The 279,134-nt window shown below is 50.1% G+C and overlaps 13 protein-coding genes and 1 pseudogene across 19 annotated transcripts; 8 read left to right on the top strand and 6 right to left on the bottom strand.

Moving 5' to 3' along the window:
- Positions 1-27,944: 27,944 nt before the first annotated feature.
- Positions 27,945-37,821, top strand: Cyp2s1 (cytochrome P450 family 2 subfamily S member 1). Its single transcript, XM_026381032.2, has 10 exons — positions 27,945-28,121; positions 29,142-29,307; positions 31,057-31,206; positions 31,793-31,953; positions 32,039-32,218; positions 32,946-33,087; positions 34,150-34,337; positions 36,498-36,639; positions 36,785-36,989; positions 37,116-37,821. Exons 1-10 carry the CDS (start codon positions 27,945-27,947, stop codon positions 37,117-37,119), a joined length of 1,515 nt encoding a protein of 504 aa, XP_026236817.2. The 3' UTR covers positions 37,120-37,821.
- A 5,425-nt stretch (positions 37,822-43,246) lies between these two features.
- On the top strand, positions 43,247-72,107 carry Axl (AXL receptor tyrosine kinase). Of its 2 annotated transcripts, XM_026381025.2 has the most exons (20): positions 43,247-43,766; positions 45,068-45,293; positions 45,597-45,697; positions 46,540-46,716; positions 51,132-51,212; positions 51,351-51,466; positions 54,494-54,704; positions 55,009-55,148; positions 55,725-55,875; positions 56,067-56,093; positions 58,410-58,542; positions 58,838-58,929; positions 61,215-61,310; positions 61,445-61,522; positions 62,438-62,530; positions 62,920-63,041; positions 63,658-63,767; positions 68,207-68,366; positions 68,910-69,046; positions 70,958-72,107. In XM_026381025.2, exons 1-20 carry the CDS (start codon positions 43,706-43,708, stop codon positions 71,307-71,309), a joined length of 2,664 nt encoding a protein of 887 aa, XP_026236810.2. In that variant the 5' UTR covers positions 43,247-43,705; the 3' UTR covers positions 71,310-72,107. The 2 variants fall into 2 exon arrangements, with proteins under 2 accessions (XP_026236810.2, XP_026236811.2); XM_026381026.2 differs by lacking the exon at positions 56,067-56,093.
- A 3,355-nt stretch (positions 72,108-75,462) lies between these two features.
- Hnrnpul1 (heterogeneous nuclear ribonucleoprotein U like 1) lies at positions 75,463-109,091 on the top strand. Of its 2 annotated transcripts, none has more exons than XM_026381019.2 (15): positions 75,463-75,954; positions 79,796-79,921; positions 82,062-82,215; positions 83,992-84,065; positions 85,756-85,895; positions 88,356-88,455; positions 90,256-90,368; positions 94,065-94,331; positions 96,262-96,384; positions 96,482-96,610; positions 103,835-104,003; positions 104,553-104,837; positions 106,113-106,402; positions 107,750-107,941; positions 108,490-109,091. In XM_026381019.2, exons 1-15 carry the CDS (start codon positions 75,660-75,662, stop codon positions 108,604-108,606), a joined length of 2,574 nt encoding a protein of 857 aa, XP_026236804.2. In that variant the 5' UTR covers positions 75,463-75,659; the 3' UTR covers positions 108,607-109,091. The 2 variants fall into 2 exon arrangements, with proteins under 2 accessions (XP_026236804.2, XP_026236803.2); XM_026381018.2 differs by having other exon boundaries at positions 75,464-75,954; positions 82,059-82,215.
- A 2,428-nt stretch (positions 109,092-111,519) lies between these two features.
- Positions 111,520-123,651, top strand: Ccdc97 (coiled-coil domain containing 97). Of its 2 annotated transcripts, none has more exons than XM_026381039.2 (6): positions 111,520-111,642; positions 112,081-112,308; positions 115,814-116,269; positions 118,754-119,032; positions 119,434-119,563; positions 121,578-121,694. In XM_026381039.2, the coding sequence occupies exons 2-6, from the start codon at positions 112,263-112,265 to the stop codon at positions 121,591-121,593; spliced, it is 927 nt and encodes a 308-aa protein (XP_026236824.1). In that variant the 5' UTR covers positions 111,520-111,642; positions 112,081-112,262; the 3' UTR covers positions 121,594-121,694. The 2 variants fall into 2 exon arrangements, with proteins under 2 accessions (XP_026236824.1, XP_026236823.1); XM_026381038.2 differs by having other exon boundaries at positions 111,522-111,642; positions 121,573-123,651.
- Positions 123,652-128,961: 5,310 nt separating this feature from the next.
- Tgfb1 (transforming growth factor beta 1) lies at positions 128,962-145,737 on the bottom strand. The gene is made up of 7 exons (XM_026381033.2): positions 144,769-145,737; positions 141,391-141,551; positions 139,567-139,684; positions 137,354-137,431; positions 137,072-137,219; positions 129,655-129,808; positions 128,962-129,130 (listed from the first exon to the last, which is right to left on the bottom strand). Exons 1-7 carry the CDS (start codon positions 145,121-145,123, stop codon positions 128,972-128,974), a joined length of 1,173 nt encoding a protein of 390 aa, XP_026236818.1. The 5' UTR covers positions 145,124-145,737; the 3' UTR covers positions 128,962-128,971.
- A 793-nt stretch (positions 145,738-146,530) lies between these two features.
- B9d2 (B9 domain containing 2) lies at positions 146,531-152,852 on the bottom strand. The gene is made up of 4 exons (XM_026381034.2): positions 152,640-152,852; positions 152,120-152,211; positions 149,323-149,448; positions 146,531-147,093 (listed from the first exon to the last, which is right to left on the bottom strand). The coding sequence occupies exons 2-4, from the start codon at positions 152,205-152,207 to the stop codon at positions 146,780-146,782; spliced, it is 528 nt and encodes a 175-aa protein (XP_026236819.1). The 5' UTR covers positions 152,208-152,211; positions 152,640-152,852; the 3' UTR covers positions 146,531-146,779.
- Positions 152,853-169,142: 16,290 nt separating this feature from the next.
- Tmem91 (transmembrane protein 91) lies at positions 169,143-172,689 on the top strand. Its single transcript, XM_026381040.1, has 3 exons — positions 169,143-169,381; positions 171,989-172,138; positions 172,531-172,689. Exons 1-3 carry the CDS (start codon positions 169,172-169,174, stop codon positions 172,687-172,689), a joined length of 519 nt encoding a protein of 172 aa, XP_026236825.1. The 5' UTR covers positions 169,143-169,171.
- A 2,017-nt stretch (positions 172,690-174,706) lies between these two features.
- Exosc5 (exosome component 5) lies at positions 174,707-183,869 on the bottom strand. Its single transcript, XM_026381031.2, has 6 exons — positions 183,588-183,869; positions 178,780-178,893; positions 178,159-178,280; positions 176,866-177,006; positions 175,660-175,749; positions 174,707-175,009 (listed from the first exon to the last, which is right to left on the bottom strand). The coding sequence occupies exons 1-6, from the start codon at positions 183,733-183,735 to the stop codon at positions 174,917-174,919; spliced, it is 708 nt and encodes a 235-aa protein (XP_026236816.2). The 5' UTR covers positions 183,736-183,869; the 3' UTR covers positions 174,707-174,916.
- LOC113176570 (lysM and putative peptidoglycan-binding domain-containing protein 1-like) lies at positions 180,378-181,310 on the bottom strand (annotated as a pseudogene).
- Positions 183,870-184,237: 368 nt separating the features above from the next.
- On the top strand, positions 184,238-201,971 carry Bckdha (branched chain keto acid dehydrogenase E1 subunit alpha). The gene is made up of 9 exons (XM_026381028.2): positions 184,238-184,357; positions 191,517-191,699; positions 191,801-191,887; positions 194,832-194,940; positions 198,688-198,849; positions 200,013-200,219; positions 200,425-200,566; positions 200,777-200,948; positions 201,416-201,971. Exons 1-9 carry the CDS (start codon positions 184,250-184,252, stop codon positions 201,584-201,586), a joined length of 1,341 nt encoding a protein of 446 aa, XP_026236813.2. The 5' UTR covers positions 184,238-184,249; the 3' UTR covers positions 201,587-201,971.
- A 390-nt stretch (positions 201,972-202,361) lies between these two features.
- On the bottom strand, positions 202,362-204,250 carry B3gnt8 (UDP-GlcNAc:betaGal beta-1,3-N-acetylglucosaminyltransferase 8). Of its 2 annotated transcripts, none has more exons than XM_026381030.2 (2): positions 204,181-204,250; positions 202,362-203,778 (listed from the first exon to the last, which is right to left on the bottom strand). In XM_026381030.2, exon 2 carries the CDS (start codon positions 203,720-203,722, stop codon positions 202,535-202,537), a length of 1,188 nt encoding a protein of 395 aa, XP_026236815.1. In that variant the 5' UTR covers positions 203,723-203,778; positions 204,181-204,250; the 3' UTR covers positions 202,362-202,534. The 2 variants fall into 2 exon arrangements, with proteins under 2 accessions (XP_026236815.1, XP_026236814.1); XM_026381029.2 differs by having other exon boundaries at positions 202,362-203,754; positions 204,181-204,244.
- A 2,575-nt stretch (positions 204,251-206,825) lies between these two features.
- Positions 206,826-214,471, bottom strand: Dmac2 (distal membrane arm assembly component 2). 2 transcript variants are annotated; one of them, XM_026381035.2, is made up of 6 exons: positions 214,421-214,471; positions 212,214-212,410; positions 210,185-210,265; positions 208,622-208,758; positions 208,356-208,518; positions 206,826-207,945 (listed from the first exon to the last, which is right to left on the bottom strand). In XM_026381035.2, exons 1-6 carry the CDS (start codon positions 214,436-214,438, stop codon positions 207,819-207,821), a joined length of 723 nt encoding a protein of 240 aa, XP_026236820.2. In that variant the 5' UTR covers positions 214,439-214,471; the 3' UTR covers positions 206,826-207,818. The 2 variants fall into 2 exon arrangements, with proteins under 2 accessions (XP_026236820.2, XP_026236821.2); XM_026381036.2 differs by lacking the exon at positions 210,185-210,265.
- Positions 214,472-215,202: 731 nt separating this feature from the next.
- On the top strand, positions 215,203-218,661 carry Erich4 (glutamate rich 4). Of its 2 annotated transcripts, XM_026381017.2 has the most exons (3): positions 215,203-215,211; positions 217,707-217,883; positions 218,434-218,661. In XM_026381017.2, exons 1-3 carry the CDS (start codon positions 215,203-215,205, stop codon positions 218,659-218,661), a joined length of 414 nt encoding a protein of 137 aa, XP_026236802.2. The 2 variants fall into 2 exon arrangements, with proteins under 2 accessions (XP_026236802.2, XP_077649013.1); XM_077792887.1 differs by lacking the exon at positions 215,203-215,211 and having other exon boundaries at positions 217,710-217,883.
- Positions 218,662-229,558: 10,897 nt separating this feature from the next.
- On the top strand, positions 229,559-261,579 carry LOC113178302 (cell adhesion molecule CEACAM21-like). The gene is made up of 6 exons (XM_077792802.1): positions 229,559-229,705; positions 230,561-230,920; positions 231,397-231,685; positions 251,310-251,647; positions 252,157-252,277; positions 261,456-261,579. The coding sequence occupies exons 1-6, from the start codon at positions 229,642-229,644 to the stop codon at positions 261,577-261,579; spliced, it is 1,296 nt and encodes a 431-aa protein (XP_077648928.1). The 5' UTR covers positions 229,559-229,641.
- Positions 261,580-279,134: the final 17,555 nt, after the last annotated feature.

Raw genomic sequence — 279,134 nt, 5'->3', positions numbered from 1 at the left:
AAGTGGGAGGACAAAGAGCCCTGGCCAGACTTCAGCCAGGCAGTCAGGCAAGAGGGGGAGCCCCCTGGAGGCACTGAGGTCACAAGTCAGGAAAATACCCGGGGACTGGACATGAAACTGGCACAGCAGCGGCTTGTCCAAAGCTTGAACTTTCATCCCAAAGGCAGAGGGTAGGGGCATGATCAGAACTGCATTTTGACAAGAGGCCTGTGGCTGCTGTGAGGAGAGGGACAAAGGGAGCTCTTGAGAAGCCAAGGCAGGAAGCAGGCAAGGAGCCTGCCCCACGGTGGCTGCAGAAGTCAGCCAGGCTGAACAAGAACAAAGCTGAGTGGGAGACTTCAGCCAGGCAGTCAGGCAAGAGGGGGAGCCCCCTGGAGGCACTGAGGTCACAAGTCAGGAAAATTCCCCGGGGACTGGACATGAAGCTGGCGCAGCAGCAGCGGCTTGTCCAAAGCTTGAACTTTCATCCCAAAGGCAGAGGGTAGGGGCATGATCAGAACTGCATTTTGACAAGAGGTGTGGCTGCTGTGAGGAGAGGGACAAAGGGAGCTCTTGAGAAGCCAAGGCAGGAAGCAGGCAAGGAGCCTGCCCCACGGTGGCTGCAGAAGTCAGCCAGGCTGGCGGAACAAAGTGCCACAGACTGGGTGGCCCCAACAACAGAAAGTACGGGAGGATAGACACCAGGATCAAAATGTCAGAGGCGATGCTTCCTTCCAAGTGCTGTTGGGGGAGTCCTCCGCCTTGCGGTGATTTGCTGCCAACCTTTGGTGCTCCGTGGCCTGGAGACATAGACCTGCTCTCTGATTTCATCCTCGCATGGCCGTCTCCCTATGCATTTCACTCTGTCCAAAAGTCCCTTTGGTAAGAAGACAACTGAGGGCTGGGGATGTGGCTCAAGTGGTAGCAAGCTCGCCTGGCATGCGTGCGGCTCGGGTTCGATCCTCAGCACCACATACAAAGATGTTGTGTCCGACGAAAACTGAAAAATAAATATTAAAAAAAAAAATTCTCTCACTCTCTCTTTAAAAGAAGAAGAAGAAGAAGAGGAGGAGGAGGACCTACCGGCACCTTAACTTGACCGTTTGTAAAGACTCAATCTCCAAATAATCTCCCATTTTCACAGGCAGAAGAGGTTAGGATTCCAATATCATTTTGCATGGGGACAAATTCAAAGAATAACAGTGGCAGAGATGCAGAGATCTGTTCAAGAGATGCTCAGGGGGTAAACTGGCGGGATCTGGGACGGGATTGGCAGAAGAAACTTGAAGGTCCCCTGTTAAAGGCTTGTTCCTCAGGGGGAAGATATTGGGAGGTGATGGAAATTTTAGGAGTCCTTAGGTCACTGGGGTGTGCTCCGTCCTTGATCTTTGTTCTCCCGCTCCTGGCCATGAGATAAACAGCTTGTCCTGTCGTGTGCAAGCACACCCACTAGAGGCTGAAAAGCAATGGACCGCAAACTCTAAAACCAAAGGCCACATCCCTGATACAAAAGCAAGGAAACCACGGGCCAAAATAAGCCTAAGAGTTTTGATACAGTGACAGAAAGATGACAATGCACTTCTACTAAATGCTTTCCCTACAGTATCCTACTGAGTCCTGAGAGTTGTCTATGGTGAACTGTGTGTTATCCAGAGAACAAGCTCACTTCAAAATACTTGTTAAAAATATTCATTTTATAAAGGAGGACACTAAGGGGTAGGCTGGCGAAGTCACTTGTCCAAGGTCATGCAGATGGTAGATGCTGGAACTGAGAATTCTGACTCCAGTCTGATTGACAAGAGCCTCAAATCTCAATCGCTTCTCAAGAAAACCGGCTTCTAGAAGTTCCTGCGGCTTCTAGGAAGACTCCCCCCTACTCCGAACCAAAGTTCCCATTTTTGCAAACAACTTCCCTTTGTCGTCTTGGCTGAGTTTCCCCATCTACTTGGGCAGGTGAGAGAGTCCCTGTAGGAAAGACAGGGAAGACGGAGGCAGATCCATGTCCAGGAGGAGGGGGTCCAGGGAGAGGGGCGCGCACAGGATCTAGGTGGCACCATACATCCGCGTCTCTGAATCATCCCGACCACTCGAAGTCGATACGATTACTATCTCCATTTTTAAAATGAATAAAATGAGGCTAAGATAAAGGCTGCATCCCAACCTGAGAGAGAAAAAGGTCTCCGCTGGGCCGTGCGAGCCGGGATTCAAGCTCAGAGCGAACAATCTGAGTCTGAGCTCCCGGTGGTGAGCGCCCCCTGGTGGCGACTGGCCCGAGTTACAACAAGATAGCGTAACTGAGGATCAGGCGTGGTTCCCCGCGCTTTGCTTCGATTTCATTTAAATTTATTTCTTTAATCCCTTCTAATCCCTCTGAGGAGATTTATCACTTCCACCTCCTCCCCACTTTTATTTTGCTTTTCTTTCTTTAAAAAAAATCGTTTCATTGTGGGAGATGTCAATCATTCAGTTCTAATGACAATCCACTCAAGGCCAATCTTATCTATACTCCCAATAGTCCCCCCCACGCCCCTCCAAAAAATTTTTTTCTATAATTATTTAAATCAAAGACCAGACACTGTATCCATTCACCTGTAAATATTTTCACTATGTATCTGTAAAATTAGCCCCATTTTGTATGAAGACATGAATGAGTGTGAATATACTTTGTATACAACCAGAGATTTGAAAAATTGTGCTCTATATGTGGAGTAAGAATTGTAATGCATTCCACTGTCATATATAAATTTAAAAAATAAAATAAATTTTAAAAATTATCCCCATTTTGCCATTGGGGAAACGGAGGTATAAGGAGGTCTCAGCACTTGATCAGTCATTTTGCTAATGGGGTGCAGATCAAACTGGATCGAAACTCCAGTAGTCTGCCTGCTTACTAAAAAACTAAGTATGCCAAATGCAGTGGCGCACACCTGTAATCCCAGGGGCTCCAGAGGCTGAAGCAGGAGGATCCAGGCAGGAGTTCAAAGCCAGCCTCAGCAACTAAACAAAGCAACTAAACAAAGCAACTAAATAAAGAAAAAAATCAGGTGACCATGAACTGGTACCACGATTGGAAATGCTTAACCACTGAGCCACATCCTGGGACCTATTTAATTTTTTATTTTGAAACAGGATCTCACTAAGTTTCTTAGGGCCTCACTAAGTTGCTGAGGCTGGCCTCAAATTTCCAATCCTCCTGCCTGAGTCTCCCAAGCCCTACAGACATGTGCCACCATACTTGGCTAACCTTTCCCCTTTAAAAACTGATTTATCTCAAGTTGTTGTCAGAGCACCGGAAAGCTGGCTCACACAGGAGGGGTGGCCTTCGGGAGATGATTACATCCTGAGGGCTCCACCCTCATGAATGGGATGAGATGCCCTTATAGAAGTTGATAAAGGGACTTTACTCCTCTTGACCACCATTTTCCATCCTTCCCCTCTAAAGGACACTTCATTCAGGGCACCATCTTGGAAACAGAAGCTAAACCCTTACTAGGAACTCAACCGGCCAGTGCCTTGACCTTGAATTTCCAGCCTCCAGATCCGTGAGGATATTTCTGTTCTTTATAATGTACCCAGTCTGTGGTATTTGGTTATAGCAACACAAAACAGACATAGCGGGATGGATCCATAGACAGATGGATAGATAAGATAGAACAATGGTCTAGGAGTGGGTTAAGTAAACAATATAATGTTTGGGGTGATGGCAAACACCTGTAATCCCAGCAACCTGGGAGGCTGAGGCAGAAGAATCACAAATTCAAAACCAGCCTCAGCAACTTAGCAAGGCCCAGTCTCAAAATTAAAAAATAAAAAGAATTAGGGATGTAGCTCAGTGGCTAAACACTCCCAGGGTCAATCCCTGGTACCAAAAAATAAAAACAAGCAAACGTACCTTAAATGACAGAAGTCAGAATAATGTCTATATTTGGTGGTTATCACATGGAAAAGGGACATGACAGAGCCATTTAAGATCAGTTTAAGCCCATGTGTCTATTATGCACATGTCCCAGTGAGCTGTGTGCTTACAAGTGATGCCTAAACAAAATGAGGGCAAAGAAGCAGAAGGAATAAATTGCCATCTATTCATAAGGGCATTACTATAAAGCAAGGAAAATGAATGAACTATGGCTTTAGACAACAAAGACGAATCTCAGAAACCTAGTTTTGAACAAAGGAGCCAGTTACAAGACAATACATACCGTGCAAAGTATACCAAAACAGGCACTTCATGATCCTACTGAGGAAATCAAATGCCAAACCAACCATGAAGTGCTAAAATCCTATGAAAGTGAGGGGGGGGGAATGCTTTTCTCTGTGGGGAAGGAAATGGTCGTCATTGGTGGAAGAGCTGAGGAGCCCAGTGGTGGCTGGTACTAGTAAAAAAAAAAAAAAAAAAAAAAAAACTCAAGTGGCTGGTGCAGCCTTTGAAATGAGTTCCCTGATTTCAGTGGAAAAGATGGATTCCAGGCCAAAAGATGGAAAGTGAAAGATTTGAACAGACTTTGCACCAAAGAAAATACACAGATGACCAAAAAGTGTGGGGAAAGATGCTCAACAACCCAAAAAATCAAGAAACTGAAAAAAAAAATTGAAACCACGATGAGATTTAGGGGAGAGCATGGGAAGTGGCCTAATCCCTGGTTCCAGGCTCCACCGCTCGCCCCTGTGGCCCCACACACCAGGCTAACACCAGGCCATTCCACCTCCGCAGTGCCTCGGTGGCTGACAGGGCCCAGCAAGTGAGGGTCCTTGGTTAAAAGAGACCCAGAAGAGACAAAAGCCTTTCCCGTGGTCTTTGGAAGACAATGGTTGTTCAATGGCCTTAAAAAAAATTAAAATTAAAAAACTACTTCTGGTTTTCTTCTATGAAATCTCTAGTTTCCCCTTAAATGACTTTTTTTTTAAAGTCCAGGGGTGCACACCTATCATCTCAGCAACTTGGGAAGCTGAGGCAGGAGGATCTCAGGTTCAAGGCCGGCCTCAGAAACTTAGCAAGACCCTAGTGGGAAAGCGCTCCTGAGTTCAATACCCAGTACCAAAAAATAAAATGCTACCTACTTCTCAGTGGTATTGTGAAGATTTAACAAAGGGGGCTGGGGATGTGGCTCAAGCGGTAGCGCGCTCGCCTGGCATGCGTGCGGCCCGGGTTCGATCCTCAGCACCACATACAAAGATGTTGTGTCCGCCGAGAACTAAGAAAAAATAAATAAATATTAAAATTCTCTCTCTGTCCCACTCTCTCTCTCACTCTCTCTTTAAAAAAAAAAAAAAAAGATTTAACAAAGGGTTTACCCTGAAGCTAGAGGTAGGAAGCCTTCAATTAACGTTAGCTACTGCTGCTATTGTTAATGTTAACAATATATCCATATTAATATTTGCATACAGATTTTTTGAGGGCGCCTCACATGCTAGGCATATACCCAGGTATCCTATCACTAAGCTACAGCCCCAGCCCACACAGATTGTTTTTCTTGTTGTTTTGTTGTTTTGTTTTTGTACCAGGTATTGAGCCACACCCCCAGTCCTTTTTACTTTTTTAAATTTTTAAACAAGGTCTCACTGAGTTGCCTAGGGCCTCACTAAATTGCCAAGGCTAGCTTTGAACTTGAGATCCTCCTGCCTCAGCCTCCTGAGTCGCTGAGATTACAGGCATGCATTACCACGCTGGGCTCACACAGATAATTTCGACCCACCAAAAGCCTCACCCACCTCCATACACTAAACCAGAGCCACGTATTGTCAAACACTGCGCTTAAGGAAAAGAACTTCGCTGGGTGTGGTGGCACAGGCCTGTAATCCCAGCAGCTCCGGAGGCTGAGGCAGGAGGAGGTTCAAAGCCAGCCTCAGCAACAGCAAGGAGCTTAGCAACTCAGTAAGACTCTGTCTCTAATATAAATAAAATACAAAATAGGACTGGGGATGTGGCTCAGCGGAGGGAGGGAGAGAGGAAGGAAGGAAGGACAACGGATTTTGTCATTGCCAGAACATCTCAGTTCAGTCCTGGTCCAGTTGTGAATTTAAGCAACTGTGTCACTTGTCTGAGTCTCAGTTTTCTTATCTGTTAAGAGGGAATCCCAAGCGTACTTCCCTTTGGAGGGTTGAGAGTTAAATGGGATCCTGGTACCTTCCCCTCTCCCTCTACACCTGCCACTCAAGCTATTTCTTGTCCTCTCCCACCCCACCCCTCCTCCACACCTCAGCCCCGCCCTGGAGCATTCTTTGCTCACAGCGCCACCTGGTGGTCTGGAGGGTCTGATCCTTGGAGAGGAGTTCAATGAGACCTGGGAGGGGGTGCTGACCTGGGGAGGGTTACAGAGCCCTGGAGTGCCCTGAGACATTCCCTGTTGTTACTAGAAAGGAGCTGAGGAGCACTTAGCTGGGAAAAGGGTGACCCTGTGCATGTTGTGTCTGAGTCTGGGGTTTCATGGAAGTATAACCGGGATTTAGAGAAGCTGTTTTTGCTAAAAGCACAGACTCTTAGGTCTGCAGATGCCCTAGGGATAACTCAAAGCCAGATAAAGCTTAACATCTTTGCCTTCCTTTTGCACCTGTCTCCTTTATTACCTTAAACTTTGGGTGAGGTCCCGCTTAGCTCTTATACTCAGGCACTAAGGAGCACTAAAACCTAGTAATACCAGGTTTATTAGCCCTAAATTTACCTAATGTATCTCACCCCCTTGGAGACTGAGATAAGATCCGCAGGGACATTGACTGCAGCATCAGCTCCCTGGAGTGGTGCCTAGAAGTCTCCAGGCATCGCAGCCTTCCTGGATCTCCGGATAAACAGCCTGAGCAGCAATGGGAGTAAGGACTTCTCCAGAACCACCTCCCAGAACCAGAGCTGAAATAATGACCAACCAGACCACTGACCAAGACAGCTTAGTTACACATGCCTCCCCCCCACCACCCCACCACCTCCCCACCCAAATGATTCCTTTATTTAAACCAAAAGCTTCTACTGGGCACAGATTACATCTGTAATCCCAGCAGTTTGGGAGGCTGAGGCTGGAGTTCAAAGAAAACCTCAGCAATTTAGCAAGGCCCTAAACAACTCAGCAAGATCCTGCCTCTAAATAAAATTTTTAAAAAAGGACTTGGGATGAGGCTCAGTGGTGAAGTGCCCCTGAGTTGAGTCCCCAGTTTTTTGTTTTATTTTGTTTTTTAATATTTATTTTTTAGTTGACACAACACCTTTATTGCACTTGTTTATTTTTGTATGTGGGCTGAGGATGGACCCAGGGTCTCGCACGTGCGAGGTGAGCGCTCTACCGCTGAGCCACAACCCCAGCCCCCCAGGTTTTTAAAAAATAAATAAATAAATAAAGTTTCTGTCACTGCCCCCGAAAATTATGCTGGATCTCACTCTCCCTCCCAATAAGGCCATATGGATTAAATTTTCCTTTTCAGATCTTCACCATGACCTTTTCAGTTTGGTTTTGGGGGTGAGTGGTCAGAAACTGGCTCATTAGGACCCCTCCAGAGGCTTCTGGCCTAGGACACTGATAACAAGCCGGGGTGTGTGTGTGTGTGTGTGTGTGTGTGTGTGTGTGTGTTGTGTGTGTGTGTGTGTGTCAGGCTGTAGGCAAAGGGCAGATGAAGGTCTGAGATGGCTGGAGTCTATCACCTAAAGTCTTTCTAAATATGAAAAATTCCATGTGAGCCTGGCATAGTGACACATGCCTGGAATCCCAGCAACTCAGGATCACAAGTTCAAGACCAGCCTGTGCAATTTAGCAAGACCCTGTTTGAAAGTCAAAGCTGTTGTCGACCTTGGGGAAAACATGCCTGTAGGGGAAAGGAAATGTGCTTACAGGTTACTACTGGTCCAACTTGGACTCTGTCACACAGCATGATAATGTAAACAGGCAATATTGATTTAACTAGAAAAGCTGATAAGTTAAATGGAGTCACTGTGAGAAGGGAAGAGAGTGACTGCTGAAGGGAATTCTCACCAAAGTCAACCCAGGACCCGGCTCCTTGAGAAATTCCCTGGGAGACTGTGGTCCCTGAATCTCCCGTGTCCAGCATGGCAGGCTGAGTGAAGGAATCTGGAATCTGCAGCTATGTTTCCCTACGTGGTGAAAGAGATTTTGCAGAAGTGATTAAATTAAGGGTCTTGAGATATGGAAGTGATTCTGGATTATCCTGGTGACCCTATGTGATCATGAGGGTCCTTATAACAGGGAGGCAGAACAGTCAAAGTAAAAGGAGGAGATAGGACGTTAGAAGCAGAGCCTGGCAGGATGCAGCCAGGAGCCAAGGAAAGTGGGCAGCCTCTAAATGCTGGACTCTCCCCAGAGGCTCCAGAGGAGCCAGGCTTGCCGGTGCCTTGATTTAGTCCCTTTTGATGCATGAGGGACTTCTGGCCTCCAGAACTGTAAGAGAATAGACCTGGGATGGTTGATGCCTCTAACTTTGTGGTTATGTGTTACAGCATCCACAGTATCAAATCTCTCCAGATCCCCAGGCAAGGGAGGCCTGGTGCCTGAATGGTCCCAGTCTTTCTCTCCTCCCCTCTGTACTGCTGCAGTGGCTTTGATGTGACAACAAAGAGCTGGTGGCCCCCTGGCTGAAACCCTCCAGACTCCCCCGCCATATCCCATATAGTCTTTCTCTTAGTCTTTATATGAGCTCTTCCCTCCCCATCGGGTGGCTGGACTTAGGATCCTGTGTAGGCCCAAAGTTAAGATTCATCCAAGGGAACAACCTAAATAAATGACAATTTTAATAAGAACATGAGGAAAAATGATTCATTCCAACACCATGTATGAGAGCATGCACCTGTAATCCCAGCAACTGTGAAGGCTGAGGCAGGAGGATCACAAGTTCAAGGCTAGCCTCAGCAAGTTAACAAGACCCCATTTCAAAATAAAAATAAAAAGGGTTGGGGCTGGGTGTGGTGGTGCATGCCTGTAATCCCAGCGGCTCAGGAGGCTCAGGCAAGAGGATCATGAGTTCAAAACCAGCCTCAGCAAAAACCGAGACACTAAGCAACTCAGTGAGACCCTGTCTTTAAATAAAATACAAAATAGGGCTGGGGATATGGCTCAGTGGTTGAGTGCCCCTGAGTTCAGTCCCTGGTTACCAACCCCCCCACAAAAAAAAAAAAAAAGGTCTGGGGATGTGGCTCAGTGCTTAAGTGCCCCTAGGTTTAATTCCTAGTAACAAAACAGTAAGTTCAAGGCCAGCCTTGGCAACTTAGTGAGTCTCTATCTCCAAAGGGGGAAAAATGTTGGGGAGCAGGGGTAGAGCTTAGTGATAGAGTGCCCGTGGGTTCAATCCCCAGTACCAACCCTGCAAAAAAAAAAAAAAAATGTACACACACACATACATACATATAAATTTTTTTCTATTCCAATTGTGGTCAGAGGTCAGTCTGTAACCGGGGCAGGATGTGGCTGGCTGGCTTTTACACTCCCTGAAGGTTTAACAATCCTGAGACTGCCCACCCCACTCACTCAAGCCCTGGCAGGGAATTTAAGCTGTTGGGACACCTGGTTTGGGCTTCCCCAAGGCCATCTCAGCCATGTCCCTGAGAGAAATTTCTCAAGAGATAAGGAATTCATTCAACTTGATAAATACCTTTCTTGCCCTGGGTATTTATCTTCAAACGAACTTATGCCAAACTCCTGGGTATGAGTGTCAACCGGGAGAGACGTCCACCCATGCCGGTAGCTTCTCCCATGCCCCTTGAGTGGGGAGCTGCATGGAGTTCTGCATACATGGCATACATTAAGGGCACCTGGGTGGCAGGCTACGCCCCTTGTGCTAGGCATATGAGTGGTAAACCACTTACCCCATAGGCCCAGCCCTGGGCATGAGGCCATGGGTTGCAGTCCCTGTGCTTGCTCCAGGGCCCACTCCTCGATGGGTCACTGCAGGGACAGTTGGCCAGAAATTGCAGTGGTGGCCGCCTGTAATCTGCTTAGCTCCTGCCTGAGTATATATACTTAGTAACTGTGCAGTAAAATCAGACCTGCTTCCTGCTTGGTCTCCAGAGGTCTTAATTAGCGACTCTGCAGCCAAGCTCTCCTCTACCCTGTTCCGTGGACTTCCTTGCTGGACGAGAGAGAGCCCACACACCCCTGTACCTGTTCTACACAAGCCACTTCCCAATTCTTGGTCCAGGTCCTTACTTTGCAAAACGAGAGCATTGGATTCTCATGAGGCCTTCTAAGGAGGCTCCAAGATTAAAATTCCAAACAAACGAAAAAGAACAAAAGAAAAAAATTGAAATTCCACAATTTTGCGAGTCCGGAGCCTTCAGGCAGCATGACGAAGGCTTCACATTCTGATTAACCTGAGCTCCAGCCCTAAAATTAAAAGGTTCTGACTCTGGGCATGGTTGACACACCTGTAATCCCAGCTGCCTGGGAGGCTGAGGCAGGAGGTGTACAAGTTTCCAGCCTCAGCAACTGAACAAGGCCCTAAGCAACAAATACTGGTATTAAGAATGGAAGAACTCACCAGGTGCAGTGACACACACCTGGAATCCTAGCGGCCCTGGAGGCTGAGGCAGGAGGATCACAAGCTCAAAGCCAGTCTCAGCAATTTAGCAAGGCCCTAAGCAACTCATCGAGACCCTGTCTCTAAATAAAATACAAAAGAGGGCTGGGGATGTAGCTCTGTGGTTGAGCACCCCTGGGTTCAATCCTCAGTACCAAAAATTTAAAAAGGAACGGAAGAACTCTAAAACTTGGGTAATGAACCCTGTAATAATGTGGACTATGTATTTGGTCTGCTTCTTGTTTTCTTGACTACAGCTTTTGAAACCCTTGGAATTTCCGGTGATAAGAGTGTATTTTGATAAATGGTGGTGGGAGGCTCCCGAGGAGTCCCCAGGATGAAGGCTGTCACTGGAAAGGCCAAGGCAGGAACAGAGGGCTGGGACCCTCAGCCTCAACTCCAAGGTCCAGGGAGGGGAGAGAGGGGAAGGTGGAATTGATCATCAAGGATCCGCGACTTAACCAATCATGAAGTAATGAGTCCTCCATCAGTACCTGAAAGGACAGGGTTCAGAGGGCTGGACACATGAAGGTTCCAGGAGGGTGGTGGCCGCCCCCAGAGGACTTGGAAGCTCCAGGCCTCTTCTCCCTCACCCATGCACCTCTTCACTGCCTGGTCATCGCCGATAATAGACTTTATAATACACCAGGAAATCTAAGCGTTTCCCTGAGTTCTGTGAGTCATTCCAGAAAATTAGCTGAACCCTAGGAGGGAGCTGTGGGAACCTGGATTAACAGGCAGTGAGTCAGAGGCGCAGGTTAAACACCCAGAGCTTAGGACTGGCATCTTCAGTGGGCGGGGGGCAGTCTTCTAGGACTGAGCCCTCAACCTGTGGCCTGTGACACCATCTCCTGGTAGATGGCATCAGGATACAATTGCATTAGAGGACACCCAGCTGGTGTTGGCTGCAGAATTGCTTGGATTATAGGAAAACCACCCATAGGAGAAGGACAAAAGGAAAAACACATTTTGGTTTTGGGGTTTGTTTTGTTGGTTCTGAGTATCAAACCCAGGGGTGCTTTACAACTGAGCCACATCCCCATCCCTTTTTTTTTTTTTATTTTGAGACAGAGTGTTGCTAAGTTGCTGAGGCTGGCCTCAAACTTGTGATCCTCCTGCCTCAGCCTCCAGAGTCATAGGGACACATTTTGGTTTCCGGTATGTCATATAATCTTCTTACAAATCTTTGCTTGACAAATTTTTGCTTCCAAACTTTGTATTTGGAAAACAAAAACAAAACAGAGGAAGATCTAGGCTACCTGTCAGTTGAGAAATCACTAAGCAATTTTTTGGAGATAGGTCACAATTGATTTTTGGCATGCAGGTTAGAAGTTCAAAGAGTTCAAGGAATCGCTGAACTGCTAGTCTGGATTCCTATCCATCTAGTTAGGTGAACACTTTTCTCCATGCTTGCAGCAGAAGCAAGAGGAGGGAGGGAAATGTTTAAACAAAAAATAAACCGAAGAAAGAATATCAGCAAAATGTAAGTGGAAAAATTTCCTTTAAAAAAAAAGGAAACAAGAGCCAGGGGTGGTGGCACAGGGCTGTAATCTCAGCAACTCAGGAGGCTGAGCAGGAGGATCCCAAGTTTGAGGCCAGCCTGGGCAATTTAGCAAGGCACTGTTCCAAAATTAAAAAAAAAAAAAAAAAAAAGGATTAGGAGTGTAGCTTAGTGGTAAAGCATCCCTGAGTTCAATCCTCAGTACAAAAAGAAAAAACAAAACTAACACAAGAAATAAACATGGGCCTGGGGCTGGGGCTCAGTGGCAGAGCACCTGCCTTGCACATGTGAGGCGCTGGGTTCGATCCTCAGCACCATATGACAATAAATAAATAAAGATATTGTGTCCATCTCCAACTTAAAAAAAAATCTTAAAAAAGAAAAAGCAATAAACATGAATAATCCTAAAATTATGAAAGGAATAATCTCTTATTAAATATCTTCCCCCTGTTCGTTTTGTTTGTCCTGGAGATTGAACCCAGGGTCACTCTATCACTGAATCGAATCCCCAGCCCTTATTCTTTTTCTTTCTTTCTTTTCCCCTTCTTTTTAGAATTTGAGGCAGGGTCTTGCTAACTTGCTGAGGGCATTGAAGATGGTTGGCCTCAAACTTGCAAACCTCCCGCCTCAGCCTCCTCTGGAGTAACTAAAGAGTTATAGGAACGTCTCACTGTGCCCAGCTTCGCTAGTGGATTTTATTGACTATTTAAAGGAAGAAAGCATGCCAATCTTACTCAAACTCTTTCAGGGTGAAGGAGATCAAAGTATTCCATCCCAATTGTATCTCTTTTGCATATTTCAAGTTGGCTATTCAGAGAAATTGTAGACCAATCTGTTTCCCCCACGGGACTGAGTTCCCTGAGATCCGGACGGTCTCTGTTCCCCACTGTGTCTGTCCCCAGCACCCCCCAGCCCAGCTGGGCTCAGGGCTGGCTCACTCCTGCCTGTCAAGAGCTGATACACCTACCCTGGGGAGGGCCTTCTGCATTCTCACCCCCTGGATCCTCTCCAACCACTCCTTATGGAGGAAGCCAAGGCGTGTTGAAATTTAAAAAAGAATTAAGTGGAGATGGAATTTACTTTAGCTTTGGAGACATGGGTGTGTAAAGGGAGTCGTGATTTCCACAAAGTAGCATCCAGGAGCGGGTGACCTTTTCCCTGCTCTCTGAGGGTGGGGCTCACCTTCTGGATCAAAAAAAAAAAAAAAATTATATAGGATCAGCCCAAGTTGGTTCAGGCTGGTTCTGGAAACTGAAGAACTTCACAACAGCGGTAGTTGCTGGTGACTGACAGGGCCCTGGGTGGGGGCTGAAATGGCCTGAAAACCTCAGAACAGGGGTTGAAGGAAGAAAGGGAATTCTCTCTCTCTCTCTCTTTTTTAATTAATTTATTTTAATGTAGTCTTTTGTTGTGGTGGTGTTTGTTACCTGAGATTAAACCCAATGTCCCTTAACCACTGAGGCTCATCCCCAACCCTTTCTTTTTTATATATTTTATTTTGAGACAGGTTCTCACTAAATCCTTGGGGCCTGGCTAATTTACTGAGGCTGATCTCAACTGACAATCCTCCTGCCTCAGCCTCCGCGTAGCTGGGATTACAGGTGAGCCGCCACCAATTTGTTTGGTACCAGGGATTGAAGCTAGGAGCACTCTTATCAGCACTTGTTTGTTTGTTTGTCTTATTTTAGGACAAGATCTCTCTAAATATCCCAGGCTGACCTTCAACTTGAGATCCTCCTGCCTCAGCCTCTTGAGCTGTTGGGATTACCCGTGTATGAACCCAGGAAGCAGGAAAGGAGGGAGAGGGCTATCAATCTCTCTCCAATTCCCGATCCTTCTCCACCGGCCAGGGTTTTCAGTCCCTCTCTGGACCATCCCCTCTTTGCCCTGGGTCCCACCCTCCACCAGCAAGTACAAAGCCCACGGCAGCGGCTGTGAGGTCCGGGGCGCCCCCCGATGGACACCGTGTGTGGAGGGCGCCACTGGGTTTAGGGCGCGTAAGGATTACAGAGCTGCACGGTGGAGAGTCCCCCCGGATTTGGAAAGGTGGTCCTCGGCGTGGAGCGCACTCATGACTTCTCCTGGCCGGGAGGTACCGCTCTAGACTGGGCGAAGAGAAGTGCAGCAAAACAGTCCCAAACAGAGAGCACTGGGAAAAGGAAGGAGGGGCAGAGAAGTGAAGGACCATCCAGAACAATAGCCACTTAGGAGCCCTGTGACCAGGGGCAGATCACCTTCGGTCCTTCAACCCCAAATTCCTCAATCCAAGATGAGGAGTAATACCTACTTCAAAGAACTACTGAGGCTGATGGCGTGCACCTGTAATCCCAGCTACTTGGCAGGCTGAGGCAGGAAAAATCACAAGGTCGAGGCCAGCCTGGGCGATTTAGTGAGACCCTGTCTCGAAATAGAAAGTAAAAGGACTTGCCAGGTGCTGTGGCGCAAGCCTGTAATGCCAGCTGCTCGGGAGGCTGAGGCAGGAGGATCCCAAATTCTAAACCAGCCTCAGCAATTTAGCGAGTTCTAAGCAATTTAGAGACCCCTGTGTCAAAATAAAAAAATAAAACAGTGGCTCTGGAGGCTGAGAGTCAGCCTCAGCAAAGGCAAGGCATTAAGCAACTCAGTGAGAACCCGGCCAGGCGCTAATCAACTCAATGAGTCCCTGTCTCTAAATAAAATACAAAATAGGGTTGGAGATGTGGCTCAGTGGCCGAGTGCCCCTGAGTTCAATTCTTGGTACCCAAAAATTAATGAAATAAAATAAACCAGTTAGGGGATGTGGCTCAGTGGTTAAGCGCCCTGGGTTCAATCTCCAGTGCCCCCCCCCCAGAAAAAAAAAAGAAAAAGAAAAAGGACTTAGGGATATAGTTTAGTGGCAAAGCACCTCTAGGGCCCATCCCTGGTACCAGAAAAGGTTGGGGGGGAATTAACAGGTGGGGAATCGATCCAATTGTTCAGGCCCATTTGCTGATGAGAAAAATTGAGAAGTTGAAGAGTTGGTCAAAGTCTCACAAAGAGGCAGTGGCAATAGCAAAGAATTGAAATGCGGTAAGTGCAGCTACCCAAAGTTTCCAAAACAGAGGTTCCACCCTCCTCTCCTGTTCTTTGTCAATGTACAAAACCGTTAAGCTCACGCCCCTGCTACCTCTCATTTTCTAAAACTGCCTCACCAGGCTCCACCGCCCACCTCCACCAACCTCCACCAACCGGCTGATCCACATACTTTCATCCACCAAGATAGCTCTTGCCCTCGGAGAATTCCCAGATCACTAGTGAGACTGGTAAGCTCCCAGGGTGAGGAAGATTGATGGGAACTGCTCCTCCTCCGGGCCCAGCTCTGATCTAGGTGGAGAAACCAGTTAGACAAATAAGCTCAGATATAAGGTTTCAAGTGCATCTGCCCTGGCTGTGGATGCAGTTTGATGATACAGGCCCTGGGTCCCATCCCCAGCGCAGAGCCTGTTTTTAAAAAAGAACATCTGTCTGCAAATGCAGAGGAGAAGGGAGAGGAATGCCCTGAGGCCAGGAGCTTTGGGAGGAGATTCAGAAAGGGCCCCGGTGGGAGACTGGGAGCATGACTCAGCTGGACCAGTGGGGAGGGGTGAAGGAGGGCAGATCAAAGCCAGAAGCTGAAGCCAGAAATCAGACCACCCTGTCTCAGACATTCAAAATGCAATTCTCAACCCAGAGAAAGATTCAGTGCCTGAGACAGGAATTTGGGAATAAAGGGAGAAAAACCGAGTCTCAAAGGAAGCGCCCACAAACAGTTGTAATTCCTGAGTGACCCATTCTGTGCTCTTGGCCCACACCCTTGACCCGTGCCCTTGTCTGCAAAGAAAACGTAATGCGGGGCTGGAGATGTGGCTCAGCGGTAGCGCGCTTGCCTGGCATGCATGCGGCCCGGGTTCGATCCTCAGCACTACATACCAACAAAGATGTTGTGTCTGCCGAGAACTAAAAAATAAATATTAAAAATTCTCTCTCTCTCTCTCTCCTCTCTCACTCTCTCTTTAAAAAAAAAAAAAAGAAAACGTAATGCAATGCACAGCAATGCACAAGCACAGGCGCTACCTTGTGTAACTCCAGACTGGCTCCATTTCTAGCCCATCTAGCAACCAAACGTCCCTGTATAAATATTAACACCCCAAGCCACCAGGTTGCTGTCCCTCCCTCTGGTGATAACCCTCATTGTCCCTTGAATGTGCACTCCTTGCTCTACTTACAAAGGCATGTCACTCTCTGCCTCTCTTAAGATTGCCCCACTCTCCCTTGAACATGTATCTACCTTCCTAAGTAAACCTCTGGGTCTTTGGCATGTGCTGAAATTCTTTTCTATCATGTATGCCAATAACGCCGCTGGTCCTCAGTGAAATTCCCTCTTCTCTTGGGGAACTTCTAGGACCCTCTTTGGAGACATCTCTTCTCCTCTGACATGTTGGAGGCTTTTTGTTGTTGTTTTGAAGTGTTTTGTTTTATTTTGGTTTTTGTACTAGGGATTGAACCCCAGGTGCTTAACCACTGAACCACATGCCCAATCCTTTTTACTTTTTATTTTGAGACAGGCTCTCACTACGTTGCTCACAGCCTTGCTAAATTGATGAGGCTGCCTTTGAATCTGTGATCTTCCTGCCTCAGGGCTCCTGAGCCATGGGATTACAGGCCTGCAGCACCACACATGGCATGACTTGCTGATTTAAAAAGGGAAAGACTAGAATCAACCTAGAAATCAGATATGTCCATGGGGAAAATAGATGGAGACTTTTTGATAAGGCCATTCTGTGAAATCTCTTCCAGGAATTAAGATAAATGAACTAGTTTTTTGGTTTGTTGTTTTTTTTTGCAAAAACTGACGAAAATGAACAGTTGCAAAAGAATGTATTCTGTGTGCTGTTCTATGTTTTTAAGCATGCAAAATAATATTTACCCAATATTCTGCGTGGTAAAAAATTAAAAGCTACCTTGAATATTGGCTGTAAAATGATGGCTATCTCATGCAAGAGAAAGGCTATATGATATTGGGGAAGTACATCAGGGATCCCAACGCAGTCATGAGCATCTTCTTTCTTTAAACAAATAATGGTAAAAATGTTTAAATATTATTTTTTATACCCAGTCACAATAATTTATGAAAACATGTCAAATAACAAAATTACAACTTTAATTGTTTTTGCTCCACATTACTTGGGATTGAACTCACAGACATTCTACCACTAAACTACATCCCCAACCTTTTTTTTTCTTGTGTGTGGAAACAGGGTTTGTCTGTCAGGCTGGACTCGAATTTGTCATCCTCCTGCTTCAGCATTCTAAGCTCCCAAGTTGCTAGAATTACAGGTATTTGCCACCATGGCAGGCCTTAATTAAAAGATCTTAATTGGCTTTATTTATGATTCTAGAATCAGGTAACGAAACAGAATAAGTGTTCCAAAGAATCCAGCAGAGGAAGTTAGATTTTTATAAAAAGTGCTAAAGAAAGCAAAAAATGAAGAACAGCATGTTGGTCCTTTCAAAGTTACTTTCCTTGTAAGGCGGAGACAGAAGAATAAGAAAATAACTGATTGCTTAACATCGAGTTGTCTGTTTGGTTCCAGGATTAGGGCAGAGGAACTTCCTTAAATCAACTGAACTCGCCTGCTTGGGAAATTTGACTGTTCTTTCTCTCCCTCTCAATTTCTTGAAAGGTCAGATCACAACTTACATTTGGTTTGGTAACATGGAGCTTTAGCTCACATGAGTGACTCCATTTTTTTTTTTTTTTTTTTTTTTTTAATATACAGGGGCTCATTAAGTTGCTCATTAAGACTCCCAGGCTGGCCTTATACTTGCAATCCTCCTGTCTCAGCCCCCAGAGCTGCTATGATTACAGGCATGAGCCACCAGGCCGGGCTCCACTTTCATCTTCAGTCTGGTCTGTTGGGGCCCAATACAGAAGATCTGTACAAAACCATGGCCTCCTTGTCTCTGTGTTTGAAATGATCATTTTTAAAAATCATGGCATTTGCAGGTAAATGGATGGGGTTGGAAAATAGAATGCTAAGTGAAGTTAGCCAATCCCCAAAAAACAAATGCTGAATGTTTTCTCTGATATAAGGACTCATAATGGAGTAGGGACAGGGAGCATAGATGAATTCTAGATAGGGAAGGGGGGAGGGAAAGGGAGGAGGCAGGAGATTAGCAAGGATGATGGAATGTGATGGACATCATCATCCAAAGTACATGTATGAAGACACGGAATTGGGGTGTCAACCTACTTTACATACAGAGATATGAAAAATGGTGGTATATATGTATAATAAGAATTGTAATGCAAAAAAAAAAGAATATGTATAAAGACATGAATTGGTGACATTAATATGTAAGACATTAATATGTGAGAAGGAACCAGATGACAGTTGGATACATATGGAGACGGTAGGGACAGAGCAAGAGCTGTTGCTAATGCCTATAATTTTATTTTTTTCATGCCTGTCTTCCTGATGTGAATTTGCAGGAGCAGAGTCTTATTTTTTATTTTTTAATTTCTAACCCATGCTCACCCACCTACAAGGAATGGTACCCAGAAGGTGTCAGGGAAACAGTGGTGTGAGGAAATGGAGTAGGGACAAGGACAGGGATGTAGTGAAGGGGTGAAGAAAGGGGTGGGAGAGGGGTGTGTTGGGGTTCAGAAAACAATGCTCCATCCCATGACACTCACATGCTGATTAGGCAGTATCAGGGAACACCAAATGCAAACAGAGGTTTTCTCTGAGGTCCCCTTATCTGCCTAAAGAAGAACCGAAGTAAGACTGACTCAGAGGAGCTGGGCGTGGTGGGGCACACCTACAATCCCAGCAGCTCTGAGAGGCTGAGGCAGGAGGATTACAAGTTTAAGGCAAGCCTCAGCAATTTAGTGAGGCCCTAAGAAACTTAGCAAGACCCTGTCTCAAAATTTAAAAATATAAAAAGGGCTGGGGATGTGGCTCAGTGGTTAAGTGCCTCTGGGTTCAATCCCCAGTACCTGCCCCCTCCCTGGAAATAGACTAACTCACATACTCACATGAGAGAAAGTTGGACTTCATTTTTTGTTGTTGTTTTCTTTTTTTTTTTTTTGGGGGGGGGGGTACTGTTTTGATTTTTGCAGTACTGGGGATTGACCCCAGGGTGCTTGATGCTCAGCAAGACCCCCCCAGCCCTTTTTCATATTTCTTGAGATGGGGTCTTGCTAAATCGCCCAGACTGACATCAAATTTATGAGTCTACTTCCTCCAATTCCAAGTCCCTAGGGTCACAGACATTGGACACCTGCCCTGGCTGAGAAATTGGACTTTGTCACAGGCTGTGGGCTATTCTGAGATTACTGCTGGACTTTATCTGCATAGCAGGACAACCTTTGTTCCCCATGCAGTGCCTCCCCTCACCCTCCCATAATTGTGGCTCCCTCCTCCGCTCCCCAGAAATCCCAAGGGCCTACTCATCTCTGTAGCCTCAGGATGGTATTAAAAACTTCATTATCTGGTTCCTCTTGGAGTCTCTTATTTTCTGTAACTCCTGGGCATGTGCACATAATTAAAATGGCTTTTCTCCTGTTGATCTGTCTACTGTAGATTTATTCCAGAAATTAAAATAATTGAAGCTTCAGAGAGTAGAAGCTTTTTTTTTTTCTTCTTCTTATTTTGTTTTTGTGGCACTGGGGATTGAACCCAAGGGCCCTTAACCACTGAGCTACATCCCCAGCCATGTTTACTTTTTCAAATTGTGTTTATTTTATTTTGAGACAGGATCTTGCTAAATTGCTTAGGGCCTCACTCAATTGCTGAGGCTGCCCACAAACTTGAGTGTGGTGGGGGACACCTGTAAAATCTCAGCAGCTCAGGAGGCTGAGGCAGGAGGATTGAGAGTTCAAATCCAGCCTCAGCAATTTAGCGGGGCCCTAAGCAACTCAGCAAGTCCCTGCCTCTAAATAAAATATAAAATAGGGCTGGGGATGTGGCTCAGTGGTTAAGTGCCCCCTGGGTTCAATCCCAGGAACCAAAAAATAAAAAACTTGCCTTTCAGCTGCCTCAGCCTTGCCAGTTGCTGGGATGACAGCCTGAGCCCCAGGGCCAGACTAAGAGGGAGACTTGAAGTCCCCTATAGGTGGGATGAGAGGGCTGCCAAGAGGAGGAAAGGGGCACAAGTCGGGGATCAGGGTGGAAGAGGAAAGGGAGAGGGCCCACAATGGGGAAGGGATAGGGAGCCTGCAGCAGGCCACCAGGGCACAGAGCCTGGCTGCTTTGAGGTCGGTGACAGAATCCACATCATTCCCAGCAGGGAAGCCTTCCAACCTGAGGAAGCCAAGCCTGGGGAAGCAGGAAGAAAACGAGACTCTCCTAGGACTTCCCCCTTGCCCGGTTCTGGATTCTGGGTGGTGTGGCTCTAAAGAGGAGGAGGAGACTCGGAACTAACAGAACAGAGAGCAGAGGGGCCTGGCATAGCCCGACAGCAAGCCCAGGTCCGGAACCACAGGCTTGGAGGATTTCAGGCTAAACGAACCGGAGTCCCAGCTATTTCCAGAAGCTGGCCATCAGGCAGCCTGCGGAACCCCAGGGCTGGCAGCCTCCGAAAGTGGTTCTGTAAATCTCTGGGAGGCAGCTCCACTCTGAGGTTGCTCAGAGCACGGCCCCACCTTGACCCATGGGTTTCTGCTGCGAAGAAGCTGTGGGTGTGGAAGAGGTCAGACAGTAGGCAGCTGAGCTGTGTCTGGACATCTGCTGGCCCAGGGTGAGGATTCTGCGTGGGAGGGAGACTAGGGAGACCCTGTGCAGCCTGAGATGAAACAATTACTGCAAAATCCATTTGGGAAACTCCAAATCCTTGCATTTAAAGTTTGGGCATTTGGGAACGTTGATTGCTTCTAGATGAATCTTAGAGGCTTGCAAATCGTATATTCAATAAAATGTTTAATGAGCACTTACTATGTGTCAGGCATAATTTTAGGAATGGGGGATACAGCAGTGAACAAAATAGAAGTCTCTGCCCTCATGGAGAGAACATTCTGGTGGGGAAAGGAATAATAAAAATGTAAATCAGCACATAGAATACTTTCAGGTGGTAAGAAGTGGAGATGGTGCACATCTGGAATCTCAGCTACTCCGGAGTCTGAGGCAGGAGGATTGCTGGAACCCAGGATTTCCTGCCCAATCTAGGCAACATAGTGAGACCTGATCCAAAAAAAAATTATTTTTAAATGTATTTTAAGAGGCTAGCACTATTATAAGTGCTTAAAAATATTAACCTTTTCTTTCTTCTTTTTTTGTAGGTACTAGGGATTGAAGCTATAACCCTAATTCTTTTTATTTCTTATTTTGAGACAGAATCTGACTAAGTTGTCCAGGCTGGCCTCAAACTTGTCATCCCCCTGCCTCAGCCTCCTAAAACATGGGGATTACAGGCATACGACACCACACCCAGCTAATCCATTTAATGTTCATATAGTACCTTATTTAATAAATTAAAGCCAGAAGTGGAATAGGAGACTCAGCAACTTAGCTTGCTTGTGATCTGGGAGGGTCTCTTCTTCATGGAGTTGGTCTTTGAGCAGGAAACAGCATGAGCCATCCTCAATCTCAAGGCCTAGTGCTTCTGGTAGAAGGCAGGTACCAAGGCCCTGAGACGGGTTTGGCATAAGAGAAACTGAAAGCAGGTCAGTGTGATTCAAATGCAGCAGCCAGTGGACAGATTCTAAAAGGCCTTATAGGCCCAATATGAGGGACCTGAATTTATTACCAAGGCAGTGGTAAATCTGGGTGGGAATCTCTAGATTTAGGAACTTTAATTTTTTTTTTAAATTTCTTATCTATAGAATCTTACAATATTGGTCATCTTTAAACATTCAACTCAGTCATGGCTTGGGATATAGTTCAGTAGCACTTGACTAGGATGCACAAGGCCTTAGGTTTAATCCCCAGCACCACAAAATTAAAGCAAAACATCCACCTCATAATTTTTTTTCACACTAGGGATTTAACCCAGGGACGATTAACCACTGAGCCACATCGCCTACCCCTTTTTATAACTTATTTTGAGAGAGGGTCTTGCTAAGTTGCTTGGGGCCTCGTTAAATTGCTAAGGCTGAATTTGAACTTGCAGTTCTCCTGCCTCAGCCTCCTGAATCACTGGGATTACAGATATGTACCACCACACCTGGCTCAACTCACAATTTTTGCAATTTTGTCATTTTTGTGTGAGGCCAGAGCCCTTCCTTTCAAGAACACACCCAGAACTTTCTCTGGAGACTGGGAACCTTTGACTAGTCTCCTCTAGTCTCGATCCGATCCTAGCTTTGACAATCCAGGGGCATGCCCTGAAACTGGGGACAAAGGGAACAGCAAAGCTGGCTCAACTCTGTTAACATAGGTAGTTGCCAGTTCTTAGTTCTGGGGGGTTCTAGAAGGTTCTGCATCCAACCCCAAACCTGTCTGCAGTGAACAAACTGCAGACTCTGCTTTACCCCTGGGAAATCTAACATCATGAAGCCCAAAGAGAATTCCTGATCCCTTCCCCCAATACCTGCTCCAATAGCTTCCTGTACCCCCCAGTTCTCCCCTCTGCTAATAGTCCTATCATCTTCTCACAACAAAAATCAAGCAATTGGTGGGGTGGGGCTCACTAGAAAACATATCCTTCTGGTTCTTGTTCACAGTCTTTGAAATAGCTTCTTTCTCCCTAAATGTGAGTCTCTCCTTATCTAAGGCCAGATCCATTGACAGTTAACCTTGATCACTCCCTGTGACTTCAAATCCAATCTGTCAGCCAATCCTGCCAGCTCTACCTCCAAATGCATCCCGAATGTATCCATTCTCTTCTCTCCTGCGGTTGCCATTCTCCCCAATCAAGCTTACTGTGCAAAATGGCTAGACTTCCCAGCATCCTCCCCACTGGGCTTCCCCCTCCCTGTGGCCCCTCCTCCACAATTCACTCACTGGGTGGCAGCCAGATGGGTCCTTTCAAAGGCAAACAAAATTAATCTATGGTGGAAGGAAGGGGTAGAGGCAGGTGATGGAATGAGAGCATGAGGGAACTTTCTGCATTCTGGGAGGATTTGGGGGTTACAGAAATGCATGCCTTTGCTGAAGCTCGTTAGCAATACACTTAATATGTAGTATTTTGTTGGGTGTTGTTGGGTGTGATGGTACACCTTGAATCCCAAGCTGCTCTGAAGCAAGAGGGTCAGAGGTTCAAGGCCAGCCTAGGCGATTTAGCAAAACTCTGTCTAAAAAAAAGAGCTGGGGGAGCCCTGCACAAGCCTGTAATTGAAGCCAGAATCAGACAGGCGGTCAGTGTAGATAGGTAAATATGTCAGGTCGGGTCAAGGAGGCCAATTTTGAGTGAATCTGGGAAGTTGGAGAATGTTCCCTGAGGGATCTCATCAAGAACCTGCCCCAGTTCCAACCAGTTGCCAAGGTGACCTGTCCCAGGAATTTCCCCTCCCCACAGGGAGCTATAAGGTTGTCTACTCCACCCTGCCCTTTCCCCTTCAGCCCACGTACTTCCCACCTTTTGGCCACCCCATTCCTGGGCCTAGTCTCGGTGCACAGGAAGGAGAACAAAGGAAGCCTAGGACATATAAAAAGGGCAGAACACCTCGCTTCTTGGGATACCATGAAACCAGCCATGGCCCCCTTCTCCCTCGCGGGAGAAGTCTATGTTACCCCTTTTTAAATGAACCCTGCTTCATAGGCTTGCCTCGGCCGGCTTCTCTCATGTTCAAACTTCAACATGTGGGGAAGCAGGTCACCGATAACCGGCGGGCTCATATTCCCAGTGACTTGAGAGGCTGAGACAGAAGGACTAATCACAAGTTCAAGGCCAGCCTCGGCCACTAAGTGAAGCCCTCAGCAACTTATCCAGACTCTATCTCAAAAGAATAAAAATAAAATAAATGAAAAGAAAGAGCTGTGAATGTAGCACAGAGGCAGAACGCTCCTGTGAAGCCAGATTTACAGATAGGTAGTTAGTGTAGTTAGGTAAATTGGGTCTAATATCGAGTAAGATAAATAAAATGGAGGCCATTATCAAGAATGGAGTCCAGGAAACCAGAACAGCACTTGGGGAATTTGAAATGTTAATGTCCCCAAGGCCTGGAACCCATCCTATGGAACTGTTAAAGAAGCAGCTCCCTGCAAGCAGGGAGGTGCTAATCATACCCCCCCAGGCCCTTCCTGCCCAGATAACCCCTCCCAGGGCCCTTCAGTCCCCCACCTCCCACCTTTGGCCTTCCCACCTGCATTCCATCACTGCAGGACAGAGGGAAACAAAGGGCAGGAGTGTGGGAGGACTAAGAGAAGACCTTCGCAATAAAAAAGGGCAGACCTTGCCCTTCCACAGACTCTGCCTTTCAAGTCCCTTTCTTCCCCTGGGGAGAAGTCTTTTCTGCTGTCCTTTAATAAAGCCTCCACTGTTCACGCTACAGTTGCCTGGAGTGCTTCTCTGTGTTATACTGCAGCATTCAGGAAGCGGTTCCATTGCCAGTACCACAACAGAAAAAGGGGTGGGGGGTGCTGGAGGTGTACTTCAGCGGTGGAGAACTTGCTTAGCAAGTGTGGAGCATTTGGGAGTGAAGTGTACTAGAGTGTACAACTGACTGAGATAGGAATCTGGTAATAAAGGGAGAGATACTGAATCTCAAAGAAGTGCCCAAGAACCAATGACATGCAGAAAACACTCATGAACAATTGCAACTCCTGGGCCAGAGCCCTTGTAACATGAGGGTAATGCGCAAGCGCAGGAAAAACTGGCAAGAAACTCCCTCCGGACTTGGCCTCCAGTCCAGCCCCTAACACCAGCCCTCTATAAGTTTTAACATCCCATACCAAGGGGTGGTTGCACATTCTCCCTCAAATTTGTGTCTACTTTCCTAAATAAACCTGTCTATGCCTTTGGCTGGCACATACTGAAATTCTTTTCCACCACGTATGCCAAGAACTCCGTTGGTCCTGAGTCAAGTTTCTCCTTCTCTCTGGAAACTTCCCAGACACTTCTTCAGAGATATTTTCTCCTATGACATGACTTTGGAATTCATTAAAAAAAAAAAAAAAGTTGGATTAATGGGGCAAGATGATAGATGCATAACAAAGTTCAATAAAATATTATTGGTAGAATTTAGGGGGTGAGTATTTGGGGGGTTCAGAACACACCACTCCAAAATACAACCATTGGAGGCCAAAACGCACCACTCCAAGACATATTTCCTTGATGTATTTTGGAAAACTGCAGACAGGAGAAGCTGTCTTTTGTAAAACAAATGTACATCTCTAAAGGAAATCGGCATTAGTAAAATACCTGGATCCGGAAGACTGCTTTGAGATCACTTCTGTTACCTGAGAGACTTTATCTGCAGCCTTTATTCACCAGCAGGTACAAATCTCACCTTTCTCTGGCTTGTCCCCAACCCAGAGTCCAATTCCCTATTCTTTTCTTTAGCTCAGGATGCTTAGTAAACTTCAATCAACTAGCCCTTCTATTTCCTAGAATTCCTGTGCATATGCATGCAATTAAAAATTTCCCCAATTAACCTGTCTATTCTGTTTATTTCAAAAACTCAATTTTCAAAACTTCAGAGTACAGTAAGAAAGTTTTCTCTCTCCTACCATATACAAGTGTTCACTATATGTTCAAAAGTTTTCAAACTAAAATGTTAAATGAAAATGCAAAATAACTGCTCTGCTGGGTGCCTTTTAAAAATTTTTTTCTTTAAAGGAGGAAAACTTATTTTGGGGGTTTGTGGTTTCAGAGGTCTCAGTCCATAGGTGCTGACTCCATTCCTCAGGGCCTGAGATAAAGCAGAACATTAGGGGAGATAGCCAAGGAAAACAGCTCAGGACATCACACCAGCAAACAGGGAAACAAACTGCTTCCCTTTTGCACTAGAAATAAAATGCAAAGTCTTTCCAAAATGCAGTCTTGCCCTGCAAACCAGTTCCCTGGAGACCTCCAGGATCCTATCTCCTACAGTCAATCTTTTATTTATGTGTTTGTTTATTCATTCATTAATTCATTTGTTTACATTTTTTGGTCCTGGGAATTTAACCTTCAGTCTCCCACATGATAAGTAAATGCTCCACTTCTGAGCAATGTCCTCAACCCTCTATATTTATTTATTTAATTCATTTATTGTTGGCACTTGTTGAGAAATTGAACTCAGGGGCACTTTACCACTGAGATATATCCCCAGTTCTTTTTATTTGTTTATTGAATTTTTACTTATCTACTTGGTACAGGGGGTTGAATCCAGAGGTGCTTTGCTGGTCCACATTTCCAGCTCTTTTTAATTTTTGTATTTTGAGACAGGGTCCCACTAAGTTTCTTAGGTCCTCACTAAGTTGCTGAGGCTGGCCTCAAACTTGCAATCCTCCTGCCTCCACTCCCCAGTAGCTGGAATTACAGGTACGTGCCACTGCCCCCAGCTCTATATTTAATCTTTGAAGCAATAAATATTTATTGAGCACCTACTGTGTGCAGGGCACTGCACTCTATGCTAGGGTTACAGCAGTGAATAGGACCTGCCCCCCATGCATGACATGTTCTCTTCTTCAACAAGCCCATTCCCCCAGCAGGCCTCTGTGCTTCCTGATTATCTAATTTTAACTTAATTTGCTTGTGGATATGAGCTCAGAGAGGGCAGGGCCTTTCTCTGGATTGCTCATAATGCATCCTCAGGTCTAGAACAAAGCGGTTTTTTTTTTTTTCTTTTTCTCTGTACTGAGGATTGAATCCAAGGGTGCTACACCCCTAGCCCTTTTTAAACTTTGAGACAAGGTCAGGCTAAGTTACCGAAGCTGGCCTTGAACTTGCCACCTCCTGCCTCAGCAGTCCCTGTAGAACAAATCCTTGTTTGTAGTTGGACCTCTGTAACAATGATTATTTATCTATCTGTTTGTTTGTTTGTTGGTACTAGGGATCAAACTCAGGGGCGCTTAACCACTGATCCACATTCCCAGCCCTTTTTATTTTATTTTTTATTTTGAGACAGGGTCTCACTAAGTTGCTTAGGGCCTCGCTAAATTCCCCAGGATCACAGGCAACACACCATGCCACCTGGCCCTCCATAACAATTATTTGTAGAAATATTAGCTAACATTTAATTAGTACTTGTTATATATGCACCTTACTCTGTTTTAAATTTTGAGTAGATATGTACTTATTTAATTCTGAAAACTAGCTCTATTGTACAAGAGTGAATGCACAGAAAAGCTCAGCTGTGAGTTTAAGTAGTCTGACTACTGGCTGACAAGCTCCTAACCATAACTATTATGCAAGATGCCTTTAAGTGAATGAATCAATGAATCAGACTGATCTGGGTCCAAATACTAGCTGTCATTTAGCCTCATGATCTTGAGCTAACAGATTCTTCCCCCTTTTTCTGGGGGTGCTGGGGAGTAAAACCAGGACCTGGCCCATGCTAGGCAAGTAATCGACCTCTTGACCGCAGATTCTTCATCGTTGAAGGTCAAGTCCCTCTTCCAAGTTCATGAAGATGCTGGAGGCTCTCAGATAACAGCACAGGCACACACGCACGCTCGCACACTCAATAACAATGCGGAGGGAGGTAGGAGCCCTGGAGGGCTGCGCCAGGTCGCCGCCCGGCGCGAGGTGTGGCCGCCTACAGGCAGCCAAAGTCTCTGGGCCCGCAGGTTCTGCTCGTTTGCTGACGCCCTACCTGGGGCCCAGGGCGCTTTCTCCGCCCCGCCAACCCCGAAGCCCGGGAAAAACTAGGCGACCTGGGAGATCGGCTCCTGCGTACATTCCCAACCTCGGGCGGCGGCGGCGGTGGCCCCGGAGAGATCCGACCGCGGGGAGAGCAGCCAACCAGCAGGTGAGGGGATAGGCTGCTGCCCCACCCGCCTCCGCCTGATTTCGTGAGGGAGGAAGCCGCCTGGCTCCCGCCCCTCACTGACCCAGCCTCGGGAAGCCTCGGGAGGAGGAAGAGGCGACCTGCGAGATGGAGGCGGCCAGCACCTGGGTGCTGCTGCTGGCGCTGCTGCTGCTGCTGCTGCTGACGCTGGCGCTGCCCTGGACCCGGGCCCGAGGCCACCTGCCCCCGGGGCCCGCGCCGCTGCCGCTGCTGGGGAACCTCCTGCAACTGCGTCCCGGAGCGCTGTACTCCGGCTTCCTGCAGGTGAGGGGCGGCGCAGGCCACCTGGCCGCGGGTGGAGGGTCCTCTGTGTGCCAGGGCACAGGGGTTCTCGAGTGTCCCAGGAGTATCCCAGAGCAAAGGGGCTAGGATGCCCTGCGAGATGGAGGACAGGAGCAGGTTGTCCAGGGTTGAGAAGGAGAGGGGTACCCCGTACCCCGGAGAGAGTATCCTCGCTGGGGGACTAGGCTGGGAGAGGCAGAGCCCCCAGATTCCTGGAGGGGGGTGAGAGCTAGGAAGCAGGGGTTCCAGGGCAGAGGACCCCACAGAATGCTGGGGAGCTGGTGGCCAGGGACCAAAGGTTAGGATGGAGCCTTCAAAAGTAGTGGTTGATGGTACTGGACTTGTCCCCGGAGGAGAGGAAGTGTCCTGAATGGGGATGAGAAGAAGGAAGCGAGGGTCTCTGGGGTGCTGTGGAGGGGGAGGGAGATCGGAGGTCTCCGGGCTCCGAGGAGAGGGCCTCTCAGGCTGAAGGAATCTGCCTGCTGAGACACAGGGTGTGGGAGGACGGGGGCAGCCGCTAGGAGGGAGCTGAGTTCCTGGGACCTGGTGGGAAGAAGGGAGGCAGTCCCAACCTTCAGGGGGTGGGGTGGGAAGAGATTCCCCATCCTAGAGGATTCTGAGGGACTTTGAGGACATAGAAAGGGGGTGGGCGTCTGGGGAGGGGCCGCGCTTAACAATATCTGCCCTAGAATTTGAGGTTCTGGTAGTGATGGAAAGGGAAGGGGGAGAGGGTGCACTTCTGTAGCTCAACACTAGTTTGGAACTGTCCCAGGGTCGGAGGTTAGGGTCTGGCAGGAAGTAGGGGGATGAGATCTGGGAGGAAGGGGCCTGGGAGCCTGGTGCAGAAAGAGAACTAGCCTCTGACAGGGGCTGTTTCTGCTTGGGGGGAGGGGACAAGTTCCTGGTTTGTACCCGACCAGATGGCTCCTCCTAGGACTGGGTTCCATCAGGATGGAGGCCCCACAGCAGCTGACCCCCTCTCCCTCTTTGCTCTGCCCCCAGCTGAGTGAAAAGTACGGGCCAGTGTTCACTGTGCACCTGGGCCCCTGGCGGAGAGTGGTGGTCCTGGTTGGGCATGAGGCTGTGCAGGAGGCCCTGGGAGGGCAAGCCGAGGAATTCAGCGGGCGGGGAACCCTGGCCACGCTGGACCAGGTTTTTGATGGTCATGGTGAGTCATGAGAGGAGTGGGGGGCTGCTGGGTCTTGCCCCCACTTACAGGTACGTGACCTTTTGCATGTGGCTTAGTGCCTCTGTTCCCTTCTCTGGGAAATGGGACAAGAATTGTACCTATCACAGAGGGTTGTCCCAAGGAGGAAAAAAAGATGGGGCCTTGTGCAGTTACTAATCACGGACCCAAGTGAAGCCCCAGGGTGGGAGAACTTTCAAGGCTCGGGAATTGATAGGCGAACACTCACAATACAGAAAGCAGAAGTATCCTCCTTGTTAAGACAGAAGGAGGTGACCCATGCTTTGCTCAGCTGGTGACATAGCCCCTGTCCTGCTCCCCCAGAGCACCCAGGCTTAGTGAGGATGTCACCAGACAATGACAACTCAAAGGGGTTGGCCATGATGGGGAAGCCCAGGCTGTCCTGGGGGAAGCCCTGGGACTATAGGAATCCAGAAAAAGGGACCTAACTTGGACTATGGAGTGGGGAACATCCAGGAAATGGGCCCAGAAGAGAAGATGTCTGGGTTGGGACTCAGGATAAGAGGGAAGGGTGTTCCAGGCAGAAAGACCAGATTATACAAAAGCACTGACAGCCCGTCATGCCTGCCCTGTATGGGACAGATGCAGTGTCCTCTCAGTGTAAGAGAGGGGGCTTGGAATGAGACAATGGAGGAAGGGAGTAGCCTTCTCAAATATTTAAGTGCAGCTTTCAGAGCTGGACACAGGACCCTGTACTGGGGGTGGGATGCGAGGGTTTAGGGACAGCTTCTCAGAGGTGGTGACATTTAAGCTGGAATGTAAGTGGAGTTAGTTCACCTAGAACAGAGGTTCTGAGAGGCAAATAGGCAGAGGGAGCAGCAGGTCCAAAGGCTGGTTGGCAGGGGCAGGAAGTGAGAGAAGCCTGGCCATGAGTAATGAACTGAGAGGTCAGGAGACCCTGCTCGTGGAGGGCCTGAGTACACCAGAGCCTTTCCTGGAGACCTTGAAGTATTTTAATTAATTAGTTAGTTAGTTTTGGTACTTGGAACTGAACCCAGGGGTGCTTTACCACTGAGCTACCTCCCAACCCTTTTTTATTTCTCATTTTGAGACAGCATCTTGCTGTGTTGCCCAGGCTGACCTTGACTTTGTGATCCAGGTTCACTGGTTACTGCAGAGGGACAGAACTGAAGGCTGGGAGCCCAGAGAGGACCTCAGCTGACCAGGGCAGGGGCCAGATGGATGGTGCACTGAGATGGGGAAGGAGAGATACTGACTCCAGTTTGGAAGAGGGCTGAGTCCCATCCTTCCTGTCTTCCCAACTGTGGGGCAGAGGATTCAATGGTGCTGTGTATCTGCTAGGATGGACCGGTGGGAGGAGGAGGAAAGAAGGTGAACAGGTGGAAGGAAGGAATTTTTACTCACCCTGGTTAATCACAGAGCAAAAGGAGCCTGGTTTGGGGCTAGGATTGTGGCTCAACGTTAGAGCAGTAGAGCGCTCGAGCACTCGCCTAGCACGGGCGAGACCTGGGTAGGATCCTCAGCACCACATAAAAATAAAGGCATTGTGTTGTGTCCATCTACACCTAAAAGATAAATATTTTTTTTTTAAAAAAAGGAGCCTGGATCATCCCATTTATCTATGCATTTATTGAGCACCTACTGAGTCTTCATGCCTGAGGGAGGCTGGTATGGATTCAGGACAGGGATCTGGGGGCACCTCCCTGCAGGGAAGGGACAGTCCCTTCCTGAGTCTAGACTTCCACACAGGGGTTTTCTTTGCCAACGGGGAGCGATGGAAGCAGCTCAGAAAGTTCACCATGCTGGCCTTACGGGACCTGGGCATGGGGAAGCGAGAAGGCGAGGAGCTGATCCAGGCGGAGGTCCAGTGTCTGGTGGAGGCGTTCCGGGAAACAGAAGGTCAGAGGGAGCGGTCAGTGCAAGGGCCTGGCTGAGTCGGGAGAGAGGGGGAAGCCTGGGGCTTTGGGGCTGGGCTGGGGTCTCTGCTTACCTCCACTCTTTTCCATCTTGCTGCCTCATGAGGTGTCACAAATCTCTTATGTCCCTGACGCTGTCACCTCCCCCTTTGGGGGCCTCCATCCCTCTTTTTTCCTTTGCCACTGTTTCTTTCTGCCTGTCTTCCTCTATTTGTGTGTAATCCTCTCTGTCTCTCTATCCATTCACCTGTTTTTCTTTTTCTTTTTTTTTTTTATACTAGGGATTGAAGGGATTGACCACTGAGCTACATCCCCAGTTCTTTTTTTTTTTTTTTTTTTTTTTTGAGATGGGATCTCATTAAGTTGCTGAGGGTCTCACTAAGTTCCCCAGCATCTTGTTAAATTGCTGAGACTGACCTCCAACTTGTGATCCTCCTGCCTCAGCCTCCCAAGTTACTGGAATGACAGGCACAGCCTATCTGTTTCTCTCTAGTTGGGCCTGCCCTCTGCTCTGTATTCAGGGGTCTGCCAAGTGCCATATTAGTTCCCTTGCCCTTCACACCCCCCAGGACGTCCATTCGATCCCTCCCTGCTGCTGGCCCAGGCCACTTCCAATGTCATCTGCTCCCTCACCTTTGGCCTCCGCTTCCCCTATAAGGACAAGGAGTTTCAGGCTATCATCCAGGCCGCTGGTGATACTCTGCTGGGGATCAGCTCCCCATGGGGCCAGGTAAGTGTGTGGGATGCCTCTCCAGCCACCGTCCCCAAAGGTTCCTGCCAAGCCCTCTGAGAGCCAGCTGTTCTTCCACCCACAGACCTATGAGATGTTCTCCTGGCTCCTGCGACCCCTGCCAGGCCCCCACACACAGCTCCTCCGTCACTTGGGCACCCTGGCCACCTTTGCAGTCCAGCAGGTGCAACAGCACCGAGGGAGCCTGGACAGCTCAGGACCCGCTCGAGATGTTGTGGATGCCTTCCTGCTCAAGATGGCGCAGGTGGGGATGGAGTGGGAGGGATGCATGAATCTGCCTTAAATGGGGTTGGTGGTCTGGCTGGCCCCCTGGGCCAACTGTGCCTGGGGATCTCGACTGGATCTGTGTGTGTCTCTCTGCGTGTCCCTGTGTATGTGTCCCTGCATGTGTATGCACACCTCTTCTCCATCTGTCTGTCTGTTCAGCTCTCTGTCTGCCTCTGTGTGTTGTTCTCCCTGGCTCCCCTCACCCCCACCCTCAGAATGCCTTTAGTGCAGGTGTCTCTGTCCCTTTGCCTGTCACCTCTGTTCCTCCCTCAGCCTGTTTCAGGTCCTGTCCCCAGCAGTTCTTCACCCCTCACACACACACTCCCCCTATTCACACTGGATGGGAGTTTTATGTGAATTACAATCACTGAATGATGAGTCCTTACAATTTAAAATTATAGCCAGGTGCCATGGCACACTCCTGTAATCCCAGGGGCCCAGGAGGCTGAGGCAGGAGGATCACAAGTACAAAGCCAGCCTCAGCAACTTAGCGAGGCCCTAAGCAACTTAGTGAGAGCCTGTCTCTAAACAAAATACAAAAAGGGCTGGAGATCAGCTCCCCACTTCTCCACTTTTCCCAAATGTTTATGTAAAATCTTTGACCGTTCTTTTAACTTGCTGTGCTGCACCCCAAACCTGACTCCTCTGGACTTCTATTTCCCACAGCCTGTGTTCTCTGAGCCCCTCTCCCTGGTTTCTCCCAGGAGGAACAAAAGCCAAACACGGAATTCACTGAGAAGAATTTGCTGATGACGGTCACTTATCTGTTGTTTGCTGGGACAATGACGATAGGTGCCACGGTCCGATACGCCCTCCTGCTCCTGCTGAAACATCCTCAGGTCCAAAGTAAGATCCTTTTCTACCAGCTAACCTCGGAACAGAAGTAAGCCCTTAAGAGGGGAAATGTGCAGGCTGAGCCAGAGCGTGGACTCAAAAATGAGCATTTGGGGCCCCTGAACTATGAGAAATTGGGGGCTGCCGGTTGCAGTATGGAGCATGGTGACACACCAGGCGGGAGACATCTGCAGGGTCTTGTCACCTTGGTAGTCCGTTGTAAGCCTGGATCATTGGCCACAGAGAGCTATGAAAGAATTTTGAGCAGGGGAACACAGGGTCTGTTTTGCATTTTAGAAAAATCCTTTGTGCTCTGCCTGAAGAAGTAGATTATAAAGGGTGAGAGAGGATGCCAGGAACCCGAGGAGCAGGAGAGGGACCTGAACAGGGAGGACAGAGCTGGACCAGGCTGTGAAGAAGGAAGAGGAGGCAGAATCGATGGGTCTGGAGAACAAGAGAAGGAGATACGCAGAGACAGGCTCCAGTTTCTGGCTGGAGACAGGGCCCACCCTGAGCTGGGGACAGGAAGGATGACGAAGGAGCTGGTCTCAAGGAAGAGAGCAAAGCCAGTTTGGAATAAATTGAGCAGTCTGCAGCCACCAAGGAGGAGGGATCCAGGAGACCACAAGTCAGGGCTGTAGATTAAAAATGTGGGGTCATCAGAGCATGGGCCGGAGACAACTGCCACAGTGATAGAGGGTGTGTGGGGGTAAGGGGCAGGGCTGGGAATGAGTGCCAAGGAATTCCAGCATTTCCGGATCAGTGGCGTGGGGACTGACTTGGAAAAAGAGACTCGGGGCCTGGTGGCTTTGGTGAAATTAGCTGTGACATCAGGCAAGTGACTCGGGCTCCCAGTTTCCTCATCTGGGAAATGGAGATGGATAATGGTATCCTCTCTTAATGGGAAATTAAATGTTCAGCACAGAGGACATGTGGGTCCTGGGCTCAGGGAAGTTGGGGAGCTGTTCCTCCCCACCATCCCTGCCAGCCTCACCCCAATTACCACAGCTTCCAAAAGGAAGATTACAGGGTTCCACCCCACCCCTGACCCCTCACCCCTTCTCTTGCTTGCAGAGCGTGTGCGGGAGGAACTGACACGGGAACTGGGGACTGGCCGGGCTCCAAGTCTGGGGGACCGCGCCCGCCTTCCTTACACAGATGCAGTTCTGCACGAAGCACAGCGGCTGCTGGCGCTGGTGCCCATGGGGATGCCCCACTCCCTCACGAAGACCACTTGCTTCCGTGGGTACATCCTGCCCCAGGTGGGTTTATGGACAGCCACGGTCCAGTAGTTGTCTCTGCCCTTGGGGCTTGAGTCTGTTGCTAGGAGAGTTGCTAATGGTGTGTCTTTTTCTTGATCTTAATGTATGTCTGTCTGTCTGTCCATCAGTCCCTGCTGTAGACATACAGTGTCTCCCATTCAGTCTCTGCCCCTTTGTTGGAGAGAAATTCAGACCCAGAGCCACTAGGGGGCGATGTATGCAAAACCCTGAAGCAGTTGCTGCTTGGTGTAAAATCAAATCCGCGGCTGTTAGAAATCAGCCACTGGGACCTTGGAAAAATCTCTTCGTCCTCTGTCCTTCAATATACCCCTCTTCTAAATTTAGAACTCTAACAGTATCAATTTAGAGTCCTAATATAATGCTAATAAACATCAAAGCAGCTCTTGGTGGTAAGGATGGGGGGGATTTTATATAGGACAGCAACAATATAATGATAACAAGAATCATAGGTTTCAGCACTTGAGGATCTGCTATGTCAGGAATTGTGAGTACTTTACATATGTATTATTTTCTTTCTTTTTTTTTTCTTGCTGTACTAGAGACTGAATCCAGGTACACTTTATCACTGAGCTGTATTTCCAGCCCTCTTTATTTTTGAGACAAGATCTCACTCAGTTGAGGAGGCTGGCCTGGAACTTGATATCCTCCTGCTTTAGCCTCCTGAGTCACTAGGATTACAGATGTGTGCCCCTGAACCTGGCTTTATGTCTTACTTTATCTCCAAAACAACTGTATACAGTTAGCATGCCCAATTCACAGACGAAACTGAGAGCTTGCAAGGTTAGAAGGCTTGCCAAGGTCACCCAGCTTGCAATCAGGGAAGCAGGATTTGAAACTAAAATCTATGCTTTAACTATTTCTATATGTGCCTGCCCTCCCCTACCTCCCTTTCTCTTGTACTCATGTGAACTGGTGTTCAATGCTTTTCTGTTATTTTCTGGCCTTTTCCCGGAACCCCCTCACCTTCCCGACTCGGTCCCCATTAGCTAGACTCCCTGACAGAGAAAGTCTCTCCTCTGCCAGGCACAGCGGTGCTCATCTATAATCCCAGCAACTCAGGAGGCTGAGGCAGGAGGATCACAAGTTCAAGGCCAACCTTGGCAACTTCGGGAGATGCTGTCTATAAATTAAAAACAAGAAGAGCTGGTATGTAGCTCAGTGTTAAAGCACCCTGGGTTCCATCCCCAGGGCCCAAGGAGGAAAATTAAGAAAGTCTCATCCCTCTCCTCACGCTCCCTTCCCTGCCTTCATCCTCCACTGCACAACCCTGGGAACTCACCTGAGAGGCTGCCGCTCTCTCTGAACCTGGGCAGGGGGAGACTTCATGGACAGCCCTGCCCCTTGTCTTCATCTCTGTAAGATGGTGGCTTAGACAGGCACAGCTGCATCACAGCACACTCCCAAAGATTCAAAACAAAGGAAAAATAACAAGCTCTGCCAAGCTCTCTAAATGGTTACCTTGAGCAACTGCTTAAGTTCTCTGGGCCTGAATTTCCCCATCTTAAAACAGGAATGATATTCCTACCTGCCTCCTAGGATTGTTCAAAGATTTTGTATGTATGTGCATGTGAGTACATGTGAGTACATGTTCCTGTTAGATATGTGAGGTAGCATGTGTGAGTGCCATTAATGCTAACTTTGGGTGTTTTGGGTTTGGGTTTGGGTACTGGGGATTAAACCCAGGGGCACTTTACCACTGAGCTACATACCCAGTCCTTTTTATTTTTTATTTTGGGATAGGGTCTCACTAAGTTGCTTAGGGCCTTGATAAATTTCTGAGGCTGGCCTTGAACTTATGATCCTCCTGCCTCATCCTCCTGAGTCACTGGAACTACTAGCATGCCCCGACCCAGCCATCACCTGTCCTTTTAATTTTTTTTTTTTTTTTTTTTTTGAGACAGGTCTCACTAAGTTGCTGAGGGTCTGGCTAAGTTTCCCAGGCTGGACTTGAACTTGAGTCACCCTTGCTTCAGCCTCCCCAGTTGCTGGCATTACAGGCATGCACCACACCCAGCAGTTGGCATACTTTGTGAACTACTTTGTGAAGGGTGTCCCCGGCTCTCCAGACTTGTATTCTGCACTGGGGAACTGGGTGGCCTGGGATAGTGAGGGACTTGCAGTTTTATTATTTCCCCTCAGGGCACTGAGATCTTCCCTGTCCTTGGTTCCGTCCTGCATGACCCCAAAGTCTTTGAGCGGCCAGAGGAGTTCAACCCAGACCGTTTTCTGGATGAGAATGGACAGTTCAAGAAGCATGAGGCGTTCCTGCCCTTCTCCTTAGGTATCTGCTGCTATGACCACTGGCCCTGGCTGGCACGGCTGTCAGTGCCTGCTAGGGCAGGCCTGCATCCCCAGCTCATCCTCGGCTCCCCCGGGAGCCCGGGTGTGAACAGAGTTGTCTGAACCCCGTCTCCTCTTCTTGCCAGGTAAGCGCGTCTGCCTCGGCGAGGGCTTGGCGCGAGCGGAGCTCTTCCTTTTCTTCGCTGCCATCCTACAGGCTTTCTCTCTGGAGAGCCCGGGCCCCCTGAGTACCCTGAGCCTCCAGCCAGCTGTCAGTGGCCTCTTCAACATCCCACCCGCCTTCCAGCTGCAGGTCCACCCCGCTGAAGAAGGAGGGAGCTTGGGGCAGAGGTAGCCACTTGGAAAGAGGCTGCCCGCCTCGGTGGCGTGCGTGGACAGGGTGTATCTCCAGAGCCACGAGCCTGCACTGCAGGGGCTCCCACCTCCCCACACATATGTTTTCTGGAATTTTCACAGATAAGTGGCCTGTGCTGCTGCCGAGGCATCAGCCACATGCCCATACTCAACCACGAGGGCCACCACTGCCATCTACAGAAATGCAAGCACTTGTCCAGCTAACCCAGCAGCCCATGCCAACCCACGGTTCCCTGGGCTCTCAACCCGCATGTCGGAGTCCAGCCACCGTGCTCACAGCTCTCACACACCCGTGCCACCATCTCTGGGTACCTGCCACAGAGAGCCCAAAATGCACCTCCCGGGTCATGCCACAGTCAGGGTGTCCTGTCCTCAGCCCCAGTATGGTCCGTTGCGTGATCTCCCTCCAGGCTCATAAGCACCCCTGTCCACACACGCCAACCACTGATCCACCCAGCCAGCCCTCACATGACACCTTCGTGGCTCCCACTGAGACCTGTTGGTCTTACAGAGGCACAGTCTCCAGCCAGCTCCATACCTTTGTCCCTCAGGGACACCCTTTTAGGAGTACCCGTTTCAGTAAATTTTCTCCAGTACAAATATTTTCTGATCTGCAATTAGGCACACAGACTTTGGACACCGGAGGACTCTCACCTGCTCCCACCACACACGCACGTACACACAGCCCCTATTCTGTGGTCAAAGTCCCCATTAGGCCCTGGAAAGGGGCTAGATGTCCAAGCAGGGTCCAGGTCCCAACCCCCCAGTGCCAGGAAGGAGGCCAGACCTGACCTCTTTGTGGCTTGAAGGTCTCCATTTTGCAATAAAAGTTTGTCTCTGGCCCAGGGCAGGGCCTACTGTGCCTGTGTGACTGTGTCTGTCCTAGTGAGTAAGGGGTGGAGATGGGGGAGTTCACCCCTCCCCTGAGGTTGGGCGGGAGCTGAAAAACATGGTCACCGCCCACCCTGGCTGTTGACATCAGGACCAGATGTGGGGCTGGGAGGGGAGGGAAGGGGAGGGACAGGGCTGGGGCTGATGGCCGGTTGCTCGGCCAGGGAAAGCCCAAAGCTGATGGATTCAAACCCTGAGAAGTGTCTGAAAACAGATGTACACAGGCATCAACGCCCAGACCCTCCCCCACGGTCCTTTTCCACCACCCATGTGCTGCCGTCCCTTCACAAGGAGACCAAAGGCATCTTTTTACTTCTTAAATTATCTAAGGAAAGTTTTCCACATTCAGGAGGCCCTGGGTTTGATTCCCAGCAACCAAAACAAGTTTTGTAATAAAGTAGAAGAGGACCGTCAACTTTCTGCCTTATTTCATCTGTCACTCTTGAGTTATTTTAAGACAAATCTCAGAAAAAACTGAACATGCATGCCTAAGCATTAAGGACATTCCCTCTCAGCATTTTAATTTTTTAAATTAATTTTTATTATTATTTTTGCATCTCTGGGTGGGTGCAAATCCTCCAACATTTTATTATGACAGTTTTTTATCCACTTTTTTTTTTTTTTCAGTGCTAGGGATTGAACCCAGGGCCTTTCACATACCAGGCAAGGATTTTACCACTGAACTAAGTCCTCAACCTCTGTGACAGTTTTTTAAACATGCAGCAAAAGTGGAAGGAGTTGAGCATCTGCTATGCCTAGGGTTCTCCCCCAGGCCTTTTGTTAGGTTGTGACTTTTTTTTAACCTACCTGAGCATCCAGCTCGGGGAAATATCTCCAAGTACGTTACAGGCATCCAATCACCTAAAAACTTCAAAGTCTGTATCGTTAGATATTTCCTTTTTAAAAAGCATTTTCCATGATATTATCACTTTATTGGTTTAAGTTGTACAGAGGTGGCACAAAACAGTGATGTAACAGAATTAAAAGATGAGGCTGAGCCAGGTGTGGTGGTTCACACCTGTTATCCCAGCTACTCAGGAGACGAGACAGTTGGAGCACAAGCAAGTTCAAGGCCAGCCTCAGCAATTTAGCAAGACTCTGTCTCAAAATATATATAAATGAATGAATAAAAAAGGGCTGGGGATGTGGCTCAGTGGTAAACTGCCCCTGGGTTCCATCCCTGGAACCAGAAAAAAAAAAAAAAAAAATATATATATATATATATATATATATATAAGAAAAATTCTAGAATTAAATAGAAACTAAATATATGCTGAATTATTGGATTTAACAGTACCATTCTTAATACTTTGACATTCCAAAAGGAATGAAGTTTAAAATTTTTCCTTAAAAAAAAAAATTAAGGTGATGACTTAGATCTCATTTGCACTCAAAAGTCAGATTCAGGGAAATGTGGAATTGGATAAAAATACCAGAAAATCATGGGGCTGGGGTTGTGGCTCAGTGGTAGAGTGCTCCCCTAGCATGTATGAGGCACTGGGTTCCATCCTCAGCACCACATAAAAAATATATATACACAAAATAAAGGTATTGTGTCCATCTACAACTAAAAAAAAAAAAAAAAAAAAAAAACCAGAAAATCAATTTATTTAAAGAGGCACAGACCTTGCCCTGTATCAATATAAAAACTGACATCAGAAACGGCATAGATCAGGCCCAGGCCCTGAGTTTCATCCACAACACTGTGCAGGGGGGACAAGAAAGCAAGCTGACTTAGGATGATTTCAGTATCAAGAAAAAATATGCTTCAATACTAGGAATTATTGAACCCCAAAGTAAAAATAATTAGAATTAGTATAGTCTTCAAATATATTTGTATGTGTGGAAAAATAGAGATAACATTTTAGCCCAAAGTATATGATTTAGTGCATTAAGTACGTTCACTATGTGTGAACAGCCATCCCCACTACACCTAAACCTTAGGTCATCTCCAACCAAAACTACCTACTCAGTAACTCCCTCTTTGAAGTTTACCCTTTCGTTTTTCTTTTTTGGAGCTCTGGGTAGACGCTGGTTCATGTTCCATCACTGAGCTATATTCCCAGTCTTATTTACTTATTTAGGTACTGGGGATTGAATCCAGGGGTTCTCCACAACTGAGCTACATTCCCAACCATTTGTTTGTTTGTTTGTTTGTTTAGGAGACAGGGTATCACTAAATTGCTGAGGCTGGTCTTGAACTTGTAATCCTCCTTCCTCCGCCTCCTGAGTGCTAGGATTACAGACATGTTCCACCGTGCTCACCTAGAGGGATCTTTTAATCAGATCCAGGGCTGGGGCTGTAGCTTAGTGGTAGAGTGCTTGCTTCCATCCCTCACAAGGCCCTGCGTTTGATTTATTAATAAATAAATAAACAAAATGAGATCAGCTCCTGTGTCTCCCTTTCAAGTCCCACCAGGGGTTCCCACCATAGAATAAAGACCAAAGGCCTTCCCAGCCTTCCCAGGGGTTAACTTGAACCCTCCCTGATCCATCCTCCCCCTGCCCCGGCCTCCATTCATTCCAGTCAGAAGGGCCTCCCCAAAGTTCATTGAGTCTGTCTCAGGCCCACCTGGAGGCCTCCGCACGGGCTGCTCCCTCTGCCTGGAAGGCTCTTCTCTAGTGTCCTTCACTGATTTCCCTTAGACTCCATCACAACCTCTGAAGCCTTCCGCAGCCCTTTCTCTGAAATAGCACTTCCACTCTTTGCTGTCCCCTCCCCTGCCTTACTTCTCCTCAAGGTCCCATCCTGCATCCTAATACGTATTTTTGTGCCTGTTGTTTCTCCTCTCCTTACAACAGGAGTTCAGTGAGGACATGGCCTTGTCCTGCTCACTGTGGAAGCACCAGTCCCCAACACAAAGGGCACTTCTATACCTGTCCTTCTCATTAAACAATATTTTTTTTTAAAAAATGCATTTCTACGGGGCATCATGGCACACACCTGGAATCCCAGCGATGCTTGGAGGATCACAAGTTCAAGGCCAGCCTTGACAACTTAGTGAGACCTTGTCTTAAAAATAAATAAATAAATAATAAAAAGGGCTGGGGATATAGCTCAGTGGTAGAGTGCCTCTGCATTTAATCCCCAGTACCAAAAAAAAAAAAAAAAAAAAGCATTTCTTTTCTTTTCTTTTTTTTTTTTTTAAAGAGAGAGTGAGAGAGGAGAGAGAGAGAGAGAGAGAGAGAGAGAGAGAGAGAGAGAGAGAAGAGAGAGAGAGAGAATTTTTTAATATTTATTTTTTAGTTCTCGGCGGACACAACATCTTTGTTTGTATGTGGTGCTGAGGATCGAACCCGGGCTGCACACATGCCAGGCGAGCACGCTACCGCTTGAGCCACATCCCCAGCCCCCCCCAAAAAAAGCATTTCAAGGTAAATTGTAGACACACCATAGTAGGTTCTGGCAATCAGAACTCGAGTAAGTGTGCTCACGGGCTCCAGGTAGCCACACTTCCAGCTGGCTCCATGGGTCTTAGGTGGGCAGAAATCCCTAATATATCTAAACAAGGGGGCAGAACTTTGCACATATTTCCATCCACCCAAAAGTCAGAGTTATTGTCACCTATATGTCAAGGCTTTGTACAGGACAGTGGAGTACAGTAGTAACTTAGATATATAGTCAGCTCCACCCTCCCGGAGCCCACAGGCCAGCCAAGGAGACAGACAAAATTGTGCCAAATAAATCTATAATGACAACCCATATGCAAAGTTTTGCACCACCCCTTCCCCCAAAGAAAGAAAAAGGACAGGATGTTGGGAGTGTGAACAACATGAAGGCCTAGGTCATACAGTGATGCAGTGGAGAGGGGACCCTAGGGATATGGATGAGGGGTACGTAGGAGTTGGGGACAGAAAGCTGAGCTGCAAAAAGATGCTCCAAGGCTGTAAGGAGGTTCTTTGGGTCAGAAAGTGAAAGACTCCAAAGGAGAGGGAGGGTCAGGACTCAGGGGGTCCTCATGGGCCTCTGTAGGGGGTTTGTCTAAAAAGGTTGGGGCAAGGCAAGGAGAAGGTTAGATTTGGAATTGGGAAACATTCTTCTGACTGCTGAATGGGAGAAGGAGGAGACGCTGGTGGCCCAGGCTGGAGGCCAGGGTTGTGTCCAGGTGGGAGACACTGGGGCTGGACCAGGGTGGAGTTATAGGGAGAAATGAGGGCAGGTGGGAAAGAGGTCTGTGAGCTGAGTCTCCATGGATATCAGTAACTGGCTGTGCCCAGGAGGACCCCAAGGCTCAGGCCTGGGTGGCAGGATGAATGCTGGGGCCATCACCAAGGTGGGATACAAATGAGACATCCCAAGGAGACTAATGGGGAAGGGTCCTGAGTGGCCTGCTGAGGAGCTAGGGGCTCACCCCAAGGGCAGAGGGGAGCCACAGCTAAGAAGCGGGAAACAGGGTCTAATTTGGGTCTCAGAAACATCCCTCTGGTTGCTAAAGAGGAGATGGATTGGAGGGAGAAAGAGGAGAGGAGGGGGCCTAGAGAAGGGGACAGAGAAAAACACCAGGAGGCCAAATAGACAGGACTTAATGATGAGCTGTTGGGATTCGGAGACCCAAACAGAATGGCCAAGAGCAGAGAGTCGGCACCCAGCCACCTCGTACATAAGACTCCCAGGCACGCAGAGCCCCCTGTGCCCAACACACAGGGATGCAGAAATGGCCATGCAGGGGGAGCCAATACCCAGGTCCCGGATCTGCAAGGACCTGGATGCACAATGAGGCCAGAGGGAGGGAGCAGCAAGTGCAGAGACAGAGAAGCCCAAACCACTGGGCACCTTGTCAGCAGTCATTGCCACGTGCAAGGAACTGCATGCACTTTGACCCAGATCACCCTCCAACTAGCCTGCTCCGTGGACCCTATTCTTATTCCCATCTTACAGAGGGACACGCTGAGGGACGGAGGCCAGTCACTTGCCCACAGTCACACCATTAGTGGGAGATCTGGACTTGGGTCTGGGGGTGCTCCCATGAACGCACACACACTGGTGTCCAGCTTCTGTGTGTCAGCATCCGTCCCCTGAGATGCCCACCCAGCAGTGAACTTCCGTCTCTGAGCTTTCCCTAGGAGGCAGCTCCCGACCTGACTTGCCTGAAGGTGTCCATGGGCAGGCAGGGCAGCGTGCCCCTGCGTGCCTCTGCCTGCACCAGGCTCTGTGTCAATGCCATCTGAGTGTGTGTGTGTGTGTGTGTGTGTGTGTGTCCTTGTCCAAGGAGCCCTGAGTGTGAGGGGGGAATGAAGGGCCAAGGAGGCCTGGCTAGGGCCTGGCCGGGGGTGGAGGCAGGGGGCCGTCGTGGGCTGAGAGGGGAGTGGAGTTCTGGAAGAATGTTTACCAGACCCAGAGAGCCCAGGGGACAGCGCCCAGAACCCAGCACAGAGGCGCAGCCTCCTGCCTTCTGGGCCCAGAAGAGGGGCGCCGTCACCAGGGTCCCCGTCCCCCCTTCCCGCCTCCCTCCAAGGCCCCTTTAAGACCGGGCTGGTCCCCTGCTCTCGGGGTTAACCCCTTTCTGCCCAGGTGGCCCCCTGGGCTCCCGCCGGGGGCGGAGGCAGAGGGGGAGCCGGGGGCGGGGAAAGGGTTGTCCGAAGTCTGGGAGGAGAGGAGGCCGGGGACCGGGGACCGAGAAGGCGGCTGCCGAGGAGCGGAGCCGGCAGAGGGGCCCCGCTGGGCCAGGCGGCAGTGCCAAAGCCGGGGAGCCCAGGGCTGGGGGGAGGGCCGGGGACAGCCCGGCCCTGCCCCCTCCCCTGCAGGGCGCCCAGCAACTTCGGAGGAAAGTTTGGCCTCGGTGGCGCGGTGGGGCCGGAGGATGGGCAGGGCGCTGGCCTGGTGCTTGGTGCTGTGCTGCTGGGGGTGCGCGACCCCCGAGGGTGAGTGATGGGGGCCACCCACCAAGGGACAAGGGAAGTGGAGAGAGGACGGGGGATGGATGGCAGGTGGCGGGGTGCTGGGCTGGCTTAGGGAGTTTCCTTGGGACAACGGAGAGGGGACTCGGAGAGAGGAGAGGAGGAAACAGAGACTGGGAACTATCAAGACCGCAGGGAAGAGAGGAGACAGAGAGGAACAGAAGGACAAGAAACAGAAACTGGGAGGGCCGAGGCGGGAGAAATGGAGGAGCCCAAGGACAGGGGAATCTGAGGGAGGGAGCCCAAGGCAGAGGGGCTGAGCTGGGGGCTCCGGGAGGGCAGGCTGGCATCCCCACAGAGAAGCCCCTGGAGTGGTGGGATGAGGGATCCGGAATCCTGAGAGTCCCCTTTCCACTGTCAACCTCCCCACACCTGTCCCTGCTCCACTGAGGTCTGCTCCTCTCTGGGGAGCTTCTGCCTCCAGTTGTCACCCCTGTGGGGGGCTCCATTTCTCTCTCTCTCTCTCTCTCTCTCTCTCTCTCTCTCTCTCTCTCTGTGTGTGTGTTTTCATTTCCCTGTCTTTTTCTTTCCTTGTAACCCAGGGGAACTTTATTACTGAGCTACATCCCCATCCGTTTTTATTTTTCATTTTGAGAGAGGGTCTTGCCAAATTCCTCGATAAATTGTGGAGGCTGGCCTTGAACTTGTGATCCTCCTGCCTCAGCCTCCCAAGTTACTGGGATTACAGGTGTGAGCCACCATGTCTGTCTTCTCCATGATCTCTAAGTCAGTGTCTGTCTTCTCTCTCTCTCTCTCTGTAACTCTCCCCTCTTTTTCCCTCTTGAGGGCTATTTCTTCATTTCTTTCTCTGTCTCTTCCTTTATCTCTCCCTCTCTTTCTCCTCAGGCCTGACTTTCTCTAGCTTCTCTGCTGCCTGTCTCTGTCTTTCCATCTCTCTCTTTCTCTCTCCCATCTCTCTTCCCGGCCCCTTTTCTTCCCCTGTATCCACCAGCCTGATCTGTGGTCTCTAGAGACCCTTGGGGCAGGCACTGGCCCCTGCCAGCCAACCCAGGGCGTGGGAGGCTGCCAGATCCGGGGCCTCCTTCCCAACGGAGGGATGGAGGCTGGACCTCAGTCCCCTGGGAAAACTCCCATCCTCCCCCAAGCCTAGGCCCTCCACCCCCTTCTGAGGTCACTCTACAACTATGTGGGCCTAAAGGCCTGGCGGGGTCCTGGCAGCCAGTGGGCAGGCAGAGACAGGGTGAAACTGTGGAGCTGGAGGGAATTAGGGGTTCCTAAGCTCCTAAGTTCCCATTTCCCCATAGGAGCAGAGGCTGAGGCTGACAATCCCTTTGTGGGGAGTCCAGGGAACATCACCGGTGCCCGAGGAATGGTGGGGACCCTTCGGTGTGAGCTCCAGGTTCAGGGGGAGCCCCCGGAGGTGACCTGGCTTCAGAATGGACAGATCCTAGAGCTGGCAGACAGCACCCAAACCCAGGTGCCCCTGGGAGAAGACTGGGACGATGAATGGAAAGTGGTCAGCCAACTCAGGTGTGCAGTCATCCCCTCCCCCACCAAGCCCCTCCCCACCTCCGTCTACACCCCCCTCCATCAAGCAGAGGATGAAGAGGCCCCTCCTGGGCTGGAATCCCAGCTTGACCACTTGCCGGCTGTGTGGCTTGAACTGGTGACTTGACCTCGGGGTTTCACTTTCTTCTTCTGTAAAATGAATTAAAAATAGTGTCGACTGCATCCTCCCTGTGAGTCTTCAGTCCAGGCCCCTCTCCCAGTTCTGGTGACCTTTGCCAATGTTCAACTCTGACCCCCACCTCTCCATCCCTCCTCTTCTGCCAGAATCGCATCCCTGCAGCTTACAGATGCCGGACAGTACCAGTGTGCGGTGGCTCTGGGCGGACAGACCTTCATGTCCCAGCCTGGCTACATAGGGCTGGAAGGTGAGTCCTTGGGCCAGACGTTCTGAGGGATCAGAGGGTGCTGGGGGACTCAAGGTGTCCCTGGGGACATACAGTCTAGGAATGTCAGAGATCTTCAGAGGTCAGGAAACTGTGAGTCCACAATTATGGGGGAGCAGGTTTGAGGGACTATGATTATATGATCTTGGGGAGAAGACATCTTAGGAGTTGTTGGATGTCCTGAGGGGCAGACTTGCTTGGAGTAGGCCATTCTGGGGTTCAGGTAAGGAGTCAGAGGCAGGTCAGGTGACTTAACTGTCTTCCCCATCTCCAGGGAGCTCGGTTCCCCCATCAGTAAGATGAGATGAGGAGTCACACATTGTGGGAAAGAGAATCAGGTATGCACCAACTATGTGCATTGGTGCAAGCCTGTAATCCCAGCTACTCAGGAGACTGAGGCAGGAGGATTGCAATTTTGAGGCCAGCCTCAGCAGCCTAGCAAGATCCTGTCTCAGAAAATATAAAAAAGGGCTGGGGATGTAGCTCAGAGTTAGACCACCCCTGGGTTCAATCCCCGGTGCATGCGCACACACATGTACACACAAAGGAAGGGAGGAAGGGAGGAAGGAAGGGAGGGAGGGAGGGAGGGAAAAGAAACATGGGGGGCTCAGGTATGTTGGGGGTCAGGCATAGGGGGAATCAGGTATTGGGCTTATGTATCCTGGGTCAGTCATCCAAAGGAGGCTCAGGTGTCCCGAGGATTCAGACATGGGGGTTGGCAAGAGACCCTGCAAGGTGAATCTGATGTCCAAAGCCTCACTCACCATCTTGGAAGTGGCTCAGACACCTGGGAGGTTCAGAGGGATCCACCGCCCTCCCCACAGGCCTGCCTTACTTCCTGGAAGAGCCGGAAGACAGGATTGTGACAGCTAACACCCCCTTCAACTTGAGCTGCTGGGCCCAGGGACCCCCAGAACCCGTGAATCTACTTTGGCTCCAGGATGCTGTCCCCCTGAGCCTGGACATGGCCCCCAGCCCCCAGCACAACCTGCATGTCCCAGGTGAGTGTGGGAACACGGGCCAGGTCAGTGGAGAAGCCGGTTGAGGTGGAGGTGGGGGCAAGACAGCCCTTCACATTCAGCCTCTGTGTATCTGCCCCCCCGCTGTCCCTGTCTCGGTGTTCTGCCTCTGTCTCCTTGTCTCTCTCTTGGGCCTCCCTCTGCCTCTTTCTGTGCCTTCTCCAGCTCCCTGCTTCTCTGTGCCTGTCTCACTGTTTCTCTGAGCACATGTCTATCTTTCTGTCTGTCTCTCTGTCTCTCCCTCCGTTCACCCCTGCCTCTCTCTGAATAGCATTCTTTGTCCTGGGTTTCCTCTGAGCAGTTCTGTGGTCCTAGTGTGTGGGTCTGGTGCCCCTTTGTCAGTCCTTGACCCAAGCAGGCCACTGGAACGGATGATCCCCTCCTGTCTTGCACCCCCACACATACAACCTGTCCACCTCCAGCCCTGAAGAGCCCTGATGACCTTGGTCAAGGGGAAGAGATCTTTTTGAAGAAGAAGGAAGGGGAAATGGGAGATAGAGAAAGTTAATTACAAAGAGACAGGATGAGAGATGCAAGGAGAGAGAAGAGTTCACAGAGATGGTCCAAGATGGAGAAAGTCAGGACAAGTGGTGGAAAGCCCTCCTTCGGGGTGACCCTCTCCTGCATCACTCAGAAGGGGCACCCCACTGGGGGTCACATGGCAGTCAGAGGCAGAACTGGGGGAACTTGATATGGGCTTCCCCCTTATGGAGGGAGGAGAGACAGGCACCAGATGGGGACAGCTCAGTCAGGGGAGGCACTTCCCTAGGCCAACCTGCTGCTTCCCTCCGCTGGGCTGGGGTGAGGAGTGGTCTCTGGGATGAAGGAGGTGTCACATTCTCAGCATTCCTGAGGCCCTGAGTGTGCAAGGAAGCAGTGGTGACCATGCTGGCCCCCCAGAGGGGTGACTCAGGCCCATGGCTCTAGTGGCCGGGTAGGGGCCTGAGTCAGCCTGGCAGGACCTGGGAGAGGCTTAGGGAGACAGAGAGAAGGAGGGAGAGAGGGAGGGAGGAGAGGTATGAGAGGGTCTTGTGTGTATCAGTGCGCAGCTATGGGGACAGACACCTACACTGAGTGGTGTGTCCGTATCCATCCCTCTTTGTGTTTGTGTGTTCACAGCTGTTGAGACTGTGTGCATGGAGTGCGGGGAGGACTGTAAGTGTGTTTTGTGGCTTTTGTGCACACTCTCTGTGTGGATGTGATAGTGTCTGCTCATGGGTGTGTATCTATAGGTGTAAGTGCATCCTGGTGTGGGCTTCTGTCCCCCTGTGGAATCAGGATGTGTCAGGGGATAAGTTGTGTGTTTCCTATTGGCTGTTACAGATGCACGTCCATGGATGTCTCTGTATGTCAGAGGGTAAGTGGGCTGTCATGAGTCTGTCACCACTAAGTCCTAGGTCTGAGATCTACCTCAGTCTGATCTCCCTGCATGTATTGGCCTAGCTGCCTTTTGGGGGCTGAATCCAGGGTACCCTCCAGCCAATGTGCATCTACACACCTGTGCCAACTGTGTGTCCACCGCAGTGTCTCCCTCCTTGCGTGTCTATGACAGGCCTTTTCGTCTGCACAACTCTTTTTCGTAACATCCTTCATCTCCATGAATGTGAAGCAACCTGAATGTGTCTGGCTATTTTGGCACAGATGAAGGCCTGGCTGGGGGAGGGTCAATCTCTCCCTCTCCAGCCTCAGTGTGCTTGTTGCCTGGAGAGTGTGTATCTCAATATGCAGGGAGGTTGGTGTTCCAAAGCGCCGAACCCCACGTATGTTGTGTTGTTAGATGTTTGTGATTAATGTGTGCACATGTGCTTGTGTGTTTATGTTTGTCCTAAGGTTGACTCATTTGTGTATGTGCGTCAGTGTCAGTCCCTGTGTGTTTATGAGTAAGTCACTGTGCGTTTGTGTCACTGAGTGTTTGGGACAAGCATCAGCCCTGGGAATCCGAGTAGCTTAGCCAGTGCTGCGTTTTTTGTGTATGCCTGAGCGCTAAAAACGGCCCCTGTGTGTTAGGCGTGATTCATTGTGTGTGGGGGGGAGGTGCCTTGTCTAGGAATTTTGTCAGTTTGTCCCTCGGAGTCTACTCAGGGTGTGTCCTCTTTCTCCTTCCATCCTTCTCCTTCCCTCGGAAAAGAATTGGAGGGGGGAGCAAAAAGGGAGGCAGTACATCTGGAAAGCACATCTGGAGTAGGAAAGGGCCTGCTGGTGGGGAGGGGGTCCCAGACCCCTTGGTTCCTCCTGTCCCCCTCCCTCAAGGTGCAGTCACTGGGGCCTGGAAAGAGGGGGTCCCCGGCCAGGCCCCCAGACCAGCCGGAAGTGCCGGGGTGGGGGGGCGCCCCGGTGACTCACGCGGGGGCAGGAATGCTGCGGTCGGAACTGGACCCGGCTCCAGAACCCCCCTCGCCCGGAGCTGCTCATCCGCCCGCCAGCTCCCGCGCCCTGACCCTGGCAGCCCCCACGTGCCAGGTGGCTGGAGCCGACCCAGCTCCCCCGCCCGGCCGCTGGGCTGCCTTGTTCCTCTCGATGGCGGGGGCGGCCGGGGGCGGCGGGGGCTGCGGAGGCCCGGGCACCTGACCTTGGCCGGGGACGGCAACTGGGCAGCCGCCGCGGGGCGCTTCCCTGCCCACCCCCTTCCGGCCTCGGTGACTTTCCCCTAATCCACTCCCTCTGCTGACGGAAAAAAGGAAACTTTGTGTCTGGGGACAGAGGCCGCCCTCCAGAGCGGACCCAGGGTGGGAACTGGTGGGAACCGGCGCACGCACGCAGCCACCCCGAGCTCAGCAGGACAGCTGTCCCCAGAGCCGCAGAGCCACGCACACACCCACGCAGGCAGCACCAGAAGAGCAGGCTGGAAACTTGGTCCTCTGCACATCCTGTTCTCCGACATTGTGCATCTGTGTGTGTTGTATAGCTGCGCACTGGGTATCCATGTGTTCGTGTGTCTTTATGTGTGCACATGTTTATGGGTAACAGTGACAGGTGTGTGTGCCTGTGCACACAAAGGTGCCTACAAGTGTAGAGACATTGAACAGTTGTTCAAGACAAGTTAACTTCCTAATCCACAGAATTATGCGGTACTTGTCCACATACATACTCAGAAATGCTCATGCGTTCACTAATGTACACACAAATTCATTCACTCAACAAACACTTATGGAGCACCTATTGTGTGCTGGGCCACCCAGACAGCAGGGAACAAAACAACACAACTAGCCAGGCACCATGGTGCATGCCTGTAGCTCAGGAGGCTGAGGCAGGAGGATCACAAGTTCAAAGCCAGCCTTAGTAGCGTAGCAAGACCCTGTCTCAAAATAAAAAGGGCTGGGGATGCAGCTCATTGGTTCAGCACCTCTGAGTACCTCAATTCTTGGTACAAAAAAAAAAAAAAAAAAAAAAAAAAAAACCCACACAATCTGCCTCCCTGGAGCTGACATTCTGGCAGGGGAGACCCACAATGAGCAGGACACTTGGCGACATGCAAAGCCATGGAGCAGAATAACCCGTATCATTTCAGAATCAAATGAAGGAAGGAGGGAGGGGGGCATATGGACCCGTGGGAAGACTGTTTCAAGCGAGTACCGTTTCCAGGGCAGGAACACGCTACCTAGGTGTGTGTTCCAGAAACACCAGAGGCCAGTGATCAGACTGAGCAAGGAGGAGGGGTGGACAGGAGGCCCACTTACCAACAAACAAACACTTGTCTGTGTGCACACACCCACATCCTAAGCATGTGTCTGTCTTGTATATATACCTCCATGTCCGTCTAAATCAGTTTGTGCATGTATATGAGTGTGTGTATTTGTGTCTGTGTGTGCCTGCCTGTGTGTGTGTTTCTGTGTGTCTGGTTGTCATTGTTTTAGCAATATTGGGATTGAACTCGGGGCGTTTTACCACTGAACTACACCCCCAGCCTTTATATTTTTGTATTTTAAGACAGGGTCTTTCTAAATTGCTGAGGGCCTCCCTAAGTTACTGAGGCTGGCCTCAAACTTGCAATCCTCCTGCCTTAGGCTCCTGAGTCACTGGTGTTACAGGCAGGCGGCACCATGCCCAGCTGTTTTTGTGTGTTTGAAGGGGTCGTGGGAGTATGGATGACGAGGCGTGCTTCTGTGTGTACCTCTGTGTGCGTCTTAGTATGTATGTTCCTATCTGGGTGTGACAGAGCAAGTGTGTGAGCCATGTGAATCCCTGGGGCGGGGGGGAGCTGAAGCCAGCAGCCTGTCCCTCTGTTTGTGGGTGGAGTCTGTGTTCCTAATGCACAGCTCTGCCCTCCCCACACTCCCTCTGCTTGCAAGTGCCCGTCAGGTTGGCACTGGCCAGGCTGGGTGAGGTAGGGTGGCTTGGCATGGTCGAGTCTCTCTTCCCAGATCTGACACTGGGCTCCTCTCCGTGTGACTCCCTAGGCCTGAACAAGACATCTTCTTTCTCCTGCGAAGCCCATAATGCCAAGGGGGTCACCACATCCCGCACAGCCACCATCACAGGTGACAGAAAAGGGACCTGGGGAGCTGGGTATCTGAGGGAGGGCTTGAGGCCAGGAGTCTGAGCAGGAGGCAGAGGGCAGCGTTGGCAGCTTTGGGTAAAGATCCCCAGGGTCAGTCCCTCCCCTTGTCTGTCCACAGTGCTTCCCCAGCGGCCCCGTGACCTCCACCTGATTTCCCGCCAGCCCACGGAGCTGGAGGTGGCTTGGACCCCAGGCCTGAGTGGCATCTACCCTCTCACTCATTGCACCCTACAGGTGAGATTCCCTGACTTTGGTCACCTCAATCTCAGGCCTCTTGCTACCCACAGCCACAGCATTTTCCTCCCCCAGCCCTTCCAGGCCACTGGTGTATTGAAAGGAAATAGAGTCCTGGGTTCAAATCCTGACTTCACTCCCTGCTGACATTCTCCCAGGGGAGACCCACAATGAGTAGGACAAGTCACTTAACCTCTTGTGAGCTTGGGCAACTCACTTAACCTCTCTGGGTCTCCATTCTCTCATCTATAATACAAGCATAATGGTAGCACCTACCTGATAGGCTCATCGTGAGACTCCAACAGAGAGAACGCAAGTAACCAACTTAAACTAGTATCTGGAACAAAGGAGCTGCCTCATGAACTATTAGCCATTTTTGTTGTTTTTAGCATGAGTGATGTTAACTCTAGCCAGGTTGGAGATGGCCTGTCACCCCTGGATACCCACAACTCTGAGCTTTCCCCACTCAGCCCTGACCCCTCTGGGTCATCACTGTCTGGGGTGTATCGTGGCCTGTGGGTTCTGGGAGGGTCAGAGTTGTCAGTCACCCTGGCTCCTCCTTATTGCCCAACGCAGGCCAATCACAGAGCAGGAACATTTGTTAGAAGAATATGAGACAATAGAGATGAGCTAGACCTAGTTGCGGCCCTAAAGTTGCTCCTACTCAAGAGTAAGGAAAACACAGGTGCGAGCACAGACAAGTCACCAGCTCTGTAAACACAGGCCCGCTGCTGGTCTGACTTTCCCGAGGTTCAGAAGTTGGAGATGAGGGTTGGATGGTGGCTGCCGTGGGAGACAACAGTAGTCAATGATGACCCACTTTTGCTGAAAGTCAGCTGTGTGCTGGGCCTTGTGTTATGGCTTCATGCACACCCCCTCGTGTGTTTGTGAAGGAGGGTCTGTGGATACACCCATTTTCCAGATGAGGAAACTGAGGCTCAGAGATGTTAAGCAACTCACCCAAGGTCACAGGCAGAAAGTGGCAGAGGCAGGATTCAAACCCTGTCTCTCTAATCCCAAATGATGCTGTGTAGCCAGTACCTGATTATTTGGGAATTGCCTTCCTTCCTTCCTTCCTTCCTTCCTTCCTTCCTTCCTTCCTTCCTTCCTTCCTTTCATGTTGGGGATAAAATGCAGGGGCTTGTCCATGCTAGTCAGGAGCTCTGCCCTGAGCTAAACTCCGGTCACTGGGAGCTCTCTTTCTTGCACTGCTCTGGGCCCAGCCTTTTCTTGGTGCCATTTTAATCTGGAAAGTGAGCAGCTGTGCGTCTTGCCCTTTTCAAGGTAGGGAACTGGGGCCTGAGAGGGGATGTGACCCTGCCCCCACACCCATGCCCACGGGTAGAAGGATGAAGCTATGATTCAATGCCATAGGCAGCCCAACAAGAGAGACCTCGAAGGCCAGGTCAGCCATTAGCTGCATCCCCACCCACATCCATCAAGTGTCCCCAGGAAAGCAGAAGTGTGTCCCCTTCCCTCTCCAGGTCTCACTTCCCGCTGTGCTCAGGCTAGGGCTGAATGGCTCTGGGGGAGGGCCATGGCCATCCTAGGAAAAAGAGAAGTAGGAGTGGGTCTGGCTGCTGAGCCCCTCTCCCCTTTGTCCTGGCACAGCTTCCTCTTCCCTCTGTCACGGTGGGTCAGAGAGCAGGCATGGGGACAGCCTGTCCCTCCTGCTACTCACCATCGGCCTGCCTCGTCCCTGGGTCTCCTGGTGGTGCCATCTTCCCCTGGGAGGACTCCGTGACGTTGGACAGGCTCCCAAACCCCTCTGGATCTCAGCTTTCTCATCAGGAGAATGGGAATGAGAACAGAGAAGGTGCTGAACGGGGAGCCTGATCCCTCCATGGTACCAAGAAATGCAGAGCCCTTGCCTCGCATGATCAAGGCCCTAGGTTCTATTCCCAGCACCACAAAAGAGAAAAGAGAAATGCTGCTGCTGCTATTACGATATTCAGACCTGTTTGATGTGCATTGTGTCATTAGACTTTACACCCTGGCAAGTAGAGAGTCAGGGGCCCGTTTTCTAGAGACAGAAACTAATTCAGAGAAGTTAAGACATTCACCCTTTGTCAAACAGCAAATAATGTCCAAGGCAGGACTTAAGACCCAAGGAATCTGGCTTCAGGGCTCACATCCTTAAGCAGGGGCCTGGGTAGATGTACGAAGAACCTGTAGAGCTGTGCAGGGTGTGCAGTGTTGGACACTTGCTGCCTGACAGCCTCCCACACACACATCCAGTAACAGTGACAAGCACGTTGTGTGCACAGGTCATCTCCTAAATGCCTGTTAGCGTCCAGTCAACCTGCAAATTGCCACTGTTACACCTCCCCCCCCCCCCAGTATTACTGGGGATTATTGCTTTACCACTGAGCCACATCCCCAGCCTACTTTATTTTTTTTTATTTTGGACAAGATCTCCCTAAGTTGCTGAGGCTAGCCTTGAACTTGTGATCCTCCTGCATCAGCCTCCCAAGTGGCTGGGATTACAGGCACGCATCAGTGCACCCAGCTACTTCAAGATAACTTTTTAAAAATCAGGGAATTCTCCAGGCTTGGTGGTATGCACTTGTAATTCCAACCTGTCTCTGAATAAAAAATAAAAAGGCCTGGGGATGTGGCTCAATGGTTAAGCCTGCTTGGTTCAATCCCTGGTACCAAAAAAAAAAAAAAAAAAAAATCAGGGAATTCTCTTCTAGAAGCTTAGAACGGACCTCAAATCTGCTCATTTTCCAGATAAGGAAACTGAGGCTCAGAAAGGGAAAGAGTCTTGAAGAGTCTTAGCAAAGGTGGCTTTTGACAGAGCCACTTCATCTACCTCCATGGTTTCTTTGCTTTGCTAATCTAGGTGTCCATATTGACCCAGATGGAGCTGCAGCACACACACACACACACACATACACACACACACACTCACACTCACACCCTTGCAAAGTTGTGTGGTATGCTGGGAGGCCACAGTTGAGAGGGGCGTGACTGCAGTGCGTGATTGCGCGGGCGTCCTGACCTCACCCCTTTCCCTCTCCGTAGGCTGTGCTGTCAGACGACAGGGTGGGTGTCTGGCTGGGAGAGCCGGACCCCCCGGAGGAGCCCCTCATCTTGCAGGCATCTGTGCCCCCCCACCAGCTTCAGCTGGGCAGACTCCACCCTCACACCCCTTATCATATCCGGGTGTCCTGCACAAGCAGCCAGGGCCCCTCACCCTGGACCCACTGGCTCCCCGTGGAGACACCAGAGGGAGGTAAGAGGGCTGGGGAGGGATGTGGCCCCGCCCACTAGACTTTGCTTGCACCAGTTCCCCCAGAGCGTCCCCTTTCACCCCCTTGCCCCACATGGCCTCTGTCTCCCTCCTGTCCAGTGCCTGACCCCTCGGCACTGCCCACTGGCATCTCTCCCAGATCTCTGCCCTGTGCTTCCGCTCACAGGAGGCTTGCTCAGGTTGCCTGCGCGTGTACCCTGTGCTCCCTGCCTCCACTTCCTGGGAACAGGGGCGGGGGGTCTGAAAGAGGTGGGGGTGCCAGCTTCCCCTCTTCCCTGTCCTCCAGTGCCCCTGGGTCCCCCTGAGAACGTTAGCGCCATGCGGAATGGGAGCCAGGCCCTCGTGTGTTGGCAGGAGCCAAGGGCGCCCCTGCAGGGCACCCTGTTAGGGTACCGGCTGGCGTATCGAGGCCAGGACACCCCAGAGGTGGGTGCTGCTGGCTGGGCTTGGGTGGAATGGTTGGGGGAGGAGGGAGATGGGGAGAAGGCAGACCCTTGTGCGGCTTAGAACTACAGAGATACCACATTTGGTGCAGAACATTCTGGGGAGCAAATGGGGGTTCAAGGCAGAGATTAGGGAATGGCTATATATGACCCATTGCAAAAGCATTTCAGTATTCTAACAGTTTTACAGCCAGTAGCCATATGGCCTTTTGGGGAAGAGGCCTATTTTCCTAATTTGCACAAAGGTCCTACCTGAGTTCGCAATACCCTGGGTGGTGGAGGCAGATAGGATGGGAATTGGAAGGAGTTAGAGAGATGAACGTGAAAATCCAGTTCTTCACATGGACTGAGCATGCCATGCACCTAGCACGGTGCTAAGGAATCCCTGACACGGTAGAGGGTTAGCAGATAAAAGTCTCTGCCTGGCGCAGCTAATGTTCCACTGGCCAGGGGTAAGGAGGGAAGAGAGGGCCTGGAGAAAGAGATGGAGTTGAGGCCAAGTGTGCAGTCCTGAGTTGGGGGCCTGGGTTCTGCTCTAATGCCACTTCTGACCTCCCAGGTGCTAATGGATGTAGGGCTAAAGCAAGAGGTGACCCTGGAACTGCGGGGGGACGGGGCTGTGCCTAACCTGACGGTGTCTGTGGCAGCCTACACCGCTGCTGGGGATGGGCCCTGGAGCCTCCCTGTGCCCCTGGAGCCCTGGCGCCCAGGTAACTACAAAACCATGCTCAGCCCCCCTGCAGTCTATCCACAAGGACCTCGCCTCTTCTTGATGGCCTTGACTTGCTCCCTGTACTTTTTGTGTTTGTGTTACCCTAGCCGAGTCCCATTGGAAGCCTCCCTCACTCCCTCATGCGAGCCCTCTCTGAGCATGTCTCCCCTCTGTCCTTTCTCCTCACAGGGCAAGGACAGCCAATCCACCAGCTGGGTAAGGGCTTTTGTACCCCTTCTTCCCTCCGTCCCCTCAACACCCAGTGAGGGGTCAGTCACCACTCATGTACTCTTGACACATCCTCTTCATGTTTCTTAAACTCATTACTTGAACCCTTTGCTTTTGGGGTTTGTGTGGTCCTTGATGGAGGTGTCTAGAATGGCCCAGCACTTTGTAGGTACTTGGTGAATGGTAGATGGATGGATGGATGGATGATGGATAAATGGATGGATGGGTGGACAGATGGATGGATGGATGAACAGATGGACAGATGGGTGGACAGATGGACGGATGGGTGGATGGGTGGATGGATGGATGAGTGGATAGATGGGTGGGTGGATGGTGGTTGAATGGATGGGTGGGTGGGTATATGGAGAGTGAATGAGTACTTGGATAGGTAGAATGAATGCATGGGCAGGTTGAAGAAAAAATAGGTGGCTGGATAAGTGAGTAAATGAATGGATGTGAGGGTGGGTGGATTAGTAGAGGAAAGATAGAGAGTGAATGGGTATATGGACGGATGAATGGATGCATGCCCAGGTCAAAGGATAGATGTTTGGATGAGTGAGTAAATGAACAGATCATGGATTGGTGAGTGGGTAGGTGGATGGATGGATGCATGCATGGATAGATGGATGGATGAGTGGATAGATGGATAGATGGGTGCATGGATGGATGGATAGATGGATGGATGAGTGGATAGATGGATAGATGGGTGCATGGATGGATAGATGGATGGATGGATGGATGGACAGAAGGATGGACCAATAGATGGATGAATGGGGTGTCCTCCATACATCCATCCTCTCAAATATTTCTCCAATGATTCTTGAACATTCCTCCTACATCTATTGTACCCTGACACTAATACAGTCCACCATCTGTAAGTCAACTCACTATCCTTGAACACTGTCTCACGCCTTTCCATATTTCTTCACACAGTCTTTCCACATGCACTCCACCCTCCTTCTATATCCCATCATGTTCCTTCCCTCCTTACACACACCTCCCGAACCCATGACACACCTTCTCCTCTCATTCACGAGCTCTGTAAACCTGGAACCCACTCACCATGTATTCCATGTTGCAAACACTGGAAAACTTACAACCCACAGTTCATCCCACGCTCCTTAGATGTCACCCCCTCACCCCCACCAATCAGGACCCATTTTAACACACACACACACAGAAATTCTTGACTAATCCTTCTGCCCTTTTGTACACCTGTCCCATCCTTCTCACGTGCCATGATCACTGCGCACTCCATTCACGCTGAAGTTACATCCTCAAAAATCAAGGCTCCTTCTTTGTGTCAAAAACTAACAGCTGGCTGGGTGCAGTGGCGCATGCCTGTAATCCTAGCAGCTCAGGAAGCTGAGACAGGATGATTGTGGGTTCAAAGCCAGCCTCAGCAATTTAGTGAGGCACTAAGCAACTCAGTGAGACCCTGTCTCTGAATAAAATATGAAAAAGGGTTAGTTAAGTGCCCCGAGTTCAATCCCAGTACCAAAAAAAAAAAAAAAAAAAAAAACAAAACTAACAGCTGGGGCTGGGGCTGGGGCTCAGTGATACAGCACTTGCCTAACACGTGTGAGGCACTGGGTTCAATTCTCAGCACCACATAAGAAGAAAATAAAATAAAGTTCCATGAACAACTAAAAAAGATACATATATAAAAAACTAACAGCTGTCTCCCTGTGCACACTCACCACACCCCTTTGCTCACTCATTTTACTCTCATTCTCGCTTTCTGTACTCACGGAACACTATTCAGAGATGTTCCCTAGTTTTCTGTCCCCATACTCCTTCCACACGCCCTGCACACACCTCTCCCACCATCCTGTGCTACAGGAATTCTCTTCCCCACTCACCTGTTCTCCACCCCTAGGCCCAGCTCCTTGCACCACCATCACACACACACACACCCCTGGACTGCTTCAGATTTGCCATGTCCATCCGTGTCCATCCGTCCCTCCTTGCATCCTGTCAGCCCATTCTAGACGCATCTGTCTTCCCCTCGCACTCATTGCACTAATTACACATTCCTCAAGAACTCATCCTACTCTAAGTTCACCCATCCTGCAAGTTTCTCACTCTTTGTGCTTAACAGACATACCGTGTCCATTGCATGCCCTGCCCAGCCCCGCTTAGCCCCGCCCAGCAGTGTTCCTGGGTTTGCAGATGTCTCCATCCCTACCAAAGACATCCACAGCTTTGTCCATGCCTCCTGCCTTCCTCCCACGTCCCATCCTTGGGTCCCAGGGAGCTGGATCCAGGACCTCAGCCATGACCTGTCCCCCATCCTCCTGACAGTGAGTGAACCCCCAGCTCCTGCCTTCTCGTGGCGCTGGTGGTACGTACTGCTGGGAGCAATTGTGGCCGCTGCCTGTGTCCTCATCTTGGCCCTGTTCCTTGTCCACCAGCGAAAGAAGGAGACCCGCTATGGGTGAGTTAGCGCTCCATGGGGAGGCTTCTGTGGACTGGAGGCTTCTATGGCCTGAAGCTGGGAGGCCGGGAGGCCAGTGAGGGGGCTGGTGTGGGAAGAGAGATGACCAAGAATCGGAACAAGGGCCAGGAGGCCTGGGGGATGGATGGAGGGCCGAAGGGAGCAGTCCAAGATGTGCTCAGCAGACGCTGGAGCACAGGAACAGCGGGGCTCGGGTCTGGGATGGTGCGTGCTTTGGCCCCTGGTGGAAGGAGTGGGGTCCGCATGATTTACAGGTTTCTCCTCATTTCCCCAGAGAGGTGTTTGAGCCAACAGGGGAGAGAGGTGAGCTCGTAGTCAGGTACCGTGCGCGCAAGTCCTACAGTCGCCGGACCACCGAAGCCACCCGTAAGTAGACCCTGTGCTTCCCCGCGCTGGCCTGGAGCTAAAATAACCATAGAGAACTGGGTCTTCAGGGCTTCTGTAGATGAGTTAGAGAAGAGTCTCTGAAAGCCTTTGGATACAGGAGTGTTAGAACAACAGTCCCTGAGCGGAATTGTGGAACCAGACGGAGCTTTGGGCTAATAGAATCTTAGACACATTGGTCTTCAAATCTCCAGACCTCAGAGCCATAAGATCTTGGAATAATGTGGGCATGGTGACGATAATGATGAAGAGTGTGACAGTGAAAATGGTGAGCTGGTGATAGGGACAGGGTTGAGGTGATGATGGTCAGAACTGTGAGGAAACGTGATGGTGGTATGACAGCCTAGCCTAGCGCGTCCTAGGTGACAGGTGCCATTCAAAGGACTCTACACATATGGCCCCCTTGATCCTAACGACCACTCAAGGACATGGGTACTTACCTGTGGGGAAATGGTGGCACAGAATGGTTAAATAAGTGACTCAAAGCCACACAGCTTGTAAGTTGGATAACTGGGATTTGAACCCAGATCGTTGCACTCTGAAGTCTGTATACATAACTACCATGCTGTTCGGTCTCTTAGACTCATAGAATGTTGGGGAGATAGAATCCATCTTGGCCTGAAAAATGATGTGCTCATCACTATTCTATTGGTGAAAATCACAGAATCATAGCTTATAGAACTTTCTGAGGACCACAGAGTCGTGGAGGGTCCCAGCTAACGAGGGACAGAGGAAGGTCTTGATCTCACACACAGCGGGACGGCTGCAAGGCCCCAGGGGGAAGTTTGGAAAGGGCTGGGAAAGACATTTATCTAAGAGGAGAAGGAAGAAGAAGAGAGAGGATTGCAGTCATTTAATGGAAGAGTACACAGAGGCAGTTCCTAAAGTGTGATTCTGGTCCCCTGGGGTCCCTGAGACCTAGCAGGGGGCCTGGGGTCAAAACAGTTTTCATAATAATACCAAGATGTCATTTGCCCTTTTGCATGCTCCTCTGGTGAGCATTCAAGGGCTTTTCCTGAGGCTCCCTGACCTGCTGTGATGTCCTCAATTGCTGGTGGACGAGTGCTTGTGTGTTCCTGTGTCTTCAAAATCTATCAGTTTTAGCCGGGGATGCACACCTGTGATCCCAGTGGCTAGGGAGGTTGAGGCAGGAGGATCACAAGTTCAAGGTCAGCCTTAGCAACTTAGCGAGGAGGCCCTAAGCAACTTAGCGAGACTCTTTCTCAAAATAAAGTATAAAAAAGGCTGGGGATGTGGCTCAGAGGCTAAGCACCCCTGAGTTCAATCCCCAGTACCAAAAAAAAAAAAAAAAAAAAAGAAAGAAAGAAAAAGAAAGAAAGAGAAAGAAAGTGGATGCCCCAGGAGAACAGGTCATGTCCTATTCTTGACCTGAGTGTTGGTTTTACAGTGATGTTCACAACGAATTTGTGAAAATCCATTGAGCTGCTCACTTAAAATTTATGTGCAGATTATACCTCAATAAAAATAAATATTTTAAAAATAATGTTTTATATCGATTTACCAAATATTTTCATATCTCTTATAAATTTTAGTTGAATATCATATCTGGTGTGCTGCCTGATAATGTCTTTTATATGAGGATTTATTTGCTTATTTACTTTGTGTTGGGCACATAATGATTGTACTTATGGGATGCCGGGGAAACTTGGAGACAGGTGTGCAATGTGGAGTGTTGAAGTCAAGGTAATTACCATTGTCATCTCCTGAACATTTGCCATTTCTTTGTGCTGGGAATTTCTGAATTCCTCTTTAAAAGAAATATTTGGGGGGCGGTATTAGGGATTGAACTCAGGGGACCTCGATCACTGAGTCAGAACCCCAGCCCTATTTTGTATTTTATTTAGAGACAGGGTCTCAATGAGTTGCTTAGCATCTCGCTTTTGCTGAGGCTGGCTTTGAACTCATAATCCTCCTGCCTCAGCCTCCCGAACTGCTGGGATTACAGGCGTACCCCACCCCGCCCAGCTAAAAGAAATATTTTTAATAACTGGTACAGCAGAGTGCTGAGCAATTGTGGTACACACCGGAGCAAAATTGTGCCACGTTTTACTCCCAAAGTTGCCACTGTGGGGGAAGATTCGGGGTGTCGTCAGAGGAGCTGGGCTGGGGAGGCGGGATATCCAGGGCAGTAGCTAATTCTGAATCAAAGCAGAAGTAGTTCAGTGTCTCCACCAAGGGCACATCCCTGCTGGCGAGGGCCACCTGGAGGGCAGCCCGCTCCATGGCTCCGCCCACCCTCCCTGCAGTGAACAGCCTGGGCATCAGCGAGGAGCTGAAGGAGAAGCTGCGGGACGTGATGGTGGACCGGCATAAGGTGGCCCTGGGGAAGACCCTGGGAGAAGGTAAGTCCTCCCCATGCACGCATCTCCTGAACCCTGGGGTCTTTCAATTCCCCGCCCCCACCCAACTCCAGGAAATACAGTCCCCACGCCCCCGCCACTCCCCCAGGTCAGTGTCTTCCTCCCGCCCTCCACAGGGGAGTTTGGAGCTGTGATGGAGGGCCAGCTCAACCAGGATGACTCCATCCTCAAGGTGGCTGTGAAGACCATGAAGAGTGAGTCTGAGCATGCGTGTGCACACCTGGGGACGCCCATCCCCGAGGCGATGCCAGGTCCCTTCCCTGTGCCCCAGGAGAGCAGAAAAGTCAGTGTTTATAGCTGGGGAATGGAGCTCCTGCCAGGCACTTCAATAGAAAGAATCCAACCTGGGGACATGACTCCCCGAAGCCAAGGAAGGGCTGGAGGAACGGCTGGAGCAGGGAGGCAAGCTGGACATCATCGGCAGCAGCTGGACGTGACGTCCACCCCTAGGCCTGAAGGGCTGAGGGAGGAAGGGTGTTACCAGAGCTGTGGCCGGGAGCACCCGGAAGAAGATGGGAGCACAGAGTTAGGGGCCGCCTGTGGGAGCTGTAAACACAGGGGACAGACAGCTACCCCAAGGGGATTCAAGGAGCAGAAAGAGCGAGAAGTGTGCTGGTTCCTCCCCGTCTCCCTCCCCCTGCCAGCCTCTCATCAGCCTCCTGTTGGCAAACCCCAGCAGGGAATCCCTTCCGTGGGAGCCTGGGAAATGCAGTTTTAGGATCGTCCCTTTGTGACCGATAGGTAGCAGAGCACAGGCAGGTCCAGATCAGCTGGATGCTTCCTTTACCAGCTGTGCGATCTTAGGCTAGGGACTCCCTCTCTGAGCTTCCCTCATCTGAGGGAAGATAGCAAGGTGCCCGGCTGCCTGGGTTGGAACTCTGCCTGTTGGTTTCCAAGTCACCTGAGCCCTTCAGGCAGGTTTCTTAAACTTTAGGGGCTTTGGTCTCCTCATCTTTTAAATGGGGCGATGAGTTAGAACATCTGTTTGATGGAAATCAGATGATGATGATGATGATGGTGATGGTGACAATGACGATGATCATGACAACAATGATAGGAGGAGGAGGGAAGGACGACCCACCCCCATTCACCTCATCTTCTCCCCCAAGTTGCCATCTGCACAAGATCAGAGCTGGAGGATTTCCTGAGCGAAGCCGTGTGCATGAAGGAATTTGACCACCCCAACGTCATGAGGCTCATTGGTGAGTGACGGAGGGACCCGTTCCCATGAGGCCAACGGGAGGGAAGAGCCCTCCTTCTGGTACTAGAAAGGTCAGTCTCCAGGCTCCCTGCCCCCTGCGCCTTTAGGATCAACGCATCCCCCCTCCTCTTCTCCCTCAGCTTGGAATGTGACCTCTGACCATTCCCAGAAATAGCTGAGGTCCCCAGGAGGGCTCCGGAAACATCCCTGGGAACTCTGTTAGAAATGGCTTCTCTGAAGCTCCCGTCCTTGCTACCCACCCCCCCAAACATATGGAGGCAAGATTTTTGAGGGGGAGGCAGAAGAGGATGCGGCCCGCTAGGAGGAGGTCTTGGCTTCCCCTCCTGTCCAGTGGGAGTGACAGGAGCTTCCTGGGGGGGTGGCGCTCAGGCGTCTGTTTCCAGGGTTCCGAACGAGAAGGCTTTCCAGCACCTGTGGTCATCCTGCCATTCATGAAACATGGAGACCTGCACAGTTTTCTCCTCTATTCTCGGCTTGGGGACCAGCCAGTGGTAAGGGGCATTTAATCCTCCAGGCCACAAGTATTCATGGAACACCTACCTAGCAGGTACCCAGCACTGCTCATACCCGGGGAGGATCACCGTGACCCCGAGCCTGCTCTCACGGAGACCGTCTTCCAGCGGGAGGACCAGGCAATAAACAAGCTGAGGAACACATAACCAAGATAACTTAGGTGCTAGGCAGGAAGTGCAGAAGAATGAATGATAAGAGTCCAGTGAATGGATTCTGTTAGACTGGGAAGGCCTCGCTAAAGAGGTGACCTTGAAGGAGGAGTGGGCTTGTGGAGCACAGGGTGATTGGACAGGAAGCAGACCAAGCCAGGGCTCAGTGTGGGCACAGGCTCAGTCATGGGAACAAGCCTGGTTTGAAGACCAGGAAAGAGACACATCTTATATGTGGAGGCAAGAACAGTAGGAGATCCTAGAGAAAGGCAGGAGCAGATTCTACAGGGCCCCGTAGGCTATGGAAAGGGGTTGGGTTTAATTCTCAAAGCCATGGGGAAACCACTGGGGCCGAGCAAGGCATGCACGGGAAGGGAAGGAGGAATGAGAGGAGACGGACCTTGGGGTCTGCGATGACCTCCCTCTCCCCCATCTTGGCCCCCAGTTCCTGCCCACTCAGATGCTGGTGAAGTTCATGGCAGACATTGCCAGCGGCATGGAGTATCTGAGTACCAAGCGATTCATACACCGGGACCTGGCTGCCAGGAACTGCATGTAAGGTCAAGCCTTTGGGGATCCTCACCTTCCTCAGAGAGCTCCCCCGCTCCTTCCTAGGATGAAAGCAGGGCAGGATCTTTCAGGGAAGGTCAGAAATCAAGACCCGTTTAGAAAAGTCAGCAAGGGCCAAGCATGATGTGAGACCAGGAATCCCAGCGGCTCAGGAGGCTGAGCCAGGAGGATCTCAAGTTTGAGGCCTCAGCAATTTAGTGAGACCCTAAAAAAATAAATAAGAAATAAAAGGGGACATGCTGGGACGTGGCTCAGTGGTAGAGTACCTCTGGGTTCAATCCTCATCAGTGCAAAAAAGAAAAAGAAAGAAAGAAAAAAGAAAAGGAAAGGTCAGCGAGGGAGTCTGGGAAGGCTTCTCAGCCAGGGACACCTGAGTTGATATCTTGAAGAAGAATGGAGGACAAAAGAGATGGGGTTGGGGAGACAGCTCAGTGCACAGCACGAGGTGAGTAAAGGGGAGGTGTGACATGCAGGTCCCATCTGTGTCCCCTCCGTGCTGAGTGTCTTGCCTGGGACTGCCCTTAGCGAAGGGTCACATTGGATAAGGAAATTAGATTCCTCGGCAGCAGCAGGCAGGAAATAGCCCAGAAGTGGGAGTAAGAGGAGGTGCAGAGGGAGCAGAACCCTAAGCTTAGACTCTGAGTCTCCTGACAAGGTCAGAGTCATAGAAATCACAACTGGAGAATCACAGAACCTTCTGAAAAGGGCATCGTATTCACAACTCTCAGGAAAATGGAAGTTTCTCCCTGCCCCAACTTTTTATTTTAAAAAATTTCCATCTTAAAGAAGTTGAGAGAATCATACGAGTGAACACCCCTGTTGACATTTCTCCATGTTCCTTTTCTTCTCTCCCCTCAACCATTTACAAGCAAATCACTGAGATCGTGATCCTTCATCTCTAAGTCTAAAGTGGGTAGCTCCCAAGAATAAGGTTTTCTTTTTTTTTCTTTTTTTTTTTTAAAGAGAGAGTGAGAGAGGAGAGAGAGAGAGAGAATTTTTAATATTTATTTTTTAGTTCTTGGCGGACACAACATCTTTGTTGGTATGTGGTGCTGAGGATCGAACCCGGGCCGCACGCATGCCAGGCGAGCGCGCTACCGCTTGAGCCAGATCCCCAGCCCAAGGTTTTCTTAATCTTATCTAATCATAGTTCTTTGTCCCAACTAAGAAGATTAATAACAATTCTGTCACATAACCCATGCCATATTTGGATTCTTCCAATTTTATTCTATTTTTTTTTTTAGTACCAGAGTTTGAACCCAGGGATGCTTAATCATTGAGCCACATCACCAGCCATTATTATTATTATTATTATTATTATTATTATTATTATTTTATGTTTTATTTTGAAACAGGGTCTCCCTAAGTTGCTTAGGACCTCACTAAGTTGCTGAGGTTGGCCTTGAACTTTTGAAACTCCTACCTCAGCCTCTTTTTTTTTTTTTTTTTTGAGAATTTTTTTAATATTTATTTTTTAGTTCTCGGCGGACACAACATCTTTGTTGGTATGTGGTGCTGAGGATCGAACCCGGGCCGCACGCATGCCAGGCGAGCGCGCTACCGCTGAGCCACATCTCCAGCCCCTACCTCAGCCTCTTGAGCCCTTGGGATTACAAGCGTGCACCACTGCTCCTGGCTACAAGGTCTATTTTAGAATAAAGGGTTGAGTGTCTAGTGTACACACATAGATGGGTGGGATGCACAAACACGAAACACAATATCTGCCTCCTCAAAAATGTGTGCTCAGGGCTGGGGATGTGGCTCAAGCGGTAGCGCGCTCGCCTGGCATGCGTGCGGCCCGGGTTCGATCCTCAGCACCACATACCAACAAAGATGTTGTGTCAGCCGAGAACTGAAAAATAAATATTAAAAAAAAAAAAGTGTGCTCAAAAATAGCAACACTGTTTACAATTGTTTCCCCTCATGATCAGGAGGCTGGCTGGGAACTGAGGCTTATGCTGCTGCCTTCACCATGGGAGAGTATGGTACAGAGCCCTGGGGCTGCCCTTGAGGAGACACACTGGATAAGGAAACCAGACTCCCCAGCAATAGACAAGTAGAAATTCAAAATTCAAAGTACAGTTTCTACTGAAAGCTTATTGCTTTTGCAACATCATAATATCAAAAGGCCCTAAGTGGGATCTTTATAATCCTGGGACCATCAGCACAAAAACAAAGCAGAAGTGGAAAAACCCTGGAGGGGTGCTTACTGGAAGGAAATGTGTTTCTTCTTCTATTTCATTTTTATACTTAACATTTTGATATATATTTACATTCACTAAATACACCTTAGCCAAGTGCAGCGGTGCACGCCTGTAATCCCAGTGACTTGGGAGGCTGAGGCAGGAGGATCACAAGTTCAAAGCCAGACTCAGCCATTTAGTGAGGCCCTGTCAGCAAGACCCTGTCTCTAAGTAAAATATAAAAAAAGGACTGGGGCTGTGGCTCAGTGGTTAAGCACCCCTGGGTCCCATCCTCAGTACAACAAGAATAAAATAGAATACATTGTATGTGGAGCTCAATGAGTTTGGACATGTTATTGACTCAAGTAACCACCACGGAAGGAATATTTCTCAGCCTCAGGAGACTCCTTTGTGCCCCTTCCCAGTGTTTTCCCCTAAGCAGCAGCTTCTCTTTGTCACCAGCAGTAGTTTCACCTCTTCCTAAATGTCCTATAAATGGGATGGTGCAGCGGGTCTCCCCATATTGGGCTTCCTAGACTCAGCCTAACACTTTTGAGATGGTGTGTGTTGCTGTGTGTACCAGCAGTTTTTGTTGTTATTGTTGTTCTTTTTAGATGTACATGACAGAAGAATGTATTTTGACGTATTATGCATACATGGAGTATAACTTATTCTAATTAGGATCCCATTCTTGTGGTTGTACATGATGTGGAGTTTCACTGGTCGTGTACTCATATACGAACATAGGAAAGTCATGTCTGATTCATTCCACTGTCTTTCCCATTCCCCTCCCCCTCCTTCCCTTCATTCCCCTTTGTCTGATAGAAAGTAATTCTTTTCTTCCCTACCCTCCTCTCTACCTTATTGTGAGTCCCATCCACATATCAGAGAAAACATTTGACCGTTAGCTTTTGGGACTGGATTATTTCACTTAACATAATAGTCTCCAGTTCTTTCATTTCTTGGCAAATGCCATAATTTTCATTTTTCTTTAAGGCAGAGTGATATTCCATTGTGTATATACACCACATTTTCTTTACCCATTGATCTGTTGAAGGGCACCTAGGCTGGTTCCATAGTTTAACTCTTGTGAATTGAGCTGCTGTAAACATTGATGTGGCTGTGTCACTGTAGTATGCTGATTTTAAGTCCTTTGGGTATAGACCAAGGAAAAGGATAACTGGGTCCAATGGTGGTTCCATTCCAAGTTTTCAGAGGAATCTCCATACTGCTTTCCAGAGTGGTTGCACCAATTTGCAGTCCCACCAGCAGTGCATGAGTGTTCCTTTTCCCCCATATCCTTGCTAACATTTATTGTTGCCTGTATTCTTGATAATTGCCATTCTGATTGGAGTGAGATGAAATCCCAGTGCAGTTTGAATTTGCATTTCTTTAAGCAGCAGTTCATTCTTTCTTTTTCTGGGTGGGATTCCCTAGTTTGGATGGCCTGGCATATTTTTTCTTAATCTGGGTCCTGGAAATGTGGATGTGTTTGTGAAAATTCAATGAGCTCTTCATTTATGATTTGGGCACATTTCTGTATGTATCACATAGTTCAAGAAAACTTTTTTTTTTTTTTGTACTGGGGATTGAACCCAGGAGAGCTTTTACCACCAAGCTACACCTGCAGCCCATTTATTTATTCATTATTTATTTATTTATAGACATGGATTTAGCAATTGCTAAATTACTGAGGCTGGCCTCAAACCTGTTATCCTCCTGCTCCAGCCTCCCAAGTCACTGGGATTACAGGCCACCACACCTGGAGAGTCCAAGAAGACTTTAAAAATCAGGGAATTAGGGACTGGGGTGTGGCTCAACAGTAGGGCGCTCGCCTAGCATGTGCAAGGCCCTGGGTTTGATCCTCAGCACCTCATAAAAATAAATAAATAAATAAATAGAGGTGTTGTGCCCAACTACAACTGAAAAATAAAATATTAAAAAAAAAACAATTTAAAAAAATCAGGGAATTAAACTCAAGAAGCCTAGAAAGGACCTCAAATCTGGCAAAAGCCAAAGTTGGAAGGGTTCTTAGAAACCCCTTGTCCCACCCTCTTTGTACACAAGGAACTAAAACTCAGGCAGTTCCCTCCCAGATGAGGGTGAAGGTGCTGGCAGCAGATCCCCACCCCGAGGCAGGACAGTGAGGGCAGGAGGAAGAGCTGTGTGTGAGAGCCAGGGTGGGCTTCCGGGTGGAGGTGGCTGAGGCCCTGACCCTGGTCCCTCCCCCAACCTGGGCAGGCTGAACGAGAACATGTCCGTGTGCGTGGCAGACTTTGGGCTCTCTAAGAAGATCTACAACGGGGACTACTACCGTCAGGGACGCATTGCCAAGATGCCCGTCAAGTGGATCGCCATCGAGAGCCTGGCTGACCGAGTCTACACCAGCAAGAGCGACGTGGTACATGTGCCCTCACCAGAAGTGGGGAAAGTGGGGATTCAAGTCGTGGGGTGGAGGGCATTGGGGGGCATGCCTGGGCAGCTGCAGGTGCGGGGCTCATAGGGCCATGTGGCATTCCGGCACAGGGGTGTGTTTATATGACCTGGGTACACATGGAGATGTGGGGGACACAGCAGTGTACACATGCCGGGGGAAAGTACGGATTCATGTGTGCATGCATGGTGGCCATGTGGACATTGAGGGTCAGAGAAGCAGTGGTGACCAGGTGTGCGTGTCTATAGCCTGGTTGTGAGGGTGGTGACACATGAGATCCTGTGACCACTAAGTGTGTAAATGTGTGTATGGGTGGATGTCTATACATCCGCAAAATCACCCAGACATGGATGTACGTATGGTACAGTGTTTCTATGGACATCTGTGATACACCCCCAGTGGGCGCCGTGGACACATTTGCACGAACGTGTGAGTGTACCCCATACCTGTGTGTTGGGAGGCCTTTGTGCAGGAGGGAACCTCTAATTGCCTCCCCTCTGCTCCTTACAGTGGTCCTTTGGGGTGACAATGTGGGAGATTGCCACGCGGGGTCAGACCCCCTATCCAGGAGTGGAGAACAGTGAGATTTATGACTACCTGCGCCAGGGAAACCGCCTGAAGCAGCCTGTGGACTGTCTGGATGGCCTGTGAGCACGCTAAGAAATGCTCCCCCTGCCCCAGCCCCAGAACTCACTGCAAAACCCTGAGCACCCACAGATGGCTCTCACATCTCCAGGCCCCTAGAAAACCTGCATGGAGTCCCTCAGAAAGAACCCACTTGTCCCTGGCTCCACGCCTAGCCAGCCCGTGTTTGGTGGGGGGTGAATTAGCTAAAAGGTACGCTTTCCTGCTTTGTCTTGTGTGTGGAACACAAGCTGGGCCAGTTCCCTCTCTCTGCAGCCAGGAACCCTGGGCAGTGTGTAACTTTGCCTGGTCGCCCTGCCTCTGGAACCCCAGAGGCCTCCAATTCATCCCAGACTCCTGAGCACCCACACTCCCCCCAAATGTGCCTCAACACCCAGGACCCTCTGCAAAACCTTCCTGTTTGTTTTTATTGATCTTCTCCAGACTCTCAGGTCTCCCCTGAGCTGTCTGCAGGACCCTTGAGGACACACTTAGCAATCTTTGCAGCATGGTGGTGTAAGAAGGGCACTTTAAGGGTAAAGAGAGGATGTTGCTCGGGTCAGGAGGAGGCAGCCCCCAGATTCCCTAGGTCCCCTTCAGTTACTTCAAGAGCTGAGGAGAGTAAGAATAATAGCTAACTTTTTTTTTTCTTTTTTCTTTTTGGTACTGGAGATTGAACCCAGGGGCATTCCATCACTGAGCCACATTCCCAGCCTTTTTTTTGTATTTTATTTAGATGCAGGATCTTGCTGAGTTGCTTAGGGCCTCGCTAAGTTTCTGATGCTGGCTTTGAACTCAGAATCCTTCTGCCTCAGCCTCCTGAGCTGCTGGAATTACAGATATGCTCCACCATGCCCAGCTATAGCTAACATTTTTATAGAACTTACCAGAAGGCTCTGTTTGAGGTGCTTTGCATGTACTAACTCATTTGATCCTTACCACAACACAGGGAGTATATAGGTGTCATTATTATTCCCATTTTGCAGATGAGAATACTGAGGTCCACAGGGAGTATGAGTCACTTGCCAAATGTTGCACAGCTGGTGGGATAGATCTCTATGCCCCCGAATATAATCTTAAATCAACAAGCATTTACTATCTCACACCATTTCTGAAACTCAGGATCTGGGAACAGCTTAGCAGGGTCTCTATGGCTTAGGGTCTCTAGTGACATTGCAGTCTAGATGTTGGCTGCACCCAAAGTCATCTGAAGACGGGACAAGAACATTGATTTCAAAGTGCGGCACTCACATGGCTGAGACTGGAAGCCTCAGTTCCTTGCCATGTGGTCCCCTCCATATTGCTGTCAAAGGAAGTTGCAAAGTCCTGCCCACACTCAAGGGAGAGGCTTTGTTCTTCATCTTCTCCCCCTCCCAATACTAGGGATGGCACCCAGGGGTGCTCTAATACTGAGCTACATCCCCAGCCCATTTTATTTTTTATTTTTGAGACAGGATCTCAGTAAGTTGCTGAGGCTGGTCTCAAACTTGTGATCCTCCTATCTCAGCCTCCTGAGTAGCTGGGTTAATTGGTATATGCCACCATGCCAAGCTAGTCTTCATCTTTGGAAGGAGGAATGTCAAAGAATTGACATATCTTTAGTCGGCACAGCTTATAACTGGCAGAGCCAGGGTTTGATGCCAAATTCTGCCCTAGAGGAACACATTATTAAGCTCTGCTCTAGGAAACCCTCACCAGAACACCATTCCAGACCTAGAGAGGTTCCCACGACCCTTCCCAGTTCCTGAGTCTTCTAGGACTCCACCCCCACCCTGGAAACTCTCAAGAATTCTCAAATCCCCATAAATGCTCCCAAAGTGCTGAGGTTCCCTTTAACTCTCAGGCCCCTGGGTGTCCTAAAACGTCCCCAAACCCCCAGAATGCACCCCTTCTGAGCCCTGTTCAGTCTCCCACCCCTCCCCTTGCCATCCTAGGTATGCGCTGATGTCCCGGTGCTGGGAGCTGAACCCTCGAGACCGGCCAAGTTTTACAGAGCTACGGGAAGACCTCGAGAACACGCTGAAGGCCCTGCCCCCTGCCCAGGAACCCGACGAAATCCTCTACGTCAACATGGATGAAGGTGGAGGTCCTCCTGAACCCCCCGGAGCTGCTGGAGGAGCTGATCCCCCAACCCAGCCTGACCCTAAGGATTCCTGTAGCTGCCTCACTGCAGCCGAGGTCCATCCTGCCGGACGCTACGTCCTTTGCCCATCTACAGCCCCTGGCCACGCTGCGCCTGCTGACAGGGGCTCTCCGTCACCCCCAGGGCAGGAGGATGGAGCCTGAGACAATCCTCCACCTACAACTCCCTCTCAGGACCCAAGCTAGGCACTGCCACTGGGGGAAGGGAACCTCACCCCCCACTTTTCCACTCCAGGCCTTATCCCCAACTGTGGTCCTCGCTTCCTACCCTTCCCACCCTCATCCCAGACAGACCCTTCCTTTTCTCTGCACCATAAAACCCTCATCCCTAAGAGGCCATGGTTGAACTGCAATCTCTAAGGGCCCACCCTCCCTCCCCCCAGGTCTGACATTCCAAGAATCTAGATTCCTATGTTTAAGGAGCCTAGATTCAAAGATTCTAGGTCTCAAAGATGCTATGAGTCTTGGGTTCTAAGGACCTGAAATCCAAAGTCTCTAAATAGTGCCGAGAGTCTGGATATGTAAATTCTAAGGCTGTGAGATTCTGCAGCTTGAGATTTTATGGTTCTAAGATTCTTGATAAGGCCCCAAGTTAGGTTCTAGAGCTCTAAGATTCTAGTTTTAGAATCTAAGTTTCTATGAGTCTAGATTTTATTTTTTTAGAGTTTCAAGTCCTTCAGGTATAAGATTCTAAATTCTACAATTCTAAAGATTCTATAATTCTAGACATGGTGGTTCTAAGGCCTGTTGTTCTAAAATTTGATTGTCTAAGGTTCTTTAAGTCTCAATCTTCTGGCTATAAGAATCTAAACCATAAGGCTTCAAACTTATTTTCTTAAGTTCTGAGATTCTAAATGATGGTTGATTATAGTTTCTGAGGCTTCATGATCACAGATTCTCTTATATGAGATCCTGGATCTGAAAGGCATAAGATTCTAGAATCTGCACTCCAAAAATTCTAAGATTCTAAAAATGGAGATTCTAAGGTCTAATGTTCTAAAATGTGTTGTTCTAAAACTTAGTCTAAGAATCTAAATTCTCTATGATTCTAGATCATATGCTCCAGGATTCTAGATTATTAAACTCTTAAGATTGTAATGTCGGCATGTTTCAAGGCCCTGTAAAGTCCTATTGGTCTAAGTTTTGGATCCTAAGCATCCAAGTTATAAGGCCCTCACATTTGTGACTAAGTTCTAATAATTTCTAATGTTGGACACCTCTAGGTTCTGTGCTGCTTTCTACCATTCTAGGATTATAGTTAAAGGTCCAAGAATACACATTTCTAAAAACTTAAGGTTCTAGGCTCTGTAATTTAAGATTCAAATATTCTTAAGAGTCTAAAAGTCTACAAGTCGAGAACATTAGGTACAACTGCAACCTTCTAACCATATAGTATTCTGTGTCCCTTCGTCTTAGGCACCTTCTCTTCCTCCTCCCCTCATAGGGGGTGTGCCCCCTCAAGCCTGTGCAATGCATTAGGGATGCCTCCTTTCCCCCAGGGGATGGACCATCTCCTTCCTTTTGGGCCATGCTGCCCCCTTGAGCCAGTCCCTCATTCCTACAGAGTGTGGACTATGATGCCTCCAGAGGGGCTCAGATCACATAAAATTTTGTCAATCACTATTTCGTCTCCTCTTATTTCCATTCAGCTGTGATGTGGCTCCTCTCCCTGACAATTCAGTTTCCCATCAGTAAAAAGAAGAGTTTGGTAGGGTCTGGGAAATCTCTCCTCACTAGAGAGGGTAGAAATAAATATACACACAGGCAAAAAGACACACAGGCAAAGAAGTTCACGCTCTCAAAACATCAGTGAAGCTGTGCGTACTGGCACATGCCTATAATCCCAATGAGAGTTCCAGGCCAGCCTCAGCAACTTGTCTGGAAAAATAAATAAATTAATAAAGCTGGGGAGGTACCTCCTGGTAAAGCATCCTGGGTTCAATCCTCAGGATTAAACTTCCTGTCTCCACCCCATCTTCCCCAAAAAAACTTTTGAGAAACAAGTACAAGTAGGGCTGGGGATGTGGTTCAAGCGGTAGCACGCTCGCCTGGCATGCGTGCGGCCCGGGTTCAAACTTCAGCACTACATACAAACAAAGATGTTGTGTCCGCTGAAAACTAAAAAATAAAGATTAAAAATTTAAAAAAAAAAAACAAGTACAAGTAGATATATTCTCAGAGTCTCTCTCACATCCCCCCAAAGTAACAGACACATGAACAAATGGACATAATCGGGCATATCTGGTCACAAATGCAAAGACACAGAAATTCGGACACATAGAGTAATAGAGAAACAAAATCACACTGGCACAGACATATTTAGAAATATATGCACAGGCAGATGCCTACCAGGAATAAGAAGAAATTTGAGTCACAGACATAGTAAAGTGACACATACTCAGAGATAAGTAGAATACAATAGGTCCTCACACACCCAAACGTTCAGACTCACATGGAAACACTGGTACAGAACACCTCGATCCAATCAAGACCCACAGACAGACAGACACCTGCCAAGAGGAGTCCTCTGGGTCCTGTACACAACACTATGTTTCAAGGCACTTGTTCCTGGGTGTGTCCAGCTGATGGAAAAACCCTAGGCAGCGCCCGAACGCCCCCCAGTGGCGGCTCCTGAGAACCGGGCACGGTTCAATCCGGGCCACAAACTTTTTTAGAACAAATCGTTGTGGGGAACTGGGAGGAGAGAGGAAGTCGGACGTGGGCGAGGGGCGGGGTGTCTGGACTGGAACCTCCGGGCCCACGTGAGTGTCTGTCCCGCCGCTGAGTGGGTGCTGTGTGTTTAGGTTGCTGTGGTGTGAGCTTGTAGTGTAACTGTCCTGCGTGTCTTTGTCATTCGATGCTGCCTGCCTGTGCGGGCGTTCGTGGACGTATCTACACTGCCTTTTGGTGTATTTTCCCCATTTGATGCATCTGATGTGACGCACGCCTGTTTATCTGTGTGGTGTGTGCCTTTGTCTGAGGACAGGCTGGTGAGGCTTTCGTGGCCTTAGGGAATGGCTCCGTAGGCAGTGGGCGCCTGCATTGTGTATCTCTGCTTGTTTTTTTGTTGTTGTTTTGTTGTGGCGCTGTGGATGGACCCTGGGCCTCTGGAATGTTAGGCAAGCGCTCTGCCTCTTGAGTTACACCCCCAGATCCGCATCGTGTATCTCGAGTCTGTAGCTCACTTCAGTGTTACCTTCTGAGTTCAGAGGCGACAGGTGGCGCAGTGTGGGGCATTGTCACTTTTGTATATTTTAGCGTGAGACTTGATTACAGATCCGTGTGTTTGAGCTTGTCGGTATAGATGCCAAACAGCCAGATTTACCGACCAGCACTATAGGATGTTGGGGATGGAGATCTGCGAACTTCTGAAGCTCTTTTCGAAGAGGTCGGCTCTGTGGTCGCGTGCAGAGCGTCCGTTTCACGTAAGGTACCAACCCTAGAGAAAGGGCTGCCAACCTAGGATCGAGGGAAGAGCCGCCTGTGAGATGCACTACCAAAGGAAAGGGGATGCAGTGTCCTTTACAACTTTCCTCCCGTTGTTAACCTAGCCTTTGTTTTCAACCTTTCTGGGCTATCTGAAGACAGATTTTGTTTATCCATAAACAAAATCTAACAGCGTAAGAGTAATATACCTACTTAATCTCTATTCCGTATACCTCCCTCTACAGCTAAACTTGTGAGGCAGTCTTCTGAAGAATGGCCAATCTGGTGAGCTTTTCCTAAAGCGATCAATCTATCCCGGCTTTACTGAAATAAAACAATATTTGCGATTGGTGGATAGATTGTTTTGAAACCGCCCTAACGGCAAGGGGTGGGCCCTACGAGAATTCTTCTCTTTCCGGTTTCTTAAAGGCAACAGGAAGGAGGGAATTTCTGCCGACACCGCCCCCCCGCACTCTGCCTCATTTGGTTGGTTCTAGTGATTTTACCCGCTCGGACTCCTCAAGGGGCGGGAGATCTGGATCAATCAGAATGCCTGTTACAGAGAAGCTTAGTTTGATCAAAGGACGGCGCAGGAAAGGCCTCGGGGGCTCTCTTTCTGAGAGCTCATCCTTGATTGGTGTAAGCCGTTACTCCCTTTTCCTTATTTGACTCTACAGCGGCTGGCGCGCGGACGATACCCAATCAGCGCGCGCTCCGCCTCTTGCCTTTTCCCGCCCTCCGCTCCGGCCGCGGCTTCGACGTAGGCCAACGCTTCCTCCCCGACAGCTCCGAGCCCCTCTCGGCCGTTCTTTTGAAAACCGCGCTCTGATTGGCTGAGTCTCCAGGCCCGCGCCCGTTGTCCCGCGCGCTGGCCAATTGGCACTCGTGTTGCATCGTACGGAACATAGACGAGGGGGAGGTGGCGGCGGCGGCCATTTTGAGCCGCCGCCGCCATTGGAGTGGGGGGCCCCCCCCTTTCCCCCTTCGCCTCCTGACAGGAAAGGTTTAAGGGGGACAGAGCCCTGGGAGGCCGGGCCGGGCTCGGGGGCCGCCCCGGGGGCCCGGGCCATGGATGTGCGCCGTCTGAAGGTGAACGAACTTCGCGAGGAGCTGCAGCGCCGCGGCCTGGACACTCGCGGCCTTAAGGCCGAGCTTGCTGAGCGGCTGCTGGCGGCGTTGGAGGCCGAGGAGCCTGACGACGAGCGGGAGCTCGAGGCCGACGACGAACCGGGGAGACCCGGACACAACAACGAGGAGGTCGAGACCGAGGGGGGCTCCGAGCTGGAGGGGACCGCGCAGCCACCGCCGCCCGGGCTGCAGCCGCACCCCGAGCCCGGCGGCTACTCGGGGCCGGACGGACATTGTGAGAGTGCGCGGGGCGGGGGCCGGGGAACCCGGAGTCTGGGCCGAGGAAGGGCTGTGGGACGCGGGAGTCCGGCGTCAGAGGTGGGGAAGACGGTCTGAGGATCGGGGGATCCCGCGACCCGCCGCTGAAAAGGATCAGGGCACAAGGCCCTCGGGAGATCGGAGGGTGGATCCTAGCGTTCGGTGCAGGGGAGATCGGGGTGGGGGCTCGGTTTCAGAGATGACAAGGACGCGAGCAGGTGGGGCTCCGAGACCGGAAACCGTTGTTTGTGGAGCCGGAGAAAGTCGGAAGGACGAGAGGCTTTCTCTTTGCGATCTGGGGGGAGGGTCTTGGAAATGGTGGTCCTGGGTTCGGAACTGGGTGGGCTTGGCGGCGGGGCCGGCCCAGCGTGTGGACTGAGTAAGGAGCCGTGTTCCCAGGGTTGGGGAAGGAATGGCCAAGGGTCCTGCCTGGGCTGGGACCGTTGTGAGGGCGGAGGATCTTGAGTTTGCGGCCGGATGGGGTACTGGGAATTCTCGTGTTTGTTTCTGGAGTGGGCTGGTGAGGTGGAGGCCCTGGTGGGAGCAAATGATCGCCGGAGCCTTTGGTGTTTGGCTGGTGAGCATTTAGAGGATGTGGGAGAGCAGCGTGGGGTTGGACTTTGAGAGGCCCAGCTCTCTCTTCCTGGACTAGAAGACCAACCTTGAGGCAAGCACAACTTGGGCATTTGATGCTGAGAGGTCTGAGAACCTTCTAGTGGGCTTCTAGAGGAGATGCAGGGAACGTTGGATGTCCAGACATTGGCAGGGAAAGGAAAGATGTTTAACTGGGCATAGGAACTGAAGATCTAGAGCTGGGAAGACTCTGAGGACAGATAGCTCCAGGGGTTACAACTGAATGGTTTGGGGTTAACTATGGACATTTTTAAAAACGGGGGTAGCTGAGGGTGGGAGCAGAAAACAAGTTGATGGCATTTGAAGTTGATGAAGTATGTGAGGGGCAGGGAATCCTTGTGTCCAGCGTGGAAAGTGTATATAGCTGGTCTTGCAAATGTGGGGGAGGGGGAGCGTGTAGGATGTAGAAAGAGAAAGGAATTAACTGTTGACTTGGCCTGGGGCCCCAGGGTGGAGTAGGGCCAGTGCTTGGGGGGGCTGAGTCTCTCCAAAAGCGAGTTTCTAGGTCCCTAGAAGCAGTTACTTGTGTGCTCAAGAAGTAGTGGGGAAACTCCATCAGCCAGGAGGTGTGAGTATGAGAGGGACAGGGGTCAGAATAGATGTGCAGTCCTCTCAGGAGAGGAGACCATGATAGAGGAGAGATTGAATCTGGTGTTACAAAAGGGTAGCTTTCTAGCAGGACTGGAGAATGGGATTGGAAGAGCTAAGGAATAAGTAGAAAGGACTCTAGTGGCCTGGATTTGTGGTTTTACTCTGAAAAGAGTGTACCCTGAGTCTTGAGGGTAAGGGAGTAAGGAGTGAAATGAGAACACAGAAGAGATTTGGGATTGACGTTGGGAACTCACTTATTCTTGAAAGGTGAGATCTCCTAGAGGAGGCCCTGAGTGCAGATTTGGGATAAAATGGCCTAAGAATTTTTCTAGGACCCTTATACTGGGAAGACTGAATTCTATGGCACAGACCTATGAAGGAGAAAGGAGTGGCCAGCATGTGTGCCTAGAGCTGAAGGGACCCTGGCAGGAATGCCCAGAAGTGCCTAGAGGGCAGTCCTGGCTTGGCTGTTGTCCAGAAGGGTCTTTGAAAGGAGAGCAAGTTGTGTGCTTTAGAGCACACAAACTCTAGATTCGAACTTTATTTCAAATCTGGCTCCAAGACTAGGGAAGTCACTTTACCCCTGTGAGCCTGGTTTTCTTTTATGTAAAATGAGGATAATAACAGTGTCCCCCAGGATAGTTAAGAGCAAGATCACTTGTATGATGGACTTCACATTGGACCTGCCTGTTACTAGGAGGGAGATGTTTTAGAGAGTGGAAAAAGAACCCCAGAATCATTGCTTCTGTGGGTGAGGCCGCCTCTGTGGACACAGGAAAGATGCTTGGGGAGAGAGACTCCAATGGGGCTTTGTTGGGTGAAGAACACTATACTTAGAGCCTGAAAGAAGTAGAATGGTTTGAAAGGACCCTATGTTCCAGTTGAGATATTCTGTTTCTATTTCTGTCCCCCTACCCTCTATAACAAAATTCTTGAGGCTCCCCTCCACTCCTACTTCAGCCTTGGTAAACAGACCTGTAGCAAACCATGTGACTTGTGACTTTCCTCCCTTTGGGCTGCACCTGGTTTGTGCCCAGATGTATTTGTCCTGTGAGAAAGGATCCAATCAGTTAACAAGTGGCAGAATAGTCTCTCCTTCCCTGTGGTTCTGCCTCACTGCTGCTGGCACAGCCACTCCCCAGGTCTCTGGAGGCTCCTAGCAGCCAGTTCACCCCTGGGGTGGCGAACCTATGTGCTGCCTCTCCTGAGCTTCTAAAGTCCTCTCTAGGTTTGGCTACCAGGTTCTCCTCTTTGAGGGAGCTTCCCATTTGGTACTCTGCTTTTAGTCCCTCCTCTAGACTTTCACATGTGTTATCCCAACCCCAGGAATGTTCTCCTTTCTCATCACTGAGTCATCGCCTGTGAATCCGTGGAGTCTGGGTCTATCTCTTTCTTTCCAGGTCCCTTTCTCCTGGTACTTATCACCCTGAACACAATCAAAATGAAATGGTTTTGTACAAGTATTTGTTTAACGTGTGGCTGTCTCCCTAAACTCAAGGCTTCAGAGGAACAGATTTATCTTTAACTCTATTCCACAATCTGGTGTGTAGTATGCACTTCATGAATAAAATATTGACTGTCTTACCACTGTTCAGCGGAGCTGCACACATAAGACACCTTTCCAAAAACCCTGCTAACCAAACGCCAGCTGTTTAGGACTTTGCCAGTGAGCCTGAAGACCATTGCTGTGATTCCTTCCCCATTTCCCTCCAACTGAGGTGGTTAGCATTTAACTTTGCCACTATTGCAGCATGGAAGACATTCTTTTTTTTTTTTTTTTTTTTAAGAGAGAGAGAGAATTCTTTTTTTTAATATTCATTTTCTAATTTCGGCAGACACAACATCTTTGTTTGTATGTGGTGTTGAGGATCGAACCCGGGCCGCACGCGTGTCAGGCGAGTGCGCTACCGCTTGAGCCACATCCCCAGCCTGGAAGACATTCTTTTTTTTTTTTTTTTAATATTTATTTATTTTTTTTAGTTATTGGCGGACACAACATCTTTGTTGGTATGTGGTGCTGAGGATCGAACCCGGGCCGCACGCATGCCAGGCGAGCGTGCTACCGCTTGAGCCACATTCCCAGCCCTGGAAGACATTCTTGAACAGGGTTGGCTGGGCGGGTGGGAATAGTGAATGAGGTTGGACTGAAGGGAATTTCCCAAGCATTATATTAAACCATCGTAGCAGCTAGGCTGCTAGTTGTTAATTGTATTCCATCGAGTGCCAGGTGTCTGTAGAGTTGCCCCCTATGCTAGAGTGGGGACTTAGTTCTCTGATCCCACCATCTCCTTATTTCAGCTGGAACAGTTACGTTTCGTTCAGTTAGTTGTATGTTTTGGGTTTCTAGTCACAGGTGGACTTACAGCCTTTTAAGAGGCAGGAAGGCATACCGTCGGGCAGTTGGGGCCACTGCTTGTCCAGATTGCTTTCCATTTTGAAGGTGTTATCATACTTAACCTTCTGGCGGATGATTGGCTCCAGTGGGGATGATGTCATGTAGCATAAAAGAAGCCATCTCTAATCCAGGGTCCTCTAAAAAGCACCCATCTAACTATTGTTTTTGTTTGTTTGTTTATTATTGTCATCAACTTAAGATGTCATGGACAATATTACCAGGCAGAACCAATTCTACGAGACCCAAGTCATCAAGCAAGAAAATGAGTCGGGCTATGAGAGGAGACCTCTAGACATGGAGCCACTGCAGCAGGCCTACCGGCCAGGTAGGAAAGCTCATGTACTTACTCCTTTCACAGAAACAGAATCTACTTGTGGCCCTCGCTCTGCATGGAGTCTTTCTTCCCAGAGAGGCTTTGCCTCTTCCCGAGGGTGCCTTACCTTTGTTGCTATGACAAGGTATTATTTTTTGCTTTTGTTTTTGTTTGGTTTGGTTTTGAAGGAAAGAACTCAATCCCGCTTCTAAGTGTTAGGAGAGTGGAGTCTTGGTATGTTTTCAGGTGTTAATATCAATGTTTAAAGGGTTTAGATCTGGAAGCTAATACTTGAGTCTTACTTAGAATCTTAGAATGTAGAAGCCAGGCCTTCTAAATCTAGTCCAATATTATCCAAGTTTTGAAGAACATTATTCTAGGAGATATTATTAGGGGCTCCTTGGGACAATGTTCTTTAGCCACATGCATCTGCAAATTACAACATAGCTATACCACCTCTTGGAGATTCACTGTGCTCATTAGAACATTAAAGGCCCTGAGAAGTCCAAAATTGAATAAACCCATTGTCACGTTGTTTATTTTTTATTTTTTAGAAATTTTTTAATTTTTTTTTTTTTTTTTAGTTCTCGGGGGACACAACATCTTTGTTGGTATGTGGTGTTGAGGATCGAACCGGGGCCGCACGCATGCCAGGCGAGCGCGCTACCGCTTGAGCCACATCCCCAGCTCTGTCACGTTGTTTAAACTTGGAATTTCCCAAACTTGGAAATAGATCTGTGCCGAGCAGTTTTCCATAATGCTGCTTTGGGAAACATAATGTAACTCTAGATTGGGAAAGTGGCTTGTGTAATGGTAGGATTGTGATTAGAATCCAGGAAACTGACTCCCAGATCAGTGCTCTTGGTAAATAAGTAGCATTCCTCACCATGTAGGTCTTAACTATTTAGAAAGCAGGGTCCCACTGTGAAGCAATGACAGACTTGTGTTCCTTTTTCAGTGTTGTGGCCCCCGTGCCTTTTCTTAGTGAATCTAGTTGATTCTGTCTAATTCCATTCTGGTTCATCCACAGAATGAATTCCCCAGATGGTTCTTGCATGTGGCTCAGGACATAATGAATGTAGGTTAAATTGCATATTTGTGTCAGGCTCTGTGAGACCTGTGGGATCATTGATCCAAGGAGAATATTTTTTGTGCTGTTATCAGCAGATGTTTGTCAAGGGTCTCCTCTGAGTCCAGCCCCTACTGGGAGCCTTAGAGGCTATCTTTAAGATAACCAAGCACCATCCTTGCCCTGGAGAATCAGGAACCTTTTTTGAGAGATTTGATCCCCATGTCAAAGCTAAGGAGTGAGCCAAGTTAGTCTTGGATTAAGTGCTGAAGTAAGTAGAGTGAGCTAGCCACAGCAGCAGAGACAGGTGCTGGGGGAGGTATGAGTTGAGGATGAACCATGGTTTCCTCTCGTGTAGCCATCAATTCTTGGAGTCTAAGACTGGGACTTTTTCTTGGTCCATAAAATGTTCTCTATCTTGACTTCCTATTTATCTTATGACTTAATTAGGTTATTTAACTTATGGGAGGGCTAAATTGCAGACCCTTCTTTCTGGAATGATTCTGGGCTATGTAGGAAGGTGACTAAAGCCAGTCAAGTTTACTACAGGACCATAATCCTCTGTTGAATTCACTTTTTCCCCTTCCTTGTCAGACTGAAGAATCTTGGTAATGACTGAGGTAGAGAGGTTTTTGGGAGGTGAAATTGGAGAATATAGGGTCTAGCCTCTCAGTGTTCAAAAGGATCTTAGTCTTCTAGGGCTACCTTCTACTCAGGGTAGGCCAAAGTCATTACCTACCTTTGTGGGCCTTTGGCAAATTAGCCAAAGACAACTGTTTCACCTTTAGGTAGGACCTTAGAGAGCTTGTTCTAATTTACTGCTGGAGTTCCTCCACTGCCCCATAAAGCCTGAGAGCTCTCTGACATCTGTCATTCCATCAACTGCCAGGTACAGCTTGCTAGGGAACCTCCCTGCATTCTGATCCTTTTCTCTAGCACAGTCTCTTTGACTTTGTCCCAGCAAGTTCTCTGGGCCACTGCAGTCAGGAACCTGCCAACATCTCTTAGTAAAGGGGACCCAAGAAGTGGTAACTAAGGAGTTTCTGAGTGATTTTGTACCATGTGGATTTGTCCTGACAGTAGAAGTGAAGACAGAGATGAAGCAAGAAGCACCCCCCAGCTTCCTGCCACCCGAAGCTTCTCAACTCAAGCCAGACAGGCAGCAATTTCAAAGTCGAAAGAGGCCTTATGAAGAAAACAGGGGACGTGGATATTTCGAGCACCGAGAGGATAGGAGGTAGGTATAGGAGGCACTAGTCACCCTCATTCTGGTAGTTCTCGATGCCCTTAGCCTCAAGCTCACCGAGAGAGGTTGAACAGAGCTCTCCCTTTCCTTGTACCCCTTCCTGCACTCACTGCCACATGGCTTTCCTAAGTTTTTGTTCTTTCCCCCTTTTCCTCCCTGCTTATGATCTGCAGAGTAAATTCTAAACACCTTATATTTTCACATGTGAGGTGCCAGCCTGCCTCACTAAGTCCATCTTACTGCCCATGCAGTTCTGCAGTGTTCCATTCTTACTGGCTGCTACATGTCCCTGGGTTGGAAGATCTCTTTCCCACCTCTACTCCCAAACACACCCGCTCCTTCTGTCTACCCAGTCAGTACTCCCGGTGCTTTTGTGAGATACCACCCTTGCATTGGACACTGGGCACATAGAAGTGATTTGAACAGTGGGCTTTGCTTTCTGTTGTCCAAATGTAGGGACAGAGATAGTAGTCAGGATGTGGGTGAGTTTCAGGAGCTTATAAGAGGGAGTGGCCTCTGCTCTGGCCATTTCCCTTTTCCCTTTCCTGACAAGCCCTCCCCCTCCTTTCCCTCCAGGCCCTGTCCTACCCCTCCCTCCCTTCCCTCCTTCAGCTCCTGTCTGAAGCCTTTTCTAATCATGGAAACTAGGAGTAACCACTCCTCTGATCGTCTGGACTGTTCAAGTAACACATTTTATTTCCTACCTGGTGAGGTCCACCCTCTAATTAGCTTGTTACTCTCTTTTAAGAAAGGGCTTGGGGGCTGGGGTATAGCTCAGTGTAAGAGTGCTTGCCTCCCTCGCATGCACAAGGCCCTGGATTTCATCCCTAGCACCATAGAAAATAGAAGAAAAAGCTAGGGTCTCACAGGCTATGATTAAAATTAGGGAATGGAACGCACCTCAGTCGGTTTCCTCCACTGCCTCCCACAAAGCAGGAGCCATCTGCTGATGGAGAACAGAGGAGGATCCTTGCTCTGACCCAGGAGTAGCAGGAAGACTTCCCAGGATGGACTTAACATGTCATGAGTTCAGCTTTGTGCCAGGCTCCATGTTAGCCCAGGACTGGCAGGGCTAGGAGGGGCCTCCACCAGAGGGAAGCCTGCTGCCAGAGGGGCAGGGGCTGCCTTATCTGCACACATTACAAACCAGATGTCCAGGCATGATGCTGGGAATTAGACCCCCACTTTCTATCCTTCTTTCTTATTCCATACAGCAGGAGCCAGCAGTATGCTGAGTCCCTTTTTTAGTGTTTTGGTAGGAAGATATCTTATTCATAATTTAGGACACTTAAAGACAAAAAGAAACTGGGAAAAAATGGGTCATTTTAAATCCTCTCAGAGACAGGGTTTTAAGAAGCCTGATATATAGATAGATTATAATTACTGGGGTTTATCCAGGCTCTTGCCATTGCCCTTCTTGGCCCAGCACCCTTGGAATACTGTAGCCTCCCATTAGTGACAGAGTTCACTGGGCATGGGCATGCATCAGAATCTTGGGGTGTGAGAAAAGGTCTGTGACAAAGCCCCCTAGATGGTCCTGATGCCTTTCCTTATCAGAGCACAGCATTTATCCCTGGCCCCATCTAAAAAACAGCCATTGCTTTCACTACAAGTATGTAGGGTTCCAGACTTCTTTTGCTAAACTCTGGGAAGAAACTAAGATGCAGGAAGCAGTTGGAGGCCACATGTAAATTCCAGCAGAACCTTTATTTCCCTTCCTCGGTGCTTCTCACACTATTGCATAACTTAACCCTCTTTCCAACACAGGGGTCGTTCTCCTCAGCCTCCTGCTGAAGAAGATGAAGATGACTTTGATGATACCCTTGTTGCCATCGACACATGTGAGTCCTCAGAGTGCCTACCTGATGCTGTCTTCCAGTTAATATTGGAAAGTTATTAGCTTGATCTTCTCCAGAATCCCCGTCTGGCATTATTAGTCCAGATGGGAGCTCCAGCATAGCTCTGGAGTCGGGACACTTGTGGAGACAGAAGACCTACTACTCCCAACTACTCTCAGCTTTGGGGACCCTCAAGCAAATCATTCTACTTCTCCAACTTCTCTGCAGGAAAGAATAATCCTGCCTTCATACCTTAGAGAGTTTTCAGTGATACTCCACAGAGAATGGATCCAAGAGGATTTTAGAAACCCAGACCCACCCTGTACACACAAGGGGTTGTCATTTAATCAGGGAAAGAATCTGAGAGCTGCTGGGGAAACTTAACTCTTTGATGACCAGTTCCCAGTTTCCATCAGCTGCTCATGTTCCTGGTGAAATCAATGCCACTTTGTCTTCTGAGGCACTAAGCTGACCTGCCCTGCTCTCTGTCCTCCAGTTGTTTTCTTTCCACTGCATAAGTGGCTTTCCCCTTGACTGTGCATCTAAACACTTGGAGGAACAATTATGGAGGTCTCAGACCTAAGATAATCTGAATGGTAGAGCCTGATGTACCCAAAGGTCTTTTGTACCCAAAAGTCTGTCCGGGTCTGAGAATAGCACACTTATGAACAGAGCAAAAGGTTAGTTGTTTGTTCTTGTTTCTTTATGTACTAGTGTTTATAGAGCACTGGCTGTGTGCTTTGATAAGAGGTGTGTCGTAAGTTTCTTCTGTCACAGGCTCTTAAAGACAAATCTTCCCAGAGTAAAGGTAAACTTTTGTTGTTTTGTTCTTAGTTATACATGACAGTAGAAAAAGGTAAACATTTTTGAGTATTGAGTGGCTGTGGTCTATGCGTTAGCATCTGCTCAAATGCCTTTGGAGAAAGGAGAGCACCTCATGAAAGAAATGGTTAGGAAAGACTTTCTTGGAGGCATGACTGGCTCCTTGAAGAGTGGGAAGAGTCAGTGCTACAGCAGGGGAAAGAAGACAGAAGCCTACAGAGCATCTGGCTGTTGGTGCTTGGATGGCAGGTGTGGATCAGGGTCAGAAATTTGTACAACTGTTGGCAACAGAATTCTGACTCCAAAAGAAGTAGAGTTAGCACAGGGACGTGGTTAGAGTGTATGTGTCAGTGATTAGCCTTTTTGTATTCTAAAGTCTAGATTTGAAACTGGTAAGGATGTGGACCCTCTCCCTAGCAAATATCTATCCCCTCGAAAGATTTCTCTAGTTTCTAAGGGTCCTCCAAAAGCTCAACCCTTGAATCCCCACCAGATGAAGAACCCCAGTTCCTATGTGGGGTAGCATAGGCCAGTTTGCTGACCCTTTCTTTTCAAAGGGGGAGTAGCTAGAGGGTATGCCCCTTCCTCTTGAACCCTCTCTCACAATGTGTTAGCTGGTGTTAACACTGTTTTGGAACTTCCCTCTGCCTCTCTGGCTCTCCTGGGAAGTGTGTGTGTGTGTGTGTGTGTGTGTGTGTGTGTGTGTGTGTGTGTGTGCGCGTGCGCGCGCGCGTGCGCGTGTGCGTGCTGTTGGAGATCGAACCCAGAGCTTTGTGCATGCAAGGCAAGTACTCTACCAACTGAGCTATAGCCCCAGCCCTCTCCCGGGATTTTTAAGACATCAGCTAATGGCCGGCTTTTTCCTCCACAGATAACTGCGACCTGCATTTCAAGGTGGCCCGAGACCGGAGTAGTGGTTATCCACTTACTATTGAGGGCTTTGCATACCTGTGGTCAGGAGCCCGTGCCAGCTATGGGGTCAGAAGGGGTCGTGTATGTTTCGAGATGAAGGTGAGTGGGAGCAACAGAAGGAATAAGGACAGGAAGTAGAACCATCTGATGGAATAACCTGTCTCCAGCCACGTTTACTAGATCCATGACTGAAGAAGAGCTTGGATTGAGCATAAACTGTGCCAAACAAAAGTATGCTAACTACCAGATCAGAAAACAGGCCAACCATACATACATTGCTTCTTTTTGTGTGTGTGGTGCTGGGTATTGAACCCAGGGCCTTGTATTTGTAAGGCAAACACACTACCAACTGAGCTGTATCCCTAGCCCTATACATTGCTTCATCACACAGACTTTTACTTGGTGTGGGATTTGTTCCAGATATTATAGAGCCAACCAGTCTAGTTTGGCTGTGTCTGTAGAACTGAGGAAAGGAGTTCTTTGGAAGAAGAGTGATCTAGAAATAACAGACTGAGGTAACATTTACTTTAAAGTGAGGTAAGAGAGAAATCAGGGCAAAGAGCTACCAGAGCAGGCCACATTCTGCCATCATCTCTTCAAAGTTTCTTGTCATGTTATGTTCGCAAAAATAATACATTGCTTATGTTGAACAAGGTTCAGAAAACACGGGGCTGGGGATGTGGCTCAAGCGGTAGCGCGCTTGCCTGGCATGCGTGCGGCCCGGGTTTGATCCTCAGCACCACCTACAAACAAAGATGTTGTGTCTGCCAAAATTAGAAAATGAATATTAAGAAAAAGAATTCTCTCTCTCTCTCTCTTAAATAAAAAAAAATATCTTTAAAAAAAAAGGTTCAGAAAACACAAAGGAGTATGGGATAAAAAAGTAGAAGTTGGTCTCATGTCGTCTCAATCCCTATCCTACTTCCCGTAGGTAATTTATGTGTTTTCAGTTTCTTGTGTATCCTTTGTACATCTGAACTTAATTATGGTAGCTGATATTTGTAGAGTACTTTACATGCACATGATACGGTGCCAGGCTCTTTATGTTGTAGATTATGTCCATTAATCCTCATTGTATTATCACAAAATAGGTACTGTTCTATCCCTAGTTTTTGGAGGTGGAAGCGAAACAGGGTTATATTTTATTGAGTAAGATACCATCAATGTAAGTGGCACATTATTTTATATGTCCTATATACTGTCATATAATGCTTTCTTATCACATCAGTTGTAAGATAGATTGTTATTTTAGAGATTTTGCCTTTATTTTATTTATTTATTTTTATGTCGTGCTGAGGATTGAACCCAGGGCCTCACACATGCTAGGCGAGCGCTCTTCCGGTGAGCCACAACCCCAACCCTTAGAGATTTTAAAATGTAAAAAATGTGGGGCTGGGGTTGTGGCTCAGTGGTAGAGCACTTGCCTGGCATGTGTGAGGCACTGGGTTTGATTCTTAGCAACATATAAAAAAGAAATTAATTAATTAAAGATAGGATGTCCATTTATTAATAAAAAGGAAGTTTATTAAAAAATGTAAAGAAAGATATAGTCAGTTTGTTTGTTTATTAGTGTAAAAAATATATATCTGAAAGTTAGTAAAATATGATAACATGGGCCACAAAACATTAAGGTAGATAGGGACATTAAGTAAGCAGTCAAAACTCATAACTTAAAGGTAAAAAGTCAAAAGGTGTGGTCTTTTAACCCCTAGTTCTTTAACTTAGTGCTGTTTCTTGGACTCTTTCCACCTGTACATTAGCCATGCATCATTCTTTTGAACTACTACATTTTATTTTGTGGGGAGGTTGTACCATAATGTAACCAGTGCTGTGTTGATATTTTTTTTTCCACAAATATATATAAAAATGTTGCACAGAATGTTCTTGCAAACACTTATACAGCTTATTGTTGTTTGTTTGTTTTTTGGTACTGGGGATTGAACTCGGGGGCACTTAACCATTGAGCCACATCCCCAGCCCTTTTGTATTTTATTTAGAGACAGGGTCCTACTGAGTTGCTTAGGGCCTCACTAAGTTGCTGAAGCTGGCTTTGAACTCACAATCCTCCTGCTTCAGCCTCTTTCCAAGCTGCTGAGATTACAGGCGTGTACCAACTAGATTGCCCTCCAGAGACATCGCACTGACTTTTGGGGGGAGGGGGATTTGCTGAGGGATTGAACCGAGGGCCTTGCACATGCTAGGTAAATGCTTATACTGCTCAGCTACATTTTCGGCCTAAGTTGTCCAGGCCAGCTTTGAACTTATAATCCTTTTGCCTCAGCCTCCTGAGTAGGTGGGATTACAGAAGCATTCCACCATGTCTAGCTTTTACCAAATATTTTCATAGTTACATCCCCTATAGCAAGTGTTAAAACTGAAAAATAACTATATTTAAAATTTCTCTGACCCTGTACGCTCCCAGTCACTTCAACAGTTTATTCACAATACTTCAAAGTTGTCACTATTTTTTAATGACTGATAAACTTTCCTCCTGTATTGCTTCATAACCCACCAGCTTCCAGAAAATCAATCCTGAACCTTCTTGTCCTCTGCCCTCAGATCAATGAGGAAATCTCCGTGAAGCACCTCCCTTCTACAGAGCCTGACCCCCATGTTGTCCGTATCGGCTGGTCCCTGGACTCTTGCAGCACCCAGCTAGGTAAGGAGAGGTCAGCCTGGCAATTCTGAGGGTAGGTTGATTGGCCCTCGCTCTGGATTCTTGAGGGTCCTGAGATTTTCATTTCAGTGTAGGACTCCGAACTTAATTAGCCTGTAAAGGAACAGGGAGAGTACGTAGATATGTGTCACCACCTGCCTTTTGACAGATTTAACTGAAAGGACCATGGTTCGTGGAATAATTCTTCCATGAAGACGGAGTTCGTCCTTAACCTTCATCTTTTAGGAGAAGATCCAGAATTCTCTTCAGAAAACTGTTTTCTCTCTTTAAAAATGATCCTCTCCTTGTCCTCAAATCATGATGAAAATAAGTTCTTAAGCCCCTTCAAGTTCTGTGAGAGTTTTCTGTTAAGTCTAATAGCAGAGTGAAAAGGGGAGCAGAGAACAGTGGTGCCAGGGCTGGTTGACAGAGATGTACTGGGGCTGGTCATTGAATGGTTTTGAGTTTTCATAGAACACCATACCTCAGCAACCTTTAATTACAATCTTCTGAACATTTATTTCTTTTGTTTTTTATGCATATTCAGATTAGGTCATGCTATGAATACTGTTGTGTTTCTTGGGCATGTAGTTTTCAAGAAACATGGCTTTTTGACCACTACATAGTTTTCCATTTTATACTTGTGTTTGGTTTTATGTTTTCCAGTGCTGGGGAAGGAACACAGGGCCTCACACATGCTGGGCAAACACTTTACCACTGAGTTCTACCTCCAGCCCTATAGTTGTATTCATTTAATAAATATCCTTTAAATTAATTGCAAGTTTTGCTGTTAAATACTTGAGCTCCTGTTCTTATGCACAATTGCCTAAGCACTTAAAACTAATCTTTAAAAGAAGATAGGTTAGTTCAATCCTCAGGACCACAGGAAAAAAAAGAAAAGAAAAAAAGTAGTGTTGTTAGGTTAAAAAGAATACAGTTTTAATTTTGATATGTATTAGAATGTTTTATATAAGAATCATGAGTCTTCTCATTTTGTCTCAGTTTTGAAATATGGGTGTTGGACAGTTGAGGAAACAAAATCCAAAAGTTCAAATAATATGTCCAGAGGCACAACTGTAAAACAACTATTTTTAATATCTCTCTGACCCTACACATTCCCAGTCACTTTGGAGGCCCTGGTTTCACTGCAACAGGTTTTTCAAAATACTTCAAAGTTGTCACACAGCTAGTTCATAGCATAACCACACCTAAAATTCTTGCTGGTCAGCTCCTGCTATTCTGCTAGGATGCTCTGACCAAGGAACTGTAGAACCCAGGTGTCTACAAAGTGTTTGGGATCTTGATCAGACCCTTTCAAGCACCCAGTTTTGTAGCCTGTTGAAATCAAATCTAGTACTTTTCCCAGTGTTTAGTCCTCATTGTCTTTCAGAAGCAAAAGCCATCTTCTGATTTCTACCAAAAGCATAGTGGCACCAAAACATTAATGACATCAGTGTCATCATTAATGACATCAGATGTCACAGGTAACGATGGCATTGAAACACAAAGCCTCCTCCATCCCAGAAACTCCTGTTATTCCATATTTTCCCTTTCTCTGCATAGCAGTTCAGTTCAGCCCCTACCTCCAGATTTAACACAACCAAAAGCCATCTAGGCCTTGGGATTTCTGCATAGTAAAAGGCTGCCTTTCAACCTTTTTACCCTCCGCCTCTCCACAAAAGGGGGCATCTGATTAATAAAACTAGTTAAGGAAATAATTTTTGTCTTTAAAGTATGTGGCAGCTATGCAGCCTCTTATGACCACTGCAGGTTTAATGTGACAGTGCCTGTTTCTTCCATCAGGCGAAGAGCCTTTCTCCTATGGCTATGGAGGCACAGGGAAGAAGTCCACTAATAGCCGGTTTGAAAACTATGGAGACAAGTTTGCAGAAAATGATGTGATTGGCTGCTTTGCGGTGAGTGTTAGCAGCTGTGGAAGTTGGCAGAACCAGATGTTGGTCTGCAGACTACTTTTTTGGGATACCTCTCTTCATTTTCCACCATATATCCAGCCACTTTTGTCATATCTCTTTGTCTTTCTTTAACAGACTAAAATGATTGTTATTTTGTGTGAAATTCTGCTATTCTCTCCCCCTGATCTTTTGTGCAAAGCTGTCAGATTGCCCCCCAAAGAACGTTTGCCGAGTACAGTCTTCCTCTGTTCCTAGATACCAGTGTGATGTTTTCCAACTGGACCTTTGCTAGGAAATAGCTTATGTGCTCTTGAAGTAAATGGTATTGGCTCTTGTCCCTCACTGGCATCTTCAAAATCTCTCTCTTTCTCCCTTCACTTTAGTTGACTTCCTATAGTGTGTTCACTTCTGCAAGAGCAGAGGCAGGTGCAAAAGGCAACACGATAGAAGGTGTCTGAGCTGCTGCCTGAGGCGATCCTGGATAGTAGGGACCAGCCATCACTGTTATGGGACGTGGTTGTTGACTCTAGGGCCAGGCTTCCTCGACCTGTTCCCTTCTAATTTAATTTAACCCATTAAAAATACAGTGATGTCTGGCACATAAGTGCTCAGTAAATAATTAAGCAGTTTGTAAAATGTACCATGAGGTCCCCAAGGAAATGACTATTACTTTGGATGGTTCCTTTTGGTATTTTGCTCTCCCCATTCATCTTACTGTACATTTTTTTTTTTTTTTTTTTTTTTTTACTTTTTAAAATTTGAAATAATTTTAACTTAGAGAAACAAGAATAAAGAATTCTTAGAGGTTCTTATCCAGATTCTGACAGTTTACCACATTTGCTTTACCATTTTTATGTGCGTACATGGGGTTTGGGTATGTGTGTGAGATTTGTGTTTGCCCATTTGAAAGTAGATTGCATACATCATATTTTTTTCCTTAACATTTCAGTGTGTATTTCTCAAGAATAAAGCTATTATCTTAACCACATTGTAGCTATCAATTATACATTGATATAATCTAATCCATGGCCCATGTTTAAATTTTATCAGTTGTTCCAACAGATTCTTAAGTGCAGTTTGGTTTCTGGTTTAGGATCTGGTCCAGAGAGCTGGGGATATAGCTCAGTTGGTAGAGTGCTTGCCTCGCATGCACAAGGCCCTAGGTTCAGTCCCCAGCACAACCAAAAAAAACAAGGATCTGGTCCAGGATTATGTATGCATTCTATTGCTATTTCTCTAATCTGAAACAGTTTCTCAGCCTTTCTGTATATTTCATGCCCTTTTCAATAAATTTTTTTTTTTAACCAAAATTGACCAGGTTTATACTCTCTACAAAGCATTGTAAACCTTGTGTTTTTCCCCATTTAACATCAAATCCTGGCCATCTTTCTTTGTCTACACAGATGATATAGAGCTAGTTATATTAAAAACATTTTTGGAGGCTGGGGTTGTGACTCAGTGGTAGAGCACTCACCTCATGTGTATGAGACCCAGGTTCAATCCTCAGCACCACATAAAAATAAATAAACAAAGATATTGTGCCCATGTATAACTAAAAACATTTTTTAAAAAAATTTGGTCTAGTGCGGTGGTGTGCACCTGTAATCCCAGTGGCAGTTCACGAGGCTGAGGCAGGAGGATCGTTGCAAGTTCAAAGCCAGCCTTACCAATTTAGCAAGTCCCTAAGCAATTTAATAAGACCCTGCCTCAAAATAAAAGGGACTGGAACTGTGTCTCGGTGACTGAGTGCCTCTGGGTTCAATCCTTGGTACCAAAAAGAAGGTATATAGCCTTCATCCACCCATTTTTTAACATATCCTGTCCCAAATGTGTGAACCCACTCATTCTTAAGGGTTTCTATATCCAATTATAAGAAAGGTGATTATTACTTTTCTTCTTCACATAAAATGTAGCATATCATACATGCTATTCTGAATCTTTTTTGCTTAACTATGTATCTTAGAGATCTTTTTATAATGCTACCTAAAGGGCTTCTGTTTTTTAATATTGTCTTTATTTGTCATTTGTCTGGGCCATAATTGATGTAGCCTAATTCCCCCTTAGTGAAGTTTGGTTAGTTTTGCACCTTTATAGTTAGTGGCTACCTAATGTGCTGTAGGCAGCAGGGTACCCTACTTTAATTCAGCCAGCTTTCCTTTTTGTGGCCCTGAAACTTGTTTGCTGGTTGAGATAATATTACTGTAATAGCTTATCTTTTTTCCCACTTACCAGAGTAACTTGGAGGACTTGTGTCCCCATGCATGGATCTCCTGTGCAACTTAGCCATTCCCTCTTCTCCATTGGTGAATATTTCACTCTGCTGGCATGAGCATTTTGCACATATATCTTTGCATTTTATTTCTTGGAGCTAAAGCATGACACAAGCAGGTGTGAGAGATGGAACTTCAAAATGGTACAGTGTGAATAATGCTGGCTTAAGGAGTTTGGGTCTTTGGGTCCCGGACTAGCATGGGTGTAATTTAGCAAGAATCACCCTACATTTGTGTCTTGGACAGATGGCTCTGTGGGTGGTGGATCTGTCAGTTCTGGGCAGTATGGTAAGTTCCTGTAACAAATAACCCACAGTGTTCATTTCCATGTCAGCAGAGGTGACTGGGATTTCTCATACTTATGTGGGAAGACACTGCAGAAACTGCACTACAGACTCAGGTCAGGATTCAATCTGGCCATTGTTGGCATGTCTGTCCTGCAGGGTCTCAGCTTGTGTGTATCTAAGAGATGAATGGACTCTAGGGATTCTGAAGGTAGTGAGGAAGCTCCTCACCCTTATTCCTTGAAGGACAAGTCTCAAGAGTGAAAGAATACCATGTCTTGTATTTTTGTGTCAGAAACTGGACCCTGTACTAGGCTTCATTCTGTTATCTCATCCCAAGTTTTAAACTTTTGTAACTGTAAACCTTTAACCTCAAAGTGAGCTTTCTCACTTTGGTTGGTTGGTTGGTTTGGAGGTTTTTTGTTTGTTTGTTTGTTTTTTGTACTGAGGATTCAACTCGGGGGCACTTAACCACTGAGCAACATTCCTAGCCCTATTTTGTATTTTATTTAGAGACAGGATCTCATTGAATGGCTTTAGTACCTCACTTTTGCTGAGGCTAGCTTTGAACTCTTGATCCTTCTATCTCAGCCTGCTGAGCCACTGGGATTACAGGTGTGCACCACTGTGCCCTGCTGAAATACAGGTTGTTTTTTGGGTTTTTTTTTTTTTTTTTTTTTTTTTTTAGATGCGATGGGCCTTTATTTTGTTCATTTATTTATATGTGGTGCTGAGAACCCAGTGCTCTACACATGCTGGGCAAGCGCTCTACCACTGAGCCACAACCCCAGATCCTGAAATACAGTTTTGACCAGGCCACTCAACCTCCTCAAAATAAGTCAGCACTCTATTCTGCCATCATCATCGAGTCCATACTCCTGAGATGATTTGGAAACCCCTTTATGCTGGGAGTAGGGGAGTTAGCTCCTCCCCATCTACCAACTCCCAGGTCTTAGGTAAGAACTGGTTTGAGTAGGTTGTTCTCTGAGCTGTTTCTTGGTGGTGTCCAACTGTCCAAATGTGGAGTGAGGGTGCTCTGATGTCTGCAAAACTGGCTGTATTTCTATCCCTGTACTGATTTTCTTCCATTTTGGTTCCCAGTGCCTTAAACCAAGAGTTGGTAATTATTTTTGGCTTTCTCCTAGGACTTTGAATGTGGAAATGATGTGGAACTTTCATTTACCAAGAATGGGAAGTGGATGGGCATTGCCTTCCGAATCCAGAAAGAAGCCTTGGGGGGTCAGGCCCTCTACCCTCATGTTCTGGTAAAGAATTGTGCCGTGGAGTTCAACTTCGGGCAGAGGGCAGAGCCCTACTGTTCTGTCCTCCCGGGATTCACTTTCATCCAGCACCTTCCCCTTAGTGAGCGGATCCGGGGCACTGTTGGACCAAAGAGCAAGGCAGAGTGTGAGGTGAGTGGGCCTGAAGACTGAAGTGGTATTGGGTCCTCTACAGCTTCCTTGCTGCCAAGGTAGAGAGGAGACACTCAGTAGCCAGGTATGGTGAAAAAAACGTAAACTCATCTTGTGGGCCACCTTGGGGCAAGCTTCTCGGGATTGGGTTCGGGGTTGAAAAGTTGCTCTGAGGGTGAGGTGACGGGTACTGGTGTAGCCTAGGTCAAGCAGGGGTGGGGCTGTGTCAGTCTTCCTGAATCTTAGAAAATTTCCAAAAGGAAGCAGTCACACTGCTCCTACAGTGAGGCCAAATTATAGGGAAAGGATGCTTTCCTCAGTAGAAAGGATTCCAGGCTTTCTAGTGAGTATATTCTGCCCCTCAGTGTTCTTGGGAGAGGTTGAGCAAGTCTACTCACACAGGACTGCCTAAGAACAAAAAAAGACAAATGACCTTTGGCTCCAATAACTACATTGGTGACCTTTGTTCTTAAAACAATATTTTTTCCATACATGGTTTATGTTTATTTTAGAAAATTAAGAAATATACAAAAAACTAAAATTTCACCATTGGAAAATAAGTTTGTTTTCAGAATATTGGAGTTCATTTTATTCTTTTTGATTGTGTGTGTGTGTGTGTGTTTAATTTTTTAGTTATGGTTGGACACAATACCTTTATTTATGTGGTGCTAAGGATCGAACCCAGGTCCTTGCACATGCTAGGCGAGTGCTCTACTACTGAGCCACAACGCCAGCCCTATATGTGTGTTTTGTACACACTCGTAACTAAGATCATTTGTAGCGGTGCTGTGGTTTATACCTGTAATCCCAGTGTCTCAGGAGGCTGAGGCAGAAGGGTTACAAGTTTAATAAGACCAGCCTCTGCATTTAACAAGGCCCTCAAAATAAAAAGAGCTGGGGATGTAGCTTAGTAACGGTTAAGCATCCTCTGGGTTCAATCCCCAGTACCTGGGCCCACCTCACACACACACACACACACACACACACACACACACACACACACAAAGATTATGTGGTATAACCAGGTCAGTATCCTGCCCTTTTCACTTATCATTATTTTGTGTTTTGTGTACTTTATCCAACCACATGAAAACTTCTCTTTCTCTTTGAACTTTTTTTTTTTTTTTTTTTTTGACAGGATCTTGCTTATATTGCTCAGTCTGGCCTTGAACTCTGGGGCTTAAGTAGTCCTCCTGCCTCGGTCTGCCAATAGCTGATATTATAGGCATGCACCTCCACCTATGGCTTTAAACATCAGTTTAATAGTCAATAGTCTCCCTTACCTAATCATTCTCTTTGTTGACCACTTAGGTTACATCTAGTGTTTGCAAAATTCTTTTTGTGTGTGTATACCAGTGATTGAACCCAGAGATACTTTACCACTGAGCCACATCCCAGCCCTTTTTACTTTTTAATTTGAGACAGGGTCTCACTAAGTTGCTTGGTCCTTGCTGAGTTGCTGAGGCTACTTTGAACTTGCAAGCCTCTTGCCTCATCCTCCTGAGCTGCTGGGATTACAAATGTACACCACCATACCTGTCTTAAATTCTAAAAATACTGAGTAAATAGTTCTGGTCCCATTCAGACTCCCAAGAAGGTTGTACCATTTCTCATACACCCTCCATGTGCCAGTCCCTCTTGATTGCCTTCCCTGTGTCTTTCCCTGTCAAAGACTGCTTAATCCTTGAATAAAAAATGTAAATGCTAATAGCATACTTACTCACCTTATGCCAATCCCTGTACTTGGACAAGTCTCATGTCATTGAATTCTAATAGCAATATGGTGAGGTAGATATTATTTTTGCTTTCGTTTTTCAGAGGCAACATGAGGTTCAGAGTCATTCTCTCACAATTACCAGCAAGCCAGGGTGGTGCCATGCCATACACTGTTGCTGTTTCACATCATACTTTCCCTCGCCTTTTCTTGTAGATTCTGATGATGGTGGGCCTGCCCGCTGCTGGCAAGACCACATGGGCCATCAAACATGCAGCCTCCAACCCTTCTAAGAAGTACAACATCCTGGGTACCAATGCCATTATGGATAAGATGCGGGTAAGGACAACCCTTGGCCTCTCCCTACATGCCTCTCACCTACTAGGTGCTACCACACACCTAGGACCACTCAACCCTTACCACCTCCTGCCCACAGGTAATGGGCCTGCGCCGGCAGAGGAATTATGCTGGCCGCTGGGACGTCTTGATCCAGCAGGCTACCCAGTGCCTCAACCGTCTCATCCAGATTGCTGCTCGCAAGAAACGCAACTATATTCTAGATCAGGTACTTACTGGTGACCAGCATGTCCTCATGACAGGGGAGAGGACTAATAAGTTACCTGGGAATTCCCCTCTGGTCCATTTCTCTTTTCCCCATAATGCTCTTCATCAGCAATGCCATTCTAAGGGTCAACCATACATGAGATTGTAGTTAACAGACTTCACATAACTTTGAGCCCAAACATCTGGTGGGGTTTGGAGCCATGATTAGGCTACTAGCTCAGGATCAGTAGCAGCCTCAAAGAACATTATCAGGTAAGAGCCACTTAGCAAAATGGAAGAGGCATAAGTTTCTGAGCCTAACAGACTGCTTGAATCCCACCTCTGCTACTTTGTAGTTGGTGCCCTTGTGGGCAGCTGACTTTCCTCTGTATCTGAGTCCCCTTGTCTATAAACTGGGGATCATAATGATCCTCACAGACCTACATAGTACCTACTAGGTGCTACCACGCAGTTACCCAGCAGCTGTGATGATTTTTATTTACTGTATAGGTGAGGCACAGCCCAGGTTAATTAGCAAGTCTTTATGACTAGGAGATACAGATTTAAGACATATTAAGAGCTGGGTTCTTAGTTCTCGGCGGACACAACATCTTTGTTGGTATGTGGTGCTGAGGATCGAACCCAGGCTGCACGCATGCCAGACGAGCACGCTACCGCTTGAGCCACATCAAGAGCTGGGTTTTTAACATCAGTTGAACCTTTGAAATCAAATGTAGAATTTTGTATACAGGTACAGATGTGTTCTTTCAAAAACAACGCAGTTTTGAGTTAGGACAGAAATGTTGACCAAGGTTTTCAACAAAAGGATGAGTGACCCAAAATGGTTAAGGATCCTTGTCTCAGAGTAATGAGTTCCACATGTTTGTTGCCTGTGGAGTGTCATACTTAACATTTGTCCCAAAGACTTCCTCAAGTAGCAAAGGGTGTTTTCTTATTTTCTGTATTTGTGGTTATATGAACAAGCCTTACATTTGTGCTATCTTAAGAACCTGTGAGTGAGCAAACATGTAAACATTTTAGCCTTACTAAAATGCCTTCTATACACATAGCTCTGGGTATTTGGTTACCCTGAGTTCGAAGGGATCCTGATGAAGGTGGAGCTGATGACGGGATGGTGGTTGACTTGTCAGGAAAGAATTCCAGGGACCATGTTGCTTTCACATGGGGTGAGGATCCAAAAGCCATCCATGGTTATTGTTCCAGCTTGACCCCATCAACAAGGCACCCAACCAACCTTCTCTTACCTTTGGAGATTTGTTTATTTTTTAATCCCGTGGCCTCACTTTTCCCCCTTCTCTTCATCAGGGTGTTTTGAAATTTTAGTTTGATTTGGCCCCAGTTAGACTCATTTTTCTGAAACACCTAGATGTGCTATGGTTTTACCACCCTGAGGGTACCTCTTTTGCATAACCTAGGAGGAATTTCTTGCCTGTTTTTTTCTTGATTTGTGGGTTAGATCAACTGTGAAAGTCATGAATTATGTGGTCCAGTATAGAAGGATTATAGTCAGGGGATCATCTCTGTTCAAAGGGCCTATGTGGGTCTCTCTGGAGATCAGATCCCCTGCATCTCAGCTAGGCACAAAAGACCTGAACACTGTAAAGGCTCACTGTCAGCCTTCTTAGCTGGTAGTGGCTTGTTCAGGGACAAGTCAAAGGCTGCTAGCATCCTGGTGGGGGGACACGCAAGTCCAACCAACAGTGAGGCAAAGAACCTAATCTCTGAAAGTGAGGAGGCGGGTTCTCTGGTTGGCCCCAGATCTTTTGGTTAACCCCAGAATGGAATTAGGTCCTGAAGTTTTAGGTTACTCAGCCCTGGGGAGGCAGTCTGAAGGCAGTGTTTGACCTGTTTGGGCCTAAACCCCAAAAGTTGATTCCCAAAAACCCTGGTTATAAGAAAGAAAGAATGGGTATATGTGTATATATAGAAGGTTCAGAACAGACAGCTGGCCAGATTCTTGTACTTCTCATCTCACCAGTGTTGGCAGTGAGGGATAAGTTAATAATGCATAGCTGTCTTCTGGGCTAGGTGGATCTTCCAAAGGTAAGGCCAGTACTATTAGGAAAGTCCCCGAATCTCAGCCCAGGATCTTCTATTCCTAGGTTGTCAGTTGTACCTACATTTGGCGCTTCTAGGCCTCCTGTTTCAAGGTTGACCTCGGAAATGCTCATCCTTATTAGGAAAAAAGAACTTACCTTCATAAGCTAGGCAGGGTTGTGTAGCCAGATTCTGCTTTTGTCTAGCCAGAACCCCAGACCTTATCCTAGGATTTATCTCATGAGACACAAGCTCTCAAGTGTGTTGGAGCTTCATTCTGCATCACAGCCTATTCAGATCAGGTGAGCATCAGAGGGAATAACAAGAAAGAAAGTGAACCAGCGGGGATCTCATAAAGGGAAGGGCCTGCCTAAAATCAGGCTTTTGGTATACTGGTCAGCTCTGCTGACTTTTCAGATGGCCAGTCCCATAATGTTTGGGGCTGTGATGGAAATTGGGGAAAGGTGTCAGGAAGTGTGAGGTATCTGGGCCAGGATATGGACAATGATAAAAATAGTTGAGATTTTGTCCAGGACAGTCTGGAGCCACGGTCACATTTTCTTCAGGGATGGATATGACTAAATTTGCCTAGGTAGTAAAAAGCTACAGAAAGAGGAAGGAAAAACAAGGATTGGAAGGCCACATTGCTTCAGGTGACAGTGTTGCAGTTGGGAAGCCCCTGGAGTGAGGTTTGTGCCCTATCTCTAAGTTATCAGAGGGCCTTAAAAATGAAAACAGAACAGAAGCTCTGTGTGAGACAACAAAGTTGCCCTCCTGAAGGCTGCGGGTTAAAAGGCCCAGCTGGGCATTGGTCAGAGTCAGGGCTGGGGGCAGTGACTTTGCCAACCTGATCTCACCCTCACAGTGTACATTTCTAATCCTGCTTGTGTCCCTGTTGGCAGGTGCCACACTTTCTCCTGAATCAAACCCAGGGCAAGGGCCACCTGAGAGCTTGTGTCCAATGGGGTACATCCTAGGGTAGATGTTGGGGTCCTGGCCAAAGAGAATTAGAATCTTTGTTACCCAGATTAGATTTTCAAAGTAAACCGCCTCTTGTTGGCATGCTTTGGAGAAGGGGAAGTTTCTTCCCTCCACCCCCACGGTCCCCAGAGCCTCAAGCCTGTTCCATTCCTGATGCTCTTGGCCAGTTCTCTTCCTACATGTGGAGTTCTTTCCACTGGGGTTCATCACCTCAACCTAGAGCAAACTTTTTCCTCACCAGCTTTAAATTTGTTCTTATGGGATCCAGTCAGGTGTCTCCTGCTGCCAGCCTAACCCTGTTAAGACAGGTAAACACATAGTAGGTCTTTTAGAGAACTCAGGATGTCAGCAAAAGTTATTGCCTGTGCCTGCTGTTTCCTCCCTCATTTTCTCAGACTTTCACACACCAGAACTCACCATGCAGCTTCTCTGAGAAACCTGACCTTTGTCCTGCCCACATCAGGTTTGGGGGGTTGTCAGGAACCAGGGAACATAGTCCAGGTCCTCTCTTAGGGTCAGTATCTTCAAGCTGGGGTTGGGAGGAGTAGGAGCTATGCAGAAAAGCCATGTGGCTGGAAAAGCTGACCTTGCTGTTGTGACTCTCCTAGCAACAGCCGCCAGGGGCCCTAGTGACCAACAGTAGTGCTGGGCTGGCCCAGGATTCTGACCTCACCATGTTTGCTGTGGTAACAGCCACCAGCAGCTAACTCCCTTTCCTCCAGGAAAGCCAAGCACTTACATTTCTGCTGGCACAGTTTAGATGTTGTTCTTCCCTTCTTACTCCTTACCCAAGCCAAGGAGTAAGCAGGGGAGGTGCACTCTTAAAGCCTTCCCCGAGAGGGCGTGTCAGCTCCGAGCATCTGAGGATCTGTTCTCAGACTCAAGCCTCATCTTGAGACAAAGGCCAGCTGTTTATGAGTCCATACTGCACACCCCCATTCCTCCTGTTCTGTGAAGCTGCAGGGGCTGCCCTGTCAGTAGCATTGCTTCTTTTTTTTCTTTTATTTTTTCTTTTTCTTTTTTTAATTGGTTGTTCAAAACCTTACAAAGCTCTTGACATATATTTCATGCATTAGCTTCAAGTGGGTTATGAACTCCCATTTTTACCCCGTATACAGATTGCAGAATCACATTGGTTACACATCCACATTTTTACATAATGCCATACTAGTAACTGTTGTATTCTGCTACCTTTCCTATAGCATTGCTTCTTTATCTCCTCATTGGGACGTTGACAGGACAGTTCTGCCACATAGGAAAACTCCAGTGCCCTTAGAGTGCAGAGGATTCAGATTAGGATAATTGGTACTTACTGAATAAGAGAACGGATTATCAGAAAATAGCCTGGAGTCATGTTCACTCTGGTACCTACACATGACTTTTGTGTCAGGAGAAAACTTTTAAATTACTTAGCTTAAGGAAGCCAAATTCTGTCTTCATATGAGCAGAATGCCACATTCTGCAGCACTCTTAGGAATGGAGTCAAAAAAAAAAAAAGTGAGGAGTAGGGACTTAATTTTTCTCCTATTAGTGGCCCCTGGCCCCTCCAGAACCAGTGCTAAAGGCCCCATAGGTGTGCTGTTACTACCCTCCTTAGAACATAAGGGTACTTTCCCTAGGAAGTGAAAGAGAACATTTTTCCCTACTTTATGTCAGGCCCAGGGGAAATGGCTGGTTTAGAGAACAGATGTACCTATACTGCTTGGAACCCCCACAGGTCTGTGCTCACATCCCTGGCCTCTGTTCCTTCTATCTTGGAAGAGGGTCCCTTGCACCTCGTCTTTTCCTTAATTTTCCCTGGTACTTTCCACTGAGAAACCTCTCTTAGGACAATGTCAATCCTGTTCACCATATTTTCAGATCCTCCTTGTGTGTTGACTTATTTCTCTGCCACATGCCAGAGGTTTTTATATCTGCAAATTTTCACCAGAGTCAGAAGAAAGATGATACAACCCCTAACTTTCAGATGAAGAAACTTGAGGCTCAGACTAATTCAGGGACTTGTCCACATATTCAAAACTACTAAAGGACACAAATGGGATTTCGGCCTTAGGCTTCTGCAAAGCCACTGTTCTTTCCACCCTGCCTCATACATAGTCCCTGCTTTTCCATTTGGGAGAGCATTGCAGTTTAACCTTTCCCTTTAGTCCAAGCTGCTTCCAGTTACCACTACAGTGTAACTATCCAGAGTATCCCACCCAGTGATGACCATACCAACAGGGCTCACATTTGTCCAGGACTGACTTCGAGCCAGGATCTGGGCTGGGACAAGATTCTTTATTCACATGAACTGATTCAGTCTTCACAGCAACCAGAAGACATTCATACTGTTTGCTCCTTTCAAGTCTTGAGACTCAATAAATATGCAGTAAGTTGATTTTACAGAAAAGCAGGCTGAGGCTGAGTGACCTGCCCAGGGTCACAAGGTGTGATGAGCCCAAGTCACATTAGAGCCAAGGTCTGCCAAATTGTCCCACAATGCACCTACTTCTTATTGAGGCGTCTCCTACCCTGGAGGCCACTGCATAACCCCTACTCAGATACCTTATACTTTGTCAATTGTTTAGTGGTCACCCCCCACCCCCCAGTTAGTCCTCACCAGCCCTGGGAAGGAGGCTACAGAGGAAGCAGCTATAGAGACTGACCATAGTGAGTGGCCACACCAGGACTTCTGCTGGTGCTCTTTCTTCCCTGCTGACCGTGTTCTGAGAATACAGTATTTTCTTATTGATTTCTGCAGACCTCTTTACAGATTGTTCTTTCTTCTGCAGCTTCTCCCTGCAAAGCCACTGAAGGCTGTTGTTGAGCTAACAACTAATCACTTCACTTCTGTTGAGTTCCTGAGTTTAGAGAGGGAAGATACCACATAAGTGCTGGGTCCTACCTCTAGAGATGAAGTCTCAGGAAATCTAAAGTGAGGTTTTGGCTGCGTGCTTTTTCAGTAGTGTCCACAAGGTACAAATGCAAAGGCAGAGTCCACAGAGCCTCTGCAGTCCTGAAGATCTGGTGTGTGGTAGGTATTGGGTTGGTGGAAGCTGCTGTTGTTGTTTGGTTATGTGCAGGTGTTCTGGAGCACTGCTCCACGGCCACACCTGCCTGCTTTGGAGGTAGAAGAAAAGACATAGAAGTAGCAGACTGCACTTGGAGAAGCATGAGTTATTGTCAAGCTCCCTGGTTAGAAGCTTGTGGGTAAGACTGATATTTCAGAGAAAGAGCAAAGGATAGAACCATAGCACAGTGTTGAGGGAAACAGTCCACATAACTATTAAAAGGGGTTGGTTAATTATGGGCTATCTGTACTATAGATTCTGTATGATTGTTTTTAAAAAAGAAAAAAAAAAAACACCATAAAGAAGAATTTGAGAAACAGTGCATGAAAAGAGCTTCTGAAGTATATAGTACAATTCCATTCATGTTGAGGATTGCACAAGTGTTGGTAGAATTGTACAGAAGAAATTCAGTACAAGTTTTCTCTGGAAGTAGTGCTGGCAATAGGCAGATGGAAAGCTTTTTTTACTCCTAACTCTGTACCTTGTTGACTTTGTACCAATAGCATGTATTATGTATGGAGAAAGAAGTTGTAAAATGCAATCCCAAGGGGGAAAAAACAGGATTAGCCAGGCACAGTGGCACATCTGTAATCCCAGCAGCTCAGGAGGCTGAGCCAGGAGGATCACAAGTTCAAAGCCAGCCTCAGCAACTTAGAGAGCTCCTAAGCAACTCAATGAGACCCTGTCTCTAAATAAAATATTAGAGCTGGGGGTGTGGCTCAGTGGTTGAGTGCTCCTGAATCCAATCCCCGGTAAACCACTCCCCCAAAACAAGAAAGTTAAAAACAAAACCCAGGGCTGGGGTTGTTGCTCAGTGGTAGAGCACTTGCCTAGTATGTGTGGGGCACTGGGTTCAATCTTCAGCACCACATGAAATCAAGGTATAAAACAAGGTAAAAAAATAATAATAATATTAACCCACCAATTGGAATCCCTTGCCCTCTGCCTGTTAGCTGCTACTTTCTATCCCTCTTTTTAAATCAGTACATTTGCCAAGGCAGACATAAGAATCATAAAAGTGAAGCAGGGCAGTTTCCTGAGTCTCTGCTTAGGAGGAGCACTAATAGGCTTTTCTTTCCCCTGGCCTACATAATACCCCTCAGAGGAAAAACAACTCTTAATGCACCATCTCTTGCCTTTTCTGTTACCTACCCTAGACAAATGTTTATGGGTCAGCCCAGAGACGAAAAATGAGACCATTTGAAGGCTTCCAACGAAAAGCTATTGTAATTTGTCCCACTGACGAGGACCTGAAAGACCGAACAATAAAGCGCACCGATGAGGAAGGGAAGGATGTCCCTGATCATGCGGTCTTAGAAATGAAAGGTAGGAAATAAGTGACGCCCAGAGGGCCAACTCAGCAGGGTCCTTAAGAGAAAGAGCTCTTTACTCAGTGTGCCCTTCCCTGCTCCCTAATTATTCCTTTTGTGATCTTCCGCTTTGTCCCTTCCTGGTCCTCCACAGCTGTGAATGGTGAAACTCCACATTTCACTCTGGCAGGGTTTTCGGACTAGATGGAATTGGAAAGCATGAGGGAAAGAGAATGTGGGAGCTCAAACTGGAAGGCCTGCTCTGGCACCCGCTGGCTGAACTGACTGGGCAAGCCTCGGTTTGCCCCTCTGTAAAAATAAGGATGTGGATCCACTTGCCTAACCCACTCCCTGGGGAAAGGCTGGAGAGAGCTAAACACTGCACTCAGGTGGGGCTTAGCCACCTCTTCAGGAAAGGGTCTTTTCATTCCCTGACAGCGTTAGAGTCAGCCTCTCTCTCTTAACTTCTCTCTTATTCACTCTTCCAGTTTCCTCCACCAGTGTTCTGGAGGTGGAGGAGACCAGACCTCAGAAGATACTGACCATTTTGTTTCCTTCCTCCTAGCCAACTTCACATTACCTGATGTCGGGGACTTCCTGGATGAAGTTCTGTTCATTGAGCTGCAGCGGGAAGAAGCAGACAAGCTGGTGAGGCAGTACAACGAGGAGGGCCGCAAGGCTGGGCCACCCCCTGAAAAGCGCTTTGACAACCGAGGTGGTGGTGGCTTCCGGGGCCGCGGAGGTGGCGGCGGTTTCCAGCGCTATGACAACAGAGGCCCCCCTGGAGGCAACCGAGGAGGCTTCCAGAACCGAGGGGGAGGCAGTGGTGGTGGAGGCAACTACCGAGGAGGTGAGACATCTCAAACACACAGTTCTCCTTACCTTTTGTTCCCACGTTGGGGTTGGCTTTGACTGCTATTCAGTCAGCACTAAAGCTTACTGAACACCAGCTATGGGAAAACCAGGGAGAGTCAGACTGTGGGACCTCAAGAAGCTCTCCCACGGGCTGGGGATGTGGCTCAAGCGGTAGTGCACTTGCCTGGCATGCGTGCGGCCCGGGTTCGATCCTCAGCACCACATACCAACAAAGATGTTGTGTCTGCCGAGAACTAAAAAATAAATATTAAAATTCTAAAAAAAAAAAAAAAAAAAAAAAAGAAGCTCTCCCACTATCTTACTCCCCTGGCCTTGCTTTTTTGCCCTTTTATATGACATGGTGTCATCTATTTCTGTGGCTCTTCCCCCATCTGACCATGATCTCCTTGAGGAATCCTGGAACCTATTGAAAACCTGGCATGCTGCAAATATTAGGACTGTTTTGGGGGTTTAAAGCAAATGGAAAAGAAGACTCATTAGAAAGTTAATTTGCCTAGCATCACCCAGCTTAAACCAAAACTGGTATTCAATGATCCAGAGTCCAAGTCTTTAGTGAGTGCTGCTTTCTATAAAAAGTCTTTATTCATAATTTAACAAATATGTTCTAGCTCTCCTCTGTCTCAGGCTTGTGCTGAATAGTTCTGGGGACATAGCTATGACCCAAATAATTTAATGAGAAAGCCCAAGGATATTGTGACCTGAGATGACCCTGAACCAACCTGCAAGAAGACACCAGGGCTCAGGAAAGATCTCCTGAGGAGTTAATGTCAAAGCTGAGGTCCACAAGCCCAATAGGAGTTGGCCAGGAGGAGTGTGAGAGAGTTCTAGGCCCAAGACAACAGCAAAAAGACCTTCAGACCAAGCCTGAAGAGGACTTGATCTGACTTGTTCATGGCTGCCATTGGTGCATTCTTCCTGAACATCTCCTTCCAGTTTATTTCTGTGTTGAAATGCAGAACACAATAACACACAGCCAGGATAGCCCTGATTTCTGTCTCCCTAGGCTCACAGGCCAGGAGAGGAGACAAACCTGCCAGCAGACAATGATGACCTGTTGTTATCAGAGCGGGAGCATGCCAGGACTCTGGAGAAGCCAGAGGGTTTGCTTATTCGTTCACTTTAACTGAACAGCCTCTGGGCCTGATTGACCATGCCGGGAGCCATAGCAGTCACCAAGGCAGGCCAGGTCCGGGAGTCTGTGCATTGAGAGTGATAGGGCCTCCCTCTCCTGCTGATTTCTCCAATACAGGTTTCAACCGCAGTGGAGGTGGTGGCTACAACCAGAACCGCTGGGGTAACAACAACCGGGATAACAACAACTCCAACAACCGAGGCAGCTATAACCGGGCTCCCCAGCAGCAGCCACCACCACAGCAGCCGCCACCACCACAACCACCACCCCAGCAGCCGCCGCCACCACCCAGCTATAGCCCTGCTCGTAACCCACCAGGTGCTGGCAGCTACAACAAGAGCAGCAGCATCCCTGGCTCGAGCGCTAATACCAGCACCCCTACGGTCAGCAGCTACAGCCCCCCACAGGTGAGGGAACACAGATTTGTTCACACATGTGCTTTTAACATAGGAGAGTCCATGGGTCTGAGGGAGTCGCCAACACATGCTTGAGCCACAGCCTCCACTCTTCCCTGCAACCTGTCCTCCTTTCTTCCTGGCAGTGCTCTTCACTGGGCTGACCTTGGACATTGCCAAGTCTCCCCAAAACCAGGGAGTAAATAAGCCTTGCTCAGAACTTCCCCCTCCTTCTATCATCCTCAGGAATAAGCTAGAAGTGCTGGTCCCTCCAGCACATGTTTATGTCTCTTGGCTGTTGCTAGCCTCACCCAATTCCCAAGAAAGTCCTCAGAGTCATGCTTTGTTCAGGCTGAAAAGAGATGATCTCTTGTCGTAGGGTTTGGAGACCAGTGCCCCATAGTTGGTTTGGAACTTTGTGCTGAGAGCACCAGCCCTATGCAGCTTCTGGGCTCTATTCCAGTTCTTGGAAAGTCATTGCTCAGTCTTTGGTGCACATAGGTTCCTGCTGACTAGGGCAGTCTCTGTTTATTGCACAGCCATTTCCTGAGCACCTTCCATGTGCCAGTCCTGGGAGCAGCTGCCAGGAGACAGATGAGTGTTTCCCAGTTCCAGTCTAGTTAGAACATTTCCTAGGATAGGAGTTGGTCAGGCATAAGTTCAAACCCCAGCCCCATTATGACCTGGTTTTATGTCCCTGGACAATTGGCTTCATCTGCCTGAGCCTTATTTTCCCATAAAGGAGTACAGGTGTTAGTAGAACTCATTTCCAAGGTTTGTTGTAAGAGAGAGAGGGTACCGTAGCTTAGTGGTTGAGGCTCTGGGACTAGGTAAACCTGGAGTCAGTCCTTCAGCTATTTAACCTTGGATCGGTGATTTTACCTTCTTGAGCCTTGGCTTCCATTTCACATCAGAGTTGACTTGAAGATTAAAGGAATTAATGGTGTAGCTTATACATGAGAAACAGTAATTGTCACCACTATTTTTCTCAGATCTTTGAGTAACAACTACCATTTATCACATGACCAGCATGTTGAATACATTCAGCAAGATAATCTGAAGGAGTAGTTCTGTTGTGATTCTCATTTTACACAAAACAAAACTGGGATTTCAAGAAATGCCATGTGCCTTACTCACCCAGGATCTCAAAGCTGGAATTAAGAGTCCCAAATACAGCCCTAGGGCTGGCGCTTCATCCTAACCTGTCCTACCATGTCAGAGCCTATTCACCTTCTCAGTCCTAAATAGCCTCCACCAGGGAAGTGCCTTTGTGGGCTCACTGCTTACAAAAGCCCTTTGTCAATCCCAGCTGTGAACTGATGCTTCATAGAACTTCGGTCTTTTTCTCTTATTTTCCAGCCGAGTTACAGCCAGCCACCCTACAACCAGGGTGGTTATAGCCAGGGCTATACAGCCCCACCACCTCCACCTCCGCCACCACCTGCCTACAACTATGGAAGCTACGGTGGCTACAACCCGGCCCCTTATACTCCACCACCACCGCCCACGGCACAGACCTACCCTCAGCCCAGCTATAACCAGTATCAGCAGGTAGGTACCAGTCAGGCTCCAATGGGATGGAGAAGGTTCCATGGGCCCCTCCTGGGTATGTTTTTCAAGATTTTAGTCCCTGCTTATCCCTGAAATTAACTGGCAGTCATCTGGTTCAGCCAGTCCATTTGGTGAACATATCTGCACTGGTTTCTAAATAAATGGTGTCCTACTCTGTCCATGGTGCAGCAAACAAAAGGGAAGGGCTGGCTGAGCAGGGCTTCCAAATCTTGCTTCAGCACCTTGGCTAGGGGGCTCTAAGTCCTGCCTCAAGTTGGTGCTAGGCCACCATACCTGTTTTTTTAAATATGATATTTAACTACATTTGAAAAGACACTGGGTTGACAAGCCAGGAGACCTGGGCTTCAGTTCTTAAATTTCCACCCATGTGGCATGAGGTCAGCTGTTTGTCTTCCCAGGGTGCCTTGATTCTATCAGGGGTCCCACGTGTTGCTGGCTATCACTGACCTAGGCAAGGGTTGGCCAGGGGAGGAGCAAAATGTAGAGTGGATGAAGGACAAATTGGTGTTCTTGGTCTCTCTCTCCAGTATGCCCAGCAGTGGAACCAGTACTATCAGAACCAGGGCCAGTGGCCGCCATACTATGGGAACTACGACTACGGGAGCTACTCCGGCAGCACACAGGGTGGCACAAGCACACAGTAGCCAGTGTGTCTAGAGGCTCCCGGGGCCGCTGCCGGCTTCCTGCACCAGCGCCTGCCTCGGCCCCTTCTCTGGCCCCTCCTCTACCCCCACCGGGTCCTGTGGTGCTGGGGATGGGGTCATCCCAGAGCTGCCTCCCTCCAGCCCACTGCCTCTCCTGTGGGGGAGGGGTCTTCTCCCCCACAGGCCAGGCAATTTTCTCTGGATTCAAACAGGCAACAATGACCTTTTATTTTGTTTGTCCCCTCCATCTCCCACCTCTTCCTTTTCCTCCTTGCCCCTTTTTGACTGAAAATCCCTCTTTCCCTTGGTCATCAGTGAGGCCACAGTGACTAAGGGGAAGACTCCTTCCTGTTTGCTCCTCCCAGCCCTGCTCCAGCCCCTCAGCTTCCCAGACCCTCATGCAGTTGGTTGTAAATTCTTCCAGGAGCTGTTTTACTGTCTACTTTTCAGGATTAAAAAAAAAAATCAAAAACTTAAAAAAAAAAGTTTAAAAAGCAAATGTGGAGGGAGGAAGCAGCAACATATTTTTTTGGTAATTATGCTTTTTTTTTTTAATTTTTAGAATTTGTCTGTTTTTACTGTGGGTCGGCCGTTGATACTTCATCAAAATAACCATTTCTTTGCTGAGTTCAGGTGACCGAGGAAGAGCCACACCCTCGAAACAAAACAAAACACACAAACAAGAAAAACCACAGAATCATCTTTAACCTAACTTTTTATACGATGTCTCAGTTCCCCGTAACTTTGCACACAAGCTTCTGTGTTCAGTTGAATTGTAACTGCTTTTTGTATTTGGAGAGAGTGTGACTATTGAACTTGAAACCTTTTATTCTGGGCGTCTTGGTAGTTTCTGGTGGGATTAAGCGGGTGAGAGGGTGAAGGGAAGGTGGGGGGTTCTTTCCCTTCAGAATATGAAGTTTCCCCCACAGCCTCCTCTCCAATGCTCTCCCAGGTGCCAGACCTCAAGTTTTTCCTACAGTGATATACTTTGATTATTCTTACTTCCCCTTTACCCATGTTTTAACAGGATTTTAACAAACTGCACTTATTAAGAAATGTGTTTGCCCTGTTTTGTTTTGTTTTGTTTTCCTTCAATAAATGACATGGCACCTCCTAGCAGGAAGGAAGCAGGATCAAAACCCTGAAGTGTTACTGCAGTTGAACTTTAATTGAAGTGGGGAGGCTTTTTCAAGGGGAAATTATTTACTTATCCATTAAACATTGAGGGATTCCTCTGCCTGGCCTGGATTTTGGTGCTAAGTATATCCCTTTATTCCAAGATTTCAGTAGCTCTTTTAAAAGTGGTTCTCAAAACTTCTCATAATCCCAAATCCTCATGGGAGTATTTTATTAGAAGGTGTGGAACAGGTCCAGAGGCAGAGAGGGACAGGCAATTCTGGTGGGAGAGAACAGGAGTGGTTTGTTCAGGGCTGTCACTGGATATTGGTGACCAGACACCTCAAGTCTGGTGTGTGTGTGTGTTGCCTTCTGTTGGCCCTGCCTGTTTCTTGTGGTCCAAGCTAACTGAAATTCCAAGAATTTCATTTCTCAGCCAGTATATAATGGGAATCTATTCTGTCCCCTCAACCATCCTGCAAAGCTAGGGGTACAGCATGGCCAGTGCATCTCTGACTCTTCACAGAGCTCCCACTGCAGTATTGCCAGTGACAGCACAGTGGTTGATGAAATCCTGGGTTGGTGTGAGGGGAGGAAGGGAATTAATAGGGGTGAACTTTGGGGTTGCATCTCCCTAACTATTGTCCTTCCCATTTTCCTTTCTCCATTCTTTCAATACATAATGTGTTCCTTGCATGTTATGGGGGAGAGTGCCAGTGCATAGGAGTGGCTGGCTCAGCCCAGCTGTCCTCACTGGAGCTCCAAGCCTTTTGAAGGCTGTGTGGCCTATAAAAACAAGGGAGAGGGGAGGCTGACTAGTCTTGAGGTCTAAAATGGGGCATCTAAACATGAGAAAGGGCTACTGTTGGCAGCTAAAAGGGACCCTAGCTAGAGTGATCCCTTCACTGCTCTGGGTCCCCTTAGTGACAGATGCGTGTGCTAGGCAACAGCACCCTCTGCTGGCCTCCCTTGGTGATACATCTGTGTTGTTCCTGCCTATGGGGTGTGGCAAAAAGGGACCTCAAGGTCTGTCTTCCACATCTCCCAGGTCCTGAGAGAATGTAAACTAGGTAGTTCTTCCTCTTGTCTGGTCTCAGCCAGTCTCTGGATTATGATACCAGCTTACAGATCTCTTCAGTCCCTTACCCTTATCCCCTTCTCCAATCCTTGCAGGTTAAAGGAGCTCAAGTTGCTTAATACAGTTTATTCAGGCCCCATGTGGCCTGGCACCTGGTGACCTTAATGGCTTCAGCTCTTTCAGCTTCCCTTTTGAACTTCAGTGATTCATTCTGGGGAATTATAAATTCCTTTGGAACCTATACAAAATGCCATGAGACTCTACCTTGGGAAAATGTGTATTGAGGATTTTACTTAAAAGATTCATGACACTGGCTGGACACAGTTGTGCAAGTCTGTAATTCCAGCAATTCATAAGGCTGGGGCAGAATTGCAAGTTCAAGGCCAGCCTCAGCAGCATAGCAAGACCCTGTCTCAAAAAGGACTGGAGATGAAACTCGATGGTAAAGTGCCCCTAGGTTTAAATCCACACTACCAAAAAAAAAAAAAAGTTTTAATAAAAGGGCTGAAGATACAACTTAGTGGTAGGGCATTAGGTGCAATCCCAGTACTGGCCCCCCTTCCAAAAAGAAGTTTAAAATTTCTCAAATTTTCTAATGTCAAATGGAACACCTTTCATATTCTTCGACCATACTGAAGTATTTACAGCAACAAGAACTAACCAGGACAGCCACCCTGCCTAAGACTAAGACCCTTCTAAACTTGTGTTCCTGATCCTTCAGGTCTCAGCCTTGTCTGCCTCCCTCTCAGAAAGAAGCCACCTCTGAGCCAGCCTGGGGAGGGTGACTTCCTCAGCCCCCCCAGGCCACTCGTGGTGGTCACTAGTAACATGCCTGTCTGCTGGTAAGAGACCCCCTAAATATTAATAGTCCCTTCCCAACCCCTAGGGCAAATCAGGCCCATAATTGTTTTTCCTTCACATCTGCAGAGTTCCTCCAGGTTCTGGAAGTACAGAGGGGCAATTTTATCCCCCACCTCACCACCCATCTCATGCTAGCCAGGGAGTGGGTGTGATGATAAATAAGTTAAGACTTAGAAATATTCCATGAGGGTGAAGAAACGGGTCTAAAAAAGCACAAACTCTTTTTTAAAAAGAGTTACTGTAACAGGTCCTGGAGGGTGGTCGCCCAACCATTCATCCCAAATATAAATACGCCAGGAGTTAAGAGTCACAGCAATGAACAAATCAACCATGGTTAGGGTCCCTCCAGATTTTCCAATTTCAGACAGGAGAAGCTGAACGCCCTTTCAACCCTGCGCCCCTTTCCTTCCTGGCTACAGAGGGCGGGACCAAGGCAGACGCATGCGCAGAGGAAGATCCTCCTTCGAGCCGGAACTTCGGTGCCCGGACGCGTAGGAACACCCGGCCATTGTACAGTGCACTGCCGGAAGTGTCTCTGAGTACGTGGGATTGAGATTGGTGTGCCGAGACTGCGGCGGCGGTTAAATCGGAGAAACTCTGGATGGAGGCTGTGGCGGCGGAGGTGGCGACAAAGGAACCCGATGAAGGTAAGGTACTTGCCACGCGGTGACTGCAGTTGCGAGGAATGCAGTTGCGGTGTCACAAGGAAATGATTCCGTGGGAACGCGAAGGAGGACTCTTTATAAGGGAACACCTGCCCTCAACCTTACCTGTCCGGTCCATCATTTTGCAGATTTTCCTCGCTCCTGTTGCGGTTGACTTCCTTTCTTTCCATTCTTCTCCGAAATTAACCTCTTCCTAGTTCATCCCCTTCCACGCTCCAGGGCAACCCTATTTCCTTATCAAAAACCTCTCCCCTGCCCTCGGCCAGTCCTCCCATAGTTACCTTCCCTGGGCCAAACAGCTTTCTCTTGGCCCACGTTAACCTTCCGCCGGTCTCGAACAAACTATTTACCCCCAGACTAACAGCCCCATTTCATTCTAACCCCTTTCTGCCAAGGCCATAATCTAGTCTGCCTCTTCAAAGTTCTTACTGCATTTCTTTGCTCGCTCGTGTCTCTCTCTCCCTTGCATCTTAGTGTCTTTTACTTCTTCTGGTACGTTCCCCTTAGAATCTAAAAATGCTTTTGTCTTGCTCACCATAAAAGTCGTCCATTTCTTCAGACAATCTGATGTGGAGTGAGGGGTAGTTGGGAAATTGGTTGAAATTGGTTCTGGTTAAGAACTGGTGATTGTCGAAGTGAATGGTGGCTCTAAGAATGTAGGGGGAGGGGTGTCAGTGTACTCTAATTTTGTGTTTGAAATTTTTCATAACAAAATTTTAGGGTTTTTAAAAAATTTTTTATTTGTTGGCGCTGGGGTTTGATAACCACAGGCTTTGCGCATGCCAAGCACACACACTACCACTGAGCTACATGCCCAGTCTATAAAAATATTTTTTCTAACCTAAAAAGAAAATCTGTCCTTTGGCCCCATGCTGCCTTCCAGACACCATTTATCTTCTCCAGAGTCATGTACACTTGCCTCCATTCCCTTACTTCCTATCCACTGTAGTCTGGCTTTTACTCTCCCAAATTGCTCTGATTAAGGTTCCCCAGTGACTTGTCCCTGTACAGTTTAAACAGTCACTGCATCCAATTTCTTCCTTACTTGATTACTTGGAGGATTCATGCTGTTGGCTCCTCCATTTTTTTTTTTTTTAAAGAGAGAGTGAGAGAGGAGAGAGAGAGAGAGAATTTTTAATATTTATATTTTAGTTCTCGGCGGACACAACATCTTTGTTGGTATGTGGTGCTGAGGATCAAACCCGGGCCACAGCATGCCAGGCGAGCGCGCTACCGCTTGAGCCACATCCCCAGCCCCTCCTCCATTCTTTTACTTGTACCCCCATGGCACTCGGACTTTCTTCCTCTCAGGTTGCTGCTTCTGAGCCTTTGCCTTAGTTTATTGTGGCTCCTAAAACAAATTGCCATAAACTCAGTGTCTTCAATATCAGAAATTTATTTTCTCACTGTTCTGAAGGCCAGAAGTCTAAAATCAGTATCACTGGACTGAAACCAAGGTGTCATAGGGTCCCCTCACAGGCTCTGGGCTGTTTCTTGCCTCTTCCCAGCCAGTGATGGCTTCTGTGATTCCTGGCTTGTGGCCACATCACTTCAGTCTCTGCTTCTTCCTTTACACTGCCTTTTGCTCTGTGTCAGATCTTCTTCAACCTCTCTTATAGGACTCTTGTAATTATGTTTAGGACACACCTGGATATATACTCCAGAAAAATTTCTCCATCTCAAGGGCCTTAATTTACTTATGTCTGTGAAGACTCCCCCCCCTCTGCCATTTTTTTCCTCCATATTAAAGGCACTGGTCAGGTTCCAGAAATTAAGATACAGCTCTTTGGGGAAGCCAGTGTTTTTGTCTTTTTTTTTTCTTTTGTGAGTGTGTGTGTGTGTGTGTGTGTGTGTGTGTGTGTGTGTATGCGCCCACGCGTGTGCACACTGCTGGGGACTGAACTCAGGGCCTTGTGCATGCGAGGCAAGTACTCTACCAACTGAGCCAAAGTCCCAGCCCTGGGGAAGCCAGTTTTTAACTTTCACAGTTATAGTCTCATCCCATCGACTCAGTCCTTCTTCCTGGCCTCTCTTCCCTGTCATCACTCACATAATCTCTCCTACCCCCACTTCCTATCTTGGTTCTGACGATACCCACAACTCTGTCTCCAGCCCAGCACTTCTCCTCTGAGGAGTCTGGAAACCTGGGTCCCAGCAGTCTTAGATACCTCCTTTAAACATCCCCTGGGCGCATCATAACTTCCGTGTGCCAGACCGCTTTCTTATCCCCATCCCTGCCTTAGGGATGATTTGGCCATCCCTAATCCAGAGCCCTGGACCTTATCCTGGACGCCTCCCTCACCTTCTAGCCTTTCAGCTCCATGGCCTGTGCTCTCAGCCTAGTGAGCATCTTCCCAGCCCTCCCCTACTTTCCCTCCCCGTCCTCCACATCCCCTGCTCTAGCTGTCTTCTCTTGCTCAGTTGACACCCAAGAAACCTGCAATCACCATCCCCTGTGTCCTCCCCATCCCAGGCAAGCTACTTAAAAGAGTTGAAAGAGTTGTCTCCACTTCTTATCTTGATGTATCCCTGCTTGTTGTAGTCTTGCTGCAGCTCCCACCACACTTAGGAAATAGCTCTTACCAGAATTTCCCCAGTGTCCAGCTTTCTTCTTCCTTCCCCCCCCCCCCGACTTTCTTTTTCTTTTTTTTCTGAGGATTGAATCCAGGGGTGCTGTGCCACCAAGCTACATCCCCAGCTCTTGTCATTTTATTTTAAGGGTCTTGCTAAATTGCCCAGGCTGACCTTGAAGTTGCAATTCTCCAGCCTCAGCCTCCCAGATAATTGGGATTTCAGGTGTGGACCACCACATCCAGCATGTGTACTATGTTTGATCTTGATTGTCTCCTACATAAGACTGGGTGCTCCATGAGGGCAGGAGTTAGACTGGATTCCTCCTGTGAATCCTCTGCATTGTTGAACTCAGGGCCTCACAGATGTAGAGTTGCTAAAACATGAATGTGTGAATGCATAAGAAAATGAATGAATGGGAGGTGAACAAGTTAATAAATGTATTCATAATTTTATGAACAAGTGACAAAGAATTGAGTAAATCAGTAAGTCAGGCCTCAAGGTCTTTGCATGGGCAATTTCCTTGGCTTGGAACTTTCTTACCCCAGAAGTCTCATGACTAAGCAACTCCTTACCTCAGGTCTCTACTCTGATGTCACTTTTTTGCAGTCTTCTGTGACCCTTCCATTAAAATTGCAGCCATCCTCCATTAACTTCCCCCTTCCTTCTTTGTTTTTCTGCATAGCCAGGGAAACACCTAACACTACATTTTTTTCAGTAATTATGTTAATTGTCTGTGTTCCCACTAAAATGTCAACCTCTTGCTCGCTGTGGTCTCTCTAGGGCCTAGAATATAATAGGTTCATCATAAATAGGAACTGAGTAAGTGAGCACCAAGTCCCTTCCTACCCAAACCCTCCCTCTGCCCCTTTCCTCACTCCATCCCTGAACTAACGAGTCTCCCATCTCCTCACAGGCCACACGGAGCCCAAACCTGGGCACTGGGGTGAGCTGGCCTGGACACCAGTCCCATCTAGACCAGAGGGCAAGGTGGAAGCAGCAGAGAGCCCACCAGGGGCCCTGGACAGTGACATCCCCGGGGCTGAGAATGCAGCAGTCAGCGCCATGCTGCATGCTGTGGCTGCCAGCCGCCTGCCTGTGTGCAGCCAGCAGCAGGGTGAGCCCGACTTGACAGAACGTGAGAAGGTGGCCATCCTGGGCCAGCTGTACCATGAGAAGCCACTAGTGTTCCTGGAGCGCTTCCGCACAAGCCTCAGAGAGGAGCACCTGGCCTGCTTTGGCCACCTGCGTGGTGACCACCGTGCCGACTTCTACTGTGCTGAGGTGGCCCGGCAGGGCACTGCTAGGCCACGCACCCTGCGAACCCGCCTGCGTAACCGGCGCTATGCTGCACTGCGTGAGCTCATCCAAGGTGTGGGGCGCTGATGGGTGAGGGGTGGAGATGAGAAGTGGAGTCGGAGGGAGGGAGAAATAAGGGCAGGAGAGCAGGAGCACAGACAAAGATCCTGGGGGACACAGGGAGAGACAGAGAAATGTCTGTCATAACGTAAGGCAGAGAGGACAGGAGCCTGAGCAAGAGAATGGGGGACACAGTGAACTTAGAATTTAGTAGATGACAGAAGTTAGTAGATGACACACAACTGTATGATCATTGCATTGTCATCATCGGTTGTCCCTGAGGAAAAACTCACCCCATGCCCAAAGGTACCAGTGGAAACCAAAGGGAATATTTATGACTTTGGGAACAAAAGGGTCTTCTTGAAAAAAACACATGAGAACCATGAAGGAAAACATTCTTTATTTTATTTTATGTGGAGCTGATGATTGAACCCAGCAGCCCCGCGCATGCCAGGCAAGCGCATTACCGCTTGAGCCACATCCCCAGCCCTCTTTCTTTTCTTTTCATACTAGAGATTGAACACAGGGGCATTTGACCACTCAGCCACATCCCCAGCCCTTTTTTTTTTTTTTTTTTTTTTTAAGAGAGAGTGAGAGAGAGAGGGGGACAGAGAGAGAGAATTTTAACATTTATTTATTTTTTCTTAGTTCTCGGCGGACACAACATCTTTGTTGGTATGTGGTGCTGAGGATCGAACCCGGGCCGCACGCACGCTAGGCGAGCTCGCTACCGCTTGAGCCACATCCCCAGCCCCCCAGCCCTTTTTTTATTTTTATTTTCTGAGACAGGGTCTCGCTAAGTTGCCGAGGCTAGCTTTGAACTTGCCTCGGCCTCCCAAGCCACTGAGATTATAGGCATGCACCACTGCCAACAATTGGTGCCTTTTTGACCAGGACATAATTAAAAGTATCTTGTGACCTAGACTCCCAGAACCAGTTAAAAGACAAGGGCAAATGAAGTAGAAAGTGAGTTAAGTTCTGATTAGGGGGAAGACCCAAGTTGTAGAGAGATTGGTACAGGAAGAGTAACACAGGGATGAACAGGTGAATAAGGATGAAGAAAGGAGGAGGATGAGTGGATGAAGGAAGGAGGTGGGGTTAAATGTGGAAAATGAGAGGCAGGGAAAAAGCAGGAGGAGAGAGACCAAGGGACCTAGAGTGAAAGAGGGAGACAGTCTGAGCTAGGGAGGAGGGATAAAAAGAGAATCTACACAGGTAGATGCAGGGCTGGGGTTGTGGCTCAGTGGTAGAGTGCTTGCCTAGCATGTGTGAGGCACTGGGTTCGATCCTCAGCACCACATACAAATAAATAAAGGTCTATTGACAACTAATAAAATATTTAAAAAAAAAAATCTGGTGGAAGATGCTAGAAATAGATACGGATGAGGAGATGGCAGGACTGGGAATGCTGAGCGAGATAGGGACAATCACAGACCACAGTGCTGTACAGATCAGGATTCTGGGTGGATTCTGGGCCCTGGACTCTGGGGTCAGAACTAGGACCCATAGGGCTGGGGATGTGGCTCAAGCGGTAGCGCGCTTGCCTGGCATGCGCACGGCGCTGGGTTCGATCTTCAGCACCACATAAAAATAAAATAAAGATGTGGTGTCCACCGAAAACTAAAAAATAAATATTAAAAAATTCTCTCTTAAAAAAAAAAAAAAAAAGAACTAGGACCCATAGGTGGGAAGAGCTGTGATCAGGTTTAACTGTTAGCTGAGGGACAATGCCACTCCTTCAGGAAGAAACAGCCAGGAGATGCAAAGGACCTGAGTGAAGAAACCAGGCCCACCTGAGAGGGAAGCTGCACAAAGGAACACCCTGGGAAGAGGTTAGATCTGGTGCTTGCTGCCACACAGGACAGCCCTGCCCCTGCCGGGCACTCCCACAGGCAGATAAACGCCTCCCCTGACCCAATTGTGCTAGCACACATACCCAGATTCACATAGATGGATACACATACGTACCCAGCAGTGTAGGCTTGTCCAGGCTTGTACCCAGACAGCCAAGCAGGCTCAGCAAACAGGCATACGATGCACATGCAGCTGGTTTGTGTTGTCCTATGTGCCAATCCCCAGACATAGGTACCTGTGGACAGTATGCTAAGGCACATAGTGGGATGTTTGTACACATGTGACTATACACGTGCATCCATGGGCAGCAGCTTTTGAATCCTGTCTAGGCACAGTTGTACAACTAGCACCTCAAAAACCCACATGTTCTAAGCCTACCCTCACATACACACATGGGCAGACACATGAATACACAGGTAGATGCAGGCCTGATTGTGCACATACTCAGCACAAGCATGAGTATTCATGTCCATAGCCTCGTATATCTGCATATTTCCCTCTGCATCTGCATGTGAGCGTGCAGCATGCGCACCTGCGCGCGCACGCACGCACACACACACAGACTTGTGTGTGTACACATCTTCCTACAAGCACCACCACACATCTACTACAGACACACCCACTCTGGCTCTCATCTTTGCAGGGGGTGAGTACTTCAGTGATGAGCAAATGCGGTTCCGGGCGCCCCTGCTCTATGAGCAGTACATTGGGCAGTACCTCACCCAGGAGGAGCTCAGTGCCCGTGCCCCAGTGCCCCAGCACCCCAGACCTGGCTCCCCCGGCACACCTGCCTGCCCACTCTCCGACCTACTGCTCCAGTCTTACCAGGAGCGAGAGCTGCAGCAGCGGCTGCTCCAGCAGCAAGAAGAGGAAGAGGCCTGCCTGGAGGAGGAGGAAGAGGAGGAAGATAGTGATGAAGAAGGTGAGGGCCAACAGCAAGGAGACCCCAGTGTTTGGACACCTGCCCTGAGCCAGGCCTCAGTCTGCCCAGCCTGATGCATTACCTTGCCCACCCTTCCCATCTCTAGCATCTAGCCTCCCTACCCTGCACTCTTTGAAGGATCCCTCACTCCAAGCTTTTGATCATGCCTGTCCCTTTACTGAGAAGGTCTTCCTTCTCCACCCTCAAGTCTGTCCTGACCCTGATATATAGCTTTCAGAGCACTGCATTGTCATGTGTTTGATGTGTACCCCTGGGGGACCCAGGCTATCTCAGTCACCTCTGTGTTCTCTGTGCCACTGGGACTAGCTGGGCAGAGCACAGAAGCAACAGCTCTGTGTGAACATGTTCAGGCCACCCTCCCATGGTGTCTCCCTCCACAGATCAGAGAGCAGGCAAAGACTCAGAAACCTGGGTACCTGACTCGGAGGAGAGGCTGATCCTACGGGAGGAGTTCACCAGCCGGATGCACCAGCGCTTCCTAGACGGCAAGGATGGGGACTTTGACTACAGGTGCTCCTGGGCCCTGCCTTCCCTTCCCCCAGCCCGGCACCCCATGACCCTGGGCCACAAACAGGCCCTATGCACCTCTCTTTGTTTTGCATGAGAGCCCTGGAATGGTTTCAGGATGTGGGCCCAGAGGTCAGACAGCCCTGTGGTTTCAGATCAACCAGAGGCAGTGGCTAAGTGACGCTGGACTAGCCTGGTCTTTCTCAGTCCCCTCAACTGTAAGGAAGGGAGTGAGCTGGCCTGACATTGTAGCTCACTATTGATAAAACATTAAAACATTTCTATTTTGGCAAGTGACTGTGACCTGGCAGGAAACCACTACCCCAATCCTCCCAATGTGTCCAGGAAACTCAGCCGCCTCCCCAGGACCCCACACTTCCTCGCTGCAGGAAATTAACCCCTGGCAGGGTTACTGCCCCAGCTGGAGGGGCCTGTTACCCCTACAGTATAGCCCCAGGGGTTGGGGAGGACACATAGGCCACCTACTTAGGAAAAGGATTTTGCCATCAGGATAAGGATACAGGAAACTGGTGCATCAGAGTCAGTGGTAAATGATTTGTCCTCTGAGCCAGCGTTCCTCATGGTTCTGAACATAGTCTGGCAGCAGCGAGCCCTCTTGTTTCATATCCAGCCTCAGTGACATATGAACTCTGGGGCTGCAAACGGGCCTTTGATGGGCTCACTGTTAACATGGGAACCATGATCACCATTACCTCAAGGCTCAGCGCATGGTCAGCATCTGGGGACTGGAGCATGGCTGACCCATTGTTGGATCCCCTCACTCTGAAATCAAATGTGGCAGATCTGCTGCCAGCTGCAGCAGAGCCTCTCAAGAGCCTCAGTTCCCACCCAAGAAGTGGTGAGCAGAGTGCCAAGCCCCCGTGGGGGGTGGGGGAAGGAGGCCCACCACCACCACGGCTGCTCCCAAGCCAGGTGCCCCTGAGGAAGTAAGGAGTGGAAACCCGCCCTGTGCTTAGCAGCCTATACAGCCCCTCACCTGGTCATTCACTCAGCAGATGCCGAGGGTCTACTGTGTGCAGGCTCTGGGTGCGCACAGGGAACAAACTAGCAAAAGGTCTCCCTGCTGGAAAGGGTCCCCTCCAGTGAGGGAGACGAAGACTGGCCTGGCTTCTCATAGAGCTGGAAGATGTGATGACATGCAGCCCATGTTCTAAGGCAGACATTGGACAGTTTTGTCTCCCGGGCACTGACATCTTATTGTCCCCACCAGGGGCTTAAAGACACTGGGATGAGACTTTGAAGCAAAGCAAAGCAGGGTAAGGAGCAGAAGGAAGCAGAGCCTGGAGGCCGGGGAGGGGCCTGAGGAGCTGACCTCTGAGCACGGGGTCTCAGGAGGTGAGGGTAAGAAACAGAAATACCTGGGGAAGGAGCGGGGCTGGGCAGCAGGTGCCAGGGCCCTGCCTTGGCTGAGGAGCAGCAGGGTGGCTGTGGCTTTGGAAAGATGAGGGAGAGAGCTCAGATGGGACAGGGCTGGGTGACCCAGTGAGTACGATGAGGAGCCCTGTGAGGGTTAGTGCTACGCCCGAGAGGGTGACTTAGTGGCTTACGAGAGGGCTTCTCCCCCTGGGCACCCCTGCCACCTTCGGGCCAGGCAGTTCTTTGTCATGGGGGGTGGTCTGTCCTGTGCGGTAGGATGTTTAGCTTCATCCCTGGCCTCTACCAGACTAGAGAGCAGTAGCACACCCCTGGTGAGGATAGTCAAGGTGTCTAAGCTTTCTGGGAGGCACAGCCATCCAGCGCCTGCCTCAGTCATGTGGGCCTGTGTGGCCACATCTTCCAGCTTTTAAAAGAAACCAGAGTTTTTATGTAGAGTCTTTAACTTGGAAAATGTTTCCTTCCCTTTTAAGTCTGGACAGGCATAGCATCCCCCTCTGAGTGCTGGTTCTAACTGGCAGCTGCCATCATATGACCTTTGACCTTTGGGGAGGGAAGGTTCCCATGTCCTTGACCTGGATCTCTCAGGGCTCCCTGACAGCCTTCTTCCCCTGCAGCACAGTGGACGACAACCCTGACTTTGACAACTTGGACATTGTGGCAAGGGATGAGGAAGAGAAGTACTTTGATGAGGAAGAGCCTGAGGATGCTCCCAGCCCAGAACTGGATGGGGACTGATGGCTACCACCCCAAGCCAGCTGCCCACCCTTCCCAGCCCCAACAAGGCAGCTGATTACAGGCCGGCTCGGTGACCCTTTCTCCAGAGGGACGGCAGTGCGGCACCCCTGCCCCACGGGTCTGGTGTCACATCAAACAACACCACTACCTCTTTCTGGAGTTCCCTACCCTTCTCCTTTGTTCCCCACTCTCTCCTGTCCCATCTGTCTGTCCCTGTCTCTCGCCGTCTATCACTGCCCCTTTCCTCCCTCTTCCCAGGTCTGGCCACTGTGTCTACCTTCCCAGTTCTCCCATTCTGTGCCCTGGGCTCTGTCCCCACAGCAGGGGATAAATGTTCCACCTGGGCTGAGGCCAACCAGTGGGGCCCATGGTGGCTGGACTGGCTAGGGTGATTCCAGTGCCCAACAACCTGGGAGAGGGGGCTGTGCCTGGGCCCCACACAGCTTTGCTCTGGTTCCTGGCTCTCTACCCTGCTGCCCTCGATCTCTGCCGCATCTGCAACTCTGCTTCTGTTAGGTTCCCATCTTTCCTCTGGCCTCTCTCTGGGCCCATTGTTCTTTCTGCCTGTACATTCCATTTCTCTCTCAGCCTCATGCTGCCTCTGTCCCTTTCTGTCTCAGTCCTTATCTCTCTGGGTTTCAGTCACCCCCCCCCAACCCCGCCCTGTGCCTGTGCACACAGAAACACACACACATACCACCAGACCTGGCTGCAGAGAGCAGCAGAGCCCTGTCTGCAAGGGGCTGGGAGCAAGGGGGACCCAGAGGGCTGCGCAAAGACGGGTCTAGGGGTCGTGGGGCCTGCCAGCTGGGGTGTGCGAAGGGGACTCTCCCCACCCCACTCTCCCACCCCCTCCCACCCAGCCACAAGTTTCCCTTCCTTTGCTTCCTCCGCCTCCCTCTCCCTCTCATGTTTACACTCCCCAAATACGCACAGGCTGTTATCATGGGTCCTGAGTCATCCCACACACGCAGCCTGCCCCAGCAGCATCCCTGCCCCCAGCCAGCCACAGGGCCCGCCCCACAGAGCCCCCTGCCGCCCTGGGCTAATGGGAGCCAGATGGCCGCCTGTGACTCAGCCATAGCTGTGGGAACCCAGGCGTCCCACCTTCCCATGCCCCCACACCCGGCCCTTGCTCCTCCGGCAGACAGAAAGGACAGGCCACTTTGGGGGTGGTAGCTCAGGCCAAGGGTTGATGAGGCTGAGCCCAGGAGCACTTCACTTGTGAGAAGGAATTGCGACATCCTGCCCTAGCCAGCCTTGAAGGACCCTCAGAAGTGCCTCCTGGGGCTATGGTTCCTGACCCCAGCCTCTAGGTCAAGAACGATCAGCACGAGACATGGAAAGTTAGAGCTGAATGGAGGCAGTGGATGTGCAGATGGAGAAACTGTTAAATAATGAGAGCTGCTAAGCAGTCGGGACCTGTGCCAGGCCCTGCCAGGTGCCTGATGCTGGGCTCAAGCCTCCAAGCAGACATTGGCTCTTTTGCAACTGGTCAAGGAGCCCGGGAACAGATGCTTCAAGGCCACTCAGGCCTCTGAGGCAGAGCTGAGATGGGAACCCAGGTCCCAGAAACCATCCTGCCAGCTTCCTGTTAGATATGGGGCCACCCAATCAAGACAGGTAGAGAGGTGGGAGGAGGACTGGACACTGTGACTCCAGGGGGCCTCCCAAGAGCCAGGCGCTATCCCTCACAGACAGGGGCCATCTCCACACAAAAGCCAGTGCGAGGGTCATTGGTTGGCACAGCAGTCCTGTGCAGGGTGTTTGTTGTTAGTGTCATTAATTCTGTCTCCCGGAGGAGATGCAACAGTAGGGCCCAAAATAATCCAGCCTGCTGGGGAAGAGGAGCTCCAGACATGAGAATGTCTCCTGGGTACGTGCTCCATGGGCACTTTTCCCTGGTGTCGGTATCAGCCTTTCTTTAGTCTATTTGATCATTAAATTTGTTGGTGATATACTTTGCCATACGTAAATTGGTTATGTAATTTTGTAAGAGCGACAAGAGGCGCAGCAATTGAGTCAGAATCGGCGTTAGTCAGATGGTAGAAACATGAGCGCTGTAGCTGAGACAGAGGTGGAGCCGGTCACAGGGATGGGGATTAGATGAGCAGACAGGAAGAGAGGTGGAGACAGAGGATCAGGCAGGGATGCAAGAGACACACCCCCTGGGAGCAGCCCCCACTGTGGGCACCTCTCCCTTCACTCCCAGTTGTGGGGATGGGGTGGGTGGAGAGGCTGAGTCAGGGAGGGAGGGCCCCTCTGGGGAAGAGCCCCTCTGTGGGCATCCGGCCCCCACCCCGTGTCTCCCGTCTGACCGGGTTCTGCTGGCTGCCACCCCCACCCCCCACGTCCACACCTCTGTGTGTCCTGCCAGAGCCAAAGCGACTCCCTGCTCCTCCCTCGGCTCCTGTCTTGAGGTCTCTGCCTGCCCCGTGCCCTCCTCTTGTTTCCTTCAGATCTTTGGCTTCCCTCCCTCCCCCGTCTTATTTGGTCTCTGCGTCTCCGGCTGTCAGCGTCTTCCTGTGACTTTCCATCCTCTGCCAGCCCCTCTTCTCCCTCCATTTCCCTTGCTTCTCCTTCTTTCCCCCTTCTCACTTTACTTCCTGCATTTGTCCTTTTCTCCTGGGCCCCTGGGTTTCAGCTACTGTCTCACTAACCCTGTTTCCCCATCCCTCTCTCCCTCCTCCTCTGGCCTTCACCCTCATTTTTTCCTGTCCCTCCATGCCCAGCCCTCCCTGGGCCCCCATTTCCATCTGTGTCTCCCAGATCCAGGAAGCCTAACTGGATGTCCAAGTCAGAGCTCCGCTGGGGGCCCAGAATTAGGGGTCACCACCTTGCCCCTAGGCTGGAGGGGGCAGTAAGGCTTTGGGTCTGTCTGGCCAGAAGGAAATGTCTGTGCTGTGGCCTGGTCACCCCCACCCCCAGACCTGCTGGGCTGCTGCCGCCCCCGGGGCTGGGGCTGAGTAAACACAGCCGCAGGCAGCCTGGGGATATTTATACCAAGGCTGGGCGTGGGGCCAGTGCCCACCACAGCCCCTGCCCTGCCCTGCCCGCTGCCACCGCCAGCCCTGAGCCAACGTGGCACCAGCAGGCAAGGGGACGCCGCAGACGCAGCCTCCACTTACTCAGCACAAAGGCCAATGGGTGGACACTGGTCAACCAGATGATGCCAGTGGCTTCACAGGACAGGAGGTCTCCTTTCCTTGAAAACACTGGCACACAATACAGACCCACATCCACCCCTGCTGAGATCTCCCAACACTCTCACACTCTGGAGCCACCAGCCTACAGGTGGGGACACCAATGCAGACTCCACCTGCTTGCAGCTGCCCACACAGGCTGAAAATACCAGTCCCTGAGATGGACACACACAAGCCACACAGTCCGGAAGTACAGCCTCCCACACAGACTGCAAGAGCCACGGAAGGCGTGTTGGAAACACCACAGAAACACACCATCTGCAGAACACAAAAGTCCTCAGAATACCAGCAAGGCACAGGGGGATCACACACTGATCACACACTAGGGCTAGGGCGGAGCTTAGTGGTAGAGCACTTGCCCAACATGCTCGAGGCCTCGGTTTCATCCCTAGCACCACAAAAAAAAAAACTTATGTACAGACACACAGATACTGGCAACAATCACACATGTGTACCAAAAACTTCCTTTAAAAGCCAAATACACAACACACAACACCTCCTGGAAACATCTTTGTCACAGACCTATAAGCATGCAGAAAACACCCAAATTTCAGGTTGAATTTACACTAAGAACATAGAAATTTACACGAAGAGAACCTGGAAGACGTTGAGGGGGAGGGAAAAAGAAAAAACTAGCGACCCACTGGTACACAGACTCACCAGTCAGTGCCAGGACATGGAGCCCATGGAAAGTACCCCGGCGTGTCCAGCAGAAACATGAACCAGCAGACACACTCAACAGAAATGCAGCGCAGCCACAGACACGGAGCCGAACACGTGCTGGGGCGCACCCGCTGCCACCACCACCCACCAAAGGCCAAGAGGTGCCAGGCCATCGGCTTAGAGCCACCACACTTGTTGGAGACCCCTCCCCTCCAGGTGCACACACGGGGCCTGAACACACCTGTGAGTTCCTACTGGAACCAGGACACACCTAGCACTGGGACGCCCAGAGACCTGGCGGGAAGGGGGCTCCCCCGCTCCTCCCCCATGCCGACCCCATCCCCGGGAGCCGGCAGGAAGGCCTGAGCTGGCCTCCCCCTGCCGCTTCCTGCGCGTCGGCCGGACGGGAAGCCGGGGCTCCAGCCGGAACCCAGGCTCCCCCCACGACTTCCCCCGACGGACGGCGCGCTGTCCCGGGCGGGGCTGGCGGGGAGGCAGCGGAGCGCCCCGAACCCCGGCCCTGCCCCTGCCCCTGCGGTTGGTGCGGGCGGCGCAGACGTGTCCCGACTGGGCCGGGCCACCCAGCGGGCCACGGTGCCAGGGTGGCAGGGCCCGGGCCGCGCACGCTGCTGGTGAAGGTGCTGAGCCCACACTTTGCCTTCTCCCGCGCCAGCTCGGCGGCAGCCCCGGGCAGGTGGGCGGGGTGTGTCACCGGCAGGCGGGGCGACCGCCACAGCGGGCAGCCAGCGCTTGTCCGCAGGCGGTGCCGGGCTTGAGGGCCTTGGGGACCCCGGGGGTGTGTCTGGGTGTGTGGGAGCTGCACTGTCTGGGACCCTGGGTGTGACAGGGTCGTGGCCATCAGTGGGCCACATGGAACTCCCCAGGGGAGTGGGGATGGCGGTGAAATGTCAAGACAGTGGGTAGGACCACTGGCAGTCTGTGACTGTGACATATGTCAAACCTCTGTGTGTGATGTGGGGTGACCATGACCCCAGGAAGGATGTTTGTGTAACTGCCTAGGGGGTGTCCATTTCCTGAGGGGCTCTGATGCTGAGATGTGTGTCTGTAACTGTCTGAATCTATGTCTGGTATGTGGTGGTGGTGACCATGACCCTATGGAATATATTGGTGTGACTGTTTTGCTATTGAAGTCTCTGCTTGTGTCATGTCCCAATGAAGCTCCAAGGTTGGGCTGTGTTTATGTGATGGGGTGACACGCTGTTTGTATCTGTATGTGTGGGCTGTGACTGCTGCAGGTGTCGCACTCCATGTGTCCTGGTTCAGGCATGAGCCCCTGTGTGTCCACTGCAACTCTGAGAGGTGAATGTAAGATTGTGGGACACTGCCCATATTTCACTCTCTGTGGGAGAGCATATGTACCACATCCTTATGGGGCTACAGTGACTACAGCCCATGTCACTGTGTCCTTGCTTTGTGTTTCTGCCACTCAGGGCCAGGACTCAGCAGTGTCTCCACACATGAGGCTGGTGACAATGGCAACATGTCCTTGCGCAGTGAGCTTCTCCTGTCCCCCCATCCCAACTTGGCCCCATGCAGCTCCCAGACCTGGGGCAGGAGGAGGGCCCAGGATGCTCACGCTCAGCCACAGTGCTGCCAACTGCTCTAGGCCCACGGCAGCACCGCACTCCCACTGTCTTCTGCCCCAGATAATCCCTAGGGAGAGGAGCAAGTCAAGGGGCCCTGGGCCTAAGAAGGGCAGGGCACAGAGGGGGGAAGTGAATCTCTGGAGGAAGAGGAAACTGAGAGGCGAGAGAAAGAGGAAGCAGGAGAAAATTCACAAACACAACTACAGCAGATGGAGGAGGCAAGATGGCAGAGGAAAGCCCACCCTGTCTCAGGCAGGCATTTTTTGCCTGGACGAAAGGTCTCTCTTCCATCATCCTTACCCTCACTCATTCTACTCTCAACCATCAGCCAGAAGGTACTCCCAACCCCGAGCTTCTGGGTCAATTCATGCCCCTCCTCCATTCAGAACCCTGATGGGGCTCCCACCTCCCTCAGAGGACAAGTTCCTGCTGTCCTACACCCCTGATGTGACTCAGGAAGCCATCGGAGCATAGGGCTTGCATATATGGCCCCCCAACTCAAGCTGCCTAGGCTAAACTCTCAGCTCTGCTGTTTACTAGCTGTGCAGTGTCCCCATCTGCAAAGTGAAGATCAAATGGTCTCCATAGCAGGGTCAGCAAGCTTTTTCTATAAAGAATCAGATAGTAGAGACTGGGGTTGTGGCTCAGTGGTGGAGCACTTGCCTAGCACTTGTGAGGTTCTCACAAGTGGGTTTTTTATTTTTATGTGGGTTCGGTCCTCAGCTCCACATAAAAATAAATAAATAAAACAAAGGTATTGTGTTCATCTACAACTTGAAAAAAAAAAAACCTAGGTAGTAAATATTTTTGACTTTGCATGGTCTCTACTCAGCTCTGCTGTGAAGCAGTGCCACAGTCATAGACAATATGTAGTCGAAGGAGTGTGGCTGTGTCCAATATAACTTTACAAAAACAGACAGTGAGCTGCAGTTGGCTGTGGGCTGCACTTTGCCAACCCCTGCTCTGTCAGGCTGCAGGGCGAATGCAGGAAGTTAGGCGAGATGACACACCTGGCAAGTAGAACTGTTGTTACTCTCTGGCCTGCAGAGTGTTACAATCTGACTCAGCTCCCAACACCCTTCCCTTGCTCACCCTCTTCCAACCACACTGGCCTCTTTCCTCAGTTGGTCATGGCTTCCGGGTCTTTGCTTTTTCATCCTCTTTCTACAGAGAACACTCCCTGCCTCAAGTCCACCCCTAGGCTGCCTTCTTGGCTTCCTTCAAGTTTCAAATGCCACTCCCTCCAAGAGGCCCTCCCTCCTCCCCAAAGCCATCTCTCTCATTCCATCCTGCTTTATTGTTCACATGCTACTTATCACTGAACCATTATTTCTTTCTGTCTAGTTAGGTTCCTGGTGCGCAGGAAATACTCCCTTAACCTCCCCAGGCTTCTGCTTCCTCCCTTTTGTAAGATAGGTGTTATCAGAACCCCTGAGAGTCCGTGAGTTCATGAAGGTGAGGCTCTTAGAAGAGTGCCCAAGGTGCTTGACAAACAGCTTTAACTAGGGCTCACCACTGGTCCCCTGCACCTACAGGTGGCCCTTGGAACACACCACGCGCTTGGTGTGTTCCCCAGAATGTCTTCTGGGGAAAGACGGAAAGAGAGGGAGCGCAGCGTGAAGGAGAGAGATCCACTTAGGCGCCCAATGAAACAGAGACCACCTGTCCTCTCTCACCTTTAATGAGCCCCCCAGGTGGGCTTGGGGTGCAGAAATCCTTAAATACAGCCCGGGCGCGGCGGGCGGGGCGGGGGCGGGACCGGGCCTGCCGGGGCGGGGCGGGGCGGGGCGGGGCGGGGCCGGGCCTCAGCTGCACTTGCAGGAGCGCACGATCATGTTGGACAGCTGCTCCACCTTGGGCTTGCGGCCCACGTAGTACACGATGGGCAGAGGCTCCAGAGCCTGCGGCACGCAGCACGGCGACGCCGATGCGCCTGGGTTGTGCTGGTTGTACAGAGCCAGGACCTGCGGACGGCCGGACAGGTCAGGGTCTGGGCCAGCACTGGCGGAGGGGGCAAGGCTGTGGCCTCCCTCACACCGCCCCTGCTCACGGTCCGCATCCCGCTAGTCTCCCCATACCTGGTCCGCAACCCGCTAGTCTCCCCATACCTGTCTGTTTCTCTTCAGCTCTCTCCGTCTGTCCTGATCCATCTCTGCTTCTGTCTCTCCTCATATCTTTATTCCTCCTACCCAAACCCTGTCTCCGTCTCTTGATTAAACCCAGGGTGCTTTACCGCTGAGCTACACCGCCCGCCCTTTTCATTTTTTATTTTGAGACAGGGTCTCACTAAATTACTTAGGACATTGCTAAATTGCTAAAGCTGGCTTCGAACTTTCCATCCACCTGCCTCAGCCCCCGGAGTTGCTGGGATTACAGGTGGGTGCCACCCACCCGGCTATCCATCCTTGCTTTTCTCTCTCTTCTCTTATTTAACTCACTTATTTTTTGTTTGGTCCCTGTTCCCCACAACCTTGTGAGCTAGACCCACCTTGCTGTACTGCGTGTCCAGGCTCCAAATGTAAGGGCACGGTCCCAGGCAGAAGTTCGCATGGTAGCCCTTGGGCTCATGGATCCATTTCCAACCCAGATCCTTGCGGAAGTCAATGTATAGCTGCCGCACGCAGCAGTTCTTCTCTGTGGAGCTGCAGGCAAAAGGAGCGCAGGTCAGGAGCAGAGGCAGGCCACACTGCTCCTCCCTGCACATGTGCCGGCCCTAGGTTGCTCCCCAGCCACATCTCCACCTCCGCCTCCCTTGCACCCCCTGTGGTAGTCACAACAGTAACAGTAGGGGTGCCGATCATCACTAGCACAGTTCAAGCACTCCCTCTAGTCAACCACTGTGATGAGAGCATCATCAAAAACATAATTGCATGCAGTGTGCATAATAAGCCTGTAAGAAGCTGAATAGACATCCACAGGAAAAGGCTAAATAAATCATGGCACAATCACACATGGAACATAAAAAAGAATGTGGCCCACATGTGCTCATATGTTCTATTTGTGTAAAAATATTTACTGAACTACTGCTGCATGCTGGGCTAGGACCTACTGCTGGGGACAACACAAACAAAACAGAAATCTGTGCCTTCCCAGGCCACATGCTATAGACTGTCATGTCGCTCCTTTGCTCTGGACTTGGATCCATCCCCATGGCAAATGCCCAAGTACTCACATGAGCCCCAGGTGCTACGGGATCTGGCTGATCTCAACTGTCACCCATGCTCATGTCACTCTAGCCACAATGGCTTCCCGTCTGTTCCTCAAACACAGTCCTATCCAGGGCCTCTGCACTTTCTCTGCCTGGCTTGTTCTTCCCACAGATAGCCACTCTGGATCATTAAACCTTGTCTCCAATGTTTGTCACTCAGGGAGTCTTGACTCCCAACACAATGCCTGGCACACAGCAGGTGCTCAATAAATACCAATTATACAAATGAATATCACCTCCTCAGAGAGACCTGCCTGGGCCATCTTATCCAAAATATCAATCCGAATGACTATTAATTCCATTTAGTGCAATATGATGTTGCACTTATTATAAGAAAATATGAAAATCACCATATTTCAAATGGGACAAAATCCTGATAATTGTTGAAGCTGGATGAGAGTTAACAGAACTTCATTATATTATCTCCACTGCCTTTGTCAACATGTGAAATTGTCCATAACAAATCAATTTTAATCAGAGCAAGAGAAATAAATAGTTCCTAATATCTATTTCCTCTGTCGCTTTCCTCTGATATATTTTCCTTCTTAGAACTTATCATCACCTTTTATTTTAATAGAGCTCCTCTGTCTTCCTCTAGGCATAGAAAATTCTGTTTTCTCCCCTAATGTCTCCCCAGTGCCTGCCAGTGCCCAGCACACAGTAGACACTCAGCAAATGTTGGATGTGTAAATTAATTGATGAACATCTGTTTTTAAAAAGCACATTGGAGGACAGTAGTGTTTATACTGCTATTTTAACCTCTATCTTTTGGCAAGATCTGCAGGCTCAGATCCAAAGGCCAGTCCTCTCCTGTCCAGCCCAGGTTCTGCCTGAGAGGAATGGGGTGTTCTGTGTGCTGGCCCTGGGCACCCCAGCTGAGATGACCAGGGAGCCTGGCCACAAAAGTTGACTCATGGGAAGCCAGGAGAACTTTACAGTCCATGTTTGTGACATGTGCAAAAAACATGATTCAAAGGTACAGGTACAGCAGAATACAACAGACACTAGTATGGCAATATGTAAATTAATGGAAGTGTAACTGATGTGATTCTGCAATCTGTATACAGGGTAAAAATGGGAGTTCATAACCCACTTGAATCAAAGTGTTAAATATGATATATCAAGAACTATGTAATGTTTTGAACAACCAACAATAAAAAAAAGAGCAAAAAAAAAAAAAGAAACAAATTTTAAAAAAAAAGGTACAGGTACAGTATAATCCAAATTCTGCTATGCACCAAAAGACTAGTAGGAAATATATTCAAACTCTGGTAGTAACTTTTTTTTCCTTCCTCTCTCCCTCCCAGCCACCTGCTCTCTTTCTTTTTCTATGGTATTAGGGATTGAACCCAGAGGTGCTCTACCACTGAACGACATCCCCAATCCTTTTTTTCATTTTGACAGTCTCACTAAATTACCCAGGCTGGTAATTTATAATTTATAATTTATCTCAAACTTTTGATCCTCCTGCCTCAGCCTCCTAAACCACTGGGATTACAGGCATGCACCACCACACCTGGAAACAGTGGCTTTTTATGTGCTAGTGTGACAGGTAGTATCTTTCTAAATTTCCCAAATCCTCAGCAGTAGGTAGGTTGTTACTTTTAGAATCAAAATAACCTGCAAAAGACAACCAGTTGGGCAAAATGAAAAAGAATATGTGAATATATGTAAATATGTACGGCAGAGACTCCCTCTGGAAGGAGACCCAGTAGGGCCAAGGTGGCCGCCTCTTTAGAGAGGGGCTGGGGTCAGAGTGGGGGGGTCACTTTATCTTCCTGGGTTTGGTCTATCTGCCTGTATTTACCTGTCCAAAATGTAGCTGAAAGAGAATGGATCAATTCATTTCAAAACACCGCAGGGCAGGCTGGTTCTTCTTCCCCTTTGAGAAATGAAGCAGCAGCCCCCCCCCCCGCCCCCCCCAGAAGGGGGGAGGCAGCGTGCCCTAGGTGGGCGGGGCCAGGTTCCCAGCTGACCCTGTGGAGCCTGTGGCCTCATCTTCCTGGGGTGACCATGCCAGTCAAGCAGAAGAAGAGGTGAGCAAGGTAAGGACTTTCCAGGGCTGGGGGTGTGGCTCAGTGTAGAGCGCTTGCCTGTGTGTGAGGCACTGGGTTTGATTCTCAGCACCACATATAAATCAATAAAATAAAGGTCATTCAACAACTAAAACATTAGAATTAAAAAAGAGATCTTTCCAGGTGCCACCAGACCCTGAGAAAGGACTTAGGAAACTAAAGTTCTCACAAATGCAGCCTCACCTCTCCCCAGTTTAGATGGGCCTCTGTTTCCTGTGGGTTTTAGGAGATGGGGGATGTTGGATCAAACAGGGTGTGCTTAACCTGCGGGACGAAACACTCAGGGGGCCTCCTGACACTCGACCATCTGCCCGAATGTGTGCATGTGTATACCTGTTTTTGGGGAAAATTCTCCTGGCTTTTACCATCTTGGAGGGGGAGTCCTGGACTCCAGAGGGTCCAGATCATCTTTGATCGGCGGCCCAGCTCTGGAGCTGGGGTTCTGAGTCCAAGGCTTTAAACAGTCTGTGATGCTATCACCCAAGTCAGTGGTTCCCCATGAGGGGTCCCTGGACCACCAACAGCAGCCGTACCTGGGAACTTGAGGGAAATACAAATTCCCAGACCCTCTCAATCAGAAGCCATGGGGCAGAGAATATGCCCTCCAGGTGATCTGGCGGGCTCCTCCTCATCTGTCCCCGACAGGACACACTGGGGCCCAATGTGTGCTGAGCCTGGGATTCGCACAGCCCTTGCCTTTGTGAACCTCTTCTGTCCAGTCTATCAAGACTCAGCAGGAGAAGGGACTGGGGATTTGGCTCAAGTGGTAGCGCGCCTGCCTTGCAAGCGTGAGGCACTGGGTTTGATTCTCGGCACCACATAAAAATAAAGATATTGTGTCTAACTAAAAAATAAATATTAAAAAAAGACTCAGCAGGAGGAATCAGACTTAACTTCCCAATGTGCATATATAAGTGCACCACAGTGAATCTCCACATCATGTAAAACCACAAGACTGGGACCCTAATTAGAATAAGAGGTACTCCACGTTTGTATCAATATGTCAAAATATGCTCTACTGTCATGTATAACTAAAAAGAACAAATAAAAAAAAAATGACCCTGCAGGAGCCAGGCACAGTGGCGTACGCCTATAATCCCAAGAACTCAGGAGCCTGAGGCAGGAGGATCACAAGTTCAAAGACAGCCTCAGCAATTTAGCAAGGCTCTGAATAACTTAGCGAGACCCTGTCTCAAAAGAAACAATAAAAAGGGCTAGGGGATGTGGCTCAGTGGTTAAGCACTACTAGGTTCAATCCCACAAGAAAATAAATAAATAAATAAGACCCAGCAGAGCCTAATGCATAAAAGAAATCCACCTGCAGCCCCAGGAGACCTCGCACCTCCCATCCTCCTTAGCTACTGGAGACAGCTGTGAGGGAGGTTTCTGTTGGGGGTCAAAGTGGTGTTTGAGCTGACATTAAGAACAATTTCTTAGTATGGGAAGTTTCATACTATTGCATTACAAATTGAGTATTCCTTATTGTAAATGCTGGGACTAGAGGTGTTTCAGATTTCAGAGTGTTTTTTTGTGACTTTTTTTTTTTTTTTGGTCGGGGGAGGTACTGGAGATTGAACCCAGGGGCACTAAACTACTAAGCCACATCCCCAGCCCCTGAGCCCTTTAAAAAAATTTTTTTTTGCAGTAGTAGATAGACAGCTTGCCTTTATTTTATTTGTTTAAGTGGTGCTAAGGATTGAACCCAGTGCCTCACACATGCTAGGCAAGTGCTCTGCCACTGAGCCCCAGCCCCCCAGCCCTTTTTTATATTTTCTATTTTATTTTGAGACACGGTCTTGCTAAGTTGCTTAGGGCCTCCCTAAGTTGCTGAGTCTGGCTTTGAACTTGACATTCTCCTGCGTCAGCCTCCTGAGCCGCTGGTATTATAGGCGTGTACCACCACACCCAGTTCAGAGTTTTTCTTTCTTTCTTTCTTTCTTTTTTTTTTTTTTAATATTTCTTAGTTTTCAATAGACCTTTATTTTCTTTATTTATATGCAATGCTGAAAATTGAACCCAGTGCCTCACACATGCTAGGCAAGTGCTCTCCCACTGACCACAGCCTGGGGTTGATTTGGAGGTATTTGCATAGACTTTACCAGGTAAGCATCTTTAATCCAAAATCCAAAATGCTCTGAAATCCCACACTTTCTGAACATGATGTCGATGCTCACAAAGTTTCAGATTCTGGATTTTGAATTAGAGCTGTTCAACCTACATGTGGCATCCTTGTGTCCTCACAGTAACAATCATCAGCTTCAACAATCATCAAGTCATAACCTCATCATCAGCCTGATCGTATATCTACCCCAACCCACTTCCTCTCTGTCACTGGGTTCTTCTGAAGCACATGCTATCTACTGTGTTATTTCACCCATAAGAAGTTCAATGTAAGGTCTTGTGACTGAACCTCAGACTGCATAAAAAAATAAGTTCAATATGTATCTCTAAGAAAATGAAGGTGATTTTAAATCATCACCAGTGGCTCATGAAATAACTCAGTGATAAAGCACTTGCCTAGCAAGCACAAGGCTCTGGGTCTGATCCCTAGCCCTGGGGAAAAACAAACAAACACATAACCACAACGCCGTGTAAACAAATTAGCAATAATTCATTGATATCATCAAATATCAGGATTCAAATACTACGGGTTCACATTTCCCCTACTGTCTGTGTGTCTTTCTCTCTTTCTCTTTCTCTCTCTCTCTTTTGGTGATGCTGGGGATCAAACCCAGGCAAATGCTGTACCACTGAGTTACACCCTCGGCTCAAACAAATGTCTTTCTTTTAAAGAAAGTCTGAATAAATAAAAATTCAAATAAGGTCTGCACACTGCAATCAGTTTCAGTGCACCTTCAGATTCATTCATTCTTCCTTCCTTCCTTTCTTTCCTTATTTATTTTATTATTGAGGAACTGGAGATTGTACTCAGGGGTGCTTTACCACTGAGATACATCCCGAGTCCTTTTTATTTTTATTTTGGCACAAGATCTCACTAAGTTGCCTAGGATTGCCTCAAATTTGCAGTCTTCCTGCCTCAAGCTCCCAAGGCACTGGAATTACAGGCTTTTATTTTTTTATTTAAATGTTTTTTAAAATTCTAAGATAGGGTCCCACTAAGTTGCCCAGGCTGGACTTGAATTTATAGTCCTCATGCCTCAGCCTCCCAGGTACTTGGGAAAACAGAAGCATCCCTTTGGGTTCTTCTAAAAATCTACAGAACCATCTCTTTCTCCCCCCTCTCTATAGATAGATAGATAGATACTTCTTTATATGTACATCCCCCTCTCCTCTTTGCATTGTATTTGTGGGAGAAACTAGAACAGGTTTCCCACCATCTGAATTGGGCTGACTGCATCCCTATGGTGTGGCTTAACATGCTTCTCTGTTTCTCTATTTTTGGAAACTTGATAGTTGAATTACAGTCTGGATCAGATTCTTTTTTTTTTTTTTTTCAGTACCTGGATTGAACCCAGGTTCGCTCAACCACTGAACCACATCCCCAGCCCTTTTTTTATTTTTTATTTTGAGACAGGGTCTTTCTAAGTTGCCAAGGTTGGCCTCTAATTGGGATCCTCTTCCCTCAGCCTCCCCAGCAGGTTATAGGCATGCCACCTTCAACGTTCTTAGACTGCAATACTCCAGCATCTTAGGACTCTGACATTCTGACAGCATTTCCAACTTTCTAGGATTTCCACTTTCCAACTCTTGAGGCTCATGATGTTCTTGAATTTCCATATTTCAATGCTGCATTCCAACATTCCACAGCTCCGAGTCCATCATTCAAGGAGGTCCTGCCATCCTTCCAAGATCCCAGCATTCTAAGACCCAACATTCCAACCCCGAGCTCCAGTGTTCTAAATACCCATATTCTGGCTTTCTCCAACATTTGCGCATCTAACATTTCAACATAAGAGCCCACCGTCTTGGGGCTGGGGATGTGGCTCAAGCGGTAGCGCGCTGGCCTGGCATGCGTGCGGCCCGGTTCAATCCTCAGCACCACATACAAACAAAGATGTTGTGTCTGCCAAAAACTAAAAAATAAAATATTTAAAAAAATTCTCTTCTCTCACTCTCTCTCACTCTTTCTAAAAAAAAAAAAAAAAAAAAAGAGTCCACCGTCTTGAGCCCAATTTTCAGGATTCCCATCGGCCAACATGGTAGGTGGCCGTGCTCTCAGAATCCAAAGCAGCAATCTCCCAATTCCAAATTCCCAAGTTCTAGTATCCCAACATTCCAGCTTTCCTTGAGTTCCATGCCCTGGCTTTCCATGGTTAACACTGAACTTCTGCATGCCAGAATCCCAACATTCTAGAACCCCAACTGTCAACCGTGTAGCACTCCCAAAGGCAACCTTCCCACATTGAATCCAACTCTTGGTGTCCAACATTCTAACAGCCTCCGATTCCAACACGCCAGCAAGAAGACAAGCTCATGCCCACGTTATAGTACTCCTAGTTCCCAAGCCCCAGCATTCCAAAACGAGGAACTTGTCCCAGAGCTCCCCAGGCTCAAGGAGAAAGAAGCTCAGCCAAGCACAGCACCAGGCAGGTGTCCACCGGCCAGCAGAAAGCAGCCAAGCCTCACCCTACAAGGCCCCAGCTGAAGGCTGCAGAAGTCACCTGAAGCAGTAGTTGGTGTCCAGGGCTCGGCGGTGCCGGGAGCTATGCAGGTGCTGGGCCCTCTCCAGTGGCGTGGCCATGAGGAGCAGGAAGGGCCGGTTCATGTCATGAATGGCAGCCAGGTCACCCCGGCGTCTGGGACCGATCCCTGCTTGGGTTTGGGAGATTCTCAGAGGGACGGTCAATGAGCAGGGAGGCAAAAGGGGTCTCTCTCTCTCTCTCTCTCTCTCTCTCTCTGAAACACACACACACACACACACACACACACAAACTCACACTCACCGTTTATGTCCACTTGGAGCACGTTATCTTTACTGTCACAGGAGCAGTGGGCGCTGAAACGAAAGCCCTCTATCTCCTCTGTGGGAAGGGGAAAGGGAAGCCAGTCTGAGGGCTCGGCTCACACAGCCCCTGCAGGAGGAGGCAGGAAGGAGCAAACCTGGGGCTCCCTCCGCCTCCCCCAAGGCACCCCACCCTGCCCTCTCTCTGCAGGTCTCCTGCACCAGGTCTTTGAGTTGCTGGCTCCTTCAGGGCTCAGCTCAAATGTCACCTCCTCAGAGAGGCCCTCCAGTATGTGCACCCCTCCCACACCATGATGTCACAGCAGGATTCCCCCTCTCTGACATCTGTGTTTGGCTGTTTATTTCTCTCAGCAGAAAGCAGGACGAACCAGGACAGGGATCCTTGCTTCTCTTATCGTCCACGAGCCTGGACCACGGTCACAAAAGTAAACACGGAGTGGTATAGACACACAATGAAATAGTACTCAGCCATAAAGAAGAATGAAAGTATGGCATTTGCTGGTAAATGGATGGAACTGGAGACTATCATGCTAAGTGAAATAAGCCAGTTCCCCAAAACCAAAGGCCGAATGTTCTCTCTCTGATATGTAGATGCTGACTCACAATGGGCAGAAGCTGGGGTAGGTGTAGGTTCACTGGATGGGGACAGAGGGGAATGGCGGGGAAAGGAGGGCAAATAGGAATGGGAAAGACAGTGGAATGAATCGAACATAGCTTTCCTATGTTCCTATATGAATACACGACCAGTGTAACCCCACATCATGTACAACCACGAGAATGGGGTTATACTCCACGTAGGCAGGATGTGTCAAAATGCATTCTACTGTCATGTATAACTAAAAAGAACAAATAAAAAATATTAAAAATTTAAAAAACAAGTGTCTACTGTGTACCAGGAGTCAGGTTCTGTTCTGAATTCTATGTGCATTATCTCTATGTGCATTATGAGGGGGTGGGTAGTCCTCATCCAAACTGCCCATTTTTCAGACAAGGACACTGAGGGCACACAAAACAGAAGTGACTTGCCCAAGACACACATGTGCCAAAAGGTAGGGCAATGGTGCAAATCTAAGCCTGGGCACTTTGACACACGCAGGTGAGAGATGTTTCTTGAATGAATGTGTCAGTGGTGTTTTCTAAGCTCCTACTGTGTGCCTGACCTTGAGCTGGAGTTTGGGAGTCAGCATCAACCAAGACAGACCAGATCCTTCCAGGCCTTGATCCAGTGGCCAAGGACACTCCTCCTGGTGCCCACCCCTACTTCCTAGTCCCTGTTTCATTCATCTTGTCAAATTACTACGTATCCCATGAGTCTCAACACAACCCCCCCAGGAAGCCCTCCCTGACCCCCAAATGGGCTTGGGTACCTTCTCTGGGTTCCCATAGCACTTAGACTGCCCTCACCCCAGCCCTGACCACTCTGCCTGTGCTCACACTTCTGGCCTTGATCATGCTAGGTTATTACACCTGCCAGGGCTTTGGCAAGACCTCCTAGGTATCCAGAAGGGCCTGGTGGGCCCCATGAAGGCATGACCCAGGGTAGTCTTGGTTAGTACTGTGCCAGGCACAGAGCAGAAACATGTTGGTGTTAACTGAATGAATGCCTGAGCATGAGAGGTCAAGAAGGAAGAGTGATATGGGGACACTGGACTCAACCGGCAATGGCTGGACACAATTCTTTTATGGACAGATTCAATGTGTCAGGTTCTCCTTGACCCCAGTGCCTTGGCACAGAGTATTCTTGCCCCCTCTTCTTTACTTGGCTGGCTCTACTCATCTCTCAGACACCAGCTCAAATGTCTTCTCTTCCAGAAATCCCTGCCTGAGTCCAGACTGGTCAGGCACCTCCCGTGGGCTCTCCTGTGGGCTGCCCACTCTGGGCATCATCACATGGCCACAGACCTGTTCTCCATTCACCCACCCAATGGATAATGAGCTTCCTGAAGGCAAGAATGGGGCCTTGTTCTGGTCACTGCTGTGTCCCCAGGGTAGGGCAGAGGAGAGAGCTCAGGAAATGCATTAACCATTAATGGATTCACATATAAACCCAGGTGTGCCTCAGGGAAGAAGGTCAAGCTCAGCTCTTTGGCACAAATGTCAGATAGCGGGGTGCTAGGAAGGGTGACCCTAGAACAAACAACAGGACTGACCCCATTAAGAAACAGGGTGGGTGGGGCAGAGAGCAATCCTCACCTCCTTGGCTCAGCCACTGCCGCACGACTCCAGTGACGTCAAAGGACAACCACTCCTGCGTGTTACTGGGGGTCAGCAGTCGGTTGCTGAGGTAGCGCCAGGAATTGTTTCTGTATTTCTGAAGATGATAAATGGGGGGTAGGCAGATGCCACTATGCCCCCAGCATACACTGACTGTACCCTCACTTTGCCTGTTCCCCCAAGTAGACCTCCAGACAGTCCCCAGATACAAGCCTCCCAAGTCATCACATTGTGGGGCCTTCAGGCTCCCCCCACCCCAACACCCATGACAGATAGAGAAAGAGCCCCAGGCCTGGGTCATGATACCCAGTTCAGCCTCTGTCCCTGGTTCCCTGTGTCCTCTGTGGGGACCTTGGAAAACCCACAATGTCAAGCTGCTGCTAAAGTTCTGGGCTTTGCCGAGCATACAGGTCAACAATTTGGACACCCTGGATTCTGAGAGTTGTTAACTTTCTAAGGGATTATGTTCACCTTAACATAACACTAATAATGTCCAAGCCTGAGCAGTTCTACAACGCTAATGTTCTACCAACCCAAGGGTCTGACAGGTCATACCCCTAGATGTTGCAGGTGCCCAGCATCTCTGTGGAACAACCCCTGGGGCTGTATGCAGGACATCAGGGGCTACAGCAGATGTTGAATTCTCTAGACTCCGAGAAACTAACATTAGACAAAATTCTCCCATTGCAAGTCTCTACAAGATTCCATATGACGTGGATTCTAGGTCACAGAACCTTCTAGAGATTCCAGGTCTCCTAGAAGCCCTAATCCTCCTAAAGACTCCATCTTTAGAGCAGCACAGTCCAAAAGAATTTCCTGGGAATGTTCTTTACCTGTGAAGTTCAAAACAGGCAGCTAACCCCATCATCAGTGGTGGTGGTGCTGGGGATAGAACTCAGGGCTTTACACCACACTATGCAAGTGTTCTACCACTGAGCTATCATTTTGGGGGGGAAGGTGAGGACTGGGGATTGAACTCAGGGGGCACTTGACCACTAAGCCACATCCCCTTAACACCTCATTTTTGCTGAGGATGGCTTTGAACTCAGGATCCTCCTGCCTCAGCCCCCTGAGTCCCTGGGATTACAGGCATGCACCACCACGCCCTGCTACCACTGAGCTATCTTAAACAGTCAAACTCCTAATTAGATTCCAATCTTCTAAGCATTTAACATTGTAGGATAGTCTTAAAATTGTATGTTGTTTGTGGGGTTTTGTTGTTGTTGTTGTGGTACTGGGGATAGCACCCTTGGGTGCTCTACTGCTGAACTACATCCTAGGTCCTTTTTATTTTAAGACAGGGTCTTGCCAAATTGGCCAGATTGGCCTTGAATTTAAGATCTCCCTGCCTTAGACTCCCAAGTCACTGGGATTACAGACATGTCTCATTATGCCTGGGTAAGAATATGAAAGTTCTCTGGGATTTTTTTTTTTTTTTTGTACTAGGGATTGAATCCAGGGGCTTTTAATCACTGAGCTACAATCCCCAGCCCTTTTTATTTGTTAATTTAGAGATAGGGTCTCACTAAGTTTCTGAGGGCCTTGCTAAATTGCTGAGGCTGGCTTTGAACTTGCTATCCTCCTGACTCAGTCTCCCAAGTTGCTGGGATTATAGGCATGCACCACTATACCCTGCTCTCAGAGTATGGAAGTGGTAAAGAACCCTAGGATTTAGAGGTCTGAGCTCCTCCATTATTCAGGGACCATCTGTGTAGACCCTGCAGCTAGCAGCCTTCCCTCCAACCCAGTGGCCACAGCTCAGCCCCTGAGGCTGCGTCCCACTTCTCGGGCTCATGTCCTCACCTGGTACAGCTCCACGTGCTGTTCGGCTTTTACCTTGAGCCTCTGCAGACGTAGCTCTGCCCGGGACAGCAATAGAGGGTCCGGCACTGCTTCCCGGAGCTCTGATGTGTTGAAGAACATGTACACGCTGTGTGAGATGTCCTTGGTTTTCTCATAGATTTCTAGGCAGGAGGAGAGACAGAGGATATCAGGGGTTTGGCAGAGTAAGGGGAGCAGGAAGACCCCAAGTTTAAGTGTGTGGAGCTGACAGCTCTGGGTTGCGGTGCTTTTCCCCCTTTGTTTCCTCCTCTGTACGACAGGACCTATCCACCTTCTCTCCCACCAGGCATCATCTATCGAACACCCACCCAGCATAGGCTGCCACCAAGAGGGGTTGCTCTGCTTGCTTAGGCTTCCCCAGGGCTTGGAACCTCAAATACAAATTTAATTGCAGAGAAAGGTTCAAAGGTGTGGGCTCTGGGATCAGAAAGCGCCTTTGCTGTTTCTCAGCTGTGTGACTTTGGGCAGTTCATGTCCCCTCTCTGAACCTCAGTTTCCTGTTATTCTTTGAAAAACAGCAAACTCATTGAACTCCCTGACATCCTACCTAGATTCTCCTGACGGAAGCACTGTGTAACCTGTGACTAGCAAATCCTCTCCCTGAGCCAGATCTTCATCTGTGAGAGATCACCCAATGCCAGGATCATAGATGGTGCAGGTAAAGCATGTGACAGAGTCTGTGCACACCAGTCACTCCACAATGTGTATGTTGAAGACCACATTGTTGTAGCCAGGCACAGTGGGTCACCCTGTAAGCCCAGTATCTCAGGAGGCTGAAGCAGGAGGATCAGGAGTTCAAAGCCAGCCTCAGCAACTTAAGAGAGGCCCTAAGCAACTCAGTGAGATCCTGTCTCTAAATAAAATATAAAAAATGGTCTGGGGATGTGGCTTAATGGTTAAGTGCCTCTGGGTTCAATCCCTGGTACCAAACAAACAAACAAAAACACTATTTGTCAGATGCTGTTCAAACCATAGTACAAAGAAGACACTGAAACCTCATGACAACACTGTGAGGAAGAGCCTATTGTATCCGTGTAATAGATGGAGACTGAGGCACAAAGAGACGGATAATTCAAAGATCCACAAATAGGAAGTGGCAGAATGGGATTCAGATCAGGCAGGCTGGTTCTAAGGACTGCGCTCTTTTAACCTCTAAATTATGCTGTCTTCCTGCCAATGTGACTTTATTATTATTACTATTATTATGAATTGCTTCCTCCCTCAACTCCTTCTCCCAGCTGCTAGAGAAGATGAAGTTCGTTTTAGGAGGGAAAGCCTGAAGTGGGGAGAAGAGCATCATCTAGTCTAGGATGTTGGGTTGGGGATGAAGTGCAGGCAGTGAACTCTTGGATCTACTGGAGTGGTTTTTTGGAAGTCTACAAGTGGGGTTGCAAAGATGATGGAGAGAATTTGAAGGAGGAAGAACTAAGGAAACCCCTTCCTGTGGCCCTTTTCCCCTAGTCCTCCCCGCCCCCACAAGCCCTATTCTTGGCACAGTGGTTACTCAGCAATCCCGAAGGGAAGGGCAGAGCCTTTGTAGGGGGTAACAGATAGGGGTGGGGGGAAAGGGCAGGAAGGTTGTGGGGTACCGCACAAAGGCAGAGACAGCAGGGTCATGGGACGAGGTGTGGGGAAAAGGAGCAGATAGATAAGGAATGCATGGAGAGACACACCCCGAGACCTATATGTGGGCAAAGGCACGAAAGGGATGAGGCAAGAGATGGAGAGATCGCCGGCCAGAGAGCAGACGCGGTCGAGAAGAGAGATAAGCAATTAGAGTAGAGATGGAGACAACTCAGGGGAGAAAGAGGAATCGAAGGTATCAATGTAAAACCTATATAACGAAAAAAGGCGACACACAGAAGTAGGTGAGGAGGGGATGTCTTTTGGTTGGAGCCACAAACTGGGAGCAGGAAGGCGCCGGGGACTGGAAAGCCCATCGCCCAAGAGAGAAAGGGAAACCTGGGGGATCGCCCCCAAAGCTCCGGGCCATGCGGGGTGCCTGCGTCCCCGCGTGGGCGCCGACGGGGCGGGCGCAGGAGTAGCCCCGCCCGTTGCTAGGATGAGCAAGGCGGGAGGCAACGCAGCCGCGAGGGCGGGGACCAGACCTGCCCCGTCTCGCCCCCGGCTCTGAGCGCGATCCCCGCCCCCGCCCCCAGGGCAAGGGAAGGAAAGGGAAGGGAGGAGAGCGAGGCGGCCGGACGCTGGGGTTTCCCCAGCCTCCCCAAAGAGGAACTGGGGCTTTGGGGGCCAGGCTGCCAATGTTCAGCTCTGCGAGGTCCTCCTGACTCCTGGAAGCGCAGGCTCCTCCCCCCGCGCGTGGCACCCACGTGGGGCTTTCTCACCCCTACCAACTCGATTTTCTCACCTCGGTCTCTAGTGCTGTCGCCTCTTATCACACTTACTCCAGGGGTTCAGTTTCTCACTCAATCTACTGCTTTCCCTGCCGCAGCGAGGGGACTCGCTGCTCTCAGCATGGTATGGCACCATATAACTGCTCTGCCCGCCTCGTGGGTTACAGCTTTCCCATGCCTGTGTCCCCTCTTTGTAACCCCCTTCCCATGACTGGAGTTCCTCTGACCCCCTTCCCGTGACTGATTTCACTTCCCCTGCTGGGCTCGGCACTAGGGCTCTGGTCCCCAGGCTTCTCCCCATGCATCCCCGGCCCGCTCTCCTGCTAGCCTCCTTCTCCCAACGACTTTGCATCCCTTTCGTCCCTCATCTATCACACTCAACCCAGGTCACTTCTCTCCACGATCTCCCACAATCCCGCGTGTTCCTGGCGACCTCTGAAAGTGAGTCTATTCTACGCTTTTCTGGCACTTCTGGGGTTCTCCCCACCTACTTTTCTAGCCTTGAATCTTACTGTCGCAACGACCCCAGAGCTTTTAGGGCAGCTTTCCCACTGCCTCTCCTTTCCCAAATGCTGGGGTCTTCGTTTCTCCCCAACCGGGCTGTCCTCTGTGCAAAGGGAATCCCACTACCTCCGTATTCCAGCGCACCCCGGAGAGAAAGCACTTTTTTTAATCTCTCAATTGCTTCTTTCTCTCTAGGGGGCTCTCCCCCACGTTCCCACATACTCCTGTCTTCGCTCTCTGAAAGTGGTCTACTTCGTTCACTCTCCCCTTCTCTCCAAGACCAGAAACCTTGGAGGAGTGGGGAGGGAGGCAGCGGCCCGGCATCCTACTTGGAACGGGACAACACACACACAATCTTGGCGACCCCGGGGGTCCCCTTCCTCCAGCCAGTTTCCTCTGCCAGTAATTTCCTCCCCGTGACCCCTGCACTCCGGCGCCCCCTGGGGGCCCCGTCCCGGCTCCCCCACCCCTCCGAGCTCACTGTTGGTGCTTTCCACCATTAGCACGCGGGTGACCTCCTTGGCGTAGTAGTCCGCCTCGGGCTCGGGCTCCGGCTCGGCGCTCTCCCCCGCCACCCGGTCGCGGGTGCTGTTGTACAAGGCGAGCACGGCCTCGGGCAGCGGGCCGGGCGGCACCTCCCCCTGGCTCGGGGGGCTGGCGAGCCGTAGCTTGGACAGAATCTGGCCACGGATGGCCTCGATGCGCTTCCGCTTCACCAGCTCCATATCGATGGTCTTGCAGGTGGATAGTCCCGCGACTGGCCGGCCGGGCGTCAGCACTAGTAGCCATAGCAGCGGTAGCAGCAGCGGCAGGAGCCGCAGCCCGGAGGGCGGCATGGGGGAGGCGGCGCCCCCCGGCCCTGCCGAGAGCGCGAACAGGACAGAGGTGGGATAGGGGGGCCCCTCCCCTGTAGGGTCTGGGGGTCTCCCGGAGAAAGGTAGAAGGGCCTCGGGGGAAGGAAATTGAAGGCCTCCGGAAGAAAGAAGCACAGGTCTCGGGGAGGCTCTGACACGGGTTGTCTCAATATCCCAGGGAGAAGATCGAGATGGGCGAGATCTGGTACCAGAAGGTGGGTGGTCTTGAATGGGAGAGCTGTGGCAGGTCTGAGAGAGATCCGTCCCCGGGGGGAGAGAGGGTCCTAGGATGCGCGGTGGCTCGGGAGACAGGCTGGGTAAGGGCGGCGTGCAGGGGGGTGCGCCCCAGGTCTGGGGTGAAGTCTTCGCGGGAGGCGGGGTTTGCGGCTCCTGAGAGCTGGTCCGGTATGGGGGCGCCGGGGGGACTCTGTGTAGGGGACAGGGAGGGAGCGAGCGTCCGGGGCCGTGAGCGGGGGGCGGTCTGGAGTCTCCAGGTCTTGCCTCCTCGCGGGGCAGCGCCGCGCCAAGCGGTCCCCGCGTCTCCGGCTCCCAGCGGCAGCGGAAAAGTCTCAAAACTTTTTTTCCTCTTCTCCCAACCAGCTCGTCCCTCCTCCCGCTCCTCCTCCCCCTCCTCCCCGCGGTGGCAGCGGCGGCGGCGGCGGCGGGGGCGGCAGCGGCTCGTCTCAGACTCAGGGGCCTCGGGCTGCTGCTCGGCTCCTTCCTCCGCAACGGGCGGAGGCCGGCTCCGCGGGCGGCTCCGAGCCGGGGGTGCCCCGGAGGGGCCGTCCCCCTGCCCCGGCCGGGGGCCTCGCTGTCTGGCGGATCCGCGGCGGGAGGAGGGAGGGGGACGGCCCGGGGCGCGAAGGGCGGCGACGGCGGCGGTGGGGACCGGCTAGGGCGGCGGGGGTTTTGAGGCCGCCCCGGCCCCACCCAGGAAGCGCGCGGGGCGGGGGCAACCCCCAGGGGGAGGGCATGGGGGGGCCACCGGCCTCATCTCGCGTGGGCGGGCTCCGAGGGGGGTCCCTTCAGCCCCAGGGGGAGGGGGCAGGCACCCCGGCTCCGCCCCGTGGACAGGGTGCTGCCTCCTGGCGGCCGAGCCATACTAGAGCGGGTGGCGGAGATTAGCGGTGGCTTTGGGGGTTGGTGTTGGGTCAACAAGAAAATGCAGACCTGGCAGGGAGGGCTCAAGGGGAGATCAGGGATAAAGGGAGAGGGGATCCGAGGAGGGGGACCCAGAAGGGGAAGAAAGTGAGAAACTGGGGCAGGAGATGACTCCTGACTTCTGTCACGAGATGGAGGCGTGAAGAGAGAAGATGTCGGTGAAAGGATGGGCAACAGGACATGTGACAGATGAAGGCCATCAGGGAGGAACCACACCTGTAAGAACTGCTTGCCTTTATTGAATACCTCCTATGTGCCAAGCAGCCTCTTACCCCCCTACCTCTGTGGCCCTCATACTGCCCCAGTGTGACAGAGTGGAAAACTGTGCCTCCAGGGTGCAGTTACTGGCCTAGGACAGAAGCGGGGCCATGCATTGGCTGGGATGAGGTCTGACAGTCTCCAGAGCCGCTGATCTTGACCCCTGAGCCATCCTGCCCTCACCAGGTATCCAGGGCTGTGGATGAGGACTAGGGTCCCTCAGCACTCCACTCCATAGCGGTCAAAGTGGCGCAGTAGCAGGCCAATCTCAAGGTGCACAGTGCCACCCGCAGCTGTGTGCAGACGATACCGGTCCGCCCCACTGTAGATAGTGTCTGCATGCAGCAGCTGTGGCCCACCACCCACAAAGGCCCTAGCCAGCTGCTCTCTCCAGCTGCCCAGGGGCCGCCAAGTGGGGCATTCCAGATGGTGGGTGCCTGGGCTGCTAGGCACATGGCAAAAGCCATAGCCTGCGAGCTGGCAGCGGCCAAAGCTGTCCTGGGACCACACCTGGAGATGGAGTCGGGGCCAACCTGCAGAATAGGATGGAGAGAATAAAACGAGGGATGGTAGTACCCAGCTTCCTGCTCCTGGGTCCCCACCTCCCTGATACCATTGAAGACTCTGGACCCAGTCCTTTCCCCTCAGGGTTTTGCCCCAGCCTCCTCTCTGGGTTCCCAATTCAATGCCACACAACAGCCAAAGGGATCTCTCTAAATCCATGTTACTCCCCTGCTCAAAACTCTTCCATAGCTCCCCAGTGCCCTCAGTACAAAGTCCAACCTCCTTGATATTCAAGGTCCTTCAGATATGGCCTCTCTATGAGTGCCTCCTCAAAGTTTCCCTGTCAGGGCAGCCCACTGCTCCTCTAGGTCCCAAGTCAGTGTCTTGGGCCTTGTCCTAGACGTCTTCTACCTTCCCTCCTCATAGCACGGTCCTGTTCTCCCACTCTGGGCTCAGGGCCTTCATTCTTGCCCTGTCTAATCTACTCCCTCTGGCAGCTGGAAGCATCTTTCTGCTCTTCCATACACTTGCCAGAGTCCTCAGGTACAGCTCAGCTCCTCAGCCTGGTAGTCAAAGTCTTGGAGACCCACGCCATCTCACCCTGTATTCTGAGCCCCTCCTCTGTGCTAGCTCTTGTCTTAGAGCTGGGGACACAGTGGTGAGCACAGCAGACAAAAATCTCTGCCCTCTGAGGCTGACATCCTAGACAACTGAACATAGTAAATAAGCAAATTATAGGGTACGTCAGATGGTGATAACTGCTCTGGAGAAAAATAAAGCCGGGTGGGGTGGAGGTGGGGATGAAGCCTGGGAAAGGAAAGGATCAAGAAAGCTTCACTAAGAAGATGACAGTTGAGCAATTGCCTAAAGGAGGGAAGGGAGTGAGTCAGGAGCCACCAGAAGGCTCAACAGTGGGATGTGACCCGACTTAGGTAATCACAAGGCTACGCTGGTTGGTGGGAGACACAGACCCTGGGGCTTGGCGCTGGGAACACAGTGAAGATGTTACTGAATGACCAAGGTGAAGATGATGATGGAGATCAGATGCTAGGCAGAAAGTGGGTGAGAAGAGTACACGTTAGGCTGTGTTAGGTAGAGCCAGCAGGGTTTCCTGATGGATGGGTGGAGGACTGAGAAGGGAGAAGGCCCAGGAATGGTTGGGTCCAGACTGGAAACAAAGTCTGACTGGGGGGCTAGAGAGCTGAACCAAATCACACCCAAACGGCAGCCAGAAAGAACTTTTAAAAGCAAAATCTGACTTGTCCCTCACCTGTTCTAGCTCCTGAGTACCTCTGAATGGCCTCAGCTCCTCAGTCTGGCATTCAAGGCCCTGCATGGCCCGTCCCCTCTTCCCTTGCTGTCCCTCCACTCACCCACAGTCCTCAAAATACCCTGCTCACTCTCCCCTTGGAACCTTCCATACACAGCTATCCGTGCGCAGGACTCTTCCACCTTCCACCTTGCTAGCTTCTCTGGCCCTTCACAACAAAGCTCAAGCCCCTCAGGAGACCTCTGTGACCTCCCTGGCAGGCTCAAATACCTCTTCTGGGCTCCCTCTGGCCTCCCACAATCCCCTATCCTAGCCCTGCCCTCTATGTGCTGTTCCTGTCTAGAGGTAGGTTGGGTCTCCCCCACAGGATGGTGCCCCTGAGGACAGGGCAGGGGGTGGGGCTCTCTGGATCACAGCCGTCTCCCTCGCATCACCAACACTGGCTGGGGCCAGGGCAGGCAGCAGTGAACAGTATTGATATTGTGAAATATACAGCACCTCTCCCCAGGCTATTTTCTGGAATCTACTGCATTTTCTACCAGAAAAGGCTTTATATCCACCTCCTCCCGTGAATACTCATTTCCCCTTAGAGCAGCACCTCTGTTCTCAAGCTGAGGAGCCCCTGCCCCTCACTGGGGGCCCTCCTCCCTTTCTACTGCTCATAAACCGCACACACACCCTTATCGGGCTTCCCTCCTCACTGGAGGCTCTTCCATTGTCTCTACTTGAAGGCCACCACCCCTCCCATCCTGACCCCACCTTCTCATCTCCCTTCCACCCCTGGCTTCTGTCCCGTCCCACATATTTGGGACCTACAGTAGGACAGGCCTAGGAAGGCCTTAACACAGCCTCTCAGGGCAGTGGTTAGGAAAGGGACACACAAGATATGGAGAGCAGGACAAGACATGGTGTTCCCAGGTTCATCTGCTTTGGGTACTATAGGTCCCCCTCTCCGTCCCTGGTCCCAGGGCCCAGGCCTGGTACTCACCTTGGAGACCTTTGGTAGCGAAGTGCAGGTCTATGGGGTGAGACCAATAAGCCATGTCCCCTACCTGAGGGGTGTCCACCTGTGTCTGGCCTTCCCGTACACCTGACAGGAGCTTCCATGCCGCCCCTGCAAGGAGAGGAGCTGAGATGTAGACGGAGGTGGGGGACAGCCCTCAGGAAGAGCATTTGGAGGTGAGTGGAGGAGTTACAAAGTAGGGCTCTGGAGCAAAATGTCTGGATCCAAATCTGGGCACTTTCTCTTTTTGCCTGTGCAACCTTGGGCAAGTTACTTTACTCTGTCTCAGTCTCCCCATCTGCAAAATGAATAATGCATAATAATGCAGCCTCATAATTTTGAGAAGACTCATAATGAGTGTTGGAATAAAACGTTTCAACATTTTAGAGGGTTTTTTTTGTGTGTGTGTGTGCTAGAGATTGAATCCTTGTGTATGCTAAATTGAGCTACACCCCAGGCCAATAGCAATATATAGTACAGGGACTGAACCCAAGGGGGCGCTTAACAACTGAGCCACATCCTCAGCCCTTTTTATTTTTGATTTTGAGACAGGATATTGCTAAGTTGCTGAGGCTGACTATGAATCTGTGATCCTCCTGCCTCAGCCTCCTGAGCTGCTGGGATTACAGACATGTGCCACCACACTCAGCTACAATACCATCTTATTACTATTTTCACCCAATATTTAGAGGCCTGGTCCAAGAACTAATATGCAACTAGGCTGGGGTTATGGCTCAGTGGTAGAGTGCTCAGCTAGCAAGTGCAAGGCCCAGGGTTCTATTCTCAGCACCATATAAAAATAAGTAAACAAAATGGGGGTATTGTGTCCAACTACAACTAAAAAAATAAATTTTTGTTGTTGTTTTTTTTTTTTTTTAAAAAGATGCAGCTAACAGTACCCTCCAGGAGCACGTGATGAAAAACACATATTAACAAGGATCCTACTGAGAAGTGATAAGAATAGGGAACAAGAGCACTGAGCGCTTACTAAATGCCAGATACTAGGCTAAGGTCTTTAGACAATGCATTCATTTAATCTGCCCTTTAGAATTTTTTGGGGGGGGATATTGGGAATTGAACCCTGGGGCACTTAACCACTGAGCCACTCCCCAGCCCTTTTTATTTTTTGAGACAACCTAGCAAAATTGCTTAGGGCCTCACTAAATTGCTGAGGTTGGTTTTGAACTTGTAATCCTCCTGCTGCAGCATCCTGGTCTGCTGGAATTACAGGAATGTGCTGTCCTGCTTGGCCCTTCAATCTTCAACCTATCCGCCCCAGTTTACAGGCTCCCTATCATGGTCCACAAGGCCCCTCATGCTGCAACCCATCCCCACCTCCCTGAACTCATGTCCCATCACCACCCTCCAGCCTCCCTGGTCCCATTTCTGTTCTGCCTCAAGGCCTTTGCAACAGCTGTTTCTTCTGCCTAGAAAGCTCTGCTCCTGGATGTCCCTATTCCTAGCTGTTTTTCATCCTTCAGCTCAAGTGCCACTTCCACAGAGGGTCTCTTTCTGACTTTTCTATTAAAACCAGCTCCTATCACATTCATCCCATTTTTTTCCTCGAACTTACAATGATCTGTAGTCATTGTGACCATTTCTTTATCTGCTTATTTATTTTCTGACTCCCCAACTGAAGAAAGGACAATATCTGAAAGAAAGGACAACATCTGCCTGGGGTCAAAAAGCCCAGGAATGGTTGGGTCCAGACTGGAAATAAAGTCTGACTCCAAACTTGCCTTTTATCCACTCAACTGCAGGATCTCAATTTCCCAGAAAATCTCAACTGCTACCACTTGGCAGTAAAATTAGGAAAGACCCAGGACTGAAGGGATGACAATGGCAATAGACACATCTATTTTGTGGACACAGTGCTTTACAAACAAGACCACATTAAAGCTTACATGAGCAGGCAAACACTTCCTAGTCCAGGTCCTATTTTAAGTGCGTCGATAATCATTTAGTCATGACAACAACCAGCAGAGGTTCAGTATTATTATTCACGTTGTACCAACAGGGGAATAAAGGCAAAGAGAAATGCCCAAGATTACATAATAACCAACAACTGGCTTTGAACACAGCAAGTCTGATCTCTGAGCTCTGCTGCCTCTTAGCTGCTATTAGCTTCATTACAGATGAGGGAACTGAGGTACAGGAGAGATCAAGTCCAAAGGCTCCCAAATAATAACTGGGGGGAGTTAGTATTTGAACCCAGATCTGGCAGTCTGTGAACCTAGCCATTACACTGTACCACTACATACAGGACCTCAGATAGGAGGCATGGAAAAGGGGGCCTCCAAGGTCCCTCCTGGGCCTGTGGGAATAGACCTGGAGGACTGCCAGAATGAGGTCCACAGAATCATGAATACCAGAGAGTGGCCCCTCTTCTGTAAATCTAGATGGAAGCTTTTACTTTGCAATAAACATCAGAGACTGTTCATCAAAGATGGGGGGTCTCTGGGCACCCCAAAGATTGTGTGTGGAATCCAAATGAGAGTTAGGGCTGTCTAATGTTTGGAGGAATGGAAATGTGTGTATGGAGGGTTCAAGCATATAGTCCCACATCCGTGGGGCTGTAAGCTCAGAGGATGGGAACCAGAGACCCCAGAAATAGGATGGAAAGGGATAAGACTGGAAACAGAGTGTGTTCTGAACCAGGAGTCCTGAAAGCCAACGGAAAGAGAGCAGCCGGCACTGACTCAGGGAGTCAAAGGAGTGTGAAGCTATAAGCTGGGGATGGGGTGTTTTGATGGGGAGATGAACCAGGCCCAGGGAAAAATACCTGTGTGGATGCCCCACTTGCAGAAGAGGCTACTTTCAGAGAAACCGGTGGCCCCCACGATCTGCCCAATCACGTGCACCTCAGCCATGACCCTGGGAGGAGAAAAATATAATCATAGCTGTGAGGTAAGTGTGCTATTTCCATCTGACTAGGAAACTGAGATCCACCACGTATAGAGCAGTACTAGGATTCCAAACTGGTTTTGTCAACCCACTGACGCTGTGGTCTTAACCACAGATCCTAAGTCAACAACCAGCCTTCCCAGGAAAGCCTGAGGAAAATACAGAGGGCACCCTGGGTTAGGAATCCGGCGCCTATCTTTGCCCCGCCCAAAATAAGCCTCCTTCAATGGATCAGTCCTGCGGAAAGCTCCTCCCCCATAGACAACGACTCCGCCCACTACCCCAAAAGTCCCGCCCAGTTGCGTTAGAACGGCCCCTAAGCTCCGTGGGGCGCATGCGTCTAAAATTCTGGGCCGTCGTAGCCCCACCTCTGAGGTCGGCGCGTGCGTAATTCCTACCTCAGCGCACTTAACGGTTAGGAGGCGAAGGCAGCAGTGAGGATTGTAGCGCATGGGCCTGACCAGTCCTTTTCTCCGCAGGCGCCAACCAGGCCTGGATCGCGTTTCTCCCAGGACCTTCCTGACAGCGAGAGATCTGAGGCACAACCCTTACGCGGCCGCGCGCTCGCCTGGGGTTCCCTGGTTGTTGCTAGGGCAACTGCAGGCCCCGCCCCTGACCTTGATCCCGCCCTGCGCGCTGCTGATTGGCGGTATCTGTTATTGGAGGTGGGGCGGAGGTGTGATAGACGTTTTCTCGCTCTCTCTCGTTCCATTTTGGGAAAATAGCGTTTCTCTTGCTCGCGCCCAGTGGAAACCTTTGGGGGCGTGGCTGGGCAGTTGCCATCTGGGTAGTGTTTAAGGAAATTTTAGTGCCTACCATTTGTGCGGGTGCCTTCTTTACTTCTTTATTGATGCTTTGTGCCCCCATTTCCCCCCAGAAACACCATCAAATTTCTTTCCTGTCCAGGACCACAAAAAGTCAGAGAATCAGCAGGGTCAGTGGAGAATCCACCCCAGGACATTGGGTACATCATTCAGACTAGAAAAGTCGGGGATTGGGTTTTCCTTCGGTCTTCACAGTGCCTCCAGGCTTTTCTGAAAGACTGATCACTCCAACTTCCTTCTCCTACACTCTGCCAAGTTCTTTGTAGTGCTGAGCCTGAGTAAAGGGGGTGGAGTGAGGATGACAAATGAGGAACTAGGCCCCTTCAAAGAAAATACAGGGGTGTTTGGTTTTGTTGGGGGTGCTGGGCATAGAATCCAGGACCTCATGCATGCCAGTCTCTATCACTGAACTACTGCTCTAGTCCTGAAAGTCTTACTTCCCATGATATTGCGGCCAGTAATTTGTCCTGTGACCCTGCTGGGCACTAGGTCTCAGTTATGTTGTCCAAATAGCAAGCACACATCATGGTACTCAGCCTGAATTCCTTAGCAGTGTCTTTCCTATCTTCTAAATTAGTTGAACCTTGCCCCTTTATTCTTTCAAGCCAGACCAGAATGGTGAGAACTTATTTCCTCCTTTTCAGAAACACACACACCCACCCACAGAAGAACTACAAAAGTTAGGGTCACCGACTCCAAATTACAAGGAAGGGGCAACATTTCAATAGGAAAATCCTTTCTTAAATACTGTAATTCAATAGAATGTTTCACTAACAGATAAATTTAAAAGCTCCCTTTTAGTTAGTATCCTCTTTGCCAGCCCAGGCTTTTCTTTCTTTCTTTCTTTCTTCTTCTTTTTTTTTTTTTTTTTTTTCTTGGTACTGGAGTTTGAACCCAGGGGTGCTTGACCATTTAGCCGTATCTCCAACCCTTTTTATGTATTTTATTTAGAGACAGGCTGTCACTGTATTGCTTAGGGCCTTCCTAAATTGCTGTGGCTGGCTTTGAATTCGTGATTCTCCTGCCTCAGCTTCCTGAGCTGCTGGGATTGCAAGTGTGCACCACCACAACAGGCTAAACTAGGCATCTTTGTATGTTAAATCCTTCAATCTTCACAGATGTTCCAAGGGATGGGTAATATTTATCAGTTTTTTTTTTTTTTTTTATTTAAGATCAAGAAATTAAGAAGAAAAAAGAGAGGCTGGAGTTGTGGCTCAGTGGTGAAGTGCTTGCCTAGCATGTGTTAGGCACTGGATTTAATTCCAAGCACTGCATATAAATAAATGAATAAAATGAAGGTCCATCAACATCTAAAAAAATCTTAAAAAAAAAGAAATTAAGGCAAAATCATGGGCCTGAAGCCAAATTGATCATAGATGGCCCTGACCCTTTCCCCTAAACCTTACATTCTGACCCTGTGCCATCTTGCCTTTTGGATAAAAGTCCCTCGGTATTATAGAAATATGAATATTATGCTTCAGTGACATCCTAAGCTGTCATTTTCTATATCCAACCAGTTATCAAGTCTTGTCAATGTTCCTTCTTTTAAATATTTTCCTTCAAGTGGTTTCTTCCCCACTGGTGGATGTGACTAAGAAGTGGTCACAGGTATATTGCCAGGGCTTAAATCTTGGTTCAGTCCCTTCTGTGTGACTGTTAGCTTCTGTGTGCCTCAGTTTCCTTATCTGTAACAGGAGGGTGAATTATAATACTCAACCTATAGGATTATCATCAAATTTAATGCTTTTGGGCTGGAGATATAGCTCAGTTGGTAGAGTGCTTGCCTTGCATGCACAAGACCCTAGGTTCAATCCCCAGCAACACACACACACACACACACACATATACACACACACGGATTTAATGAGTTAGAGCCTCAGGCAGAAGGATCACAAGTTTAAGGCCAGCCCCTACAATTTAGTGAGACCCTCAGCAACTTATCTAGACCTTGTCTCAAAATAAAAATATGGGCAGAGATGTAGCTCAGTGGTAAGGCATGCCTGGGTTCAATCGCCGGTGCCCACCCCCAAGAAAAGATTTTATGTGTTATATATGAGGCTATTTTATTTTCTTTTCTTTTATTTTTTTTTTTAAAGAGAGAGTGAGAGAGGAGAGAGAGAGAGAGAGAGAATTTTTAATATTTATTTCTTAGTTCTCGGCGGACACAACATCTTTGTTGGTATGTGGTGCTGAGGATCGAACCCGGGCCGCACGCATGCCAGGCGAGCGCGCTACCTCTTGAGCCACATCCCCAGCCCTATTTTATTTTTTTTAAGAGAGAGAGAGGAGGGAGGGGGAGAGAGAGAGAGAGAGAGAGAGGAGAATTTTTAATATTTATTTTTTTTAGTTCTCGGCAGACACAACATCTTTGTTGGTATGTGGTGCTGAGGATCGAACCTGGGCCACACGCATGCCAGGCGAGCGCGCTACCACTTCAGCCACATCCCCAGCCCCATGAGGCTATTTTAAAATGTCCAAAAGTTTTAGGGAGCTCCTTTAAGTGGGTGAAGACTCTCTTTTCATGGGGCTGAACTTAATAGCCAATAGAATATTGTAGATGTCTTGTTCTGTGACTTCCAAGATTAGGTCATAAAGGGCATTAAGACTCGTATCTGGTTCTTTCTTTCAATCTCTTTTCTGTAGCAGGTCAGCCTCTATGTGGTGAAGACAGTAAAGCAGCCAACTGAGAGACACAAATGAGGATTAACGAGGGGGTCCTGTCAACAACCATAACTATCTGAACAACCCATCCGGGAAGCAGATCTTCCAGCCCTAATCAAGTCTTTGGATGACTATAGCCCTAGGCAACACTTTAATCATATCTTCCTGAGAGACCCTGAACCACCAGCTAAGCCAGACTCCTGACCTACAGAAACTGTGTGAGATAATAAATATTTGTTGTTTTAAGCCACTAAGTTTTGGGAGTGATTTTCATGCAGCAGTAGATAATTAATATAAATATGTAATAAATTTGGGACAGTGCCTTCTGTATAGAATTTTTTTTTTAATATTTATTTTTTTTTTTTAGTTCTCGGCAGACACAACATCTTTGTTGGTATGTGGTGCTGAGGATTGAACCTGGGTCGCACGAATGCCAGGCGAGCGCGCTACCACTTGAGCCACATCCCCAGCCCGTGCCTTCTGTATAGAAAACACTGTAAATGTTAAGTTTGCTATTCATGGTTTTTATTAATATTGTTACTGGAATGGCATCATGTACATCTTTTTATAAGAAACACATTGCCATTTATCCATTTACTTTTTTGTTTGTTTGTTTTGTACAAGGAATTGAATCCAGGGCCTCCTCCTAGGCAAGTGGTCTGCCATTGAGCTACACCCCAGACCTTTTTACATTTTTGTTTTGAGGCAGGATCATGTTAAGTTGTCAAGGCTCATCTCAAATTTGTGATCCACCTGCCTCAGCCTCTTGAATAGTTGGGATTATAGACATGTGCCTCCTCACCTGACTACTAAAAAAAAAAAAAAAAAAAAAAAAATTTTTTTGCTGTGTTGGGGATTGAACCCAGGGCCTCACACATGGTAGGCAAGCACTCTACCACTCAGTCAAATCTCCAACCTAAGAATTTTAACTAAAGGTTTAAATAAATACAGGACTGGGGATCTAGCTCAGGGGTAGAATGAATGCTTGCCTAGAATGCATAGGCACTGCATTCTTTAATCCCCAAAATTGCAAAATAAATAAAATTTCTTTTAATTGTAATAAAATTTATTTTTTTTGTAGTAAAATTAAAATTTACACAGAAAATTTACTTAGCCATTTTTAGCTGCATAGTTCAATAGTGTTAACTACATTCACATTGTTGTGCAACCAGTCCCCAGAACTCTTTATCTTGCAAAACTGTAACTATAAACAATTCTCTCCCATATTCTCCTTTCTCCCAGCCCCTGATAACCACTATTCTACTTTCTGTAAGGTGAGGCAGTGGTGGCAACCAAAAGAAGGCAGATTTTAAAAGGCCACTGAATGAGGCTTTATTGACACTCACTCCCAGCGGAACTCCATCAGACCCACAGAGTGGACAGGAGGAGGGGCTGAGGGGAAACCCCATGGGGCTCGACAGGACTGCAATTTGATGGGGCAAGAAGGGAAGGGCTTGGGACAGGAAAAGGGATTTTTAAGAGTCCCTTGTCCCAGTGGAGTTGGTCAGGAGAACTGGCTGAGATCCAGGATTGGCCTGGAGACCCTGCTGATTGACAGGTGGTTCCATTGGTGCCTGATGTTTCTTTTGCACCCACAGGCTGCTTGGTACTGTTCCTAAGCCACCACCACCGACCTTACATTCAGGCCTTTTTGATGATATAGAGTGGCAAATTTCATCTGGCTACTTCTTGTTGGCTAGGGGCTTGGGGGTGGGATGGGGGGAAGGGGATGGCTCGGGTGTCAGTTTGGTGGGGAGGCGATTGTAGGGGTGTAGGAGCATCTGGTTGTAGGTCACTCTGGCAATTTCACCCATGCACTTTCCGGTGAACCTGAGAAGGCAGGGAGCAATCATTAATAGAAATCCTATTACTAACATAGGAGTGAGAATGGGAGTCAGCCATGTAATGAGGGCAGAGTTTAGCCAGCCTGGCCAGGGGTCATTTGATTGTTGCTGTTTAAGCCTTCCACCCAACCGACAGAGGGTGTCGACATTCTTTTCGACCAATCCAGTTTCATTGAAATAATAGCAGCATTTTCTTTCAGGAATAGACAGGTTTCTTCTTTTTCTGCTGACAGGAGATGGAGGGCTCCACGGTGCTGTAATGAAACTTGGGCAATGGATGTTATCTGCCTTTGTAGGGAAGTGAGAGAGGTGGCCGATGCCTCTACCACTTCCCGGAGTTGTTGTTCAAGCTTCCGAGTAGCGGTTACTGCAGAACCAAGTCCTCCTGCCCTGGTTTGAAGGCAGCAAGGGAGGAGGCCAGGGAGAGTCCAACCACTATTGGTAGAGAGACGGCCCATCTTTCCCTGGAAAGGGAGGTGGTGACAAGCCATGTTAATTCAGCCTCACTGTACAGAGTTAATTGGGGGACCAAGATGGAAGGAACACAAAAAGCAAAGGACAAGCTGAGGCTTAGATTTTTGTTAAGGTACCATTGCACCAGGAAAAGAACCCCGGCAGAGCAAAGGTTGGGGAAGAAATCTGAATGAACGATTGGGTCACAGGGTGCTGAACCAGAGGCAGTGTAGCAGCAGGGGAAATTCCCAGATGAATTACAAAAAAGAGGGACTTCCTCAAAGGCTGGAGAAGGAGGGGTCCTTGGGGTCTAGTTGAGGTGTTGAGAGGAAGATCAATGGGAATCGCAGTTAACAGAGTACAATCCAAACCTGAGCAGAGGAAACAGTCGGAAATGTTATTAACTTTGGGTAAATTGAGAAGCTGAAGGCCCTGACGTATTAGGGCCATCCAGAGAAAGGGTCAGCTTTAGGGTGGGCAACTGCATCCAGCTGGGGTTGGAGTTCCTTCTCTTGCTCCTGGATGGTTATGTGAATTTTTTTTTTTAGATAATTTTTTAATATTTAGTTTTTAGTTATCGGCGGACACAACATCTTTGTTTGTATGTGGTGCTGAGGATCGAACCCAGGCTGCACGCATGCCAGGTGAGTGCGCTACCGCTTGAGCCACATCCGCAGCCCGGTTATGTGAATTTGAGGAAACACTTGCATATAAGTTTTCCATAATCTGATAGAGGCTGAGGGGTGCTTGGCAAAACCCCCAGAATAAAATTTATCATCAACACCAGAATCCTATTATTATAAGGGCACCTACCATAGGTGTCAGGCCAGCACTTACAAGATTCCTCGGTTTGATTTGATATAAAGCACAGCATTGCTGAACATAAGTGGGATGAGGTGGCCTGCTTGAACCCAGTAATGTTAAGGGTGACCGCCCGATTGCAGCCAGTGGAAGGACAATTGCCTTGACCCATAAACTGAGAGCAAGTGGTGCCATCCTGCTGCCATGTCGCTTGGGTGTAGAAGTGCCATCTATGGGTTGAGATAGAAGCTTGAGAGAGATTAATGATTAGTAAAAGAAGGAGAGGGTTGGCGAGAAATCTTGAGTTTGGTGGGCCTCCATGTGGTGGATGTCCAGGACTGGACATTGGAACAGTGCTTTCTTAAGGCAGGAGACATGGTACCAGGGGGAGTGGCCCAAGAGCTTGGCCGCTGTTGGGGTAGTAAGTATGATTGTATTGGATCCCGTCCAGCGAGGTTCCAATGATTGAGGATGCAGCTGTTGAAGTAAGACTGTGTCACTGGGTTGAAGAGGGTCCGATTCAGATCCTGATGTGGTGCTGGGATAGAGGTAACGGATGGCAAAGGAAGACACTGGTCTGCATGTTCTCTTAGGAGTTTGTATAGAACTGTGAGATAGGGCAGGTAGGACACAGGGGAGGAGGAGTGACTGGAAAGCTTTGGTTGATTGAGGAAGGGCACCCATGGAGTAGCTAAAAGGGGCTAAGGCCTGAGGAGGCTCTAGAGGCTGCGTGAATTCGGGTGAGGGCCAATGGCAGGAGATTGGGCCAGGAGAACCTGAGTTCAATAGTAAGATTAGAGGGATGATCCTTGAGAATGCCATTAGCCCTTTCAACCTGACCCGAGGATTGGGGTTGGTAGGGAATGTGGAGCCTCCAGTGATGTTGAAGCCTTTGTTGACTAGTTGAACAACCTGAGAAGTAAAGGCTGAACCTTTGTCTGACTGGTTGGAAGCAGGAAGTCTGAACTTGCGAATGATCTGCTCGATGAGGATGGAGGCGACGGTGTCAGCAGTTTCCCTGGAGGTAGGGAAGGCTTCTATCCATCTCTAAGAGAGTGCTGTCCCCAAGTCACAAGCAGTTAGGTCCTATGCCAAGGCCTGCCCAAAGAGGGGGGAACTGTCCCTGAAGCCTTGGGGTAGGACTGTCCGTGTCAGCTGTTGAGACCTGAAGGATGTAGGGTCTTCCCATGTGAAGGCAAAGAGGTAATAAGGTCAGGATGGAGGGGCACTGTAAAGAAGGCAGCTTTAGATCTGGGATAGTAAAGTGAGTGGTCGAAGGTGGGATATGAGAAAGAAGAGTGTGAGGTTGGGAACCAGCAGGTGGATAGGAATAACAGCCTCGTTAATTAGGCAGAGATCCTGGACTAAGTGATAGGCTCCTGAGGGTTTGTGCACTGGCAATAAGGGGGTGTTTCAGGGGGACTCAGTAGGGATGAGGAGTCCCTGGGCAAGTAACCCATCTATGATGGGTTTAAGTCCCTCCCTGTGGGTTTTGGCAATGGGGAATTGGGGACACGAAGGAAATTTGGTTTGGTGTTTCAGCTGGATACGGACTGGCTTGTGGTGGGAGGCTATGACCAGCTTGGAGATGTCCCAGACCTGGGGATCAACTAGTTCAGGGGGCAATGGACAGTAGGTACTGTCAGGTTTTTAGAGAGGGTAAAGATTAGAGGCAGAAGGAAATAGATAGTAGCATTCTTGGGGTGTAGTTGGAGGGTGGCTCCTAGTAATTGGAGAACATCTCTGCCTAGGAGAGGAATTGGACAGGATGGAATGACCAGAAAAGAGTGTGTGAAAGGGTGTCCCTCCAGGGCACAGGCCAGCTTAGCAGTTCGGTTTGGGGAGGAGGGTTTGCCGTCAATCTCCATAACCGAGACCTGGGAAGGAAACAGGTCCACGGTGGGTGAACAAGACAGAATAGGTAGCTCCCGTGTCCACAGGAAAGTTATGGATACCAGCTACCTGGAACATTAACTTGGGCTTGGTGAGGGTGATGGGGGTCCTCGAGTCGGGCTTCTTCAGTCTTCTGTGGGCTCCAATAGTTCAAGAGAAGGGACTTCCTGGCTGGTCATACTCCTGCATGGAGGCACCAAGGAAGGGCCAGCCATGGGGCATCACTCTTCCAATGTCCTGTCTACTAACAAGTGGGGCATGGCATGGAAGGAGGCCGTGGTTTTGGGCATTGGTGAGCCCAGTGACCTCCGCATCCACATTTGAAGCAAGCCCCTGGTGGAGAGGAATGCTGGGTCCCCCGTGGAGCTCTTGCTTGAGCCATAGGCCTCAGGGCCGCTGCCAAGGCCTGGGTTTGGAGTGTTATCTTTTTCTGCAATGGAGCCTGCTTGGCTAGTTCAGCTGACTCCTCCCAGACATGATAAACTTTAAAGGCCATCTTCACAGATCTCAGGTAGGGGACTGAGGGCCCTCTTCAGCTCCTTTGAGCTTTTTTCTAATATCATGGGCCGATTGAGTAATAATGAAATGGGTTGCTCACACTGTAGCCCCAGAGGGAGACTCAGGATCCAGCTTAGCATATTTGGTGAGGGCCTCCATAAGGCTTTCATCTGGATCCTCTGTGATTTCTCTCAGCTTATCAAGGTTGACCACTGCCTGCATTGCCGCTATAAGGTCGGCGACCTAGTTGGCCATCTTGATAGTCCCACTTGGGTTCGGAGGGGAATGGCTGCTTCACCTGTGGGGAGAGGCATATCTGTCAGATGAATTTGATCAGGATGATCTTATGCAGGCTGCTGGATGTGGGCTCACTCATCAGGGGGTAAGGGTGGAGGACAGAAGGACATAGACGTCATGCCAGGTAAGATCCTAAGTCCTAGAGAGGTATCAGAATTTTTTAATATAAGTAGAAGAGTCAGCAGAGAAGGCCCAAGGTGCTTTTCAGTCTGGGAAAGATCTTGACGTGAGAATGGGATGTGTACTCGGATGATCCCTTCAGCACCAGCCACTTCCCTGCAAGGACAAAGGAGCTTTGGTCTGGTGGGACTGGGTGTGGGATTGACAGGAGAAAGAGAGGAGTGAGTTGGGGGGAAGGGTTTATCAGTAGAAGAGGTCAGCAGAGGAGTCATGGCTGCAGGAAGGTGGGGGAGAGGAGTGGGAGGGGATTGGCCAGAGTAGGGAGGGGGGGACAGGAAGGTAAGGCTCAGAGAAGCTCGGATGGATCTGAGAATGAGGAAGAAAAAGTAGAACAATGGGAAAGTGGTTCCCTAGCAAGGAGGACTTGAGCAGAGAACGGAACAGAGAGGAGCCAGGAGCGGAGAGCAGAGGGAAGGACTAAGGACGGGAGCAGATCTCAAAAAGCCTGAACGTTTTTGCCCACTTCCCTGTCCAGCGACAGAAATTGCCCAATTTAGTGAGGGTTTAAAATCAAAAGTTTCTTCTGGGGGCCATTGTGACCCATTGTCTAAGCCCCACTGGGGCCAAGCCCCAGTGGAATAGAAGAGCAGGCGGTTACAGGGTAGGTCTAACTTGCCCTAACTTGGCAAAATTTGAATATAGACACCCAAAGGACTTTGGGGTCTAAGGAGAGGACTCTGTGTTTCCCATGACCTTCTGGCACCCTCAGGGGTGGGTGGGAGCAGAAAAAGGCATCCCAAATTCTGCTGGCACTCACCAGAGGCATGGATAAGAGTTGGGCGGGGATTGAGGCATCCCTGCAACTCACTCTGGGGCCCAAATGGATCGGGAGTGGCTCACAGGAGGACTGGGACATCGCCACAGGTCCTGGAGCCCTGAACGGACCCTGCAGGAGTCTATGGCACGTGTGACTTACGGATAGACCCCACGGATGTACCCCACTCCTGTCGGCCCGCATGAAGGGAGAGGGAACTAAGGAGCAGCTTAGGAATTTCTTGGAGGAGGGTGGACCTCTACCCCAGATGTAAGGTATGGGGGAGGCCCGAAAATGCCTCCCGGGTCTCGGCACCAGATGTAAGGTCAGGCAACAGGCGGCAACCAAAGGAGGCAGATTTAAAAAGGCCACTGAATGAGGCTTTATTGACACTCACTCCCGGGAGGAACTCCATCAGACCCACAGAGTGGACAGGAGGAGGGGCTGAGGGGAAACCCCATGGGGCTCGACAGGACTGGAATTTGATGGGGCAGGAAGGGAAGGGCTTGGGACAGGAAAAGGGATTTTTAGAGTCCCTTGTCCCAGTGGAGTTGGTCAGGGGAACTGGCTGAGATCCAGGATTGGCCAGGAGACCCTGCTGATTGACAGGTGGCTCCATTGGTGCCTGATTGATGTTCCTTTTGCGTCTGTGGGGCTGCTTGCTACTTTGTTCCTGAGTCACTGACTCCGACCTGACACTCTCTACTTCTATGAATTTGACTATTCTATGTACCTCAAATAAGTGGAATCCTATTTGTACTTTTGTGACTAGATTATTTTATTTAGTAATAATATCTCCAGGTTAATCCATGTTTTAGCATGTGTCAGAATTTCCTTCTTATTTAAGGCTAAATAATATTCCACTATAGGTATTGACCATATTTTATTTATCCATTGATGGACATGTGGGTTACCTCTACCTTTTGGCTATTTTGCATAATGAACATAGATATATGAGACCCTGCTTTCACCTCTTTTGGGTACATCCCCAGAAGTGGAATTGCTGAGCCATATGGTCATTCTATTTTTAATTTTTTGAGGAACTGCCATACTGTTTTCCATAGCAGCTGTACATATTGTTTTACACCTTGCTTTTTCCACTCAGTCATATATTTTGGAAAATTATCCATGTTCCCATATAAAGATCTAACTCGCTGGTTTTCAAAAATAATTTTTTGAAGTATAATAAATGTACAGAAAAATGCACAAATAATAAATGAGCAGTTTGGTTAAATTTTATGCACTTGGGGCTTGGGTTGTGGTTCAGTGGCAGAGCGCTTGCCTTGCACATGTGAGGCAGTGGGTTGGATCCTCAGCACCACATAAAAATAAACAAACAAGATAAAGATATTGTATCCATGTATACTAAAAAAAAAAAAAATGCACTGAATAGGCTACTGACTCACCAGAACTCAATCCAAAATAAGAACATGACCAGCCCCTACTTCATACCTCTTCCTGATGCCCCCAGGTAACCACTGTCTGGATTTCCACCTACATGGATCACTTTGCTTGGTTTCCTATTCTATATAAATGAAGTAATACAATGTGTATTATTTTTATGCCTGCTGCCTTTTGCTCTGCTTTGTTTGTGAAATTCGTTGCATGGTTGTAGCAGCTGTAGGTCTTTTATTTGCATTGATCTACAATTTCTTTTGTGTGAAGACGGCACAACTTCATCCTGTTGGTGGGAGTTTGTCCTTTGGTAGATATATGTCCTATCCAGCTGGGTCCATTGCTGGGTCATGTGCTATGTTCACCTGTAGCAGACACTACCAACCTGTTGTCCAGGTAATTGAACCAATTTGCACTCCTGGTGGAAGTTCCCTCCTGCACATACTCTAGTGTTCCTTTTAGCAGTTCTGGTGGCTGTGTACTGGTATCACATTGTGATTTTAATTAGCATTTCCCAGATGACTGGTTGAATTAGGTTTGGTTTATTTGTTTTTGTTCTATCACTGAGCCACATCCCCAGCATCCCCTTTTTCTCCTAACCCCAAGGTAATGGATTAGTTGAGTGGTTTTTGTTTGTTTGTTTGTTTGTTTTAAATGTGGTGGTGTACGCCTGAAATCTGAGCAACTCGGGAGGCTGAGGCAGGAGGATCACGGGTTCAAAGCCATGGTCAGCAACTTAAATATGTTCATTATTCCCTTGGATTTCCTTTTTTGTGAAGTTTATGTTCAGGCTTTGCCTGCTTTTCTATACACACACACACACACACACACACACACACACACACACACTATTTGTCTTTTTTTTTTTTTCCCATGCTGGGAATTGAACCCAGGGCCTTGGGCAAGCTAGGCTATCACTACCACCAAGCCACATCCTCAGACTTTATTCTTTTCTTTTCTTTTGGTACCAAGGATTGAACTCAGGTGCACTTAATCAAGAGCCACATCCCTACCCCTTTTTTATATTTTATTTAGAGACAGGGTCTCACTGAGTTGCTGAGGCTGGCTTTGAACTTGCCATTTTCCTGCCTCAGCCTCCTGAGCTGCTGGGATTACAGGCGTGAGCCTCAACACCCAACCCTCATTCTTTTTTTATTTAAATTTTTTTTAGTTGTAAATGGACATAATACCTTTATTTTATTTGCTTATTTTTATGTGATGCCAAGGATTGAACCCAGTGCCTCACTCATGCTAGGCAAGCGCTCTACCACTGAGCCACAACCCAGCCCCCAAGTAGGGTCTTCACTTTTTTCTTTTTTTCTTTTTGGTGGTGCTGGGGATTGAACCCAGGGTCTTCTGCATGCAAGGCAAGCACTCTACCAACTGAGCTGTATCCTCAGCCTTTGTCTCATTTTTTAATAATTTGGATAATGCATTTTTTTCTTTTTTCTTTTCTTTTCTTTTTTTTTTTTTTTTTTTTTTTTTTTTTTGTGCTGGGGATTGAACCCAAGGCCTTGTGCATGCGAGGCAAACACTCTGCCAACTGAGCTATATTCCTATCCCTGGTAATGCTTTTCTTTTTTTTTTTAAATAGGAAAACCACAGAAGCATTGTGTCCTCCTCAGTGCATGGCAGGTAGCACATGATGATTTGTCCTTTTGCTGGTGAGGTTAACTAATTTCACCTTGTATTAGTCAGTTTTTTGTCACTGTGACCAAAATACCTGACAAAAGCAATTTAAAAGTAGGGAAGATTTATTTTGGCTCATAGTTTCAGAGGTCTCCATCCATGGGCAGCAGCTCCATTGCTTTGGGCCTGAGGTGAGATACAGCATCATGGCAGAAGGACAGAAGGACAACTGGAAGAAAGCTTTATCCCATGGAAGCCAGAAGGCAAAGACCCACTCCTTCAATTAGGTTCCACCTCCTAGAGTTTCCACCACCTCCCCAAATGCCCTCAATTGTTAATCCACTGATGGGTTCAGAGCCCCGTGATCCAATCATTTCCCGAAAACCTCACCTCTGAACATGGCTGCTTTGGGGATCAAGGCTTCCTTCCTCATGTGAGCCTTTGGGAGACATTCCCGATTCAAACCATTTAACCCATCTGGTTTGGGGCATGTCTGCTAGTTTTCTCCATAACACTGTAGTTTTCCCTGTGACTCATGAGTAAGTGTGGGAGGAGGACTCTTTGAGACTAAATAACATCCTATTTCTCTTCCGACTTTCACTGGATGGAGTAAGGCCTCCTTTGGGTATCCTTGCTGGGAGCTCACGTTCAACATATCAAACCCATCACAGACTGTAAGCTGGGGCCTCCCCCAGCCCCTAAAAGGGATGGGCTGGGAAGACTGTTCAAGGCTGATGATGGCCAGAGGACTCTAGCAAGATGAGAACTCATGCCAAGGAGGATGGGGACCCACAGAGCTCAGCAATTTGGTGAAAAACTGAGGCTGCTAGGAATTCATGCCACAAATATGTACTAAGCACTGCTTTAGGCCCCGAGGCACAGCGGTGAACAAAAGCGCTCCAATCCCAGGCTTGGCAGAGCTGATGCTGCTGGGAGGATTCAGAAGAGAGACAAACAAGAGATCTGTGTTTCATTGTCACAGAAGACAACTGGAGCAAGGTTAAGGAGATAGTGACGGGGTATCCCTCCTGGGTAAAACACTCTGCCCCCTCACCCTCTCCCTGTCTCTGTCATCTGCCAGAAATTCTGGCTGAGCCAAGTGCACTAGCAGACACCATCTGTTCTCCCCAGGACTGGGGCCTGTGCCAGCTCCAGCGTCTGGACTCTTGGCATGGTGCCCCGGAGCTCTGGGGCGAGGGAACTCCGGATGGCCCCACATCAGGCTGGGGAATCCTTCTGTCTGGCCAGATGAAGGGCTTCTGGAAATGGAAGGCCAGTGCAAGCTGGGTGGGCTCCCTGAAGGAGGTGGAGGCTTGCAGGTGGGGGAAAGCCCTCCAATCAGACAGATGGGAAGGATGGAAATACTAACATTAATGGCACATCAGACATGTTCAGAGGACATACTTAGGATTTGGGTAAATACTGGATATTTGTTATCACTCCTAATCTAACCACTTTATGTATGTTATGTCTAAGAGGCAGGGAGTATTTCCCTAATTTTCAAATGAAAAAATTGGGGTTCAGAGAGGTAAAGTCATTGTCCACAGGTCACACCACAAGTGCCCTGAAGAGCCTGGCAAAGAACCAGCTCTGTGTGGACCCAAACTCTGACTCATGAACATCACCTGCGTCACTTGAAAAGCAGCGCAGTGCTCCACCCTCGGTCCCACTTCTTGGCCTCCTTTCCCTGGAAGCTCCCCCTCTGGCTGCCTTCGGCCTCTGCTTCCTCCCCTCCTCTGGGATCAGCAAGGAACTCAGTCCTGCATTATGATCTGCTGTTTCTGGACCAGTTGTTTACCTTGGCATCTCTGGGCCTCACTTTCTTCATCTGTGAAATAGGAATGAAAACCCAGCTACTGCGAGAATGAATGGGATGATGTAATGTCGAACACTGAACACAGGGCTTGGGGCATCATCTGCACTTGATGAATTAGCTGTGTGCTCTTAGGCAAGTTACCTAACATCTCTGTGCCTCTTTCCTGCCCTGTAAAGCAAGGCAATAAACGATAGTGCCTCTCTGGGGTGTTCTGAGGAATAACTGTGAAAGTGCATATGTAAGACACTTAGTGGGCACCTAGGGCACGCACTGTAGCTGTATCATTATTTGTTATTATTGGGCAACGGGGGTTGTGGTGGTGTGGGGGGGGGCAAGCCAGGAAGGCCCTGGAGAATCCGGGGCGCCCCTTCCTCCTACCTGCAGCGCTAGAGCTTGGGTGAGGGGAGGAGGGGCTGCTCTTTCTTACACCCCTGCCTTCCCAGGTACCAGCCAGTGGCTGACATCAGCATTCAAGGCCCTCTCCCCCGGCCTCCGCGGAGGGGCGGAGCCTGGAGCCCCCGCCCCGCCCCCGCGCGCTGCGGGGCTGGTGCGCTGGGGACTCAGCCCAGCCCGGAGCGCAGACCCGGAGCCCTGGCTGGGTCCGAACATCGCTGGGTTAGCGCACCTTGCAGGCAGCAGGTCAGAGCATGTGTCGGTGCGGGGGGCTCAGGAGGTGGGGGCTTCTGACTGTGGCGGGGAGGGAGGGAGGGAGCGGGCACCGTCCTCCCCGAGGGTCCTGGCGTTGGAGAGCTGGAGGCAAAGATGTGGCATCGGCTTATAGAGGTTTGGAGTGAGCAGGCGGAGGCTTGGGCCTCCCCCAGGGAGATCATAGGGCAAGAAGAAATCTTCTTTGTGGTTGTGTTGAGTGTGATACATACATGTGAGCTGGGGTTGGGGGAATTATGGGGCGAGGCGTACCAGGGAGGACTGGGGTAAACCGGGAGCCGTTTGGAGAACTGGAAGGTGTATGGAGAGTTTTTTTGGGTCTTGGGTGCGGGTGGAGTTGGGCGGGGGGGGCATGAATGTTTAGGGCAGGTGTGCAAAAGAAGAGAGCAGGGAAAATGTGGGTGTGCGTGTGTGGGAAGCCTGTGCGTGTGGAGGTGCGTGTGTGGTTTCTGATGCTATGGGGATTAGGAGTGTGCAAGCAGTCTCTTGGGCTAAATGTGTAAGAAGGTTGCAAGCCTGGGAGGGGTTTTGGGGAGCTGATGTTTGCGCAAGGAATCCTTTGACAGATCACCTGCAGGGGAGGGGTGGGATTGCTTGGATGGGGCTGTGTTGCTGGGGCCTTGGGAACTCAGAAGTGTGCAGTCCTGGGAATGTGCAGGAGGGGACGGTGCTAGGGTGAAGTCAGGGGCCACTGGTGGTGGGGGATGGGTGTGTGTACTTAGGAAGGATGTGTGGGCCTGCGTGGGTGGTGAGGAGAGGTGAGCCTGAATTAGGGGATGGGGGAGAGTTCATGGGCAAGTCAGGCATGGTTTGGAATAAGTGTGCAACAGGTATGTGTTTTGCCTGAAGAAGAAGCCCAGAATCGAATGTCCAAACCCCTGGCTTCTCTTTATAACTTGGGCCAACCTCTTTTGCTCTCTGCGCCTGAATTACAGATCTGTAAAATGGATCTGTAATTCATCTCTGCCTGAGTATCAACAAAGTCCAGGGTTGGGAGGCGGGGAGGAAGGTAAGTCTTTCTTTTTAGTTGTTGATGGAACTTTATTTTATTTTATTCATTTATTTACATGTGGTGCTGAGGCTCGAACCTGTGCCTCACACTTGCTAGGCAAGTGCTCTTCCAGCGAGCCTCAGCCACAGCCCGGAATGTAAGTCTTTTTACCACTTGTGTTGTCTTCCCTCTGCCCCCAGGAGTCCTTTGCCAGAGACTTCTCCAACCATGGACAGCCCTAGTCTTCGGGATCTTCAACAGCCTCTGCTGGCAGGCACAGCCTGTCAGCCCCCTGCCCGGGAGCCTGTCAAACCTGAGCTAGTGCCCCCATCAAGAGAAACAGCCTTTGCAGAGTCCCTAAGAGGTTGGCAGTTCCCACCACCACCTCTTCCCTCTGTGAGTGGAGGCCTAGGAGAGCCAGGGCCCCCTGTCCTTGAGGTAGGAGCAGCAGATCTTGGTGAGGGCCAGGGGACCGGGCTGGGGGTGAAGCCAGCTGCAGTCAATATTTGGCAGGCCAGTGGCTGAAGTCTCACTTCCCAACTGTGGGTGGGCTGCTGGGATTTCTAGTTAGTGTTCTTCCTGTTCTGTCTCTCCCAATTTTATTCTTTTTTTTTTTTTTTTTTTGGCAGCACTGGGGATTGAACCTAGGGCCTCGAGGGTTCTAGGCAAGCACTCTAACATTGAGCTACACATCCAGTCCTTTTTATTTTTTGAGACAGACTCTCCCTAAATTGCCAAGGTTGGCCTCCAACCTGCAATCCTCCTGTCTTGGCCTCCCAAGTAGCTGGAATTACAGGCGTGCACTACCATGTGCACTTCTAGTTTCTTTATTGGTTTTGTTCCAGATTCATCCCTCCTCTTTCTTCCCTGGTCTTTGCCTTTTTGTTTTCCTTCTGATTTCTGACTCCTCTGTGCTCTAGCTGCTTCTCTTTTTGGGGGGTGGGGGTAGGGAACTGGGGATTGAACCCAAGGGTGCTTGACAACTGAGCCACATCCCCAGCCCTTTTTATTTTTTTTGAGACAGGGTCTCACTAAGCTGCTTGGGCCTTGCTGTATGGCTGAGGCTGACCTCAAATTTATGCTCCTCCTGCCTCAGTCCCGAGTCTCTGGGATTACAGGCATGTGCAACTCTGTCTGCCTCTCTTCAAAACCCATATACCTCTGGACTGTGTGACCCTTTTGTCAAATTCATGTTACTTTTTTATTATTTCTCATTGCTGTACATACTGTCAAACTTGTCTTTTATTTTTTAATGGTTTTCCAATTAATCTAAGAAATTACTCAAAATGTAAAACAGATGTTTATATCACTATAAATCCTCATCTGTTCATGGTTGCTGGGCTCAGGAATCTGGGAAGGACTCAGGTGGAGGCTCTGCCTTGGGGTCTTCCATGAACTTGCAGCCAGTGGCTGGAGCTAGACCTGGTGCTGTCCGGGGCCTGTCCCTTCCTGTGGTCTTGGGGTATTCCGTGCATTGTCTCCGGCAGCTTTGGGGCCATCAGACCAACTTTTCCCATCTAACTTAGCAGAGGAAGTCGTGTAGCATTACTTTACCACATTCTTTTGATGACAAGTAAGTCGTGAACCTGCCTAGGTTCATGGTGGAGGGGACCCAGACCTCATTCCTTGATGGGAGGAATACTGAAGTCACACTTTAAGAAGAGCAGATGAGGTGGGCATGGTGGTGTAAACCTGTAATCCAGTGAATCAGGAGGCTGAGGCAGGAGGATTGCAGGTTCCAGGCCAGCCTGTTATTTAGTGAGGCCTAAGCAACTTAGACCCCCCCCCCTCAAAATAAACAAACAAATAGGCTGGGGCAGGGTGTGACTCAAGTTTTTTCATGGTAGTGCGCTCCTGGGCTTCAATCCCCAGTACTGGGTTGGGGGGAAGACATGGAATGGAAGTTTGTTGTGACCATTTTTGGAAAATGCCACCTGCCACATATAGCATCACTTTAGCTGAAGATTTTGAGCACCTTATCAATTTTGCTAGTTCACATTCTGTTATCTGCGGCTCTATGCTTGTCATTGTCTTTGAAAAATCATTTTTAGGAACAAGTATTATTATTTTTTGGTTGTGGAAGCCACATCCCCAGCTCTTTTTGAGTCAGGGCCTTGCTAAGTTGCGGAGCCTGGTTTTGAATTCACGATCCTCCTGCTTCAGACTTCCCAGCTGCTGGGATTGCAGGTGTGCACCACTGCACCCCGTTTAGGAAAACTTATTTTTAGGCCTAGAAGGTATCTTCTTCCAGAAAGCACATGGAGTGGTATTCAGCTGCCTGGATGCACTGATGCAGAGACCATTTGTAATCTTATTTGTTCAAGGTTTGAATTTTCTGAGAGTGGCAAATTTATCTGCAGGGCAAGAGGGGCCTCCTGTGTTTGTGTAACCAAATTAACCTTGATTAAGTCTTGTCCTTAATTCCTTAAATCTTGTGAGCGCTCGGCTGCTTCAGTTTTTGATGTGATGGTGTAGGCCTTGTGCATGCTCCACACCTGCTCTGCTACCGAGCTACATTCCCAGATTTTTATTGATGGGACCTCACTAAGGCTAACTCTGAACTTGTGATCCTCCTGCCTCAACTTCCTGAAGAGCTGAGATTACAGGTGTGTGCCACCACACCTGGTTATTTTTAAGATTCTTCCTATAATATACTTTCCATCCAGAAATTGAAGTTTTCAGCAGGCAGTCTCCTAATTATTTAGGACACTGGAACATTTTATAATTTCCCATCTTTTTGCAAGTTCCTGATGTCTGTCTTCACTTCAGGCACTTTTAACTCAGAGGCTGTAGCATTCTGTTTTATGACCCATGACTGGACCTGTCAATCTCTAGAAAATGATGTGCAGGTGGGGCTCTTTCTGAACAGGACCCACAGCTTCTCCTCTAAGGGATCCAGGACAGAGGAGCCCAGAGCCCACCTCTGTGAGCAACTTTCATGCCTCTGGGGAGGTACTATAGGAGTCTTCAGTGGTGCCTCAAGGCAGAGCAGTGGGCAGGGAAGGTGGGTGGAGATGCCCACCCAAGGCTCTCTCCTGTCCACAGGATACATCATCCAGTGACAGCGACTCAGACTGGGATGTGGGCAGCCCCCTCTCCCCCCTTCTGCCCGCTGACCACCTTGGCCTGGCAGTCTTCTCCATGCTGTGCTGTTTCTGGCCCCTGGGCATCGCTTCCTTCTGTCTGGCCCAGAAGGTCAGTCTGCGTGGGACAGGGAGGGTACTGGGCTTAAGGGAACATTCACACGGTGTAAGCAAGAGGAGCCATGGCCGAAGGCAGCAGGGAGATGGGAGAAGGATCCCCTGAGTCTACCTTCTGGGGCACGCCACTGAACTCCCTGTGCCTCCTTGTTTTTCTCTATAAAATGGGAATAATTCCTGCTTTGGGGTCACTGTGAGAATCAAGGCATATAGTAACATACTTTTATCAGTCACGCAGTGTTCCCATTGGCCAGCTGTGCCTGATTCACAGTAGGTGCTCGGAGGCATTGGAATGCATGAATGAATGGTTTACTGGGTGGAGGAAGGGCTGTGGGAAGTAGAGAGGGATGAGGGACACCTTTGTCACAGTGGCCACTGCCTCTACAGACCAACAAGGCTTGGGCCGAGGGGGACGTCCAGGGAGCAGGGGCTGCCTCCCGCCGCGCCTTCCTGCTGGGGGTCCTCGCCATCGGACTGGGCCTGTGCACATATGCAGCTGCGCTGGTGACGCTGGCTGCCTATCTTGCCTCTCGAGCCCCACCCTAGTTGCCCCCCACTGTGACCCCAGAGGCTGGTGGCCCAGTGCATCTGTGGGCAGGACATGGAGATTCCTGGTGCTGAAAACGGAGGCAGCAGCATCCAGAAAGGGGAGTGAGCTGGAGACCCCCTCCCCTTCCTGGCCACCTCTCACCAGGCAGCAGCATGAGAAATTAAAGACACCCTTGCAGCCAAACTCGAGTCTGTCATGTGTACGGGGAGGTGGACACGGTGGTGGTGTCGGAGACCAGGAAGGACCAGGCAGGTGACATGGGGTGCAGGGTCCTCACACTGTATATGTTCAGTGGTTAGTAGAGGATTGAGCCAGGTCCCAAGTCCTCAGTTCCCCACCCGGCAGCCAAGCGACTCGGCCCAAGGGACATCTCTTCCAGCCTCACTTCCTCTCATCTGTAAAATGATTTTCTCTACACATCAAGCCTACATACATCCCTCATAGAAATGGCCACCGGCTCTCTCCCTCTGCACTCTTCTGACACCCGAGTGGCAGAATCATCACAGCCTGCCTAGGCAACAGAAGTGAGAACGCTGAAGTATAACTGGTCCTGGGCTCAATTAAGGGTCTGGTATCTGCACTCTCTATGTTCCTCGTCCATTTCATTCTATGCCAGCCCCCACCACGGGGAGAGAAAACTTCCCTAGCAGCTCAAGACTCCTTTCCCAGGTCCTTCCAAATCAAAGGGACTAGGCTTGGGAAGGATGGGACTCTAGCCAGGTGTAAAGGTGCACACCTCTAATCCCAGCAGCTCAGAAAACTAAGGCAGGAAGATTATGAGCTCAAAGCCAGGCTCAGCAATTTAGCAAGACCCTGTCTCTAAGTAAAATACAAAAAAGGGCTGGGGATGTGGCTCAGTGGTTAAGCACCCTGAGCTCAATCCCTGCTACCACACACACATAAGGACTCAAAGAAAAAACATGAAAGTGCTGGCACCAGGCAAGCAGGACAGCTGTCTGCACAGCGCTTAGCAGAAGCAAAGGGAGCGCGCACCAATTGGGCCTGGTATCAAGTAATAAAAAAACACCCTACAGCTTAAGCCTTCTCGCTATTTAATGCCAGTGATAGATTTTGCTAGAAAACAGCTTTCCCAGAGCATCTAACAGAGCACAATTTCAAGCTAAAGATATCTGTGCATTTCCTTCCTGGTTACAGGAGGATAAAGACGCTCCAGGGGGGCAAGTGGGGATTCTGTGAGCTAATTCAAGCATGTGAAGCAAATAGTAGAGGGTCAAGACTCACAAAACCCCCTACCCCAGGGGTTTGTTGACCCAGCCCATGGGGCCTAGTTGCTCTTAAGCTCCCTGCAAACACTAAATACTGCTGGGGAGCAGTCAAAAAGCAAGGATGCCCATGACCTCCAAAAACCTCGGGTGCCACCCCTGACTGAGCACCGTGAGCCTCAACTGCTATTTGCAGAGGGGTGATACCCAGCCTGCAGGAAGGGCTCTGCGACTGGACTGGGGTGGGGGGATGCTGGTTCCTCTGCAGACTAGCTGGTGACCTCGGCAGCTAACTGGCTTCTGAGCTTATTTCCTCATCTCCAAATGAGCCCCACCTCATGGGGTTGCTGGTGGGTTAAAGCAGCACTTGGCCAGATTCCTCCTGTGGCTCACGAGGTCCCGCAGGGTCCCCCGTTCATGTTGTCTCCCTTTCCTGCCCTTCTCATTCCACGCATCACACTGGCTGCCTGGCTGGTCCTTGGTCCCTGGGGCACTCTCTCCTGTTACACAAGAACTTGTTCCCTTTTTTCCTGCAGGGCTGCCCTCAGGGGTGCCCTGCTTGGTGTCTCCATTCATGTATTACATCTGCCTCTCCCCAAATGACTCTCCCAAAGTCTCATTCCTTACTTCTTGTTTTTGTCACATTTACCAGCAATTTTTTTGTTTCCTCACCCCACTGCTTCTAGAACACAGGCCCAGAGTCTGTGGTTCACTGCCAGGTTCTCAGTACCCAGCAGGGCTTGACGCAGTAGGTGTTTAGCTGGACACTGAGTGGATACCGACTCATTCATCAACACGGGGGACTCCTTTAATGCCGTCCTTGGGAGGAGGGGTCTATAACCTAGGCCGGCTGTCAGGGGCCAAGCCCCTCCCAATAGAAGTCCTGCAGCTGTGGTGCCAAAGGCCACACAGGCACCCTGGACAGAGAGGGCAGGCTGGGCACTGGCTTTGTCCAGCCTGAAGATGGTGGCGGTGGGAGGGGCGCCCTGCGCGGCTGGCCTCAGCTCTTGGAGTAGCGCCTCTGCAGCGATTCCCGGTAGAAGCGGAAGACGTGCTGTGAGGCAGCCTGGGCAGCAGCCAGGCACTGCTGGAGCTGGCAGGAGAGGCGAGTCAGTGCCAGGGCCTCGCCCCACACCCATCTGCAGCCCAGCAGGCCCAAGAGGTTCCTGGACCCCACTGACTCCAAGCCCTACCCCCCAGCCGACCACTCCCCTTCCCACCCCAGGCAAGGCAGGTGGGGAGGGGATTATCTCTAGTGCACTTCTCTCCCACTTTATAAGCTTTCTTAGTGGGGAGCAGGAGGAAGAAGCTTCAGGGATCTGAGGCTGGCAGCAACCAGACCTGAGACCAATGGGAGCAGCATTCAGACACCCTGGAAGATACCCCAACCTTGCGGAGCCACAGCTCCTCAGAGCTCAATGAGCTGGTCAGACCTTGGGATTTGGAGCCAAGGTATCAGAGACCTCCAATCTTTACTGCCACATGTTCCTAGGTCTGTAGGAAGGGCCAGGTTGGAAATGCAACCATCTCGCCCCATAGTTCCAAGTTCAGTACCTTAGAGACCCTGCCCTCTGAGCTTAAAGCTGAGGGCCCTCAGAAGCTCTGCCTCCCACTTTCAAACCATGTTCCACCTTTTTTCCTATCTCACACATTGGGCTTCCCTCCAAATTTCCACCAAGGTTTCCATGGTTACAAACATTGAAGCCCCTACCCCCCGGCTTTCACCCCACCCCATGCTGGTACCTCGGCATCAGAGTAGAGCCCCTTGGTGGTGGACATCAGCAGCTTCTGTTCCACACTGTCTAGAGCAAAGGTCAGGACTGCTCGAGCTTCCTGGGGACAAGAGGTAGAAGGCAGAAGACCTCAAAGCCCTGCTTTCCCACATCTCAAGTGCAGCTGTTTTGTCTAAATATTACTCTGATCCTGGGTAACAGTTATGTCCTTTGTAGAACTGGTCCCCATGCTCCTGATTCCAACCAGCTGCCACACCTGCCCCTTAGAGGAGCCAGTGCTAGTCATTTACCAGGCTCCTTTCTAGCAGTCAACCCCCTTTCTAGGCTCCATGCTCTGCAAGGGCTGGAGACCAGTGGATCATATTCTTTAGACTCTCTTGCTATTAGCTCAACCAGTAAAGAAAATCTCTTGGGAAACAGGGAAGAGCATCTCAGTCCTCATTCTGACAGTGGCAGCTGCTGTAATAGCCACAGAGGTGACAGGGGTTCTGCATTTCAGCATCCAGGATTGAGGCAGGACATCTTTTGAGCATCAAGAACCAACTGTGACAATGTCTCTAATAGTACTGCAGCCTTCCCCTTTGCCTCTCAAGACTCTTCCAACATTGTCCTTACCAATCCCCTATATTAAATACCTCCATCCTAAGTACCCCAAGTGTTGTGTGGTTTTCCTGACTGGCTAAGACCATGAGAAAACCCCAAAGAACAAGGACCTTAGGGCACTGCAAGCCTGAGTGGGTAAAGAAAGCTTTCTAGCCTTTGGATTTTTTTTTTTTTTTTTTTTTTTTGGTACCGGGATTGCACAGGCCAGGCAAGCGCTTTATCACTGAGGTACATACATCCCTAACCTGTCCTCCATCCTCTTAATATGAAAGGATGGAGTTGACCTCGGCCTCAGGAAAGATGCTGGCCAGAGAGAATGAAGTCAATATACAGAAAAAAGCAGGGATGAGAAATGAAGTAAGGAAATCTGACAGTGTTTGAAGTTCTGGTTTTAACTAGACCTCTGTTCTTTCAGGGTTTGGAAACAAAAGCCAACACATTCTTGTTTGGCTTGTGCATGACTGAGTTGGGTTCTAGACTTGCAGCTGAATGAATCTTGACGAACAGAGCAGGGCCTGCCAACTGGGGCTGAGGTACGTGTGCCAACTGACTTGGAGACAGTGAGTCCTGGAGGAAGGCCGAGAGCCACCTGGCCACAGCCCTTCATACCTACCTTTTCTTGCTTGGCTGTGGGGTCCAGCACCAGGGTCCCATCAGAGTCCAGGGCACAGGTGACCCCGCAGAACAGGGCTCGCATGGGCACACCTGCATCCACCAATGCCATGCAGGCAGCATTCAGGCAACAGGCCAGGAGCTGAGCCCAACGGGAACAGTTAAGAAGAACACCTACTGGAGAGCTGGCAGCTGAAGGATCATGGCAACCTGTACCTGCTAATGCCCGGGGCAGACCTCACTAGCAGTTCCCAGAAAAGCAGCATGGCGGGGGATAAGCAGCTCTGGGATCAAGTAAGCCCTGTTTCACACCTGGCTTTGCCATCTTTCAGCTGTGACCTCGATCAACTGACTTATGGAGTCTCAACCTCATCTCTACATGGGAACCATGATGGTATTAACAAACGTAAGCTAAAAGCACACAGCAAGTATCTTCAGGGAAACAGGGTCAGAGGGGAGAAACCTCTCAAGGTGACATGGGACAGGCACTGGCAAAGCCAGGCCCAACACTGAGGAATCTGTCAGTCATCCTTGACACCAGGTGAGGGAGTCAGGGTGGAGGGAGGAGCTGTCAGAGGCTGGAGCTGCCTGAGTTTCCTGTTTTTCATTCCTAGGCTCAGCAGAGCGGAGAACGGCTTCAGCTTTATAATCAATCAGTTCTAGCTCTACCACTAACACGGTCACTTCCCCTGGGCTTTAGTTTTCACCTCTTTAAATGAGTTCTTAACAGGTTTTCCCTTCTTCCATCCACACAGTGCCCACCTAAATGGGCCACACACCAGCAGTGCCCTCTAGAAATGCCCATTTCTGGCCTTCATCCTCAACCTCACTTGCCTAAAGCACAGGAATCTTTCAAAGGCAGAGGTTCTGATCCCTCTGCCCTGCCTGCTCAGGGTTCCCCCAGTGTCAACAAACTGGACCCACATTAAGGGGCAGGCTGGTGATCACTGGCACAGGCTTGGAGGTCAGACAGGCTTAGGCGAGTCCTGTCTCTGCTGCTGTCCACCTGTGTCCTTAGGCAAGGCATTTCCCTTCTCTGAGCCTAAGTTTCCTCATCTGAAACATCTGTCAAAGTCCTTGGGCCTAAGTCCTGGACGAGCCACTTACACAAAGAACATGAAAGCATTTGATTTGTGTGCTGAGGATTCAATGAGTTTAAGTATATAAGGTGCTCAGAACAGTGCCTGGCACACAGCAAGCGCTTAAGGTGTGCCTGCCAAGTGTCTGGTGTTACAAAGCCACCAGAAGAGATTCTGGAGTACTTCCTGTCAGAGGGTGGCCAGGGGAAGGATACGGAGCCTGCATCGCTGACTACCTGGAGCACCACGGTGATGGAGGTGCGTGGGTGCAGCGCTCCTAGCACCACTGCCTCACATGTGTTCCTGATCAACCGCTCCCGGCTCTTCTCTGCTACACCTAGGGAAATTGAGGGGAGGTTGTCAGGCTCCTCCCTTCTACCTGGTTCCCCTTCCACTTGCCCCACGACCTGGAGGAAAGCCCTGTGAAAGGGGTTTGCAGGTTCGTCGTGGGATGGCACAGGAACCTGCATGGACGACAGGATTAGCAGTGGGAAGAGGGTGGGCGACTGCCACCCACCCACCCTGGCTACCATCAGCACCCAAGGAAGGAACACAGCAGAGTCTTGTGCTGCGGCCCATGCCCATGCCCACCCGGCCAGGCCAGACCATGGAGAGTGAAAGGAGACAGGGTGAAAGGGCAGAAAAATAGGTTAAAAGAGGAACCGGAGACAGGGAAGAGATGGGGGAAATTGACAGACGCTGAGACAAAGAGGCAGGTAGAGAAAGAGCCGGAAATAGCAGTGTGGCGACCGAGGAGACTGGGGAAAACAGGCAGGAAGGAGATGGCCAAGGTTCCAGTGAACTGGACCTTTAGAGGTTCAGCTGGGCCCAGTTACCAGGCAACCCGATCTTTGGTCTCAGGATCACTTCGAGCGTGGCCTTGTTGAAGATCTCTTTGCTGACCTTCACCTCGGCTGGCCCATACACACCTGCCAGGACAGAGGTATCACCTGGGAAGACAGCAGGGGAGGCTTTAGTCACACCTTCCCTGCTTCTGGGTCCCAATCTGCAGCATGTAACAGCAAGGACACCGATGGCTGGGGTTCCCCATGTCGCCCCTGCCATCTGCTGGCAGCAATTCAAGGACCTACTTCACTTTGGCCTCCACTTCCTCATTTATAAAACAGGTTGACAGCAGCATCTCCCTCACAGTGTTTTTGTGAGGAGTAAATCACTGTCCAAAGCTTGGGGTGCAGCTCAGGGGAACAGCCCTTACTTGCCTAGCACATGCAAGGCTCTGGGTTCCCTCCCCAGAATCTGTCTCTCTCTCACACATACACACACACACACACACAGAGCACACTTCACTCACAACTCTTAGAGGACACCCCTGGCCCACGTGGAGCACACAGGAGACTTTAGCTCATATTATCAACTGACCCCCCACCCCGGGAAGCTCAATGTTTAATCTCTGCAGTTTCTTGTACCCTAGAACCATCACAGAGGAAAGGAGGCCTATATGCCATCTGTCTCCCGTCCCCCGCTGCGCCCCACCCTGCCTGAACATGAGGCTGAGGCATATTTCAGTATCACTGAGGTTCCCTTGCCTGCTTCTGTTTAGGAAACAAAAACCAAACTGGACTATAGATCAGTTTTACAAACTGCAAATAAATATGTGGCAAGGAACAAGCTCACAGGCAGGCTCCAGGGGGACGGGGTACAGCAGCTACTCGCACAAGTGCCCGAGGCAATGCTTCTTCCATCCCTCACCCCCACAGGCTGAGCAGACGGTTAGAAAGGAGAACTGGAAGAACCCAGTTCAGGTCCCTACACTTCAGCTGCTTCTCAGAGTTACAGAGAACTGGTTAGTCAGGCTGAACCCAGTCCTCCCCCATGGGACTAGGGTCTGCACAGCCCACCTTTCTCCATGGTGGCACTAGATCATGACTCTGCTGTCCTCAACAAGAGGCTTGGGTAAGGAGGCAAGGAAGCGGAGGAACCAGCTCACTGTTCCTAGGTCTCCCTCACCCCAGGACTAAAAACCCCATTTTCCAGCTAAGAGTAGGAAAGAGTTAGAACTGGGGAGGGGGCGGTCTAGGCCCCATTGCCTACTTTTTTTTTTTTTTTTTTTGGTATTGGGGATTGAACCCAGAGGCGCTTAACCACTGAGCCACAACCCCAGCCCCCTAGCCCTTTTTATTCTGAGACAGAGTCTAAGTTGCTTAGGGCCTTCCTAAGTTGATGAGGCTGACCTCAAACTTGTGATCCTCCTGCCTCGGCCTCCCAAGTCACTGGGCCCATCTCCTTCTCTTGCCCCCCCCCCCCAAAAAAAGCTGCAGGACAAGGAATTCTTAGTGGACAAGGAGGCTAGGGAAGACAGCTAGAGCAGAAGGAGGCAGGCTGGCAAGCCATGTCCTTGAGCCCCACCTCGGGCTCCTCTTCTTCTCACCTTGTTTCCTCAACATTCTGCTTCTCTCAATCAGTTCTGGGGATATCAGAATTCAAAGATATCATCCTCCTGGTCCTACAGTGTTTGGGTCTGAGAGGTCGGGGTCAGCGGCACAGGACCTAGGACTATCCACTGCTGCATCCCAGGCAGCTCAGGTGGAGATCTGCATCACCCTGCCTTTCTCTTTTCTGAGCTTCTGGGCTCATCTGTGAATCAAGCTGCTGCTTTTTCTTTGGGGGGGAGGAGCAGGTACCTGAGATTGAATTCAAGGGCGCTGGACCACTGAGCCATATCCCCAGCCCTATTTTGTATTTTATTAGAGACAGGATCTCACTGAGTTGCTTAGTGCCTCAGAAAATTACTAAGGCTGGCTTTGAACTTTGTGATCCTCCTGCCTCAGCTTCCTGAGCCAAGGGATTACAGGCATGCACCAACGCGCCGGCTAATCAAGCTTCTTAAGGAAATCAGAGGCAGAAAGATTGAGGATGGGAGTGGGGGGCTTCTGGTAGGTGTGGGGAGGGCTTCACCACAGGCACGCCCTAAACCTCTCTTGTTTCTTCCTCACTGCTGAGTGTGGTGGGACTTCATCCTACTTGGGTGTACCCCTTCCTCTCCATCCTTCTCTTCCTCAGAATCCCTACCACTGAACAGGTCTCTGGGTTCTGTCAGAATGGGGACATAGAGGGTTTTCTCCAGGAAGATGGAGTCATTAATATACAGGTGATTTGCACACTTAATTCAGCGGACACAACATTTTGTGTATATGTGGTGCTGAGGATCAAACCCGGGCCGCACGCATGCCAGGCGAGTGCGCTACCGCTTGAGCCACATCCCCAGCCCCTGCACCTGGTATTTGAGTGTTAGTCCAGCTGGGGTATCTCTGGGTTCCAACTGATGCTGCAGGTGACTTTCCCTCACTGGCAAGCGGGCTGAATGCACCAGGCTTCCATAGGAAGGAGCCCATCTCAGGGGATGCATATTCAGGGAATTCCTTTCCCCTTCTATCTCTTCTCCCAAAGACTCCCTACTCTCCCTGACACTATGCCCACCTCCCTCCCTCCTAACTTCTTCCTCTAAGCCCATTACCCTCAAATCTGTCCCTGGGTACTCAGTCCCTGCCACATAGACCTCTGACCTTTTTATTATTTGCAAAATGGACTCAAACATAATAGATTCCAAACTTCTCTGACAACTCACACATTTTAAAGGACAACTCCAAACTCACACAAATGTGTATAAATGGAATGAAGACAGCATAAAACAATTCTACCCGTTATTGCTTTGATGTGCTCTATGGTTTCTTCTCTATTCCACTTAAAAAATAATACTGGTTACAACCCAATAATGCAGTAGTTCTCACCCTGGGTGCATATTTGAGTCACTAGGGAGTTTTAAAAGATTCCTATGCCCAGGTCCTTCTCCTAAGGCTTCTAATTTAACTGCTCAAAGGTGGGGCACAGGCACTGGGAGCCTCAAAGTTCCCCAGCTAATTTTAACATTCAGCCAAGCCTGCAATCTACAGTGTAAAACCATGAAGCTCTATGGGGGCTGGGGTACAGTTCAGTGATACAGCACCTGCCCTACATGCACAAGGTCCTCAGTCTGATTCCCAGAACTGCAAAACAAAATACCCACAGGAGCTCTAGCCCAGCTTCTAAATATTGGCCTGCAATCAGAATCACTGCATGACTTGAATTAAAAATAAAATGCTTGTTTTTGCCAGGTGAGGTGGCACAGGACTGTAATCCCAACTCAGGAGGTTGAGGCAGGAGGATTCCAAATTTGAGGCCAGCCTGGGCAACTTGGCAAACAAAAAATAAAAAGGGCTGGAGATGCAGCTCTGTAGTGAAGTGCTCCTGGGTTCAATCCCCAGCACTGAAGGGGGGAAAATGCAAGGCCAGTCTAGGTATGTGGTAAGTTCTGGGGATCTGCATTTTTATAACTTTGCCAGAGAGTCTGAGGCCAGAAGTACTTAAAACACACCGTTTGAGTGTCTGCAGGGATTTCCATTTGCTCTAGGGCTCTGTGGATTTGGGTTTAGAATGCGGGGCTGTCTTTCTTTCTCTCTTTTAAAAACAGGGTCTAACTATGTTGCTCAGGCTGGTCTGGAACTTCTGGGCTCAAATGATCCTCCAGAGTAGCAGGGACCACAGGGGTAAATGCCACAGTGCCTTGCTTCTCGTTCCTTAGGTTCTAAGAAAAGTCAGGCACCTGAAACCAGCCTGAAAGGTGTGCTGCAGGGAGGCCTGAGGGGAAGAATGGCTAAACAACTGAGGGATTCTCTTCCTTAGAAACCCAATCTACCCTCACAGGGGGGAATGATGACCTTTGCTCCAGAAGAATCTGCCTTGAAGCCATATTCATCCCATTTACTTGATCCTCCCACAGCAGAACTCCTGAAGTATTGTCTCCACTTGCTGCCTGTTCTTCCTTACCTTGACCCAATGGCTCTACTGCAGCATCTTGTCAGTGTCACCAATAGCTTCCAAATTATTGACCCTAACATGATCCAGCCTCTCGAGTGAAAGAGACTGGGCAGTCCTTACAGCTCCAACACTGTTCTCTCGGTTCTGGTTACCACCCTCTTTTGGTTTCCCCTGTCTCACTGGCAGCTCCTTCTCAATCTCCTTTGCTAGCTCCTCATACCCCATGAGCTCAAAGTTGGAAGGGCCTGGGGCCCATCTCTTTTCCATCGCTCAATTGATGGGGGTGGGAGTGCTGAAGGTATTTGTCAACCCAGGTTAGGAACATTATCTTCAATCTGAAAAATTATTTACTTGGTTTATTTAAAGTTATTAAAGTAACCCGCCGCGGTGTAATTATAATTGAGCCTGAGGTGTTGATGTGCTTGTTGAAGGGATATTTACGTAAATGAACATATCTGCCTTAATAGGTGATGTAGGTCCCCAGGACGTGTGTGTAGGAGGTAGGGCAAAAAAAAAACTACTCAAAAACCTTGCTGAGGTTTTTCCCTATTCTGGAATATTCGCTCTTATGGGGTGGTCCGCCCCTGTCTCATCCTGAGAATTACATAACAGGGTGAAGGAAACATTCGAATCAGGAGGGAGAAATGTGTATCCCGCTGTATCCACAAGTATTCACTCGGATAAGAAGTTCTGCATCGGTGCGGGGGGCGGGCATAAACCAGCTAATATCGCAAGATGGGCACTCCATTGTAAGGTACACCACAGCCATACTTCAAAATAAATGCGACCTAGATATACGTGACTCAAGACAATTCTAGTTCAAACTTACCTTGCAGAAAAGAAGCAGAGCCATCCGGCCGAGACAGCAGGTTCTGTTCACAAGCAAAGTGCCGGAGGCTACAGCCAGGGCCCCGAGGGCTGGACTCTGTTCCAGCCTCACTGTAGACCTTGGCGACAGCCTGTATCGCCCCCTCCATCTCGCCGGACCCCACGTGCCGCTATCAGCACGGTAGCTTCCGCACCGTTTCGCGCCGCGCGCTCACGTACGTACAGACTGCGTACCCAGTGCGCACGCGCTCGTCCGGGGCCCATTCAGAATCGGCGCCAGCACGTGTCTCAGCGTTTACCAACAATCTGGCTCCGCCCACTCCCACCTCCTAACTCTAGCAAAGCCATTGGACCATAGCGAAAAGGGGGCGGGCCTTGGCTTGGGCTCATCCTACCCAAGGCCCCCGGGCCCTAAACTGATGAGGTTCCCGTCAGGTTGTCCTCTTCTTTGCGAGTTATGGGAGTAATTAAAATGAAGCGATCAGAATAACTTTTGGGAATACGTATTGTCTTATCCAACCATATATGTGTCCTGGATTCCGTTTATCGGAAGCAGGTGTTCTTTTTCTCAGGGTTATGCTGGCATATGAATCAGGCTTATGGTGGGGCAGCCCCAAGTCTGGCCTAGGAGAGGGGCGGATCAACAAGGGCTTGTTAGCCAAGATGGCGGTAGCGATCTCAGTGGCTAGAGTCTGGGGCCCTAGACGAGGCCTGGGCCAGGCTACCCTCCTGTTGCTGCGGCAGCCTATGGCTCGGGGGTTGGCTAGATTTGTGAGTACCGAGGGCCCAGGCGGTTTTTTCTAAGGGGTATATGGGGGCGTAAAGCCTATCTTTAGAGTGTGGGTTCTCTGCAGGGTGTGAAGGAGGGCAGTCACCAGTCACGGAGGGAAAAGCAGTGGGAGAATTGGAGAGGACACTTAAAGGAAGAGTTTCCGTCTCCTTAGGAAAGGAAAAGCGGGGCAGCTCCTGTGTGGATCCTGAGGGCGAGTGACACCTTGGAGATTGAGATGGGGGTTCCTCCTCTTTCCCTCTCACTGGGGAGGCGCCTTCAAGGGTCGCAGGAGAACTTTCCCCTCACAAGAGAATGAAACTAAGTAAGGCGGAGAATTCCTTCTGAGTAAAAGTCCTTTTGAAACAGAGAGAAAGGAGAGCTCAGATCCCTGTCACAAGCTTTTACAGGGCTTTGCATTTCTTTGCTCTTTCTCCCCAGTTCTAATTTGAAAGCCGATTACGGAGAAACTCGTTTGATTCCTGTGTCCTCTGATGGAAAGTTAAGACATGTTGTGGATATTGTGCACAGGAGATGATCAGTATATGTTTGTTGAATTGATGAAGAGAGAAAAGCGGGAGGGAGGTTCAGACAGGGCCCTTTGCCCACGTTTCTCGAAAACACTTGAGAAAGCCTTGTTAATTATCAAAAGGGTCTGAATTGCTTTTGGTACATGCTGCTAAGGGGAAGATCACACTGCAAAAAGATGTAGTTGAGTCCTGGGGCTAGAGCTTGCCTAGTATTTGCAAAGCCCTGGGTTTGATTCCCAACCATCACAAAAGTAACAACAATAAAAAGTAGTCGGAGGGCTGGAATTGTGGCTCAGTGGTAGAGCGCTTGCCTAGCACATGCGAGGCCCCGGGTTCGATCTTCAGCACCACATAAAAATAAATAAATAAAATAAAGATATTGTGTCCAACTACAACTAAAAAATAAATATTAAAAAAAGTAGTTGGAAGCCTGTATTTAGAGGGGGGAAAAGCAGTGAACTGCAAGATCTATGAGCTAAAATTCCAGATGAGACAGGAATGGTTATGTGGGTAGTTTCTGAAGCTATATCACGTGGGTTTGCATCCCGCCTTGTCACTTTCCAGTTGTGTGACCCTGGACCGGGGCCTGAACCTGACACCTCTCTTGATGTAATTTTCCTTATTGTAGAATGTTAACAGTGATCACCTCACAGGGTTGTTGTGAAAATACATAAAGAGCTAAGAATTGGACCCTACACATCATAAGGGCAGTAGGTATTTGGGCCACTGTTGTTAGTAAGGGTGGAGAGAAGGGACAGAAATTGACCTGGGAGATTGAGAGAGCAAAGAAGGTGACTCTGTGGGAGTGCAGGCTGGATTGGTGATGCGCTGGAAGGAATCTTTCAAGTTCTTCTGCAATTGTTCCTGGCAGTCTTGTCCCCAATTCATAAGGCAGGGATGATGAAATCTGTAGGAAGGAGCTCTGGGTAGGAGGAGAAACAGGGTAAGAGTAGGTCAGGAATGAGGCAGGAGTCCCCAGGAAGGAGGTCATTTGAAGCAGGTAAATGCTGAAGGGTTAGAGGAGTAGGTTGGGGGAATGGAGGTAGGACAGTCTCCTGTTAATGGCTGTTCTCTGTGGCTTTTTTTTTTTTTTTTTTTTTTTTTTTAAAGAAATCAGATCCTCCACAGCTGATGGCAGTCCCAGGAGCCCATTGGTTGAGCAAGTGGTGCGGGAGGCGAACAGGAGGGCAAACTAGGGAAAGGTCATTTGTGACTGATTAAATCTGTTCTCCTCCTGGCTTAGTCTTCTGTTGCCTTTCCTTTTCTCCTTTGTTTATTTTGGAGAGGGTGGTGAGAAGGAAGTTTCTACTTTTCATTGATTTACCTACTTTAAATTTTATTTTATTTTTGGTGCTGGTGATTGAACTCAGGGTCTTGTGCATGTAGGGCAAGCACTCTACCAACGGAGCTATATCCCCAGCCCTAAATTTTATGTTTTCTTAGAGTCACTTGCCCTTCCCCCACCTGTTTTTATCCCACTTGTTCTGAGATTAAGAGTCCCTACTTTTTTGAGTGAAGGGAAGGGACAGTAGTAAAGATTGCAGACCAGGGCTGTCCAATAAAACTTTCTTTGATAGTGGAAATGTTTTCTATTTATGCTATCCAGTACAGTAGTCACTAGCCACATGTGACTACTGAACACTTTAAATGTGGCTAACAAAGCTAGGTGTGGTGGCACATATCTATAATTCTAGCTACTAAAGCCAGCTTTAGCAACTCAGTGAGACCCCGACTCAAAACAAAATTAATAAAGGGCTGGGGATGTGGCTCAGTGGTAAAGTGCCCCTGGGTTTGGGCCCCAGTACTGCAAAAATTAAATAAAAAATAAAAGTGGCTAGCAGGACTGAGGAACTGAAGTTTACTCAATTCTAATGAGTTTAAATGGCTCGTGGCTGCCATATTGGAAGGTGAAAAGTACAGCTTTATCCAGGTGGAGGTGAAGAGTGTCTTGGGAGGAGGTTGGGAGGTTTTACTGTAATAAATGGATTAAAGTAGATTATGAGGGCAGGAGGTTTCGGGGAGGGATGGGGTTGCCTTTCTTTGTCCCCTGCCTTCTTGCCTCTCCCCTCATCACCCCTTTCCTGAGCACCCTGCTGCCCTTGAGTGCTTGCCTGATTTCCTTCTCTCTGCTGCTATTGTAGCAGATGTTTTTAGTGGTTAGGGAGAAAAGAAAGAAAACTCAGACTGACAGAGAGTCATGAGTCAGTTTTGCAACCACCACCCCAGGGCTGGGCCTGTTGGGGCCATTTCACCTCTAAGCCTCATTTGGGAACGAGTAGAGTCCCTACCCTGCTAGAAGTCAGGGAACAATTGGAGCGCAGTCTATGCTCATTACCAGTAAAGTTTCTCCAGCCCAGCTGTTCTGGGATAGCCTGTCAGGGGCTTCAGTGCCCTATGCAATAGCTCCATGTAGTAGGTACCCATGACCTCTGATGGAGGGGCCTCACGCAGGTCCTTAGGGATTCAGTGAGCACAGGTGCTTAGATTAAGAGCTTTGTGTGGCACCTGTGCGCATGGCTAGCTCTGGCTGTCTTGGTCTCCAGGGTGCCAGACTTGGGGCCTTTGTCATTCCCCAGTACTGAAGCATTCCACTTCCCTTGCCTTTGTCCCAGCCCTGCATGTCCAGCAGCCTGGCTCAATTCCCATCCTCCAGGAAGTAATGCTGCTGCTCCCTCTGGTCATAGCTGGTGAGAGTTCCTCCTATGACGCAGGCAGTGGCTTTACTCTACCTTCCACAGCTGTGAGGCAGATATTGTTCTGTCCATGGAGAGGCACGCAGGTTCAGGGAGACAGTGGCTTTACTCTACCTTCCACAGCTGTGAGGCAGATATTGTTCTGTCCATGGAGAGGCACGCAGGTTCAGGGAGACAAGTTCCTGCTCAGTGTCACGTGGCTGGAAAGCCACAGAACCAGGATTTGGACTCAGGCAGTTTAGTCTACCTTGTCCTGTGGTTAACCATCATGCCATCTTTCCCCTCGTGTTTGTCATCCATCCCTCCCTGTCTCCAGGCTTCCCTTCAGGTCCACCTTGGGGCCATTGTTCAGTATCTGCCTCTTTGACCAAAATGGTCAGCTGGTACACCTGTTAGCTACTGTTTTTGTCAAGCACTAGTGCTCCAGGCACTGGGCTGGGTCATGTACACATCAACTCATTTCAACCTCATGGTAGCCCAGGAGGATGTATACAGGAGAAACAAGCTCCTGAGGTCTGCTTCATGCTGTGCCTTTGACTATGGTGCCTGAGGGAATGACCCCACAGTAGCCTTCCCAAACTTGTTGGGCAAGACCAGGCCATTCAGCACAGGTGGCCAGGGCTCCCCTGTAGTTCTAAGACTTTTGGTAAATATGTGTAGCCTCTGCCATCATAAGCCACTGGCCACTGGGCCAGCTGCCCAAACTGAAGGAAAAAAATGGGTGGGGTCATATCCTTTAGTAGGCATTTTAAAATTTTTCTTTCTTTTTTGGTTGTAAATGGACACAATACCTTTATTCTATTTAATTTTATGTGATGCTGAGGATTGAACCCAGTGCCTCACGTGTGCTAGGCAAGTGCTCTACCATGGAGCTACAACCCCAGCCTTAGTAGGCATTTAAAAAATATATATGTTTTTTAGTTGTTGATGGACCTTTCTTTATTTTTATTTATACGTGGTGCTGAGAATTGAACCCCGTGCCTTAGACTTGCTAGGCAAATGCTCTGCCACTGAGTTATAACCCCAGCCCCCTTTTAGTAGATATTTTGCACCCCATCCGTAATAAGTGTTTCCTCAGGCTTCAGCCATGAGCTGAGCCCCTTGCAGAGCTCACTGAATCCTCCAAGGAACCATGGGGTGTGGATGGCCATCATTTCCACGGGCCCTAAAGGAGCCTGGAATTCATGGTGGGAACTCAGCTCTGGTATCGGGCTCACCAGGATGCCCTACAGAAGCTTTCCAGACTCTAGGCCATGGTCCTGCTCTGACACCCTGGCTCTTCTCAGCCCTCAGCCCCTTCCCTTCTGACCCCCCGCCCCACCAGCCCCTAGTGAGACCCTGTCTCAAAAGTAATAAAACATTCCTCTCCAACATCAGCCCTGAGGCCCGTTCTGTCATTGCGTCCTTCACTTCCCCTTGGCTTCAGTTTCTCCCTTGGCAATGTGTGTTGGAGTCACCGCCTTGTTTTACAATTTAATTTCAGGTACAGCCAGTCCTCCTCCTCACGCTACTTTGCCCATCTTCTTCCCAAGGTGCCCATCATTTCCCTTTTTTCTCCTTTTTTTTTTTTTTTTTTGTGGGGGTCATTGTTTGGTGCTGGGTTGGAACCCAGGGCCTTGCGTGTGCTGGGCAAACACTCTGCCACTGAACCCTATACCCACAGCCCCTGCTTTCCTACTTTTTAACCTTTGTGGGTTTTGTTTTTTTCTCTAATACCATTTCTTTCTTTCTTTCTTTTCTCCCCTTTTTGTGGTGGTGGTTGTGGTGGTGATGCTAGAGATCAAAATTTTTTAGACACACAGTACCCTCCTCCATCCCAGACCTGTGCTGACCCCTTGTGTGCATGGACTAGGAACTTTACACATAGCTCTCTGCAGGCTTGTCACAGGGAAGTCAAAGAGATGAAGTGTTCGCAGAGAGCCACACAGTAAGCTCAGAAATTGGAATCCAGGTCAGTCTGACTCCAGAGCCACTGAACTTAACTGCTCATTCATCCGTTTGTTTGGTAATTATCCATCAAAAGCCTGTTACGTGAACCAACCTGGACGCCACCCCTGCCTTCCTGGAACTTACATGTGTGAGAGACAGACACAAAACAGAGGAATCTTCCAGGTCCACGTAAAGGCCTAGCCATGCCCAGTGCTTGGAAGGGAAGCAGGTGCTGCCTTGTCAGAGGGGAAGGCATGTCTGCCCGTGTGTCAGGCCCCAACCTGCCCTGCTGCCAGGAGTGTCATTTCCTCACCACCACAAGTGCAGATAATTGCACATACATTGCATGCTACCCCCAGGAAACTTGGTGGCTTGTTCACTGCAGTTAAAGGAAGGGAGGGGGACACGTGAGCCCCCACACGTGAGATGCAGCTCATGGTGAGCTGGTCCTCCTCTAGCTCCCCCTGAAAGTGAAGCCACAACTGCTGACCTGGGAGGAATCCAGGCAGAGGTGGAAAAGAAAGAACCGAGCTGGCATTGGGGTTAAAGCTTGGGTTTTGAGATCTGGATCTCAGGCCCCAGGTTAGAAGCCCAGTCTTAATGTAAATTCTGATTTTTTTGCCCATTGCAGACTGGTTACCTCCCCAAGCCTTGGTTCCCGCCTCTCCTCCCAGGCAATGAGGAACAAGCCCACCTCACAGATGCCCTGAGGACTCGCTGAGGTGGCGCAGGCATGCAGGGCTCTCAGGCTTTCCCAATTCTGCCTCTTCTGGTCTGAGGAGTATGATATGCCCACAGGGCTCCTTGCCACTTACTGGTTTCCGGGAAGAACACCTCGTGCTGTGCTCTTTGTCTTTTGCATATTCTTTCCCCATTGCCCAGGATGCGCCCTCCCTGACTCCTAGTTGTCCTGCAGGCTCAGCTCCAGCATCACTCCCTCAGAGAGGCCTTGCCGTTTCCACTGTGCCATGTGAAAGTACCACTGGGTAATAGGGCTCCCCTCGGCTTTACTTGTCCAGCGTCTGTCTTCCTGCTAGTAGGTAGCAAGGACAGATATTTAGGGTTCCCAGAACCCTGCACAGGGCTGGGAACAAAGCAGGTGCTCAAATATTTATTGAATCAATCAGTCTGAGCTTGCAGGGGAAGCCAGGCCTAGCTTCAAGAAGGTAGCAAAACGTGTGGCGCAGTTGGCCAGGTGATGGGAGAGGAGGCCACTTCGTCAGGGTGAGCAGCAGTGTGATAGAAACCATCATAGCCGGCATTTTTCTTGAACATTTACTATTTTGTAGATAGTCTACTGAAATATACACGATCTCCTTTAAACTTTGCAGCACTCCATGAGGTGTTTTCCATTTTATAGAGGGGAAAGGAGACACATGAAGAGGGGAAGTCCCTGTCCCTTGTCAGCTAGAAGGACATTCGAATCCCGATAATCTGACTCTTAAAAACTCAACAACTTAAGCTCTATTCTGGGTTGGCCTCCCTGGTATGTGGCGTTGGGGTCAGTAATGGGTCTGTCAGGGTGTCTGAACATGCCTGTGGTAGGAGTGGGGGACAGAGGGAGACTTGTGTCCAGACTGGGGAGATCTCAAAAGCCAGGATGAAGACTTTGAGCCTGTGATAATGAGAATGGCAACAGCTGCCAGTTCCTGAGCAGCCTGCCATTCAGACTAAGTGATTTCATTTTTATAATAGCTCTGTCGAGTGGATGTTCCTGTTTTGTTCTAGTGCTGGAGAATAAACCCAAGACCTTACACACGTGAAGCACACACTCTGCTGCTGGTGGATGTCATTTTCATCCTGATTTTTCAGATGAGAGTCCTCTATGGTATTGTAGTAATTTGGCCAAGGTGTCACAGCAATAGAGTAGAGCAGGGTTCACACCCTGTGCGCCAGACCCCATGGGGCTGTGCAGCTTACCCATCATGCTGTCTTGTGGCTGCTTTTGTTGAGCCCGCCGGAACCTCAGTGCGGCTCTTGACTCAGTACCCCTTCCGCCTTCTCCCCAGCACCCTCCCAGGCAGCAGCAGCAGCAGTTCTCCTCCCTGGACGACAAGCCCCAGTTCCCAGGGGCCTCAGCAGAGTTTGTAGACAAGCTCGAGTTCATCCAGCCGAATGTCATCTCCGGGATCCCCATCTACCGAGTCATGGACCGCCAGGGCCAGATCATCAACCCCAGCGAGGACCCCAATGTGAGGCTGCTCCCTTCTGCCCCTCCCCCCCATGTCCAAGTCCCTTGTTTGTTTCTTCTCTGGTTTCATATGCCCCTATCTGTCTGTGTCTCTGTCCACAGTTGCCCCAGGAAAAGGTGCTGAAGTTCTACAGGAGCATGACACTGCTCAACACCATGGATCGGATCCTCTATGAGTCCCAGCGACAGGTGTGTGGGGACAGGCCTGGGATGGGAGTCAGAATTATCCTGTACTTGTGCTTTGGACCAAAGGACAACTCCCAAGGAGAAGAGAGGAATGGAGATGTTTTTAGAGTTCTTGGGATTCTCTCAGGGCTCTTGAGGAAGTATGGGAGGGGTCTAGCCCAAGGACAGAGAGATAGATGTAGTCATTAAAAACACCTGTGTGTGTGTGTGTGTCTGCCTGGGCTCATTGTGCTGGGAGAGGCCAGAGAGGAGAAGGCCCAATGGCCCTTCCTTGGGAGAGCTCATAGACCTGAGAAGCAGGGTGGACCCTCTGTGCTTCCTGCAGTGTCCAAGGGCCACTCAAGGCCTATATCCAATGTGTCAGTCTTTTGAAGACTTAGTGTCAGAGGACTGACTCAGTCAAGCCAATGTGCACCAACAGGGAATTTATTGATTCAGCCTCATGTCCCCAGGGCCCTATTTGCAGGCTTAGCTGGATCCCAGGGCTCAGAAGTTCTCAGACATCTTTCTCTCTTTTTTCTTTTGCCTTGGCCTTCTTCATTCTTGAGCATCGGTGGCATTTTATCAGGCATAGTGCTGTGGCTAGTGGTCAGTACTGAGCAGCTCCAGGCTCACAGAGAGGTGGCAAAGGGAAAGGACTCAGTACAGGCTCTAGAGCAAGCTGTAAGATCCAAGTCCTAATTCTGCCCCTTTCTAGCTCTGTGGCCCTGGGAAGGCTGCTTTATCTCTGAGTGCTACCTCAGCATTGTAAAAAATGTAAATAATTTTTTTTTAAAGGGGATAATGCTAGATGCTACCCCATAAGGCTGGGGTAGGAATTCTGTGAGACCCAGCATGTAAGGCCCTTTTCCATTGGCTGACACTGAGGCAGATTACCATGACTTTCACAATTGAACCTATGTATACTAGGATTATGTTTAGCTGTAAGTGACAGATTCCTCCTCACTCCAAGGAAAAGCCTTAGCAAACAAAATCAAAAGCAGTAGCTTAATAGATAAAGTAGTTTGTCACTTGGATTAAAAAAAAAAAATCAGTGTACAGGTGATTTGTGGTGGGTCTGATGTCACCATGATATCAGTGGATACCTGGCCTCCTTTCACTGCTCTGATCTAATGTCCAGAATGTTGGCTTCTCCCATCTTCAAGGTCCACTCATGATCCAAAAAGGTGCCAGAGTTGCCTCTATTGTGTCTCACTTTAGGCAGCAAGTAGAAGGAAAGTGGAAGGTCAGATATGGCACATCTCAGCTGCCACCTCCCCACCCAAACCATTATAGAACTTTCTAGCAAGTCCCTCTCAGTAATATCTGCTTTTAGTTGCTACCTGCAGTGGAATGAATGTCCCCTCTCTCTCTTTCTCTTTGAGGTTGAAACCAGGGGTACTTTACTACTGAGCTACATCCCTAACCCTTTTTATTTTTTTAAATTTTGAGATAGGGTTTTGCTAAGTTGCTTTGGGTCTCACTAAGTTGCTGAGGCCAGCTTTGAACTTGTGATCCTCCTGCCTCAGCCTTCCGAGTCACTGGGATTACAGATGTGTTCCATCGTGCCTCTCTTAACAGAGGGAAGAAAGTTAGGCACCCAGTAACCTTAGCCACTAGCCTGAGTCCTGTGTCAGGCCCCTCTCCATACTGAACTGAACAGCTACCGTCCTCCCACTCAGTTGGCACTGGAAGACTAGTTAACCTTTAATTGGCTCCCCACTTAGAAGAAAGCACTGTTTTGGTTTCCCAACAGCACTTGAAACCAGGCCCAGGAAGCACATGGAGGTGGGCTTTGCTGAACCCCAAGGGGAGCTTAGCAGGGGGTGGCCTTAGGGGGCCACCTCAAGCTCACTTTGTTCCACCTTCTCCAGTCCTGGGTGATCTCATCTCCATCTTACACGAGGAGTTCCCTGTTTCTCCAGACTTCTTGGAACTCTAGATCTACTTGGCACTTTGCCTTGGATGTCCCACAGCAAACAGCCTGTCCAAACTTGACCTTGGCATTTTTCTCCCAGACCTGCTCTTCTTCTCCCAGTCCATTTATCAGGGGTGGGTGCCACAAGTCACCCCTTGCCCAAACTGAAAACCTTTATCTCATCCCTTTCCCTGCCCTTCCCTTGCCAGCTCTTTCTCCTCTTAGCCGCTGTCTCTAGGTCTCACCTGAGGAATCATTCAGCTTCTCAGCAGCACCACTGGGGACCCAGTCCCTTCCTCTCTTTCTGTTTCATTGTTGGCGAGTTGGCCTTCATCCTGTGCTTGTTGCCTCACATTCACAGGATGGCTGCCACAGGTCCAGGCATCATGGCTCCAAGCGAGGCAGGAAGAAGAAGGGGGGGGCATGGAGAGCACAAGCAAACTTGAAGAGTCTGGCTACCAGGGGGGCCGGGAACCTGAGCGTTCTGTTCCAGGGCCTAGGGCTGGAGGGTTCTAGAGAAGGGGGCTGGCTGGGGCACCCTCGGCACTGCTAGCTCAGCTTTTGAGGACTCCTCTGTCTGCCCCTCTCCCTGCCTGCTAGGCGAGGCCACTGCCCCCAGTCTCCCGCTCCCTCGTGGGCCCTGGGTCCTCCATGTGCCACACATAGTGGGGAGAATCTTGATCACCTGTGTGACCACACTGCTCCGTGGGGCAGGTGCCACTGTTTTCAGAGCACAGCTCAGCTGTGCCAGTCGCTTTGTGGTCTGGGTGTCGCCTCCCTCACTGCTCTCCCCTGTGTCCTTCTGGACTCATCGTGGCCTTTATCGTTCTTCTGCCTGGAGCTGCATCTCCCCTCTTCACCCAGTCTGTCTCCCTGCATCCCTTCTTCGGGCTCTTGTCCCAGAGACCCCATCACCCTGGCTCTGACCATCCTGGCAGTTCCTCTGAAGGTGAGAGCCCTGCGTCCTGGCCTGGGGCCAACTTTGTGAAAGACTGGATGAGCGCCCCCAGTGTAACCTAGCCTGGGCCTTTGGGCCCCCTCCACTCTCAGGGCCGGATTTCCTTCTACATGACCAACTATGGCGAGGAGGGGACCCACGTGGGCAGTGCAGCCGCCCTGGACAGCACGGACCTGGTGTTTGGCCAGTACCGGGAGGCAGGTATGTCTGCCTGGGGCCCCTGTTGTGGTCCACAGTTTTGTTCTCCCAGGTGCTCTTCCAGGGGCAGCATAATGCCACGAAGGTCTGAGAAGCCAGAGGAAGAGCTTTCCATGCTGTCAGGCCAGGGACAGGACTTTGGGGAGCACGCATCCCCTCCCTGAAGGCCGAGAAGCGTGGTGGTGAGACTCTGCTTCTCCCCACTCCTTACCAGTCATCTGAGCCACGGTTGTGCCACTTCTGGAGGAGAGTCGAGGGCTGCTGGAAGGATGCAGTAAGGTCGACATGTGCCGTGGACCCCTGTCCACCTGGTGTAGGGCTCTCCTGGCCTCTCCCAGGCTCTGCTGTCCTCCAGGGAGCTGGGACAGATGGGAAGATGGCAAACACGGTGATGACGGGGAGCTTGACAGATGCCAGCTGGGGAGCTGGGGAGGGCGAGTGAAAAGAAGGACCAGAGAACAAGCCTGAGGGAAATGGCTGAGCCCTGGCGAGTGCCCGGAGCGCGGCCTTAGCCCAGGGAGCAGCAAGAGGGCACTCGGGAGTGGTTGCTAGCGTAGGGGCCCCACAGGGGTATCAGTGAGCATGTGCCAGGGACAAATCTATGCCTTCCTCCCAGGCAACCTCAGGCAAGTTACTTGACCATGCTGTGACTCTTGTTTCCTTGTTTGTTTATTTATTTATTTATTAGTTCTGGGGATTGAATCCAGAGGGACTTTACCACTGAGCCACATCCACAGTCCTTTTTATTTTTTATTGAGACAGGATCTTGCTAAGTTGCTTAGGGTCTTGGTAAGTTACTGAGGCTGGCTTCAAATTTGTGATCCTCCCACCTCAGCCTCCTGAATTGCTGAGATTACAGGCATGTGCTGCTGTACCCAGCTGTTTCCTGCTTTATAAGGGAATGGTAACCCCAAATGTTTGTTGAGAGGAGTCATGGGGCGGTAGGTGCAGAGCTATTAATACTAGAACAGGGTGAGCATTCAGAGTTGGTGGATAGTGTGACTGGGCCTCTCTCTGGAACATCTCTCCAGCACGGAGGTGGAACCAGGTGAGGGTGGCTGTCTACTTCCTTCAGCTGGACATGAGCTAAGATGAGGCAAATGGCTTGTGATATTTGAGGTTCTGTGTCATTCACAAGGAAAATCAGGTTTCCCAGACACTGGGCAGCTACAGAAAGGTTTATGCCAAGGCTGTGGTGCTGAGTGAGGAGGCAAGGCTGACTCCCCTGATTCCCAGCTGACTTGCCTTAGTGAGGCCCATTGGCTTGGGTGAGTCCGTTGTCCACTGTGACATGGGAGGAAACATAGTCCTCTTAGAAAAAGCCAGCTTCATTGAGCTCTGGAAGGCAAAGGTGCTGTTTGTTTTAAATTTCCTACTACATGGGAATTGTCACAGAGTGCAGGCAGACTGTGACCCCTCTGCATGAGGCAGGCATCCTTGTTAACCTGTGAAAGCCAGGCGGGTCACCCACATCAGACAGGTTGTGGGTCTAGGCTGTGTGCCTTCTTGCAGCAGTCTGATCCCGTGACAGCCTTTGCATTTGCTGTGTGCACCCTAGTGCCCTTCCAGGGCTGTGTATAGAGCTCCTCCTGGGGCACAGCAGGGAGTGGCACTCAGTGAGGAGGACAGTGAAGAGGCAGCAAGGACCAAGGTAGAGCATCATCTCCCGGGGACCTGCAGTTTCCTGGGTCCCGGGCCTGAGATTATATATATATATATTTTTGTTTGTTTGTTTGTTTTGCAGTGCTGGGGCTGGAACCCAGGGCCTCATGTATGCTAGGCAAGAGCTCTAGCGCTGAGCTGCATCCAGCCTTGAGGCTGTAATTCTAACACCTTCCTGCCTCCTGCCCAGTACTTCTCATGTAGAAGGGCCTGGGACCACATTTTAAGATGTCTGGTGGCAGCGCTTGGACCATTTCCCACGCTCCACAAGACCTCCTTTTCTCCTCCAGCCTGAGTTTTCTCCCCTAGTGGTTGCTGTGCAGTGCGGCCACATAGCGTGCAGATTTGTATTATGCTCATTCAAACCTCTAGAACAGAAGATAACTAAGGAACTAGTACTAAAGGTGAACGTTGAAGTTGTGCTAGACTAAAGTTTCAAGAAGGGCACAGTTTCAAAGCTGATTGTCCAAGCAGTCTGAGCTGTGTTCACCATCGCCGTCCCAGGGGGCATCCACGGAGCGGATAAACAGAGCTACTCCCTTGCTTTTCTCTGGCACAATTTTTAAATTTTTTTAGTTGTTTGTGGACCTTTATTTTATTTATTTATTTATATGCGGTGCCAAGAATCGAGCCCAGTGCCTCACACATGGTAGGCAAGTGCTCTACCACTGAGCCACCGCCCCAGCCCCTCTGACACAGTCTTTTTTTTTTTTTTAATTTTTTTTTAATATTTATTTCTTAGTTCTCGGCGGACACAACATCTTTGTTGGTATGTGGCGCTGAGGATCGAACCCGGGCAGCACACATGCTAGGCGAGCGCGCTACCGCTTGAGCCACATCCCCAGCCCCCTCTGACACAGTCTTAATTTGAGTTTTGCCTTTGGCCCCCCTCTGCTCTGCCACTTGGTGGCGTGACATGGAGGCAGTTGTGGGAGCGCTGTGGGTCTATTTCCTCTGTGAGTGAGAGGATGATCGTGCCTGCTGTGCGGGATTGCTGTAATATTCACTTAGTGACTGTATAAAGACGCTCAGAACAGCTCTTGGCTCGTCGTATTATCTTCCTGTGTTTGCAGTTGTTATTCAGGGAGGACGTGCGTCCTTTGTGTACAGGGGGACTGCCATGTCATGTAATGTGACCCTATTAAATTGTCATCTGAAGAAAGGGTTTGGCAGTAAAGAAAGGGATTTGGGAACCATGGTATCAGACAGCTGCGTCTTGGTGCTCACACCCTCAGGGCCAGCCGTGGGACATCTGATCCACAGCACTGCTGAAGATAGGGGTATGAGGTTGTCCCCTTGTCAGGTAGAGCAGAGAGAGTCCTTGCTTGTTTTAGGATAGTCACAGATTCCTGCCGTCCTCTGACTTAGCAGGCAGGGCCCCTTCCACCAGAGTAGTTCCCTTTGATAGGGAGCTGGGCATCCACCAGGGGTTTGTTTGAAAAGAGGGTTTTACTTCCATAAATAGGATATTACCTCTCTAGAACAGAAGATATGAATGGGTGGCATGTACTTTAAGAATTGTATTCATTAAAGACACCTAAAAAATACCACAGTTTCTCATTGAAACAGACATCCTATAATACCAGTGATGTGGGAGGCTGAGGTATAAGGATCAGAAGTTGGAGGCCAGCCTTAGCAACTTAGCAAGATGCTGTCTCAAAATAAAAAATAAAAAAGCTCAGTGGTAGAGCACCCCATTACCAAATAAATAAGTAAATAAATATAAGTCTCTTGGGTATAACTTAGTGGTAGAGTACTTCCCTAGCATGCACGAGGCCCTGAGTTCCATCCCTAACAAAAGAGAAGGGCTGTGGGAAGGAGAAAGAAAGAGCTAGTTAGCTGAGTTTCTGCCACCTTTTGAAAACCCGGATTGTCATCTGAACATTGGCCTCCCTCTTGACACACCTCTGCTTTCCCGTCTGCCCATGAGTCATGTCTGCAGCTCCTGAGTTTGCCTCTCCTGCTCTATTCTGGCTCCTTTTTTTACAGACAGCCTGGGAAAGAAGAGGCCCCCCCTGGGTCACCCACAGGGTTGGTGTGATTCCCCCAAACCACTCACCAGGCTAACAGCTGCCTCTTCTCCACCAGGTGTACTGATGTATCGCGACTATCCCCTGGAATTGTTCATGGCTCAGTGCTATGGCAACGTGAGTGACCCAGGGAAGGGGCGCCAGATGCCTGTCCACTATGGCTGCAATGAGCGCCACTTCGTCACCATCTCCTCTCCACTGGCCACCCAGATCCCTCAGGGTGAGGATGCATGCCCTGACGCTCATGTGTGCAGACCCATTCACACCTTCTGGTCCCCGTCCCTTCCCCAGCCCTCACGGGTGGGCTTGTGTGTGGGCTTCCCGATGGTGCTGCTCTCAGACCCTGGCCTGTGCTCTGGACTTTCAAGGTACTTTTCATCTGGGACCCTTTTGAGGAGGCCCCAGTAATGTCCCCACCCCATTCAGCAGCCTTGAGCCAGCATGACCACAGTCTAGGTTTCCCAGGCTTCCACCCGCCCTGTCCCACTGCTCCTGGGGGAGCACACAGGCCAGAGTGCCCCTGCGTGTACACCAGGGTCCAGGCTCTGTGCAGGTGCTTGGCTTCTGTTGTCCCACTGCAGTGCCATGGGGGTAAAGGTTATTATTTGCTATTACTCCTGTTATAAAGAGCAAGAAATTAAAGTCAAGGAGGGAAAGTCAAGTGACGTGCTAAAGGTCTCCTGACAGGTAGGGAGTAGAAGAGCAGCTGGAACCGTGGACCATGTGACCCCAGAGCCTAGGTTCTGTCTCTACTCCTTGTTGGCCTCAGTCCCCAATCAGGCACACTCCTAGAGCTCATTGGGTACCCTAAATCCCCTTTATACAGGGTGGATGGAGACAGCGAGGGGTGGGAGAGGACTGCGGATATGCAGGGTGGGTGGGCCTTGTTATCTTTACCTTTTGCAGGGACTTTGACCCTGAGTGCTCTGGGAGCTGTGGGTTGGAGAGGATTCTGTCATGGGGTCACTTTGCCTGGCTCTCGTTTTAAGAGTCCTCGGGCTATCCCTTGGATAACAGATTGCGGGGCAGGGCACCAGTGAGGTGGCTGCTGGTTAACTCTGGCATGAGCAGCCCGAGGCTTGGCCCTGGGGTGAGAAGGGCTTGGATTCTTGTTATATTTTGAAGGTGGGTAAATGTGGGGGATGACAGAGTATTGAGTCAGGGATGCCGAAGTTTCTGGACTGAGCAATTGGAAGGTGGTGTTTGGTGGCAGAGAGGCCGAAGACTCAGGTGGGCAGGCTCTGGGGGGTTCCTCTCTGTGTCTAGTGACAGCTAGTCTGAGCCCAGGTTCTGGTGGGGCATGTGCGAGAGTGTTTTTTTTTGTGTGTGTATGTGTGTGTGTGTGTGTCTGCTCCTGCTCACCGCCCTCTCATTGCTCTGCAGCCGTGGGGGCAGCCTATGCAGCCAAGCGAGCCAATGCCAACAGGGTTGTCATTTGTTACTTCGGCGAGGGGGCAGCCAGTGAGGGGGATGCCCACGCTGGCTTCAACTTCGCCGCCACCCTCGAGTGTCCCATCATCTTCTTCTGCCGGAACAACGGCTATGCCATTTCCACGCCCACCTCCGAGCAGTACCGAGGGGACGGCATTGGTAAGGCCCACTGCCGCCTGCCTGCGGACAGAGCCCTGGAGGCGCGCGGCGCTGTTCCCCACCCACTGCTCTGCTTCGCTCTCCTCCTCGCTCTGCCTTCATTTCCTCGCTCTGGACCTGGCTCAGTGCTCTGCCTCACTCCCTGCTCTTCCCTCGAGCTGCACGTTTCCCTCATCTGAGCCCTGGGGCCTCCCTGTCCCTGCAGCTGCACGAGGCCCCGGGTACGGCATTATGTCAATCCGAGTGGACGGCAATGATGTGTTCGCTGTATACAATGCCACCAAGGAGGCCCGGCGGCGGGCTGTGGCAGAGAACCAGCCCTTCCTCATTGAAGCCATGACCTACAGGTGCCTGCCTGTCCCGTCGCCACCCCCACAGTCCTGATAGCTACCATCTGTAGTAGCTCCCTCACTACTGCCCCTAGAATGTGGCTTCCACACCTGGGGGCCATCCCCCTCCCTGCCTTTGCTCCCTTTCCACCCCTTCCTCCCTAGTCCCCCCATCTCTCTGACCCCTACTCCAGGGGCCCCAAGTTGACCAGGGCCCCTCCTGGGCAGGATTGGGCACCACAGCACCAGTGACGACAGTTCGGCGTACCGCTCAGTGGATGAGGTCAACTACTGGGACAAGCAGGACCACCCCATCTCAAGGTTGAGGCTCTACCTGCTGAGCCGTGGCTGGTGGGACGAGGAGCAGGAGAAGGCCTGGCGGAAGCAGTCACGCAAAAAGGTTAGGGGCCACTGTCACTTAGGCTGGGCGTGCTGGGGGGGCTGCTGTGCTGTGGGTAAGAGCTCTGGGAGAATGGGGTGCTGGGATCTGGGGTTGTCAAGCTGAGAGACTCAGAGGGTAACCCATTGTGTCCCCAGGTGTGGCTTGTGGTATGAGGCTGTCACTTGGCCTCAGCCACATCTTGCAGTATGTCCTGGGCAAGCTGTCCTGCCACTTCCTCACCCCTGGAGAGGGTACTAGAGTGCCCCATTTAGGGGGTGACCTGAGGACGCGGCAGCTTAGTCCCTGAGCAGTGGAGATCCGCTTGGAGACAGTCTGACACAGTTAACTTCACCTCCTTTGTCTTCATCCTCTCCATTGTCCAGATGGGAACATGGAGGTTCAGCAGCTAACCCCTGGCTCAGGCCCCACAGGGAGAGGCAGGGCCATGGGGAGGTGTATGCCTCCCACCCTCTGGTGTCCCCCAGGTGATGGAGGCCTTTGAGCAGGCCGAGCGCAAGCCGAAGCCCAGCCCCTACCTGCTCTTCTCGGACGTGTATCAGGAGATGCCCACCCAGCTCCGGAAGCAGCAGGAGTCCCTGGCCCGGCATCTCCAGACCTATGGGGAGCATTACCCCCTGGACCACTTTGACAAGTGAGATGCTCCCCAGCTACTCGGATAGGTGCCACACTCTGAGCTGAGGAGGGAGGCCTGGCAGGATGCCCACCCCCACTGCTTCCCCAGCCAGCTCTAATAAATTACTGGTGGCTGGGTTGTGCCTCAGACTGTGGTGGTGGCTCCTACTCCCCATCCCTCCCCTCCAGGCAGCTCCACTTGGGGGGCCATGTTTGCAGCAGTTGCTGAGACTTGGTCAGCTCCTCTTCACCTGTTACAGTGCCTCCTCCCAGGGGCCAGCGTGCCTAGGAACCTGAAGCTCCTCCTCTGGTGGGTGGGGTGAGATGGCAGGGTGGCCTATGGAGTTTACTCAGTGACAGTTGGTCAGGGGAGTAAATAAACTCTGCGGCTCTGCCTGTAGCTCTTCAGCACCTCTGGTCTCTGTTACCTGGAGTTTGGGGGTCAGGGGAGGGTCCAACATGACTAATCTGGGACACACCCGGCTTCTACACATTAGATACATAAGGACAAAGCTGTTGAGATATTTGCTTCCCCTGCAACTTCCACAGGCTGGAGGGTCAGGTTTGGCAGATGGATGGGGTGGTGGGAGGCCCTCCAGAGATGGTCCTCTGCTCTCCCATGGGATAGCTCAAGCCTAGTGTCCAGTAAAGTGACCAGGATACCTATCAGATCTGCCACTGCAGGAAGGGGTGTGTCTACAGTGAAGGTCCAAGGGCAGCTGAGCTCTGCTTCGTTGCACCCCGCGGCCCCACAAATGCAAAAACCATTTGAGGCCTCAGAGTGGGGAGTACATATTTTTCAAAAACAAAAGGTAGACAAAAACAAGCTGTTGCCTCATCCTTTCTGTCCAGTCCCCTGGACAGAGAGTGCCCAGGAGTGGCTCAAGCAGTCCAGGATCCAGGACCTGCACCCTCACACCAAGGCCTGGGGGCGGGGGGCAGACCAGGTTAGCCCCTTCTCCTCTCGAGGCTCAGCACTGCGGCTGCAGCTCCTGCAGCTGTCTCCAGAGCCGAATGCTGTCCTGGGGGCTGAGGGGCCGCACCAGCAGCAGGTCTCGGAGTGTACAGGGGTCTGTGGAGCGGTCTGCTGGCCAGGCTGTGAGGAAGCCTGGGTGTGTCCGTGGCACTAGACCCAGGGCTCGGAAGCAAAGGCCTGTGTAGACATCATCGAACGGGAAGGGTGCCACGCGGGCTGCTGCCTGCAGCAGCCAAGGAGCCAGGCGCCCTGCGATGACGTAGCCACCCCCGCTCGCATAGGCTGGGTAACCACCTTCAAAGAAGGACCCGGGCACATAGAAGGGTCCCCCAGGCTTCCTGAGGGGCTTGGCCTGGGTGAAGACCTCACCCAGGTAGAGACTTCGGGCCCAGGTGGGCGGCAGGGCCTGCAGGTGATCCAGCAGGGCGGGCATGTGTACAAAAGCATCGTCCTGAGCTTGCAGGACAAAATTCACCTCCGGACAGTGGTGGCCCAGCCAGGCCAGCAACAGCAGGTCTTTGAGCGTCCGGTTGTAGGGGACGTCAAGGAAATCCCAGAGCAGCAGGTCATTGTAGCGACGGCTCTCCCAGGCCACCAGTGAGCGCAGGTCAGGTCCCCCCTCACCCACTGGGGACCCCAGCAGGAAGAGCCGCCGAATCCCAGGAGCTGGACGGCCCCACGTCTCCCTCACGGCCTGTCGTTCTGCAAAGCGTCCTGGTTCCGACTTGACAGCCAACAGCAGGAAGGGGACGTTAGTGTCTGAGCAGCTGGCTACTTGGCTGCCTTCAGGCAGCCACTGTGGAAAGCTCCGGCAGGCTGCTGACAGCAAGAAGCGACGGAGGTCCTCAGGGTAGGAGGTGAAGTCTGGGATCTCAGCAGCAGCAGCAGCTCCCCAAGCCTGGCAGCCCCCTGCCTCAGCACTGTTCTCACTGGGCAGGGCTCTCAGCCGCCACTGTTGCTGGTTCCAATAAGCTGAAGGCAGTGGGCCAGTCTGGCCCAGGCGGGCTGAGAGGTTGGCAGGCAGGGTGGGCTCAGTGCTGGCTGATGTGGGGCCTGACAGTGTACCCCGGGGTCCTGGGTAGGCCTTGCTAAGCCGGGATTCGGAGGTCCACTCGATGTACACTTTGAGGCCCAGGAGCGTGAGCAATGCTGACAGGCAGAGCAGACACTTGGGGCAGCGCATGACCTGGCCCAGGGAAGGGGCAGCCGAGGGAGCTGCAAAAGGGAGCCACAGGGGAGCTACAGAGGTGTGACCAGCCTCTAGAGAGGGCCCAGCCGGGCCCCAGGCAAATTGCCTCAGTTTTTCACTGTCTTAGCCAACCCTGTAATGGCTTCTCTCTTTCTCTGACCCCAACAGGTCACCCCCAGCCTGCCAGGGACCCAACTGGCCTGGGGACTTTCCCCTCCATTCCAATCCCATTCTTTTTCCACCTTCCTAAAAGCCCTGGAGGTGACCTAGTCCCCATTTCCACTGGTCACCATTCCTACCTCCTCTTCTCTCCATTCTTCCCGGGAATCAGGATCACTTGATTCCCAGCTGGCTGGGGGGTTCCTTTCACTTCTCAGAAACCCAGCCTCCCTCTCCCAGCAACACTACTCCAGGGACAGGGTTGGGGGACCCGGGATCTGTCTCCTCTGTACCTTTTGGTCTGGCTCCCACCAGCTCCGGCGCGGCCGGGCCTCTGGTCAGGTTTTCTCGGTGCTGCCCCTGCCTGAGTGTCGTCAGGCTGCCAGCCCAGCCCAGCCCAGCCCAGCCTGGGCGGGAGCAGGAGGCTGGAGGGCCCCAGGGGCCGGGAGGGGCCGGGGCGGGGCTGAGGGAGGAGGGAGTGGGGAGGCGGGAGGCCCAAGGGGAGATGAGCCTCCCTGCGTGTTAGGGCTGGTTTTCTGGTGAGACAGGGGGAAAGGTGCAGGGGTGGCCACAGCAACAGACGGGACCCTGTGAGGCCCAGGAGGGGTGGTTCAGGAGCCTAGGGGAGAGAGTCCAGGAGAGGGTGAGGCCAAGGACTGGGTGGTGTCAGAATGACCCAGAGGGAAGAGTCCTAAAGAGGAAAGATGGGGAGGGAGGCCAGGGGCTGGCTTGAGGCCACAGCCCAGAGGCGGTGTGAATGTGCTGAGTGGGGATGGATCAGCCGCCAGAGATATGGATGTTTGCTGTTGCGCCTGTAGTCGGGGTAGGGGTGAGGACTGGCCTGGCAGGGAGGAGGCGGGACATCAAGGGGAGAGAAAGACAGCCAGGGAGACCTCGGCCAGGAGTCAGGAAGAGAGAAAAGAGGGAGACAGAGATGAGAGAGCCAGGAGAAGATGGGGAAGGTGCCCTGGAGGGCGTGGAGCAGGGAAATGAACATGGGTTGACTAGGAAGCCCCTGCAGGAGCCAAGGTTGAGGGCTGTGGGTGGAGGACTGGGAGCAGGAAACCGGAAGGTGGAGACTGACCCTGGGAGAGGTGAAGGGAGCCTGTGAGGAACCAGCGAAGAGGAACGAGGGAGAAGGACCAGGTGAAGGGGAGCTAAGTGAAGGGCAGTAGGGGTGATGGGGGAGCACACAGGAAGCCAAGAGAACCTCCCCCCTCTTCGCCTAGGCCACCCACCCGAAGGGAGGCCTGTAAGCAATTCCTAAGGCCTTCACCCAGTCCTGGGGCCAGCTGCCCTGGTGCCTGCCCCTCCCTCGCTGCAGTGACTTCAGCATCACTCACGTCCCGCCCTTGGGACTAGAAAAGGTGTCTGCCTGTGTTTACACCCTGTCCTCCAGGGACCTCTGCTGTTGGGGCTGCGCCAGCTATCTAGGGAGGGAATAGGTGGGGCTTCCTTGTCCCACTGTCTCCTGGGACCTTGGGGCTGACCTCTTCACCCCACCTGGTTGGAGAGATACTGTCCAGAGTTTGTCAGGAACCCAGTCAGCAGCAGAAGCTTGTTATCTGTCCAGCTCTGATTTCCTCCCTAAGGTTTGAATAATGGAACAGCTGGAGGAAGAGAGTGGGGTGGAAGTGGTGAATGCCAGTGGAATAAAGCTACTACTAGGAGGATGGCCAGGGGCCAGGCAGGGCCAGGCAGGGCCAGCCTGCCTCACCTGGGGTCAGAAGAGGAGGTCAAGCCCCCTGAACTCCTGCTCATCTCACACAGAGCCCCTCTCCTGGGGCGTCATTCTGGGTCCATTGAGGAGAAACCACATAGCAGTTGGAACAGGGAAAGTTTGATATAAAGAGGATTAACTAAATTTGGGATTGAAGAAATACAGGATTAGTCTGTTAATAAGAGGTGTCTACTTGAGGCTTGCAGTTGAAGGTGGCCGTGCAGATCCAATGTGATCACTCCAACCTGGTGTGTCTGTCTCCCTAACTAAGCCTTTGGATTCCTTGCCTCTATATTATGCCAGGGCACTTCTAGTCTCAGCCTCTTTACTGTAGGCTACTTTGGGGTCCAAGTTCCAGTCAGCCAACCAAGAACTGTTAGAACCACTCCTGCTGCACAAAGTAACCCATTAAATCAGGCATCTCTGGTAAGTGTGCTCACCTTGCAAATGTCAAAGCCCCTACTAGTGTCAGAACCACCCTCATTGGTCTGACACACTTAAAATCCATTCCTGCACACATTTCCCAAGTTTCCAACTACACATATATTTGCAGTCTTGTTCTATGGTATGTAAGCTGTTCCTTCCTGTATCCTGGTAGGTACCTGTTCCCCTGGAGCAAGCTGAGATTTGACCCTTGGCATTTATGGATGTGGGGTAGCAAGGGAACACTTGTAAGTCTTATTAATGGATGCCCCCTTTCAAAGTGAGGATCCCAAGTCATCACAAGTTTTCCAAGCATAGGCAGGTTGATAGATCTCTTGGCACTGGTAAAGGGGTCTTTGAGTAACTTGACGCTTTGAGATCTGTTTACTCTGGGTCCAACAGATGACCATTATAGCTTTTGGTGCTATAATGAAACCTCTCTAGTTGTTAGATGTGACATATTAGGCTTGTCATTATCTGTAAGCACTTAAAGGCATTCCCAAGAATCCATCAACATCTTACTGTTTAGAATTGTCCCATCTGTCACAGCTTTCAAGCCCAGCATCCACCGGGGCTCCCACGCACGTGTTTCAGTTGGCAGCTCATCATGCTGGATCACCATAGGTGATGCCAGGGCTCTGATGCCACCTGTTTCCCATCAGCAAGGAGCTTAGCTTAAGCCCAAAGCTACAACCAAACCAATCCCAAAACTCTATTTAGGAGTCTGGGTGTCCTGAGAAACTGCAGACAGATTCTGCATCCATCTGGATCCAATCAGGGGAGGAAACCACACAGTAATTTCAACAGGCAAAGTTTAATATAAAGAATTATTGATCTCAGCAGTGAATTGGGATCACAAGGAATTCATTGGTAAACTGCCTCCGAATTGACCAGAAGCCCATCCGGAGTGCTGGGGAGTTATTCACAGAGAAGCATCAACAGAGGCCCCTGTGAGACCACTGGTGGAGGGGGCGGGCACCAGAGGAGGCTGTGGACCACATGGCTCTCCAGGAGCTGAGTGCGGGAGGAAGCCACCAGCCCGGCAAGACCAAGACCCGGAGCAGGTAAGCTGTAGGTACAGCAGAGCACGGGCCTCTCCTCCTGGAGTGTTCCTCCAGCACCCTCTGGCGGGAAGTCTGTCCTGCCAGTTGGCAAAGGAAATATTTTAAAAGCTCAGCTTCATTTTCACAGAGCAGGCAGAAAAGTTGAATTTGGAGCTCAAAATCAATAAATCAATTACTGGCAACACTGGGAGTTCAGGTGGTACTACTGGCCTTCAGTAAGTGTGGGCCAGGGATGCTGGACATGCTGCTGTAAGCTGACCAGCCCTGCACTGGGGAGAGCCACTGCTGTCAAGTGCTTGCAGCACCCCATGTCAGGGTTCCTGCAAGAGACGGCCACATACTCAAATGTGGGACAGCTTGGGAGAGGCCTCTTGACAAGACTGAGCCATGCATGGGGCGAGGACAGCTCCCTGTCCTACTGATTGGGAGCCTTTATCTCACCAGGCCCTAGAGGCAGGGGAAGGAGCAGTGTGTGGAAAGGAGTGCCTGACAGGGTGACAAGAACCCTGACTGCCAGCCAAAGGCAGCTGGGAATAAACACCTGACCTCACGCCCTCGGACCTGCCAGGCCCTCTTCCCTGCTGCGGGATCCCCATTGCAAGTCAAGAGTGTGGGCGCCATCACACATTCCACCAGCCTGCTGCCATCCACGGGAGAGCAGAGTGGGCTGGGGTCAGGCAGGGTTGGGGCTGGCCGAGTCCTGAGGCTGCTCCTCCAGCCTCAGCTACAGCGCCTGGTCCTCATCCATCCCCAGGACCTCACAGTTGGGCAGCATCTCCTCCACCAGGATCCGAGTGAGGCCTGGGTAGGACACAGCTGGGAGGTTTGAGATGTCCAGCCTGCGAAGGTTCCTGAGGGAAAGAAGGGCACTGCATGAGGACAGCATGTGTGTGCTTACAGTAGCTTTTTTTTTTTTTTTTTTCTGGGGATGGAACCCAGGTCTGAATGGCTAGGGCTAGGCAAGTGCTCTACCACTGAGCTACAACCCTGATCTCAAAACTTTATTATAGTAAGCCCATGAAATCCCTGGTTAAGTATACATTGTTCTGCATCAGTGTAAATACCATGAAGGCTTCATTAAAAGAAAACCATCATTTTAATTCTTCCAGACATGTGCTGCGTGCGACTGCTCATCCATACCTACCCCACAACCTTAGGGTATAGGGACAGCCCAAAATTGCTCCCTCCCCACTTTCTCTCCAGCATCAGGGTCGGGTGGGAGATGCCCTGGGGCAGGGCCCAGGCTGAGCTGAGGTCTTACTGGAGGTGGTGGAGGCAGGCGAGGCCCCGTTCAGAGATGTGGGGACACCCTGATAGTGAGAGCTCCTGCAGTGAACCGGCCAGGAGGTAGAGGCGGCTGAGACACCAGTCGTCCACATTGGGGCAGCGCTGCAGCGACAGGGACTGGAGCTCCTTCAGGGGCACTGTGGTGGGAGAAGGCAGGAGGGTAGCAGGGGCTGTCTGGAGCCTACCACCAGAAAGGAAGATGCGGAGGCCCTCCGACCCCTTCCCTTTCTGCCCCCTCACAGAGGTTGTCCAGGCCGTCGTAGTTGATGGCACAGCCACTGGCGTCCACAGCCTGCACAGGCACTGTCTGTAGCTTCAAGAACTCAAGGAAGAAATGGCCACGCTTATCCGACCTGATCCACTCATGGTCCTGAAACCTGCAGAAGAGAGGGAGGGAAGCCAGGGGTGGCAGTGCAAGCCTATAATTCCTGCAACTGAGGAGGGTGAGGCAGGAGGATCACAAGTTCAAGGACAGCTGACAGTTTAGTGAGGTCCTCAGCAACTTAGCAAGGCCCGGTCTCAAAAAAATAAAAAGGGCTATATATGTAGCTCAGTGGTAAAGTACCCCTTGGCTCAACTTCAGTACCAAAGGAGGGGGGAGAGGGAGGGAGTATTGATATTGATGTTTCCAATTCCCCAGAACCCTCCCTTGCCCCTATGATAAAGCGACTGCACTAACACACTTCCTGTATACACATCAGCCTGTGCTGAGAGCCTCACGGCGAGGGCCTTGTTGGATCCCATGACAATTCCAACACAGATGGAATGCTTGTCCAGGCTCACACACCTGGAGGCTGAGAGGCCTAGGGAATACAGATAACATATGAGCACAGAGCTAGGTGCATCAGTCCTTGTAGATGGGCAATGGTTACAGGCATTCCAGACTGTCCTAAGGAGGTTGCTCAAGGAAGTGCTCAGACTAGGTCCAAGTTGTTTATTTTTTAAAATTTTTGCAGTACTGAGGATTGAACCTGGGGCGCTTCATTACTGAGCTACATCCTTAGCTCCTTTTATTTTTTTTTTTAAATATATATTTTTAGTTGTAGACAGACACAATACCTTTATTTATTTACTTTTATGTGGTGCTGAGGATTGAACTCAGTACCTTCAATGTCCTAGGCAAGTGCTCTATCACTGAGCTACAACTCCAGTGCTTTTTTTAAAATTTTGAGACAAGGTCTTGCAAAGTTACCCAGGCTGGTCTCAAACCTGCAATCCTCCTGTTTTGGCCTCCTGAGTTGCCAGGGTTTCAGGTGTGCACCACTGTGCCTGGTCAGGTAAGCTTTTCAAATGGAACAAACATGAGGATTAGATGAATCTTCTGGGAACTATTTTTCCAAAAAGAAGGAAAAAATATCAGGAAGGAGGAGAAAGGGAAGGAGAATCAAGTGGGGAGAGGGAGCGAAAAAAGAAAAACTATTTTCTTTTTGAGATGAAGTCTAGCTATGCTGTTCAGGCTGGCCTTGAACTCCCAGGCTCACGCAATCCTCCTGCCTCAGCCTCCTGAGTAGGTGCTGAGACTATAGCAGTGACTAACCAATTTTATTGAGCACATGTTATGCAAGGCCTCATTACAGATGTTTAGACTACAGAATTCCAGCCCTTACTGTAAACCTTGTTGATTAGCTACAATCATCAATCACATTTTATAGATGACACAACAGAAGCCCAGGAACAGGTCCCACACCCCACAGTCACTAGGTGGCAAAAACTGGTACACAGGAAAGCCTATTTGACTGCAGAGGCTGGTCTCGGAACCCTGCTGCCCCTCCCAACCCACAACAGAAACCTTTGCTGTCATACTTGACTGCACCTCCCTGCTTCAGGACAAAGAAGGCTCCCGCGATGTACGGGCCATATTTCTCCTGGATGTGGGCGAGGGATCTGCCAAGAAAATAGTAGTAAAGGTAAAGCCTGAGAGCACCGCACCCCTCGCCATGCCCCAGTGCTGCTGAGAGGGGCAGAGTCCAGAGCACTGGGCAAACACACCTGGCTGTGAATCTTTATTGAATGACCATTAAATGCTGGGCACTGGGGGCACAGTGGTGACCACAGCAGATAACCATCCCTGACCTTCCTTTTTGAGCTATCTGAAAAGAAGAGATAGATGATGCTCCAGGAAATAACCACAAATGGCAGAGTACCAACACAATGATGAAAAGAAGACACGGTGGACACCCACAGGGAGTGGCTTGGTCAGGGGCTAGACTGGTGGAGACTGATTTAGTTTTAGGTGTTAAAAGACAGTTCTTGGGGGGGGCTGGAGCTATATGTAGCTCAATGGTAAAATGCTTGCCTTGCATATGTGAGGCACTGGGTTTGATCCTCAGTACCACATAAAAATAAATAAAGATACTGTGTGTTTATCTGCCACTAAATAAATATTTTTATTTTTTTTAAATATTTATTTATTTATTTATTTTTTAGTTTTTGGCAGACACAACATCTTTGTTTGTATGTGGTGCTGAGGATCGAACCCGGGCCGCACGCATGCCAGGTGAGCGCGCTACTGCTTGAGCCAAATCCCCAGCCCAATAAATATTTTTTAAAAATTAAAAATTAAAAAGACTGGGTCTGGGTTTGTGGCTCAGCGGGTAGAATACTCGCCTAGCACATGTGAGGTGAGTATAAACAAAATAAAGGTATTGTGTTGTAACTACAAAGTAATAATAATAAAAAAGACAGTTCTTGGAGATAGTGAGATTGGGCAGACTTGAATAGTGAGAAGGAATGAGAAGGTCAAGGCCAGGGCCTGCCAGGCCTAAGGAGCAGAGTAGCCAAGCTCAGAGGCTTGAATTTCAATGGCTGGGTTCCTAGCAACAAGGAGGCCTTGTAGGTGGGGGTGAGGGGAGTCCCTGGGAGGGGTCTCAAAGTTCATGGCAGCCAGGTCTTAGGGCCTTGGAGATGGGGCTTTTACTTTAGTCAGAAACCACTTGGAGTTTTAGGCAGGTGGTGATGGTTTATATTTTACTTTCTTGTGGGTCCTTTGATTGCTTTGTAGACTGTAACTGAGAACATATTAAAGGTCAAGAGATGACCACAGTGACCTGACATTATAAACAGAGGAGGTGACCAGACCTGGAATATTCTAATGTTGATGCACTGAATGTGGAGGGCAGAGAAGCTAAGAGTTAAGAGGATTCCTTAAAAATCAGTCTGAGGGCTGGGGATGTGGCTCAAGCGGTAGCGCGCTTGCCTAGTGTGCATGCGGCCCGGGTTCGATCCTTAGCACCACATACAAACGAAGATGTTGTGTCCGCCGAGAACTAAGAAAAAAAAAAATAAATAAATGTTAAAATTCTCTCTCTTAAAAAAAAAAAAAAATCAGTCTGAATGTCAGTAGCACCAGTTCCTGTGATGAGGAAGGCTTAGGTGAGCAGGTTCTTTCTTTCTTTTTTTTTTAAAGAGAGAGTGAGAGAGGAGAGAGAGAGAGAGAGAGAGAGAGAGAGAGAGAGAGAGAGAGAAAATTTTTAATATTTATTTTTTAGTTCTCGGCGGACACAACATCTTTGTTGGTATGTGGTGCTGAGGATCGAACCCCGGCCGCACGCATGCCAGGCGAGCGCGCTACCGCTGAGCCACATCTACAGCCTGAGCAGGTTCTTTTAAGGAGAAATGAAAGGTTTATTCTAGCCATGTTAGGTGTGAGGCCAGGTAGATCCCCCAAGTGGAGCTGGTGGCAGCAGGTGCCTTGAGGAGGGTGTGGGCGGGATATGAAGACGCAACAGTGGTAGGGAAGCCCTGGTGCTGGTTGGGAGCAGCAGGGCAGGAGTGAAGCTCTTACTAGTGAGGCTGATTAGCAGGCAGGGTCTTGTAGGCTGCAGGTTCTCACCGATTTTCCTTGTGCACCTTCGCTATCTTCCTCTGGAGCAAGTACTGTCTCAGAGCCTCCACATCGTAGAAATGGTCAGTCAGGAACTGGAGTAGTGTCCTTCTCTCCCTCTGACTGCCCTCCGGAGGCACTGCCCCACTCAGACCATGGATGCCCCTAGTACCTCCATTATATATTGGGGCCAGCAGGCACAGGAACTGGGGAGAGGAAGAGGAAAGAGAGGCTGGATCTGGAGCTGGACCTCCCCTCCCTTCTTGTTCCATGAACCTCAATCCCTTGCTTCCTGAAAGTTCTCCTTTCAGAACTTCCCAATTCTGAGCTGGGGATGAAGCTCAGTGGTAGAGCACCTGCTTCATTGGCACAAAGCTCTGGGTTTAATCCTTAGCACCAAGAGAAAAATATAAAACTCTTTGGGATTCCAAAAATTTCCCCATGCTCTCCCCAAATTCTTCCTTTATTTTTTTTAAAGAGAGAGAGAGAATTTTTAATTTTTTTTTTTTTTTTTAGTTTTCGGCAGACACAACATCTTAGTTTTGTATGTGGTGCTGGGGATCAAACCCTGGCAGCACGCATGCCAGGCAAGCGTGCTACCGCTTGAGCCACATCCCCAGGCCCCCAAATTCTTCCTTTATGAGCCACATCCCCAGCCCCCCAAATTCTTCCTTTAATCAACCCTAAATTTTCTCCTTGATTTAGACAAATATTCTGTTTTTTTCCAAATTCTTCCACCAAGTTCTGTTTTTCTCTAAAAACCTCAATTGTCTGACTCCTTTAATTTCTGACAAATTGCCCGTTAATTTTACCCAATTCTCCCTGGAATCTTCCTGATTGACCCTTTTCTTTCCACTGAAATATAATCTTAATTAATTTTATTATTTTATTTTGTTAGTACTGGACATTGAATCCAGGGCCTTGGGGAGTGCTAAGCAAGCACTCTATCAATGAACTATATAGCCCCAGACCTCCCTTTTAAATTTATCTCTTTAATTTACCATGGACAGAGCACTTGCGCACTCCCTAAATCCGAGAAGACCAAAAAATGTATGTGCCTTTAAGAGAAGGTTTGAAAAATGGAGGTGCATGCCCACAAGAGAAACCCCCCCCCAACCCTTCGATTTCCCTTTCAAAGTCTCCTCTGCAGTACTGGGGGTTGAACCAGGGGCGTTCTGCCAGTGAGCTACATCCCTGGTCCTTTTAAAAATTTATATTTTGAGACGGGGTTGCTAAACCCCCAGGTTGGTCTCGAACCTCTGATCCTCCTGCCTCAGCCTCCTCAGTAGCTGGGATCACAGGTGTGCACCCTCTGCGCTGGGTTAAAATTTCTTCTGTATCCAAAATCGCTCATTCTCCCTTTTGTCCAAACCTTCGCGCACGTGTGTGTGTATTTGTGCGCGCGCACCAGGTATTGAGCCAGGGGCGCTTACCCACTGAGCCACATCCCCAGCCCTTTTCCATATTTTTAAATTTAGAAAAAGGGTCTCGCTTAGTTGCTTAGGGCCTCGCTAAATTGCTGAGGCTGGCTCTGAACTCGCGATCCGATGGCCTCAGTCTCCTGAGCCGCTGGGATTACAGACTTGCGCCACTGCGCCCGGCTCCTCTAAAAACTCTGAAACTGACAATTTTCCCTGAATTCATTCCTTGATTTTTACCCAATTCTTTAAATTCTCTTAACGACTATCGCAAATCCCGTAATTTCCCTCAGATTCTTTTCACTGGAACTCCCAAATTCACATCTTCATTCCTAACTCTGTCCTCATGGGACCATTGGTTTTTCCACCAAAATTACTAAATCTCCATGAATTTCCCTCAAATTTATTCTCCGGGCTCCACCCTCGAACCCAATCCCTAACATTCCCAGAGCTCTTCCCGGCCCAGAACCCACCCCCGCATGCTCATTGGCTCCTTGAGCGATCAGTAGTACCCCTCAGTCTGATTGGCTAGGCACACATTCCCATTGGTGGCCCTCGCCAAGTCCCCTCCCATTTGCTCCCTAAAACTCCGCCGCCGATTGAGACTCCCCGGATCCTTCCTGCCCTCTGCCCCCTGTCCCATGCCCCCTGAGGTACACTCCCGGTGTGAGACCTAGCGCCTAGCGGGAGATGCCTCTGTTCCCTTATACCGGGCTCCCGAGGGTGACAAAGGGCCCGAGGGTGGAGGCTGTAGAGCGGACTTCAATTTCGGGAGCTCTAGGAGGCCCGGTCACTTACCGACCTGGGCGCTGCCATCTTGCCGGGCTTACGTAGTCGGAAGGGGCCGGCCTTTTCTTTTCCCGCCCCCCCTTTTCAGTCGCATATGCCTTCTCTTGTGGCCACACCCTCTTAAAGGCGCATCCTGATTTTTAGCTTACTCGCTTTTAAGGATTGATTGCTTGGAGTACTTTCTCCACGGACCTGAAAAATGGAACTGTACATGTCCTTCCCTAGGAAAGCTGGACAGTCCTTCCTGTCCCTAGAAAAGCTGTACATTCACTTCCTTAGACTGCAGCTGCAGTTCCCTGATTTCCTTCTCTTCAGAATAATTTGGCTAAAAAACAGATTGTGTCTTTTTTTTTTTTTTTTTAAATTTAAACCAGAATCAAGCTAGGGGAAGGTGGAGTGGGTGATGAGGTCAGATCTCAAGACTGATATTGTGAAGTGTTCAACCTATTTTGGAGGTCAAGCCTAGATCGCTTAAAGATTCAGTGGGAAGTCTTGTGTATAGAAGTTTTCATTCTCTCATTCCACAGATACTTCCTGAGCACTACTGTGGGGTGTTAAGTACTGTTCTGAGTGCTGAAGTTACCTTGGTGATCAGGACCAACCCAGCTTCTCTCTCAGGGAGTCAGCATTCCAGCTGCGGAGAGGATAGATAAGAAGCAAATGAATAAGCAAGATCAATTTAGATAGTGTTTGATAAGAAGTAGATAAAAACAGTGTTTTCATAAATATAATAGGCAGTGACTGGCACATGGAGCCATCAGCAAAAATGCCTTTCTGAAGAGGTGACATTAATGATGGAAGTGAGCCAGGAGTGGTGGGCATGCCTTAATCCCACCAACTCAGGTGATTGAGGTAGGAGAATTGTAAATTGGAGGTCAGCCTCAGCAGTTTAGCAAAATCCTTTCTCAAAAAAAAAAAAAAAAAAAACTGAGGATGGGCTGGGATTGTGGCTCAATGGTAGAGCACTTGCATATATGAGGCACTGGGTTCAATCCTTAGCACCACATTAAAAAAGAATAAATGAAGGTATTGTGTCCATCTAAAACTAAAAAAAAAAAAATTGCAAAAAATCTAGGGCTAAAAAAAGGGCAGGGACTGGGGGTGTAGCTCAGTGGTAAAATATCTAGTACCAAAAATTTTTAAAAAAAGGAAGTAATTATAAGGAAGAAAACAGCCATTCATTCCAAGGTCTAGGGGAAAAGTGTTTCAGGTAGAAATAATAGCTAGTGTAAAGGCCCTTATGTGGGAACCAGCTTGCAGAGAGAGGTAGAGACTGGGTCAGAGAGGTGGAAAGAAGGCTGACTGCAGGCCCAGTAGGATTTTATTCTGTTCCCAGTGAGGAGAGTGTCAAAATCTTATTTACAGGGCTGGGGATGTGGCTCAAGCGGTAGCGCGCTCGCCTGGCATGCGTGCGGCCCGGGTTTGATCCTCAGCACCACATACCAACAAAGATGTTGTGTCCACCGAGAACTAAAAAATAAATATTAAAAATTCTCTCTATCTCTCTCTCTCCTCTCTCACTCTCTCTTAAAAAAAATGAATCTTTAAAAAAAATGAAAAAAAAATCTTATTTACGTTTTGTAAAGATCATTTCTGCCAGGTGGAAATCGGATATAATAGGTTGAGGAACGAGCAAAGAGGCTATTGCAATAGTCTAGGCAGTGATGATAGTGAGAAAGGCTCAGATTTTGAATCTATTTGAAGGTCATGCCAACAGCCTGAGAAACTAAGAAGATTGGGGTGTCCCTTATGGAGATGAGGAAACTAGAGAAGCAGCAGATTGGGGAAGGTGGAGATGATAAGCTGAATAATGCTCCCACCTCCAAGATATTTATGTTTTGTGATCCTTGAACCTGTGACAGTAGCTCTTTATATGGGACTTTGCAGATGTAAAGTAGAATCTTTTTTTATTTTTGTTTTAGTTGTAGAAGAACACAATACTTTTATTTTATTTATTTATTTATTTATTTATTTATTTATTTATTTATTTATTTTTTGTGGTGTTAGGATTGAACCCAGTGCTAGGCAAGTGCTCTACCACTGAGCCACAACCCCAGCCCTAAGTGAAGTAGAATCTTGAGAAGGGGAGATTTTACGAATAATCAGTGGGACCAATATACCCACAAGATTCCACTGGGCAGGTTGGAAGATCAGAGTCAGTAGGAGACAGGATGATGGAGGCAAAGGTTAGAGTGAAGGAAGAAGGGGCTGTGAGCCAAGGAAGGCCGTGGCTTCTGGAAGCTGGAAAAGACTTGGGAGTGGACTCTCCCCTGGACCCTCTAGAGAGAACCAGCCCTATGCACCAGTCACTTTAGATTTCTGATCTCCAGAACAGTAAGATAATAACTGTTTTTTTAAAAATATATATGTTTTAGTTGTAGGTGGACACAACACCCTTATTTTTTATTTATTTGTACATGGTGCTGAGGATCGAACCTAGGGCCTCACACATGCTAGGCAAGCGCTCTACTGCTGAGCCACAACCCCAGCCCATAACTGTTGTTTTGAGCCACCAAGATTGTGATAATTTTTCACAGTGTCAACAGGAAATCAATCTTGTCTGGTAGTTCACATTTGAGAGTTCTGTTCTGGCCATGTTGACCTTGAGATGTCTGACATCCTTATGGAGCTGCTGAGTGGGGTCTGAGCTCAGGAAGGAGGTCGGGACTGAGTCAGGGACTTGGGAACAATTGACTTCTCAGTGGAATTTTATAAAACTTTGGGTTTGAAAGAGAGGCAGAGGGAGGCCTGTAGAACTCCCTAGTCTTTTCCACAGCAAGGCCACCCTGATGCAGGCAAGTCCAGGGCCAGCAACATTGGCCACTCTGTTATGGATAGCAGTCTGGACACTAAGGGACCCTTAGGCAAGCCCTGAGATGGCGAGAGCCAGGGGACAGGTAAAGACCACCAATCTGTGGGCACACAAGAGGTCAGGTGATGTAATTTAGGAAAAGGCTGAGAAGGAGGGACTGGAGAGGTGGGAGGATGCAGGAGAGGCAGGACAGACAGTATCCACAGACACCCAGCACCTGTGGGTGGTCTGGTCTGAGAAGAGGCAGGAAGGTGGAGTTTGATCTCCCAGAGAGGCTGTGGCTGGACCATGTGAGAGCTGAGGTAGGAATTCAGGAGGGAGGAAAAAACTCCACAGCCAGCTGATTCTCACTGAAGAATGGACTTTGGGATGCCTCTGCCAGCACCCCCCACACTGCCCTTTCCTCCCCCAACCCCATGACTCCCCAGGACACTGAGTCACCCTGAACCTTGCTACTTCCTCCTCCTAGCAGCCACTGATTAGACTATGGAGCTGTGGATGCAGCTGAAGCAGGCGGGACTGGAGCCCCCTGGGCTGGGCCCACCACCCCAGGCCCTGAGGGAACCCCCCCCAGAGGGGAGCCCTGGACAGACCCTTCTGTCCCCAGGGGAGGAACCTGGAGGTGCCAAGGAGAGTCTGTTGTGGATCTGGGAGGAACTGGTGAGTGAGGATGGATTTGAGGGACAAGAGATGGAGAGAGAGAGTGAATAAGTGAGTGAGTGACGGTGGTGAAGTAGAAAGGGCCAGAGGCTGGGAGACAGGAGCTGGGAGACAGGAATGAGAACTGGAGGCAGAGGTGGAGGGAGAAGCAGAGACATTGCGAAGGGAATGGAGAAAGAGACAGAGAGGCAGGTGCAAATCAGAGATCCTGGAACAGAGAGGCAGACTGGATCTGAATATGAGGGGTGGAGAGAGCCACAGCAGGAGTACAGACATGGGCAACAGAAATAGATACAGACAGGGAGAGACCCGGACATGGAGAGACACAGAGATGGGCAGAAAAGTGGAAACAGACAAGAGAGACAGAAATGGAAAGAGAGACTGAGATCAAGAGACAGGAGGACAGGCAGGATGGCACCCAGGAGCACAGTGAGGACCTGTCCAGGTGCTGTGGGCCAGGACTGGACCTGAGACCTGCTCCCACCCTAGTCCTGGTGGGACCCCTTGCCCTCTGGTGTGGCATGCCCCTGACACCCCTTCCTGCCCGCAGGGAAAGCTGCGCCGTGTGGATATCCAGCTGCTGGGCCAGCTGTGCAGCCTGGGGCTAGAGATGGGGGCACTGCAGGAGGATCTGGTGGCCATCCTGGAAGAGGAGGAGGAGGAGAGCATCGATGAGGCAGCGGAGGAGGAGGAAGAGCCCCAGGGGAAGCAGGAGGAAGGATGCCCGGGGACCTCCTTCCCAATCCCACGCCTCCCTGACTTTGAGATGACTATCTGAGATGCTTTAGTTTGATGCACAAATGAGATCTATATTTATGCAAAGGAGAGGGGAGATTTGCAGGTCAAATCCAGTTTGAAGCCAGTGGGCACTCCAGAGCTGGTTCTTTCTCTGATGATGTCTGGGGATGAGATCTAGGCGTTGGCCTATGACTGTAGGCGGGTTTGAATGCAGGTGATGTGGAAGGTGTACAGAGACGCTGCAGAAGAGCCTCAAGTGTAGCTGTGGAGATGTGAGACTTTACAGATATGGTGGAGATGTTTGCAGACTAAGGTGAATGTCAATACCATCCAGTGTGGTAGCCACCAGCCAAACATGGCTGTTGAGCACTTGACACATGGTAGATTCACATTGGGATGTGCCTTGTGTAAAATATGCACAAAATGTAAAAGGTCGTGTAATAAAAAGAAGGTAAAATATCTCAATAATTTAAAATATTGATTATATGTTGAAATGATAATATTTTGAGTATATTAGGATAAAATATTATTAAAATTAGTCTTGCCTGTTCACTTTTTATTGTGGTAAAATAGTAACATAAAATTGATTGGGTTAACCATTTTAAAGTATGTGGTTAGGTGGCATTAGTTACATTCTTGTGGTTGTATAACTATCACAAGAACTCTCTTCATCTTGCAAAACTGAAACTCTCATTAAATAGTAACTCTACATGATCCTGTCCCTTCTCTATGCTAATCTAGGTACTTCATCCAAGTGAATCACACAATATTTGTCTTTTTGTGTCTGCCTTATTTCACTGAGCATGATGTCATGTTGTAGCATTTGTCAAAATTCCCTACCCTTTTAAGGCCAAATATTATTACATATACATAATATATATTACATAATATATAATAATATATTACTCATATACATATATATTACATATATAGGTATATATGGTGTATATATATATATATATATATATATATACCTATATATAATACATATATATGGTATATAAGTGTGTGTGTATATATATAGGTATATATGTAATATATTTTATATTGTAATATATATTGTATATATATTACATATATAGGTATATACATAATATATTTTATATTGTAATATATATTGTATATATATTACATATATAGGTATATACATATATATGAAAGTAAGTATGTATCTTTTGTTTATCCATTTTATCTGTGTTTGGACACTTGGGTTACCTCCAATTTGTTATGACTATTGCATAATATGAATATGGTGTACAGGTGTCTGTTCAAGTCCCTGGTTTCAATTCTTTGGGGTGCACACCCATAGTGGTATTGCTGGACCCTTAGAAAATTCTGTGTTTAGTTGCTGAGGGAAGTAATATAGTGCTTTCCACAAAACCAGCACGTTTTTAAATTCCCACCAGCAGGGCTCAGGGGTTCCAGTGTCCCCACATCCTTGCCAAAATTTATTATTTTCTCTGTGTTTCTTTCTTTTCTTTCTTTTTTTGTAGTAATAGCCATCCTAATGGATATAAAGTGTTATTGTGGTTTTGAGCCATATGATTTGGTGATGTTGGGTGTATTCACCTGTTTCTTTCATTTCTTTTTTTCGTTTTTGTTTTTTGTTTTTGTTTTTTTTTTTTAAAGAGAGAGTGAAAGAGGAGAGAGAGAGAGAGAGAGAGAATTTTTTTTTTTTTTAATATTTATTTCCCAGTTCTCGGCGGACACAACATCTTTGTTGGTATGTGGTGCTGAGGATCGAACCCGGGCGCACGCATGCCAGGGGAGCGCGCTACCGCTGAGCCACATCTCCAGCCCCTTTTTCTTTCTCTTTCTTTTCTTTTCTTTCTTATTGTGATGCTGGAGATTGAATCCAGGGTCTCTGGCATGTTAGGTGAATGCTCTACCACTGAGCCATGCCCTCAGCCCCACCTATTTCCTTTTACATTTTCAAGTATGGTTGTTAGAACATTTTGAATTATGGTGTAGTACCAGGCACTGTCATGCACACCTGTAATCCAGGGACTCGGGAGGCTGAGGCAGGAGGATCTCCAGTTCAAAGCCAGCCTCAGCAATTTAGCGAGGCCCTAAGCAATTTAGCTAGACCCCCATCTCAAAATAAAACATAAAAAAGGACCAGGGAGGGGCTGGGATTGTGGCTCGGCAGTAGAGTGCTCGCCTAGCATTTCGAGGCCCTGGGTTTGATCCTCAGCACCACATAAAAATAAAATAAAGATATTATGTTCAACTACAACTAAAAAATAAATATTAAAAACAAAGGTCTAGGGGTGTGGCTCTGTGGTTAAGCACCCTGGGTTCAATCCCTGGTAACCACTCCCCCCAAAGTTACAGAGTAATTCCTGCTGCATTTCTGTTTCAGATGTTTAAAAATAGGATGTGGGTGGGGGCAGATGAGCATGCAGGATTTACAGACTTGATTCCAGATGGGTTGCAAATGTGTTGTTACACCTCCACCTGCTGGAGATGTACAGCATCTATAGACAGCAGCCCAGAAGCCCCTGGGCATGTGATTCTTGACCAGGACTGGGGTGGGGATTTAGGTAGAGTGCTGGTTTGCGTATTGGTGTCCCTTCTGAAGCTCATGTTGGAGTTTAATCTCCATTGTGAGATATTAAAAAGGTGAAAACTTAATCCAAGTTTGGAGGTGAGGCTTTGGGGAGGTGATTAGGATGGAAGCCATCAGGGATTGAATAGTAAATAGCTTTATAAGAAGAGGGAGGAAGACGAGGACACAGGGCACATTTATGTGATTTTCTGCACCACCTCAGAACTCTTTCAGCCACAAGGTCATCACCAGATGTGGCCCCTCCACCTTGGATCAGAACTTGAGCCAAAATAAATTCCCTTCCTTCCTTCCTTTCTCTTTCTTTCTTTCTTTCTTTTCTTTTCTTTTCTTTTTTTTTTTTTTTTTTTTTTTTTGGTATTAGGAGCACCCAGCAGTGTTCTGTCATTGAGTGACATACCCAGTCCATTTTTATTTTTTGTTCTGAGACAGAGTCTTGCTAAATTGCCGAGGCTGGCTTCAAACTTTCCATCCTCTTGCTTCAGCCTCCCAAGTTGCTGGGATTATAGCCATGCACCATTGGGCCCAGCCAAACCTCTTTATAATTTACCCAACTGTGGACGTTTTAGTCAGCTTTTTCACTGCTATGATTGAAGGACCCAACCAGAACAACTGGAGAGGAGGAGAAGTTTATTTGGGGGTTCATGGTTTCAGAGGTCTCAATCCATAGACAGCAGACTCCATTCCTCAGGGCTCAAGGTGGGACTGAACATCATGGTGGAAGAGTGTGGCAGAGGGAAGCAGCTCGATCCTTGATCAGAAAGCAGAGAAAGAGAGAGTCCATTCCCCAGGTGCAAAGTACATACCCCATGGCCATGCACCTCCTCCAGCCACACCCCAGACCCCACTCAGTTAATCCCATCAGGGACTAATTCAATGATTAGTTTAAGGCTCTCGGAAATCTAATCATTTCCCTCTGAACCCTCTCGAATTGTCTCCCACAGGAGCTTTTGGGGACAGTAGCAAAATGGCAAAGGCAGACTTTCTCCCCAGCCTGGTCCTCATTTGTCGACCTGAGTCAGGTCTGCAGCTCTGCTGTATGGGGACTGAGGGGAGCATTAGAAGTCAGACCCCAGCACCCAGGGAAGGGGAGAGATGCCCCACAGAGACTGGGGAGTCTGGGGTGTCTTGGCAGCTACATCCAGGCAGTGGGAGTCACCCTGCAGAGATGAGGAGGTCAGGTGCATGGCCTGGGCCACGGCGGTGAACTCTGTGGGGGAGACGGAGTGTGAAGGTGGCCGGCCTCACCAGTGCTGTCCTCAGCACCATTTTTACTGAGCTGCATCCAGCAGTGACTGAGTCAGCACCAATCAGGGCTGGGTGAGATTTAAGGATAACTCATTGGAAGTGGTTGGCATAGTGCCCGGGGTGTAGACAGGACTTAACACATGACAGCAGGTGGTAAGGTGGAGTAGGAGGCTGGGCACAGGGCCCGGGACTCTCTTTTCATTCATTCTACAAATATTTGATGAGTGCTTAAAGTACTGTCAGTATTGTTCAAATGCTGGGAAAAGAGAAGGCGGCCAGTAGAAAAAGACAGTGCTCTCAGACGCTAGCTCTTACCCAGTGTGTGCCACGCTGGACTGGGCAGGCAGCCCAGCGCAGGCAGCCTTCAGGAGGACGAGGGTGCACCTACCAGGCCGGTGGGACCAGGCTGGCCAAGGCTGGGGCTTGCTCAGACCGGCCAGCAGGGAACTCTGGTCTGAGTGTGCACTTCCCCCACCTGCAGGCCGTAGGACCTGGCACTGAGATCACATGAAGACCAGGTCTGGACAGCCAGGCCCTGACCTCAATATGGGGCCACCCTGCCTTAAGCTTCCTCTTCTGCCTCCATCTCAGACTCCCTCACCTCAGAGCCCTGCCCTGCCCCACCCCCTCGTGCCTTCCACTTGGACTTCTAGAGATGTGCTGTCCAGTACCACAGCCACCAGCACGTGTGGCCACTGAGTACTTGATAGGTGGCTGTTCTGAATTCAGAGGTTCCGTGAGCATAAAACACACACTGGGTTTCAAAGATTTAGTATGAAGAAAATCATGTTAAATACTATGTTGCTTTTTTGCTGTTGTTGACTACATGTTGCATTGATAATGTCTTGAATACATTGGGTTAAATAGGATACGTTCTCTGGAAGATTTTCACTTGTTTCCTTTTGCCTGTTTCAATATGACAATTTGAAATTTTACCAAGTGCGCGCGGGGGGGGGGGGGGGGGGGGGGGGCCTGGCTGACTTCTATAGGGCGCGTACCTGCAGTGATGCCCTGGTTCCACCAGATGGCGCCAACACAAGCGCTGCAACCTCACCCGCTGAGGAAGCCACTGGACAGGGTAGGGGTGGGACCAGGATTTGAGTCCATTGGAAGTCTTAGAGAGGGCATTGAGACCTACTGTTCCCCCACGGGGAGCTTCCAAGGGGGTAGATTTTCCATGTTCTGGAGAGCAGGAGGCAAAGCATGTGGTAGTCTGATCAATGACCTCAAAGACCTGCATGTTAAATATACCGTGTATCATGTGGTGACTCTATGTTCAGGATCCTGAGGACCTACCAGACTGTTTCCAGGAGAACTGCACCCTTCTACATTCCCAGAAGCTGGGTGTGTCGGAGTCGCGGGGGGAGGAATTCCAATTTCTTTTGCCCAGAACTTGTGAATGTTACCTAGCTTGGAAGAAGTCTTCTTTTTGTCATATGACAAAGTGAAAGATCTTGAGATGAGATCATCCTGGGTGATCTGGGTGAGTCCTAAATCCAATCATTAGTGTCCAGTTGAGAGGCAGAAGGGGAGAAGACACACAGAAGAGGAGTCAAGAGAGAGGCGGAGACTGGAGAGAGCAGTCCCAAGCCAAGGTGGGCCCACCCGGGAGGAGGCAGTACAAGGACTCTCCAGGAGCCACAGGAGGCCGCAGTCCTGTTGATGCTTTGATTTTGGATTTCTGGCCTCCAGAACTGTGAGAGAATACGTTCCTGTTGTTTCAAGCTACCAAGTTTGTGGTACGTTGTTATGGCAGCTGCCAGAAATGAACACACTGTCCTCAGGAGGGTAAGGAGACTGTTCCTCAGTATAAGCATGGGTAGCCCTGTCTCCTGGCACAAAACTCCACACCTCGGATAGATTCTAGGATCCTGTGACTGTCACAGTCCCAGTTCCGCTCTCTTGATGACAGCCGTGTTCTCCTCCCAGTTTCTGGCCGGAGCCTGGTGTGTCATCTGGTGTATATGAAAAGTTACCAACTAGTCCCTCCTGCATTCAGGATCAGGAACCTCCCCTGAAAAGGGGTTTTTATCACCACTGAACTCCAGTCCCTGATGGGAGGACAGGGTTCAGTCTTGTTTGATAGTTCGTTTTTTTCAGTGCTGAATAATATTCCATAGTATGGCTGTATCACACTCTTCTTTCACCTCAAAGGAAGTTTTGGTTGCTTCCAAGTTTAGGCAATTACAAAAATGCTGTTATAGAGATCTGAGTGTAGGTGTTTTTGTTTTTCAGTACTTGGAATTGAACCCTGGGGTGCTCTACCACTGAGCTGCATCCCCAGTCTTTTAAAAAAAAATTTTGAGACAGGATCATACTAAGTTGCTGAGGCTGTCCTCAAAATTGCCATCCTTTCCCCTCAGCCTCAAGAATACCTGGGATTATAGGTATGTGCCACCATGCCTGGCTACTTAATGATTTTCTTTTCTTTCTTTCTCTTTGGTACTGGGGATTGAACCAGGGGCACTTAACCCCTGAGCCACATCCCCAGCCCTTTTTAATAGTTTATTTAGAGACAGGGTCTCAATGAGTTGCTTAGGGGCTCTCTAAATTACTGAGGCTGGCTTTGAACTCGAGATCCTCCTCAGCCTCCCTCAGCCTCCGGAGTCGCTGGGATTACAGGCCACCATGCCTGGATACTTAATGATTTTTGAAGAAGGATCTCTGCATTTTAAGTTTTCATCTCTCAATTTGTGTAACTGTTTCTGCCGCTGCTGCAGGGGGTGACTACTCCCTTTGGAAAAGGAAAGGCTTAACCCTCCCTCAGGAGCTGCAATTTGTACTTTGACCACCAGTGGGCAGTACCACTACACAATAACCTGCAGAGACCCTGAACCCAGTTTGTCTTCTAGGTTGTCTTTTTAAGTCTCTAAACTGGCCCCTGCTTGCAGCAGAAATGTTCTGGAGCCCTTTTGTGCTGCAAATTGAGTTAAATCCATAATTTAAAAGAGTTAAATCCATAATTTAAATCCAAAGGCTGGGAGTTGGGAAGAAATCCCAATTACTTGGCTCACCTATAAAATAAAATTAAATAAACAAAATTAAATCCACCGCTAAACATAGAACGACAGGAATGGGAAGGGGTGTATGTTTTGTTGTGATGGGAAAGAGAGCAGTTGAGTCCTCATTTTCTAAAGAATAAGATCTAGATAATGCCTGAGAGAAAGTCCAATAAGTAGCCTTAGGCACGTTGTTTAGAGATGACTTTGGTTCTATTCAGAATCACTGTTGCTGTTGACAAATCTCCTCAGCATGGCCCTAGACTGGAGACGTTGGGAACTATCCTGTGACTGGGAATCGCAGGTTGATCATGGCAACGTCCGTGCTGTCATATAATACAAGAGAAGACAACATCCAGTGGCAGGTGCCAGGATAGGTGACCAACGTGCAGAGCAGGGAGCTGTTGAGGCAGCAGCCCAGGGCCAGCAGCTGGTGAGGGGGGAGCCTGGGAAATAAGAGGGGAGGGTCCTCGGGAGTCAGAGGTCAGAGTCAGGCCCACACTGGCTTTGCTCAGTGTGACAATCAGGAATAGAATAATTTCATTGTTCCAGCTGCAGACGGGCTTCATGAACCTAAGGTAAAACCTTGGGCTGTGGGTCACCCATGTCAACAGCAGGCCCTCTGAGCAGGCCGGACACACCTGGTTAATATTAGTGTAAGAAGTCTGAACTTCATAGATCATTGACCATATGACATATGGTAAGCCCTAGAGTGTGACCTCTGTTTATTTGGGGTCTTTTTTTTTTTTTTTTGACATCAGGAGCATAGGATTTAAATCCTTTTTAACCCAGTATTATGATCATCCCACAATTGACCTCCTTTCCTCTTTTAAAAACAAACAATTTTTATTCTTATAGGAATTGAATATTATGATATGAAATATTCTTGAAGTCCCCATACATTTCCCAGGTGTGTACCCCAGGGTCAGCATGTGGCAGTTGAAAGAAAAAACACCCAAGAGCTTGGTGTGGTGGCACCATCCTGTAATCCCAGTTACTTGAGAGGCTGAGGCAGGAGGATCACAAGTTCGAGGTCAGCCTGGGCAACTTAGTAAGACCCTTTCTCATAATTAAAAAAAAAATTGTAAAAAGGGGTGGGGATGTGGCTAGTGGTAAAGCACCTTTGGGTTCAATACCCAGTGCCTAAAGAAAAAAAGAAAACACACTTAAGTGGATCCCTGCTGCTCTACCCAGGAGGACACAGGATACTATCCCTTATAAGCCGTAAGTAGAATTTATGACACTGATCAAGTATCTGCACGGTTCTGTGTATGACATAAGCGATTTTCTGTGACCCATGGCTGCTGGGTGAAGTTAATTCTATTTTACACACACAGGACCCTCAGGCCTGAATTCTGCCTAACTCCTCTCTATTATGTCCCCACATTGGGGTTTGAGCATTTAGTGCAGGACACATCCAGTGCAGACAGACTCCATAGATCAGAACCTGTCACCTAAATCCACACTGCAGAGAGGTCAGCTGGCTTATTTAAGCACATAAGTCTGAGATTCTAAATCTGCACAATGGGGTGACACCCCTGTCCCTCACTGGGATGGAAGGTGCAGATAAGATGCAGGGAAGGTATTTCCACTGGCCTGAACACAGATGCCTCCTGGAAATAGTTTCTATCATTATTACTAAGCCACTTGTGTTGACTGGCTAGGGCCTGCCCTCGCAGCCTGTCACAGCTTGGAAAAGAAGAACCAGAGGAGGAGGCCTTAGAGGGAGCCCGGGCAGGATGTGGTCCAGCTGCATGTGCAGAGTGTTAGGCTAGAGTACATGCAGGGTGTCAGACCAAACCTGAGGAAATCGCCACAAGCAGAGAGTTGGGAGGTGTGGGAGGCCAACCTTACAGGTGACTGAGTTACACTCCCCAGCTGGGTGCTGAGGCGCTCAGTCACACAAATGGGTGTGTCTTGCTACAGCCCCATGGGTGAAGCTATGCTCACCAGCTCCTTTGTAGTATAACCCCTTGCCCTGTTAAGGATAGAATCTTCCATGGAAGTGCCTTGTGTGTGTCCCCTCCTCTTACTGTGCCCTTGGGTGAGGCCTACCCAGGTGTCAGTCAACCTGCTGACAGTGGACATCATGAAGACAGACTCAGCCCCCTGAAACCTGACCCCTTGCCTCATTTGAATAGCTTCTCCTCAATAAAAGGGGTTAGCCTGTGCTCTCCCTCTCTCTCTCTTTCTGCGGACCCTTAAGGTCAGAGAAGCCGTCACAGCGACCCCAAAGAAAAAGGTATTGTGTCTCTTGTGTGGTTATTTCGTGCAGCCCAGTTAGCCCAGCTTAACTAGAGTGACCCTGAGCCTTTTAGTCGTGAGAACAGAAACCCTATTATTAGTTGTTCAAAACATTACAAAGTTCTTGACATATCATATTTCATACATCTGATTCAAGCGGATTATGAACTCCCATTTTTACCCTATATACATATACACGATGTGAATCTGCAATATGTTCACTCCCAGGCTACTTACCACCGCAGGCCAGCTGCAGCCTGAAGAGCGACCTCCTTGCTGCTCTCTCCCTGTGACAGCAGGTGCTGCTTTTGCCTGGGGTGCCCTGCTCCCAGCCACACTCCTCAGCCTCCTGCTCCCCTCCACCTCCCTGACCTGCACAGAGAGGGGACAGCCCTCCTAGCCCCTCCCTGCTCACTGCCACCCTTGGGTGCTCATCACGGGGTCTGTAGGAGTCACCAGTGCTCAGGTTGGTCATTTGTGGGACCAGGCAGACAGGAAAAGCCTCCCACCTGCCTTCGACTCTCAAAAGGGAAAGTAAACAGAGAACAACTCTGACCAAAAGTCAGAAGCCAAGAGCGTCCCATGGGTTCCTAACAGTGCACCATCCTGGTTGTGATCTTCTTCAAGGGACACCTCCCCTTGTCCTTCCTTTGAGACCTTGGGACAGATGGCCTGTCCTAAGGCTGACCATCCCTGGGTGCCAAGTTCTCCCCCCTCTAAGCAGGAGTCCTCAGGTCAACTCCTGTCCTCTCCCTAGACTCCTCCTGCACTGGACAGAGTCAGGCAGCCTGGGGACCCAAGGTGAACAGGACCCACCCTGTAGGTCAGAACCAACCGTGCCCAGGGTCAGGGCCTGCTCTCACATTTGGACTCTGGCAAACATCCCTGCTACAGTCCCTGACACTGGCCTCCTCATGACCTTCAGGGGGTGACATTGAACTCACAGCCAACACTCAGCATTTGATTCTTTGAGATAGAAGTGTGGCTTGGTCTGGAGATGGAGTTGGAGGTGCCCCATGACTTCCGCCCCATCACCCATGGCCCCTTGGGCTCCCTCCCAACATGCCTGTGGTTCCCCACACTCCTTCCTGGTCCTGGAGAACCCTGCTTGGCCATGGGTCCCTGTGTAGTCCCCTCCTTCCTGGCATCACCCACAAGAAAAGGCAGGGTGACCACAAGAGAACCATTCAGACAGAGGACAGAGGCCACCCCCAGAGGACATGGGCAGGCCTGAGCCTCAGCTGCACCAACAAATGGAGAGAAAAGTTCTCCCTGAAATCTTTCCCCAAGGGCAGCAGAGCCCAGGGTCACTGCCTCCCACTGCCACATCCTCCCTTCCCAGGACCCAGGTCGCCCGCCCCTCCACGCCCAGGCCCTGAAGCTCCCTCTGAGACATTGGATATGGGACTCCCATGCTAGGTTGGTGACACCAGAGATAGAGGGCAGGTCCCCGTACCCGTCATACCTCAGTGGGACCCATTCTAGCCTCCAGAGCCAAGCTGTCATCTCCCTACTGCTAGGAAATCCACCTTCTTAGAGCATTTGAGAACTTGGGGAAGAAGCGGAGCCAAAGTGAGATTCTCTATGATAAATGGAAATATGCTCAGGGGCTCGCTGTGGTCTGAAAGCCCTGAGGCCAGGACACAGCTGGGGTCAGGGGTGAGCCAGCTGCTCTCAGGGGACAGTGTCCCCACCAACCTTGTTTCTCAGGGCGTTGTGGTATGCAGTCCTGAAACACAATAGGGAAGTAGAGGGGACAGGAGGCAGGACTGAGAGGGAGGGGACAGAGAGGTTCCTCCACAGAGACCCCGCCCCCAGCCCTGTGACCCAGGAAAGTGCTCCTGCCCTGGGAGGAGGCTGAGCTCAGAGAGGAGCAGGCAGCAGGGCTGACTGGCCTGGACCTCAGCTTCCCAGTGGGTCTGCAGTGAGCTCCTTCCACAGAGGGGACAGAGCAGCAGGGACCATGCAGCCGCCCTCAGCCTGTCCCTGCAGAGGGGGCATCCCCTGGCAGGGGGTCCTGCTGGCAGGTAAGAGGGACAGTTCCCTGAGGAGTGTGGGAGGTGGAGCACAGTCCTGCTGGTGTCCCCGGGGGAGGACACGACCCTCCCAGGGGACACAGGGCTTCACTGGGAACCCGATGGGAACAGAACACAGAAGACAGAAGCTCACCAACAGGAAACTCTCAGTGACCTGGAGCTGATGAAGGGGGACGGAAAGCTCAGGGGTTCTCTTTACTATGTTACTCACCAGGGGCCTTTATATTATGAAAATTGGTGTTAACAGCTCTGTCAGTGTCACTCTCCAAATAGAAAAACAAGTGGACATTGTCTGCAGCCACCAGACTCAGATATTGGCACACACACACCTGGACGCTCAGGGCAGGGACACTGCTCCACTCATCCACAGGAGGCTGAGCCTGGTCCAGGCCCTGGGCCACAACAAGGGTCAGACTAGTCTCTGCCTCCTGGAGCTTCCTCTCTAGAGGGCAGGAAGCCAGGCCAGAGGGAGATCTGCAGGTGAGGCCAGGTGCTGTGTAGATCTAGGAGGGCAGAGAGCAGAGAAATGTCCACAGGGAAGACCTGGGTCTGTAAGGAGGTGGTCAGGGGAGGCGGGTGCCCAGGTGCCCTGGGTGTGAGCAGGGATCTGAGGGCACTGAGGGGCCAGCCTTGCAGACACCTGGGGAGAGGTGTTCCAAGGAGAGAATGACAGGTACAGGGGTCCTGAAGGAATGGAGGTCATGCTGCTGGCCTTGACCAGGGACACACGCACACACCACACACCCCAAGGCTGAGGAGTGAGGACTCCTGCTGAGGACCTGGGTCCCAACTTTCCACCCAGTATGAGGTCCCAGTATTGATGGATTTCTCTCTCTTCCCTCCTAGTCTTACTGTTAACCTTCTGGAACCTGCACCCCACTGCCAAGCTCACTATTGAACCAGTGCCTTTTGATGCTGCTGAAGGGACAGACGTTCTTCTACTTGTCCACAATGTGTGGGGGAACACTGTAGGCTACGCCTGGTACAGAGGGCAAATAACAGACCGCAGCCGTCTAATTGTATCCTACTCAAGTGTCACACACTCAACTACACAAGGTCCTGCATTCAGTGGTCGAGAGACAATATACCCCAATGGGTCCCTTCTGTTCATGAATGTGACAAAGGGGGACACAGGATTCTACACCCTGCAAACCACAGCTGCCATTTTTGATGCTGACACAGCAACTAGAGGGTTCCGTGTACATGGTGAGTGATGCCCCAGCCCTCTGGGTGTTGGAGGGTCAACTCCACTGCACACACAGGACCCTGAGACCGGGGTCTGCCTCCCTCCTCCTGTGCATTACATCCCCACAGTGGAGTTGGAGCACTTACTGCAGGACACACGCAGTGCAGACAGACTTCAGAGGATCCGAGTCCTCTGCCGGAATCCACTGGCAGAGAGCAGGTGGTCTGGTGGGAGGCCCTGCCCAGGCAGAGCAGTCTCAGCCCAGCCCCTGTGTCCTTCCCAGGAGCATGGCCCTGAGAAAGACCCTGCAGGACTGAGTCAGGCCTGGCCTGAGGGCCCTGGAGTCCTCACAGAGAAGTCAGCCCAGGAAGCTCCTGTCCCAGACCTCTGTCCCAGGCTCCTGGCTCCAGGTGACCCTGAGGACATGTGGCCAGGGTTGGAATTTGGCTTCCTGTTGAGACCTGCTCTCAGTCAGCCCCTTGCTGTTTTTCCACAGGGCGTGTGGCCCAGCCCTCCCTCAGAGCCACCAACACAGAACCACACTCTGTGGCCATGACCTGCCTCTCAGGTGACCCTGGACTCTCCATCACGTGGATCCTCAACAGCCAGACTCTGCAGCTCACAGACAGCATGCAGCTGTCCCCGGACCACAGGACCCTCACCATAGACCCCGTCAGACAGGAGGATGCCGGGGAGTATCAGTGTGAGGCCTCCAACCCCATCAGTTCCAACAGGAGTGACCGCTACAGACTGGCTGTGATCTCTGAGTGGCCCCGTCCCACCCAGTGCTTCTGTCATATATTTCACCATCAAGGGCCATCATATGGCACCAGCCATGAGCTTGGGGTAGATGCCAGAGCGTGGAGAGAATGTGGTTGACTACCCAGAAATCAGGTGCCTTGATGTCACCTTGGTTCTAATCTGACCCGAGGCTAGGCCTGGGCTAGACAGTCTGTGAGGGCTGCCCGCTGACACTGTCCTGAGATGGGAAGGAAGAAAAGAGGAAGAGGACTTAAAAGGAACAAGAGCAGGGTGTGGCCCAGCTCCATGTGGAGAGGGTCAGGCTAGAGCACATGCAGGTTTCACAACCAAACGTGACGAAATCGCCAGAAGCAGAGAGTCGGGAGGACATGGGGACAACGACATGATGCACCCCAGTTGGACTTTGGTGCCATTTCCTTCCACCCTCTGTGGAGGGCCCAGCTGGTTCCCCTGAAGACCTGACCTTCAGCCCTTTCTCTTCTCTTTCAGCAGCAGAGAGGACCCTAGGCCTCCCTGTGGGGGCCGTCGCTGGCTTCGTGACTGGGGTCCTGGTCGGGGTGGCTCTGGTGGCTGCTCTGGGGTGTTTCCTGCTCCACACAGAACTGGAAGGTACCCAGGCTTCCCCCCCTGATCCCACCCCAGGTGACCCCAGGCCTGAGGGAAGGAGGCCCGTCCTCAGACTCTGGCCTGACCCCCACCTCCCCACTTCCCGAGGACACCATCCTCTCATCAGCCCCCAGATCCTCTCTCACCCTCTGCTGGCCCTGGGCTGCTGCCTCAACAGCTCCCTCCTCTGTGCGCTGGTCACTAGGGACCTTCCCCACAGCACTGTCCTCCTTCCCTCACACAGCAAACCTGGGACACTTCCTGTGACAGAGTTAGTGTCAAACCCAGCACCTCCTACAGTCTATCTCCACCACCCGAAATGAGGGTGAGGCTGTGTATCTCAGGGGTGTCCTGTCCCAGGTCACTCAGTCACTTGGAGGGGCCTTGAGAGGCTGGAGGGGTCAGCTCCCATAGCTTTATGGTCACCCACACCCCTGATATGTGAGGTGGGAGTCCTGGGGCCCAGCCAGGATAGTGTGTCTTGGAATGTCCTTTGCCTCCTGGCCACATGGGTGGAGAGAGGACAAGGCCACTGTCATGTTTCATCAACTCCTGGCCCCAGCAGGGTCACTGAGGTCAGGGATTGTCAGGATTCAAGAGGCTGCTGCAGTGTCCTGCCCACATGGTGACCCTGCTTCCCCCGCCCACACGGCTTGGACCCTTCCACTCAGTCAAACCCTCCTGCTTTAATTCATCCTAATTCCGCAGTCCCTTTCTGGGGTCAGTAAGCCAAATCCTCTTGAGTCTGCATCTGGAAGGGACATTCACCTCTGTCCCTGGGCAGAAGGGGCCACGTAAGGCCTTTCCTCAGCTCCCTTCTCGGCCCCCTTGTACCCGGACCTGATGGAGAAGGAAAGGTTTCACACCCTCCTTGGAAATGGGGTACCCTCCTCATCCCCTATCTGACCCCAGTCCACGACCTCTCCCTGCACCTTCATGAATAAGCCTGACCTTCCCTAGGGCTGGTGTCCAGCAAGGCCTCAGAGACCACCGCACCCCAGCATCAACAGCCAGTGAGTGCCCCTTCAGCCTGCGGGTGGCTGGGAGCCCTAGGCCTGCCCCACAGTGTCACTCTTGCAGTCAACCACTCCTTAGGTCAAGTCCTTCCCCTGGGCCTCAGGAGCCCTGTCATCAAACACTCAGGACAGGGGACCCACCTGGCCACACTTTTGGCATCTAGGTCACACAGGGACCCAGCTGTGAAGGCTCAGGGCAAGGGCACTGTCAACCCCAGTACAGCACAGACTGCCCCTCTCATGTTGGACCAGGACAAGGTTTGCCTGACCCTGGCCAGAGGCTTGGCCCCTCTCAGGGACAGGACCACCATCACTCTGTCCTCAGCCCACCCTGCTTCCTTCCATTTGTCTCACGGAACCGCTGGGGGCCAGCAGGTGCAGAGTGGGTACTGGGAGCTTCTATCAGTGGCCCTGGGTTAATGATGGGGGACCACAGTCTGGACAGAAACTGGGGTGACTGTGCAGAAGTGGAGGCTGGTGCTCAGGACCCAGAGCTGGTAACTCCTGAGAAGAAAGGGCTAAAGCAGACACAGGGAGTAAGCTCTGGCCTGTCAGAGACCAGAACCTTCCAGGCACCACCCAGCACCTGCTCACTGGAGTCTCAGCCTTGATGATCCTCCCTCACTGACCTTGATGTGCACTCTCCTTCCGCTGCCCAGGCCCCTGTCCCTGGTCACAATGCTGCTGTTCCCATCTACCAGGTAGTGTGGGAGATGAATATTCTGGTCCACTGTCCACAGACCAGACTATGTAGCTGCCACTAGCTGAACCTTCTTGAGTTTTCGGGAAAGAGTAGTCAAAACAGGATCAGTGGGTGGTGAGCACAGGAGGAAGGGACCTGGAAACAGGAACAACTGAGCCCAGCCAGGCACAGGCACAGAGCAGTCCCAGGTGGGCCTGGGCCTAGGAGTCCCTGAATCCAGTTCTCAGAAGGACACAGGGTCAGAGGACTCTTTATTCTTTTTCAGGAATTACTAAACCCTGACCTGGACATCTACTGCCGGGCCGACCACACAGCCGTTGGGGGTTCCTAGTTCCCACCAGACAAGGCTCCATATTGATGGAGGGAGGGTCCCACTAGGACCCCACACCATGGGCAATGGAGAAAAGAGCTGGGAGACTCTGGCACCTGGAGGGGAGGGGTCCCACGGGCTTTGGAGACCCAGAAAGGCTGCCTGGATGCTGAATGGCCAGAACCAGGCTGCCTGTGCCCAGGAACAGGGGCCAGAGAGAGGGAAGAGCCCTGTGGGTCACCTGGAAAGGCGCTGAATAAAGACCACTCCACCATGCAACCAGCGCACTGGTTTCATTAATGAGGTTCTTGGCATAAAAGTTAGGTAGCGAGATCGAAATAAAACACACAGAGTCAGTTACATTTTTCTATGACCAGGTCCAAGATGGCTCCCCTCTCTGGTTCCCACCTCTAACCGCCCAGCAGGGCAGCAAGGATTACTCAGGGCTAGCAGGAGAGAGAGAGAGAGAGAGAGAGAGAGAGAGAGAGAGAGAGAGAACAAGAGATTTATTGGGGAACAAGAAATTCAGGGGAGAATTCCATCCAATGAAGGTTGAGGGGGGACTGCACTCCAAGGTCAGGGTCAGCGATTGGGCCCCCGGGGTCAGTGGTCAGTCACGAACATGTTCTCTCATCAGGAGAGGGTCGGGAAAGCTCCGACACAGTTAGCCAGAGCACCTCAGACCCAAACGGGGAGTTGCCCAGTCACGTGTGAGAATGGCTCCCCACAGACCCCCTTCCCCCCTTCGCTCTTGGTTCCTGTGGGAACGTCTCTTGGCAGACACTCCCCTCAGGATCCAGGTCAGCTCTCTCCTGTGTCTCGCAGGGGAATCGTGGTCTCTAAGTGGTTCCCACAGGTTTCTCTTCCTGGGAGACAGGAGCTGGGAGGTGGGAGCAGGGCAAAGGTCGGGTCTGTCCACAGGGAAGGGGGAGGGTCCCAAGGCCCTCAGCCAGCAGAGCACTCAGTGGCCCTCACGCTCCAGGGACCCAGGGTGGCTATAAGCTGTGGCAGTTTCTTCTCTGTCCAAAGGCCAGTACTCAGGACATCTTCACCTCTGCTGGGACAGGAAAGGAGACTATGAGGGTAATAAGGGGACAGGGCAAGACCCAGACCCAGGCCTGAACAAGGGCCTCAGGCCCTGCCTAAGCCTCCATCCCATTTGGCCCACATCTTCCCCATGTTCTCCAAAGCTCTGGGAAGGTGGATTTCCTCCCAGGAGGACGAAGACAGCTTGGCTCTGGAGGCTAGAATGGGCCCCACTGACGTATGACAGGTTCAGGGACCTGACCTCTATCTATGGTGTCCCAGCCTAGCCTCTATGTACCTCTGAGCCCCAGTTTGAAGCATGGTGACTCAATGCACCCCTGACCCTGTGAGGGACAGCTGGGCACAGGTGCGCACCATCATGGGCAACTGCAGAGGTGCCCCATGCCCTGGAGCTATAGAGGGTTCCTGGTAGAACTGCTGGTGGGTGAGCCTCTGCACACTGTAGGCTTCAGATCCCCAACCACAGAGCTCACATGGTAACCTCCGTCCAGACTTGTCGCCCCTGGAGCACATGACCCCTCAGGTCCCTGCCCTGAGCATAGTGGTGGGTCCTGCCCCATAGAACAGGACTACTCTACTTTCCCATAGAGCCTGCTAAGGGGGAGTTTTTCCAGTGAAGTGACAAAAAGTGGGTTTACCTCAGTGGCAGAGAACTTGCCTAGACTGCGCAATGCCCTGAGTTTGGTCCCCAATTCTGGATAAGAATAAAAAAAGCAAGTAGTGGCAAGGCACGAGACCCTTTAGGACAGAAGCATCTCCTACTCCCACCAAGGGGGGTGATAATGAATGAGCAGGCAGGGGTCTCTAGCTGAGCTCTCAGTGTGTCCCTCAGGCTCCTCCCACCCCCAGCACCCAGGACTGACCACATCACCAGAGAAGGCCCTGAGACAGAGAGCTCAGAGAGAAATGGACACACGGAAGCCCTGGCCCCTGCTGCTTGCCTTCCAAGGACATGTCCTGAAGTCATTGTCCAAGAGCAGGTGCCTGTGCCCAGCCTGGCTCAGTGCCTGTGCCCTCCTGCCCTACCCAGCCCACTCCCTGGGTCCTTCTCCAGGTGCCTCTAGACAAACCTGGTGTGGCTGTGCCCCTGTGAGGTGTGTGGAGAGGCTGAGTCTCTGGGGCATGTGTCTCAGAGCCACGTCACGAACATCTCTGGTGTCCAGGACTGGAGAGGAGGGACGGGGCTCCAGCTCCTCCAGGTGAGACAGGAAGTGCCAATCCTGGGTTCCCTAAGTGCTGCATGGGTCCTTCTGCAGAGAGTCAGGCCTGGTCACCCTACAGCAAGACCTGGGCCAGGCCTCCTGTGTCAGTGCATCCTGGAGTGTGTCTGGGGAGGCCGATGCTCTGTTCCTGGGACACCAGGCCCCGATGGGACACTTCCTGCCTGACCTTCAGGACGCAGGCCCCTCAGGCCTCAGTTCTGCATGCACAGAAAGGGTCTTTCTGCCCAGAAATAAAGTGTGTCTTTGCCCTGCTCTGAACCCTCCTCCTCCTAGTCTCTATCACTGGATGGATGTCACACATCACAGTCACCACAGAAGCAAGGAGGCCCCATCTCCCCCTCCTCCTGTCTCACAGGCCTTCCAGATCCTTCTCTGACAGACTCACAGGACACTTGAAGGAGATCTTGGCCTGGCCACAGGCAGAGTCATGTCTGCTGGACCATCCAGGGATTGTAGACGGTGGCTACTGTCGAGTAAGGAGAACTGGGGGTGCTGAGGGGAACCACCTGTGGCCAGGCATCGAGCTTCCTGCTGGGAGGACAGCAGAGCTCCAGACACGGTGGGGACCTGGGGAGATAGGCAGATTCCACTCAGGGAGACCCCCCACAGAGGACCCCTATAAGCTGACAATCAGGGTGTGCCCCACCTGCTTTAGGACCTGCCCTAAAGGGGATTTGACCTCAACAGGTGGAGTCACACTAAAAGCCACAAACAGCCCCAAGTTCTGGCCTTGCCAGCCAGCAGGACAGAAGTCTCAGATTGTCCCTTCAGTGCAGATCACTGGGTTTGATTCTCCAAATCCCAGCACATTTGGCCTCCTTGGGGCCTTTGCAGTCTCCAGAGGATGCCAGGGCACCAGGATGCCCACATGTTCCTCACAGATCCATCCTTTTCCCCCTGACCCACGTCAGGAGCCATAAACACACAGGGGAGAGCAAACCCTCAGCACCTGCTGCCTGGCACCGGAACTTTCCAAGGCTGTGCACCCACACCCCCTCCTGAAGAACTCACTCTCCTCCCCTCAAATGCACACCCTCCCCTTGTATTTGAGGGAGACCCTAAGTGCACTCTCCAGCTTCACTTCCTTTTAGTTGACTTTAAACAGCACTAATTTTGGAGTCACACCCTGGAGCAAGACACTATTAGCCTCCCAGTAGCTTAGCTAGAGAGGACAAGGATGACCTAACTACCCTGGGGTTAAAAGTGTCCTCCAGCAAAAGTTGAGGTTCTTTTAAAATTGTTTTTTTCTCGGGCTGGGGATGTGGCTCAAGCGGTAGCGCGCTCATCTGGCATGCGTGCGGCCTGGGTTCGATCCTCAGCACCACATACCAACAAAGATGTTGTGTCCGCCGAGAACTAAAAAATAAATATTAAAAATTCTCTCTCTCTCTCTCTCTCTCTCTCTCTCTCTCTCTCCTCTCTCACTCTCTCTTTAAAAAAAAATAAAAAAAAATAAAATAAAATATGCAATTTAAAAAAAAATTGTTTTTTTCTCTTCTGCCTTGTTATGATATATATATATATATATATATTTTTTTTTTTTTTGGGGGGGGCTTTTGGGATCCAACCTCGGCATGCTTAACCACTGAACCACATCCTCAGCCCTTTTTATTTTGAGGCAGGATCTCACTATATTTTGGGGGCCTTGCCAAGTTGCTGAGGTTGGGCTCAAACCTAGGCTCCTCCTGCCTCAGCCTGCACAGTTGTGGGGATTACAGGTGTCACCACTGTGCCCAGCTCTTCTTCTGTTATCTGAAACATTAGGTCAGCTATTTCTGAAAAAAGACAGAGTCTAATCAGTAACTTTTCTCTAGAGTTACAGACCCCAGAACACTTGGTGACTCTCAGATAACAACAGCACATGCTTCAGGGAAGCAGACCACTGCTGGGCCCAGTAGCAGGTTCCTGGAATCCCAGTGGTTAGGGAGGCTGAGGCAGGAGGTCACAAGTTCAAGGCCAGCCTCAGCAATTTAGGAAGACCCTGTTTCAAAATAAAAAAGAAAAAGGGTTGGGGATGTAGTTCAGTGGTAAAGCACCCAGGGCTTCAGTCCCCAGTATAAAAGGAAAAAGAAAGAAAGAGAGAGAGAGAGAGAAAAAAAAAAAAAGAAAAGCAGAGCACCACAGGATTGATAAGCCCCTAGCACCCCCGCTGTCTGAGACTAAAGAGGTATTTCACTAAAGTCCCCACCCAGGCCCTGGGCCTGTGACCCCCTGGCAAGGTGGCTTTCTCAGGATGGAAATCCCATCTGCTAAGTTGCCAGCTCTCGTCAATAATGCTCTCTTCCCCTCACTGTGTCTCCCAAGATGCTGTCCTCCATAGGTGGCAGCTGAACTGCGCCTTTCAGGGTCCACGTCACTGTGTGGGAGGATCCCTGCAGAGTGGAGGTGAATGAGAGACGGGGGTCCACACAGAAGCAGGGCCATGAAGCATGTGGGTGGGGCTCAGCAGGAGGCAGGTCACAGAGGAGGAGAATTAACACTCAGGTCACCAGAGACTGAGGGTTGACTCACTGAAGGTGATTTGCTTGTTTTTGAGGTCTGAGGACAGAACCTTGGTGCATGATAGGCAAGCGCTCTGCCAGGGAGCTGCGACCCCAGCCCTTGAAGGTTATTTTTGAAAATTCTTCTGAACTTGGATCATGTAAACAAATGTTTGTTCTAGTTGTCTCGGGGACATGACCGCCCACATGATCATCTTCCCTGACTCCTCCCTTCATGGGTAACAGCTACAAATGTTCCAGGAGTCCAGATTCCGGTCTGTGATATGATTTCTTTTCTCTTCTTCTCTTCATTGAAAGAACAAGAACTCCCAGAAGGACAGAATATTCCACACCTCGGAGCAGGAGAGATCTGAAATGGCCTTTGATTCTCATCCCCTTGTGATTTAGGTAACCCAGAAATCAACGACAAACTATGGAAAGAAGGGGACTCCTTCACCTGAGAAGACATCTACAAACCCTTCAACAACTGGATGTCGTGGTGCAGGCTTGTAATCCCAGTGGATTATGAGGCTGAGGCAGGAGGATCACAAGTTCGAGGCCAGCCTCAGCAACTTAGTGAGGCTGTAAGCAACCTACAGAGGCCCTGTATGTAAATAAATAAAAAAAAATAATAAGTACTGGAGATGTGGCTCAGTGGTTAAGCACCCATGGATTCAATCTCTGGTACCAACAAAACAAAACAAACAAACCTCTCAAACATTTGGGAAGTCATTGAATACGACTCAGCTCCCATATCAAGCCCAAAAGAACAAACACAAATGGAGTCAATTGTACAAAATGAAACAGATCAACAGAACATTCTACTCATGTACAATGGCCGAGTGACTGTTGGTTACAGCCCTGGAGCTTCAGTGGGTCATAGTGTCAATCAGTCTGTCCTGGGCAGCCACCTGATTCAAACACAGCAAACCAGCCAGGCTCTGGACCTTTCTGCCGTCTCCACACCTCACTTCCATTTTCCACCATAAACCATGCTGGGCCACGTGGCAGCCCTGGGGTTCTTTGAAGCTGCTGGTTCTGAGCACGGCCTGATTCCAGAAACAGGTTCAGAAGCCAGTTACTCTCTCTAACCAAATTTGTTGTGATTGTGTCTCTGGACAGACCTTACAGCCAGCACCAGACTCACTGATCACCATGAAGACTGGGCCTCAGTGCAGAGGTCAAGGACAGGGGCAGAGCCACCCGTCAGAGAAGGACAGCAGAGGACAAGGCAGAGTCACAGGAGGGCGGGTGAGGGGCACCATGGTGAGGGGCAGAGCTTCCTGAGGAGACGTGGGCCTTGGAGAGGGCAGCTCCAGGGACCTGGAGAGCCAGGCTCACATCCCTGACCACAGCCCACACAGGGGAAGCCAGTGCTGTGGGCCTTTTCTGGGGTGACTCTGAGGTGACCTCAGGAATGTGGCACTCAGCAGGTTCCCTGCATACACTGTAGACAGAGGGGCCTCCAGAGGACACTCTTCTTGTGGCAGATTTGGACACAGTAGGACAATATGTGAGCCCTCTCTGGTGAGGCAGAGCTGACTCAGGTCACTCCCCTGCAGTCCACCCCTGCTCCTGTCTGGTGGGAGGAACTCCAAGGTCAGTGGCCAAGAGCGTGGATGTGCCATCTAACATGGACAGTGTTCCCAACAGGAAATGAACATGAACAAGAGTGGCCCAACCCACAACAGGAAACACCATTTATTACAAGTCCTGCTTGTTTGATTCTTGCATTTAAAGAAATATCTATTAAAGACTCTTAAAATCCCTTAGCCTCAGGTTACACGTTTGCACAGGGTTCTCTCCTCTCTCTCTCTCTCTCTCTCTCTCCCCCTACCCTCAGGGTACCTGCAGAACCATGGACAGCACCAGAAAAACATCCAGAGCACACAGCCAATAACCAGCACGATGCCCCTGGGCACTCAGCTCATGGACCTCTGTGAGGACTGAGATCGGGGAGAGCTGTGGGGCCACTGGGAGGGTGGGGCAACAAGAACCTGGGTTCTGACCTCCAGGGAGGAAGGAGCACTATTCCTAGCTGAGAGCACAGCTGTCTGCACAGCTGCTCATGCAGAGGGTCCCCTGGGCCAGGCTGATGGTGCTCCCAATACCAACCTGCATCAGAGTGTGGAACCTGAAGTCTGTGCCATGCATGCATAGCACTGAGGTTGACAGTGACATTCAGGGGAACCTGCAGCTCCAAACCCCAAAACGCTCACATTTCCCATTAAATTCCCTATTCCCACAGCACAAGCCACCTGCCATCTACACTAGCAATTTTAGTCGTTCCTGGGTCCTGTCCACCCCAGTCCCTGGGTCCCCAGCTCTGCTCAGCTTCTACCACCTCCAGGGGACTCACTGATAATCAAGACTCAGGGACCCCCGTTGATGGTCCCTCAGCCCATCAGGAAGGACTCTGCCTTCAGCTTGGCATTTACCCTCATGGGGACAATGGTGTAAGGCAGCCACTCAGAAGACCTGGGGGTAGGAGAGAGGTGGGCAGCCACACAGAGCTGCACAGTGAGATGGGGACAAAGTGCTGGTGTAGGACCCAGGGCCTCAGCTATGAGGGTGGCTGTGGTGAGGAGCTCAGGAAGGGAACTGAGGAGCACAGAGGTGGGGAGTTCATGAACATTTGCAGGGACAAGGCTGGATTCCCAGAGGACCACTCTGACCACTGTCAGCTGCAGCACTCAGAGCCTGGGCGCTTCCTGGCTGCCCACCAACCAAGAGCTCCCACCTCCATCTCCTAACTCACCTGCTTCCTCCACTGTCTGACTCTAGGGGAAGGTTCCAGATCCTCCTCTGCCCTGCAAGGGGGTGGTGGGAAGCCCAGTCCCCTACAGACAACCAGCAATGGCCCCTGCTGAGGTGAGTGGGCAGGACCACCACGCCCAATTTCCTGATCCCCACTCAGGGGTGACAGTGAAGCCCAGAGACCCCCTGCTCCCTAGGACCCTGATGGACATCTGTGCCTGGTGACTGTCACATCCCTCCTGATTCTTCCAAGTGAGCATACCCTAGAAGGTCCACTCTGGAATGTTCCACAGCAGCCCTGCTGACACCTATTTACACATATCCCAGGTGACACAGCCTTTAGGGATACAGCCATTTCCCCAGTGGCCATATGGGCAGAGACATCAGGGCCCTGAGTGTCCAGCCACCGAGTCTGAGACCTTCCTCCTCCCCACTGACCAGGGCCCTGGAGTTGGTTCCATGTGCCCACGCCTCCTGCGGGAGGTTCTTCCCTGGGGTCCCTGGTGCCTTCCCAGGGGCTTCCTCCTGGAAAAGTCTGCAGCTCAGCTCAGGACTTGGGGATGGGGTAGGAAGAGCAGCCAGAGGACAGCAAGGCTCCCCTGAACGTGGGGAAGAGCCTGCTTGCCCCCTGGAGGACATGCCAAGGGCAGTGAGGCTGATGTTGGGGAAAGGGCACCTTTGGAGGATGAACCTGAAGATGCAAGGGGAGGAGGCGAGGTTTGAGAGTGGTGGGAAGGAGCTGGGTGAGGGGACACTCTGGGAAGGTCAGAGAAGGGCGCAGAGCAGGGCTCCCCTCTCCTCTCCACTGACACTGGGGCTGGTCATCCGTGGGGGGCTGTGTGCTGTGGGGTGTTGTGCACCATCTGATATTCCACCTCCTAAGTTCAGTAGGACCCCCTCCCCCGAGCTCTGACAATCCTCCAGAAGCTGCCAGATGTCCCCTGGGTGGCAACATGGCCCCTGGTTGAGACTCACTGTCTACACCAACCTCCAGTGACTACTCAGCAGATGAAATCCTCCCCAATTGGCAGGAGACCTGAGTGTAAGGGGGCAGAGACTGACTGGTGCTGGTCACTGTCAATCACTTGTCCCTGGAGAAGACGTGTTTCTAGGTGATGGCTGCACACCTGCCTGAACCCCCACAGCACTGTGGGCTTCCCAAGGGTCAGTAGCCACACATCAGTGACACCTGCTGGGTTTCATGACATCCTGGACGCAGGGAGCACTGGGAAGAGGAATCCCGTGATCTGAGCCCACACCCAGCACCTGGACAGTCCCTGGGCCACTCTCACCACCTCAGGAGGCCTCTGAGCAAAGACGGCAAAGACGGTTCTAAGTTAGGAAGAAAGGTCTTAGTAAGAGGAGAGGACAGCACAGGAATTTCTCTTCATGTTCCACGTTGTAGACTGTGGATCATTCATTAAGTTGACTCCACCCCACACAGATCAGGTGGCTGGACAGAGCTGGGGTCTCACCAGCCCCTGGGCCAGCAGCACTCTGCTGCCCCAACCCTGGGCCCACTCTGAGCCACAGGGACCTTCACTGCTCTTCTTCAGGGGGCAGGTAAGAGGAGAACCTTTAGGGTCCTCACCATTCACCTGTCACCTCTCAGGCTCTGGGCGATTCTGTTGTCCTTGTTCCTGACCTCTGCTCCTCTCACTCATCTTGACATCATCACAGGCCCAAGTGACCCTCTGCACGTGATCTGAAGGGACACATTCTCAGGGACTGTTCCCTTCACACGACCCTGAACAGACCTCCATCTGGGGTCCTAACACTGTGACCAGCAGAATTTGGACCATTCTGGGTGGTGGGATGAAGGGGAACCAAGACACTTTCCAGCTCTTGGGGGAGTGTGAGCCTCCTTCCGCTGTGTGCAGGGGTGACCAGTGGACATGGACACAGAGCACCTCATTGCTGTGCAGAGAGGGTGAGCCACACGAATATATGGCAGCTACGTGGACAGCACAGTCCACTTAAGTCCACATCGTGTGGACAGTTCTCCCGTCTCCTTAAGAGAGAAATTGCAAAATGTGCATTCACAGGCTTCTAGAAGAACAGAACACGCATCACAGTTACTGGAACTATTTTCCTTACAAGTGCGTTCTGCTCATTTTTAAGGTGATGGAGGGAGGCCTTTCTGCTCATGCACCATCTACAGCTTTGTGTGTTTTTTTTTTTTTAATATTTATTTTTTAGTTCTCGGCGGACACAACATCTTTGTTGGTATGTGGTGCTGAGGATCGAACCCGGGCCGCACGCATGCCAGACAAGCGCGCTACCGCTTGAGCCACATCCCCAGCCCCCCATCTACAGCTTTGTGTTCTGGTGGAAATGACTATGCTCCTCTGCTTTGAATTTGTTATGTTACTAAAGGCAGCTCCTACCCATCTCCAGGGCCAAAGACTGTTACCTGTTCTAGCTGGTCACTCTCCAGGGATGTCCATGAGCCTGGGATATCCCCATGTCTATAGGGGCCCTGACTGGTAGCTGAGGGACTGGACATGAAGGGTTTCACACTCTTTCATTTTTTTTTTTTTTTTATTTTTGACAATTCCAGTTCTCCCTGGAGTCCTGCCTTCTCTGCCTCTGACTCTGCTCACAGGTACTGGGAACTTCCGGAAGCTGAATCACCATTGGAAAGCAGCCACCTATGCTCAGGTCTGTTGGGCACTGCCTGGTCCCACCCAAGCACCAAGGGCTCTGTGGGTCCACAGCCAACTGTGAGAGCAGCTGCCCCACTGCATCACGGGGGAGATGCAGCTGGTACTCCCAAATGTGTGCCAGAGGAGAGACACTGGGAAGGACTTCCATGGAGCAAAACTAATGGTAGAGGAAGACCAAGTCTGAAATTGTCCCCATTCCGAGAATGTCGCGAGTACATCAGAATGTCCACTCTCGTGTTTGGACAGGGAAATCCTCATCATGATTTGGTGGTAACGTGGGATCAGAATCTGTGAAAGTAAGGAAAGCGGCTGGAGCTCCTCTCAGGCTTAGTGCAGAACTCTAAAGGTTTTGCACAAACTCTACCAACACAACTGCTTTATGACCGTGACCAGCTTGTCCATGTGCTCGAGGGACAGAGTAGCAGCAACTCCAAGAAGAGCAGGTTTAGCGGAAACTCTGCACAGAGAACAACTGCAGGAAGATAAGCTGCCCCAGTCCTCTGAGCTGTTGGGAGAGAAAGAAAAATGCCCAGGACACAAAATCCTTTGCTTCTGGAAGACAGAGAGGGAGAGGCCGAGAAGGAGGAGAAGAATCCCGAACAGACCCACCTCAACAGCACCTTCCAGGCAGAAGGATAAGGGATCTTTACTTTTAAAGATTTCAAATGTGAAAATAAATGTATTTTTTTAAACCCTAAAAGTATTTAGCATAAAAGACTGAACAGGTTTTTGTAAATGAATATTGATCCATAGGCTTTTAACAAAATTACTAATAAAGTAATGAGTGAATGAGTTTAAAAAAAAAAGAAATTGAAATGACAGAATGGAAGAAAATATTTGCAAATCATACATGGGATATGGGTTTCATGGAAGAATATATAAAAAACAGGTACAAACGTGCAACCAAAGAATAACCGATGTTTAAAAGAGGCCAAGGACCCCGGCAAAGACCTGGGCGTCTGTAACCCCAGGCATCCAAAACATGAGAGTCCCAAGTTTGAAGCCAGCCTGGGCAACTGTCTCAAAACAAAAATAAATAAATACATGTAAAGGCTGGGGGTGTAGCTCAGAGGTACAGCGCCCCTCAGATCAATCCCCAGGGGTGAAAGAGAAGGGGGAGGGCAAAGGGCTTGCAAGGCCTGTCACCAGAGATGTTCCAGTGGCCAATAAGCACATGACAAGATGCTCAGTGTCATCAGTCACTAAGGAACCAGATCAAAATCACAATGACACCTCACTCCACACCTTCCTACATTCCCCAGGGACTCTGAAGAGCTGTAGTCACAGTGGAGAGCACTTGGGCACTTCCTGCCAGAGCCAGGCAGAAGCCCATCCACCCAGCACTCCCACGGCTGGGCACGTGCCCACGGGATGGGAAACAGGGACTCCAATAGCTCCCCCAGGCTAAGGCTCGCCACACCATTCTTCACAACAGGCAGGTGTGGAAACAACCCGTGTCCATCAACAGAGGAATACATAAAAAACGTGGCTTATAAATATGTTGGGTTATTAATTAGCCATGAAAAATAAAGTTCTGATGCACACTACAACCTGAGTAACCCAGAAAACATGATTAAACAAGAAGCAAAGTGGTATGCGGTTGTATAATTTCATTTATATGAAATAGGGAAATTAATGGAGGCAGGCAATGGATTCAAGGTACCTGGGGTAGGGGGTCCTGAAATGTGATTGCTTAGGTTAGGGTTTTAGTGCAGGTGATGAAAAGATTTTGAAAATAGAAGTGGTTGTTATATATTTGAATGGAATCATGGCATGTATTTGTTCAGTTAAAAGGATTAATAGAGCACATATTTGTAATAAATATTTCACAATAAAAAGTCTTCAGAAAAGATGTATAAAACACACCCACTCTGCTCAGATAATGTGTGTGTGTATCTGTGAGTATGTTTGTGTGTGTGTGTGTGTATGACTGTGTGTATATATATTTGTGTGTGTGTGTGTGTGTGAGAGAGAGAGAGAGAGAGAGAGAGAGAGAGAGAGAGGTGAGGGACTAGGGATTGTCCCCAGGAACACTCTACCACTGCACTACATTTAATTATTTATTTTTATACAAGGTCTCATCAAGTTGCTCAGGCTGGCCTCAAACTTGCAATCCTCTTGCCTCAGCCTCCCGAACAGCTGGGATGAGAGGCTGTGTCATGTATCTGGCCAGATAATCTCCATAATACTCACACGACAAACCCGCAGGCCCTTTGGGCTAAGACCCAAGAATTTAAACACAAGAAACAAACCAGCCAACTGGAGATCCAGCTCACAAAGTAAGTAGTTTCACCCTAAAGCCTCTAGAGACACTTCCAGAGGCCCTTCCTTTGAAGGCTCAGGAACAGGCAGCCCCTCCTGAGGCTGCCCATCCCCTGGGTGCACAGTTCTCCCTACTCTGGAGCAGGAGTCCCCAGGACAGCTCCCGTCCTCCCTCTAGACTCACACTGCACTGGACAGAGTCAGGCAGCCTGGGGACCCAAGGTGAACAGGACCCACTCTGCAGACTGTAGGTCAGAGCCACCTGTGCCCAAGGTCAGAACCAGCTTGCACCATTTGGACACTGGGCAACATCTCAGATTCAAACCCTGAAACTGGCCATGGATATCTTGTGACCTCCAGGGGGTGACATTAGGACTCACAGTCAACACTTGGCAGATTGATTCTGACACTTGGACTAGGCTTTGGCTCAGGAGGTGGAAATGTGGCCTGATTTCCATCCCCAATAGACTGTGGGTTGCCTCCCACGAACCTGCTCGGCTCCCATTCCCACTCCTTCTTGGGCCTCTGAGGACCCTGCACTGCTAGGGGTCTCTGAGGAAGCCCTGCACCCAGGCATCACCCATGGGGAAAGTCAGGGTGACCACAGGAGAATCACTAGGTAGAGGACAGAGGCCACCCAAGGAAGGCATGGGCAGGCCTGAGCCACAGCTGCACCAAACAATGGAGAGGGAGGGTCTCCCTAAAATCTCTCCCTGAGGACCAAGGAGCCCATGGTCACCTACCTCCACTACCACAGTCCTCCCCTCCCAGGACACAAAGGGTGTGAAGTCCTGAGATAGCCACTCAGAGGCCAAGCTGGAGACACCAGGACAGAGAGCAGGTCCCCTCACCAGCCATCGCTCAGTGGGCCCCTTTCTAAGAAACTGGGGCTCTCTGTCCCCTGCCTGTAGGGAGGAAATCCAGTTTCCTAGAGCATTTGAGAACATGGGGAAGATGGGGGGCCAACCTGGGATTCTATATCATAAAGGAAATATGCCCAGGGTGAGGGGACCCCAGGGGTTCCCTGGGTGGTGCTGAGAGCCCTGAGGCCAGGACACAGCTGAGGCCAGTGCTGGGTGAGCCACTTCTCTCAGGGGACAGCGTCCCCACCTGCCTTGCTCCTCAGGGTGTGGCATGCAGTAGTGAAACCCAACAGGGAAAGCAGAAGGGACAGGAGGCAGGACTGAGAGGGAGGGGACAGAGAGGTTCCTCCACAGAGACTCGCCCCCAGCCCACGTGACCCAGGAAAGTGCTCCTGCCCTGGGAGGAGGCTGAGCTCAGAGAGGAGCAGGCAGCAGGGCTGACTGGCCTGGACCTCGGCTTCCCAGGGGGTCTGCAGTGAAGCTCCTTCCACAGAGGGGACAGAGCAGCAGGGACCATGCAGCCGCCCTCAGCCTGTCCCTGCAGAGGGGGCATCCCCTGGCAGGGGGTCCTGCTGGCAGGTAAGAGGGACAGTTCCCTGAGGAGGGTGGGAGGTGGAGCACAGTCCTGCTGGTGCCTCCTGGGGAGGACACGGCCCTCACAGGGGACACAGGGCTTCACTGGGAACCCGATGGGAACAGAACACAGAAGACAGACAGAAGCTCACCAACAGGAAACTCTCAGTGACCTGGAGCTGATGAAGGGGGACGGAAAGCTCAGGGGTATCTTTTCTATTTTACTCACCAGGGGCCATTATATTTTGAAAATCGTTGTTAACAGCTCTGTCAGGGCCACTCTCCAAACAGAAAGGCAACTTGAGCAGTGGACACTGTCTGCAGCCACCAGCCTCAGACATTGGCACAGACACCTGGACCCTCAGGGTGGGGACCCTGCTTCACTCATCCACAGGAGGCTGAGCCTGGTCCAGGCCCTGGGCCACAACAAGGGTCAGACTAGTCTCTGCCTCCTGGAGCTTCCTCTCTAGAGGGCAGGAAGCCAGGCCAGCAGGGAGATCTGCAGGTGAGGCCAGGTGCTGTGTAGATCTAGGAGGGCAGAGAGCAGGGGAATGTCCACAGGGAAGACCTGGGGTCTGTAAGGAGGTGGTCAGGGGAGGCGGGTGCCCAGGTGCCCTGGTGTGAGCAGGGATCTCAGGGCACTGAGGGGCCAGCCTTGTAGACACCTGGGGAAAGGGGTTTTTAGGAGAGAATGACAGGTACAGGGGTCCTGAAGGAATGGAGGTCATGCTGCTGGCCTTGACCAGGGACACACATGCACATACACCCCAAGGCTGAGGAGTGAGGACTCCTGCTGAAGACCTGGGTCCCAACTTTCCACCCAGTACGAGGCCCCAGTATTGATGGATTTCTGTCTCTTCCCTCCAGTCTCGTTGCTAACCTTCTGGAACCCGCACCCTGCTGCCCTGCTCACTATCCTGTCAGTGCCTTCCGACGTTGCTGAAGGGACAGACGTTTTTCTAGTGGTCCACGATGCTCCAGAGCACACTGTAGGTTACGACTGGTATAGAGGGGAAATAGTAGACCGCAGCCATCTAATTGTATCCTACTCGAATCTCTCACACACAACTATCCATGGCCCTGCATTCAGTGGTCGAGAGAAAATATACTTCAGTGGGTTCCTGCTGTTCGTGAATGTGACACAGGAGGACACAGGATTCTATACCCTACAAACCACAGCTGCTAATTTTGATACTGAAGCAGCAATTGGAGAGTTCCGAGTACACAGTGAGTGATGTTCCAGGTCCTCCGGGTGTTGGGAGGGGTTAACTCCACTGCATACAAGGACCTTGAGACCTATACTCTGCCTCCCTCCTCCTGTGCATTCCGTCCCCACAGTGGAGTTGGAGCACTTACTGCAGGACACACGCAGTGCAGACAGACTTCAGAAGATCCGAGTCCTCTGCCTGAATCCACTGGCAGAGAGCAGGGTGGTCTGGTGGGAGACTCGGCCCAGGCAGAGCAGTCTCAGCCCAGCCCCTGTGTCCTTCCCAGGAGCATGGCCCTGAGAAAGACCCTGCAGGACTGAGTCAGGCCTGGCCTGATGGCCCTGGAGTCCTCACAGAGAAGGTCAGCCCAGGAAGCTCCTGTCCCAGACCTCTGTCCCAGGCTCCTGGCTCCAGGTGACCCTGAGGACATATGTCCAGGGTTGGAGTTTGGCTTCCTGTTGAGGGCTGCTGGGGAGCAAGGATTTACTGGCCACCTGATCTGGTAGCTCCTGGAAGTGGACACCAGCCAGGGCACAGTCCCAGGAGCCACATCTGGGCAAGGGCACCTGGGCATCTCCTTTTCCCAGGACTAGGTGTGGTGAGCACAGAGGGACAGGTGCCTCAGGCCAAGTCAGGTGACCTGATGGACTTCTATGAGGCTCCACAGGAAGGTCCATGTCCCCAAGGGGAGGAACAGAGGAAAGAGATGCTCCTGGAGCTCCTGGTCCTCCTGGGACCAGCCCAGGGTGCTCTCACTGGGAGGCAGATCAGAGTAGGGGCTTTTTCTTTGGGGGCAGCTCCTCTAAACCAAGGTCAGGTTACTGTGAGTATTTCAAGGTTAACTTAGAGACAACATGGTGAACCAGACACCACTTCCCATGTATCCAATAAAGGGAAACTGAGGCACAGGGAACACAGACCATGGGTGGAAGGTCAGTGGTGCATGTCACTGTGCAGCCAGAGCCTGTCCTCTGTATGCTGGAGGCCTATGTGGACAGGCCTGGTAGTCCCTCCTTCTCCAACATACATGGCAGCAGTTTCCAGAAATTTCTCTCTCTCTCTGTCTCTCTCTGTCTCTCTCTCTCACACACACACACACACACATACACACACATACACACACACGCACACACACACACACTTTTAAGGCATCCCAACTGTGGTGTAACTGTTCACCGGGAAAAGCAGGTGCTGGGAACTGAACTCCCATGTAAGGGGATCTGAGATGTAGTCTCAATGAAGGAGGTGGGTCCTTGTGAAAGGAATGATGCTGCTGTCACAGAAGGGGACCAGGTCCAGCAGATGAGACTTCCTGATAAAGGGTGAGCCTGGCCCCCTCCCTCTCTTCCTCTCCCACGTGCTCTCTCACCATGGAATGGCCTCCCTGAATTAAAATGAAGCAAGGAGCCTTCAATACATGGGGCCCCTAGATCTTGAACTTCCCCGGCTCCGGAACAGTGAGCAGGAGATCTCTCTTCTTTACACACCACCCAGTCTCAGGTGCTCTGTTAGAGCAGCACAAGATGCACCAGGACCAGCACAGAAGTTCTGGAAGATAAGACCCAAGAGTCCACGGGAAAACCCACTTGATAATGAGGTGGCTGGACCTGGGGCCTGAGAGGAGGTTTCCCATCTGGATCCCAGAGAGATTTCAAGGGGACAAGCCAGGGGTCCGCTGATATCATCTAGAGTCAGAGGGAGGTTCAGCAATTTCTGATTTTAATTGTAAGATGAAGAAGCTGTGGTTCAGGAGGTCGGCTGTGTAGTCCACGGTCAACGTAAGTTTCCCCTAGAATAGACTTGAACCATATCAGAACCAAGATCATAAGAAGGTCATCTTATTTCTGGGTCCTCCCTACACGGTCATCTTCTTGCTGAGTTCTCAACCACTGTCCATGGCCTCAACAATCTACCTCATCCTCTGGACCACCAGAGAACTGACAGATGTCTCTGAGGACAGGCCTCAGGCCCACTCTCAGTCAGCCCCCTGCTGTTTTTCCACAGGGCTTGTGGCCCAGCCCTCCCTCAGAGCCACCAACACAGAACCACACTCTGTGGCCATGACCTGCCTCTCAGGTGGCCCTGGACTCTCCATCACGTGGATCCTCAACAGCCAGACTCTGCAGCTCACAGACAGGATGCAGCTGTCCCCGGACCACAGGACCCTCCGCATAGACCCCGTCAGACAGGAGGATGCCGGGGAGTATCAGTGTGAGGCCTCCAACCCCATCAGTTCCAACAGGAGTGACCACTACAGGCTGGCTGTGATCTGTGAGTGGCCCCCATCCCACCCAGTCCTTCTGTCATGTATTTCACTGTCAAGGGCCATCATATGGCACCAGCCATGAGCATGGGGTAGATGCCAGAGCTTGGAGGGAATGTGGTTGACTACCCAGAAATTAGGTGCCTTGATGTCACCTTGGTTCTAATCTGTACCCAAGGCTAGGCCTGGGCTAGACAGTCTGTGAGGGCTGCCCGCTGACACTGTCCTGTGATGGGAAGGAAGAAAAGAGGAAGAGGCTTTAACAGGATCATGAGCAGGATGTGGCCCAGCTGCGTGTGCAGAGGGTCAGGCTAGAGCACATGCAGGTTCCAAAAGTAAACATGAAGAAATCTACAGAAGTAGAGAGTTGCGGTTGGGGGGACATGGTGACGATGACATGACAAACTGAACTTGGACCTTGGGGCCATTCCCTTCCATTCTAGGTGGGCCCTCTGCAAGGCCCAGGGTGGTTCCCCTAAAGACCTGGACCTTCATCCTCTTTCTCTTCTCCTTTCAGCAGAAGAGCGGACCCCAGGCCTCCTAGTGTGGGCCATTGCTAGCTTCGTGACTGGGGTCCTGGTTGGGGTGGCCTTGGTGGCTGCTCTGAGGTGTTTCCTGGTTCACAGAAGAACTGGAAGGTACCCAGGCTTCTCCCACCTGATCCCACCCCCAGGCTGGCCCTAGGCCTGAGAGAAGGAGACCCATCCTCAGACTTTGGGCCTGACTCCAACCTCCCCACTTCCGGAGGACCCTCCCCTCTCATTTCCCCTGGCTCCTCCCTCACCAGCTGCTGGCCCTGGGCTGCTGCCTCAACAGCTCCCTTCTCCGCACATTGGTCACTTGGGACCTGTCCCCACAGCACTGTCCTCCTTCCCTCACACAGAACACATCCTGTGACAGATTAGTGTTCAAAACTGGTGCCTCCTGCACCACTTGAGGGGCAAAGCTCTGTATGTGAGGGGTGGTCCTGTCCCAGGTCACCCAGTGCAAATGGAGGGTCCTGGACAGGCTGGTGGGGTCAGCTCCCTACATCTTCTTGGTTACTCGTGGCCCCTGATATGGAGGTGGAGTTCTGGGGCCCAGCCAGGATTGTGTGTCCTAGAATATCCTTTGTTTCCTGGACAAGGCCACTGTCACATTTCAGCACCTCCTGGCCTGAGCACAAGGCCTGGCTACAGCAGGGTCACCAAGGTCAGGGGCTCTCAAGATGGAAGTGGCTCCCACAGTGTCCTGCCTGTGTGATGACCCCGCTTCCTGCCCAGGGCATAGACCCTTCCACGCAGTCAAACCCTCCTGTTTTAATTGGTCCTGATTCCTCAGTCCCTTCTCTGGGTCCCTTAGTCCATGTTCTCCTGGGTCTGTATCTCAGAGGGACATTCACCTCTTACCCTGGGCAGAGGTGGCTTCTCAAGGCCTTTCCTCAGTTCCCCCTCTCCTGGGCCCCCTGGTACATAAACCTGATGGAGTAAGAAAGGTTTCGCACCCTCCTTGGAAATGGGGTACCCTCCTCATCCCCTATCTGACCCCAGTCCATGACCTCTCCCTGCACCCTCATGAATAAGCCTGACCTTTCCTAGGGTTGCTGTCCAGCAAGGCCTCAGAGACCCCTGCACTCCAGCATCAAGACCTGGTGAGTGCCCCTTCAGCCTGCAGGTGTTTGGGAGCCCCTGGGCCTGCCCCACAGTGTCACTCTTGCAGTCAATAACCTTTCCAGGATCGAGACCTTTCCCTGGGGCTTCAAGGAGCCCTGTCATCAAATACTCAGGAGAGGGGACCCAACTGGCCAGGTCAGCCCACATCTGTGGCATCTATTCACCTCTCAGATTCCTTGGCTCCCTGGGCCACTACAAGGGCTACAGGGTCTCTCCCAGGACATGTCGACTGCCCTGACTCTCCATAAGCTGAGGACTCCCAGCCCCTCCTGCAGCAGGGGTCCAGCCCTCCTCACACCCTCCTGCTAACTCTGGTCTCTGTCCCCAGGCCAAGGTCCCTCTGACAGCTCCACCTCCCTGGTAAGTCCCCCCACCTCCCTCCACACAGGGGACCCAGCTGAGCAGGCCCAGAGCAGGGTCGCTGTCAACCCCCACACACCACAGACACCCCCTCTCATGTTGGACTAGCACAAGGTTAGCCTGGCCCTGGCCAGAGACTTGGCCACTCTCAGGGACAGGTCCACCATCACTCTGTCCTCAGCCCACCCTGCTTCCCTCCATCTGTCTCTGGGGAATCCTGGAGGCCAGCAGGTACAGAGTGGGTCCTGGAAGCTTCTAATCAGTGGTCCAGGGTTAGTGACGTAAAACACAGTCAGGACAGCCACTGAGGTGACTATCCAGAAGTGGAGGCTGGTGCTCAGGACCCAGAGCTGGTAACTCCTGAGAAGAAAGGGCTAAAGCAGTCACAGGGAGTAAGCTCTGGCCTGTCAGAGACCAGAACCTTCCAGCAGCACCCAGCACCTGCTCACTGGAGTCTCAGCCTTGATGAGCCTCCCTTGCTGACCCTGAGGTCTACTCTCCCTCCTCTGTCCAGGCTCCTCTCCCTGGTCACAGAGCTTCTGTTCCCATCTACCAGGTGAGTGTGGGTGATGAACATCCTGGCCCACAGTCCAGCGGGGACCCAGGAGCTGCCCCTACCCACACATTCCTGAGCTTTCCAAAAACAGCAGCCAAAATAGGATCAGGGTGGTGAGCAGGGGAGGGAGGGGCCTGGGAACAGGAGCCTCTGAGCCCAGCCAGGAGCAGGCACAGAGCAGTCCCAGGGGGGCCAGGGGCTAGGAGTCCCTAGTCCCTGTTCTCATAAGGACACAAGGTCAGAGCCTCTTTGTTCTTTTTCAGGAATTACTAAACCCTGACGTGGACACCTACTGCCGGGTCGACCACAAAGCTGATGTGGCTTCCTAGTTCCCACCAGTCAAGGCTCCATATGGGCTGAGGGAGGCTCCTACTAGACCATGAGTAAGGGGGCAGAGGTGGAGCCTGAGCCCTGGAGACTCTGGCACCTGGAGGAGGTGGGGGTCCCTGGGTTTCTGGAGACCCACACAGGCTGCCCTGGGCTCTGAGTGGCCAGGACTAGGCTGCCTGTGCCCAGGAGCAGGGGCTTCAGGGAGAGGGAAGGGCCCTGTGGGTCACCTGGAAAGGCGCTGAATAAAGACCCCTTCCCTCCTTCGCTCTTGGTTCCTGTGGGAACGTCTCTTGGCAGACACTCCCCTCAGGGTCCAGGTCAGCTCTCTCCTGTGTCTCGCAGGGGAATCGTGGTCTCTAAGTGGTTCCCACAGGTTTCTCTTCCTGGGAGACAGGAGCTGGGAGGTGGGAGCCAGGGCAAAGGTCGGGTCTGTCCACAGGGAAGGGTGAGGGTCCCAAGGCCCTGCAGCCAGCAGAGCACTCAGTGGCCCTTGTCCTCCAGGGACCCATGGTATCTAACTCTGGTCACTGATTATTTCTCTTCCCAAAGGCCAGTACTCAGGACGTCTTCACCTCTGCTGGGACACAGACTGAGGCTGTCAGAGTATTCAGGGGACAGGCCAGACCCAGATCAGACCTTGAACAAGGGCCTCCCTTGGCTTCAGCCCTGCCGTCCTTGGGGGGTCACTTTGAATGACCCACACCTTCCAGTCCTGAAGCAAGAGGCTCTGACCAATCACTACATTTCGTGGTGACTTGGGCGTTGTCCCAGCTCAGGAAGTAGAAGGTGTATCTTCAGATGTAGGTGTCACCCTTGAATCTGAGAAACATTCACCTGTCCCTTGTAACCCTGCCCCTTCTGGCTGTTTTTTGGATAGAACTTTCTAAAGAACAAGAGTTGTCCCCTCCCCCATAAAAGCCCACTTCTGAACGTGCTCTAGCTCTGTCACCAGCCTCTCTTGACTTTCTCTTGCTCTCCCTTTTGGGGAGCCTGAGGCTGAGAGTGGAGAAGCCATCCGGAAGCTTGTTTTAAGGTGAAGTGTGTGTCTGTGTTTTATTTGGTGTCCCTGGAAATTCACACGAGTGACCTTAAGTTCAGCTGCCTGCACAGACCAGGAGCAGCAAGTGGTACCCAGAACCAGGGACCACTCAGAGTGAATTTCCAGTTGACAGAGAGCGTGCTATAGAAATTTAGTGAGGGCTGGGGATGTGGCTCAAGCGGTAGCGCGCTCGCCTGGCATGCATGCGGCCCGGGTTCGATCCTCAACATCACATACAAACAAAGATGTTGTGTCTGCCAAAAAACTAAAAAATAAATATTAAAATTTCTCTCTCTCTCTCTCTCTCTCTCTCTCTCTCTCTCTCTCTCTCTCTCTCTCTCTCCTCTATCTCTCTCTCTCTCTTTAAAAAAAAATTTAGTGAACTGTGGTTTGGGGGGGGCGGTGGTGACGGAGGAAGCAGGCAGTTTCAGAGTCAGGGACATTAAAGAATTATCATGGGCAGTTCCATTCTTCAGATACAGAAATATACTTAATAATCCTGGAAACTCTAATCAGCTGGAGAGGAAAACTAGTCAGGAGGGCCCACCTGGCTCAATTCCTGAAAACAGTCAATGACCTATGCCCATGGTTTTGTGAGCAAGATTTGCCAGATTTGCTTACTTGGGAGAGGCTAGCTAGAAAATTCTATCAAGGCTGCCTCTCTGCCGAGCTGTCTAACAGTGTAATAGAGAGTGTTCAGAAGGTCTGACGGCGTTAGAAATGTGTCCTTTTGAAGATCGAGAGGAGGACCAATGGTCCCCGGAGGACCTGTTAGAGGGCTTCAGAGAACCATTAGGAGTTTGGAGCAAGAGAAGTGGCCCGAGGCTGCTTCTAAGCGGTCTTCTCTATCTACACTGGGACCAAGGATGGAGTCAATTTTCGCTCAGTCAGTACCTCGCAAACCTTGGGGCAAGATCTAAGACCAAAAGTTCAGTCACAGCTGAACCAGACAAACCCAGTGATTTGGAGGAGTGCCAAGGGGCGTGTTCCAGAGAGGAAACTAGCCTCGATCCGGTTTCTGTGAGGCAGATTCAAAATGGAGGGGAAGAAAATGGACAGGAAGATACTGACGAAAATCAGCCTCAATCTCGAGGGCCGTGTTTCAATTGTGGGCGGCCTGGGCATTTGTCTCTGGACTGCAAGTCTCTGCACAATAAGGGCAGAGACCTCTCTTGGTACCACATGGCATGGGAAGATTTGGACAGATATATCGGTGGCCCACCTCCATTTCTGACCTCACTTCTGCAGTTAATCCTCCTGCTTTGCCACTCTGCAGACACCTCAACTTCTGGGTCCTCAGTCCAAGTGTACGGGGCCCAATGAATTCAGCAGGAGCACCCTTTACTGGAACTTAAGATCAGTCATAAAAAGTTTCAGGTATTGTAGATAGTGGGGCTCATAAATCTGTTCTCTCTCATAGATTTTGGCTCCAAATCTGGCCTTTATACATTGCGTCTGCCAACTTAGAGGGCATAGGTCAGATAAGTCAAACTGCACAAAGTGCTCAGTATCTTCGTTGGGAAGATAAAGATGGTAATTCTGGAATTTTCAAGCCTTATGTTTTAGACACCTTACCAGGAAATTTATGGGGTTGTGATATATTAAGCAGCTTAGGCTTATTATTAGTAACTCCAAGTTCTAACATGTCATTTGAGGGACTTAATCAAGGACTTATTCCTAGGGAGATTTACAGGAAGACTACCTATCTATAACCCAATCTCCCCAACAGAGACTAATTAATGCACCCAGCCAAAATTTTTGGTAGGGGCCCTGACTGTTAGGTTGATGGCAGTGACTTAGGAACAAAGCACCAAGCAGCTCTCGTGTGCGTATGTAAAAAAAACATCCATCAGGCACCCAAGGGAACTGATTGTCAATCAGCAGGGTCTCCTGGCCAATCCTGGATCTCATCCAGCTCCCCCAACCAACTCCACTGGGACAAGGGACTCTCAAAACCCCTTTTCCTGTCCCAAGCCCTCCCTTACTGCCCTAAGCCCCATAAAATTCAGTCCTGTCGAGCCCCGGCACAGTTTCCCCTCAGCCCCTCCTCCTGTCCGCTCTGTGGGTCTGATGGAGTTCCGCCCAGGAGTGAGTCTCAATAAAGCCTTGGCCTTTTAAAATCTGCCTCCTTTTGGTTGTCGCAGTCGCCTGACCTTACATCTGGTGCCGAAACCGGGAGGGATTTTTGGGCTACTCCATAAGGGATGAAGTCCACCCCTCCCTGCTTCAAACAACCCGGAAAATTCCTAAGCTGCTCCTTTCCCTCTTCCTTCATCCGGGCCGACAGGAGTCGGGTAAGTTCCCTTATTTCCCCTGACCTTCCAGCCCCTCTCTGTCCAAGGGGGTCTATCTGTAAGTCACTCTCGTGCCATAGACTCCCACCCATTCCGTTCAAGGCCCCGGGTTCTGTGGGGACATCCCAGTTCTTGTGTGAGCCATTCTGATCCATTTGGGCCTCCGGTGGGTTCCAGGGATCTTCAACCCCCACCCGGCCCTTATCCGTTCCTCGGTGAGTGCGATCAGGATTTGGGATGCCCTTTTCTGCTCCCACCCACCCCTGAGGGTGTCGGAAGGTCATGGGAAACCCGGAGTTCTCCTTAGACCCCAAAAGCCCTTTGGGTGTCTATATTCAAATTTTGCCAAATTAGGACTAACTCCAGAACCGCCTGGTCTCTTACTCCACTGTGGCCTGGCCCCAGTGTGACTTAGGCAATGGGTCACAATGGCCCCCAGAAGGAACTTTTGATCTTAAACCCTCACTGAATTAGACAGTTTCTGTCACTGGACAGAGAAGTGGACAGGAAGTTCAGGCCTTTTGAGATCTGCTCCCGTCCTTCCCTCTGCTCCCCGCTCCCCTCCTCCTCTCTGTTCGGTTCTCTTGCTCAAGTCCTCCTTGCTAGGGAAAACCCCCAAACTCTCTCCCATCATTCTTCAACTTCTCTTTCCACAATCTCAGAACCACCAAAACTGCTTTCTGCTCTACCTTCCTCGTCTTCCTCCTCCCAACCCACACCCATCTGCTCCCGCTGCCCCTCTCACCCCTCCACCCCTCCTTCTGCTACCACAGCTTCTCCTCCCCCACTTCAGGACCCTCCCCGTCTCCCCCCCTTCCTGCAGCCATGACTCCTCTGCCGACCTCTTCTACTGATAAACCTTCCCCTCCCCCGACTCACTCCTCTCTTCTCCTGTCAGTTCCCACAGTCGGTCCCACCAGACCCTCTTACCAGATAACCCAAAGCTCCTTTGTCCTCGCAGGGAAGTGGCTGGTGCTGAAGGGATCGTCCCAGTACACATCCCATTCTCACTTCAAGATCTTTCCCAGATTGAAAAGCTCCTTGGATCCTTCTCTGCTGACTCTTCTACTTATATTAAGGAATTCTGAAACCTCTCTAGGACTTACGATCTTACCTGGCATGACGTCTATGTTGTTCTGTCCTCCACCCTTACCCCTGATGAGTGAGCCCACATCCAGCAGCCTGCATAAGATCATGCTGATCAAATTCATCTGACAGATATGCCTCTCCCCACAGGTGAAGCAACTGCTCCCTTAACCGAACCCAAGTGGGACCATCAAGATGGCCAACAAGGTCGCCGTCACTGTGCTCTCGTGGTTCAATACCTTATAGCGGGCATGCAGGTGGTTTCCTTGAGGTGGTTAACTTTGATATTTACTCAGTCGGCCCATGATATTAGACAAATCTCAAGCAAGTTGAGGAGGGCCCTCAGATCCCTATCTGAGATCTGGTGAAAATGGCCTTTAAAGCAGGCTCCATTACAGAAACTCAGGCCTTGGCAGTGGCCCTGAGGCCTACGGTCCCAGAGAAAGCTTGGCGGGGAACCCAGCATTCCTCTCCACCAGGGGCTTGCTTCAAATGTAGATGCGAAGGTCACTGGGCTCGCCAATGCCCAAACCCACGGCCTCCTTCCAGGCCGTGCCCCACCTGTTAGTAGGCAGGACATTGGAAGAGTGACTGCCCCATGGCTGGCCCTTCCTTGGCACCTCCACATGGGGGCATGACCAGCCAGATAGTCCCTTCTCTTGAACTATTGGGGTTCACAGAAGACTGAAGAAGCCCGGACTCAAGGACCCCCACCACCATTGCCAAGCCCAGGCTAACGCTCCAGGTAGCGGGTATCCATAACCTTCCTTGTGGACGCAGGGGCTATCCCAGCACAACCACAAACTGAATCAGACCCTCTTCAACTGGGTGATGCAGTCTTGCTTCAACAGCTGCATCCTCAATCATTGGAACCTCACTGGACAGGACCCCATACAGTCATACTTACTATCCTAATGGCAGCCAAGCTCGTGGGCCATTCCCCCTGGTACCATGTCTCCTTCCTTAAGAAAGCACCTGTTCCAAATGTCCAGTCCTGGATTTCCACCACTCTGGGGCCCACCAAACTCAAGATTTCTTGCCAACCCTCTCCTTCTTTTACTAATCATTAATCTCTCTGAAGCTTCTATTCCAACCCACAGATGGCACTTCTACATCCAAGTGACATGGCAGCAGGACGGCACCACTTGCTCTCAGTTTATGGGTCAAGCCCTTCCACTGGCTGCAATTGGGTGGTCACCCTTAACATGATCAGATTCAACCAGGCCACATTGTCTCACCTATGTTCAGCAATGCTGTGCTTCATATCAGACCAAACTTAGGAATCTTGTAACTGGTGGCCCGACACCTATGGTGGGTGCCCTTATAATTCATGCAAGAAACGCTTCCTAGATAAGCCTTGCTATGAGAATCAAGCATACACCATGTTTGGGACCCATGGCTAATGAAATGGGCTTCTGGTGTTAATGGTAAATTTTGTTCTTGATCACCACTGATCCTCTATCAGAATATGGAGAACTTGTATACACCTGTTCCTTCAAATTCACATAACCAACCAGGAGCAAGAGAAGGAACTCCAACCCCAGCTGGATGCAGATGCCCATCCTAAATCTGACCCTTTCTCTGGATGGCCCTAATACATCAGGGCCTTCAGCTTCTCAATTTACCCAAAGTTAATAACATTTCAGTCTATTTCCTCTGCACAAGTTTGGATCATACTCCTTTAACTGCAATTCCCATTGATCTTTCTCTTAATATCTCAACCATACCCCAAGGGCCCGCCCTCTCCAGCCTTTGAGGAAGTACCTCTTTTTCATAACTCATCAGGGAATTTCCCCTGCTGCTACACTGCCTCTGGTTCAGCACCATGTGGCCAGATCGCTCGAATTTCTTCCCCAACCTTTGCTCCACTGAGGTTCTTTTTCTGGTGCAATGGTACCCTAACAAAAAATCTAAGCCTCAGCATGCCCTTTGCTTTTTGTGTTCCTTCCACCTTGGTCCCCCAATTAACTCTGTACAGTGAGGCTGAATTAACATGGCTTGTCACCACCTCCCTTTCCAGGGAAAGACGGGCTGTCTCTCTACTAGTAGGGGTTGGACTCTCCCTGGCCTCCTCCCTTGCTGCCTTCAAACCAGGGGCAGGAGGACTTGGTTCTGCAGTAACCGCTACTCGGAAGCTTGAACAATAACTCCGGGAAGTGGTAGAGGCATCGGCCACCTCTCTCACTTCCCTACAAAGGCAGATAACATCCATTGCCCAAGTTTCATTACAGCACCATCGAGCCCTCCATCTCCTGTCAGCAGACAAAAGAGGAACCTGTCTATTCCTGAAAGAAGAATGCTGCTATTACTTCAATGAAACTGGATTGGTCTAAAGAATGTCGACACCCTCTGTCGATTGGGTGAAAGGCTTAAACAGCAACAATCAAACGACCCCTGGCCAGGCTGGCTAAACTCTGCCCTCATTACATGGCTGACTCCCATTCTTACTTCTATATTAGTAATAGGACTTCTATTAATGATTGTTCCCTGCCACCTCAGGTTAGCTCTAAAGCACATGGGTGAAATTGCCAGAGTGACCTACAACCAGATGCTCCTACACCCCTACAGTCGCCTCCTCACCGAACTGACACCCGAGCCACCCCCTTCCCCCCAGTGCCCCTAGCCAGCAGGAAGAAGCCAGATGAAATTCACCACCCTATATCATCAAAAAGGCCAGGATGTTAGGTCGATGGCAGCAACTTATGAACAGAGCACCAAGCACATGCGTGCGAATAAAACATCAAGCAGGCACCCCCAGAACCACCTGTAATCAGCAGGGTCTCCTGGCCAATCCTGGATCTTAGCCAGCTCCCCAATCAACTCCAGTGGGGCACGGGACTCTAAAACGCCCATTTCCTATCCCAAGCCCTCCCTCCCTGCCCTAAGCCCCATAAAATTCCAGTCCGGTCGAGCCCCCCAATAGTTTCTCCTCAGACCCTCCTCCTATCCACTCTGTCAGTCTGATAGAGTTCTGCCGGGGAGTGAAATCTCAGTAAAGCCTCATTCCGTGGCCTTTTTAAATATGCCTCCTTTTGGTAGCCGCCATTGCCTGACCTTACACTGACCTTATCCCCTGACCCAGAAAACAGCAGAAAAATTAATTGGCTCACAGAAGAGCCAATCTGGATTAATCAGTGGCCTCTAACAGGGGAAAAACTTAAAATAACTCACTTCAGGCTGGTCCTTTAGAACCTACACTCAGTCCTTGGAACACACACATCTTTGTAATTAAGAAAAAAAATCTGGTGATTGGAGATTATTACAAGACCTTAGAGCTATTAATCGTGTTATAGAGCCCATGGGAGCATTACAATCTGGGCTTCCTTCTCCTACAGCGATTCCTTTAGATTATCATTTGATAATAATAGATTTAAAAGACTGTTTCATCTTTATACCTTTGCAACCAGACAACTGTTAAAAGGTTTGCCTTTGTGTTCCAGCAATTAATTTTAAAAAACCAGTTAGAAGATAGTGCTGGAAAGTGTTGCCTCAGGGAATGTGTAACAGTCCTATTCTATGTCAAAATTTTGTGGCAAGGCCATCAGGCCTGTGAGGGAAAAATTCCCTGAAACATATGTTATGCATTTTATGGAAGATATACTTTTAGCTCATGCTAACCCAGATGTACTCTTAAATTTTTTTTGCCCAATTAGAGACTTCACTCATGGCAATGGGTTTGTGTATTGCACCTCAAAAGGAGCAAAAGACATCTGCTTTTCAATATCTAGGTCATGTGATTGAAGGACATACAATCCGTCCTCAAAACTTACAAATCAGAGTCAAACAGCTGCACACCCTTAATGATTTTTGAAAACTATTAGTAGATATTAATTGGCTGAGGCCATCTTTAAAGCTAACTACTTCAGATCTGAGTCCTTTATTCCAGATATTACAGGGAGATTCTTTTCCAACTTCTAGTCAGCTCACAGCAGAAGTGAGAATGGCTTTGAGGAAAGTGGAAATTGCTATTAAAACTCAACTTACTAGAATTACTCCACAAACCTACATATTTATTGATATTTTCAACTGCTTATGCTCCTACAGGGGTGATATGGCAAACACTGGGAGTTATTGATTGGATTCATTTATCCCACTCTCCTCAAAAGTCATTAATTCCTTTTCACATTGTAGAAAGAGCTCATTTATCTATTAAGCTACAATTACAAAAACTAAAAGGGGGAGATAGAACTAGGACTCCCCAAAATAACCTCAATCATGCTCTGTTCATTTAAAATTTTCTAAATTGTGACTCAGAAGGTCGCACTGCAGCTGAGTGACAGGTGTCTTCCACAGCAACAGGCCCTTTAGGCCGAGTTTGGTGGAAGGATTTGCAGACAGGTCAATGTAAAGGACCAGATCCAGTGATTATGTGGGTAGAGGTTATGCTTGTATTTTCCCAGAAGGTGCTTTCCATCCTACCTGTAGGCATGGAGGACCTAGAACCAAGAATCAAATGACTGAAGATTGACCCAGAGATGCCAGACCTGACTTCCTCCAACAAGAGGAACTCTTAAAGGAAGAGAAGAAAAAAGATGGTCTAGAGAGACCCAATGATGAAGCTACCCTCATGGAAGGACCTGAAGAATTTGACGCTGCAAGCTGAACGAATTATTCAACAACAAGGAAAAGTTAAATCTCCAACAATGATGCTTGCTGACATATTAGCTCTATTGAGCTGAATTGTAAATGGGAATCAGGGAGAAACTTATTGGACATATTTTCCAGACTGACCTTTAGTACACCCAGCAGTGTGGACTAGAGAATCCATTCCCTATTTGCTAATGACTCATAAATGATGGGAGGATTTACAGACACCCATATTACTCCCAACCATGTGACTGGATTTAATTTTTTCTGGCTATAGTGCTCAATTACTTTTGTATTGGTCTCACAGTAAACATGCTGGCTCTCTAAATGTGTCATTTGAGGAAAAGACAGCAGCTGAGAGACCTAGATCAACTAATTGTACTGTTTCTGGAGACTCAAAACCTTATATCAGATCAGTTGTTAAAAATGGGACTTTCTCATAACAAACCAGTCATCTCAGCAGAACGTCCACAAATACCTCATTATCCTAACCATTCTGCAAAAGAAGTTGACATCTTTCCTAAGTGAATGGATTGTATAAATACTTTTCCAGTACAACATAAGGTGTTTGGAAATATTGGGTATATTTTGGACTGGTCTCCTGGAGTTGACAAAAATTAATTACACAAGGGTATTGCCATGACTCGTGGAGGATTTGTTAGTAATGTGTTGACCTTCATTGAAGGTGGCATTCTGAAAGATGTTTGGCGCTTAATTGCCGTATCAGAATTCTTACATTTTATCGACAAACCTTTACAGGATTTGTAGGCAAAAACTGTAAGGAGGGTTCTTGTTATGGCTTATGGGCCTGTGTTCAATCTCCTTATGTTTGAATAACTGGAAATGTAAAAGTTGAAAGGAAAGATGATAGATATCTTGTAATATGTAATAAATGTAACTTAACTAACTGTATCTCCAGATATAATAGAGGGAAAGGAGTGTTGATACATCATCAGCCCTCTTTTGTCTTATTGCCAGCTAATATTTCAGAGCCGTGGTATGCTGATGCTGGTTTTCAAGTCTTACAACAAATACATGCCCAGCTAGTGAGACTTAAACGTGCTCTGGGACTTGTAATAGTGGGAGCTGTTGCTTTAGTTTCCTTTATTGCTTCAACTGTCACAGCTTTGGTGGCCATATATAAAAAATATTCAACATGCAAATTTTCTTAATAATTTGGCTCAGAATACTTCCAAGGTTCTTCATAATCCAATAAATATTGATGAAAGGATCGAGACTAAGCTAAATGCCTTAGAGGCTACTGTCATAAATATTGGTAATGAACTTTCAGCTTTGAAATTCAAGGAAAGACTTAAATGTCACATGAGCTATAAGTATGTGTGTGTTACAGCTGCCAAATACAATGCTTCCCAATGGGTTGGGAGAAGGTTAAAAACCATTTGTTAGGTATTTGGCAAAATAATAATAACAGCTTGGATCTTTTGGTGTGGCATCATCATATTCAAGATATACAAAAAAGTAAAATTGATTTTTTTGGATCCTACTTCTTTAGCTGATCAAATAATTAAGGAATTGAATGGCTTTAACCCTGAAAACATCCTTAAACATTCTGTGTGGTGTATCCTTGTATTGTTCTCTTTGCTACTAATTCTCTCTTGTATTGTAATTGTAGGACTCGAAATAATGACCCATCACCTGCTTTTTCAAAGAAAGAAGGGGGAATATGTGGGGAGCCACTCTGAATGACCCACCATGCCTTCCAGTCCTGAGGCAAGATGCTCTGTCCAATCACTACATTTTGTGGTGACTTGAGTGTTGTCCCAACACAGGAAGTAGAAGGCCTGTCTTCAGATGTAGGTGTCATCCCTGAGGTTGAGTTACATTCGCCTGTCCCTTGTAACACTGGCCCTTCTGGCCCTTCTGGCCCTTTTTGGGTAGAACTTTCTAAAGAACAAGATAAAAGCCCACTTCCGAACGTGCTCCCTCTCTGTCGCCAGCCTCTTGTGACTTTCTCTTGCTCTCCCTTTTGAGAAGCCTGAGGCTGAGAGCAGAGAAGCTGTCCAGAAGCTTGTTTTAAGGTAAAGTGTGTGACTATGTTTTATTTGGAATTCCTGGAAACTCACACAAGTGACCTTAAGTTCAGCTGCCTGCACAGGCTGGGGGCAGCACCCTCCCATCACCTTCCACTTGGCCCTGCCTGTTCTCATTGGAACCAGCCTCCTCTCCACACTCTAGCACCCAGGGCAGAGGCTCAGGGCTCCCCACATGGGACTCTCCAGGCTCCATGGTGATGGGACCCTGATCTGGGTTCCAGGATGACCTCTGCAGTCTCCACACACCCGAGCTACTGCTCCAACATTTCCCTGAAAGCTGAAACTGTGAAGTTCTCATACAGGTTCACGTGAATCAGGCCACTACATTCCTGGAAATAAGAGGTCCAGGAACTAAAAAAAGCTCAGGGGATGCCTGAGAGTTGTCTGTTCTGAGATGAGAAGTAGGAAGAAACCTTGAAGATTCCACCATGACTCAGCTCTAGTGAGGCTCGTCCTCATGAACATAGCATCAGATTTGACACATGACTTCTCTTGCCTGGGTTTCCTGGTGCTGCTGCCACAGACTGGCTCAAATGCAGTGGCAGGGAACAACGGAATCAAGGTGTCCTTGCAGCTGCATTCTTCTGGAGGCTCCTGGGTGTGTGCACATGGAAACACAAGTCCTTTGAGACTTAGGTCACGGTTGTATCTTAAAACCTGGTGGGAACTATCATGGACTCCTGGCCCCAGGGTCTCTCCTGGGAACCACACCAGCCTGGAATACCCCCTGAGCACAGCATCCTGCTCCCGGAGTCACACATGAGCCCCTGGGAAAGTGTGTCAAGCCAAGCCCTATAGGCATGTCACCCTATTTTCCAAATTTCTATCTTATCCCATTCATGGAGTCAACTCTGCTCCTATAGCACCAGCCCTGGCCCTCCAGGGACTCAGGTTCAGCCCATGCCATGTCCCTGAAGGTCACAGTTACACGACCCCAGATTGCTCAATGCATGGGTCACTGCTGAGCTCAGAGGAGCCTCCCTGACGTGGATGGGGTGGATTCCTCCTCACCTTCTGCATCTGAGCAGTCCCCAGGGCCCTCAGTACCCTGTCCCTGTGCCCACTGTTTTTCCCTGGACACAACCTCAGATCCCAACAGGCAGAGCTGAGGTGCTGATTCCCCAGCAGTCCTTCCCATTCTTACCACATGAACCTGCTCAGCCCCTGAGACCCTCCTCTCTACAGATGACTTATGCTCTGGCTCCTGAACACCTGCCCCCACATCATGCCAGCTTCCAGTCAATGACAACCACTCAGCTCTGACATCCCCACCCAAGGCTGATGTCTGAGCAGACTCACCAGGTGACACCCCTTCAGCATGCAGCAGCACCCTCGTCCCTCTCCTCCCTCCCCAAAGGCTGCCTCTGACCACCAGTCCCAGGAAACCAAACCTGCCTATGCCCCTTCTCACAGTGAAACTCCTCATCCACCTACTCCCTTCCATCTTCTTTGACCCTGCACAGAGAGGGATAGCCCTCTGAGTCCTCTCCCTGGTCACTGCCAGCCTTGGGTGGTCATGTGGGTTCTTCAGGAATCACTTGTGCTCAGGTCAGGTAATCTGTGGGACCAGGAAGAAATAAAAATCCTCCCACATCCTTTAGAAGGGGTAAAAAACCCAGAAAACAACTCTAACCAAAAGTCAGAAGGCAAAAAAGAATTCTGTGAATTCCTAATAGTGCACCATATTGGCCATGAGCTGCCCAGCACAGTGCTGCATAGGGAAAGGGAACATAGATTTTTCAGGAACTTCTATCCTCTCCTCCCTGTGCAGGTGAGGAAGCTCATTAAAATACAGCAGTGAGCGGGACACTGAGCCAGCAGATCTGACACACACAGGCTCAGGTGGATGAACTGGGTGGCCTTAGCCACCCTGTTATCACCACCCAGGACAGCTGGTGGCACCTTGTCAGGGAGAACTGACAGGTGCTTGGGACCCCTTCCTTCCCCATCTGACATAGTGCCATGCCACCTGAGACACGCCCTGGGTCTCTCCAATCCCATCCAGACCTTCATTGTGAATGTCCTGAAGAAATCTCTATGTGATCTTCCCCAAATTCTGTGGCTCTGGTAGAAGATAAAGAGCCTGAGGATTCCAAGCAGAGCCTGCGTGGTCTGACCTTCTGAAGAGGGTTGGGAACCATGAGGTATGACAGAGTCTCTGACACTGAAGCCTGGTTCTCTGCTAACAGAATCCCCAGGTGGGTTCTGGAAGGATCCTCCAGGTTTCCTGACACAGGTGTCTTTGCCTAGACACCCTGAGGACAGTGTCTAGGCAAAGACACTCTGTCCCTGAGGAGGGAAGAGGAGTCCTGGACACCCTCACCACCCCAGGTTCTGATTTGAGCAGGTTCTGAGGTCATCTAGGGTGGGGAAGGGGACAGAGCCCTGTCCACCTGAACCCTCTGGCTCATGTGAGGATCACGGATATTGAACCTCCCTTGTGCTCACACATGCTCCAACCTAGTCTGAGGTTGGATGACACGGTGCTGGATCCCCAGTACTGCAGACAGAACTGGGTTGGGCATCAGACCATAAAGTTGATATGAGAGAGAGATAGAGCGTTTTTTAGAATACAAAGATAAAAGTAGTGCATATTTAAAATTAAATGTATATTACATACATGCTTAAAAACAATGTAAAAAAGAAAATATTTCCAAGTCTCCTGTTTACACTCTCCTCACTGTCCACCAGAGGGCGGCAGAGCCCAGCTTGGCTGCTCCCCAGGGCTCCCCAGCTCTGCCTCAGCCCACAGTCCTCCTGCTTCTCTAAGCTGCCCCAGATGGCCTCTGCCAGCTCCATGCTGAAGGCCATCCTCTGCAGCCAGCTCCTGCCCCTATTCTTTCAGGTCTTCCCAGGGGCAGGTCCTCTGGCCTCAAGTCCTGGTCAGAAAGGCCCTTTCCCAGGGGAGCCTTCTGAGCTCCCACACTTGCACAGGCCCTGGCTGCCTAAACTCTGTCACCACTGGCCCTTCTCTGTTTCAGCTAGCTCCTCGGTTCCAGGTGCTCCCTGGGTGTCTGTCTGCCCTGAACAAGAGAGACTCCATGAATGCAGGGACCACGTCTGTCCTGCCCTCCATGGGACTCCCAGCCCAGTGCCCGACACGTAACAGATGCTCCATGAATACTCATGAAATGTATAGAGAACTAATCAATCAAAGCACATGACCTCCACGTGGCCACCAAAGTCAGACTATGTTCCATGTGGACAAAGGAACACTGGCCTCAGCTCTGGAGAAGGCCAGCAAGTGCCTGAAGCTGCCAGAGATGAGGCCTTCATGCTGGTGGTGTTGGGGGAAGACAGAGGCCTCCTAACAGTGAGGGGTCATTCCTGATTCTTTGCACAGCCCTGACAACCTGTCCCCATCTCTACCCAGTGAGTGACATCCCTTTTCCCAGGAGGTCTGGGCAGCTGCCTGTCCTTCCTCCACTCACTGATGCTGATCTGGAACTAACTCCAGATTCCCCATCCCAGATGGAATTTCTACCAGGGAAAGCCAGAGCCCCATGTGACCACGGAGGAAGGTGACTCTCAGCCTCAAGGGCACCAGGCCTGAGGATTCCTGTGCCTATGGTCCCTGCAGACATCTCAGCAGCCCAAGGAGTCTGGGGCATGAGGGGGGCTCAGCACACAGGACCTGACTTTGTTTCCATCTCAGAGGGGCTGGGGGTTCACGGGGCTTTCTCTTCCCAACAGAGGAACCAGGGAACCCTGGTGGAGATGCAGGTGGCAGCATCTCCAGTTCCTGGACCCTGTGAGCAGGTCTAAGCAGAAGCCAGACAGGGTCAGAGATGACTTTGGAGCCAAGTTCCTATGTGCCATGATGGAGAAACCTGGCGTTCTGGGACTGTCCCCTAAGCTGGTTTCCTCTCCCTAGAGCTCCAAGGGATACTTCCCCATGCTCTTCCTTTGAATCCTTGGGACAAATGGCTCCTCCTGAGGCCCATCTGTGGGGGGCCACATTGAGTTACCATGCCTTCCAGTTCTGATGCAGCACAGGGATCTGACACAGTAGTGCCATGATTGCTGACTCTGTCCCCACCCCTCTTGGATAGCAAGGCCAGTCTTCTGAGTAGGCATACCCCTGGGATTGAGCTATACTCACCTATTCTTTTGTAATCCTACCCCTTTGCCCTGTTTGGGATAGAATGTTCCATGGAAACACCTTTTGTGAGTCCCCTTCTTTTGCTCTGCCTTTGGGTGTGGCCTTCATAGATGTCAATCAACCTGCTGACAGCAGACATCAGGAAGCTAGGCTCAACCCCCTGAAACCTGACCCCTTGCCTCATGTGAATGGCTTCTCCCCAATAAGAGCATTCAGCACATTCTCTCTCTCTCTCCCCTCCCTTTTCCAAGGACCCCTCTGGTCAGAGGAGCCATCACAGGACCCAAAGAAAAAGGTATCTCTGTCTCTGTGCAGCCCAGTTCACCTGGAGTGACCCTGAGTGTTTTAGTCATGGAATGTGACACGCATCCTGGGTGCAAAGCTCTCCCAGCTCTGAGCAGGAGTCCTCAGGACAACTCTTGTCTTCTCACTAGATTCACCCTGTACTGGGTGTCAGGCAACCTGGGACACAAGCTGCAGCCTGTAGGTCAGGGCCACCTGTGCCCAGGGGTCAGGGCCAGCTCTCAGCATTTAGACCCAGGGCAGCATCCCTGCTATAGTCCCTGATGCTGGCAACAGGTCTCCTCAGGAGCTCAAGGGGTGACAATGGAACTCCTAGCCAACACTCGGCATGTTGAATCTTTGGTTTTGGCTAGAGATGGAGGTGGAGGTGTACCTGACTTCCACCTTGGAACCAATGGCCACCTGGGCTCCCTCCCTCATGCCTGCTGTCCCCACCAATCCTCTTTGGGTGCTTGGCCACAGGCCCCTGTATAGTTACCTCCTTCCTGTCTTCATCCATGAGGAAAGCCAGGGTGACCACAAGAGAACCACCCAGGCAGAGGACAGAGGCCACCCACAGAGGACACGGGCAGGCCTGAGCCTCAGCTGCACCAACAAATGGAGAGAAAACCTCTCCCTGAAATCTTTCCCCAAGGACAGCAGAGCCCAGGGACACTGCCTCCCACTGCCACATACTTTCTTCCAAGTACTCAGGTCGCCTGCCCCACATGCCCAGGCCCTGGGGCTCCCTCTGAGACACTTAGATGTGGGACTCTGAGCTAGGCTGGTGACACAGAGGTAGAGGACAGGTCCCCCCACCAGTCATTCGTCAGTGGGACCCATTCTAGCTCCAGAGCCAAGTAGGACCCCTTCCTGCCGGGAGCAATCCACCTTCCAGAGGGGGGAGAACAAGGGGAGACGTGGGCCAAACTGGGATTCTCTGTCATGAAGGAAATATGCCCAGGGTGAGGGGACCCCAGGGGCTCCCTGGGTGGTGCTGAAAGCCCTGAGGCCAGGACACAGCTGAGGCCAGTGCTGGGTGAGCCACTTCTCTCAGGGGACAGCGTCCCCACCTGCCTTGCTCCTCAAGGTGTGGCATGCAGTAGTGAAACCCAACAGGGAAAGCAGAAGGGACAGGAGGCAGGACTGAGAGGGAGGGGACAGAGAGGCTTCCTGAACAGAGACCCGCCCCCAGCCCTGTGACCCAGGAAAGTGCTCCTGCCCTGGGAGGAGGCTGAGCTCAGAGAGGAGCAGGGCAGCAGGGCTGACTGGCCTAGACCTCGGCTTCCCAGTGGGTCTGCAGTGAAGCTCCTTCCACAGAGGGGACAGAGCAGCAGTGGGGGCCAGGGAACCCTCCACTCATGCCACCAACACAAAACTGCAGTCTGGTCAGGGCCTGCCTCTCAGATAACACTGGGATCTTCACCGGGTGGATCTTCGTAGCCAGAGTCTGCAGGTCACAGAGAGCAGGCAGCTGTCCCAGGACCACAGCACCCTCAGCATTGACGCCGTCAGACAGGAGGATGCCGGGGTGAATCACTCTAAACCCTTTTATTTCTACCAAGAGTGACACCCTCAGCTGACAATGAATTATGACCCTCCTTTGGCCCCTCCTATCAGTTACTCAACTCTGTTGAATATTTTTTGCTGTCAAGTGGAAGTTATCAGGCACTTAGGTTTATACAGCTGTTGAGAATCATTAATCATTAATCATTAATCAAGTGAAGGTGGACAGTCCTCAGGACTGGAACTGAGTCAGTAAATGCTCTGTGAACTGACAGGCCCATTATTCTTGGCCTAAGGTCCTATGAGACACCAGGTCCCACCCTTTGCAGGTCTCACAGGCGTCCTCTCCACTGTGGAGCGAGATGGTGTTCTGCAGGGACAGGGGCACCTGGGCTGAGACCCAGAGAGGGACAGTGATGAAAGGACAAGGCCTCTCCCGCCCTGTGGCTCCACCATCCCCCTGGAAGATGCTCCCAGGCACACCTGCCCCAGGGGACCCAAGCCCAGGCTGAGTCCTGCTAAGGAATAACCCCAAAGCCCCCAGCACCCACTACCAGGCCTGCACCAGCTCCTGCAGGCCTCACCCTCCTGCACCAGCAAACACCAGCCCCTACCCAGGGAGTGGCCTTCATCCACCACGACACAGAGGATTTCTGGACACATGTCATTGGAGTAGGGACCACAGCTTCCCCATAACAGGCCTCCTCTGTCCTCCCCAAGGTATAGGGCTCTCTCCCTGACCTTAAAGGTTCTGGGAACTGTGTGCCTCTGAGCCCCAGTTTGAAAAATGATGCCCCAGTGCACCCCTGACCCTGTGAGGGACAGCTGAGCACCATCATGGACAACTGCAGAGGTGCCCCATGCCCTGGAGCTATAGAGGGTCCCTGGTGGAGCAGCTGGTGGGTGACCCTCTCTACACTGTAGGCGTCAGATCATCATTCACAAAGCTGATGTGGTGACCTTCTTCCACACCTATCCCCAGGGAGCATATGGCCCCTCAGGTCCCTGCCCTGAGCATAGTGGTGGGTCCTGTCCCATAGAGCCTGCTAGGGGAGTTTTTCCGGAGAGGTTGCAGGACAGGGGTTGGGGATTTAGCTCAGTGGCAGAGCTCTTACCTAGCATGTGCAGTGCCCTGAGTTCAGCCCTTGGCCCTAGGGGTTGGGGGGTGAAACAGGACAAGGGACTCTCCAGACAGAGGCATCTCCTCTTCCCCACCCAGGTGGGTGACTGGTGAATGAGCAGACAGCTTTTCTCTCACTGTGTCCTTCAGACTCCTCAGCCCAGGGGGTGCTGACTGACCACATCACCAGAGAAGGCCCTGAGACAGGGAGCTCAGAGAGAAAGAGATACACAGAAGCCCTGGGCCCCTGCTGCTTGCCTTCCAAAGAGCATGCCCTTAGGTCATTGTCCAAGAGGGGTGCTTCTGCCCAGCCTGGCTCTGTGGACAGTGCCTGTGCCCTCCTGCCCTGCCCAGCCCACTCCCTGGGTCCTCCTCCAGGTGCCTCTAGACAAACCTGGTGTGGCTGTGCCCCTGTGAGGTGTGTGGAGAGGCTGAGTCTCTGGGGCATGTGTCTCAGAGCCACGTCACAAACATCTCTGGTGTCCAGGACTGAAGAGGAGGGACGGGGCTCCCGCTCCTCCATGTGAGACAGGAAGTGCCAATCCTGGGTTCCCGTAAGTGCTGCATGGGTCCTTCTGCAGAGAGTCAGGCCTGGTCACCCTGGAGCAAGACCTGGGCCAGGCCTGCTGTGTCAGCGCATCCTGGAGTCTGTGTCTGGGGAGGCCGATGATCTGTTCCTGGGACACCAGGCCCCAATGGGACACTTCCTGCCTGACCTTCAGGACGCAGACCCCTCAGGCCTCAGTTCTGCATGCACAGAAGGGGTCTTTCTGCCCATAAATAAAGTGTGTCTTTGCCCTGCTCTGACCCCTCCTCCTCCTAGTCTCAATCACTGGATGGATGTCACAAACCAGTCATCCCAGAAGTAAGGAGGCCCCATCTCCCCCTCCTCCTGTCTCACAGGCCTTCCAGATCCTTCTCTGACAGACTCACAGGGCCCTTGGGGGAGATCTGGGCCTGGCCACAGGCAGGCCACCGAGGAGTAGCCACTGTCAGGATATAGAGAACTGGGGGTGCTGAGGGGAACCACACGGGGCCAGGCATCGAGCTTCCTGCCTGGAAGACGGCAGAGCTCCAGACACTGGGGTGACTTGGGGGGATGGGCAGGTTCCACTCAGCAAGACCCCTCAACACAGGACCCCTCCCAGCTGACAGTGGGGTCTTCTCCACCCTGCTCTAGAACCTGCCCTAAAGGGAATTTGACCCCAAAAGGTGGAGTCACACTGAGGCCACATGCAGACCAAGGTTCTTACCTTGCCAGCCACCAGGACAGATTCCTCAGACTGTCCTGAGTGAAAATCACAAGGCCATTTTCCAAAAATCCCAGCACATTTGGCCTCCTTGGGGCCTGTACAATCTCCAGAGGATGCCAGGGCACCGGGATGCCACATGTTCCTCACAGATCCATCCTTTCCCCCCCGACCCACGTCAGGAGCCATAAACACAGGAATGACTGAGGAGAGCAAACCCTCAGCACCTGCTGCTCTGTCACTGGAACTTTCCAAGGCTGAGCGCCCACACCTCCTCCTGAAGACCTCACTTTCCTCCCCACGAAGGCACCCTCCCCTTGTATTGAGGGAGACCCTAAGTGCACTCTCCAGCTTCACTTCCTTTTAGTTGACTTTAAACAGCACTAATTTTAGAGGTCACACCCTGGAGCAAGACACTATTAGCTTCCCACTAGCTCTGCTGTAGAGGACAACGATGACCAATGCGCCCTGGCATTGAAACTGTTCTCCAGCAAAAGTTGAGGTTCCTTTAAAAATTGTTTTTGGCTTTTGTTCTTCTCTCTTGTTCTGCTTTTTTTTTTTTTGAGGGGGCATTCAGGGTCCAACCCAGGGGTGCAAAACCACTGAACCACATCCTCAGCTCTTTTTACTTTGAGACAGAATCTCACTATGTTTTGGGGGCCTTGCTAAGTTTCTCAGGCTGGCCTCAAACCTAGGCTCCTCCTGCCTCAATCTCCAGAGCTGCCGGGATTACAGGAGTGCACCATTGTGCCCAGGTCTTCCTCTGTTACCTTAAACAATGAGGTCAGCTATCCCTGAAAAAAAAGTGTCTAATCAGTAACTTTTCTCTAGAGTTACAGACCCCAGAACACTTGGTGACTCTAGATAACAATAGCACATGCATCAGAGAAGCAGACCTCTGCTCTGCCAGTGGATGCTCCTGGAATCCCAATGACTCTGAGGCTGAGGCAGGAGGTCACACATTCCAGGCCAGCCTCAGCAACTTATGAAGACTCCATTTAAAAAGAAAAAAGGGCTGGGGATATAGTTCAGTGGTAAGCACCCAGGGCTTCAATCCCCAGTGTGTGTGTGTGTGTGTGTCTATGCTGAAATTGAAGAGACATTTCACTAAAGTCCCCACGGAGGCCCCGTGCCTGTGACCCCCTCACAAGGTGACTTTCTCAGGATGGAAATCCTCATCTCCTTACCTTCCAGGTCATTGTCAAAAATGCTTTTCCCCCCATCACTCCTGTGAGCATGGGTGTGTCATCTACATGAACAATGTTCTGAACAGGAAATGAACTGTGAAGCAGAGAGGACAATGCTCGCTCAATAGGAAATACCATTTATTATCTATCAGACAGGTCCTACTCCCTGGATTCTTGCATTTAAATAAATATTTGTTATATGACTCTCAAAATCCCTGAGCCTCAGGTTGCACATGTTTGCAGGTGCTCTCTCTCTCTCTCTCTCTCTCTCTCTCTCTCTCTCACCTCAGGATACCTGCAGGATCTTGGACAGCACCAGGCAGACATCAGGAGCACTCACAGCCAATGACAGGCACGATGCCCCTGGGCAGTCAGCTCATGGACTTCTGTGAGGACTGAGATGGGGCGTGAGTGATTGGTCTGCTGGGAGGCTGGGGCATCAGGGAGCTGGGATCAGGAGGCCCAGGGAGGAAGCAGCACTGTTCCCAACAGAGAGCACAGCTGTCTGCAGCAGCTGCACATGCAGAGGGTCCCCTGGGCCAGGCTGATGGTGCTCTCAATATCAACCTGCATCAGAGTGTGGAATCTGAAGTCTGTGCCATACATTCATAGCTCTGAGGTTGACAGTGACATTCAAGGGAACTCGCAGTTCCAAACCCAAAAAGGCTCTAAAATGAGAAAACACCTCTCATTCCCCATTAAATTCCCTGTTCCCACAGCACAAGCCACCTGCTATCTACACCAGCAAGATCAGTCATTCCTGGGTCCCACCCACCCCAGTCTCTGGCTCCCCAGCTCTGCTCAGCTGCTGCCACCTCCCGGGGACCCTGATAATCAGGACTCAGGGGCCACAGTGCTGATCCCTCAGCCCACCAGGAAGGAAAACTGTGCCTTCAGATGGCCTTTTACCCTGGTGTGGACAGGGGTGTTGGGACAGCCACTCAGAAGACCTGGGGGTAGGAGAGAGGTGGGCAGCCACACAGAGCTGCACAGTGAGATGGGGACAAAGTGCTGGTGTAGGACCCAGGGCCTCAGCTGTGAGGGTGGCTGTGGCTAGGAGCTCAGGAAGGGAACTGAGGAGCACAGAGGTGGGAAGTTCATGAACATTTGCAGGGACAAGGCTGGATTCCCAGAGGACCACTCTGACCACTGTCAGCTGCAGCACTCAGAGCCTGGGCGCCTCCTGGCTGCCCATCAACCAAGAGCTCCCACCTCCATCTCCTAACTCACCTGCTTCCTCCACTGTCTGACTCTAGGGGAAGGTTCCAGATCCTCCTCTGCCCTGCAAGGGGGTGGTGGGAAGCCCAGTTCCCCACAGACAACCAGCAACGGCCCCTGCTGAGGTGAGTGGGCAGGACCACACACGCCCAACTTTCTGGTTCTGACTCAGGGGTGACACTGAGGCCCAGAGACCTTCTGCTCCCTCAGACCCTGATGGCATCTGTGCCTGGTGACTGTCACATCTTTCCTGATTCTTCCAAGTGAGCATACCTGGGACGTCCCTTATCCCATTGTAGAAGGTCCACTCTGGAATGTTCCACAGCAGCCCTGCTGACACCTATTTACACATATCCCAGGTGACACAGCCTTTAGGGATACAGCCATTTCCCCAGTGGCCACATAGGCAAGGACATCAGGGCCCTGAGTGTCCAGCCACCGAGTCTGGGACCTTCCTCCTCCCCACTGACCAGGGCCCTGGAGTTGGTTCCATGTGCCCACGCCTCCTGCGGGAGGTTCTTCCCTGGGGTCCCTGGTGCCTTCCCAGGGGCTTCCTCCTGGGAAAGTCTGCAGCTCAGCTCAGGACTTGGGGATGGGGTAGGAAGAGCAGCCAGAGGACAGCAAGGCTCCCCTGAACGTGGGGAAGAGCCTGCTTGCCCCCTGGAGGACATGCCAAGGGCAGTGAGGCTGACGTTGGGCAAAGGGCACCTTTGGAGGATGAACCTGAAGATGCAGGGGGAGGGGGCTGAGGTGTGGGAGAGGTGGTGAGGGGTGGGAAGGAGCTGGGTGAGGGGAGGCTCTGGGGAGGTCAGAGAAGGGCGCAGAGCAGGGCTCCCCTCTCCTCTCCACTGACACTGGGGCTGGTCATCCTTGGGGGGCTGTGTGCTGTGGGGTGTTGAGCACCATCTGGGATTCCACCTCCTAAGTTCAGTATAACTCTCTCCTCCACCTGTGACTATCAAAAGTATTTCCCAACACTGCCAGATGTCCCCTGGATGGCAAAATGGCCCTTGGCTGAGGCTCACTGTCTACACCAACCTCCAGTGACTACTCAGCAGATGAAATCCTCCCCAATTGGCAGGAGACCTGAGTGTAAGAGGGCAGAGACTGACTGGTGCTGGTCACTGTCAATCACTTGTCCCTGGAGAAGACATGTTTCTAGGTGATGGCCGCACACCTGCCTGAACCTCTAGAGCACTGTGGGCTTCCCAAGGGTCTGTAGCCACACATCAGTGACACCTGCTGGGTCCATGACATCATGGACGTGGGGAGCTCTGTGCACACTGAGAAGAGGAAGCCTGTGATCTGAGCCCACACCTAGGACCCTGGACAGTCCCTGGGCCACTCTCACCACCTCAGGAGGCCTCTGAGCAAAGACAGCAAAGATGGTTCTAAGTTAGGAAGAAAGGTCTTAGTAAGAGGAGAGGACAGCACAGGAATTTCTCTTCATGTTCCACGTTGTAGACTGCGGATCGTTCATTAAGTTGACTCAACCCCACACAGATCAGGTGGCTGGACATAGCTGGGGTCTCACCAGCCCCTGGGCCTGCAGCACTCTGCTGCCCCAACCCTGGGCCCACTTGGAGCCACAGGGGCCTTCGCTGATCCTCTTCAGGGGGCAGGTGACAGGGGAACCTTTAGGGTCCTCACCGTTTACCCACCACCTCTCAGGCTCTGGGCGATTCTGTTGTCCTTGTTCCTGACCTCTGCTCCTCTCACTCATTTTGACATCATCACAGGCCCAAGTGCCCTCTGCTGGGATCTGGAGGTACACAACCTCAGGGACTGTTCCCTTCACACCATCCTGAACAGACCTCCACCTGGGGTCCCAACACTGTGACCAGGAGAATTTGGACAATTCTGGGTGGGGGAAAAAGGGGAACCGAGATGTTTCTAGGACTAAGGGGAAGTGTGAGCCTCCTCCCGCTGTGTGCAGGGGTGACAGTGAGCAAGGACACGGAGCACCTCATTGCTGTGCAGAGAGAGGGTGAGCCACACGAATGTATGGCAGCTACATGGACAGCACAGTCCACTTGAGTCCACATTGTGTGGACAGCTCTCCCATCCTTAAGAGATAAAGTGCTAATTCTGACATTCACAGGCTTCTAGAAGAACAGAACACGCATCACAGTTACTGGCCCTTACAGGTGCGTTCTGCTCATTTTTAAGGTGACGGGAGGGAGGCCTTTCTGCTCATGCTGACACTGGGCTGGTCATCCTTGGGGACTGTGTGCTGTTATGTTGGGTTCTGGGGAACTTGTCTATGTTCTTCCTCTTTGAATTTATTACATTACTAAAGGAGGCTCCTAACTGCCTCTAGGGCCAAAGACTGCCACCTGATGCAGCTGGTCACTCTCCGAGGATGTCCTTGAGTCTTGGATATCTCCATGTCCACAGGGGCCCTGACTGGTAGCTGAGGGACTGGACATGAAGGGTTTCACACTCTTTCATTTTTTTTTTTGACAATTCCAGTTCTCCCTGGAGTCCTGCCTTCTCTGCCTCTGACTCTGCTCACAGGTACTGGGAACTTCCGGAAGCTGAATCACCATTGGAAAGCAGCCACCTATGCTCAGGTCTGTTGGGCACTGCCTGGTCCCACCCAAGTACCAAGGGCTCTGTGGGGCCACAGCCAGCTGTGAGCGCAGCTGCCCCCACTGCATCATGGGGGAGATGCAGCTGGTACTCCCAAATGTGTGCCAGAGGAGAGACACTGGGAAGGACTTCCATGGAACAAAACTAATATTACAGGAAGACCAAGTCTGAAATTGTCCCCATTCTGAGAATGTTGTGAGTACATCAGAATGTCCACTCTCGTGTTTGGACAGGGAAATCCTCATCATGATTTGGTGGTAACGTGGGATCAGAATCTGTG

Source organism: Urocitellus parryii, chromosome 15 (assembly GCF_045843805.1).
Source record: "Urocitellus parryii isolate mUroPar1 chromosome 15, mUroPar1.hap1, whole genome shotgun sequence".
NCBI classification, from domain to species: domain Eukaryota; kingdom Metazoa; phylum Chordata; class Mammalia; order Rodentia; family Sciuridae; genus Urocitellus; species Urocitellus parryii.
The sequence above is the reverse complement of the archived record's forward strand: the minus strand, read 5'-3'. Positions and strand labels throughout refer to the sequence as shown.

Coding starts and splice junctions, on each gene's coding strand:
- LOC113178302 (XM_077792802.1), top strand. CDS start 229,642: ATGCAGCCGCCCTCAGCCTGTCCCTGCAGAGGGGGCATCCCCTGGCAG. Junction 229,706..230,560: donor GCAGGGGGTCCTGCTGGCAG/GTAAGAGGGACA, acceptor CTTCCCTCCTAG/TCTTACTGTTAACCTTCTGG. Junction 231,686..251,309: donor GAGTGGCCCCGTCCCACCCA/GTGCTTCTGTCA, acceptor CTGGACCACCAG/AGAACTGACAGATGTCTCTG.
- B9d2 (XM_026381034.2), bottom strand. CDS start 152,207: ATGGCTGAGGTGCACGTGATTGGGCAGATCGTGGGGGCCACCGGTTTC. Junction 149,449..152,119: donor CAAGTGGGGCATCCACACAG/GTATTTTTCCCT, acceptor CTCTCCTTGCAG/GGGCGGCATGGAAGCTCCTG. Junction 147,094..149,322: donor CGCTACCAAAGGTCTCCAAG/GTGAGTACCAGG, acceptor CCTATTCTGCAG/GTTGGCCCCGACTCCATCTC.
- Ccdc97 (XM_026381038.2), top strand. CDS start 112,263: ATGGAGGCTGTGGCGGCGGAGGTGGCGACAAAGGAACCCGATGAAG. Junction 116,270..118,753: donor ACTGCGTGAGCTCATCCAAG/GTGTGGGGCGCT, acceptor TCATCTTTGCAG/GGGGTGAGTACTTCAGTGAT. Junction 119,033..119,433: donor GGAAGATAGTGATGAAGAAG/GTGAGGGCCAAC, acceptor CTCCCTCCACAG/ATCAGAGAGCAGGCAAAGAC.
- Exosc5 (XM_026381031.2), bottom strand. CDS start 183,735: ATGGAGGGGGCGATACAGGCTGTCGCCAAGGTCTACAGTGAGGCTGGA. Junction 177,007..178,158: donor TAGTCAGCGATGCAGGCTCC/GTATCCTTCCCC, acceptor CGTTGGGCTCAG/CTCCTGGCCTGTTGCCTGAA. Junction 175,010..175,659: donor GGCTCTACTCTGATGCCGAG/GTACCAGCATGG, acceptor CTCTCCTGCCAG/CTCCAGCAGTGCCTGGCTGC.
- Dmac2 (XM_026381035.2), bottom strand. Junction 208,759..210,184: donor AAGCAGGGAGGTGCAGTCAA/GTATGACAGCAA, acceptor TCTCTTCTGCAG/GTTTCAGGACCATGAGTGGA. Junction 208,519..208,621: donor CGACGGCCTGGACAACCTCT/GTGAGGGGGCAG, acceptor CTCCCACCACAG/TGCCCCTGAAGGAGCTCCAG.
- Hnrnpul1 (XM_026381018.2), top strand. CDS start 75,660: ATGGATGTGCGCCGTCTGAAGGTGAACGAACTTCGCGAGGAGCTGCAG. Junction 84,066..85,755: donor CCTTGTTGCCATCGACACAT/GTGAGTCCTCAG, acceptor TTTCCTCCACAG/ATAACTGCGACCTGCATTTC. Junction 96,611..103,834: donor GCAACTATATTCTAGATCAG/GTACTTACTGGT, acceptor TACCTACCCTAG/ACAAATGTTTATGGGTCAGC.
- Bckdha (XM_026381028.2), top strand. CDS start 184,250: ATGGCGGTAGCGATCTCAGTGGCTAGAGTCTGGGGCCCTAGACGAGGC. Junction 200,220..200,424: donor GTACCGAGGGGACGGCATTG/GTAAGGCCCACT, acceptor CTGTCCCTGCAG/CTGCACGAGGCCCCGGGTAC. Junction 200,567..200,776: donor ATTGAAGCCATGACCTACAG/GTGCCTGCCTGT, acceptor CCTCCTGGGCAG/GATTGGGCACCACAGCACCA.
- Tmem91 (XM_026381040.1), top strand. CDS start 169,172: ATGGACAGCCCTAGTCTTCGGGATCTTCAACAGCCTCTGCTGGCAGGC. Junction 169,382..171,988: donor CAGGGCCCCCTGTCCTTGAG/GTAGGAGCAGCA, acceptor TCCTGTCCACAG/GATACATCATCCAGTGACAG. Junction 172,139..172,530: donor CCTTCTGTCTGGCCCAGAAG/GTCAGTCTGCGT, acceptor CTGCCTCTACAG/ACCAACAAGGCTTGGGCCGA.
- Cyp2s1 (XM_026381032.2), top strand. CDS start 27,945: ATGGAGGCGGCCAGCACCTGGGTGCTGCTGCTGGCGCTGCTGCTGCTG. Junction 31,954..32,038: donor TCAGCTCCCCATGGGGCCAG/GTAAGTGTGTGG, acceptor TTCCACCCACAG/ACCTATGAGATGTTCTCCTG. Junction 36,640..36,784: donor GTTCCTGCCCTTCTCCTTAG/GTATCTGCTGCT, acceptor TCTTCTTGCCAG/GTAAGCGCGTCTGCCTCGGC.
- Erich4 (XM_026381017.2), top strand. Junction 217,884..218,433: donor TGTGGATCTGGGAGGAACTG/GTGAGTGAGGAT, acceptor TCCTGCCCGCAG/GGAAAGCTGCGCCGTGTGGA.
- Axl (XM_026381025.2), top strand. CDS start 43,706: ATGGGCAGGGCGCTGGCCTGGTGCTTGGTGCTGTGCTGCTGGGGGTGC. Junction 55,149..55,724: donor GAGGCCAGGACACCCCAGAG/GTGGGTGCTGCT, acceptor CTGACCTCCCAG/GTGCTAATGGATGTAGGGCT. Junction 58,930..61,214: donor CCGGACCACCGAAGCCACCC/GTAAGTAGACCC, acceptor CCCTCCCTGCAG/TGAACAGCCTGGGCATCAGC.
- B3gnt8 (XM_026381030.2), bottom strand. CDS start 203,722: ATGCGCTGCCCCAAGTGTCTGCTCTGCCTGTCAGCATTGCTCACGCTC.
- Tgfb1 (XM_026381033.2), bottom strand. CDS start 145,123: ATGCCGCCCTCCGGGCTGCGGCTCCTGCCGCTGCTGCTACCGCTGCTA. Junction 137,220..137,353: donor GCTCCAAGTGGACATAAACG/GTGAGTGTGAGT, acceptor AAACCCAAGCAG/GGATCGGTCCCAGACGCCGG. Junction 129,809..137,071: donor GACACCAACTACTGCTTCAG/GTGACTTCTGCA, acceptor TTTTGCCTGCAG/CTCCACAGAGAAGAACTGCT.